This window comes from Camelus dromedarius, chromosome 12 (assembly GCF_036321535.1).
Source record: "Camelus dromedarius isolate mCamDro1 chromosome 12, mCamDro1.pat, whole genome shotgun sequence".
Classification (NCBI taxonomy): domain Eukaryota; kingdom Metazoa; phylum Chordata; class Mammalia; order Artiodactyla; family Camelidae; genus Camelus; species Camelus dromedarius.
Genome location: NC_087447.1, coordinates 50,521,917 through 50,765,709, shown reverse-complemented (window position 1 = coordinate 50,765,709; position 243,793 = coordinate 50,521,917). Strand labels below are relative to the sequence as shown.

General features: G+C 40.5%; 2 protein-coding genes and 1 non-coding gene across 8 annotated transcripts; 1 reads left to right on the top strand and 2 right to left on the bottom strand.

The window, feature by feature from the left end:
• Positions 1–217: 217 nt before the first annotated feature.
• ACER3 (alkaline ceramidase 3) lies at positions 218–146,806 on the bottom strand. 2 transcript variants are annotated; one of them, XM_064492737.1, is made up of 11 exons: positions 146,603–146,806; positions 86,990–87,100; positions 72,360–72,412; positions 53,125–53,177; positions 51,067–51,148; positions 46,436–46,471; positions 32,506–32,564; positions 17,592–17,693; positions 14,087–14,191; positions 9,424–9,469; positions 218–8,880 (listed from the first exon to the last, which is right to left on the bottom strand). In XM_064492737.1, exons 1-11 carry the CDS (start codon positions 146,703–146,705, stop codon positions 8,827–8,829), a joined length of 804 nt encoding a protein of 267 aa, XP_064348807.1. In that variant the 5' UTR covers positions 146,706–146,806; the 3' UTR covers positions 218–8,826. The 2 variants fall into 2 exon arrangements, with proteins under 2 accessions (XP_064348807.1, XP_031316274.1); XM_031460414.2 differs by lacking the exons at positions 72,360–72,412; positions 146,603–146,806.
• On the top strand, positions 32,705–32,953 carry LOC116155510 (small nucleolar RNA SNORA53). The gene has a single exon (XR_004139401.1). It is a non-coding gene; the product is annotated as a small nucleolar RNA SNORA53 (small nucleolar RNA).
• Positions 146,807–186,862: 40,056 nt separating the features above from the next.
• TSKU (tsukushi, small leucine rich proteoglycan) lies at positions 186,863–205,822 on the bottom strand. Of its 5 annotated transcripts, none has more exons than XM_064492736.1 (3): positions 205,741–205,807; positions 201,249–201,397; positions 186,863–195,122 (listed from the first exon to the last, which is right to left on the bottom strand). In XM_064492736.1, the coding sequence occupies exon 3, from the start codon at positions 195,112–195,114 to the stop codon at positions 194,038–194,040; it is 1,077 nt and encodes a 358-aa protein (XP_064348806.1). In that variant the 5' UTR covers positions 195,115–195,122; positions 201,249–201,397; positions 205,741–205,807; the 3' UTR covers positions 186,863–194,037. The 5 variants fall into 5 exon arrangements, with proteins under 5 accessions (XP_064348806.1, XP_064348805.1, XP_031316263.2 ...); XM_064492735.1 differs by lacking the exon at positions 205,741–205,807 and adding an exon at positions 202,296–205,598; XM_031460403.2 differs by lacking the exon at positions 201,249–201,397 and having other exon boundaries at positions 205,741–205,822.
• Between the last annotated feature and the right edge of the window lie 37,971 nt (positions 205,823–243,793).

Sequence of the window (243,793 nt, the reverse complement as noted above, 5' to 3'; positions counted from 1 at the left end):
CTGTGGCATTAGCAAATCAAATGGAAAAAGTGAATAAACAGGTCTTAGACCACCTGGAAATGTCCTTATACATATCCAGGACAACCTATGTTTATTAAATAATTGCTAGTAGAAAAAGTATCTGCACCAAAATGAAACTAGGAAACCCTATATTAGCTTGAACAGTTTATCTAATGGTCACATTGATAAATGACTCAAATCAAAAGTATGGAAATGCTTGAGAGTAAACAATGCTTTATCAGTACATTAAACAGCAATGATGTTAGTATCTATTTCTTAAAATGATCCTGTTATTAACTGGTACTAAGTAATTTAGCTCTAAAAGAGCCAAAAGAAACAGGACTATTTGTGGAAAGGATTTTGAACTTTTCCTTTTAGAAAGTTAAAAAAAAAAAAAAAAGGTGCACCTGACTATGAGAGCTTATTAGTTCCTTGACAGTTACAATATGACACATATCATACAGCATGAGACAAAAAATGGGCAAATGATCTCAACTTTCTTGGAAGCCAACTCAAAGCTGAATGCAACTAGCATTTTTGGACTTTACAGTAGGGAATGGAATTCCCCTTATAATGAAAACAAAATCACATAATTTCCCCCGAAGGTCTAGGCACTTTGCAGCAGGCTGTCACCAATCTAATAAATTTGATATGAAGAAATAATTTATAGTGTAAATACTTAAACACAAATTCTGTGATTACATTCACCAGAAAGTGAGGGATATCTGAAATGTGTAAAACACTTTCATTCTGACAAATACACACGGGAATCACCCTGCAGAGACGTGCAGTGGGAAGAACCACTGTCCTTCCACATTTGCTGAAGGTCCAGAGAAGGGGAAGCAAACTCCCAGAACCAGGTGGTGCACTTCCCAGGCTTTGCAGGCCACACACATCTCTGTTGCGTACTCTTCTTCTTTCTTTTTGTATGTTTAAATAATACCTCTGAAATGTTAAAGTCATTCCTACCTTGCAGGCCATATAACTGCAGACTGGACTTGAGCTGTGGGCTGTATGCAGTTCACCAACCCCTGGTACAGAGCCTTGTGATATCCTAAAACATTTTTATCATTTTCTCTTAGGTGCAGAAGAAGTCAGGATGAGTGTTTGTAGGGAACCATATTTACATGCTTAATGATTTCTCTAATAAATGTGCTTCTGCTGCAACCTTAAGAGTTACTTCTGCAACTCAATTTAAAAGTCATGACCTGCAGATCTGATGTTTGCCAGAGAAGTTTCAGAAGCTCTACAACATTTTTGTGAATATTTAAATTAATATTTCAGTTACTAAATCTGGTCTGGCATATCAACATTGTGCTCTTTAAAGCAATGAAGCAGGTCTTGTTTAAAAGGGTTGAAAAGGAACTGTGAGCAAAATGTGACCTGTGGTTGGTGCTATAATACTGACAACTGCTGAGCTAAATGGAGTGGGGCAATTCTAGGTCCCCTGCAGGCCTGTAATTGAGTGGGTTTTAGGGTTTTCTAGCAGAAAATATTCTTGTGATCATTTTCTACACTAGCTGCTAATCAAAACAGGCAGCAATTTCCTAGATTTAATGATCAACGAAGGCCTTGTGAAACAACACTAGATACTTAAAAGGGGCTCAGTCCTGCTTATTTCCAATGGCTGGATGTGCATGAACGACAGAAATTTCGTTGGCATTAACACTGCTTAACTTCTTTAGCAGTCTGTCTTCTCCTAAGCTGCTCTGATTGCCAACTTTGTTTTCCACTTTTCCCTCAATGATGTCAAGTTTTCATTTCTCAAGGTGAAAGTTTATGGTCTAAAGTCTTATCTTTAGTTTTATCTTCAGTATGAATTTCAAGTGAAGCAGTATCTATACCTGGGTCTAAGTTATTTCCAAATAAGTAAAATACTAAAACATTAATTACTAAGCATAAATTTATCTACTTTTTACTTCTCATTTTTACAGAGACTAAAATATTTGGGTCCATTTATAAGCATGTTCTTTCACCACATTCAAAGACTGTACTATAAAGAAACATATGCCTCGGTAAATCGAGGTGGCATATTCATAAATTTGTTCATTTACTACAGAATGCTGATGTGTGGCAGTTTACAGTTGCCCACCTTCTCATTTTCACTGGAAGTTAAGGTTACTAAGGGTTAAGAATTCTAATCAATATAGATTAGAAACAATTAAGAATGGAAACAATCTTGAATGGTCTGAAAGAAATGAAAGATGTGTCTTTGTTAAGGAAAAAAGGAGAGTAATTTTGTCCTAAGGTAGTTGCTTAGAGGTTGTCTAATGGTTTTCCAGAATGAGAAAGAGGGAAGTAAAGGACAAAAACCTGACTGGGCATAGAAAGTTGTAAAGGGCCTGCAGGAGGTGGGGGAAGGTGGGGGAGAGAGAGGGGAAGAGGGATGAGGAGAGTATCTTATTCATGTGGTCTAGCTGGTTAAGACTGAATGCATTTATTTATAATTTTAAAAAAAATGAGCTCAATAGCATACAAATGCAAAACTAGAGGTTTAAATTCCCTCTCTGTTAAAAGGACAAAGTTTCTTGGCCTGTTCTTAATAAGAGACTGTAATTACTGTCGCTTTGGTTACATGAGTAATTAAAGTTTTTTTTCAGTGACCTGTAATTTTATTTAATCAAGTGTTCAAACCTTTTAACAACTTCCCCAAATCAAATTCTAAACGAAGTCTTCTTGACCTCTTAACTGGCTTTGAGCTATCCCAGAGGGCTCCTGGAAAATCTGAAAGGATTTGTTCTCTCATCTTGCAAAAAGAGAGGTGTTAAACTAACTAGGTTTATTTGAAATGTTAAATTGCATGGCAAGCATTGTCAGATAAACGATGCTTAACCTTTCCTAGGTTATAGTTGAATGGGTATATGTTATTAATGTAAGTATTTCAGGAACCGCATAAAATTTCCAGAAATTTGTTAATGTCACAGCTGTCATGATATGTCCTGGTGTAATGTGATCAGTCATAACTCCAGTTATTTTAAAATGTTGAATGTCATGGAGACAACCAAATTTTCTTGTTAATTGCATTCTCATGAACTCTCATCAGATCTTTAACCACAGACATTTTGAGCCCTTTGTTATTCAGAGGTATTGTTTTGCTTTGATGCTTTCCTGAAAATTAGTGTAATCAGCTACAGGCTTCATCTTCAACAACAAATTCTCAGAGATTGATGGAAAAGACTACAACAGGTCCTGAGGTACAGGCTTCCAGGGTCATTACTTACATAACTTTAAGATCATAGCATTGGACTGAATAAGGATTTCCAGAACTAATGGAGAAGCTCATGGTTTCATAAAATTGCTAAGTCAAATCAAGAAAGACTTGAATTTATCATATGGGGCTGAACAGACTGAAAAAGAATGATTACAATTCCTTCTATGACTTTTGCTTGGAATACTGCTGGCTCTTTAATGTTCTGTTTTCTGGATTTAAGGAACCCCTTTTCTCTTAAGCTATCCATAACTTACAGCAATTTACTAGATTATATCTTTGCAAGCAAAAATGAAACATTTATCTTTTCTCCCTGCTTGAACTCTCCAAAATTTTGAAAAAATTCTTATTGAATATTTATTTTCATGGCAATATAGGTATTTGAATAAGTTCAATAAGAATTTATTCTCCTTATAACATGACACAATTGGAAACACTGGTTATATTACCAAGGCTTTGACTAGAATGTTGTATTTGAGGATGATGTGCAGTTTTAAGGAACAAAGGCTGACTTTAAGGAAACCCTCCTTAAGACAAAGCCCTCCTGGAAAACTGGCCTAGTACCTGGTTTAAAGGGGTCCCAGTCTTACAGGTGAGTAAGGAAGGCTGCTTCCTGGCAAGCCCAGGAAGCTTAGGATATTTTGGGGACCTGGAAAAGGAGGACTTCATCCAAATCTGTAGGAATGCAAGAGAAGTCTGATGCCAAGTTCTTGGCTTGGATTCCTAGCCTTGAGGCTTTTAAAAGTCCAATCTGGGATTCTTAAAGTTCAAAAGGCCTATGTCATCAATTACTTTTCTTGTTGTACTGACATAATCAAGCCGGGTTTGATGAGACTAGACTTGTTTTGCAAACAAAAAGTCTTACCTTGATTATCTTTGATAAAAATTGGGTGGCTATAAAGAGAAATTTTATGTTTCAATGGGAAACTATAATATACCCTTGTGGAGTATCAGATTCTAGTCCTGTTCATTCTCCTTGAGCTATTTTCACCTCTTTGTAAGCTGGATCCTGCCACCTTGTGCATTTTGTCACTAATTAACATTTCCATTACTACCCTCCTGACTTGGCATCACTAAGAACTAAAACTTTCCCTCTCCTGAGGCCCTCCAAGCTGGAGCGCAACAGTTTGATGTAACTTTAAGGGGTTTACCACCGCCAACTGTTTGGGCCACTGAGGAAGTTCACCAGAACACGGTCCTCTGAGCTCTGGGAAATGACTGTGTTATGAAACTGCCACTACCATCCTATTCCACTTTTAAAGTGGAGACTAACATCTAGAAATCCTGATTGACTGCCCTCTGCACTCGAAAACTGAGTTTGTAATCTGGTCCAACTATTAATTTCTACTTTTCCTCTTATTTCACCATAAATCTATGTCTTCCTTCCCTGTGCAGATCTCTTATCTCCTAATTTCTAACCTGAATCTTCTCTCCACAGCCACCATATTGGCTTCTGGTTTGTGAAACTTCTTGGAAAGTTTTAGACAGGGGAAATAAAGGGATCCAGAATACACAACTGTGGCATTAAAAAAAAATATTTTGAGCTGAATGCATTTGAGAATCAACAGATGCAAGAGGGTTTTTTTCTGAGCTCCTTTTATCTGCCTAAAAGCAGAACTTCCCTAAAGAACTCAACTGTCATAAATCCTCTCCCCTGGGAGTTTCAGTGCCACATCTGAAAAGACATTTCCACAGAACTATCATATCTCCTATCTATTCTCTTAAGGGCCCATTTATCTTTCCTAAAAGTTATTGTTTTTCTTCTAAATGCCCCATCTCTTATTAAGATTGTATATAAACCCCAAATTCTGCTTCAAGTCACACTTTTTTTCTGAACTCTCATTTATGTAGGTAAATAAGAACCTGCCCTTTCTCTTGCTAATCTGTCCTTTGTCACTTTATTTCACTGGCCCCCCAAAACTGAATCTAAGAGAGTAGAGGAAAGGCCTTCTCCCACAACAGGAGAAACTGTTACGTCTAGTGGTATGCTCACATAAACCTCAGTAGTACTGGCAGTTGCTCTCCATCCAGCAACTACAATTAGACATAATTAAAAAAAGAAAAAGTTTCCTTATTCTTAAAGGAATTGCAGCAGTTTAAAAAACAGTATTGAACTTTTCCATTCAGATGGGTCTTGACTTTTTTCACTTTACAGCTCCCTTCCACAACGGGTTTTAAACTACATTTAGCCAAATTTTAGTCATTATTTCCAAATGTTTACCCCATGGTGAATAAGCTGTAATTCTGGACACTGAATGATAAGACAAAAATGTTCAAACTAATTATATTAGGGCATTGATATGATGCAAAATGCAAGACAGAGGTAGATCTGCAAATCGCCATAGTTGCAAATTCCAGTTAAAGTTGGTTCTCTTTGAAACATCAGTTATACATAAATGCTTATTCAGTAGCACATCATAAATCATGGGGTTAGAATATTTTTCTCTGTCATGTAAATGTGAAATTGAGAGCTAAAATAAAACTATTAAACTTAGAAACAGATTTTTTTTTTCCAAGAGCAAAGTAATATGCAACCATAGGACTCATTAAAAAAAAAACCTTAAACTAAATTATTAGTCACCTTTAGGAATTCTGGATAAATTCTGAAGGTGTTGGCACTAAAACAACTTAGTTTTTTTTCAGGCATTTAAAAAATTTCATGCATAATGTACCTGAAGTTTTTGGCCTCTTGATTTTCTTACTTCACCTCTTCCTCTCCTTGGTATACGAAAAGCCCTCTTGGTGTGAGGAAAGCCCAGTCCTGGAAATTTTGCTGTGAGGTTAAACCATAATATCTGATCTAATTCCAAGCCAAATACCACTATTTGGGGTTCTCATTTGTGGAATATTCAAAAACAAATGTTTCTCCTGTTAATCATTAATTTATATAATACCACAAGGATAAAGGGATTTCTTCAGGTGTGCAAATGTTTCATGAAAGCACCAAGGTGGGGAGTAAGTGGCCAATCAGATGAACACAACCACCTTTCACCTAGCTTTTCCCCTAAAAAGAGTCAAGGTGCTTTCAATTTTCTGGAGTGAAAATAGTAGCCTAGGTAGGATATTAAAATGTGCAAGCCAATTGCTTTTTTTTGGCATCCTCATAAAGTACTGTTTTCTAAAATATAATTTGCTATACGGCTCACAGATGAGCACCTTTCACATCAGATGATACGCAAACAAACCATTATTTGCTCAGCAGGAAGCAGGTGTTTGTACCTCCAGTTAATAGGAAATCTCAAGAAAATAAAGGGAGGTGTGTGTTAATAACCCTGTAATAATACAATGCAGAATCCTAGAAGGGAAAAAATAAAGCCACTGAAATAGAGACGATTTAGTAATATCCTAAAGGTCAGCAGTATTTGATATGGCACAAAACCCTGAGTGTGCTAACAGGTTGCTAAAAAGGGAGCCACATGTTGAGGCAGAAACTAATTTGGAAAATTAGAGTCTGGATTTAGTCTCCGCTTTCTGCTCAACACTTCTAAAATGTTTTTTGCTGAGCTTTCTTGCTGGTTGTTTACACAACAGAAACAAGGGTCTTTGAAGTTCTGGCCACTGTGTTACAAGTCTCTGATGAGGTGCTGGGCAACTTTATTCAACAAGAAAACTACAGATGGTGGTGGCTGAACTGCTCATTCAACAAACTGTTCTTTCTAAAGGGCCTCAGTGTCAGGGTGTGCTCTGTACCATAATCTGACTTTAATACTGCAGAACCTCAGTCTCAAAGCGTTTAGCAGCATTGTCAGGAGGGATTTGCCTTTATTTCTATACACAGATCCTTTATGCAGAAGTGCATTTTAGTGAAAAGTACAAAAAGACAATGGTGTGAAACAAATGACCTCGTTTAAAAACGTCAGATGGCTGATAGTCTAGGTAGCTGCACATGAAATGTAGCCAGACATCAGAACCACGTGGGAAAAGAAAGAACAGTCTTGTGGGCTTGTGTTGGAACTGTTTAGTTTATATTTTCCTAAGGCACAACCAAAGTTCTTTTAGATTTATATGTTGGCAAGTGTTTTTCTTGCTAGAGGATCATAAAAGTAGGTGGAAGTATCTGTCTAATGGCATGTTGGCATGCTAAAGGAAGGAAAATAGTACTTGGACTAAAAACTAAGGCCAGCAGGTGAAGAAAAACAAAATTCGTATTGGTTTTAAATTTGTACCAAGGCTACTTACTGAATACTGGAAAAATGATAGAGAAGTGTTATACTTTTGCATAAGAAGAAAATGATTTTCCTTTAGAAGCTGTAGCTCAGAATTTAATCTGGGGTTATGACACTATGTAGTAAAAACAATCTGGATTTTATAATACTGTATAAGCAGGAAAAAAATTGTAAAAATGCTAAATGGTACAGAGCCACAAATATGATGATATATGAGTGAAGGGGTCAAAAAGTCAGGTTTTTTAACTCCAGGCAGGTGTTAAGTGAAGAGTGATTCAGTTTGTTATACATTCAAATCCAAATTAGAACTAGCTGCCTTACAATGAGATTTCACTGCCATTTTTGGTAGTTCTGTTACAAGTTCAAGTAAGTTAGAGCTGTTTTCAACCCTTATATCTATTTTCTTCAAAAAAAAAAAAATGAAGGAGCAGGTATTCTAATAAGCTCTGTGTAAGTAGGATCCTGATCATTTTAGCTCTAGTTAACCCAACACATTTCTCTGGGCATAACTATGGCCTCTCTGATAACTGGAAAACACTGCATAATTTAAAAAGTCTGAGTATAACGACATTCACTAGTAACTTCAAATAAGTTATGCTAGGAGGATGAAATACGGGTAGGTCAGGCCACCGATCGTAACTGCCTAGCCATTAAAACAGTGACAACTTAAAGATCTGCTGAAATCAAAGGAAACAGAGTAACCATCTTTAACTGGCTGGAGGTGCAAATTCCACCAGTGTCCTGGTGGCCTTCATAAAGGGTACAAGATGACCTATCCACTCTGCTAGGCTGTGACCACACACAGAAACCCAAGAGCCCACTGCAAATCTGGAATGTGACGAGTATAAAACCCAGTGGCAGGTCTATACTTGCTTTGACACTCCAACTAGCACAGAGGCAGACAGTGAAGAACTACCAAAATCCCATGAATAGTTGTTTTTCACCTTAGAAAACCATCCATGAGGTTACTATGAAAAAAATATAAATCAAGGCTGACACAGCTAAGTGCTGCCTCACAGCTGGCCGTCTGGATATGGGGTTTTGCCAGTCCCTAGCTGACTGTTTTCATTATTTAATCAAATATTAAGAAAAGTTTAAGTCACATGTGAGCCTTGTCAAAAAACAGAAAAAGGTTAATTTCCTATGATCAGCACAAACCGTTAACCTGTTAAGAAAAGCCCAATTTTTCCAGCATTCGAGTATATACATACATATCATGTCTGTTTCTTTTTAAACATCTTAGGGTGAGGAAGACACATGAGATAAAGACACAAGCTAAACATCCAGCAAGCCCCATTCCTCATTCTCTGTGTGGCTGGCAGCGTTAGTCAGAAAGTCACTCCTTTGCTGCAATGGTCATGATATATTGAATGTGTAGATCTTTAAGGATTTCCTTATTCATTTGGCTAGGCCTATGTACGTGCTTTTTCATTTTCTTGGTGGAATAATTCATCAGTGCTTTCTGAGAGGCTCAAACAGGATCACTGGCCAGATTCCAAAGAGAAACTGTTTGGAAAGAAGTTAGGACAAAATGATAGAAGATAAAATTGTTCCATGTTATCCCTGAAAAAAAATGAAAAAGAACCCCTGGGCTATGACTACAGTGCTTGGTAGATTTGCTAGCAGTTGTCCTGGTATTAAAAACCTGAGCACAGCATATTCTTTCCAGGTCTGAACCAGATCTCAGAAACTATCTTTATTTAATTTATTTAAATATTTTAAGCATTACTTTGTCAAGTATTTAAATCATCTCAGATCCTTAAACAACTCTGCAATGTAGCTATTAACAGCTCCATTTTACTGCTGAAGAAACTAAGGCTTTAAGAAAATAAGCTTCCCCAAGGTCACAGAGCAATAAGTGGAAGATTCAACAGCATCTGGTTCCAAAGCCCGTACTCTCTCCACTACCTCTCCACCCCACCCTCTCCTTCCACCTCCATCCCATCCTTCCATTACCCACTCCTCCAACACACACACACACACACACACACACACACACACACACACACACACACACACACACACACACACACTAGGAAGCAGACTTACCTTCACTTTTGGCCTGTATCTCAGGTAAAGTGTTCTTGTATATAAGCTGAAAGAAAAGGGGAGGGGGAAAGCTCTTCAGACGAATTTTTAATCCATGCAAACTGGCTTACTGACAAATTTAACCACAGTGCCTCTGCACATACAAAGTAAAAGCAACACTGGTAAATGAACTTTGTTCATTTAGTAACCATATTTTGAGGACCTACTTTGTGCAGAACACTTGGCAAGATGCTAAGGAAGATGGAGAAATGATCAACTCTCCGACTGTGACCTCAGGATGTCTACAGTTTGGTTGGGGAGCATTCTGCTTATGCTTAATGGAGTCATATTATAATTGCCAGCTTCATCTTTGAGGATGTACGTTAGCAAGAATTAAGGTAAAGTATCCTTAGAATATTTTAAAAATGGTTCTATTAGCTCTACAAGGATTACAAATAGGTATGAAGTAACCAGGAAGTTATCACTTCTTTATAGCATCCTCTAAAATGAGTTACCTCTGAAGATGAGATGAGATTCTAAAATCAGTCCATATAGCAAAAATAAAGTTAAATTTATCCCTGAAAAATTTATTAGACTGTCCATAACTTACAGCATACATAATTTTATGTGTAGTACACTATTTAAATGTATTTGAATAGTAAATATACAATGCATCATGAGTACATATGCAAAACATAGTATTATAGTATGAAAATTTTTCTCCTTCAAATAAGAGAATGAAAAAGAGCATGTATGGTTGAATTTGTGTAGTTTAATGTGGCTATGATGCCACTCCACTGTACCCAAAACCAGAACTGTGAAGAGAAACATCATATATTATGAAGAATACTTCTTAAAATACAACCTTACTCTGACAGTTTTTCAGACATTAATCTCTAAAAGAAAGTTGCCACGTTTTCCCTTCTTTTAGTAAAGAGCCCTGGACTGGGGCAGAGAAGCCCTGGATTCCAACCTCCGCTGTCACCTCCATCATTCCCAACTATTTATTAAGTACCTACAACGTAGGGGCAAGCACTGAACCCAGAGCTTTATACACACTTCATTCTTTAACTACCCTATTAGGTGGGTATTATTATTCCTGCTTTGCATGTGAGGAAGTCTCAAAAAAGGTCAAATATTTCATCCAAGGTGCCACAGTAAATGCTAGAAGCAGAACTTGAATTCGAGTGCTGTCTAATCGTCAGCCAATATACTTACTCTAACTGGCCAGTGACCTTGAGTAAATCACTGCCCTCTGGGCCCCAGTTTCTTGCACCATCAAATGAAGTTATATTAGGTGATGCCTAAGGTCTGGATTGGTTTGGGGAGACAGAAAACTCTGGGCTCATTTCAGGCAATACCACAACAATCATGTGTGAGGTACCTGACTTCTCTGAGGTTATCTTTCCTCAAGAGTAAAACAGGACTGTCATGAGGATTAAAGGACGTAATACATATCAAGTGCCTAACCCAAATGAGGCTATGAGCTGAAAATTCAAACTTTTAAGGTGGAAAATTTCAAAGAGAAACAAAACTGCCTATCACATAAAGCTGTTAAACATATTTTCTTATCTTCCTTATATTTGCAGCATCTGTAGTGATGATTCCTGTTACATTTCTGATACTGGTTACTTATGCTTTTCCCCTTTTCTCTTTCAGTCTTACCAGATGGGTCAGCTGTTAAGTTACTGTATCTCAACTCCAAATCTGCCCTTTTATATTCCCTCTTGTTTGTGATGCAGGAGCTGAGACTACCAACTGCATTTCTGCATTGGCAGATGCTCCCTGATAGGCTCTGCTAATTAGGGCATTGGAGAGAGACTGTAAAGCTGGAGAGGAAAGAAGGGACTTGTTCTTTTTCATTTTATTTTCATGAGGGGCTGTCAACTTGTGGTTCTGTGAACACTTCATCACTGTGGCAGTAGCATTTCGTTCCTTCTTAAGAGGCCTTGGCTCCAGCCCCACAGGGTCTTTCCTCTGAGCTCAGATACCGGCTCCAGCCAAGCACTGCCTCCTGTTCAGATGTCAGTTTGGAGCCCCCATGTTCTTCAATATTTCTTCAACATGATTTCATCAATGTTTCCTCATGGCCAGTTGCAGGCCATGCATTTTTGGCAGGAATACCACAGAAATGATGCTGAACTCATCTCAGTGCTTTGTATCAGGAGTCACACTACACTGACCTGCTCCATCGTGGGCAGGGTTAACCTTAGATGCATGATGGTCAAGGTGGTTGCTGACAGTTTTCTTCACGGTAAAGTCACCATTTTCCCCTCTGTATTAGTATTTCATGGGGGAGACATTGTGAATTTTGCCAATTTGTGTTCCTCATCAAACTTTCCCCTATCAGCTGGAGATCAATTGATAACTAATGTCTTTCAACTATCCCTAAGATGGTTGCCAAATGGTGACTATCTGTTTCTATTGTTCCGTCTACATTTATTAGTTGGTGTTCTTCTGTAAGGAAGAGCTTTCCTTTCTATTTATTCATTTATTTATTTATATTAGTATGCATTCATGGATCCCTATTTTATTCAACAGGTTTTAATCTGAAACCCTTGTTATTTAATTTTGATACTCAAATTATCTTAGTTTTGGAAATGGGCCAAAGCATGCTTTTCAGCCTTCAGAGGGGACAGAGCTAGGCAATATATATATGTGTAAACATATATATTTTTAACTTACATAACACGCATACATCTAAGTTTGTCTATATCTGAGTGTGTGTACACATGTATGTATGTGTATGTGTGTATCACACACTCTTGAGTTCACATCAATACTTATAATTCTAATCTGACCTCTTCAGAGTTCCTTCTATCTTTCTCTCCATATTTTTAAATCACTTGTAACACAGTAGAGAAATCAGGCTTTTGTTATCCTCAATATATTTTACTGTTCAATCAATTTTTTTATTTGTTATTGTAACCCATATCCCAACTCCAGCTACCTCCTTCATCCATCCCCTCCTCACCCCTTCCTCTCATCACCCTGCTTTCTTACCCTGCACTGTAGCCCCTTCCCCATCACCACAATTTTCTTGGAAGCTCAGCATGCTGCTACCACTGACCCCTTTTCCTCATTCCCTACTCCTCAGACATTGAATGCTGCTTCCTTGGCACAGCACTTCTTCCCCCTCATTGCCCTGTTTCCTTGAAGGGTTTCCACATCAGGAGAGGAAAAGGAGAAAGTGGAAAAAAAAAAAAGATGGAAAGGAGAAGGCAGAAAATAGAGGAGAAAGTGGGAAACTCTAGTCTTTTTAAACAGAATACAATAATTTCACCTCTTCTTGAGTATTTATTAGAAAAATTCATTGTTGTATTGTATTACACTGCAGTAATGTCCTTGAAACTTCTTGGACCATGTAAAGGTGCTAAGTTTTCAATTCTTGGGTTTGCTTTATAGTTACTCTTGTTTTTCCTTTTCTATCATTTTTGTCGGTTTTCCCAAGCATTTCCTTCCATAACCCCTCCCTCTTCAATTAGATATTTCTAATATGCTATGGGCTGAAAATCCAAATAATCAATGCAGTAAGAAATTGCAAAATTAATTATATTTAGAATATATGCAGAATTAATTATACTTAGAGGTAGAGTTTAAGGAACTCTTCCATGATTAATAACCTTTAGCTCTTCACAGTATGAATTCAGTGATTCTTGTTTAAGCTGCCCAGAGTTTCTTTTTATATAATTCTCAGATAGTTAAATTTTACATAATTCAGATTGCCTAAATAAGTTGATCTCCAGATAGATGAGATGCAAATGTTATTTTGAAAAGGTATTCTAAAAATTTCACTTGAGTAAATTTTCACATTGGTTCAAAGGAAAATTTTCTTCCTCTTTCCACGAATATTTCAGGTCTCTCAATTCTTGAGATGAATTTGAGATTAAACATAGTCTGATTCCCTGGTAAGGAGATCAGTATGTACATATTCATTCATTAAATCATTTAACAATATATACTGAGTTCTTAATATGTGACAGGCATTGTTCTAAGCATCTGGGAGAGTAGCAGTGAGTAAGATAAAGTCTCTGTTCTCAAGGAATTACAATCGAATTGGGGGAGGTAAAGAAGTAAATAAATATATAACTGGTTACAAATGCTGTGAAGAAAAATAAGGCCTGGTAAGGGGACAGAGAGTAATACAGAAGTATTACTTGAATAGGATGATCAGAGAAAAGTCTGATTCCACTTCTGCTATAAAGGCTGACTTCTAGCAGAGTCTTTATTCAGGAAGCAGGGAAAGAAAAGTGACAACCAATTTATTTCAGGGAAGGAAACAAATTAAGTTGGGGACTTCAGATACTCATGCTTTCCCAGTCCCCACTCAGGGGATCTGGCTGCTTTCCTGCTGCCCAATTTGTTCTCTATAAACAAAGATATGCTGATTTAACAAGAAATGAAAATGTTTATATCATACTTGCACTAAAAAAGGAAATGAATGATCTACTTAAAATGTAGATCATGTGTCAGAGGTCAGTCACTACAACAGTTACTCTCTATGGATGAGAAGAGAGAGCTTCAGAGAGAGGAAAGGACTTGCTTAAGGTCACCTAACAGCAGAGGTAAAGCTGGAACATAAGTGCCTGATTCTCTCTCTGACGTTTTATATTTACACCATCCTGTTTGAAGAGTAAAGAAAGAAACACTCCAATCCAAGGCTAAAAAAGTCTCTACTTCCTACCTGAAAAGGATGTGAAGATAAGAACCAAGGCCAGTTAAAATATGCCACCATGCATGAAACTGTGTGGTAACACCTATGATAGGTGGTACCTTCTTTCGAAAGTTCCTGTGTGGAGAGGGGGGGAAATCACCATGTTAATTATTTTTTATATTTAGCAATTAGTACTGACGGTCTTAGAGCATTCTGAAATCCTCAAACATGGCAATTATTTAATTTCCTTAGGTCTGCTGTTAGTCTGCTGTATTGTTTTCCAAAGTATATTTTGAGTAATAGTATTCTTAGCACGTCCATGAAGAAAGGACTCTGTGGTCAAAATAAATGTAGGAAACTACATAGTTTGCAGCCCTCTTGGAGATTTGTAATGCATATTAACAGATTAAAGGCTTTGAAAAGTCCTACCATTACTAAAACAGTTTATCTTCCTTTTCTTCAGGTAACCTACTAATCCATGGAACCCTTCTTTCAGGTAATATCATATTAACACCTTATGGAACAAGTGTTTCCTGGAAAACACTTTGGGAAACACCAGACAACTTAGCTATTCACTCAAGAAACTAGATATAAGCTATTCCTATGCTTACTATTACCATCACTTTAGAAAAGCACCATACAGTCTATAAAACCCTTTTGTACCTGTTACTTCATTTCATAGTGAGTCTCTGAGATGGCTATTATTAGCTTTGCTTTACAGATTAGGAACCTAAATTTCAGAGAGATTAGTTGAGTTGCCCAATTTGCTCAGCTAGTGGCACAGCTGAGTTTCAAATTCTAGATCTTCTGATTAAGTGTGCTCCATATTAATATTCTCATTTATTAGAGGGGGAAAATTCAACGTGAAACACCGAATTATTTTTCTAGGTATCCTCATGAATGTTGGAGACATCTCTAAGAACCCAGAAACAAAGAGAATCTCACCTTCAAAGGTTGATGACTTATTTCAACATTGTAAAAACTCCAATGGCAGCTCTGATAGATATTACTGATTCAGAACAACTCACTTAAATCTTAGTTTTCTAGGCAAGGTGTATTATTTGTTTGTATATATTTAAAGTTTACATTTCAATATGTATAAAAGTAGGCAAAATAATAATGTACCTATTACCTGGCTTCAACAATTATTATTTATGGCCATTCTTATATCATCTAAACTCTTATCCACTTCTCCCCCTCTGTATTATTTTGAAGTAAATCCCAGATATTTTATAACTTTATCTCTAAATATTTCAGTATATATCTCTAAGAGATTAAAACCTCTTTAAAACATAACTATAATGCCATTTTCACATCTAACATATTAACCAGCATGTGAATCAATGAAGTTAGAACACTCTTTCACTCCATACACAAAAATAAACTCTAAACGGCTTAAAGACTTAAATATAAGACAAGACACAATAAATCTACTAGAAGAAAACATAGGCAAACATTCTGACATAAATCTTAGCAACGTTCTCCTAGAGCAGTCTACCCAGGCAATGGAGATAGCAGCAAAAATAAACAAATGGGACCTAATTAAACTCGTAAGCTTTTGCACAGCAAAAGAAATCATAAGCAAAACAAAACGACAACCTACGGAATGGGAGAAAATATTTGCAAATGATGTGACAGACAAAGGCTTAATATCCAGAATATATAAATAGCTCATATAACTTAATAAGAAAAAAAAAACAACCCAGTCCAAAAATGGGTAGAAGACCTAAACAAGCATTTCTCCAATGAAGATATACAAATGGCCAATAAGCATATGAAAAAATGCTCAATATCACTAATTATCAGAGAAATGCAAATCAAAACTACAATTAGGTATCAACTCAACACCAGTCAGAATGGCCATAATTCAAAAGTCCACAAACGATAAATGCTGGAGAGGGTGTGGAGAAAAGGGAACCCTCCTACACTGCAGGTAGGAATGTAGTCTGGTGCAGCCATTATGGAAAACAGTATGGACATTCCTCAAAAAACTAAAAATAGACTTACCATATGATCCAGCAATCCCACTTCTGGGTATATATCCAGAGGGAGCTCTAATGTGAAAAGATACATGCACCCCAATGTTCATAGCAGCACTATATACAATAGCGAAGACATGGAAGCAAGCTAAATGTCCATCAACAGATGACTGGATAAAGAAGTTGTGGCATATTTATACAATGGAATACTACTCTGCCATAAAAAGAATAAAATAATGCCATATGCAGCAACATGGATGGACCTAGAGATCATCATTCTAAGTGAAGTAAGCCAGAAAGAGAAAGAAAAATACCACATGATATCACTCATATGTGGAATTTTGAAAAAAAAAAAAAAAAAAAGGGACACTATGAACTCATCTACAAACAGAAAGAAGACTCTCACACTTAGTAAACAAGCTTATGGTTACCAGGGAAAGGTGGTAGAAGGGGATAAATCTGGGAGTTTGATATTTACAAATGTTAGCCACTATATATAAAAATAGATTTTAAAAAAAGTTTCTTTTGTATAGCACAGGGAACTATGATAAATATCTTATAATAACTAATGGAAAAAATATGAAAATCAATATATGTATGTATATGCAAGACTGGGACATTGTGCTGTACACCAGAAACTGACACATTGTAATTGACTGAACTTCAATAAAAATAATAATAAAAAATAAACAAAATATTAACAATCCCTTAATATCATCAAATATTCAATTACTGATTACTGATCCTAAGCTTTTTTTTTTTTTTACAGTTGGTTGGTTTGAATCAAGATCCAAAAAAAGTCATTACACTGTTAATCTCTTAAGTCTCTCTTAATCTACAGGTTCCTTTTCCCCTTCCCGCCCCTCTTCAACTTATTTGTTTTAGAGACTAGGTCATTTATTCTGTAGACTTCCCAGACTGAATTTTGCTGATTGGCTTTCTGTGGTGCTGTTCAACATATTCCTCTGTCATTTGTGATTATGCAAAACCGTTAAGTCACAGAATTTTGAGTTGGAAGGACCCACCAGTTTTATCCATTTAATGTGTTCATTTTATGGAAATTGAGGCCCAAAAGGACAGTGTCTTAGGTGACAGACTAGAGTCCAGTGACCCAAGACTCAAACTCCAGTGAATACATAATTACTGAAAAGATGGTAAAAGGAATACTTGCCTTTCTTAGAAAATAACATTAAGCCTGTTAAAGTACAAAGTTATATACATGTATTTCATATATATGCTTACTATAAATTATTCTTACTTCTTCAATAAAACTGATGGGGCAGATTTCAAAGACCTAGTCAATATCTGATTAAATGTATAGTACTGTGATGCACATATACAAAAATCCCTACAGATGTTATAGAAAATTCTTAGGTCCAAATTTTTAGGTAATTTAAACAAACATTCCCAGAATTTAACTTTATTGTGCTGTACATATTTTTAAAAATTTAACATGGCAAAACTTCACTTCAGGGCTCTAATAATTCTATCTGCCTATGAGACACCCTGCTCAACAGATTCCAATATATTTCTCAAAGGCTAAAAATATATCTTACCTTAGTGAATCACAAAAGATGTTATCTATGTTCCATAATAAAAATCCCAATAAAAATATACCCAAGGATGTATAACCCAGTCCTCTAAGCCATGGATAAACCCTGTGGGAATAAAAGAAAAGCAAAATGAAATTTCGTCAAGTCATGTTATGATCAGAGCTTGAAGTCATCATGAGATGACGTCATCCTTTTCATGAGAGGGAAAGGTTTTCTTTTTTTTTTTTTTGAAACGTTTTCTTTAGTATTAAAAGCAAACCTATTAAATTCTGTAATACATTTGCCCATTAAATTTAGCCATTAAAAGGTACTGAGAGAAAATGTGCCACTAAGACTTTGCTAAGTTTTATCAAGAAGGTAATCTGAAAGTCTCCAGTAACTTTATTAGTCCCTTGGAAGGGGCAGAGGAGTAGCAGAATAGAATTAACATTGACTGAGTCACCTACTCGGTGTCAGGCACTATAGTAAATTAGATACACACACAATATATATAAATAAATACACACATATGAATACAACCTTAAAATAAACCTTGTGAGGCAAGTATTATTCTTTTTACTTTGCTGATGAAGAACATGAAGCTTAGTGAGTTACCCAAAATAACAAGAGTAGCTAATATATTTTTTATAGCTCCAGTGAGGTATCCTTGACTTACATTAAACTGCATATATTAAAAGGGTACATTTGATGAGTACATCTGTATATATCCATGAAACCAATATCACAATCAAGATAATAAACATATCCATCATCTCCAAAAGCCCATGTATCTTTTAGAATGTTATAATAAATGGAATAATACAGCATATTATCTTTGTTGTATGGCATTTTTCACTTGGCATAATTATTTTGAAATTTACCCATGTCACTATGTGTATCAAAACTCATTCCCTTTTATTGCTGAGTAATACTCCACTTTATGGATATACCACAATTTATCTGTCCAAATTTTGATGGACATTTGTGATGTTTCCAGTTTTTTTGCTATAGCAAAATAACAAATAATAACAAATAAAGCAGCTATGAACATTCATAAATAAGTCTTTGTATGGATATATGCTTTCATTCCCTTGGGTCAAAAGTTAAGAGAAGAATAGCTGAATTGTCTGGCAAGTGAATGTTAAACTTTTAAAGACACCACTAAACTGTTTCCCTAAGTGATTGTATCCTTTTACATTCCCACCAGCAGTGTATGAGTGTTTTTTGTTTTACATCCTCACTAACACTTGGTATGACATTAGTCTTTTTCATTTTAGTTGTTCTATTAGGTATGTAGAGGTCTCTCACTGTGGCTTTAATTTTCATTTCACTTATGATTAATGTTATTGAGTATCTTTTCATGAGCTTATTTGCCATCTTCCTTGATATAGTTTGTTGAATCTTTGTCTGTTAGAAAATACCTGTTATTTGCCTTCTTATTACTAAGTTCTAAGAGTTCTTTGTATATTCTAACATATACAAAAATGATATGTATTATGCAAACATTTCCTCCAAATCTGTGACTTGTCTTTCATTTCCCTAACAGTGTCTTTTGAAGAACAAAAGTTTTATTTTGATGTTCAACTTATTAATTTTTTCATCAGTTTGTGCTTTTTGTGTCCTACCTAATGACTCTTTGCCTAACCAAAGACTTCAAAGACTTCTCGAACTATATTCTAGATGTTTATAATTTTAGCTTTACATTTAGGGATATGATTCACATCTAGTAAGTTTTTGTAATGGTGTGAGTTTAAGTTCATCATTAAAATAATAATATACATTTGTTGAAAAGATTATCCTTTCTCCACAGAATTACCTCAGAATGCTTATTTAACATCAAGTCTGTATGGATGTGTGGGTCTGTTTTAGGATGTTCTATTGATCTATATTTATATTTTATTCTTACCACTAACACCACAGTTTTTTGATTAGTGCAGCACAGAGTAAATCAAGTAGTGTAAAGCCTCTAACTTTCTTGTTCTCTTCAAAATTGTTTTGGCTCTTCTAGATCCTTTGCACTCCCATGTAAATTTCAGAAATCAGTTTCTCAAATCTTACCAAAAAGCCTGCAGAGATTTTGATTGTGATTGCACTGAACCTAAAGATCAGTTTGGGAAGAACTGATAACACTGAAGTTTTCTAATCCATGAAACCGATACATCACTCTATTTACTTAGGTCTTCTTTAATTTCCCTCAGCAAAAAGTGATCATTGTAGTTTCCAATATACAGAGCTTGTATATATTTGCTAAATTTAATCCTCAGACATCTGATGTTGTTTGATGCCATTGTAAACTGACTCTTGAAATTTTTACTTTCCAAATGTTTGGTGCTAATACAGAGAAATATGATTTTTGAAAACTTACTTGAATCTCCTAAGCTTGCTGAAATCCACTTATTGCTTCTACTAGGTTTTGGGTACATGCCCTATGATATATTCTATACATGATCATGTCATTTTCAAATACTATGTTGAACAGGACTTCCACCAACATAATGTTGAACACAACTGGTGACAATGTATATCCTCGTTTTATTCTTGATTTTAAAGAAAATTTTTAATGTTTCATAACTGAATGTGTTAGATGCTGCAGTTTACAGGTTAAGAAAATTCCCTTCTATTATGTCTGCAAAGGGTTTTATTTTGTTTTTTTAAGATCATAAACAGCTGTTGAATTTTAAGAATGCTTTATCTGAACCTATTGCTATCATCGTGTAGTCGTCTCCTTTCTTTTTTAAATATGGTGAATAGCAAGAACAGATTTTCTCAAATATTTTGTTATTTTAAATATACGTGAATGAAAAAGGTGATTAATTTAAAAGCACATCAGGAAAGCACAAGTTCAGGTGTGCATGGAAAGGACATTATTGCCACTGTCTGATGAAGATTCTCAGAGATGATGAGCTTAAGAGAGTCATAGTATGCCTTCAGCTTTTCAGAGTATATCATTGCCCTATTTGAGGGAGGCAAGAACAACTCTCAGGAAACAGAGTTCAGCATAGTGAAGGCATCTAGTAAGGCTGCAGTGCGGGCCAGGTGCTGAGATGTGACAGGGATATGATCAGTGGGAGTGGGATTCTCTCTAGTTTCTCCTTCTAAGCTTACTTACCAGGGCCAATTGTCAGCTCTCAGAAGAAGTTGAAAGCAAAATTCTTCTGTGGGTGAAATGAATGTCCTTGGTTATCCAGGTAGCGGGACACGTAGGAGAGCAAGAACTTCATCAGCATATGATCCATGCAAGCTTAGACTCTGGGGACAGACTATCTATATATTTTCAGGCCAAGAGTATATAATACAGAAGGCCCTCAACATATCTGTCTGGAGTCACACCACTTCATTCTGGACTGGCTGCCTGTCTAGTGTACAGCTACTATCTGAGAAATCCCTTCCCCTTCACCTTGGGAACTGCCTTCATCTCTCTCTGTTGGATTTCTTATGTCTTGTATCCCATGCCTTCCTCCTTTTTGGTTTACTCCTTTTGGTTTTGTTTCTCATTTTGGTCAAACATATCCTTCAGTATGTTCCTCAGCAATAGTTTATAGGATATAAGTCTTTCTGAGAACTTGAATGTATGAAAATGTATTTTTTCACCATATTTTAGTGACAGTTTTGGCTGGATTATAATTCTATAATTCTGGCTTCCAGTTTTGCTTTGATTAAGTCCAAAGCCACTCTGATTTCCTGATCCTTTGCATGTATATCTGCCTTCTAACTCTACAAACTTGTAGAATCCTCCTTCTCTAGAATTCTGGAACTGGCATGGGTCTATTTCCACCCATTGTGCTAAATAGTGGATTCTTTCAATATAGTAAGTCATATTTTTCAATTATAGGATACTTTCTTGAATTGTTTTGGTGATGACGTCCTCCCTACCATTTTCTCTGCATATCCCTCCCCCTCATCTCTTTTTTTAATTGGTCCTTCTATTCTGGCCCAGTAATAATTCTATTGAGCTTTTTCTATTTTCCATTTATTTCTCATCATTCTGATGGTCCCCAGGATGTGGCCCATGGGCTTGAAGAAACACCTTGCTTTTTGTCCATAGCAGTGGCAGTGAGTGAGCCCAAGGGTCCTGAGGCCCTGAACTGTCGTGTTTATTCTGGACCATACCATGGGCTTAATGCTTCTCCTGTGGTGGATGCTTGCTGGTGAATGGGTGGTGATGGACCATAGGCAATGACAATGTGTGTTCAGGAGGAAGAATTCCAGTGGCTTAACTGTATCTTTCAAATCCTTCACTTCAGTTTTTCATTTTATCATATTTTTAATATATTTTTTGAGGGATTCTCTGAATTTTTTGTATAGCGTCTTACTAATGTTTAATAGATACAGTATGTTTCTAGAAATATTAATGAATTAATAATGACATTTATTGTTTTGAAGTTTTTATTCATGCATAAGTTGCTTACTCTAAGCTGATTTTCTCATTTGTTTTTCCTTATTTGTTTTGACCTCTTTCATATTATATTGTGTTTAATAATATATTTAATAAATATATATTTATATATATTATATTGTTTTTTCCTTATTTGTTTTGGCCTCTTTTGTATTGGATGCATTTCGTCATGTGTCTTCTACTGTCTCCATTCTTAAGAGTAGGAAACTAAAAAAGGTGACCACAAGCTCTAAGTATATAGCTGAGGCTTTTAGACTAGTAGCCCTCAACACAGGGTTATTTTTCTGGGCCAATTGTTTGGAAACCACCAATAACAGTATCTTCAGATCTTTTAGGCTGCTCATAATCTCTAAAAGAAGACCCTTTCAATATTCTTCCTAGAAATCTTTGCATTCAGAATTCAGAAAGCATAAATAAGGTCACCCAATTTCCCTGATTTCAGCACAGTACTCACATACTCACTTGTGCCTGGCAAAATACAATCTAGAGACACTATTCACCCTTCCCAGAGAATAAACTTCCAGACTCAAGCAACTGCTCAGTGGTATGGAGTGGGTGAGGGGGTCTAAGCATTTAATGGTTATCTAAAGCTTTTAACCAATCCTCTTTATGTTAGATCCCTTCTCCATCTCCTTTTCCAAAATGTCTGTTGCTGCTAATACCTGGTGCTTGAGAAAATTCTCTGATGTAAACTGGAGGTTCTTGGCTTAGAATTCGGCTTTCTTGGGTTAGTAAAGGCAGTTAGCAGTAATCCATTTACTTTCTAGCTTCTAAAATCTTATTGAGGCTTCTCCTTGAGTTTATTCTTTATAAATAAGTTCCTTTGTTGTAGTCTTAGTAGGGTTTCAAAAGGGAGCAAAATTAGATACCTGTTCATCTTCAATACTGTACCCCTGTTTTTGTTCATTAATTTCTGCCGTTTATTAATGTCATTCTTCATTTCCTTTTGGGTTTATTCTATTGATCTGTTTTATAGTTACTGAAGTTGAATGCTTAGTTCATTATTCTTTAGCCTATTTCTTTTTAAAAATTTTTATTTTTTATATAATTTTTAAACGTTACACTCCATTTACGGTTATTACAAAATACTGGCTATATTCCCAGTGTTGTACAATACATCCTCATAGCCTATCTTACATCCAATAGCTTGCACCTCCCACTCCCCCACCCCTCTACCACCCCCACCCCCACTGGTAACCACTAGCTCATTCTCTGTATCTGTAAGTCTGCTTCTTTTTTCTTATATTCACTAGTCTGTTGTATTTTTAAAATTCCACATATAAGTGGTATCATACAGTATCTGTCTGCGTCTGATTTATTTGACTTAGCATATTGCCCTCCAAGTCCACCAATGTTGCTGGAAATGGAAAAATTTCATTCTTTTTTATTCAGCTTCTCTATTTCTAATGTTAACATTTACCTCTAAGAACCACTTTAGCTACATCCTTTTCTGATCTGTAGTATTTTCATTATGATTCCATTCTAAATATTTCAGTATTTCTATTATGATTTTTTTTTTACTAATATTTACAAGTGTGATTTTAAGTTTCCAAATATATAGGCTATTTTGACTAATCCTGTTTTAACTAACTGTACTATAGTCAGAGAACATGAAATGCATGATATGAATTCTTTAAAGTTTGCTGAACTTTGCTTTAAAGCTACTGTTGGTACATTTAATAACTACATGCATGATTGAGATCATGCATTCTTTAACTGTTGAGCCTATTAGATCATTTTTTATTATGTTATTCAAATTTTATCTTCCTCCTCATTCATATTTTTTTGGTCTGGGTTACTGTCTTAAAATATTTCATCATGATAGAGAATTTATCTGTTTCTCTTTGTAATTCTGTCAATTTTTGTTTAAAATTTTCCACACAAGTTTAGAATTGCAATTTTTGTGGTAAGTTAAATCTTTTAATACTAAGGTAACAAATACATTTGTTTTAAATAATGCCTTACATTTTTCTGTCTGTTATTAAAATGGCTAGCCCAGACCTCTTTTAGTCAATACCTGTATCATATAGATAGATCTTTTTATATCCTTTTAAAAATTACTGTGTATTTATATTTTAACCATGTTTCTTATGACCAGGAAATAGCTAGATTTCTCTGTTTGCCAGTCTTTCTCTTTCAATTGCTTGGCTCTGTCCATTTATATTTACTGTGATTACTGATATATTTTGAATTATTTCTACTCCTTTATTTTCTGTTCTGTATTTGTCCTGACTTTTCTCTGCCTCCCTTTCCCCTTCTTCTGATTTCTTTTGGATTCAGTTTTTATAATCCCATTTACTCCTTCATGTTTTTGTAACTGAAATTGTGAAATCAATTATTGTTTTTAGTGGTTACCAAAAATGCATATGTAAAATCTAAAAGTAATCACTGTATGTACCCTCTCCCCCCGCCAAAAAAGGAACTATGTAACTAAGATTATTCTCTTGTATCTGATGTTATCTTGCCCACCATTTTAGTTCCTTTTCTTTTTAATCTCTCAAACTAGATATTTTTAAAGTCACAATATTTTGTTCAGCTAGTCCAATAGATTTATCAGCTTTTTCGCCTTCACTGTTCTTTCTTGCATCTCAGCTCTTCTTCGTAAAGAGTATCTTTTAGAAGGTTTTTTAAGTGAGGTGTATTAACAAACTTTCTTCATTTTTGTTCGTCTCAAAATGTCTTTATTTTACCCTTGTTCTTGAAAGATATTTGGGTATATAATTCTAAGCTGATGGTTAACTGCTCCCAGCACTTTGAAGATAATATTCTAGTCTGTTTTGGCTTTCACCGTTGCTATTTATAAGCCTGCTTTAGACTAATTGTTACTCCTTTAGTGGCTGTATGTCTTTTATCTCTGGATGTTTTTAAGACCTTTGTCTTTAGATTTCAGCAATTTTAGTATGTTCTTATTTAGAGCTATCTATCAGGGTTCAACTGCAGATAATGCCTCTATTTAAAGCAGAAAATAATTTAATACTTTCAGTTCCAAAAGAACTGATGAATAGATTAAGGGTCTTCAGGAATGACCTATGAATACTACCACAGAATTATCTTGCCAAAGGAATTTTTTTCTTTTTCACATTTAGGAAGCTGGAGAATTGGGAAGCCTCTGGATCAACTGTTGCATACAGCACTATAATATCCTAGCTATAATTCACAGTTCAGGAAGCTGCCATCACAGCTGTTTGTTCCAGAGTCATGATGCATACCCAGATCCACATAAGTAAATGGATGCCTTACATACTACTACTTCTCCTCCTCACTTGGTTCTGAATTCGAGACTCATGTGAATACATGTGACTGGCAGAACTGAATGTATCTGAAAACTTACCTGCAAAGGAAATACGGGAAATACAACTTTTAGCTTTTTAGCAACTACATTTCAGGAAGGCTCACTTGAAGGAGGTTGGAACAATATTGAATGAGCAAATCTATCACATCTGCCACACACGAGGAAGATTTTCTTTAATTTATTGTGCTTGCGAATTGTTTTTGAAGCTGAGGAGTCATGTCTTTCATCAATTCTATAAAATTATCAACTATTATCTCTTCAAAGATCTATTCTTTCACCATTCTTTCTGCTATTCTCTCTCTTTGGACCTGCAATTAGACATGTTATTTCTCTGTGATGCTTTCTGGCTTATTGCTTTAGCCTGTTTTCCCATGTAATTTTTTAAATTAATTAAATTAATTCTTTCTTCAACTGTGTCTAATCTACTTTTAACTTACCCATTAAACTTTTTATTTCAATTATTTTTTTTAAATGCCAAATGTTCTTTGATTCTTTTTCAAATCTGGAATTTTATTTTTTATCTCCTGTTCCTTATGTCACATTTTCATTTACTCTCTTTTTTTCATTAAGTATTTAAAAAACAGTTACTTTATGTTTCAGCATCTGATGGGGGGACCACTTATATCTGCTGTTTTGTTTCTCCTGACTTTTTCTTACGGTAGCTTATTTCCTCCTCTGGTTTTGGAATTACTGATTTTGTGCACATGTTTGAGCTCCAATCTATGGAAATCCTGAGGAGCCTACATTAAGGAGACATTTCTTTGAATTAATTTGCTTTTGCTTCTCTTAGATACACTGGTACTCTACAAAAGTTGGATCAATTTGAGTTAACTTTATATTTTGAGGTTTTCCAGACAATGAAGGTTATATACATTTGAATCCCAAACTTCTGAAGGCAGACCAGTGATTACAAATTCTCAGGAAAGTCATTTTTCCTACCTAAAACTGAGGCTGAAAGACAAGTTGCTTTGTCATCTCCTGTTATTGAAGGCAATTTTTTTTATTTTTCCTACCCTAGCCTTTTACTGACAGTGTATCTCTTTGATGGTCCTGGCTTCATGTGTACTTTTGTGTGCTGATAGAACAACAGTTTCAACTGCTCATTTTAAAAATGCCCTAAACTTTATCTTCCATAAACCCTGAATCTATTCAAACCTAAATTTCTGATTTCCTGGTACCTGCAAATGCCTTCAAATTAATGATGATCCTAGAACTCGTTTGTCAGTCTAGTTTGCACCTCCTTCCTTTGGATTTGATGCTTTGGATTTTCTTTTGAGCTCAGCTATGCATTTAAAAGAACATTTGTTGTATTTTACTCAGAATTTCTGGTTGTTTTGTTATGGGAGAGATTTTCAGATATCTTGTCAGACATATTAAAAGAAACAGAAGTTTTAGCATTTCAATTTGATTTAAAAAATCTTTACTAGTAAGCACTATTCTGAGTTCCAGAGGTTATCAAGACAACTAAGACTTTAAGAAACTTAGAACCCAGTTGGGCAGACAGACAAGTAAACAATGAACAGTACTAAATGAAATGATCACAGAATGGAGATAAAAGAAAGATGCTGTGACAGGTAGATGAAAGAATTTTTTATTTCATACGATTTCCATTTTTTATAGGTCTATCATTTACTTCTAAAAGTACTGGTACCCTATCTATCAGACTTGAATTTAAGGCAAGGACTGTGATTTACGCTTTTTTACATTTCTGTAAGGTGCCTAGATTAAAAACAGAATAAATTGTAGACTTCTGCTTCCAGGAAGATGAAACAAATGTACGTTTCCCTATTTTTTCCCAGTAAGTACAATTAAAAACCTTGAACATTATGTGTAAACAAACATAAGAAGACTCTGAAAGGTGGAGAGAAGAAGTCAGACTGGTTAGGGTCTTTGGAACCTGAGTAATGCTACCATAAGTTCCATGTGTTTTCTTTTCACCTCATATACCCCTAAGTTAGAACTGAAGAAGCTAGCAACCCAGAAATGCCACTAGGCACAGACAGAAAAAGAAACAGTCCAACAAAAACTCTGCTCTCTCTCCAAAGAACCAGGAAAGAGGAAGTCTAGCAAGGTAGAAAACTTAAACAATAGCCACTATTCTACAGCCAAACACCACAGAAAAAAAACTGTGGCCTCATTCCCCGCTCTATCTTTAAAGCCTGACTGGGGAGCCTAGACTTTATTCCTTATCAGACCCTAAGAATGTGCCCCAACTTCCTGCCAGGGTAATGTCAAGCAGGGAGGGGCTGGGACTTTCTCCACCAGCAGTAACAAACTCTCTATTTCCTGCAGTGTCATTGGAGACCATGGAGGGAGCTTGGACTTCCATCCTCATGTGGCAGTAATGAGGTGTTCTTCTCCCTTCTCACTGTAGTGGTGTCAGAGTAGACCCACTGGGGAGTCAGAATTTCTACCACTGGCCAGAGGTAACAAGGTCACACCACTGAGCTGTCAGTGGAGGCCACATGGTAAGAAATAATTAGGCACTCCTGACCGTCCCAGCCAGGGTGGTATCAGGAAGGCCTAGTAGAGAGTGGAAATTCCTACCCTAGCCCAGCAGTAATGAGGAGCTCTTTCCCCTATTTGTGTGCCAGGAGAGGTTGAGGAGGAACCTGGACTTCTATCAGTACCTAGCAGTAATGAGGTTGCCACTCAGGGACCTGTGGGACTATAAGAAAGAACTAGCATGCGTGTTATTGGTGTCCCAGAAAGAGAAGAGAAAGTGGGCAGGCCTAAACAAGTACTTAATGAAATAATGGCTGAGAACTTTCAAATCTGGCATATACACACCAAAAAAACCCCAAAAAACAAAAAAACAAAAAACCCCCACAAACAACACTGTAAGACCACAGATTCAAGAAGCAGATCCTACCTCAAAAAGGTTAAACCCAAAGAAATTCAAATCAAGACACAACACAGTCAAATTTCTGAAAATTATAGAAAGGGGGAAAACAATAAAAGTAGTGAGAGGACCAATGCCTCACCTATACTATGGGGGAAAGAAACAATTTAAGTGACAGGATTTCTTATCAGAAAACTTGAAGGCCAGAAGGAAGTGGTGCATTTTTCAAGTTTTGAAAGAAAAGAAAATAATTTTATATCCATGAAAATATTCTTCAGAAATGAAACAGAAATCAAGACATTCTCAGATGAAGGAAAACTAAGAGGCTGTGTTGCCAACACATCTACCCTAAAAGAATGGCTAAGGAAGTTTTCTAAATAGAAAGGAAATAATGAAAGAAGGAATCTTGGGATGTTAGTCAGGAAGAGTGCAGTGGAACGAGTGAAAATATGGTTAAATATAATACATTTTCCTTGAGTTTCCAAATTTTGTTTCATGGTTGGGGCAAAAATCATAATACTGTCTGATGTGTTTATAAATACAAAGAGAAAATAATTAAGATAATTATATATTAAGTGAGGCAGGAAAAGGGACTATTACGGGTTGAATTGTATTCCCTCAAAAAAGATACGTTCAAGACTCAACCCCCAGTATCTCAGAATGCAACCTTATTTGGAAACAGGGTCATTAAAGATATAACCAGTTAAAATGAGGTCATACTGGAGTAGGATGGGCTCCTAATTCAATATGACTCATATCCTTATAAGACAGCCATGTGAAGACACAGAGACACAGGGAGAATATCATGTCATGACAAAGGCAGAGACTGGAATTATGTAAGTTAGGAGTGAAGGAATGCCAAAGATTGCCACCAAACCACCAGAAGCCAGAAAGAAGTAAGGATGAATTCTCCTGCAGGTTTCAGAGGAAGCATGGTCCTACTGATGCCTTGATTTTGGACTTCCAGCCTCCAGAACAATACATTTGAGTTGTTTTAAGCCATCCAGCTTGTGGTACTTTGTTGCAACTGCCCTATGAAACTAATACTGGTATGTAAAGGTGGGGGGTAAGGGTTCTGCACTTCACTAGAACTGGTAAAATGTTAACACCATCAGTCTGTGATGTTATAGTGTAATACCAAGAACAATCACTAAAAAAGCTATTCAAAGAGACTCACAAACACTAGTTTTGTGAGTTCTTCTAGCAAACCTTTGAACCCAAGGGTGGTCTTGGGGACCCCTGACACAACTATCAAATGAAATTCTAAAAAGTGTTCAAGTAATTCACAGGGAGGCAGGAAAAAGAAAACAGAGAAAGAAAATATAGAACAAACAGAAAACAAAAAATAAAACAGTAGACTTAATCCTTAATATAAAAATTACATTAATGTAAATGATCTAAAGACATCAAATAAAAGAGACTGGAAAAGTGGATTCAAAATCATGAGCCAACTATATGATATCCAAAAAGAAACTGTATTCAAATATAACAATATAGGCAGGTTGAAAGTAAAGGGTGGAAAGGATATATCATGCAAACGTTAATCAAAGAAAGTAAAATTAATATGGCTATATTAGTAAGATACGAAGTAGAGTTCAGGCCAAAAAAAAAAAAAAATGACCAGAGACAGAAAAGGACATTACATCATGACAAAAGGGTCAATCCATCAAGAAGACATAGGAATTCTAAATGTCTATGCACCAAACAACAGAACTGTAAAATGGTGTGAATGAAAAAATAAAGTAAAAACTGATAGAATGACTGAGAAATAGATAAACAAACAAATATATTTGGAGATTCCAACACCCCTCTCTCAACAACTGATGGAACAACTAGCCAGAAAGTCAACAAGGATATTAAAAACTCAACAACACCATTGTGCAGCAAATGGCTACTTAGCTGGGCGTGGGGTGTGCAAACACTGCATACCGCAGAAAAAGGATTGGCCCTTGACTGGTTCCTGGAAGATAACCTTTAAGTCCTGGGAATATCCTGCTGTATAAGAGTGCCTTTCTATACCTAACACCTGGGGCCACACCATAATGTTTATGCTAATAACGTAAAGAAAAATGTGCTTAGGGCTCTAGGCCATGCTGTGTCAGTTTGATCTCTGAGTAATAAATATAAATCACGAGTGTAACAGTTTAAGTTTTGTGAGTTCTTCTAGCAAATCTTTGAACCCAAGGGTGGTCTTGGGGACCCCTGACACAACTATCAAACAACACCATCTAATAGACATTTACCCAATGTCAGCAGAATATGTATTCTTTTCAAACACACATATGGAACATATATCAAGATAAGTCATATCCTGGCCCCCCAAGAAGTCCAGATGGTTTCTCTGGGGAATTTTACCAAACATTTAAAGAAGAATTAACACCAGTTCCGTACAATTTCTTCCAGAAAATAGAAGAAGGAACATTTCCCAATTCATTTTATGAAGCTAATACTATCCTGATATCAAAACCAGATGAAGACAGTACAAAAAATAAGACTATAAGCCAATATTTTTCATGAACATAGATGTAAAAATCCTTAACAAAATATTAACAAGTATTATTCAGCAATATATAGAAAGATTTTTACACCATGACTAAGTAGGGTTCATTCAGAATACACAGCTGGTTCAATATTTGAAAATCAATCAATATAATCCACCAAACTAAACAGATTACAGAAAAAATCATATGATCAAATCAAGTGATATGGAAAAAGCATCTGACACAATTCAACACCCATTCATGATAAATATTCTCAGAAAATTAGGAATAAAGAATAACTTCCTCAACTTGATAAAAAGCATCTAAAAAAGCCATACAGATAACATTGTATTTGATGCTGAAAGACTAAGTACTTTTCCCCAAGACTGGGAACAAGGCAAGGATACCTGCTGTCACCATTTTTTCAAAACTCAACTGGAAAAAAAGAGAAACAATCCCATCAGAAAATGGGCAAATATGAACAGACATTTCACCAAAGAGGATATAGATGGCAAATCAGCTACATGAAAATATGTTCAACATCATTAGAATCAGGGAAATGAGAATTAAAACCACAATGAGAGATCAGTACACACTTGTAAGAATGGCTAAAATAAAAAATAAAAAATAGTGACAACACCAAATATTGACAAGGATGCAGAGAAACTGGGTCACACATACATTGCTGGTAGGAATGTAAACTGGTAGAGCCACTCTGGGAAACAGTTCAGCAGTTTTGAAAAGAATTAAACATATAACTGTCATTACAACCTAGCAACTTCACTCTGGACATTTATTCCAGAGAGATGAAAATTTTTATTCAAATGAAACCTGTAAACAAAAGTTCATAGCAGTTTTTGTCATAGTAAAAAAACTGGAAATAATCTAGATGTCATTCAGCAGGTGAATGATTAAATGGTGGTACATCCATATCATGGAATACTACTCACAATAGAATGGGATGAACTATTGCTACACTCAGCAACTTGTATTAATCTCCAATGTATTATGCTGAGTGCAAAAGGCCAATCCCAAAGGTTATATACACTATATGATTCCATTTATATAACATTTTTGAAATGAAAAAATTAGAGAAATGAAGAGCAAATTAGTGGTTGCCAGGGGTTAAGAACAGGGGGTGAGTGGATGGGGTGGGAGGGGCTACATAAAGACAACACAGGGATCCTTGTGGTGGTGGGACTGTTCTGTATCTTGACTCTGGCAAAGTCAAATCCTGCTTGTGATATTGTACTATAGTTCTGCAAGACATTACCATTGGAGGAATTTGGTAAAGGGTACAGGGGATCTCTATTATTTCTTACAAATGCATGTGCTTCTACAATTACCTCAAACCAACAAATTTAATTTAAAAAAGGAAAAAAAGGAATAAACCCATAAATCATACTATTTACTTACTGAGCACCTGCTATATGGCCAGGCTCTATGTAAGGTACTCACACGAATATTTCTTATTTTAATGTTCATAAACTCTACAAAGATTTCTTAAATGATCTTTCAGGAACATTGATTCTCTGGGATATTAACCACCTTCCTTGACAGGTATTCTGTAAAAAGAGTTCCTTAATCAAGTAGTTTGAGAAATATAAAAACAATTATTTTCTTTTTTATTGTAAGATTTTTCAAGGCCTTTAATATACTTACGTACATTATAAATATTCAAAAGAAAGCCATCATACACAACTTTCCTCAAATTCCTTTAATTTTGGAACTCTTGTTTTCACATGATGCCTATTAGCAACTTGCTTAAAGAATCAGTATTCCTTGTAATACACCATAATAAATGCTGGGTTATAGTTTTATAGCAGTATCCCTGCTAGAGCTGGGTTTTATGTGTTATTTCAATATAGGCTATAGATTTACCACCTGAGTATAGTCTAACCATAGTGCTGATGATCCAAACTACTTACCATGTAACAATATAAATAGATCGAAGTACTAATGTGAAGACCAACATTCCATACATGACCTGAATAAGACAGGAAAAATGAAGTTAGTAAAATCATTATTCATTGGCAAAGGAAATATATTTTGCCTACAAAAATAGTTCTCCCAGTTAAATGTAAATATTTATTATCTTTCATTACATTTTAAAGAAAGAACTTTAAAAAAATGTATAATTATATAATTAAGAGTCATGCTAAATCTTAAACTGAGTTCTACTTGTAAACTTCTGGTTTCTTGTAGTTCCAGTCAAAGAAACATCTAGCAACTTTTTTGGTTGTGTAAGTCAAAGGGGCTTGAGTCACTGGCGTGTGAGATAAATATACCTGCATGTTAGTCTTAGGTTCTGATAGAAATGACATGCAATTGTGCTGCCATTTTTTACTATCAGGACTCGACTGGTGTGCGGACACTTCAGTTAATAATGAAAATCTCTGCCAGAACATATGCAACTGAGTAAACTAAGCCTTCTGATTTCCTAGATTCTACAAGGGGGTTGCTCCTCTCTGGATGAGACAGATATCATACACCATGATGAAGTTCGCCTGCTTTGAATGTACTGTTGAAGCATTGTACAAGTTTGTGGTTCCCAAGCCCCGAAGTGAATGTTCAAAGCCAGAGCAGCTGGTTGTCACATTTGTGGCAGGTTACATAGCTGGAGTCTTCTGTGCCATTGTTTCTCATCCTGCTGATTCTGTGGTGTCTGTGTTGAATAAAGAGAAGGGTAGCAGTGCTTCTCAGGTCCTCAAGAGACTTGGATTTTGAGGTGTGTGGAAGGAACTCTTTGCCTGTATCATCATGATTGGCACTCTGACTGCACTACAGTGGTTCATCTATGACTCTGTGAAGGTCAACTTCAGGGTTCCTCGCCCTCCTCCACCTGAGATGCCAGAATCTCTGAAGAAGAAGCTTGGGTTAACTCAGTAGACAGATGGAAGCAAATGTGGACTGAGTCTGCTTGTTTATCAGTGATGAGGAAAATGAAAAAGGAACTTTTATATATTTGACAGCGTAGGAAATTGTCTGTTCTGATATAATTACTGTAGTTCTCTTGCCAAAGGCAGGAGTTTCAAACTTACTGTTGAAATAAACCCCACTGTTCATGAAAAAAAAAAAAAAAGAGTCATGCTAAACTATCAGAAGTCCCATGTGAATTTGAATTCTGAATGGTTACATGAAATTTTAAATATCTGCCCAAACCTGAACAAATGCTGTTTTACCTCATACTCTCTAGAGATCCTTCCCTTCTCATTAGCTTCACTTTCAGCAAATGTACCTACTTCCCATTTTATAACAGTATAAATCTGAACTCTTTCAAATTCCCCTCCTAAGTGTTTCTGCATTCATATGCATTTTCTCTGCATTCTTTCTCCCATTCCTAGTTTCCAAAGATGTGCCCATTTCTTCTTGACTGAGGTAGTGTTCTTTATTGTATATGCTCCCACATCTTCCTAGACTTTGCTCTAACAACTAACCTTTTTTCCTTCAATACTGAGTGCTGGCTAGGTACTACTGCCTGGAAAATTGAACCTAGTAGGAAAATTTAACTTTTAATTTAAAAGTATGAAATATTAAATATGAAAAACTGCATAGAATATAAATGTATAGTTTAACAAATATTTATATAGCCAATAGCTGGGAAAGTACCATTCAGGTCAAGAAATGGATATCTGTTAACACCCCAGAAGTGCTACATGTGTCTCTTCCCAGTCCAACCCTCTCCTCTGCTCCTTAGAGGAAACTACTCTTCTGACTTTTATAATACAAACTTTCTTGTTTTTCTTTACATATTTACTAACTTAAACTGGTCCCCTAAATATGCACTCCTAGTAATAATTTGTTTTTTGAATTTTAATTTTAACTTACAATAGAATAATATTGCATACATTTGTTTTTGCCTTGTCTTTTAAGATTTAGTTATGTTGTGTCTGCAGCCATAGCTCATTCACTTTTGATGTTACATAGTATTTAATGAATACAAATACCATTCTTGTGTTGATGGACATTTTTGGGTTATTTCCAGTTTTCACTGCTATGAACATTCTCATTCATATATTCTAGTACACATGTACACAAGTTTCTCCACTGTATGTACCTAGGAATGTAATTGCTGGGTCAGAGGGTATATGTATTATCAAAATGACTAAAAATGCAAAACTGCTTTTGAAAGTGGTTATACCAACATTTACTCCAACTAACATGTATGAGTGTTGCTTTTGTGTCACATACTCAGCAACACATGATACAGTCAGACTTCAAAATTTTTGTCAACCTATGTGGTTTTTAATATATATTTCCCTGATTACATGCTCAACACTGTATACTATGTTCACTGGCCATTTGATGTCCTCCTATACTGTTCAAACCTACTTTTTCATTCAGTTGTCTGTCATTTGCTTATTTACTTGTTCCTTTTATAACTTTAAAATTTTTAAAATTGAAATATAACACATACATAAAGTGCTCAAAACAAATACAGTTTGATGATTATCACAAAACAAGTATCTTTGCAGTTTTTGACTCTGCAGGTCAAAAAATTGAACCTTGGCAGGTTACTATAAATCATTCTCATATCTCTCTCAAGTCCTACACCCTCTCTTCCCTAAGGTTTATCACTATTCTGACTTCTAACATTAGAGTGTAGTTTTGTCTGTTTTGAACCTCATTATAAATGGAACTCTAGAATATATCTTTGTGTCAAGCTTCTTTTAATCAATATTATGTTTGTGAGCCTCATGCAACTTGTTATAAGAGCTGCTGTGTATCGGTTTTCATTGTTATCTAATATTCCATTATTTGAATATACATATTTTATATATCCATACTACTGCTGACGGATATTGGTGTCTAAGTTTTAGCTATTTATAATAAACACACACACACACACACACACACACACACACACACACACACAACGTTCAGGGATTTCTACTGGATATATGCCTAGAAGCCAAACTGCTGGATCACAGAATACACATAAATTCAACTTAACTAGTTTTTACAAACTATTTCCCAAAGCGGTTATACCACTGAACACTCCCACCAGCAGTGTATGAAGGTTGCTTAATATCCTTGTCAGTCAGCACTTAAGAACATTATAAAAGATATCTATTATAAAGAATGGTAATTAAAAAACAAAAGAATTGTAGGGAAAAGGGGTTGTAGCTTCTACATGTTACGGTGACTTCCACTACACTTAGCTCATCCCTGGCAGATGTACACAACTTATGCGGATGAGAGGGCAAAAGAAGCTGTGTAGGTGAATAGCTCTGAATCTCCTGATGAGATGAAAATGTTACACCTGCTATTATCCTCCACCTTGAATCTTCCAATAAAGCTAAGTAAACACAGTATTAGATTAAAGACTACAGGAGACTGATTGCCAGCTTGAATCCATAATTGCAGCCAAGCTGCTATCATGGTGAAGAAAGGCATACTTGCCCTCACAGAAATTACAATCTAGTGAGAAGAGATAATAACCAGATAATTAAAATGTCGTATTTTAACTATGACAGGGACTGTACAGAGTATTTTGTAAGCCCATATGAAGGCTACCTAATCCAGACTTAGGCAGATCAGAAAGACTTTCGTGGACTAGGGATGTAATGTACAACGTGATAAATACAATTAACATTGCTGTACGTTATTTATGAAAGTTGTAAAGAGAGTAAATCACAAGAGTTCTCATCAAAAGGAAAAAAAAACTTCCATTTCTTTAGTTTTTATTTACAGGAGATGATGGATGTTCACTAAACTTATTGTGGTAATCATTTCATGATGTATGTAAGTCAAGTCATGCTGTACATCTTAAACTTACACAGTGTTGTATGTCAATTACATCTCAACAAAACCAGAAGAAAAAAAGACTATCATGGAGGATATAATGTTCATAACTGAAGCATTAGTAGGACAAGCATTATTAATAGAAGGTAGAAGAGAGTAACTGGCATAGCTTATATTCTGGGGACTAGAAGCAAGTAAGGCTGTCTAGAATATATTGCTGAAGAAAAGAGTGGGAAAAATGAAGTCAGAAAAGTAAGCAGAAGTTAAACCTGGCTTTTCAAGTCACCTTAAAGAGTTGGACTTTATCTTAAGAACAATGTAAAGCCAATGAAAGTTTCAGCAGTAGTTAAACATGATCACTCATGTATTAGAGACCTCTGTCTTGTTGGGTGGAGAATGAGTTAGAGGGAGGAAAGACTGATGGAATACAGACCTATGACAAGGTATTGCAATAACCTAGGTGAGAGATGAGTCCTAAACTATGATAGTATCAATGATAAAGGAGAGAAATGGATAGATTAGGGAGATATTTAAAGCTTAGACTGATAATTAATTTGATATGGTAGTTATTATAAGCTGGGAAAGTCAATTTTGGTGTGGTTTATGACTTAGGCAGTTAGGTTTGTGGTGAAATTATTTACTGGATTAAAGAAAATATAAAAAGAAAGATAAGAAAGATAGGGGATAAAAATGTTGATTTCATTTCAGGTTCTGTTTAGAGTTTGAGGTGACAGTATGCAAGTAGAGATCTCCAGCAGGAGTTGGATATCTGGGTCTAAACCTTAGGAAAAAAAACTTGAGCTAAAGAAACAGATTTATGAATCATCAGCATAGAGAAGTCAAGGGGAACGGATTGTTCAGGGAGTATGTTAAACACATCAAATGATGGATAGGAACCTATACCCTGGAAGTACAATGGGGCTTTTTCAAATTAATTTTCTTCTCTTCACAAGCACTTCTACCCCATACATTCTGACTCTCCCCTAGGAATCTGTGGCAGACCCTGCTAGTGGCCCACTCAGTATTTATTCTCTCCTCCACCTTTATAGAAGACTGATTTTACTAGGTTGGCAATATACCCAGCTATAAAACTTGATTTCCCAGACTTTCTTGAAGTTAGAGGTTGCCACATAATTTTTGAAACTTTTTTCTGTGCATATTCTAACATTAGCCATTTTTAAAATAAAAAAGATAATAGAATGCATACTTTCCTGCTCCTTATAATTTTCAGCTAAAAATATTTTTACAAGAATTTTTCATATCTTTCTGTATTTAATAATTTTTTCAGTCTCAAAGCTCCAAAGACTATAAAACTATTATTAGTGTTTTCTCCCTACTAAATCATCCTAGAAATATGCTGTATGTAAACTGAGACCTGGTATTTATCCTATAGCCTAGGAAAAAAGCAGGTTGTATTTTTATTAGTAGAAAGAAAACTAAAGCATTTTGAAAAAAGCAGAAAAACAATTTTTTTTGTTCCATGATATGACATTAAGATGCCTGAGTGGAAAGATTTGAAAATAGATGAAACTGGGAGGTAAAAGAGGACAAATTAAGTGGGATGGGGTTGTAGTATGGGACTCTGGAAACTGCAGATATACAATAATTATTTTGATAATGAGGGAGTCTGACTTTCAGCATTTCTTCAGAGTTAATATTCTCCATGACTCATTCCTTATGGTCTATTCCTTGGATTAAGCCAAAATATGGAGAGAAATTCCAAATAATCGACCAGTTTATTTTCCACCAAGTACTTACTGAACATCAACTAAGTGACAACCACTGGACTAGGCATTCACTGTTCAAAGATGAAAAGACACAATATTCCTGACCTCAAAGCACTCAGTCTAACAGAGGAAAGACATATGTAGTCAGTTATCTAGCACTTGGATCTGGTTTCTAAATTCCATTCTCCACTAAAAGAAACCAGGGTCCATGGAGATCAAGTCTGGAACAGGGACAGAACAAGATGAGCCAAGAACATCTTCTTGTGCCAGAAAGTAAGAAGTACTTAAAGAATGATAGAAACGTATCAAAAGGACACAGACATGAGTTTGAAAGTGCTCCACTCCACTGGCCACATCTGAGACAATTTGTACACCAAAATAAACAATGATACTAATGAATCATAACCCATTGCATAAAATAAGGATATAAGAATCCACAGAGATAAAAATATATAAATTCAAAATTTAATACTTAACAAATTTATTCCTAAGTATTTTATTTTTTTGGATGAGACTTTAAAAGGGATTTTTTTTTTTTTTTTTTTACTTTCCTGTTCTGGTATTTCATGGTTGGTATAAAGAAATGCAACAGATTTCTGTACGTTAATCTTGTATCCTGCTACCTTGCTGAATTAGTTTATCAGCTCTCATAGTTCTTGTGTGGAGTCTTTAGGGGTGTCTATATATACTTTCATGTCATCAGCATATAGTGACAATTTTACCTTTTCTTTTCAATCTGGATACTTTTTATTTCTTTTTCTTGTCTGATTACTATGGCTAGGACTTCCAATACTACGCTGAATGGAAGTGGTGAGAGTGGGCATCCTTGTCTTGTTCCAGATGTTGGTGGGAGGGCTTTCAACTTTTCACCATAGAGTATTATGTTAGCTGTGGGTTTGCCATAAATAGCTTTTATTATTTGGATATATATTCCCTTTATACCCATTTTGGTAAATTTTTATCTTGAATGGATGTTGAATTTTATCAATTTTTTTTCTGTGTCTACTGAGATGATTATGTGATTTTTTTCCCTTTCTTTTGTTGATGTGGTATATCATATTGATTGACTTGTGTATGTTGAACCAAACTTGGGATGACTCCAACTTGATTGTAGTGTATAATCTTTTTTACATATTGCTGGATTCAGTTTGTGAATATTAAAGAAGTTTTGCATCTATGTTCATCAAAGATATTAGCCTATAATTTTCTTTTTTAATAGTGTCATTGCCTGGTTTTGGTATCAGGGTAATGGTGGCTTCACAGAATGAGTTTGGAAGTGCTACCTCCTCTTTAATATTTTGGAAGAGTTTGAGAAGGACTGGTATAAGTTCTTTGTATGTTTGCCATCTGGTCCTGGACTTTCGTTTAAAGGAAGTTTTTTTAATTACTGATTTTATTTCATCTCTAGTGATCAGTCTGTTCAAATTATCTATTTCTTCTTTTTTTAAAATAAATAAATAAATAAATTTAACATTTTTTATTGATTTATAATAATTTTACAATGCTGTGTCAAATTCTAGTGTAGAGCCCAATTTTTCAATTATACATGAACATATATATATTCACTGTCACATTTTTTTCTCTGTGAGCTACCATAAGATCTTGTATATATTTCCCTGTGCTATACAGTATAATCTTGTTTATCTATTCCATATTTTGAAATCCCAATCTATCCCTTCCCACCCCCTGCCCCCTTGGCAACCACAAGTTTGTATTATATGTCTGTGAGTCTGTTTCTGTTTTGTATTTATGTTTTGTTTGTTTGTTTGTTTTTGTTGTTTTTTAGATTCCACATATGAGCAATCTCATATGGTATTTTTCTTTCTCTTTCTGGCTTACTTCACTTAGAATGATATTCTCCAGGAGCATCCATGTTGCTGCAAATGGCATTATGTTGTCCGTTTTTATGGCTGAATAGTATTCCATTGTATAAATATACCACATCTTCTTTATCCAGTCAACTGTTGATGGACATTTAGGCTGTTTCCATCTCTTGGCTATTGTAAATAGTGCTGCTATGAACACTGGGCTGCAGGTGTCATTTTGAAGTAGGGTTCCTTCTGGAAAACAGTATGGAGATTCCTCAAAAGACTAGGAATAGACTTACCATATGACCCAGGAATTCCTCTCCTGGGCGTATATCTATTTCTTCTTGATTCAGTTTTGGTGGACTGTGTGTTTCTAGAAACTTGTCCATTTCTTCTAGGTTGTTAAATATGTTGCCATATAGTTGTTTATAGTAATTTCTTAGAGTTTTTTGTATGTCTGTGGTGTTGGTTGTAATTTCTCCTCTCACACCAGTCAGAAGGGCCATCATTAAAAAATCCACAAATGATAAATGCTGGGGAGGGTGTGGAAAACAGGGAGCCTACCTACACTGTTAATGGGAATGTAGTTTGGTGCAGCCATTATGGCAAAAAGGATAGAGAGTCCTTAAAGAACTAAAAATAGACTTACCATATGATCAAGCAATCCTACTCCTGGGCATATATCCAGATGAAACTCTTAATTTGAAAAGATACATGCATCCCAATGTTCATAGCAGCACTATTTACAACAGCCAAGGCATGGAAGCAACCTAAATGTCCATCCACAGATGACTGGATAAAGAAGATGTGGTATATTTATACAATGGAATACTATTCAGCCATAAAAACGGACAACATAATGCCATTTGCAGCAACACGGATGGACCTGGAGAATGTCATTCTAAGTGAAATAAGGCAGAAAGAGAAAGAAAAATACCATATGATATTACTTATATGTGGAATCTAAAAAAAAATGAGACAATTGCATTTATTTACAAAACAGAAACAGACTCACAGATATAGAAAACAAACTTGTCGTTACCAATGGGGAAAGGGGCTGGTGGAAGGATAAATTGGGAGTTTGGGATTTGTAGATACTAACTACTATATATAAAATAGATAAACAGCAAGGTCCTACTGCATAGTACAGGGGACTATATTCAGTATCTGTAATAGCCTATAATGAAAAAGAAAATGAAAAGAATACACACACACACACACACACACACACACACTCACGCACACACATGTAACTGAATCACTATGCTGTACATCAGAAATCAATACATTATAAACTATACTTCAATTAAAAAATGATTTAACTAAAAATATAATTACAAATATTTTCATAAGCAACAGAATATTTTTCTACAAAGTTCTTATTAATAATGAAAGGACAGAGAATAACTTTACATTGGAGAAGTCTAGTAGACTCTATCATAAGTTATCACGCTCCAACATGTTGACAATATACTTTCAAGTGGTTCCGGGGAAAAAGTTCTTTGTATTGTTCTTGCAATGTTTCTATAAGTTTGATATTGTTTAAAAATAAAAAATACTTAAACAATAAATAAAGAATTCCATACTAACCCTCTAGAATAGTTATTAGTTTCCTTTTCAAATGCCCAAGTCTTTCTCTCTAGGAGAAAGGCACTCAGCTTACCTGTGGTCAAAAACAGTTTATCAGGGTGAGGATGAGGTAGGGATTTGTGATAAAGCCCTAGTAATTGGGAACCTATCATGGTGATAGGTAATGGGATTTAGGCATTTGCAGTTTATAATGGATTTACTCATTATATGACAATCAACTGCCCATAGTAGAGAGAATCTCTAACAGAAAAAGTCAAGGGCCGTAATTGGGAGACCTAGATTTTTCTACCACCTGATTACTGCCTTACTATATAATCTTGAACAAGTCACCTCAGCTATCTTGGTCTTGGACTCCCATTTGTAAAATGAAGAGGTTGAACTAGATGACTATGGTTTATTTCTATAATTACAGTCAAAGTAGGGATGTAAGAGGCATTTTATTTTGGGAGTTAAGTTATTCTCACAATAAGGCTAAAAGGTTGGTGCTTCCTACATAATTAAATGATAATTTAAACTGTAATAAGCTAAATATAGATATTACTTTATAACTATAAAACGTATCTCCTAAGGCAATGTGGCCTACTGGTAAAAACAGTTCTTATAGATATTCAGAATTGGTTTAAAATCTGCCCATAAAATATAGCCTTCTGATCCAACCTACATAAAACTGCCAGAATTATCTGAAATAGATCTTATAATGTTATGCTTCTGTCAATGGCAAAAGCGTAAGATCCAAACGTTAGCCTGACAACCAGTGATTCACAATTTAGTTCCAGTCTTCTTTCTCATCTCATGTTCCGCAAGATCTATCTCGTATTTAGGACAGGATTTCCCCAACAATATCCCCCAAAATGCTACTGTGCTGAGAGATATTAAGAGACATTCTATAAAAGTTCCATGGTCAAATCCTGCTCAAATGTCATCTCCTGTGTGAAGCTCTCCTGAAATCCTTCTATAAAAATTACTTAATCTTTTTTTTTTTTTTATCATCCTCGAAGTACTTCACTTATATTTGACTTTGGGAAGTTTTTAACATTGATAACTGAATTCAAGTTTACTTAAAAGAAAGCATAGCTATACGTAAGTTTACAGTCAGTCTTCACATTTTTTTTCTAAATTCATTACTGTACTAAAATCTAAATAGCAGTTTTCACTCCTTTTAAAAATAGATCTTTCTGATATATTAGATTCCAAAGTATCTGTAATAGTGGCATACCATATTATAAAAGGAATATGGGGGCTTTGGAATAAAAAAGACCTGGGATCAATTTCAGTAACTAACTAGTTGAGAAACACTGGGCAAATTACTTAACCTTTATGACTCTCAGTTATCTCACCTAAAAAATGAAGATAATTCCTAAATAGGTTTGTTGATATTTTAGTAAGATAATGAGTGAGTCAATTTATATAAACTGTATGAAAGAATATACAATACTCAGCACATAGTAAATACTAAAAAATGTCAGCTTCTTTTCCAAGTGTACTTACGTAATAGTTTCCTTACAAACCTAATTTGTAATAAAATGGCACAAAGAAACAGAATAGAATAAAATTTAAATAAGCCTGCTTAAGTTCCTGTTTTTCAAATTGTTTACATAGTGTGTTCTTTCTTGCAAACCTTGAGGGTCAAATTAGAAAAAAAATGGAAGGGGCAGTAATGAAATACCGATATGTTGTACAGTAACGAAACACCAGTATGTTGTATCTAGAAACAATTTTTAGAAGACATCTACTTTGGCAAGATTTTAAGCAACAGTATTCTTTGAGACATTAGATGAGATCTCATCTGTGATATTCAATTACTGATTTGTCAATTAGTTGCTTTAAGAGGGTTCACTATCTTCTTAAACGTTGTTTTAATCTGTCCTCGTGTACGCTTTTCTTCTATTTCTCCTCCTTAAGATATCGAATGTGGCAGCTATGCGATTTGAGTATTATCCTTGTTGCAAGGCCATCAAGTTAAACAAATAGCATTTGGTTCTCTTTGGGAGATGTTTGGATCACTGTGGATTTAATACAGTCAAGTAGAACTGTTATCACTATATTCCCCCTCAGGAAGCTAATCTGATTTGCAAGACAATCATCCTTGTTGTGACAGATATTTTTAATTGTGCTATCACTACTTATCTCTCTAGGCCCAACTCAAATATCTCCTTTTGGAGGCTTTCCATGATCATCATAGGCAGAAATTTATGCACGTCGTCCTACATCTTAATATGTACTTTTAGTACCACACTGTACTATTATGTTTATTGCCTTGTGCTTTGCATCCTCTTATTTTTACATTATCCTTGTGAAATAATATCTTTCCTTGTTTTGAACATTTTACAGATGAAGAAATTGATTAATAGGTACAGCAAGAAATTATTCTATTGATAAGAAAGTGGCAAGAAATTGAGATTCCAAGCTTCAAGAAATCAAAGTGGTAAGAAATTTAGATTCCAGTCTCAAGCCAGAGCTCCTTTAGGTTAGATTACATTGCTTTTCCTTCCTTTCCCATTATACTTAGAAAGTTATTGTAATTCTTATCATAAATTCCAAAACAATTTTCTAAGTTTCTGGGCATAAGAATACCAAGAGTTATATGAAAGAATGAAAGCAATACTCCAAGCTTTGATAATTAGAAGATTCTCAGAAAAAAGCAGTTCTCTTAAGAATGATACCCAGAAAATAATTAGGGGTACTTTTTTTTTTTCAAGGCATAAATATAAATAGAACTGAGTAATTCTAATTACTTAACAGATCAGCATAGGATATTCTAGATTAGACATTTGAGGTAAAGGCCTCTTCAAAAAAGCTTTACAAAGTAGAGAGAAATACTATTGTATCAAAATAGTGGGCAACTTTCCTTGTTTTTCAATACTAGAGTAAGTAATAATTCAGCTATACACAATAGATGTATTTTGTAGTCTTATTTTGAGTCACGTAAGCAGAAAGACTGCTCGTCTTCATTAGCACAGCTTTTACGTATCTATTACAAAACATATACACTGCAAACATTGTTTTGTAAGTCAATCTTCCTGACCAGTGAGTTCCTTGAGACCAGCAGCCATGTCTTATGTGCCTTTGTATATTAAGATTAGTTAACATTTACTGAGTGTCTAATATGTGCTAAAGTTTTATATGCATTTTTTCATTTAATACTCAGATAACTTTAGAAGATTACTATACCAACTTTAGAGATGCAGTCTGTTGAGCGCTATAAGAGCAGGGACTTCATTATTTCATTCACTAGAATATCTTCTGAGCCAAGTACAGCACCTGGCATATTGAAGGCACTTAGAAAGTATCTGTTGAATAATGAGGAAACCAAAGCTCAAAGAAGTAACTTATCCAGAGTATACAGTAAGTTAAGTGGAGAGACTAGTTTGAATTCAGGTCTGTCTGACTTTAGATCTCAAAAGTCTTTGCTCTTCTGCCTTTTCATTTCCAACTTCCAGCTCAGAATTTGGTACTGAGAAAGTACACAGTAAACATCTGTTGAATGAATGAATGTCCTACTTTCAGATTGCTTATCTACTTCAACTTAGCATTCCCCTACCTCTTCACTTCCCTATCCTGATATCTAAGTCCTAGGATATAAGCCATAACTATAAATTTTCAACTGCGTCCCTTCCTATCAGCATATACAGGTATCTGTGCATCTTCCCTATATACAGAGAAGAAGATATTTATGACTGGAAAAACATGAGAATTGCAGCATGGGAAGTTATGAGTAGTTTGTTACTTCTATTATATAACCATAGTATCAAATGGGTCTAAAACACAAAATGGAAAATTGATGGTCATAAACTTAGAAAAAGTAACTCAAATTTCCAAGTTTTCTTTTTTGTGGTTATGATTTTTCTTTCTTATAAAGGCAAACAAGAAATTTATAAAAACTGAAGTATTTTCCACATAAATAAACTTACTTCATTTTTTTACACTGTGTCAACAAATCTTTCTAATAAAGGGGTAACTACATAATGAAACCATTTCAAGCTATAATAAACAGGAAAGTGAGAATGTCCTCCCCCATAATATCTACATTAGTACACCTACTCAGCTGACCTGTGAAACAGCAAGGCACAATTATATGGATCTGGAATTTATTTCAAAAAACAGATTTCAGATGATTATTGTCTACTATAAGTTTTAAAAGTTACAGCAACTTTTTTTTTCTTTATAAGCACAAAATATTCTAAAAGTAGAAGGCTTCTAATCTTCCTGAAATGTACACCTGCATACTTACTTATTTTTGTTTGTTTGCTAGTTTGTTAAAAGAATACTGACAAGAGTCAAACAAATCTAGTTACAATCCTGGCTCTGTCCCTTAATAACTGTGTAACCCTGGGCAAATTACCTAATATTTCTGAGCTCATTTCCCTTAAAATGTAGACAATAATCCCTAATTTGTAGGACTACTGGGGAGATTAGAGTCAATGCAGTAATGAGCAGAATGACAGGCACATCATAGCTCTCAACAAACAATAGCTCTCTTTATTTAGGGTTTGACACTTTATTTCACTCTGGTTTCACTCTAGGATGCACTTAAATCATTTCTTACATTAAAGTTTCCTATGTTTGTTTCCCTTGATGGAAATAACCTCCTACTTGAAAAAAACTAACTAAAATGTATATTAGACTGAAAATTCCTAGAATATTTTCCCCCTATCTTTCCTAGAAAATAATGTCATAAAAATAATGTTTATATGTGCATGTGCCTAATGCTTCCTGTTTTTTTTTCTGCTTATGAGAGCAGTGCTGCACCTGAATGACTGTCTACCAACAGCCAGCTGGGCCTGGGCACTGGTTGTTCTTGGTATATTCCTGTCACCTACATCTGGCTCCTGTAGGAACTTGAATTTGCAATCCCTGTTTTAAACACTGTTACTCCCTAAAACATTTAACATTTCATTTTCAGAAGTTGTATATGCATATAATTTACTAGAAAAGGAAAATAGAAGGCAGGTTAAATAATCCAATGTGTAATAATTTTTAAAAATTACCTGATGGAATATAGGCTCCTTTACCTTAAGGTAAACCTGAAAAATATTAACAAAAACATATGTGAATGAAATGCATTATGAAGGGGAAAGAAAACCTATTCCAACTACTCTGCAAATCTCAAATCTCTTCTGCTTCCCTAGTCTTGCTTCTTAGATCTGACTCAAGCCACATAAAACCAATCAGATTAGGTGGCATACCACGAAGGGGCTAATACCTACATGTGGCACTGCTCCGGTGCTAGCTTTATCATGGTAAACTAAATGTTTTAAAGCTGTTAGGGATTATTCTAGCCTCTTGGCCTCTGTATCAACATCAAGGAGGGCCAGAGAAGCACAGACACTCATGAGGGCTGAGGAGGTTATGCTGATAATCGCTGCAGCACATCTGCTCTACTCTACAGTAGCAAGAATGCTGGACTTGGTGACAAGAGTTAAATTTCAAACTCTGCCACTGACTTCCTACTCATTTTTCCTTATCTGGAGAATGGGAATAACAGTAAGCAATAATAAGCTAAAATATGTGCAACTGTCTAGCACATAATAGGTGCTAATAAACATTCACAACAAATTTCTTATCCTTTCTTCTGCTTCCGAAAACCTCTAACTCACTCACCTAGATGTATTCCTAGTTACATAAACCCTAGTTTTAGGCGCCGATGTCACATGGGTGATTAAGTTCAATGCCTACTTATTGCACGCATTTATTGTCTGACAAGAGTACACCTTTAAAATGACATGGTAGAGAGGAATCAAAATTTAAATCATAACCCTGAAATGACTCCCATCACTTAAAGACAAAATCCAAATTTCAAAGCTTTCCATGATCTTGCTCCTGCCTTGCTAGTTGGCCTATTCCTCTTCTCTTGTCTCTTTCTCATCCTAGGCTCCAGAAAGCATAGTGCTACCCCAAATATGCTAGTTTTATGCTTTTTATTTTGTTCAGAAATCCTCATTTTTCAAGATTCAGCTCCAACGATAGTGCTTTCTTGAAGCCTTTTCTGATTCCTTCTCTAAATGCAGAATCTGCCACTCATCCTCCCTTCTACCCTGACTGTCCATGTATAAACTTTATGGCATTTATTAATTTGTTTCTGTCCCCTCCAAGGCAATAATCTTTTTTGGCAGCAAGAACTGTTCTTATACATCTCTATATTCTCATTTAAGGTAGTGCTGATCTAACAAATTTTATGTAATTTTATAATTTGGCTACAGAACTTCTTATTCCTAGAGGAAGTTGCTACCCTCATTACAACAAGAGCAGATTTATTCCTTTAAGCATTCACAGAGCTTTACTAGTAAGCTGTATGAGCGACATTATTATATGTATAACTCTAAACTTAGTAAAGCAGAATGCTTTTAATCTCTGAAATTTATTTCAAAATACTAATTTTCCTTTATATAATTTGAGAGTCTCACTGTTACTAAAAAAAAGAAATGCAGAAGGGCATGCCTCTTAAAGGCATATTTTTAAAGGCAGAAGAATTAGAGTCCTTAATATGAGCCAGGTATTAGTTCTCACAACTAATATGAAATGTATGCTATTATCATTTTCATTTTGCATATGAGGAAAACTAAGGCAAAGAGAGATTGAGTAACTTGCCCAAAGTCCCACAGTTATTCAGTAAGTATTGGTCCAAACTCAGATCTGACTGACTCCCAAGCCTATGTTTCCAACCATATCAGTTCTCAATTTACGAAGGGGGTCTAATCTTTACCATTGTCAGCTGAGGGAGGCTGATGTGGGGTTCTAGGAGGTGAGCGGCCCAAACAAAAAAATGCACGAGGAGTTGCCATACTGCCGGACAGACTTCAGCTGGAGACACCATGGGGTTAACAACACTTTATTGCCACAGGGAGGTGCGCGCCTATGATGCACCTGTCCTGCTTTTATCTGTTTTCTGTCAGCACATGCGCGGTCTGAGTTTCTTTGTTCTTTAGGCTTACAGAATATCTCTAGCACATGCGTACTTCTATTTTCTTTGTTCTAAATCTTATATAATTGACGCATGTGTGGAGCAATTATTTACTGCATACTATAAACATGCTCTGATCGTGGCCTTGGGTCCCACGGCTGTAACTCATCTCAATGCTCTAGTCGTGGCCTTGGGTCCCACGGCCTTAACTCATCTCAAGACCAGCTCACAACCATCAATTCACCATATAATTTGGTTGGCCAGGCAAGTCACTGCAATTCTCTGGACATTAATCTCTTCTTTTATATAGTAACGAGACTTCCTTTCACCTCTGAAATTCCAGGATTCTTTCATGATTAATGAGTATGTATTTATGCAAAGCACTACTCAGAGCAATGTGGAAACATAATTGAGTATTTATGCTCTTTCAATCTCCTATTCATCTTCTCAACTGACTGAGATCTAGCTCCTACCTCCATCTATCTGTGGCTGACAGTACCCTCATTAAGGTTACTTGGTCTTTTAGCTGAAATTTTTATGGGTCAAACTTTCAATTTCATTTTATTCATCCTCTCAGAGGAAACTGACACTGTTCCTCCTTATAGAAATCTTGCTGTACTCTGTGACATCAGGTGTTCCTGATTTTCTTACATCTCTGATTACTTATTATCAGCCTCCTTTTCTGGCTCCATTTCTTTCACCTGGCTCTCAAGTGGTCAGTGTTTGAATGTTCAGCATGATGACCATAGTTAAAAACTCTGACCTGAATTCTGGAAGCTTACTATAAGAGGAGATGCTTTCATCTAGGTGCTCTCGTCACACAGAAAAATAAGTAACTATGTGAGAAGATATGTTAATGAGCCAGACTGTAGTAATCTTTTCACTATGTATATGTGTAACAAATCATCACGTGGTATACCTTAAATGTATCAATTTAAATTCTTATTTAAGATGATGATTCTTACTGAAATACTTAGGCATTATAAAATGAGATATCCTGATTTTATCTTAGAAAGAATTTGTATACTGACAGGCTTTAAATGTCAAACAGACAAATCAACTGTAACTTTTAGGGTACAATATCATATATGTATATTATTTTTTTTATTGCTGTGAAAAAAAAAAAAACAGTGTTCCATAGGGTTGTACCTTTGGTCATCATAATGGTCCATGCTATGTGTGTGCCAGTTCATCGATTCCTGCATTTCTACTACTACCCATGACGTGACAACTCCCAAATCCACATCTTCAGCTCAGCCTACTTGTTAAGGCTATGGTAACATTAATATCAAGCACCTCAACCTCAGCACATTCTAAATTGAACTTTACCCTACCCGTACTCCATGACACAAACCTACTCATTATCTTTCCTGGAAAATCTGCTCATCCTCCAAGTTTCCTGTCTTGGTTAAGGACCTACTATGTATCCTGACAACTAGGCCACAAACGAGGAATCATTCTAGACAATTCTTTCTTTTTACTCCATTCCTATGCCTTCCTACTTAAGGGGTCACAAGTACTATGGATTACTTATGACAGCTATTTTACTTCAGTTTAAGTCTCATATCTTGCCTCAGCAAATGCAAAATTCCTGAGGTCTAGCCTCATACTCTTCTAATCCATCCTCCATAATCAAATCTTTATAAAACACATATCTAATTATGCTTTTCCTCTACTTTACACCAGTTAATGGCTCCATGCTACCTTGAAGATAAAATCCAAGCTTAAACAAGTACAAGGGTCTTTATAATCTGATATTTGTCTAATTTGCTAGACTCATTCATTCCTCACTACTTAACATATGATCCAGGCATATTAAATCTCTCCCAATTCCACTGACGGTGATGATTTCATGAGAAAATAAATGTAAAGTACTCAGTACAGTATCTGGCACATACTAAGCACTTAAAAATGATAGTTCACTATGTGTTCCAAGATTCTATGCCTGTGGACAATGTAATGGTCTATTTAAAAGTGCTTCACAACACTCTTACCTAGGGGCCTGGTGAACCCCTAATCATCAATTAAAACCCAGCTCAAGTGTACCTTTCTGCAGCTTTCTTTGACCTACTCAATCTCCAGTAATCTTCCTTTACTTCATCATCATATAACTAGTTTTTACCTCTATTATTGCAATTATCATCTTTTGATACAATTCTGTTTACATTTTTGACTTCCCTTCTAGAATGCCCTCCTCAAGCATAGCGACCACTTCTTAGTCATCTTTGTATTTTTCTATTGCCTGATATGCTATGTGATAAAAGTTTGTTGAGATGAATATCTCAATACAAAATGTAATTCACTTGAGGAAAAAAAACACTAGGGTAGGATCAGAAGTGATCAGCTAGCTCACTCTATTTGGAAAAGGTTAACCATTGTAATAGTGACACTAGGCCCAACAGAGCAGAGCCAATCTCTCTCTCTTTTTTTTTAACAAATAGGAGGAAAAGTTAATTTTTTTCCATTGCTACTAAATATCTGCCTTTTGACGTTCCCCCCTCTTGTAAAAAAAAAAAAAAAGCCAGATGTTTTTAAAAGTTGTTCCAACTTTTTGTTGAGAAATAACACCTAAACAGGAAACAAAGGAAGTATCTGTAAGTTTTGTGTAGAAATATTTCAGTTTGAACAGCATGAAGCAAACAATGGAAGCAAAATGTATCAAACTCCATAAATGGTTAGTTCACATGCTTAATCTGTTAGAAACAAAAAATGACTTACTGTGGTTACTATTAAACTAAATAGAATTAAGGTAAAAAGCAGATGGTAGTTTACAGAGTTCTTCACCTTGAAACATTCAAACCTTAAAAAGAAAAGAGAAAAAAAAAACTTGCTTTAGAATATATAACTAGGAAAACAAATAGAACACTATTTTACCACTGTATACATGCCCCTCTGCCCATCATTTCCTCTCACCCACACTCTCATTTTAGAGAACCCACACTGCCTAGAGCCTCCAAGAGGCTGTGGGACCAGGAGCAGACACCTGACTTAAACTGGGCCAATGAGAGGCTCTCTTCTGAAAATTTGGAGTTTGGGAGCGAGAGACTGAATCAAGCGTAGAGAGTCAAAAAGTATAAAGCCATATGGACTTAGTCTGATGCTTTTATTTGGGAAGCTAACTTGAAGTAAATAAGTGAGCAGAGGAGTGATCCACAGGAAGAGAAAAATAAAGCAGATATAGACTTGAAGCCATGTGGGGAGGAAGGAATGGAGAAAAGAGGAAGGGAGAGAGAAGCTGCCTTTCGCGTTCTAGTAAGCTGTACTTCAAGCTACTGGGTGCCATATAATTCCCTTGTGTCTTTACAATAAATAAATCTTTCTTAAATCAACTGGTTTACACAGGTTTCCACATCTTGGAATGAATGAACCCTGACTAAGGCACACCATCATAGAAAATAGCACTTTATTACCATTGTCTCTATCTAGATGTCTCCCCATCCAGACTGTGAACTTGCGTGAAGGAATAAAAGCTTTTTTCCATACACTTAGTCACTGTGATAGCCTGACACACAGGAAACATTCAGTGATTAAGGAAATATGAACATATACTTGGCTATTATTTAAGTATCCAACCTTTGAGCCTATAGTTAATACAAGCAGCAAGAGAGTTATCTCAGTTTACTAATTAACAGGAACTGGACACAACTCCTTTTCCTTATCTGTAAAGAAAGGTAGTTGGAAAGTAATGGTGATCATATTGAAAAGAATCAGATAACCAACACATAAAGGTTCTGAGAATCTTAAGTGTTAGCACTAGGGATCTCTTTGCTAGCACTAAGATCTCTTTTACCTTTAATTCTGTGACTTGCTGACATTAAAAAGAGCTCATCTGAAAATATTTTTCTAGATTAGGGGCAGCAAATTATAGTACAAGAACGAATTTCTCAACCTAAGCCTGTTTTTATAAATAAAACTTACTGGAACACAGTCACACCCATTGATTTACATATTACCTATGGCCATTTTCACGCTACAATAGCAGAGATGAAGAGTTGCAACAGAGACCACAGGCCCACAAATCCTAAAATAATTACTGTCTGGCTCTTTACAGAAAATGTTTCTGATGAGCTCTTTTTAATAATACGTTTTTTCAAAGTATATTGATTTTTACGTATCTTTAGAAGAAGATATTGAGCCCACAAGAATGATCATGTTGAAAAGAATCAGATAATATCACATAAGGAGTTTAGAAAAGTCTTAAGTATTAGCACTAGAGAACAGGTGTACTTTAAAGGTTAAGGTTATTAAACTTGTAGTTCAGTTTCCAACTCTGACACATACTAACTGCATGACCTTAAGCCAGTCACCTAAGCATAAGCTCTGCTTGCATACGTAAACAAGTTACTAATTCTCTCTGTGCTTCACTTCATCAAACGGGACAATACCCATTTGTTGTGCACAATTCTGAGAATTTAGAGATGACTTGGTATACTGCCTAGCACAATTACAGGTAGAAAGTAGGTAAATGTTATTATGGCATAAAATTTAAATCTTTATCTAAATTTTTATATATTCATAACTCAAGGAAAGGCAAATTATGCAATTTAAATAAGTCTATCTAAACTGGCTATAAGGTTTGAGATCATAAAAGTTCATAAACAACATTATTATAACTTTCCAGAGATTTTACTCTACATTGAGATCACAAAAGTTATAATCTTCTGCACTACTACAATCTCTTACTAATAAAACTGGATTAGTTATATTACTTAATTTTCTATGAAGCAAATAAGAGTTTTAAAACATATCAAGCAAAAGAATTTTAAATGTACTTACATGCAGTATACAAATATACAACAGCTGTAAATCATTGGGAGTTCATCCAATAGCTATAAGAAACAAAGAAATGACTTGAATATTGTAGAGCTGCAATTATTATGTAAATCTAAAATAAAACATCAGAATGATTAAGATAGACACCTCTTATCTAATATTTTTTACTAAATTCTCTTATATATTTATCATCATATAACATATTCTGAGTGTGTATATTTAGTTTATTGTTTCTGAATAAATAAGCTTATCCATCCATCTGTCTGTGCTAACGTATGCACCTAAGTAGGCTGCCTGACTCACTGGATAGCTTGAATATTTCAGTATCACAAACCATGATAACATATCTCCAGGAAAGAATGATATTCACCATCTACAGATGACAGGTCCTATCAGTATTCTTTTGTATTTTTCTTCCATCCTATAACACTTAAGATAAATGAAATGTCCACTCATCTACATCAGAAGAGATACTAACGGCTGGGGAAGTAAGTTAGTTAATCCAAGTAATGTCTCAGTATGTCTCAGAAAATTAATAATATTATTATTAGCAATAATAATAACTATAGATATTACATATTAAACAATAAGCTAGACACTAAGCTAAGTGTTGTAGATAGGTTATTTCTAATCTTTAAACCAATGCTATAGAATTTATTCACTAGATATGCATTTAATTAATCCTTTAATAATATATCTACTATGTGCCAGACAACACATTAGGAGATGAGGATATGATGTAAACAAGACATAGTCACCACCCTCTACCTAGTGAGGCAGACCAAAAGAAAAATATACTACTAAATACAGAGTAAAGACTCCAACAAAAGGGGCAGAAAGAAGCCAGAGACGGCTGCGGCAGGAAACGAAATGGGATGGCAAAGAAAGGCATTCTAGGAAGAAGGAAGAGAACTTATGCAAAATGCTATATTCTAGTAATTTATTGGAATAATGAGAATGGCAGCATTTAGGCAAAGTTTTATGATTAAGTGTTTCACATTCATTATTTCATTTTATTGTCACAACTCTAAGGTAGGAACTATTATCTCCATTCCATGATGAGAACACTAAGGCTCAGACAGTTTAAGTACTTTGTCTAAGATTGCAATGCTAATAAACAACAGAGCCAGATTTTAAATGGACTCTTCCATATTGTGTTGCCTCCAAAACCTTTCACTTGAATCACATTTAAATGTTCAAAAAACTGGCATAGTATTGTGACATAAAGTTTACCATATAGTAGAGTATCCTTTAAAGTTTTGAACAAGGATCTATTGGCTTTACACTAAACATCTTTTGCATTTTTATTGTATTTCATTTTTCATACATTAGGAAAATATCTCTCACTATATGGCCTCTCCACAATGTACTGAGGTTCTCAAGTGACCCATTTTTGGGGATCTGCTATCCACATATTTGGAGGGTGGGGCATTAAAAGATCTACTTTCTCTGTATTATTCCATGGGCCTATACATTTAGTCTATGAACAGCAGCTGAAATAATTGCTGCCATTCTTTATTCATTGATTCAACAAATATTTATTAAGCACTTACTATGTGCCTGGTACTATGCTATGTGCTGGAAATAAGACAGTCCTTGCTATCATGGTGCAGGAGAGAGAGACATTAAACAGTTAATGGCACAAATAAATATTTAACTATAATTATAAGTGCATGAAGAAAAAGTGCAGAGTACTATGACCATAAAAAAGGGAACTGTGAAAAATTGTCCTTGAAGAAGTGACATATACATTGAGACCTGAAAAATATGCATGCATGATTAGGGTGAAGAGGTATGAGGGGAAGATGAGAACTCTCAGCAGTGGAAACAGCATGTGCAAAGGTCTTGCAGTAGGAAGGGAATCTGAAGAACTGGAAAGAAGCTCAATGTGGTTGAAGCCAAATTAGCGATAAAAAGGGATATAAAATGAGGCTTATGAGATAAGCAGCAGACAGATCAGGCAAAATGTTTTAGCCTTAAAAGATTCTTAATTTTATCTTAAAAGCAATGGTAAGTCATTGAAAAGGTTTAAACTGTAACTGTCTTCATCAGCTTGAAGCGCTATAACAAAATGCCACAGACTGAGCAGCTTAAACAATAGACATTTGCTTCTCACAGTTCTGGAGGCTAGGAAGTCCAAGAGGATTGTGCTGGCAGATTTGGTTCTTGGTGAGGGCCCTCTTGGCTTACAGATGGCTGCCTTCTTGCTGTATCCTCACATTAGGGATGAGGGAAAGAGGAGGAGGGAGAGGGGGAAGGAGAGAGAGATGGGGACGGAGGGGAGTTCTCTGGATTTTCTTATAAGAGTACTAATCCCATCATGAGGACACTACCTTCATAACCTCATCTAAACTAATTACCATCTTGAGGCCTCATCTCTAAATACTGTCATATTGGGGATTAGGGATTCAACATGTGATTTCTGAAGGGACACAATTCAGTCCATAGCAGTGATGGTGGTGTGTTTTAAAATCTAAGTTTCATTTTATATATATAAATATTATTCAGGTACAGTGAGGCCAACAGATCAGGAGATGACTGCCACTGAAAAGATAGTTTGTCTTCACAGTCCCCAAGATGAAGGAACGTGCCACGCCACACAGGGTCACATGGGAAAGCACCAGGGTCAGTCAGGAGGCAGAAGGAGCAAGGGGAAAGTGTGGGTGAGACTGTTTAATTGCAGTTTTCATGAGAAAGGCAAGGCAAGGGAGGATAAGCAGGTATAGGAGTGGCTAACTTGAGTAACTTCAGCGGGCTCTGGGGTACAGGAGCTATCTCTAGTTATCTGGTACCTGGCCCTGAGGTGATTAGGGCAGAGGAATACTGCCAGCTGGAGTGTGGTTTAGAGTATGGGCTCTGGATTGAGCATATGAAGGGCACAGTCCAGAATGAGTTGTTTGCTCTATCTAAGAACTGGCTATCGCTGGGAGGGGCACACTCTCACTAATCACTGAGGACTCAAATGCAAGAGCTTCAAGAATCCAGAAGATAAGAAAACATAGTTGTTATGGACTGAATGCTTGTGTCAGACTTAAATTCCTATGTTGAAGGCCTAACCCACAATCTGATGGTATTTGGAGATGGTGACTTTGGGAGGTAATTAGGGTTAGATGGGGTCATGAGGGTAGGGACCTCACGATGGCATTACTGCCCTTCTAAGAAAAGACAAGAGAGAGCTTGCGAGAAGATGGCTGTCTGCAAGCCAGGAAGAGAGGTCTCACCAGACTTGACCATACTGACACCCTGGTCTTGGACTTCCAGCCTCCAGAACTATGGAAAAATAAATGACTATTGTTTAAGCCACCTAGTCTATGGTATTTTATCATGGCATCCCGAGCTGACTAATAGAGTATAAATATTTGGTGCCAGATCAGGTACATGTGGAGAGTGCTCTGAAGGGAAAAAGCATGGACGTGGGAGGATTAGCTAGGAGGTTACAGAAGTCAGACTAAGCAAAGTTGCTATTTGGATTAAGGTAGCAAAATTGGGACTAGACATATGTGAACAGACTTGAGAAATATTTAGGAAGTAAAATAAACAGGGATTTGTAACTTATTTGACATAAAGGTGAGGCAGAAGAATGATTCATGAATGCCAAGGATGACTCCCAAGTTTCTTGCCTAAACACTTCAGTTGGTGGTAGTACAATTTACTGAGATTATCAAAACTGAGAAAATTACAAGAACAATTTTCAATATGTTGAGTTTGAGGTTTCTGTGAGACAGTCAAGTGGAAATGTCAATCAGGCAACTAGAAATATAGATCTGTAGCTCAAAAGAAAGGTCTGGACTCCTGATGTTGGCTGCTTTTCTGTTTACTTGTTTAAAGAAATTAAATTGAACTAAGTATATGTTAAAAGGTCATGGATTTTAAGATCTGGGTAATACAAATACAAAAGTTGTATTTCAAAACCATAATTAGCAAAATTATGACTGGTAAAAGGACACAGAGTTTTAGGGTGGGGTGAGGTGTGCAGGGGCCAGACCACAAAGCTCATGGTTCAAACTTATGAGCTTGAACTCTGGGAAGTACTAAAGAGGTTTAAAAGTGACATGCTATCTGAAGAGCAGGGACTGTATTTTACACATTTCATCCCCAACACTTGTACAAAGCCTAGCAAACATTGCTCGAAGAATGAAAACAATTAGTTTTGTTTGTAGGAAGAGCATTTCTATTTCAGTGTGCAAAAGGATGGAGGAGGCAGAGACACCAATTAGGAACCAGTTACAGGAATCTAGGTTGGAGATGATGAATCAAGGAAGTGGCAGTGGAGATGGCTAGAGGTAGACATATTCAAGAACTATAGAAGTTGAATCAAGAGGTTTTAGAGTTTGTAGAGGTGTGAAAGTAGGAGAAATTAAAGATGAATCACAGGTTTTTGGTTTGGGCTTAGGGTATAAGGTGGTTCCATTCACTGAGACAGGGAGCTAAAGAGAAAGAAGGGTAGTATTTATAACCAGGACATCTGTTGTTTACGTTATGAAGTCTGGCTTAGCTTACATTACTACCTAACATTTAACCTATTTTTGTTTCTGTATTATAAATAAAGTTAAATATGAAAAAACATTTTTTCCTTTGGTTTTATTTTCTAGGACATACTTATTTTTACTTATGAGAAATACATGAATACATTCTCTTTTTTTATTAGCATTTTTTCTAATAACAAACATATGCTCAGTACAGAATACTTGGAAAAAGCAAAAAAACAAAAGAAAAAATTAAGAAACTGCCTTCAGTTTTACCCTCCCCAGGATTATCAATAACTGTGCATGTCAGTCAGTGAAAGCAAAAAGAGTTAAATGAGTGAATAGATGAAAAGAAAATCTGGGAGAAGTCTCCTAAAAACTTAAAGCTTTTATACTTCTGCCACCATCAATGCAAGGTGAAGTTCTAAAACAGGTAAAGGAAACAAAAGGGTACAAAGAAAATTTGCGTTCTAATCTTGCCCCTAACTTCTAGTCAGGCCACTTTCTCTTTTGCGCTGTTTTCTGTTTATAAAATTTATAGATTGGACTAAATTTAAAAAATCTCTTCTAATATTAAAGTTCTACGATTCTAAATTGTTTTTGGTAGCTTTCACCCCTTATGTGAAGGCCATCTGCTCACTCCTAGCATCTCTATCCCCTCTCTAATGTTGTCCTCAATCTCATTCCCAAATAGATTGCTCTTGGCTGGTTGCCACAAGAATGTGACACATTAATCATGAGAAAGAAATTAGTAATGGCTTAAAATGTTACCCTTCACAGGGGCACACATAATGTAATACTACTTAAAGAAATGAATCACTAACAATGGATCATTAAGAGTGGTTTCAGATATTTTGACTGCCTGAAGAAAAAGGAAGGAAACTAATATTTATTAGACATTTCTTTACCAGATCCTATGATGGTGCTTTCACAGATGTCAATCAACTAATCCTCACAATATTCCTACAGGTATTATTAGACCCACTAGATAGATGAGAAGACTAAGGCTCAACAAGATTAAGTGGCATGTCTTTGCTCAAATAGCCAGTAAAGTGGTAGAGTCAGAACTGGAATCCATGCAGTCACTAGGAATAATAAATCTGATGACAATCCAAGCTCCAAGTCATTCTTTTAAGACAGAACTGTCAATGTTTGCTTGTGCTCAGTATAGGCAGAAATAGAAAACAGACCTCCAATTTCTCTACAGCTACAGTAAGCTGAGTTCAGGCTGGTGAAACGGTGAACCATCAGACCATCAGAGTCAGGTAAGTGGCAGTATGGCCATTTCCTACTTTGCTTCAGTGATTGTGCATAATAAATAATGGCTTAACACAGCTGAGCCAAATTTATCCTGAAAGGAGACAAGACAGGGAAACTGCAAGAATATTCATGATCATTTTATGTTTAGATTAAAGAGATGAAGAAGCTACTTAAACAAGTCCTTCAATACTGATGATTCTTCCCTCTGATCCAATCATCAGGAAAATGGGTCATAAGTCATTTCTGACCAGTTAGGCAAGCACATAAAACCACAATCATGTAGACCAAAGGGGAAGGAATAAGGCATATGTACAATTTGTCCATGAAGCTGATAAAGTAGTATGATAATAATAAAGCACAGTGTCAAAGATATCAAGCTCAAAGGCCATCTTGTCCACTCAAATGCTGTGTTAAACAATCCAACCCCAAAAATAGGCAGAAGACCTAAACAAACATTTCTCTAATGAAGATGTACAAATGGCTTAAAGGCACATGAAAAGATGCTCAGTATTACTAATTATCAGAGAAATGCAAGTCAAAAGTACAATGAGATAACACCTCACACCAGTCAGAATGGCCATCATTAAAAAGTCCACAAACAATAAATGCTGGAGAGGGTGTGGAGAAAAGGAAACCCCTCCTATACTGTTGGTGGGAATGTACTTTGGTGCAGCCATTATGGAAAACAGGATGGAGATGCCTTAAAAAACTAAAAATAGCCTTATCATATGATCCAGCAATCCCACTCCTGGGCATATACCCAGAGGAAACTCAAATTTGAAAAGACACATGCACCCTAATGTTCATAGCAGCACTATCTAAAATAGCCAAGACATGGAAACAACCTAAATGTCCATCAACAGATGACTAGATAAAGAAGTTGTAGTGTGTATGTATGTGTGTGTGTGTATATACGTATATGTATATATATGTATATGTATGTATGTATGTGATGGAATATTACCCAGCCATAAAAAAGAATAAAATAATGCCATTTGCAGTAACATGGATGGACCTGCAGAATATCATTCTAAGTGAAATAAGCCAGAAAGAGAAAGAAAAAAATCATATGATACCACTTATATGTGGAGTCTTAAAATATGAGACAAATGAACTTATTTACAAAATGGAAACAGACTCATAGACAGAGAAAAGAAACTTATGGTTACCAGGGGGGAAGGGGGTGGGAAGGGATAAATCGGGAGTTTGGGATTTGCAGGTACTAACTATTATACATAAAATAGATAAATAACAAAGTCCTACTGTATAGCACAGAGAACTATAGTCAATACTCTGTAATAGCCTATAATGAAAAAGAATATGAAAAGGAACATATATATGTATAACTGAATCACTATGCTGTACACCAGAAATTAACACAATGTTGTAAACCGACTATACTTTGACTAAAAAAAAAAAAAGCAAATGCTGTGTTATCTTGGTAACAATCATGCACATCAAAGTGTGTCTCACTTCTGCTCAAAATACTAATGGCTTACAGGCGATAAAGTCTATGGGGCTTAGATCGGCCTCTGGTTAGTTCCCCAAACCATATCTCCTGCTACTTAGTTTAATGCCTGCCCAGAGCAGGTACTCAATAATGTAACAAATGCTAGCTATTATTACTGGTAGCACTGTCACCATCATCACTATATCCTCCCACTCCACAGCTACAACCATAACGTACTACTTACAGTGCTCTGAGAAGCAAAATACACTCTCACAACTCTGTGGGTTCTAGTTGGCATGGCAAATTCCTATTCATCTCTGACAATGCAACTCAGACATATGTCTAAGTCGTCTACGTGAAATTTCTTTTCTGACCCTCTTGCCCTAATAATCACTTTCTCTTTCCATTTCCATAACACCCTATATATACCTCTATCATTGTATTCACTAGCATATTATCTTCATTCCTGGACCATAGATTCCTTGAAAGAAGGATTATATAATTAATCTTTACCCATGCATATCTGCTACCTAGATACAATAAAATTTTTTGAACTAATGAAATTGTTTGTTCAGCCTATGCTTGTGCAACCTCCAGGGACACAGGACTCAAGATCTTCTAAGGCAGCCTTACTATCTATTGGCTCAGAAATCCTTTCCTATGTTGAGCAAGATGTCTCTTAATCTTTAACCCCACAAGGACCACACAGTGGGAAGACTTATTATTAAGATGGCAATACTCTCCAAAGTATGGGTTCAATGCAATCCCTTTCAAAATTCCAGCTAACCTTTTGCAGAAATTGATAAGCTGATCCTAAAATTTATATGGAAATGCAAAGGACCCAGAATAGCTTATACAATTTTTAAAAAGAACAAATCTGAAGGATTCACAGTCCCCAAATTCAAAACTTACTAAAAATCTACAGTAATCAAGGTACCTATAGGTCAATGGAATAGAATTGAGAGTTGAAGTGAGAGTCAAGAAATAAACTTGGGAGAGAGTATAGCTTAATGGTAGAGTCAGCATGCACAAGGTCCTCGGTTCAAACCCCAGTACCTCCATTAAAAAAAAATTAAAGCAAACAAACAAACAAACCTAAGTACCTCTCCTGCCAAAAACAAGGATAAAATGCTGGGCTTTAAGAAGAAAGAAAGAAAAGAAAGAAAGAGAGAAAGAAAGGAAGGAAGGAAGAAAGGAAGGAAGAAAGAAAAATTGTTTTAATTTTAAAAAGAAATAAACTCATACATTTATGATTGATTTTTCACAGGGGTGTCAAGACAATTCAATGCGGAAAGAACAATCTTTTCAACAAATGATTCTGGGACAAGTGAATATCCACATGCAGTAAATGTGGATAAGGATAAAGCTAGACCCCTACTTCACACCACATACAAAAATTAATTTAAAATGGACCAAAGACCTAAAACTATTCTAAACTCTAAATTCTAAACTATTCTGAACTTCTAAAGCTCTTAGAAGGAAACATAAGTATAAATCTTCACAACTGTGTATTGGGCAATGGTTTCTTAGATATAATATCAAAAGCAAACACAACAAAAGAAAAAAACAGATAAAATGAATTTCAGCAAATTCAAAAACTTTTTTGCTTCAAAGGATGCTATTAAGAAAGTGAAAAAATACCTACAGAATGGAAGAAAATATTAGAAAACCATATATTTGATAAGGTCTAGCATCCAGAATATACACAGAACTCTTACCACTTAATAACAAAAAGGCAAATAACCCAATTAAAAATAGGCAAAAGGATATTAAGAGACATTTCTCCTAAGAAAATATACAAATGGTCAACATACACATGAAAAGATGCTCAAAATCATTAATCATTAGGGAAATGTAAAACAAAACCACAAGGAGATACCACTTCACACCCACTAGGATAGCTACAATCAAAAGGATGGCTGATAACAAGTACTGATAAGGATATGGGGAATTGCTGGTGGAATGTAAAATGGTGCAGCCACTTTGAAAAACAGCCTAGGGACTCCTCAAAAGGTTAAACATAGGGTTAGCAATTACACTCCTAAGTATACATCTAAAAGAATTGAAAACATATATCCACACAAAAATTTGTATATGAATGTTCATACTAGCATTACGTATAAAAGTCAAAAAAATTGGAAATAACCCAAACGTCCACTAATTGATAATAAATGGATACACAAAATGTGGTATATTCAAACAATGAAACATTATTTGGCCTAAAAAAAGAAGCCAGACACAAAAGGCCACATATTGTATGATCCATTGCTATGAAATGCCCAGAACAGGCAAATCCATAGAGATGGAGAGTAGATTAGTTGTTGTCAAGGGCTAGGTGAAGGGATTAAGGGGGAGTGACGGCTAATGGGAATGGGATTCTCCTTAGGGTGATGAAGATGTTCTGGAATTAGAAAGCGGTGATGGTTCCACAATTTTGTGAGTTTACTGAAAACAACTAACATATACTTTAAAAGGGGGTATTTTATGGTTATGTGAATTCTATCTTTTTTAAAAAAGATATTCACCTACATATCCACATTACTACTAACAAAATCAGGAAGTTAACATTGTTTTATTTCTACCATGTAATCCTCAGACCCCATTCAAGTTTTTCTAAGTGTTCCAATAATACCATAAATATAAATATAGGCATACACACACACATGCACACACATACAAAGGATTCAGTCTGAACTACACATTGTATTACAGTTATATCTTTTTAGTCTCCTTAAATCTTGAATAGTTCCTCAATCTTTTAATTTTATGACCCTGGATACTTTTAAAGATTACATGCCAGTTGTTTTATAGATTGTCACTCAATTTGATTTTGCCTGATGTTTCCATATGACTATAGATTCAGACTATGCATTTCGGGCAAGAATATCAGAGAAGTGATGCTGTTTTAGCCACTGCATACTCAAGTAGCATATAATTTTAATCTGTCCCACTAGGAAGATACTCATTCTGATTGCTTAAGGTGTTGTCTGCTAGGCTCTTCTACTGTAAAGTTACTCTTATTCCCTTTATAATTGTTTTGTGATAAGGTACTTTGAAATTATGTAAATTCAACACCAAACTTTTAATTTATTCATAATCACTGTTTCATTTGTTATGTCATGTATTATTTTAGTATGGACTCACGATTTCTCATTTTATTCAATGCGTTATATCTTCAGTGGGCTTACTAATGAGTTCACTGTTATAATCTGTTATTATCATTGCTTATTTTGATGCTCAAATTGTCTCAAATTTGGCCAGTGAGAAGCTATCAAAGTTGGCTTCAGTCTCCTTTTGATATGTTCCCATCTTTCTTTTATCGCTTCTATTCTTTCTGGCACAAAAAGATGTTTCAGGCTCATACTGTCCTTTTTTTCTGCCCCAGCCCTCAGAATTCACTCAGGTTCCTTTTAATGGAGAATGATTTTTAGAAATGAGATCTGGGTGTTAAGTGTGCTCTTTGGCTTTGAGGATCCTGACTCCCAAATCCTCTCATGGACAGAACCAGAGAATGGATGTATATACACATATGTGCGTAGAGAAATATGCATGCATGTGTGCATGCATGATTTTGGTCAAATCAATTATCTGCTTTCAGCTCGAGCATTGGAATTTGTAAAATGAGTAATAACTACCTAAGGCAGTATATATAAAAGCACTTGATGATGCTAGAGCTGGATAAATCCCAGTTATTTTTTAGTGTGTTAAAATGCAAAGCTTTATTTTTAGGGTTATTACTTAGCTGTTGCTCACTGGTATCACCATTCTGACTGTTGGTATTCTTTGCCATATAGCTGTTAAATATTTTGAATACCATTACTGCCATTTCTTCAAATACATTTTAAGCTCTAGCTTTATCACTGCTGTCAGATACACCACCAATGTAATGACTCTCTGCTTCTGTCGTAGTGCAAGTGTTGTATGTCATTTCATCCTTTCACTACCTAAAAAGTTTCAAATAATCCTTTCAGATTCTGTTTAAATGTCTAACGATTACAAACTCTTCTAAGCTCCACTGTAATATCATAGCTTATCTGTACTTCTTTAAAAATAATTCCCCCAAAATAAATTAATTGAAAAAATAAAAATAATTCTCATATCCTTGCAGAATAGCACTACCCAATACAGTACCACTAGCCTTATGTGGCTACTGAGCACTTGAAATTAATCTAAATTGAGATACACCGCAAGTGTGAAATATACACCTGATTTCAGGCTGTGAAACATTTCATTAATATATTTTTATATCGATTACATGTTGAAGTAATACTTTGGATATACTGAGTTAAATAAAATGTATTATTAAAATTCATTCCACCTGTTTCTTTTCTTTTTAACATTTTTTATTGATTTATAATCATTTTACAATGTTGTGTCAAATTCCAGTGTTCAGCACAATTTTTCAGTTATTCATGGACATATACACACTCATTGTCACATTTTTTTCTCTGTGAGTTATCATAACATTTTGTGTATATTTCCCTGTGCTATACAGTGTAGTCTATTCTACAATTTTGAAATCCCAGGCTATCCCTTCCCACCCTCCACCCCCCTGGTAACCACAAGTCTGTATTCTCTGTCTGTGAGTCTATTTCTGTCCTGTATTTATGCTTTGTTTTTGTTTGTTTGTTTTTGTTTTTGTTTTTTAGATTCCACATATGAGTGATCTCATATGGTATTTTTCTTTCTCTTTCTGGCTTACTTCACTTAGAATGACATTCTCCAGGAGCATCCATGTTGCTGTAAATGGCATTATGTCGTCGGTTTTTATGGCTGAGTAGTATTCCATTGTAGAAATATACCACATCTTCTTTATCCAGTCACCTGTGGATGGACATTTAGGCTGTTTCCATGTTTTGGCTATTGTAAATAGTGCTGCTATGAACATTGGGGTGCAGGTGTCATCCTGAAGTAGATTTCCTTCTGGATACAAGCCCAGGAGTGGGATTCCTGGGTCATATGGTAAGTCTATTCCTAGTCTTTTGAGGAATCTCCACACTGTTTTCCATAGTGGCTGCACCAAACTGCATTCCCACCAGCAGTGTAGGAGGGTTCCCCTTTCTCCACAGCCTCTCCAGCATTTGTCATTTGTGGATTTTTGAATGACGGCCATTCTGACTGGTGTGAGGTGATACCTCATTGTAGTTTTGATTTGCATTTCTCTGATAATTAGTGATATGGAGCATTTTTTCATGTGCTTTTTGATCATTTGTATGTCTTCCTTGGAGAATTGCTTGTTTAGGTCTTCTGCCCATTTTTGGATTGGGTTGTTTATTTTTTTCTTACTGAGCCGTATGAGCTGCTTATATATTCTGGAGATCAAGCCTTTGTCGGTTTCAGTTGCAAAAGTTTTCTCCCATTCCGTAGGTTTTCTTCTTGTTTTATTTCTGGTTTCCTTTGCTGTGCAGAAGCTTGTAAGTTTCATTAGGTCCCATTTGTTTATTCTTGCTTTTATTTCTTCTAGGAGAAAATTTTTGAGATGTATGTCAGATAATGTTTTGCCTATGTTTCCTCTAGGAGGTTTATTGTATCTTGTCTTATGTTTAAGTCTTTAATCCATTTTGAGTTGATTTTTGTATATGGTGTAAGGGAGTATTCTAGCTTCATTGTTTTACATGCTGCTGTCCAGTTTTCCCAACACCATTTGCTGAAGAGACTGTCTTTATTCCAATGTATATTCTTGCCTCCTTTGTCGAAGATGAGTGGACCAAAAGTTTGTGGGTTCATTTCTGGGCTGTCTATTCTGTTCCATTGGTCTATATGTCTGTTTTGGTACCAATACCATGCTGTCTTGATGACTGTAGCTCTATAGTATTGTGTGAAGTCTGGGACAGTTATTCCTCCAGCCTCTTTCTTTCTCTTCAGTAATGCTTTGGCAATTCTAGGTCTTTGATGGTTCCATATGAATTTTATTATGATTTGTTCTAGTTCTGTGAAATATGTCCTGGGTAATTGGATAGGGATTGCATTAAATCTGTAGATTGCCTTGGGCAGTGTGACCATTTTAACAATATTGATTCTTCCAATCCAAGAGCATGGAATATCTTTCCATTTTTTTAAAGTCTTCTTTAATTTCCTTCATCAATGGTTTATAGTTTTCTGTGTATAATTCTTTCACCTCCTTGGTTAGATTTATTCCCAGATATTTTATTACTTTGGGTGCTATTTTAAAGGGGATTGTTTCTTTACTTTCTTCTTCTGTTGATTTATCGTTAGTGTAAAGAAATGCAACTGATTTTTGAACGTTAATTTTGCAACCTGCTACCTTGCTGAATTCTTCAATCAGCTCTAGTAGCTTTTGTGTAGACCTTTTAGGGTTTTCTATATATAGTAGCATGTCATCAGCATATAATGACACTTTTACCTCTTCTTTTCCAATTTGGATCCCTTTTATTTCTTTCTCTTGCCTGACTGCTGTGGCTAGGACTTCCAGGACTATGTTGAATAGGAGTGGTGATAGTGGGCATCCTTGTCTTGTCCCAGATTTTAGTGGGAAGCTTTTGAGTTTTTCACCGTTGAGTACTATGCTAGCTGTAGGTTTGTCATATATAGCTTTTATTATGTTGAGATATGTTCCCTCTATACCCACTTTGGCGAGAGTTTTTATCATAAATGGGTGTTGAATTTTATCAAATGCTTTTTCTGCATCGATTGAGATGATCATGTGGTTTTTGTCCTTTCTCTTGTTGATGTGATGTATTACACTGATTGATTTGCGTATGTTGAACCAGCCTTGTGTCCCTGGGATGAACCCCACTTGGTCATGATGTATAATCTTTTTTATGTGTTGTTGGATTCTATTTGCTAAAATTTTGGTGAGGATTTTGGCGTCTATGTTCATCAGTGATATTGGCCTATAATTCTTTTTTTTTGTAGTGTCTTTGCCTGGTTTTGGTATCAGGGTGATGGTGGCTTCATAGAATGAGTTTGGGAGTATTCCCTCCTTTTCAATCGTCTGGAAAAGTTTGAGAAGGACTGGTATGAGTTCTTCTTTGTATGTTTGGTAGATTCCCCGGTGAAGCCGTCCGGTCCTGGACTTTTATTTGTAGGGAGGTTTTTAATTGCTATTTCTATTTCCTTTCTAGTGATTGGATTGTTCAAGTGTTCAGATTCTTCTTGATTCAGTTTTGGTGGACAGTATGTTTCCAGAAACTTGTCCATCTCCTCTAGGTTATCCAGTTTGGTTCCATATAGTTTTTCATAATATTCTCGTATGATATTCTGTATTTCTATTTTGTTTGTTGTAATTTCTCCATTTTCCTTTCTTATTTTGCTAATTTGTGCTATCTCTTTTTTCTTCTTTGTGAGTTTGGCCAGAGGTTTGTCGATTTTATTTACTTTTTCAAAAAACCAGCTATTGGTTTGGTTGATTTTTTCTATGGCCTTGTTAATCTCTATTGTATTTAATTCCTCTCTAATCTTTATTATTTCCTTCCTTCTGCTGCTTTTTGGGGCTTTTTGTTCTTCTTTTTCTAATTCATTCAGGTGGTGGGTTAAATTGTTTATTTGAGATTGTTCTTCTTTTTTGAGGAAGGCCTGTATCGCTATAAACTTCCCTCTTAGCACTGCCTTTGCTGTGTCCCATAGGTTTTGAGTGGTTGTGCTTTCATTATCATTTGTCTCAAGGTATTTTTTAATTTCAGCTTTGATTTCCTCATTGATCCATTGTTTTTTCAATAACATATTGTTTAATCTCCATGCTTTCCTTTTTTTCTCCTCTGTTTCTCTGTTGTTGATTTCCAGTTTCATGGCATTGTGGTCAGTAAAGATGCTTGAGATAATTTCTATCTTCTTAAAATTGTTGAGGTTTCTTTTGTGCCCAAGTACATGATCGATTCTGGAAAATGTTCCATGTGCACTTGAAAAGAATGTATATCCTATTTTTGGGGGGTGTAACGCTCTGAAAATATCCACGAAATCTAGTTTTTCTATTGTAGTATTTAATTTCTCTGTTGCCTTGTTTATTTTCTGTCTGGAAGATCTGTCTAGTGATGTTAATGCAGTGTTAAAATCTCCAACTATGATTGTATTCCCATCAATATCCCCCTTTATCTCTGTTAGTAATTCTTGTATGTACTTAGGTGCTCCTATATTGGGTGCATATATATTAACGAGTGTAATATCCTCATCATGTATCACTCCTTTAATCATTATAAAATGTCCTTTATCTTTCTTTATGGCCTTTGTTTTAAAGTCTATTTTGTCTGAAATCAGTACTGCAACACCTGCTTTTTTGGCTTTTCCATTTGCATGGAATATCCTTTTCCATCCTTTCACTCTCAATCTATACATGTCTTTCTCCCTAAAGTGGGTCTCTTGTATGCAGCATATTGAAGGTTCTTGCTTTATTACCCAGTCTGCCACTCTGTGTCTTTTGACTGGAGCATTTAGTCCATTAACATTTACAGTAATTAATGATAGGTGAGTGTTTATTGCCATTTTGAACTTATCTTTGCAGTTGAATTGGTATATCCTCTTTGTTCCTTTCTTCTTCCTTTTGTGGTTTGGTAATTTTCCTTTGTATTATCATGGATTTTATTTAATTTTTGTGACTCCTTTGTAAATTTTTGGCTTGTGGTTACCCTTTTTTGTAAATCTATCAACCCATTACTATAACTGTTTTTATTAAACTGATAGTAACATGATCTCAAACCCATCCTACTGTTAAAAAAAATTTAAAAAGAAAGAAAAAAATATTCTATATTTCCCTGCCTCCCTCTCCCACTCTCAGTGATTTGTACGTCTTCTTTTATAATTTCATGTTTACTTTATTTGTAATTCATGAGTTATCACCTTTCCAGTTGTGTGTTTCTCATTTCTGTAGCATCCTGCTGCTTTTCTATTTAGAATAGCCCTTTCAATATTTCTTTTAGCATGGGTTTAGTGTTGCTAAACTCCTGCAGCTTTTTTTTGTCTGTGAAACTCTTTATTTCTCCTTCTATCCTCAAGGATAGCCTTGCTGGATAAAGGATCCTAGGCTGCATCTTTTTTTCATTCAGGGCTTTGAATATATCTTGCCACTCCCTTCTGGCCTGTAGCATTTGTGTAGAGAAATCAGCTGAGAGCCTTATGGGGGTTCCCTTGTAACTTACTCTTTGCTTTTCTCTTGCTGCCTTTAGAATAATTTCTTTATCCTTGACTCTGGCCATCTTGATTATGATATGTCTTGGTGTGGGTCTATTTGGGTTCTTCCTGTTTGGGACCCTCTGAGCTTCCTGTACTTGGATATCTGATTCCTTCTTTAAGTTTGGGAAGTTTTCAGTCATGATTTCTTCAAAAACCTTTTCAATCCCCTTTGATCTTTCTTCTCCTTCTGGGACCCCTATTATGCGAAGATTGGGATGCTTTATATTATCCCATAGGTCCCTTATGCTATTTTCATTATTTTTTATTTGCTTATCTTGTAGTTCTTCTGAATGGGTGCTTTCTATTGCCCTGTCTTCTAGATCACTAATTCGTTCCTCTGCATTATCTAGTTGGCTTTGCACAGCTATTAGATCATTCCTCATCTCTGTCAATGAGTTTAACCATTCTACTTGGCTCTTCTTTATAGCTTCAATTTCATTTTTGACATATTTTATATCTCTAAACACTATCTCTTTTAATTCCTTCAGCAATTTGATCACTCCTTTTTTGAAATCTTGATCTAGTAGGCTATCGATGTCTATTTCGTTGATCTTTCTTTCAGGGGATTTCTCTTGTTCTTTTAATTGGGAAAGGTTTTTCTGCTTCTTCATCTTGCTCATACCTCTTTGGCACTGTGGTTTATGGAGTATCAGTTGTTTATTTTGGTCCTTAAGGATTTTATCTATCTAATGCCTATTTAGGAATAGAACTTAGGAAAAAAAGAAAAAAAAATAAGAGAGAGAGAGAAAGAATTTTAAAAGAAGGGAGAAAGAGGGTTTGAAAACAGTGTATAATGAATAATAGAAGAGTGAGTTGAAGCAGAGTATTAATCGGGTTGAGACGTCCTTTTAAAACCCTTACAAAAAAAGGGGGGGGGATGAATAGATGTATTTGAAACCTGTGTCTAATCAATAGCAGGACATCAAAACACAAGAGAAATAGAAATGAATTAAGAAGTAAAAATTAAGAGAGTAATAGAAAATAGAACAGGTAAAAACAGATTTAAAACAAAAATGGAGGGGGGGGGGGGTTTGTCGGTGTTCTCCTGGAGTCTGTGTGTTTTTAATGTGAAGTCTTTCTGTCTTCGTCCTGTTTTGGAAGCTCAGCTTGCTGTTTTCAAAGGCCCTCCGTTGGCGCCCTCTTCTGTGCTGCTCCCAGCACCTGTAGGCAAGCAGATGGCGCCTCCTCCTAACACTGGGTCAGGTGCAGCTCTCTGCTGTGGGCGGGCGGGTTGCTGCCCCTCCGGATGCCGCAGTCAGATGTTGCAGACTGGCCGGGTAGGAGGGCGGGTCGTGCCCCCTCCCAGCACCTCGGTCAGGGGCTGTGTTCCTGCCCGAAAGGCGGGGGGGCCGCTCTCCCTCTACCTGCGCCGCCAGTAGCTCCGCTCTCTGTGCGCTCCACCCCGGTCGGCGCTCCGCCCTGGTCGGCGCTCCGCAGGTGGGCTCAGGGAAGACCGAGGGACAGCCCTGTCCCTGCTCCGAGCCAAAACCCAGCTCCTTATTTGTCTTTGTGGAGCAAGTTCTCTGAGGGACCAGGATGGAAGGATCCTATCTGCCCCGGGCTGCAGGCCAGTCTCAGTCTGGCCTTTGAGGCTGCTAAGCCCTTCCGTCTGGATGCAGGTTTCGCCCCGCCCCCGCCTGGGTGCTCAGCGCGGAGGATATGGCGGCTGTGCCTGAGCCCCGCCTCTCTTCCCCCCGAAAACTTTCCGCGGGTTTTCAGAGATGGGGGTGTGCACCCTTCCCCCGAGAGCACATCAACCTTGCTGTTTTATGGAGGGCCCAGGTTGTTCTGCACTGTGCATCCACAGCCACGGCGCACAGCCCCTTGCAGTCCCCCGGGGCTGCCTCTGTGCAGCCGCCCCCGTCCTCTGCCCGGCTTGTGCAGCCTGGCCCTGCCCGCCGCTGCCGGCCCGCGTCTCAGGCTGGGTGTCGGGGGGACGCTCTGTGCCCGTTTAACTTAGTTCTGTTAGTCAAGGGCTGCTCTGTACAGATCCGAGCCTCGGAGGCTCCCCCTCCGTCCTGCTGGCCTCTCAGTTGGAGAGGGGAGACCCAGCGAGCGAGCGCCAGTCCTCCTTTGCTGCTCCCTCCCCGCGGGACCCGTCCTGAGCTGCTTTGCCTTTTGTTCTTTCTTTTTTCCTTTTCTCCTACCAGATTTTTGGCGTCTTTATCTTTTGAAGAGGGCGATGTTCTGTCAGAGTTCCGCAGGTGCTCTGGTTGGCTGAGTGGGTCTGTAGATGTGGGTCTTGGTGTATTTGTGGGAGAGGGTGACCTGCGAGCGTCCTTCTACTCCGCCATCTTCTCCGTCTCTCTCCACCTGTTTCTTTTTAATATGGCTTTTTAAAATGTGGCTACTGAAAAATTTTTAATTACTTATGTAACTCACATTGTATTTCTACTGGACAGTGCTATTCTAGAAGTTTCTGGGTTAGTGATGGAGAACAAAGAGGTTAATAGATTGAGGACTAGATATATGGCCCCCTTAGAGCAAGGACAATAAATAAAAATCCTTGCATAGCTCTGAAACCTTGCCAGCTAGAGGGACCAGGCCATTCAAATGGATGCTATGAGAGACATAAGGAAATGTAAGCAGCTAAGAATAAGAATATATTACTTTCCTGAACTGATTTTATTTTCTCAAGATGTTTCCAAGGGACTCTACTTTCTAACCCTGCTCTAAACTCAGACATGCCTGCACAGAGGTTGTCGAAAACCTATCTGCTCTCAATTGTCTTCTCTATGGACAACTTATTTGCTTGCCTCTTGACTTCACTTACTCCACTTGGATTCTGTGGCCTGAAGTAAAAACTCCAGAGACTACAAATTCCATCTTTTTTCTCTTGTCTCAATATCATCCTCTAGTAATGTGCTCTTCTCTGAAATTTGAAGTGTCTCTGGATTAAGAGAAGTAAGCATTTAGTCATTTTTGTCATTACTGACCTGCATTTCATATTTCAGAGTCATGTGGAAGCACCAGGATCCCATTCCTACCACTGAAATTAAAACAAACAAATAAAAAAAACAATTAGCATGAAATTTTTGGGGGGTGGCCAGAATGACTTGAAAAGACAGTAAGACATTTCAAAGCACCGAATTTTAAGAACAAATTTATGAGATCTTGTGGGAGGATATAGCAGACTGCCTAAGCTCCACCTATAACTGATGAAATTTTCATACAGAAGAAAACAAGTACAAGTTCTCTTAAATTCCCTCCACAAAGTGATTTACTAGATTAATCAATATTCACCATTCTTTCTATAAAACATATTACCTGATTTTCAGGTTAAGCTTATCCTGGGTAGCTACTCTTCAGTACTTCCTTGCATGTCTGATCCAAACAGCTGAGCTGTATGTTTACTAAGAGCCAGTCAGTTATATTTATTCTCAAACCTGTTAGTACTACTGTATTTAGTTATCAGGAATATGACTGCAAAAAGACAGCTGTTGTTTCTACAAAAATTATTTAAAATGCTTAAAACTGACAATAAAATTGAATTGCTAATAAAAATTGATGTTGAATTAGGTGTGGATAAGATACCCGTTATAGATTAGGAAAAATAGTAAAAATCTAAAGATTCTGTATACATGTTTCAAAGTTCAAGTGTCTCTATTTTTTTAACATTTTTTATTGATTTATAATCATTTTACAATGTTGTGTCATACAAGTGTCTCTATTTTAAATAAACTGTTTTCATTTTAGGGTTTAAAAATGTTTTTTAATGCAAGAAAGAATAAGTAGAACTATAATTAGGGTCCCATATGCAAAGGCCATGCCCTATGTCAAATAATTGACAGATTATACAACTGTATGTTTAAATGAAAATAAAACTTGAAGATATATATACTTTTCAATAATTACAGCTTCAACTCTTTAAAAAATTAACAGACTACATATCAGCCCCTATCAGATCTGATAAATTGTGATTCATTAATTCAGTTCAACAAGACTTTACTGAGTACCTCCTATTTGCCAAATTCAGTTACAGATGCTGAGGTACAAAGATAAGGTCCAGTCACACGGGCCTTAACGAAGCATACAGTCTAGTGGATGAGACAGGCAGATAAATACAAGATGCCAGATATGATAAAAAGATACACAAAGAGCACAGAAGAGGGGACTTATAAAGGAAGTCAGAGAAAGCAAGAATGACGCCAGAGGAGTTAGCCTCAAGGATGTAAAAGAGTTAGCCCAACAAACATGGTAAATGTGGTTGTCACCAAATCGTTTGTATGAAGCCACTCGAGAAAAATATCAAACTCTTTGTTACTCTTGCTTAAAAAAAAAAAACTATAAATAACAAGGTCCTACCGTATAGCACAGAAAACTATATTCAACACTTCGTAATAGCCTATAATGAGAAAGAAGATGAAAAGGAATATATATATACAACTAAATCACTATTTTGTACAGCATAAATTAACACAACATTGTAAACCGACTATACTTCAATTTTAAAAAGTCTAGTAGAAAGCTACAAAACTGGAAAAAAAAAGTTGTGATGACTACTACTACTCAGCCTTTTAAAAAAAGAATGAAATAATGCCATTTGTAGTAACATGGGTGGACCTAGAGATTATCACAAAGTGAAGTAAGTCAGACAGAGAAAGACTAATATATCTCTTATATGTGAAATCTAAAAAAATAATACAAATGAGCTTATTTACAGAACAGAAACAGACTCACAGACATAGAAAATAAATTTATGGTTACCAAAGTGGAGAGAGGGGGAAGGATAAATGAGGAGTTTGGAATTAGCAGACTAAAACTACTATATATGGAATAGATAAACAACAAGGCCCTACTGTATACCACAGGAACTATATTCAATAGCTTGTAATAACTTATGAAAAAGAATATGTATGTATAACTGAATCACTATGCTGTCCACCAGAAATTAACACAACACTGTAAATCAACTACACTTCAATAAAAACAAAAGCAAAAAAAAAAAAAAAAAACCCGCTATAGACATTATCACATTTTTTTACTGCTCAAAATGAGATGAGAGAAGTAAAGAGTTATTGCACTCATTTTACTAAAGAAATGTGAAGTGGGATGGTTGCTATCTTTTTTCCAAAAAAGAAATTAAACAGTGCAAAGTAAGAATAAATTAATGGAAAGAGAAAAAAATAAACCCTGAGTTAAAGTCACATAATATACCATAAAGTAAAAAAAATAACATAAATAAAGTGGATGACTATTCATCCTGAAAGGCAGACTGGCCACTTATTCATACCTCACTCAAGGACCATTTTTATCCAAACCTTTTCAAATGTTCTCTTGTTACTGTTTATTATATCACATTAAAAGTCTGATTTTAAAAAAATCTCTAAAGTTTACTTCCTTTCAACACTCCATTTAGGATGCAAACAAATGTAATAAAACAATCACTTTTCTCCACATAGTATTTTATATTTTGCCACTTTAAAGCAGATACCAATTTTTGCTAAAATTTATTAGCTTTATTGAGATATAATTCACATACCATAGAATTAATTTATTTAAAGTACACAATTCAGTAGTTTTTACTATGTTCACAGAGTTCTGCAACCACTATCACTATCTAATTTTAGAACATTTTCATCACCCCAAAAAGACACCCTATACCTCTTGGCAGTCACTCAATTTCTTCTCAAACTCCCTCCTCAGTCCTAGACAATCAATAATCTATTTTCTGTCTCTACAGATTGGCCTGTTCTGGACTTTTCATATCAATGGAATCATATAATATGTAGTCTTTTCTGTCCGGTTTCTTTCACTTAGCATATTTTCAAGGTTCATTCATATTACAGCATGTATCAATAATACTTTCCATTTACAGAAGAGTAATATTCCATTGTATGAAAATACTACATTTTATTTATCTGTTCACCAGTTGATGGATTACATGTTTGTGTCCCCTTCGAATTCATATGTTGAAGCCCCAAACCCGACTGTGATGGTCTTTGGGTGTGGGTGCCTTTGAGAAGTAAACAGGTTTAGATGATGTCATAGGGTGGGACCCCCATGATGGGATTAGTGTCCTTATAGGAAGAAGAAGAGACAGGACCTCACTCTCTCCCTCTACCTGCATGCAACAAATATAGGCCATGTGAGGACAGGGAGAAGGTGGTTCTCTGCAAGCCAAGAAGAGGGCTCTCATCTGGAATAAAATCAGCCAGCATCTTAATCTTGGACTTCCTAACCTGAAGTACTGTAAGAAATAAATTTCTATTGTTTAAGCCACCAGTCTATGGCATTTTGTTATGGCAGCTTGGCCTAAGATACATTTAGGCTTTTTTTTTTTTTAACAGTTTGGCTATTATTAATAATGCTGCTGTGAACATTCATGTATAAGTTTCTGTGCAGATATATGTTTTCCTTTCTCTTGGGTATATAATGAGGATGGAATTCCTGGGTCATACTGAAACTCTGTGTTTTGCATTCTGAAGAACTGTGAAAATATTTTGCAAAGCAGCTGTACCATTTTATACTCCCATTAGCAATATATGAATTTCTCCACACCCTCCCTATACTTGTTATTGGCTGTCTTTCTGATCATAGCTAACCTAATGGATTGAAGCAGTATTTCATTGTGGTTTTGACTGGCATTGCATCGCTCCCTCTTCCCTAACTCCTGGTAAGCACTGATTGTTTTACTATCTCTATAATTTTGTCTTCTCCAGAATGTCATATAGTTGGAATCATACAGCTTGTAGCCTTTTTAGACTGGCTTCTCTCAGTAGTATGCATTTAGAGTTCCTCCATGTCTTTCCATGGCTTTATAGCACAATTCTTTTTTGGTGTTGAATACTATTCCACTGTCTGGAGGTAATGCAGTTTATCTGTTCACCTACTGAAGCACATCTTGGTTGAATCCAAGTTATAGGATTATGAATAAACCTGCTATCTGTGTACCGATTTCTGTGTTGACAACAGTTTTCATCTCTTTCAGGTAAATGCCAAGAAACTGACTGTTGAATTGTATGGTTAGAGCATGTTTTGTGAGAAACCACCAAACTGTTCCCAAGTGGCCATGCCATTCTGCATTCCCATCAGTAATGAATAGAAATTTTTGTTGCTCCACAACCTCATTCTCTTTTCAACAAATATTTACTGGGCTCTTAACAGTATTCCAAGCATTTCCAATGGGATAAAGGAGTAAACAAGAGAGATATAGTTCCTGTCCTAAGAACCTTTATCAAGTCACTAAAAATATGAGAAAGGTCATTTCAAAACTAGGGGAGTCTATGCAAAGGGGCTATAATCTTGTCTAGGGAGTCAGAAGAGGGCTATAGGGGGAGTAACATAAGCTAGGACTTGAGGAATAAACTGGAGTTAACCAGGTGAAAAGATTTTTTTTAATGAGATCATTCTATGTAAAAGGGTCATCCAACATAAAGGCAAGGCAGAGCATTTAAAGAAGTAAAAGAGCTTGGCTTAGACCATGAACACTGCTGATCCAGTGAGAAAACCGGTATGATTTATAGGCAGGAGACCGAAAAGAGCTTCTAAAGTCATATTAAGATTTGGACTTTATCCTAAACACAAAGTAAATTGTTGAAAAACTACGTTCACGTACACAAATACATAAACACACACATATAGCGATTAACATGATTGTTTTTACTTAAAAAAATCACTCTGGTTACAAGGCAGAAGGATGTCTACAGGAGTAGGCTCTTAAATTTGATAGCAAAAAAAAAAAAAAAACTTTCAGGAACTCCATATATGTATACTTATTTATAAATTGTATATACTGCTGTGTTAAGATACTATACATATTTTAAAATACGTAAAGTAGAAATATAGAAAAATGACATTAAAAAGTAATATATATTCAAACAGAAGTTACCAAGTCTTCTTCCCTTACCCCAACAGATCATTTTTCTTATCATCTTGGGTATGAGCATCTGACTGGGTGACTCCTAGTTCAACTGATAAAGACTGAACTCCTTGCAAGGCACACATGGAGCTTCACAATCTGGCTCTACTCATTTCTTTTACTGAACTTGTAGTTCAGTCACACCTGACTGCCTACCTGTCTCTTATCCCACACTATCAACTTCTAGTCTGTTCTGCCTTTGTTCAGAGCTTACCCTGACCTTTTAACTTATAGTACTTAACCCTTTCATCATTTAATCCTACTGCCTCTAAACCAGATATCTTATGCAACTTCTAGACTCAGTTTATTTTTTACTCTTAATTCCTTTCAGCTTCTTCCTTTTCAAACAAGTTCAAACTTCAGAAATGTTGAAAGAGTAGCATAGTGAATTCCTGTATATGTTCTATTCAGACTAATCAATTTTAATATTTTGATATACATATGTAATTATTATCTTTCTGAACCATTTGAGTAAACTGGATACATCATATGGTTTTACCACTTGATACTTCAGTGTGTATCCCAAATCCATTTTAAATGTCACCTCCTAAGTTAAATCTTCCTCTGCTTCTTCCCCAGTTAAGTCAACTGGACAACGCATCTAGGAAATAATGTTCGGCTAGGCCAACAGTTACCAGTTTTTGGAGAACACTATTTTGCCTCAAGAGCTTTATTTATTTTCTGCTTCTGGACCCTTGGTCCAGAAACTCCTGATTCAGTCAGTGTCCTGGTACCTGTATTTTAAAGGTCTTCCAATAATCTTGAAGAACATCAAGAGCCAAAGATCACTGTTAAATTCTAAGATTCATAAATGCATGGTCCAGGTCTCTACAGTTCCTAAAGAATCTCCAGAACCTAGTGCAGTGCCAGGCTTATAAAGGACAATCATTAAGTATTTGGTGATCGGCTGATTGCTTTCTTCTTCCTTCTTGATGATCCAGCATTTTGCATTAAAGTAAGAGTATATGTATGTGCAGTAAAGGGTGGTGAGGAACGTCCCTGAACTGACAAAATACAATACGGGAAATAAATGAATTCCAAAAAGGAAAAAATGTTATTTGCGTGGAATGTGGACAATAAGAACAAAAAGGCTTGCCTGACAAGATGACATCTGAGACAGAGAGATTCACAGGCAGAAATAGTGAGAAAGAACATATAAACACAGAACATACATATAATGTGAATATAAATATTTAGCCTAAAATAACACTCTGGCTCTGTGTGAACACTGCTGATTCTCATGTTTATCTGTTAGCATTCTGTACTGCCACCATCTCAGGACCAATGAGCTCCTCCCCTCCTTCCCTGCAGCAGCATGCCTCCTCCTCGCAATGGCCAATGGGGCTCTTGGGCTCTAGGATATCACCCGGTCTCTAAGATCTCAACATTACCTATCACCTTTCTCATCTGTACCAACCATCTCGATCTCTCTAATGAACTGTTCACACAGTCTCTAATATCTCCATCCCATTCACCTGCACCTCTTCACTCTCCTAAGTTTTCAAAAGAACTGTCTCCACTTCCTTTCCTCCCTTCCCTCACACCTTCCTCAAACCTATCCACACCACTGAACAGCCCTTTTCTGTCTTCATTCTCCTCAACCTTATTTTTTTGGTACTGTTACAGTAGCAATAGAAAACCAGCACAATTACTAACAGATGGCTAGTATATTAGTTACTAAACTGGTATCTGAAGTGCCTCTTAAAACTCTTCCCTAAGAACTTCAGGGAATCTGAAGAGTCTTAGTAAAGTAAAAAACTACAGACTAGAAGAAAATATCCACAACATGTAATATCTAACAAAGGGTTCACATCTGGAAAATATGATACAAAAATCAGTAAGAAAAAGACAACCGAATTTTTAAATGGGCAAAAGACTTGTAGCGGCACATCACAAAAGATGATATCTAAAGGGCTGATAAACTTTTGACAAGTGCTCAGCATCATTTATCACTCGGAAATACAAATTTGAACCCCAGTGAGCTATCACTACACCCCAACCCAGAATGACTGAAAAAGACTGACAAGTATGGACGACAATGTGGAATGGTTGGAACTCTCAGATATTACTGGTAGGAGTGTAAAATGGTCCAACTATTTTAGAAAACTGTTTGGCAGTTTCTAATAAATTTAAACACAGACTACCCTATGACCAAGCAATTCTACTTCTAGACATACCCCTCAAAAGAGATGAGTGCATCTATCAAAAGACATATACAAGAATATCTATAGACCCCTCATCCATAAGTCTCAAGCTGAAAACAATCCAAATGCCTATTAAGTGGAAAACAGGCAAATGAATTATACTATTTTCATACAATAGAATATTATATATCAGTAGAAAAGAATGAACTACTGAGATGAACATCAAGTGAAAGAAGCAGGAAGCCAGTATATGAAATATATGATTCCATTTATATAAAGTTTAAGAACATGCAAATTAATATATGGGCATGGAAGTCAGAATAGCAGTAATCTTTCTGGGGACGTGTTGACTAAGAAAGGGCAGGAGGGAACTTTCTGGGGTGACTGAAATTTTCTGTATCTTAATCTAGGGGGTGATTATATAGACAAAATCTCATTGAGCTGTATTTATACTTAAGATTTGTACACTTTAACTGTAATATGAAATATACCTCAATTTAAAAAATGAAAGAATTGGGAGGGGGAACCTCTTGTATGCAATACTCCAGATATACTTTGCCTATCAAGATAGTCCCACGTTAAATGATTTGCTTTAGTACTACTCATATTATTTCTGAAACAACTCTATCCAATCCTTCAAGCAGGTTAAGTTAGTAACATGCAAATGTTCCACAGGTAGAGGGAAAGTAAGAATACAAAATAACAGTGATAATAAAGGATGAGAGATAATATGGTAATTGAAGGGAGAACCAAGATAATTCTGTTTAAGAATATCTATAGCCAAACGAGGGGATATTTTGGACTGCCTAGGGAGGTTAAGGTATGTTAAAGAGAATGGAGTTAGAGCAATAATAGTAACAGACATGATAACAAGAGAAATTAGACTAGATGTTAGGATATTTTAAATTTATTTTCCTAGAAAATAACTGTCATTCAATTATTGTCTTATTCTGGCTCCAGCCTAAAATACTGAAACATAAGCCACAGCTGAGGCCACAGGAACCAGATGAAGAGCCATTACAGCTGCATGCTTTCTGACTTACGCTATTGTCGACCAGGCTTTCCATCTTTCTTCTTTACTTTCTACCAGCTACTTTCCTGGCCATTTCATTTCCTCATTTCCTATTCACTGACTACACAGGCTACAAAGCTAACTATGGTTCCTGCTTCTTTGGCTGAACCTATCCCTGGGTTTTGGCTACTAGGGTGGACATGTTTATTCAAAGTGTAGTCATATAAAACCATAACTGCATATGCACAAAGATTAGGAACTAATAGCCAAGAAATGAAAATACTGTTTCTGTTGAGTGATGGGATTATGGGTGCTTTGCATTATTTTCCAATTTTGTCTTCAATGTTACTGTCATATTACTTTTTCAACTAACTAGAAAAAAAGATTAATGTTTCTGGCAATGTCTGGAAAATTGGGACAAATAAAGGAGATTGATAAGTTAGTAAGCAAGTTATGAAATTATTTCCAAAGTTCCTTTCCACAGCATACTGATTTTTATGTCTGTTTCATTAAAAACTGTAATTGCTATAATATAAAATGTTATTAGTCTAGTATGCAGTCCATTCACTTTCCCCTTGACAAGAGGCATAATGTTAAGATCAAGTCAGATGACTTTGATTTATCTGACCATGACTACAGGTGTGATCACACTAAACTTAAGGCTACTCCATGCAAGAATTTCCAATGGTCCTTTTCACAGGGAAATGACTTTGTGTCTCAGACAATTCTACTTTAGTAACTTTCTATTTCAGCATTGAACTTGGATAATAAAAATCTTTAATAGACTTTTTTTCGGCCCTACTTTATTAATGTTTTGCCTATTTTAAAATCATTTTATTTTTCTCATTGCCAGTTACCCATTCAGATAACTGAATAACACATTTGTAGAACTACAAACAAATTTTGTTTATATGCAGTTCATCTCTCTTCAATGTAACATAAGCTTCCTGGGGACAAGGACTTTGTCTTTTTATGCTGGCACATAAAATGTACTCAAAACTATTTGTAGAGGAAAGAACAAGTGAATATATTTCTACTTGAAAGGAGTAGGATAAACCACAATTTGTCACTTTGGTAGTGAAGAGAAAAATTCAATCTCATGAAAAACAACTAAATGTCATGGAAAGGTTTCTTTTGGCTTGTTCTATTTTAGACAATGCACAGTTCTAAATAACTGGCTATGGCATAATGGCATAATGATTAAAGCATATAGATCTGGGTTCAAGGTTCGGCTCTACCATATACTCATTGTGTGATCTTGATCAAGTTACTTCTCTTCTCAAATACTAATTTTATAAAAAGAGGTTAAAGACTTCTTCATAGTTGTAGGGAATTTTAAATGACATAATACAAATTAATGTTCTTTTCACAGAGCCTGGTATATAACAAATGCTCTATGAATGATAATTACTGTTACCTCTCTAAACTCCAACAATGTAAACAGCAAATTTTATAACCTCATAAAAAGTAATGACTAAGCCAATACCACATGAAGCTTGGAAAATGTTAAATGTCCTAAGGTCAAACATTAATGGTAACCAGGCAGGCAGAATTTAGCTTGAAATAACTTGTCTTCACCTTTCAACTTAATCTCCTAGTTTTATTATGGAACAAGGAGTATTAAACTCATTTGAATTCTTTATCATCCTCTATATTTAAGCAGAAATAAATTTGCTGTTTTTAAAAGTGTTTACTTAAAATATTAGATTCTTATTTCCTCCCTTTTTAATAACAAGTTTTACTAAGAGACAGATTAGAAAAATAGAGGTGATACTTTGATTTTTCTACTGATCTGTTCTGGGCATCTCTTACTTTCATAAAATGTGCATATTTGGGATATAATAAGGTAGAAATAAACAAAGAGGAAGAGAAAAATATTAGACAAAGGTACTGGGTGGTTCCAAAGCAGCTATAACTGGGAAAGTGAACTAAACTGAAATCAGGCTTACTGGAAGTACGAGCAATTGCTCAGGGACACGGGATGAGAAAAAATATTCAAAAGCAATGTTTTAAACTCTTAACTTCCCTAGTTCTTCCTCACTGTACTTAGTACTTTTTCTTCATAACACTTAACCACAATATTAGTGCATATGTAACTATAAAATTATTTGATTAATGTCTGTCTCCTCTGCTAAACGCTAAGCTTCAGTGAACAATAGTTTGAGAGCTAAACCTACCACATAATTGATTCTAAATAAAAATTTGTTGAATGAATTAAAAAATGACTAAATTCTCAGTAAATCTAGGCTCTAATCCAGAACACAATGACAGTCATAAATTACTAACAGTCTGTTCCTAACATACTTCTACATGAAGCCAAAATTCCCAGTTCTTTCTGCAAAATCTCTATCAACTCCAAAAACTCCATATCAATTAAATAGTTATTATAGATTTTTGGTCACAGAATTAAAATATTGAAAATCTTATACAGTATTCAGTAAATGTCCTTGATTTGTTAATCAAATCTCTGTTTCCAGATAAAATTTATTTTGTGTGTGTGTGTGTCTCTCATACACATACACACATGAATTTTTTTTGGTGGAGAGACTTATCTCAGTGAAAAGTTCAAACAAGTATATGAAAAAGAAGCCCTAACAAAATCTGCCTGTTTAAAGTATCCATTCATTCATCAAACAGCTTCATGTTGTTTTGCACCAGGTATTGCTGAATGCAAGAAGTCCAGAAGAGTAAGAACGCAGCTGCTTTCAGGAAGCAAAGCTTAGTCTTATAGAAGGGACAGACTTAAAAAACATTCTTATTCAAATTTTGCTGCTTTGCCCAATATTGCCTGTTAAACCTCCTTCTTGTGCTGCAATTCAGAATCCAGTCAAAGCCATATACTGCATTTAGTTGTCACATCTCTTTTAATTTGGAACAGTTCTTCACCCTTCGTCTTTCATGACTTTAATATTCTGTGAAGCAAGCAGGTCGGTTGCTTTATATAACATCCCTCAAAATTTGGGTTTTTCTGATTGTTTTCTCATTATTTGGTTCAGATTATGCACTTCTGGCAGTAATACTGTATAAATGATGTTATTTCCTTTTCAGTGCATCACACCAGGAAGAACCAGTTGTTAGTTGATACAATTAATGACTTTAAGTGTTGATTACTTGAATAAGGCAATATCTGCAGATTTCTGTGTTATCATTTTCCATTTATAATTATGAGTAATCCCTCAGGAGATACTTTCAGGCTGTGCAGTTATCATGTGCCCCAAACAATTTCACCCAATGTTTTTAGCATTCCCTGACTCTTGTCCGAATCATTACTATGATGGTTGCAAAACAATAACTTTTATTAAAAAAAAACCCTATAATTCTGTTTACATTTATTAGTTGGCAATTCTACTCTTTAAAGAAAGCTTTCGCCTTCTCACACCATCTGTCTGTTTGCTTGTTAGTATCAATATGACCTTGTGCATTCTTTATTCATACCATGTGTTATATAACCCAATACAGTCATTTCTCATTTGGAAGCTAACTGTCCCAGTATGGCCAAGCCTTCTGTGTCATTTTGACATTATTCCCTCTGTTTTTCAGCCCTTTCTTACTTTCTGGCATAACAAATTGTTCCAGACTCATCTTGTACTTTCCCTGCCTTATCCCAGAAATCAGCCGTTTCTCTTAAGAAGTCTTAGCTCCTTTTAGTGAGAAAAGATTTTCAGAAACCAAGGTGTGGGCGCTAAGTACGTTCACTGCTCCTTAAGACTTATTGCTTCCAGGCCCTTTCAGAGGATAGAACACGTGAAATCTTTTCTTTTCTTTCTTTCTTTTTTTTTAAATCATGCTGATACCTCTAATTTCAATCCAGTGCCACAGGGTTCTTCCTCGCCTTCCTCCATTCGTATCTATACTTCCTTTCTTCCACATAAGAACCCTAGCCCCCAGCAATATCAACGTATTTCCTCACTTGTTTAATCCTAAAATGCATACAAATGTAACTTCTGAATTGCTATATTCATTACACTACCACCAATAAAGAGTAGATAAACAAAGACAAAGTAAATAAAGTAAGTAAGGTAAGGTTCAACATTTTACTGAGCACTTGAAATGTGGCTAATGTGACACAGAAACTGAAATTTACATTTTATTTAATTTTAATTCATTTAAATTTAAATTGCAACATGTGGCTAACAGTTACTAAATTAGACAGTGCAGTACTCCTGGTTCATCAGGAAGGAGTCGTGTGCAGTGCTTAAACTTGCATGTTTAAAACTGTTTTTCAACAACGTGAAAACAACTTGGTTGGATTATAAAATCCTTGGTTTGCACTGAAAGTGCTGCTCCACTGGTGCCTTTATTTATATGTTGCTGATGAGGTCTAGTGCCTTCCTAATTTTCTTGCCCTTGTAAGTAGTCTGGTCTTCTTCCCTAGAGCTGTGAGGACTTTTTTCATTTTTAAAACCCAGTAGTTTTACTAGGCTTTTTCAGAGATGACCATTTCAAGTCAGTTTTATGAGGTAAAAATGGACCTTTCAGTATGTAGAGTTGGGTCTTCTTTCATTTCCAAAAAGTCTTTTTTTAAATTAATTTAAAATCACAGTTTTAAATATAAACTGTATTATATTTATTAATTAAATACATAAGATTTGTTTCATTGTTTTATTTTTCCTCTTCAGAGAACTCAATTACAGGTATACTGAATCTTCTTTGCTTGTCTCCTATTTCAATCACTTTCTCTCTGACCCTTTTTATTTCTTTAGCTCATTTTCATTCTCTTGCTTGTTTCCCTGCCTTTTAAAAATAGCCCTTATTAAATATTTAACACACTGTAATTCAGCTTTAATTTCTTTCCTAAGTTTAACCAATTCTAGTTTTTTTTTTTCTTTTGCAGGGGCTGAAGGATCTATTTCTGTTATTAGTTTTAAATTTTTTACTCGTTTTTTTGTTTGAGGCTATTTAACTCAGTTAGGGGTATCATGCTACAGTTTCTTTCTGCTTTATATTAGTTGTAGGGGAAGAACTTCCATAAGCCAAAAGGTTTTGATTCTCATTTTCTGTTTTCTTATTACAGTAACTTTATACGGATGTAGGCTGCTTTTGGGGGGTCCATTTTGTGCAAAGAGTAAAGGTTTGGGGTAGCTTAAAAGATTCCTAGCTCAAGACTGCCCTCTTCTGTCAGAATAATAAAGCTTAGTGTCCTTTTCCATATATATTTGTTTGGAGTAAGGGGTGCAGGGAGAAGGATCTAATGTGTTTTAGTTTTTCTGTTTCGGTAGGATCTTAATTCCTCCCTCTAACTTCCTTCTTTCCCTACACTTAAACGTATCTCCAAAGGGTATCTTCCTCTTTCTTGTTTAAAAATTATTTGAAGTTCATAGCATTATTGCTCTCCTAGTAAGTCTGAAAGTGTGGATTTTATTTACTTTCATTCTTAATCTATATAGTTTTCTAGGAGGATGAGTGGACAAATTCTAACTCAGGAAGCCACTGTTTTTCTAGGGCAACCTCAAAGTCCCTCAAATCTTTTTATTCTTATTGTGATTTGTTGGTATTTTATAAACATTCTTGAAACACCCCAGGAAATAAAGCAAAGGACTAAGTTTGAGGACAAGTCTTCCTTTTGAAGATGAATCAAGTAGCTTTCTCAAAACACCACACATATGAAAAATAGATTCAGAAATTCAAGTCTCTCATATGTAATGACTAATATAATCACATAGACTCTGATATGATATACTATAGCTTACAGTTTTGTGGTAATTAGAAGTCTTTTCTGCCAATGTGTAAGTGATATATACCTTGAGCTAAAACAAAAGAAATTGTGTTTAGAAATTTATATATAAAAGAAAGAAACTAGAATCCACTTTCTTGGCTGTATTTGTCTTTATGATGGTAATCCAAGAATATGACAGTGATTTTCCCATGATAGGCTCTGGTAAAGTTCACTCATTCCTCCATTCAACATTTACTGAGGACCACTAAATTGACAGACAATAGGGATACAAAGATAACTAAGACATAGTCCCTGCCTCACAGACAAGTAGGAATAAATTGCAGAAAGTTAGATACAGTAGCATATTCTTTAAAAAATGTTTAAAAATATGTGAACCATACTTTACTTTTAAGGATACATACATATGTAGTACAAATACAAAAACATGTGAGAAAATGATAATCAAATTCAGTATAGAGGTTAACTCTGGGATGGTAGTCTGGGAAGATGATGGGAATAAAATCAGGCAGGAATACAAAGGGAGCTTCAATTTTACTACAGTAGTTTATTTCTTTAAAAAAGAAAAAGTTAAGATCTGAAACAAGTATTTCAAAGTATTAGGATCTGATGAAACAGGATGCCAAGATACATGGGTATATTTATTATATTGTTTCTATTCTTTCCTGTATGCTTGATATATCTTGTTATGTAAATTTTTTAATTAAAAATGCAGTTCAATTTATTGGCAAGATTTGTGGAGGTCTAATTCAGAAGTTTCAGAATATGCTCAAGTTATGCAATAAACAACACAAAATTGGAAACAATTTTAGGAATGAGAAAAACAGTCCATTTGAATACTGCACATCATTTTTTAGATGAAGTGTTACACATACCTGTGAGTGCTAAATAGGAAGCAATGTACCGCTTTTCCAGTCCATCTCTAATACTCTGAATTGCACCAAAAATTGGAGGTATAATCATAATCAGGTTACTCACTGTATTCCCTATAAGAGAAAAACACAAGAAGATAATGAGATTAATTAATACTACTTTAAATAAAGATACACGCCCTTGATCCTTAACAAAAATTAAACAGGTGATTTCTCAGAAAGATGGTGGAAAGACATTTACAAGATGCTAAAGGAAAATAATTCTCAACTCAACAAAAGTTTCTTACAAAAATCCAAGTAAAATAAAGATACCTTCAGACAAATGAAACTACGAAATTTCAACCAGAACATACACTAAAGGAAATTCTAAATTCTCAAGGTAAAAATGAAAAGTATCTCAGAAATAACCTCAAAGATACAGCAAAAAATGAGTTGGAGAGGGCAGCTTACACCAACGCTATTAAAACAGTGGTCCATGGATAACAATGACAAGATAAAATACAGAACTGAGTTAATTTTGTCTCTCAAATCAAATGGCAACAAATCATAGTTTGCATTTTATAAGTCCTTTTAAAGTTTACTTTTGGTGGTAATGTCTTTAGTTTCTGCTTTCTGTTTCTAGTAAAACACGAAAGGCAAATGGGTCTTGATCTGATTTTTGTTCCTTTCTTTACAAAAACAAAGTTGAAATACGAATAGCAAAAAAACAATAAAAACTCCAGTAGCAGAAATAAGTAGTAAAGTGGGGAAAGAGATGGCTAAACTATTTTATACATTGATTCTAAGCAATATTTTATACATTTATGCTGGGAATAAAGTGGCACAATACATTCAAAATTCCAAATGAACAATTTTCAACACAGGAGCTGATATCAAAACTAGTGTCAATTAATGGACATATACAGAACACTCTACCCTACAACAACAGCATATACATTCTTCTCAAATACACAGGAAACATTTTCCAGAATAGTTAATATGTTAGGCCATAAATTAAGTCTCATTAGACTTAAAAAGACAGTTATCATATAATATATCTCCTCCAACCACAGCAAAATGAAGTCAGAAATAAATAACAAAAGGGAAACTGGAAAATTCACCAACCTGTGGAAATTAAACAAAACATTCTTAAACAACCAAAGGATCAAAGAAGAAATCACAAGGGAAATTAGAAAATACTTAAAGAATTAAAATGAATACACAACATATCAAAATTAATGAGGTGTAGCAAAAAGCAGTGCTAAGAGGGAAATTTATAGCTATAAATTTTTACATTACAAGATAAGAAAGTTGTTCAAGCTGAAATGAAAGAGTGTTACTTAGTAACATGAAAATATATAAAAATGTACAACACATTGGTAAAGGTAAGTATATAGTCAAATTCAGAGTACTCTAATACTGTAAGATGATGGTGTATTAATCACTTTAGTCTAAAGATGAAAGGACAAAAGTATTAAAAATAACTATAGCTTCAATAATTTGTTAATGAATACACAATAAAAACCAGGTAAATTGTGATATCAAAAACCTAAAGAGGGGGAGTAAAAGGGTAGAGTTTTAGTATGTGAAGTTGTTATTAATGTAAAAAAGATTGCTAAACCTATAAGTTGCTTTATTTAAGCCTCATGGCAACCACAAAGTAAAAACCTACAGTAGATACAACAGATAAAAAGGAAGGAATCAAAGACTACCACTACAGAAAATCATCAATTCACAAAGGAAGGAAGCAAGAGAGGAAGAAAGGAATAAGGAAACTACAAAACAGCCATAAAACAATAAGATGGCAAATAGTTAAGTCCTTATCTATAAGTAATAGTGCAGTACTCTAAACGTACATAGTAAGTTAAAATTCTCTGATTAAGATGTATACAGTGGCTGGATGGATTAAAAAACAAGACCAAACTACATGCTGGCTACAAGAGATTTATTTCCACGTTAAGGACACACATGGGCTCAAAGTGAATGGATGAAAAAAGACACCACGCAAGTGGAAACCAAAAGAGAGCAGGGTAGCTATACTTATATCAGACAAAATAGACTTTATGCCAAAGGCTGTAACAAGAAACAAAGATCATTATGTAATAATAAAGGGTCAATTCATCAAAAGAATATATCAGTTGTAAATACATATGAACACAAGTCAGAGCACTTAAATATATTAAGCAAATACTAACAGATCTGAAGGGTAGAAATAGACAATACAATAGCAGGGGAATTCAATACTCTACTTTCAACAATGGATAGAATCATCCAGACAGAAAATCAATACAGAAAAGTTGGACTTCAACTACTTAAAAGTAAACAGAGCTTAATAGACACATACAGAACATCCCATCCAAGAAGCAGCAGAGTGCACATTTTCCTTAAGCACACACAGAATATTCTCCAAGACAATTCATATAATATGTGACAAAACAAGCCCTGGAAAATTTTAAGAAAACTGAAACCATATAAAGTATCTTTTCTAACCACAATGGTATATAAAACTAAAAATCAATAACAGGAAGAAAACTAGAAATTCACAAATATGTGGAAATTAACACACTCCTGAACAACCAATCGTGCAAACAAGAAATCGAAAGGTAAATAAAAAATAACTTGAAACAAATGAAAACAGAAACATAGCATACCAAAACTTACAGGACACAGCTAAAGAAGTTGTAAAAGCAAAGTTTATAGCAATAAATGCCTATATTAAGAAAAATATCTCAAATAAACAACCTAACATTACATCTCAAGGGACTAGAAAAAGAACAAACTAAGCTCAAAGTTAAGAAAAGGAAAGAAATAAAGATCAGAATGGAAATAAGTGAAATAAAGAGCTGGTTTTTTTTTAAAGATAAACAAAATTGATAAACTTTTAACTAGGTTAACTCAGAAAATGAGAGCGAGGACTCAAATAAAATCAGAAATGAAAGAGGATATTACAACTAATACCACAGAAATACAAAGGATCATGAGACTACTATGAACAAATTAGAAAACATAGAAGAAATGGAAAAATTCCTAGATATATACAATCCACCAAGAATGAATCAGGAAGAAACAGAATAGTCCTTTGAAACTGATAGACCAATAACAAGAAAGACTGAATTAGTAATCAAAAATCTACCAACACAGAAAAGCTGAGAATAAGTGGTTTCAATGGTGAAATCTATCAAACATTTCAAGAAGAATTAACCCGAAATCTTCTCAAACTCATTTTATGAGTATAACATTACCCTGATACCAAAGCCAGATAAGGACACTCAAGAAAAAAATTACAGACCAATATTTCTGATGAATATTGATGCAACAATTCTCAACAAAATATTCATAAACTGAATGCAACAGCACATTACAAGGGTCACACACCATGATCAAGTGGGATTTATTTCTGGGATGCAAGGATGAGTCAACATATGCAAATCAATAAATGTGATATATCACATTAATACGATAAAAGATAAAAGTCAGGTTATCTCAATAGATGCAGAAATAGCATTTGAAAAAATACAATATCCTCTCAACAAATTAGTTACAGAAGGAACACACCTCAAAACAATAAGGGCCACAAATGACAAACCCACAGCCAACATCACATTCAAGACTAAAAGGCTGAAAGCTTTTCCTCTAAGATCAAGAACAAGGCAAAGTGCCTACCCTCACTGTTCCAATTTAACATAGTACTGGAAGTCCCAGCCAGATCAGTCAGGCAAAAAATATATATAACTTTTCAAAAAGACATCCAAATTGGAAAGGAAGAAGAAAAACTGTCTTTGTTTACAGATGATATAATCTCATACAGAAAATCCTGAAGACTCCACCAAAAAACTGCTAGAAGTAATGAAAGCATTCAGTAAAACTGCAGGATACAAAATCAACATAAAAAAACAGTTGTGTTTCTTTTTTCTTTCTTTCCTTTTTAATTTTTTTAAACATTTTTAATTGAGCTATAGTCAGTTTACAATGTGTCAACTTCCAGCGTAGAGCACAATTTTTCAGTTATACGAGAACATATATATATTCATTGTCACTTTTTTTTTCGCTGTGAGCTACCACAAGATCTTGTATATACTTCCCTGTGCTATACAGTATAATCTTGTTTATCTATTCTACATATGCCTGTCAGTATCTACAAATTTTGAACTCCCAGTCTGCTTCTTTCCAGCCCCCTCCCCCCTGGCAACCACAAGTTTGTATTCTATGTCTATGAGTAACAGTTGTGTTTCTATACAATAACAAAACATCTGAAAATGAAAAAAAAATCCCATTCACAATGTCATCAAAAAAAAACTTAGAACTAAATTTAAACAAAGAGGTGAAAGATCTTTACACTGAAAATTACAAGATCTTGATGAAAGAAATTGAAGAAGACACATAACAAATGGAAAGATATCCCAAGCTCATGGGTTGGAAGAAATAATATTAAAGTGTCCATACTATCCAACGCCATCTAGATACAATGCCAATTCCTATCCAAATTCCAAAGGTATTTTTCAAAAAAAAAAGAAAAAACAATCTTTAACTTTGTGTGGAGCCACAAAAGATCCCTAATGGCCAAAGAAATCTTAAGAACAAAGCCAGAGGCATCATACTTCTTGATTTCAAACAAAACTACAAAGTTACAGTAGTCAAAACAATATGGGACTGGCACAAAAACAGGTACAAAGACCAACAGAACTGAATAGATAGCCCAGAAATAAGCCCTTGTATATACCAGGGGAAAAAGGTAATGTGCAAAAGAGTAAGTTTGAAACAACTCTGAATGAAGATACTGTAGGAAGATATTTGCCTCAGCAATGACAGTAGGTGGAGCCAGTGTGCTCAGCAGTGCTAACATTGCTCCCAAGTTTGTCAGAACACACAAAGCCCCAGACAAGGTCATACTGTATAGCACAGGGAACTATATTCAGTATCTTGTAATAACCTCTATCAAAAAAGAATATGAAAAGGGGTATATATACATATATATGTATAACTAAACACTATGCTGTATATCAGAAACTAACACTAACGTTACAAACTAACATTGTAAATCAACTATACTTCAATTAAAAATTTTTTAAAAATTAATTAAAAAAAAAGAACACATAGAGCCAAGGGACAACTGGGTAGACAATTTAGAGCTCAGTTGTATTAATAATTGTGTAACCACCACCCAGAGCTAAGGATAAATAAAAGAAGCATTAAAACCTGGTGAAGTTAAAAAAGTGATCTGTACTATTTTATCGCCACTGTGAGGAGCCCTCCTGAACAGTCAGCAAATAAGCAAGATGAAAGCAGTAAATGGTTTGAGCTTGAAAGCAACCCAGTACTTTCCCTAAAGCAACTTCATTTTGTCAAATATTTTACTGCTTATGCACATGTTCAAATAATGTTAAAGATTCCAAGAACTTCAGAGTCTTTGGAGCTGGAAAAAGACAGGAAGATCATCTAATTAATCTCTTCAATTTATGGAAGGCAACATTTTCTTGATTGAAGTATAGTCAATTAACAATGCTGTGTCAATTTCTGGTGTACAGCATGTTTCAGTCATACGTGTACATACATATATTCTTTTCATATTCTTTTTCATTGTAGGTTACTACAAGATATTGAATACAGTTCCCTATGCTATACAGTAGAAATTTGTTGTCTATTTTATATATAGTAGTTAGTATCTGCAAATCTCAAACTCCCAATTTCTCTCTTCCCACCCCTTTTCCCCTATGAGAACCATAAGTTTGTTTTCTATGTCTGAGTCTGTTTCTGTCTCGTAGATAAGTTCATTTGTGTCCTTTCTAAGTTCCACATATAAGTGATATCATATGGGATTTTTTTTTCCCTGTCTGGCTTACTTCACTTAGTATGATAATCTCCAGGTCCATTCATGTTGCTGCAGATGGCATTATTTTAATTTTTTGTATGGCTAAGTAGTATTCCATCGTATGTATACATGACTTCTTTATCCAGTCATCGGTTAACAGACATTTAGGTTGTTTCCATGTCTTCGCTATTGTAAATAGTGCTGCTGTGAACACTGGGGTGCATGTATATTTTTTAGTTAGAGCTTCCTCTGGGTATATGCTCAGGAGAGAGATTGCTGGATCATATGGTAAGTCTGTTTTTAGTTTTTTAAAGAATCTCCACACTGTTTTCCATAATGGCTGCACTAAACTACATTCCCACCAACAGCATAGGAGGATTCCTTTTCTCCACACCCTCTCCAGCATTTATTGTTTGTGGATATTTATTTATTTGTTTGTTTGTTTTTAAATGTTTAAATTATTTTGGGGGGTGGGGAATTTGGTTTATTTATTTATTTATTTATTTAAATGGAGGTACCGGGGATTGAACCCAGGACCTCGTGCATGCTAACTAAGCAGGCACTCTACCACTGAACTATACCCTCCCCCATTTGTGGATTTTTTAATGATGGCCATTCTGACTGGTGTGAGGCGATATTCATTTCTCTGATAATTAGCGATATTGATCATTTTTCATGTTAGAAAGCAACATTTTGCTCATACGTACTACCACTGTCTTGCTGGGTGGACTTGGGCAACTTATTTATGCTTAAGCCTTAGTTTCCTAACCTGTACAACAGAGGAAAATATTACTTAATTAAATATGATGAAAACAATATAATCAAATACACATATAATTTCTGATACGAGAAAGATCCATTCAACATTATACAGGAGCTTCCACAACCTTGCTCTGTTAAGAATTAAATGCTGCCTGGAAACTGTCTTGGTACTTGGACCAGCTCAAGAACAGCTGTCACAACGGAGAAAGTTTATCTTCCAACCCAGACCAATAACAAGGAAAGTTGAGTACTCTGATTCATTAAGTTAAAAAGAAAACAACCATTATATAAATGCAAGAAACTAATACAGGTATGTCTTACTTTTAAAAACAATAAACACAAATTCAGTTTATTTTGACAAACGTTCATTAAGTATTTTCCACGGGCAAGGCACTGAGTTAGGATATGGAAAGAAAGGTTAGCAACCCTGGTTCCTCTCCTGAGAAAGTATACATACAATTTATTAGGAAAGATAGGTAAACAACTAGTCAGGGAGAATGGCAGCACCAAAGAGCACAAACAACATACTTAGAGGGAAGAATGGGACTCAAGAAAGGTTTTGGTAAGGAGGTAGCACTTCAGCTATGCCTTGAACGAGGGAAAGATAAAAAATATTTATCACTAACAATACAAGAAGCACCCTATTTCCTTCAGAGCACATATAGTAGCTTCAAAAACATTATTTAATTTATGAAAACTGTTTTACCACATTATTTTTTAAAATATGGTACACTTTCACTTTATTGCATGTTAACTACAATAAAAATACTTTAAAACCACATATGATAAAAATGTAAATGATCATATTAAATTCAAGAGGAATTTAGGTTTGGGAAGAAAGGCCAATTACATAGTGGTAAAGAGGTAAGAGAAGAACTTGGGAGCTCGTCCCTAACAAGCTGGAGATTATAGGGGAGAGGAAAGACTCAGCAAATAGAACATTACCTGTCTATAATGCTGCTTTTAAGAAGGCTCTAAAATGAGAGCTGAACAGTGAGAATAAACTGTTAACAGATAAGAATGATGGAGAAGAAAGGAGTCAAAAGAACAAACGAAATAAGACCATCTGGAGAAACAGTTGATGAAACGAAGATTTTAGATTTATCCAAAGGTCAAAAAGGGAGATGTTTCCAAACTATGATCAGGATAAAGAGGCATTATTGAAATAACAAAATCTGAAAACGTTTATTTTCATAATCCCTACTTCCTCTCCATTTTTACTGAAACTTTCCTTTCAGGGCCCAACCCAATAAAGTTAGTTTTGCCTAATCATCCTGCTGAAAATGGTCACTGCCTCTTCTTACAGCACTTACTATTCTAACCTCTCATCTGGCACTGAGCACAGATTGCCTTGCAAAGATAGCTCTCTTTTTATTAAATCAGAATACAGGTATTTATGTCTTACTCCTTAAATTAAATTTCTTAAGAGTAGTAGCCTTATATTCATTCACTCATTCAATAGCAAATACTTACATCTTGTATCTACTTTGAAATGCACTATAAGAGAATACAAAGGAAAATCAGACGGACACTGCCCTTATGCAAATTAAACTAGTATCAAATTTACAAAATAGTAAATATATTAAAATCTAATAGCTAGCCATTACTTTAGATGTAGTTCAATTATGACATAATAGAATCATTCTTTACTCTCAAATTAATTTGATGTAACAAATTCATCCTTCACTTCAAAATAATTTCACTATAATTTTTCATTGGCTCTTCATTTACTTACAGTTGAAATGTATCAGTTAAAAATCATGAATTTATAATAGGGCCTGTAAAATGTATTTAAAATTTTAGACTAAACTAACTTTAATGAAAATACAAACTATTTACTATTATTAAAATCTCACTGAGGACACTGTCTACTATTTTCATTAAGTTTTTCACAATGCCATAAAAATTTCCTAAATTGCCTTAAAATATGCAAAAAATGTTTTTTTAACTAGGTCATTCTCATATATAGTAGGCACAAGAGGAAAAAAATTGACTGCTACACTGCCTCCAAGTTACTGATCAAGACTTAGGAATCCCTCCCCAAAGATAAGTGATCAGAGTTTTATTACTTTCTTTTTCTTTAGTAACGTATCATTGCCCTGAAAGAAATACCTCAACATTATAAAGGCCATATATGACAAGCCACAGCTAATACCATATGTAAAGGTGAAAAGCTGAAACCATTTCCTCTAAGATCAGGCAGGAACAAGAAAGACATGGATGCCACTCTTGCCACTTTTATTCAAAGTAGTATTGAAAGTCCTAGCCATGGCAATTAAGAAAAGAAAAAGAAATAGGAAGTATCCTAGTTGAAAAGGAAAAAGTAAAACTGTCAGTGTGCAGATGACATGATTCTATACATAGAAAATTCTAAAGATACCACCAAAAATAACTACAACTCATCAATGAATTCAGTAAAGTTGTAGCATACAAAATTAATATATAGAAATTTGTTGCAATTCAAATACACTAATAACAAACTATTGGAAAGAGAAATTAAGAAAATAATCCCATTTACAAGCAAATCAAAAAGAATAAAATACCTAGGAATAAATCTAACTAAGGAGGTAAAAGACCTGTACTTGGAAAACTATAAGACACTGATGAAAGAAATTAAAGACAACATAGATGGAAAGACATACTGTGCTCATGGATTGTAAGACTTAATATTGTTAAAATGACTATTCTACCTAAGGCAATCTACAGATTCGGTGCAATCTCTATCAAAATACCAATAGCACTTATCACAGAACTAGATTAAATAATACTAAAATTTGTATGAAAACACAAAAGACCTCAAATAGCCAAAAACAATCTTGAGAAAAAAGAACAAAGCTGGAACTATCACAGGCCCTGATTTCAAACTATATTACAAAGCCACAGTAATCAAAACAGTATAGCACTGGCACAAAAGCAGACAAACAGATCAATGGAACAGAACAGAGAGCTCAGAAATGAACCCACACTTATATGGGCAATTAATATATGACAAAAGTGGCAAGAATATACAATGGGGGAAAGATAGCCTCTTCACTAAGTGGTGTTTGGAAAACTGGACAGCTACATGGAAAAGAATCAAAATGGACTACTTTTTCATACCATACACAAAAATAAACTCAAAATGGATGAAGACTTACATGTAGTACCTAAAACTGAAAAACATCTAGAAGAAAACATAGGCAGTATACTCTTTGACATTGGTCTCAGCAATATGTTTTTGGATATGTCTCCTCAGGCCAGGGAAACAAAAGCAAAAATAAGCAAATGGGACTACATTAAACAAAAAGGTTTTTGCAGAACAAAGGAAACTATCAACAAAAAGAAAGGGCACCTACCAAACAGAAATATTTGCAAATGATATAATTGATAAAGGGTTAATATCCAACATATATAAACAGTTCACACATTTCAACATCAAAAAAATAACCCATTAAAAAAATGAGAAGACCTGAATAGACATTTTTCCAAAGAAGATGTACCAAAAAAAAAAAAAAAGATATATAGATTGCCAACAGACACATGAAAAGATGCTCAACATCACTAATCATCAGAAAAATGCAAATTAAAACCACAATGAGATATTACCTCACACCTGTCAGAATGACTACCATCAAAAAGATCATAAACAACAAAGGCTGGCAAGGATGTGGAGAAAAGGGAACCCCCATACACTCTTGGTAGAAATGTAAATTGGTCCAGCCATTGTGGAAAAAAGTATGGAGGTTCCTCAAAAAAACTAAACATAGAACTACCAACTCAGCAGTTCCACTCCTGGGTATAAATCTGAAAGAAAAAAATGAAACAGTAATTCAAAAAAATATATGCACCCCAATGTTCATAGCAGCATTATTTACAATTGCCAAGATATGGAAGCAACCTAAGTGTCCAACAACTGATGAATGGATAAAGAAGATATGATAATATAGACACAATGGAATACTACTCAGCCATAAAAGGGTGAAATTTTGCCATCTGCAACAACATGGATGGACTTGGAGGGTATTATGCTAAGTGAAGTAAGTAACAAAGAAAAGACAAATACTATAGGATTTTACTTACATGTGGAATCTAAAAAATAAAACAAACTAGTGGATATAACAAAAAAAGAAACAGACTTACAGATACAGTGAACAAACTAGTGGTTGCCAGTGAGGAAAGGGAAGCGGGGAGGAGCAAGATAGGGATAGGGGTTAAGAGGTACAAACCACTACATATAAAATAAATAAGCTACAAGAATATATAAAGAATATATAGTACAACACAGGAAATATAGCCAGTGTATATTTTATAATAACCATAAATGGCATATAACCTTTAAAAATTGTGAATCACTATGTTATACACCTGAAACATGTAATACTGCACATCAACAATACCTCTATTTAAAAAAGACAACAATTAACAAGTGTTGGCAAGGATGTGGAGAAAAGGGAACCCTCATGCAATGTTGGCAGGAATGTAAACTGGTGAAGCCACTATAGAAAACAGTATGAAGAGTCCTCAAAAAAAATAAATAAATAAAACTACCATATGATCCAGCAATTCCACTCCTAGGTACTTACTCAAAGAAAATGAAAACACTAATTCAAAATGATATATGCACCCCTGTGTTCATTGTGTACACACACACACACACACACGCACACACACACGGAATATTACTCAGACATAAAAAAGAATGAAATCTTGCCATCTGCAACAACACAGATGACCTAGAGGGTATTATGCTAAGTGAAATAAGTCAGATAGAAATACTGTATGATTTCATTTATATGTGGAATCTAAAAAACAAGACAAATGAACAAACATAACTAAACAGAAACACACTCACAGATCAGAGAACAAACAGGTGGTTGACACAGGGGAGCGGCAGGATGGGGGAGGAGGGAAATAGGTGAGGGAGATAAAGAGGTACAAACTTTCAATTACAAAACAGTCATACGTATGAAATGTACAGTGTGGGGAATACAGCCAATAATTATGTAGTATCTTTGTATGGTGATGGATGGTAACTGGACTTACCATGGTGGTCATTTTGAAATGTATTTTGAAATGTATACAATAATCAAATGTATAAAATAATCAAATCACCATATTGTGTACCAGGTCAATTATACTTCAAAAACAAACAAATTCATATCAAAAGAGATCAGATTTGTGGTTACCAGAGGTGGAGGATGGGGGGAGGGGGAATTGGATGAAGGTAGTAAAAAGGTACAAACTTCCAGTTATAAGATAACTGAACTAAAATAGTATGAGGGATGTAATGTATATGATAAACAAAACTAGCACTGCAGCATGTTATATATGAAGTTGTTAAGAGAGTGAATCCCAAGAGTTCTCATTACAAGGAAAAAAATTTTTTCTATTTCTTTAATTTTGTACTTCTATATGATGATGGATATTCACTAAAGTTACTGTGGTAATCATTTCATGATGTATGGAAGTCAAATCACTTCTTGTACATCTTAAACTTATACAGTGCTACATGTCAATTATATCTCAATAAAACTGGAAGGAAAAAAATTAAAAATAAAATATTACCTGAATGTCGAACAGTTTTTAAAAATGTATCACTGCCTTCTTTAATCTACAGAGAGCTACCATTTAAAAAAATAATCGCATAGTATTACATCATATTACATTGCATTATAATTTATGCAATCAACCCCTTATTGGTGGACAGTTATGTTATTTCCAGGTTTTTACTTTGAAAAAAATGCTGTGAGCATCGTATTAGTCCTAGGGCTACCACAACAAACTACCTACCATAAACTAGGTGACTTAAAACAACAAAAATGTATTCTTCCACAGTTCAGGAGTCCGAAGTCGGAAATCAGGTGTCAGCAGGGTTGGTTTCTTCTGGAGGCTCTGAGGGAAAAACTGCCCCATACTTGTCTCTCAGCTTGTGGTTGTTGCCAGCAGTTCTTGGCGTTTCTTTCTTTTTTTTTAGGTTTGTTTATTTTTTAATTTTTTTAAACTTTTTTTATTGAGTTATAGCCATTTCACAATGTTGTGCCAAATTCATTCTTGAACATACATATATTCATTGTCACATTTTTTTCACTGTGAGCTACAAGATCTTGTATATGTTTCCCTGTGCTATACAGTATAATCTTGTTTATCTATTCTACATATGCCTGTCAGTATCTACAATCTTTGAACTCCCAGTTTATCCCTTCCCATCCACACCCCTTCCCACCCACACCCTTGAAACCACAAATTTGTATTCTATGTCTATGAGTCTGTTTCTATTTTGTATTTATGTTCTTTTTTTTTTTTTTTTTTTTTAGATTCCACATATGAGGATCTCATATGGTATTTTTCTTTCTCTTTCTGGCTTACTTCATTTAGAATGACATTCTCCAGGAACATCCATGTTGCTCCAAATAGCATTATGTTGTCGGTTTTTATGGCTGAATAAGTACTCCATTGTATAAATATACCACATCTTCTTTATCCAGTCATCTGTTGATAGACATTTAGGCTGTTTCCATGTCTTGGCTATTGCAAATAGTGCTGCTATGAACATTGGGGTGCAGGTGTCTTTTTGAAGTAGGGTTCCATCTAGATATATGCCCAGGAGTGGGATTACTGGGTCATATGTTAAGCCTATCCCTAATCTTTTGAGGAATCTCCATACTGTTTTCCACAGTGGCTGCACCAACCTGCATTCCCACCAGCAGTGTAGGAGGGTTCCCTTTTCTCCACAGCCTCTCCAGCAGTTGTCATTTGTGGATTTTTGAATGATGGCCATTCTGGCTGGTATGAGGTGATACTTCATTGTAGTATTGATTTGCATTTCTCTGATAATTAGTGATATTGAGCATTTTTTCATGTGCCTATTGATCATTTGTATTTCTTCCTTGGAGAATTGCTTGTTACGGTCTTTTGCCAATTTTTGGATTGCGTTGTTTGTGTTTTTCTTATTAAGTCGTATGAGCTGCTTAATATATTCTGGAGATCAAGCCTTTGTCGGTTTCATTTGCAAAAATTTTCTCCCATTCCATAGGTTGTTGTTTTGTTTTGTTTATGTTTCCTTTGCTGTGCAGAAGCTTGTAAGTTTAATTAGGTCCCATTTGTTTATTCTTGCTTTTATTTCTATTGCTTGGGTAGACTGCCCTAGGAGAACATTTCTGAGATGTGTGTGAGATAATGTTTTGCCTATGTTTTCTTCCAGGAGGTTTATTGTATCTTGTCTTATGTTTAAGTCTTTGATCCATTTTGAGTTTATTTTTGTGTATAGTGTAAGGGAGTGTTCTAGCTTCATTGATGTACATGCTGCTGTCCATTTTTCCCGACACCATTTGCTGAAGAGACTGTCTTTATTCCATTGTATATTCTTGCCTCCTTTGTCGAAGATTAGTTCACCAAAAGTCTGTGGGTTCATTTCTAGGCTCTCTATTCTGTTCCATTGGTCCATATGTCTGTTTTTGTACCAATATCATGCTGTCTTGATTACTGTAGCTCTGTAGTATTGTCTGAAGTCTGAGAGAGTTATTCCTCCAAGCTCTTTCTTTTTCTTCAGTAATGCTTTGGCAATTCTAGGTCTTTTGTGGTTCCATATAAATTTTATTATGATTTGTTCTAGTTCTGTGAAATATGTCCTGGGTAATTTGATAGGGATTGCATTAAATCTGTAGATTGCCTTGAGCAGTATGACCATTTTAACAATATTGATTCTTCCAATCCAGGAGCATGGGATATCTTTTCATTTTTTTAAGTCTTCTTTAATTTCCTTAATCAGTGTTTTATAGTTTTCCGTGTATACGTCTTTCACCTCCTTGGTTAGATTTATTCCCAGGTATTTTATTACTTTGAGTGCTATTTTAAAAGGGATTTTTTTTTACTTTCTTTTTCTGTTGATTCATCATTAGTGTAGAGAAATGCAACTGATTTTTGAACGTTCATCTTGTAACCTGCTACCTTGCCGAATTCTTCGATTAGTTCTAGTAGTTTTTGTGTGGATCTTTTAGGGTTTTCTATATATAGTATGTCATCTGCATATAGTGACACTTTTACCTCTTCTTTTCTAATTTGGATCCCTTTTATTTCTCTCTTGCCTGATTGCTGTGGCTAGGACTTCCAAGACTATGTTGAATAGGAGTGGTGATAGTGGGCAGCCTTGTCTTGTCCCAGATTTTAGTGGGAAGCTTTTGAGTCTTTCACTGTTGAGTACTATGCTGGCTGTAGGTTTGTCATATATAGCTTTTATTATGTTGAGATATGTTCCCTCTATACTCACTTTGGTGAGAGTTTTTATCATAAATGGGTGTTGAATTTTATCAAATGCTTTTCCGCAACTATTGAGACGATCAGGTGGTTTTTGTCTTTTCTCTTGTTGATGTAATGTATTACATTGATTGATTTGCGTATGTTGAACCACTCTTGTGTCCCTGGGATGAACCCCACTTGATCATGATGTATAATCTTTTTTATGTGCTGTTGAATTCTATTTGCTAATATTTTGGTAAGGATTTTTGCATCTATGTTCATCAGTGATATTGGTCTGTAATTCTCTTTTTTGGTGGTGTCTTTGCCTGGTTTTGGTATCAGGGTGATGGTGGCTTCATAGAATGAGTTTGGGAGTACTCCCTCTTTTTCAATCTTCTGGAAGAGTTTGAGAAAGACTGGTATGAGTTCTTCTTTGTATGTTTGGTAGAATTCCCTGGTGAAGCTGTCCGGTCCTGGACTTTAATTTGTAGGGAGGGTTTTTATTGCTAATTCCATTTCATTTCTAGTGATCGGTTTGTTCAAGTTTCTTCTTGATTCAGTCCTGGTGGACTGTATGTTTCCAGAAACTTGCCCATCTCCTCTACGTTATCCAGTTTAGTTCCATATAGTTTTTCATAATATTCTTGTATGATATTCTGTATTTCTATGTTATTTGATGTAATTTCTCTATTTTCCTTCCTTATTTTGCTTATTTGTGCTCTCTCTTTTTTCTTTGTGAATTTGGCCAGAGGGTTGTTGATTTTATTTACTCTTTCAAAAAAATCAGCTTTTGGTTTGATTGATTTTTTTTTTCTATTTTTTTAATCTCTATTTTATTTATTTCCTCCATCTTTATTATTTCCTTCTTTCTGCTGACTTTTGGGTTTTTTGCTCTTCTTTTTCTAATTCTTTTAGCTAGTGGGTTAGATTATTTATTTAAGATCGTTCTTTTTTTGAGGAAGGCCTGTATCGCTATAGACTTCCCTCTTAGCACTGCCTTTGCTGCATCTCATAAATTTTGTGTGGTTGTGTTTTCATTTTCATTTGTCTCAAGGTATTTTTTAACTTCAACTTTGATTTCATCATTGACCCATTGGTTTTTTAATAGCATGTTGTTTAATCTCCATGCTTCCCTTTTTTTCTTCTTTGTTTCTCTGGAGTTGATTTCTAGTTTCATGGCATTGTGGTCAGTAAAGATGCTTGAGATAATTTCTATCTTCTTAAAATTGTTGCGGCTTCTTTTGTGCTCAAGTACATGATCGATTCTAGAAAATGTTCCATGTGCACTTGAAAAGAATGTATATCCTATTTTGAGGGGGGGGTGCAATGCTCTGAAAATATCTACCAACTCTAATTTTTCTATTGTATCATTTAATTTCACTGATGCCTTATTTATTTTCTGTCTGGACGATCTGTCTAGTGATGTTAACGTGGTGTTAAAATCTCCAACAATGATTGTATTCCCATCAATATTCCCATCAATATCTCTTTACCTCTGTTAGTAATTGTTTTATGTACTTAGGTGCTCCTATATTGGGTGCATATATATTAATGAGTGTAATATCCTTACCTTGTATTACCCTTTAACCATTATAAAATGTCCTTCTTTAACTTTCTTTATGGCCTTTGTTTTAAAGTCTATTTTGTCTGAAATCAGTATTGCTACACCTGCTTTTCTGGCTTTTCCATTTGCATGGAATATCCTTTTCCATCCTTTCACTCTCAATCTATATGTGTCCTTCTCCCTAAAGTGGGTCTCTTGTATGCAGCATATTGACAGTTCTTGCTTTATTATCCAGTCTGCCATTCTACATCTTTTGATTGGAGCATTTAGTCCATTAACATTTACAGTAATTAATGGTGGATGTGTGTTTATCGCCATTTTGAACTTATTTTTGCACGTGATTTAGTATTTCCTCTTTGTTCCTTTCTTCTTCCTTTTATGGTTTGGTAATTTTCCTTTGTATTATGTTGGATTTTATTTAGTTTTTGTGCCTCACTTGTAAGTTTTTGGCTTGTGGTTACCCTTATTTGTAAGTCTATTAACCCATTACTATGACTGTTTGTATTAAACACATAGTAATATAAGCTCAAATCCATCCTACGGAGAACAAAAAATCTTAAAAAGAAAGAAAACAAAAACTCTGTATTTTCTTGCTTCCCTTTCCCACTCTTAATGATTTAAATGTCTTCTTTTACTATTTTGTGTTTATTCTATTTGTAATTCATGATAGTTATCACCTGTCCAGGTATGAGTTTCTCATTTTTGTACATTCTGCTTCTTTTCTATTTAGAGTAGACTTGTCAATATTTCCTTTAGCATGTGTTTAGTGTTGCTAAACTCTTCTAGTTTTTGCTTGTCTGTGAAATTCTTTACCTCGCCTTCTATCCTAAAGGATAGCCTTGCTGGATAAAGTATCCTAGGCTGCATCTTTTTTTCATTCAGAACTTTGAATATATCTTGCCACTCCCTTCTGGCCTGTAGTGTTTGTGTAGAGAAATCAGCTGTGAGCCTTATGGGGGTTCCCCTGTAACTCACTCTTCATTTTTCTCTTGCTGCCTTTAGGATCATTTCTTTATCCTTGACTCTGGCCATCTTGATCATGGTATGTCTTGGTGTGGGTCTGTTTGGGTTCTTCCTGTTTGGGACCCTCTGAGCTTCCTGTACTTGGATATCTCATTCCTTCTTTAGGTTTGGGAAGTTTTCAGTCATGATTTCTTTAAATACCTTTTCAATCCCCTTTGTTCTTTCTTCCCCTTCTGGAACCCCTATTATGCGTAGATTGGCACACTTTATATTATCCCATAGGCCCCTTATATTATTTGCATTGTTTTTTATTTGTTTTTCTCTCAGCTGTTCTGAGTGGGTGCTTTCTGTTGTCTTATCTTCTAGGTCACTTATTTGTTCCTCTGCATTATCTAGCCTGCTTTGTACAGCCTTTAGGTCAGCTCTCATTTCAGCAAATGAGTTTACCAATTCTACATGGCTCTTCTTTATAGCTTCAATTTCATTTCTGACATATTTTATATCTCTAAACACTATCTCTTTTAGTTCCTTCAGTACTTTGATCACTCCTTTTTTGAAATCTTGATCTAGTAGGCCATCAATGTCTATTTCATTGATAATTCTTTCAGGGGGTTTCTCTTGCTCTTTTAATTGGGAGTGGTTCCTCTGCTTCTTCATCTTGCTCATATCTCTCTGGCACTATGGCTTATGGAGTATCAGTTATCTATTGTGGTCCTTAAGGAGTTTATTTATTTATCTATCTAAAGCCTATGCAGGAATAAAACTTAAAAAAAAAAAAGAATTTTAAAAGGAGAAAAAAAGGTTTGAAAACTGTATAATCAATAATAGAAGAGCAAGTTGAAGCAGAATAGCAATTGAGTTGAGACATCTTTTAAAAATCTTTAAAAAAAGGAGAAAAGATCAAAAAACTATATTTGAAACTTGTGTATAATCAATAACAGTAGATCAAAACCAAGAGAAATAAAAATGAAATGAGGTGGATTTTTTAAAATAATAATAAAAAGATTTTGAAAGAAAAATTTTAAAGGGATTAAAACTGGAGACATATACACTTTTTAAAAAGTAAAGATTAAAAAGGTAATAAAAAATAGAACAGATTAAAAAAGATTTTAAAAAAAAAGGGATGTGTTCTCAAGACTGTGCACTCTTAACAATTTTATCGAGAAGTCTTTCTGTCTTTGCCCTGTTTTGGGAACTCAGCCTGCTGTTTCCAGAGGCCCTCCATTGGCGCCCTCGTCTGTGCTGTTCCCAGTCCCTGTCAGCAAGCAGATCGCGCCCCCTCCCAACACTGGGTCATGTGTTGCACTCCTTCATGGTGTGCAGGCAGGTCACTCTCCCTCCCGATTCTGCAGTCAGATGCTGCGCTCCCTGAAGTAGGCGGGTGGATTGCGCCCCCTTCCAGCACTGTGGTCAGGTGCTGCATTCCTGCCAGGAAGGCAGGTGGCCACCTGCCCTCTCCCTACTCTGTGCAGCTGCCTGCTCTGCCTCGGGTGGGCATTCTGTAGGTGGGCTCGGGGAAGACCGTGGAACAGCCTCACCCCTGCTCCATGCCAAAACTCAGCTCCTTGTTTGTCTTGGTGTTGCAAGTACTCAGATGTACTAGGGCAGAAAGATCCTATCTGCCTTGGGCTGTAAACAAATCTCAGTCCTGACTAGGAGGTTGCGGAGCCCCCATGTACAGATTCAGGTCTTGGCCCCGCCCCTGCCTGGGTGCTGCACACAGGAGGATACGGTGACAGTGGCTGTGCCCCACCTCTCTTCTCTCGAGAAGCACCAATAATGGCACCATAGGTCTGAGGAGACAAAGGCTATGGGGCCCCTCCCCCCAGGACACACCAGCAGTGTTGTTTTGCTTTTTTCCCTCGTAATTTATGGGGGTCCCAGGTTGTTCTGCTCTGTATCCCCTCCCAGCCATGGTGCGCAGCACCCTGCAGTCCCCCGGGGCTGACTCAGTGCAGCTGCCCCAGTCCTCTGCCTGGCTCGGGCAGCCTGTCCTGTCCCCCAGCTGCTGGCTCATGTCTCAGGCTGGGTGTCGGAGGGACCCTTTGTGCCTGTTTAACTTAGTTCTGTTGGTCAAGGGGTGCTCCATACAGATCTGAGCCTCACAGGCTCCCCCTCCATCCCATGGCCTCTCATTTGGAGAGGGGGAGATTCAGCAAACAAGCGCTATTCCTCCTTTGTCACTCCATCCCTGTGGGGCTGGTCCCGCACTGTTTTGCTTTTTCAACTTACTTTTTTCCTTTTCTCCTACCAGATTTGTGGCGTCTACGTCTTTTGAAGAGGGCGATGTTCTGTTGGAGTTCAGCAGGTGCTCTGGTTGGCTGGGTGAGTCCGTGGATGTGAGTTTTGGTGTATTTGTGGGAGAGGGTGAGCTATGGGCATCCTTCTACTCTGCCATCTTGGCCCCTTCCTCTTGGCATTTCTTAACTTGTAGACACATCACTCCAATCTCAGCCTCCATGTACACACTGTCTTCCTCTCTCTGTGTTTCAGGGTTTTCTTCATCTTATAAAAATATCAGTCATTGGACTTAGGGACCACCCTAAATCTAGGACGATTTCATCTCAAGATGAAAGATATAACTAATTAAATCTACAAAGATCCTATATTTCCAAATAAGGTCACATTCTGAAGATCTGGGTAGACATGAATTTTGGGGAGCAACCTTTCAAGCCACTATAACGTTCTTGAACCTATTTGTTTATTTATTTTATTAAGTTCACAGGATGAATTTCTAAGAGAATCTCCTCTTGAAGAAAGTGTCCAGCTTCCTTTCAGTGTTGGCTCCCCAGCCCCTTCTGGAGTGAGTGGGAGGTTATCAGATCTTCCCCATTTCCTCATCCCCCTTCACAAATCTCACACTAATCCCAGGCTTTTTGTCTGGAAAATTAAAATCAGAACTCAAATAAAAGCAATACCCTTTAGATACTTGTACTGGAAGGTGGTGCAAAGCTAAAGTCAAGGTATCCATATTTTGGCCAGATGTATAGTGAAGCAGAGAAGGCTGTTCTACAGAAAAAGAGGAAAAAGGCAGATGGGCAGGTAGTAGCAGATATGACACACCAAATAGTAGTAAATACTGTTCAGAGTAATCTTAATAACTATAACTTTTCAACTCTAAAAATAGTCATTTTCAATGAATATAAAAGCACTGTATGCCCACTTGAAAAAAATGGAAAATACAGAAATATAAAATCACATTCTTATGCCCTCCACCACACTGTTTTTATATATTGCCATCTAATATTTAAAATAAATTTAGAATCATACAACTTCAACAGCACTGAAGTCAACTTTCATACTTAACATTATCACATGAGTATTTATCCATGTAATTTAAATATCACTAAAAATATCATTTGGATGGCAGTATAATGTTCTACCATATGATAATCACTTTATTGAATCATTTTACTTGGTACATTAGACAGCACAATTAAATTACTTTCCAAAATGGTTGGAGGATTTATTATCTAATTAGCAGTGTGTAAGGGTAAGTGGCTCACACTATAACCTTGTAATATTGAACAATATAATGTCTTATTTAAAAGGTGGAAAATTATATATCATTGTTGTTTTAACTTATATTTCTTTGGGTTACTTAAGTATTTTTATGTTTGTTTATTCATTTTTCTTTTGGCTTATTAATGGTATATTCTGTTTTATGAAATGTTTATTCAGGTTATTTAATCACCTTGAGGCTTAATCTTCTCATGTGTAGATGAGGCATAATATCTATTGCTGTGATGATAAAATACTGCAAAAAGTGAACTGAGTAGGTGCACAATAAATGTTAGATTCCTTTTTAAGATTTTATTCCATAATAAGATATAACAGTTTTATTCTAATATGGTAAAACAGTTTAGAATAATATACACCTACAATCATTTATTAGGGAAAAAATAGTAATAGAGTCACTGGAATTATATGTAATCTTAAAAAAAATTAAGAATTAGCAATGGTTATTCTAGGACTTATTTGTGACAGTTAGTTGGTATGCCATGATAAGTAACAACAGTTTCATAAAATTGACATCATCAGCTTATTTTCTTGGATTCAAAAATAATCCTATAAATCTGAACAGTTAAAAATCAAAATGAAAACAAATAAAAGCATTCAAGAAAGTCACCACACAAGTTATTAGCTATCCTTGTTGCCAACAACATGAAAGAGGCAATCACAGAAACAGAGAAATAATCACACCAACAGTATGTCCACTAAGAACAAATTAACTAAATAGCAAAGGTTTCACAATAAGTTCACTTGATATAGTGTCTACTGAGTTGTAATTTACAAAAGACTTTCAAGTGCAGAAGCAATAACCAGATACCAACACAAAAGTTGCTAGACAGGGATTATCAGTATTTCTCGTAAGAACTGGTTCCTGGCCCAATCTATCATAAAGGATGTTTGTTTCCTGAATTTGTACCTCAGAACATCCTCGTTAGGAGAAGTTTTTTAAAGTGCTTAGATAAGCTTAAATAACTGGGTTTTTTAATTGGCTGCGTATTATCAGTTACTGATCACTCCTCCTATAGGAATGGGTAAAGAAAACAAGAAGAGAACTGAAAATTAAGTATCTACCTTGTACCAGATGCTACACAACATGAGCTTTGTTTTAATTCCAGAAACTGTAAAATGCAAAAAATAGAATAATGGGACAAACACGTCTACCACATAGAATCCATCATTGTTTTCACTTCGTCATGTCTGCCTCAAGCTTTGTATTTTAATAAAGTCAAAGTCGCCCATCTCTCTAGTCTAATTCCCAATCACACACTTTCAGAGGTTGTTAATTTGGTGTGCATCATTGTAATTCATTTAAAAATTATTTTACACATATGTGTCTATAAATATTTTTGCTTCACTTGTGTTTTGATGTTTATCTAAATAGAATAACTCTGTATATATCATCTGCCAATAATTCTTATCAGTAAAAATTATGATTGAGAAATCCATTAGATAGATAAAAAGATGCTCTAGTTCGTTCCTTTCAACTGCTGTACAGTACGCTATCATAGGAACATAACAAATTTTACCTATTCCCATACCAACGGACATTCTATGTTGTTTCCTGTTCTTCTATTAGACAGTATTTCACTGAAATCCTTCTTTATGTACATTTACACAGGTGTCTTGCTTTATATTTTATATGCATATAGAAGGGTCTTTCTATTTGGGGGAGAAGGAAATGAAAAGAGGAAAGGATAGAAAGAGGTCTGAGCTCTCACAGGAGGCAGAAGGTCAATGGACTAAGGATGGAAATACTCACTGGAGTCAAGCCCCCTTACAAGTATCCTCACTATCACTGCTATATTTCAGTTCCTTATCATGACTTGTATGATAAAAAGTAAAGTAAGCAAAAAGTAAAAGAACAATGCAGCTATGAGTATTAGTTTTTAAGCAGGAAGTCAATAGATACTATTTCACTTTTGATAAAGAAATGTAGGTTCAATACATGTATTTTTTTATTTAAAGGTAAGCTCCTATAGAATAAAAAATGTTTATCTTCTAAATTACTTTTTAAAGACATGGAAGTGTTCATTATACTCATTAAGTGAGAAAATCAGGTCACAAAATATTACAGAATGCACAATCACATTTTTATTTAAAATATATGTGTATATAGAGAAAGAAGGATAATAATTAACTTGTCTTAAGAAACTTTCCATGAGGCCACAGGTGTGGGATGAGGGTGAGGTGGTGAAGCAGTAGGAGCTGGTATCATGAAATGTAAACCACTTGCTTGTGCAGTATAACTGTGCATCATGAACCTGCTTGGGTCAGGTCCCATTTTTACCAATTTCATTTTATAATGAAGTGCTGAGGAGAGTGACTAGTCATGCTTTTCATTTTCTTTTCCTGCTTCTTTGTATTTTCTGTATTTTTTCTTTCACAATATTTTGAAGAGTTAAAGTATTTATTAGTCTGAGTACTTCCCCAAGTCTAGACTATGAGCTCCAAGAAGATTTTGCCACTGTTTCTATCAGGATTGGCATTGTGCCTGGCACACTGAAAGTAATCAATTAATACTTGCTGACTAATTCAAAATGTTCTACAATAGGAAAATAATTACTTTCTAATAAGAAAAACAAGAAAGGTGGTCTCCACAAAAGAAATCCATAAGAACATAATATTAATTTTAAAATGTAACATAACATAATGGAGACTGATTAAAAAATGGTATCAAATAATTAACACTTGGCTTGGTATGAATGATGAAAATTTCACAGGAGAGCTATTTGAATGTGCCTTAAAGAGTTAATAGGAGTAAGACAAGTGCAGAGAATGGTATTCAGGGCTGAGATAACACATGGATGTGTGAAAACAAGAAAGAACAAGGTATGCTTAGGAAATCACAAGAAATAACATGCTTAGGGGACAAGTTGTGTCAGGAGATAAAGCTACTAAGATAAACTAGAACTAATGTAAACATGGATAACATGTTTGTAATTTCCCTACCAAACTGTAAATAGTTTAAACTCAATTCCAGAGGGAACAAATGGAGGGCAAGTGATGCAGAAGAGAATGATAGAGACAAGTAACTTTAAGGCAGGCTGACAGACTGGCTGTGGTAGAAAGGGGACAAAGAGGACACTACTGCAACAGGCCCAATAAGCGATGATAAGGACTTGAACTAAGATGGATGTAAGATGGGAAGTCAGAAGGTAGTAAGGCATAAATTTGACTAATTTAAGAGAGTTTTCTGTTTTGAAAGAATGTATTCACAATTGCTTGCTTATTCAAAAGGCAACCAAAAGCATGCAAATATGTACTTATTACTCTGCTGAAAAATTAACAAAATGCCAGCGTATTAAGAAAAGTACCTGCTTTCTTTCCATAGAAGAAAGGAGGAAATAACTTTAACTACGAAGGGCCATCATCATAAATACTTCCTACACAGATTTTTCATTATAATTAAACAAGATGCTTAGCACAGTAGTTGGCACAGAGTAAGTGCCAAAAATATGATTTGCTCTAATAATATTGTTGTTTTTATCAAAAAAGGCCACAAAAGGAACCCATTATCCCTCAGAATCTGTATATTCTTTAACTGACAAATAGTCAGTGGTTCCTCCTTGAAATCTTGGCCGGAGTTCTCAGAATTTAGATCTTTTCTAATACCTAGAGCATAAAAGAATTATACCAGATCTAATTGTTGAAACAGTCCTTAAATAGAAGAGGAGGTACATAAAACTATTTAGCAGTGGGAGGGAGGTTACCAATGAGGATTTTAAATATATCTGTGCATAGAGTAGGGCCCACTATCTGAAATAACTAATTATATTTTCTTACTTCCTACTAAAATACTCCATTCAAACCCATCTACAAAATAACAGACTCCAAAAAGTTAAATGTTGAACACTACCTGCAAGGGGACAAATCTTTTTCAGTATGTTAGAGCATCAGTTCTCAAACTGTGGTCTGTGGATTCTTTCAGGGATCCTTGAACTCAAAACTCTTTTCATAATACTGAGAGTTATTTACCTCATTCACTATATTGGCACTTGCACTGATGGCATGAAGGCAATGCTGGGTACAACCGCTGGCACCTTTGCTCAAATCAGGGCAGTACCAACCAAACTATACTATAGTCATCGCATTCTCTCCAACCACTGAACATACAGTTTTAACAAAAAGGGAGTTTCAACCAGCAATGCCTTTGATGAAGGCTTTTATTTTAATGAAGACTTTTAACAATGTCTTTTATTTTGATAAAAATAAAAATTACTAATTGTATTTAATTTCAACTCTAGAGTAGACAACTTTTGAATATTCTCTGTAATGAAATGGGAATTTACGTAAAAAACTAAACATATGAAGGCATGATGATCATCTCAAGAAAAAGCATCTGTATGACCGTCTTGAGTTGTGATTTCAATTAGCTGCTTTTTCCATGGAAAACCATTTTTACTTAAAAGAACTTACAGGTAAACTATGATTATTCATTTGGGGTATTTGGAAAATATTGTCCTGAAAATGAGTAAACTGAGACTATGACTTCAAGAAAAAACAACTGACAGTAGTTCTGGCAATGATAAAATTCATGCTTTTTGTGCAAAAATCAGAATTTTGGAAAATCTGCATCTGCTACTGTGTCATAGCTTCCCAATACTTAAAAGATTTTTCTAACGAAATCAGAGATGATATTTTAATAAATATGATCTTTTGATGTTATGTTAAAGAAATGTGTTGACATCTGGAAGATATGCATCAACAGTAAACAAATATTTCCACACAATCAATGATGCATGATGCTATAAGACCACACATGGGTAAACGTCCACTTAAAGTACAAGACAGACCAAGAAATTTTAATGTAGCATAGTAAGAAAAGTTCAATGATATGATCTCAGATTCTACATTCCAATTAACCCTAAGATTGCCACTTAAGTTTTGGTATACTGTCAAAGAAGAACATCCACAATTATCTATAAAGGCTATTATTAAAATAATCCTTGCTTTTCCAACTATGTATGTCTGTATAAAGCTTGATTTTCTTTATACACTTTAATCAAGACAACGTATTAAGAAAACGGTATGGAGATTCCTCAAACAACTAAAAATAGACTTACTATATGATCCAGCAATCCTTCTCCTGGGTATATATCTGGAGGGAACTCTAATTTGAAAAGATACATGTACCCCAATGTTCACAGAAGCACCATATACAATAGCCAAGACATGGAAGCAACCTAAATGTCCATCAATAGATGACTGGATAAAGAAGTTGTGGTATATTTATACTCAGCCATAAAAAAGAATAAAATAATGCCATTTGCAGCAACACGGAAGAACCTAGAGATTGTCATTGTAAGTGAAATAAGCCGAAAAGAGAAAGAAAAATACCATATGATATCACTCATACATAGAATCTAAAAAAAGAAGAAAAGAGAACACTAATGAACTCATCTACAAAACAAAAACAGACTCGCAGACATAGGAAAAAATCTTATGGTTACTGGGGGAAAGGGGATGGGAAGGGAAAAATTTGGGTGGTTGAGATTTGCAAATGTTAGCCACTATATATAAAAATAGATTTAAAAAACCAATTTCTTCTGTAAAAAAAAATTAAAATAGATTAAATGGAAAAGCAGAAGTGAGAATTCAGATGACTTCTATTAAGGTAGACATTAAAGGGACTTTCAAAAATGTAAAGCAATGCCACTCTTATCACTAAATTTCGTTTTGGTTAATTTTTATAAAAATATGTTATTTATGTTGACATGTAATAAATTTATTATTTTTAAATGAATTAAAACATAAATATTTAAATTTTTTCTCTAATATGATAAATATCAATAGATAAAACTCATATATAATTAAAAGCTCTTTGGGATTCTTAATTTTTAAAAGTAGAAAGGGGTTCTGAATGCAAAAAGTTTGAGAAAAGGAGAGAACAGCACTGGCCTAACACACTTCCCACAGTCCACCACAGGGTCAAGCTAATTTTCTTTTCAGAAAGAGCCAGAATTTGGGGGTGTGGGAGTCTCCTTTAGCAAAGTTCACATAATGTACCTCTGTCTCAAAGATTTTCACTTAGTGGGGTAGTAGTGAAAAGTTCTGACAGGAAGATTCCATTAGTCTTTTATATGTTCCTTAACCATGGTAAGGGAGGATAAAAAAGGAAGGATAAAACCTCATGAAAATCCCAGATGCAGCTCCAGAAGCTTGGGCTTTGGTATGACAGTAAGGATCCAAAGGATGGGAGATATATAAAAGGTATTTCAAGAATTCAAACATTTGAAAGCAATAATCTCTTTGCAGAGATATGGAGTGAATTTCCTGTTTTTGCAATTTGGCATAAGGGCAAGCTACAGCCATAATGGTGCAGCTAACTTGAAGGGAGAAAGTCTACAGTCTTTTTTGGCCTAAGGAACCAGGGAGTGAATCCCAGGGCAGCCACTGCCACCTGAGAGTGAGGGGAGAAACACAGATGAGAGACAGCCAGAAAGGAGTCCCTAACTCTGTGTATGAACTCTGCCCAAGTCCCATGAACTATGCATGCACAGAGCCAACTCAAAACAGCTTGCAGCTTTGGTTGGGAAAATGAGCTGATATGTTTATTTCTAAATATGGCAAATATTGATGGAAGTAACCTCCATAAACAAAAGCTCTTTGAGGTCCTCAATTAAGTTTTCAGAGTATAAGGGGCTCCAAAATCAAACTGTTTAAGAACTGTTGGTCTATGGGATATCCTATCATCTATATGATAAAATTAAAACTCATTAAGATATCATATAAGAGGTTTTATTTAATGCAGTTACTAGGGATTGAACCCAGGACCTCATGCATGCTAAGCACGCACTCTACCTACCACTGAGGTATACCTCATCTGCAAGAGCTTTAATAATCTGTCTCTGAATCTCTTTTCCATTACTACCATGCATTCTACACACAACCATAACAGATTATCTGTTCCCCAGAAAAGCTCTGTACTTTAATCATGTATGAATTTGAATATATTGTTCCCTACTTAGGTGACCTATAGTTAAATACATCAAATATTAATTGAATGCCAGGCACTTGTGCCAGACACTGGCAAAATTCTATTCATCATTTAAAACCATCTAAATTGTTACTTTCCACAGTGAAGCCTTAAATAAGTCTTCACCAGATATCCTGAAGAGTTAGCTGCTTATTCCTCTAAATGCCAATACTACTTTGTTGATTTTCTTTTCTTTTTTTTTTTTTCTTCACTAATTTCTGATCTCTCTAGTTGTCAAGGATGCTGTCTTAATCCTCTTGGTATTCCAAAGGCATGGCATATACCTTTGCACAGTAGGTACTGTAAATATAATTGTATAGGATAGAATCAATTTTAGCTGGAGTAGCAAAGCTCTATCCTTATCTCTAGAGACACCTGGATGTCTGGACCTTAGACAAGATAAGGTTAGTTGGATTTAGGATGTGCTGTTTAAAGTCCCTGGTGGCCACTGAATCAGTTTGTTTAGTGATGGTTTTCTCTTGATAGAATTGATTAGCCATCTACCTTGACTGCATGACTAGAGCGATATAAAAATACATCACTGGGACTTCGGCCTTGAGCTCTCCTGAACCCAAGACTTATCACACAGATCTTTGTGGTTCAATCCAGAGATGAAATGGACTTGTGTGTGAATTAGGATCCTGAAGAGTTTTCTTTTGACATTTGCCACATCTTCAACACTTGTCTGCTCTTTCTCTTGCTGCACAATATCCTTTGCCTTTAAATAAAAGCCTTAAGTAAATATGCCCTGTGGTGACTTGTGAGTCCTTTCAATTATCCAAATTTGTGAAATCTTTGCAATAATATTTTCTATACGCTTTCATGAATGTAAAAATATGCCACGTGACCCAGCTCATATCAATGTCAATCTTAATAAAGCAAAAATTTCTACATTTTATACTGTTTTAAGGTTTATAAATACTTTACATCTACTAACACTAAATTCCCAAAGTAACCCTGTAGAGGAGTAGTTTCAATATTTACTAGAAAAACTCAGGCTCAAAAGGGTAAATGATTTGTCTGCAGTAGCTCAGCCAGTTAGGAGCAGAACTGGACTGGCGCCTAGATCTGGGCCTATCAGTTGCACTAGGTTGCCCCCAGGGTTTGCAGCAATTATAGTTGACCCCTGAACAACACAGGTTCAAACTGTACAGGTCCACCTATATGCTGATTTTTTTTCAATAAATAGTAGTAGAGTACTACACAATCCACAGTTGGCTGAATCCATGGGTACAGAATCCCATATATGGAAGGCCAACTAAAAAGTTACACAGGGATTTTCAACTATTTGGGGTCAGAACCCTAACCCCTACATTGCTCAAGGGTCATTTATTTGTATATGCCTATGTTATAATTTGAGGATATAAGGTAATATCTCTGTATCCTGATGAAATTTACTGAAACAAGCCACAAAGGCATCTGCATTCATCTAATAAAGAGGTTAATAGTAATATACAGTGTTGATATCAAGAAGCTGAACATATTAACTCCTTCACTCCACAATTACATGAGCACTTATTTATTATAGGGCTTAGGCACTGTGTTAGGAAGAGCTTACAGTTTTAGTGAAAAAGTGAGGCATTTTAAAGCAGAAAAATGATCACTTTTTCAGTTCACAGATGAAAAGCTTGAATTTAAGTGTATAGTGATATTCTAAATTCTTAAGAAAGCCAACATTCATATGGTACTCTAGAGTGTATAAGGTCATTACTTTGCCTATTTTGATCCTCAAAACAAACCTATTGGATATTTTTAATCCAATTTGACAGCTAAGAAAAGTGAAAAATCAAAATTAAGTAATTTGTCCTAATATATACAAAGTCACATAAGTTGTATAAGGCAAAGTCAGTATTCAAATGCAAAGGTACTCATAATTTATTTGCTTTCTACTTTATAAACTAATTCTCTAATTCTTATGTTGATTTGTATTCAAATTTTTCACTATTTCACTTTTTGTTTTTAAAAATCCACAAAATGAAAATAATAAAGAAAAACATTTGCTTATTTTATAATAATTATTAATTTAAAGTAAAATAAAGTAATTTAAATGTCCGAGTGATGGTTTTCTTTTCTCTCTGTTTTTTTAAAATTTTAGTATAGTTGATCTACCTCTCTTTGTAATTGTATAAATACATTTCTTAAACATTTACTGAATTACAAATCTTTAACTTCCAGGTAATTTAAAACAACTTTTTGGCAAATGAAATAAAAATCATTCATTTCTTTTAGCCAGCCTCCAGATCAATATGAATAATGAAAACAAATAATTAAATTTAGGTTTTTTTTTTTTAATGGAAAGCTATCTGAGTTGCAGAATTTTTTGAAAATGTATAATTAGTTGTTAATGTTTAACAGTATCTCATTCTTGAACAGTGTAATAAGCAACCAAATAATTCTCCCAAAAGAATACATTAAGTAAAAAAATATGTTTATAAATTTAATTCATTTAACTTAAATTCTTAAACAGTGTTTAAGCCAAATTTCTAAGCAGTTAGGAAAAATTAAAGACTATAAAATACAAGTTTAGAAGTTTTTAAAATTCCCAAATCTCTCAAATAAACTGTTCTAGTTCTATCTGAATCTTTTGGGCCAAGTTCGACTAGAACAAGACTTTTTTCCAGGGTATTCATTGCCCAAGTGTCAGCTTTTAAAGGTCTGAAAAAAACCTGCTTTAAAGAAAACCAGAGAAAATGAGATAGGCCAGCCAAGACAAGTGTGCCATGTAGCAAACAGAGGTTTCTCTGTGATCCAACTAAAAATGCAGCGCTGTTACACCCACCCACATACACAAATAACTGGAATATTTCTATGGTCTTTCCCATTAACATTTAATCTAAATACTAATTTTTTTTATTTTTAAATTCAGTTTTGATTTATTTTAAAAAACAAAAAAAAATGAAATAATGAAAAAATTCACACAAATTAGATAATAAAGAATAAAGTAGAGTACTAACATCTATTAAACTTGTATGCCTGGATTCATGCTATTGACTTTCTTTACATAATCTCTTTTAATATAAATTGTCACCTCATGAGCTGATGTTATCATTCTTATTTTACATATTGGAAAATTGAGACACAGTACAATTAAGAAACTTGCCCAGCTCCTAAATAGGCATATTCAGATTCAATGTCATGTCATTTCTACAACATCACGCAAAAATGAAAAAGCAGAAGATAAGAAAAGGAACAAAAGAGACACAATCATAAGCATTGGTCTATACCAATAATTCTTAAGTGGGAAACAAACCATGTAATCCTGGGAACTATACTAGATTCAACTGAAGTTGTACAGAATTTATTCATTTGTAATCCATACGATTAAAGAAATAATACTGTCTTAAGACAATTCCTTCACTGATATAATGAATCATTTATCTTTTGTGCTATTTACCTTTTCCCATTTTTAAGTTTATACCCCAGCTAGCACATAAACTATTGTGAAAAAAAATTCATCATATGACATTTCAAAGTAGTATACATACAGTAGGTATTCAGTAAATATTTGCTGGTTGAATACTTTGTATGTTCATAATGCCTTGAAATCAGTAAGTATTTAAATAGCTGATAATATGATTAGCCTTCAGTGACACTGGACTTAAAGTTCTGATTTTGGAATTAAATTTGAAAAAGGGTTCTACTTTAATCAACCATAACCAAGACACACTACTGGTTATCTGAGTTGATTCACCATTTCTCTAGTGTTCTCCATTTTATCAAAATGGCTTCAGAATGACAATCTGACAAAATAAGTCTTTCTTATTCCATAGATTACAATGGGCAGAATATGCCAAGTAATTCCTCACTGGTTTAATAAACATTTATTGAGAATTTAATCTATATTAGACACTGCACTAGGTGCTGCAGATACAGTTAAAACTAAAAAGTTTTTTAACTTGAGGCACTGTCAATATAGTAGAGAATATAGACATGTATATGAATAATTACAATACTGTGTGAAGTATACACACATCATTCATTCAATAAATATTTATTTTAAGCCTTATAGAACAAACACTGTAACAAGCCCTGGGATACAGCAATGAACATGGCTCTAGGATTCCTGTCCTCGTAGACTTTATAATTTAACAAAGCCTCAAAGATTTCCCAGGTCTCCAGAAAAAATAAACTCATGGTCAAATACCACAAACACATGAGAAAACGTGCAACCATAACAGAAAAATGAGTAAAAGAACAAACAACAGAAACAGACAAGCAAAGATGAAAGATAATGAAATTAATGGACACAGAATATCAAATAAGTATGTTAATATGTTTAAAGAAATAAAAGCAACAGAAAGAACCAAGGAAGAAAAATTATCAAAAGTTTTCTGGCAGAGTTAAAAAAGAAACAGTAGAGCCTTTAAAAATGAAAAATATAATAATTAAAAATACTAAAAAGAAAAGTGAATTTAGGAGGGAAAAAAGAGGCTGAATTAACCAAGTAAAGACAGATGAGAGGAATAAAGCAGGACATTCCAGGCAGAAAGGATAATACAGCAAACACATGAAATCATGAAGCTACATTCTGTGTTTGAGGAAATAAAAGCTGAATTATATTGCTGAAGTATAATGTGCAAGTGTTTAGAAAGGCAAGAGATTACATCAGAAAAGTCATCAAGGGCTAGATTGTGAAAGTCTTCATACACTACACTCCTTGACTCTATTCCATGTGTGCCTATACTGATCATCTAAAGTCCTTATTTTATATATCTGTGAGTATACATATTTATATGCATATAGAGTAAACAATATTTCCAGTTTTGAAATATATAAATCCTTAGCTAAAAGAATAAATAGCTATTGGGCAATTTGGCAGACAACCCCAAAATTCTCTCTTTATAAACACCTAGATACACTGGATAATATTTAATAAATATATTTTTAAATGCACAGCTGAACTCCTGAAAGACTAAAGGTAATTCCCAGAGGGAGGAGAAAAATGAGAATAAATTGAAAATCAATATGATAGGTGGGTATAACTCTCCTACCAAGGGAAAAGGGTAGAGCAGTGAAACACCTATCTCAGTACCATAGGAGGCTGAGTTTCAGTGCTCACAGAGGAATAGTAGATGAAGCACTTGACCATACAAAGGTGGGAACTGGATCTGAGATCATCTACATAAAGCCGAAATACTTGAGAGACTACCTACTCAGTAGTTAAGCGAAATAGAAAAGTAACCACCCATTAGCACAGAGAAACAAGAATAAAGATTTTTATATTGAAAAAAATATAAATAAAAGAATAGAAACAATTACGTCAAAGTATAAAAACAAGATACGTGACAGCCACTGAAACTCAACCCCATGATGCTCGCCTCCTGATATCCATACCCTTTCATAACTTCCTCCCCATGTGTGTGGGCAGAACATGTGAATTGCTTCTAACCAACAGAATATAGCAAGGTGACAAGATAATGTGATTATGCCTATGTGATAACATTATATAAGATTGTAGGATGCATCTTGCCAGAGACTCTCACTCCCTTGCTGGCTTTTGAGCAAGCTATTGTGTTGTGGGTTGCCTATTTGGGGGGACTCCCATCTGGCAAGGAAGAGAGAGTAGCCTTTAGGAGCTAAGGGTAGCCACCATCCAAAAGCCAGTAAGAAGCTGAAGCCTCAGTCCTAAAACCACAGAGAACTAGATTATTCTAATGGAGTCTTTCCTGTTCAAACTTCAGATGAGACTACACCCACTGCTAATACCTTGACTGCAGCCTTGTGAGATCCTTAGCACCCTAAACTGAGCTAGGCCCATACTCGTAACCTATAGCAACTGTTAGATTATAAACGTGTGTTTATAATTTGTGGTGATTTGTTATGTAGCAAAGAAGACTAGTACAAAGTGAAACTAAATATGCTTAACAATAGCACATAAGTTAGGAGGAGTACATTCAAAGTTAAAGGAAGTTCTCTTAATTGTCTAAAAGAAGAGATGTTTGCTTTTAAGTCAAACATGCATTTAAAATACTTATCAGTAATAACTATTAAAATAACAGCATTAGAACAAACCAGTAACTTCCAAACCAGGAGAGGGAGAAGGGAGTAAAAGAAAACCTCTCAATGCCAAGAGAGGGGAAAAAATACAGGGATACAGGGAAGAAAAAAGTTCTTATGAATATAGGATAAATAAAAAGCATTAAAAATGGTGGGAATAAATAAAAATGTATCAGTAATCAGGGTAAATATAGCAGAAATACAGAGAATGAGACTGAATTTTAAAAATAACAGAAACAGTTCTATTTGCAAGACAAATACCTAAAACACAAGGGCATAGAATAAATAAAGGTAAAAAAGCCTGGGGAAAAAAAAATCAGGCAAAAGAAACAAAATAGATTTTAAAGCATAAACTCAATAAATAGTTTAAGTTTCAGTTCATTTCTTGAATTAGTAGCATGTTTTGTTTAATCTCGTAAAGAAGCAAACCATTTCCCACTGTACACAATGGCTTTGTACCAGTCTCACAGCTGGTAGAGCAGTTTTTCATGAAAATACCTACACGGCATGTTTACCATATAATTAAGAAAGACTACTTTAACAGAGGACAACAACAAGCAAGATAAGCTGTACACATGACAGGATTAACGATAATGCACATTACACTTCCACCCAAAATGGAGTAACAAAGACCAGATTTACTCTCCTACCTGAAAAAAACAAAATGGACAAAATATATGAAACAACAAAGGTGCCCAAGGAAACTTTTGGAGGTGAGTAATATGTTCAATATCTTGATTGTGGTGATAGTTTCATGGGAGTACATCCATCAAAATTAATCAAATTGTGTGCTTTAAATATGTGTAGTTTATTATATATCAAAAAATTTTAGTAAGTTAAAAAAATGTACCAATTGTGTACAAACAAGTAATTCATCCAATTGTGCAGTAAATATTTATTGAATTCTTACTGTGTGCCAAGCACTGTTGGTACAGAATGATACAAAGGTCAACAGAGCTTGAAAAACTCCGTATCTAGAGGGGAAAGCAAGGACGTAAACAGATAAGAATAAAAAACATTATATATGAAGAGCTGAGGGAGTCCAGAGGAAGGAACAAGCCTATCAAAAAGAATCAGGGAAGGCTTCAAGGAGCATGTAATATTTAAGCTGGGCCTTCTCTATTTAAGAAGGTTGAGGTTGAAGAGGAGTAACTGAAATTACAGGGAATAACCCCTGTGTGGGCAAGGGGAGGGGGGTGAGAGAAGTGGGTGAGGTGTTAAATCCTGATTCCATAGAAACACTGTGAGTTCTCTCACAAGGGCAGCTTCTCCAGAGTTACTTTATAAACTTAGGAGAAGCACAGTGATGATATTCAAAGTCAGACTGTATATACTCCTAGAGGAATTATGCCCTGCACCATAAGACAGGTCCACCAGATTTTAGCTCTCAGTCTGCCAGGTCCAACCCACCTTCTGATCTCAGCACCCACTACTTTTCACCCTCTACCCTCCCATTACCCTTCTTTTCATCATGCATCTCCCATTTCAATGCCTTTCTGCCTTTGTTCTTCCTGTATATAACACCTACATGGCTCTCTTAAAAAAATTCTAATTCTTCAAAGCCCAGCTCCACAGCCAGCTCCTCAATGAAGCCTTCACTAATGCTGAGACAAAATCAATTTTTCCATTTTCTATATTCTGATGACTTTGTTCGCAGCATTATCACTGCTCTATACCTAGAGACCTTTAGGCCTATTTCCCCTTCCAGATTTTAGTTTTTGGAGAGTACACTGTATCATCAACTTTCTCATGCTACCAGAGCACAGTACTGTACTAGGTACAGAGTGTTTAGCAGACTCTGGATTAGGATTCACTATGTGACTTGGGGATTTATTTTACCTGCATGTGCTACAACTCCCTCATATATAAAACACAAAATCACTTGCAGTTCCAAAATACTGCAGGGGCATTTTGTGACATACTTCCAGTAATATTTTGACCATGAAAATACAGTCATAAGTACCAAATTATATTTAAATTTTCTATCTTATTTATCTTAAAGCTAATACAGATATTTTCGCAGTTAGCTAAATTCAATATGAAGTGTATGAGTACTGTTCATTTTTATAAAAATTTAAGTTTATCATTATTTCTACTGAAATTTGCTAATACCCTTTTTATTGATATTTTTAAGCTATGAGATATTGTCTATAGTAGTTGGCATTCACAGAATCCAAAGCAGCTTCAATTAGCTATGGTAATGCTTAGACATGCAGAAGTTTTTTGCAAGTAAAGCAGGCACATGTGTTAGCAAAACAAAAATTCAAATATACTTCTAAATGATACTACCTTATATCTGTAAGACTCTGTAATACAAAATCAACTTGTATTCATTTCCTCCTTTGATTTTCAAACAATTCTGTTGTGAAAATATTTTATAACATATATATAATATAAATATATTTTATAACAATAACAATGTCATTTTCTAAAGTTTTCTTTAAATAAGTACCTTTTTAAAAACTCAGAAAAGTTGACCTATTCAAGGTCCCTTTCTCACTCCAATATTAGTGCTTCTCTCTTTTCTTCAAGGAAGTTTTTGAAGAGTAACAATTTTTAGAATACTTAACAAGTGACTCAAAATCCCATTAACTAATTCCTTCTTTTTCTTAAGTCTGAAGCTAATCTGCAACTAATCAAAAGGCTTGAATCCCTTAAAAATTTTAGGGACAGGGCACAAAGAGAGTACTTCATATAAGCAAGATTATTCTTTTGCTTACTGTCATACTTTTGAATATGCTTATTAATTTTTCTTAGTCTTTAAGGGCACTAATTAAAATACCCTTTTCTTGAGATGGATTAATCTAAAATACATATGGCCATCCATATCCTAAAAACCATCATTTCTTTTACTGAAATAAAATTTAATTCTAAAAAACCAGTAAGAACAAATACTGCCTACAGAATATGAAATACTGAAAACTGTAATATGTTGGCAACAAACTACGACTCTTTCATGAAGATGATTCTCTTGATCCACCTAATGCAAGGCATATAAATTTATTTCAAGCTACCTTTGTATCTCTGAGTTTTCTTTTGCTTTCTCATCACTCATTCATAATCTTTACCCTCTCTTAAAACTAATCTAGCTTTAGTCCCCCAATCTCTTATTGAAAATACTTTGTAGGAGTTGAGGACAAAGGGCTTCTCTAACCTTTATAGCTATTTTATATCTCCTTTCATCATTTATTTTGGCCATTCATCAAATTTAAACTTTATCTATACATTGTGTGTGTGTGTGGTTTTTGTTTGTTTGTTTGTTTTTTGGTCTGTTTTTGCAGGGGGGAGGTAATTAAGCTTATTTATTTAGTTAGTTTTTCAGTGTTAGGTACTGGGAACTGAACCCAGAACCACGTGCATGCTAAGCATGCGCTCTACCACTTGAGCTATACCCTGCTCCCTATCTATATATTGTTTTGATAATAAGTTCTTATGTTTAAAAAGTCATGGTACCTGAGCACACAGGGCTGCTTTGTTGGATTCTTCTCCTTTAAAATTTCATCCTCATTTTTCATCAATCCTAGTTTCCTTCCATGATCAATATTTTCCTTAGAAGATAGTTACTTCATGAAAACTTTTCCAATTCAGTAACACCTATATTTTTAATCATGTAATTGTAGCATGTTAATATATCTCCTAAACGTTACAACTGTCATTGTCATCAGTATTGTACTGACTTGTTCAGAACTGAGTGTAAAAAGATATACTCCTCTGGCTAAAACCTTCCAAAGGCTTTCAATCACAAATAAAATAAAGGCCAAACTCCTTATTATGGTCTACAAGGCCAATACAATCAACCCCTCCCTACTCTTCTAACTGTTCTTCTTGCCCATCCATTCCATCAACACTAGCCTTCCTAATGTTCCTAAAACAAACCAAGTCCACACCAGTCTCAGGGCCATTTGCAGAACTGCCTGGAATATCATTACCCCAGATTACCACACATTCCTTCTCATTCTTTAACTATTATGCCAGATAATACTAATTCAGAAAAGCCTTCCTTACTTACCCTATCTAAAGAAGTCGTCTATCCATTCTCTATCGTATTATCTTGTTTTATTTTTTCATAGCATTTATCACAATTGGAAACCATTTACACACTTGCTTATGTATATCATTTCCCCTCATTAGAATGCAATCTCATGACAACAGCAATCTTACTTATTTTCTTCCTTGCTATATCACAAACTCCTAGAACAGTACTGTAATAACCATGTTTTCTAGTTTTTGTAATTGATGCTTTGACATGCAGGGTCCTGCTGACCTTGGTAGGACTGCTCTTCCCAGGGCTAACCAGGTACCCTACTACTTGCCTGCAAGCACATGTGCTATACACAAACTGAACAATCCAGAGCCCAGAACCCCATCTACCTCCTTTGTCAGACTCTTACATTCTAGGCCATTATTCCCTTGCCCTCATCACTTCAGGGCCATGTACCAGACAACTAAAGGCATCCCCTAGGCCCCAGAGCCCACTGAAATTATTCAAACTAACCAATCCTAGGCCTGCTTACCCCTACCTTGCCCACTCCTTCCCACAGAAACCACAATAAAGGCTCTCACCCACATCTCCCCTCCAAAACCTCCCCTCCCTGGACTGACCCTGGTGCTTCCTCATGTGGTCCGGCACAGTGTGCTATGCCTCCTGTTTCTAGGGAACTGTGAATATAAAACTTCTTCCTTCATGGCAATCATTTCCATGTTTGTGTGTCTTATCATAACTGATTAAAACAAATGCCAGGTCCCTTTAAAATAAGTGCCTAACTTAAAGTACATGCTCAACAAATATTCTTTGAATGTATCACTTGGAGCATAAATTCCTTTGTCTCCCTTCAGTCCCTAGAATAACTGAGTTTACTCATATTATTCTTCAACACATTTTAATAATCAAATCACTTGTAAAACATGTGTTCTTTGCCCAATAAGAGATAGGTATCATGCTAAGTACTAAAGATCCAGAGATGAATGAAAAAATAGATATGTTCTGTTCATAAGAGATTCAAATAAGACATGAGAATGCAGAAAGGTTGAAAATAAAAGAATGAAAAAGATAAGCTATAACTACTACAGAAAAAAAAAAAACTGGTAAAGCAATCATAACATCAGACAAAAAGAACTTTAAAATAAAAAGTATTACAAAATTAGGGATCCAATTTACCAGGAAGATATAACCCTAACTGCATATGTACCTAGTTTAACTGCATATTTTTAAAACACTTAAAGCAAAAACTAACAGAATAATGTAGGAAAAATAATCAATACAGTGGAATATTTAACATACTTATCTCAGTGGTTGAAAGATGAAGCAAATTTCCTTGATCCTCCTCTCCACACCATCCTCTATGCAAAAATCAGAAGCATTACAGATTTTAACACCACAATGGGCTTGAACTAATACGTATTAGCTCTAACAAACATAAGAACACCTCAATGATCTGAGGGCCTTTTCCTTCTAGCCATGATAGAGTAACTGGGACTGGACTTTCTCTTGCTGTTAACAACTAGAAAAGAGGGCAAAAGACATGAAAAAACTTTTTGGACACTGAACAAGGCAGTATGGAAATGTGACCCCTTGAGAAAAGGGAAACACAAGAGGTAAACTCTGTGATTAACCCAGTTTTCTAGAGGATGCATTTTCTAGATCTTAGTACGAGGAGAGGGAATCCAAACAGCACAGCAGTCTCACTAAATTGAGGAGACGGGTTAAACTTCAGAAAGATAGGGACATCAAAATTTATAAGACAGAATACCAAAGGAGGTATCTTTGTAGAGAAAGAGATCCAAAAATCTATAAGCGATCCTCTCGAATCTACTGTTGAATACTAAGCTAAACATGCACAGAGTAAGATTCCAATAGGTAGAGAAAGGAACTCCTGGAGTAGGGGGACTACTACAGAGCTGTAAACTGAACAACTATCACAGTATACAGGGCTGGAGACTTTCAAGGTGTGACCAGACAGAACAGAGACCACACTGAAAACCTAGGGTATTCAGTAGGGATCCCAGAAAGGTCACGTTTTAGTAATGAAGCAAAACTAGCAAAAGAATAAAGATAACAACTCTAAACCCACCCAAAATCATGTTTAAAATAAGCCTTGAAAGGACAAGCTGACTAGAAATTTAATTGCAGGCCAAAAAGAAGCCAAACACCCTTTAAAGGAAGACACCAAAATCTAGTCACTCAACAACATCACGTTACAATGTCCAACATCCAAACAAAAACTGCTAAGTAAGTTTAAAGAGCAAGAAAATCAGTCAAAAGAAACAACCCAGAAATGACAGTGATGATGAAATTGGCAAAGGTTTTAAATCAGCTATTATAACTATGTTCAAGAATCTAAAGAAAAACATGAAAATAATGAGGAGAGAAATGGAATATATTAAAAGAGACCAAATACATTTCTGACTCCAGTAATGACAGAGTAAGACCCTACTGGCTAATTTTCCCTCTATTAAAAAAAAAAAAAAAAAAAAAAAGGTAAAATCTGGAATAATACAAAAAGAGATTTCACCTGAAAGCACTGGAGAGTAAAAGAGATGTAGACAGACTCTAATGGAAAGTACACACTTGAAGAAGGAGAGTTGTACAAAGAGAGTTCCCATTTTCACAGCTTTCAGCCTTGGGCCAAGTACAGCACACAAAGAGCTGGGGAATGCAACACTATAGGCTTTTTATCCTGGGGAACCAGAAAACTGAAGCCAGAAGAAACATGACCAATGAAGAGAATGGAGAAATCCTTAAAGGGAATAAGACAGAGAAGAGATCCCCAAATTCTGTCTGTCTATATCTCTACCATTAGAGAACCACACATGTTTATGACAGGTTAGAAGAAGTTCAACTAAAGGCAAAGGAGATGCTGGTCAAGAAACAGAGTTCACAGTTCAACTCAAGTCAATCACGATTAACTGCCAATTAAAACCAAAGAAACAACACTCACCAGGAAAAAACAGACAAACAAAAACAAAAGGACAGAATCTCCAGGATTTAACATTCATACTGTCCAAAATAAAGTCTAAAATTATTCAACATATGAAGAACCAGGAAAATGAAACATATTTTCAAGGGAAAAGAGTATCAGCTAGGTTGACTCTGAGATCACCCAGAGATGTTTAAAAGGCAGACAAGGGCTTTAAAGCAGCTATTTTAACTATCCTCAATGAATTAAAACAAAATATGCTACCAATAATGAAAAGATTAAAAAAGAACTAAATGGAAGTTCTAAAACTGAAAAAATATATTATCTGAAATAAATTATTCACTAAATAATAGACTTAACAGACAAATGGAGATGACAGGAAAAAAAAAGTAAGTGAACCTAAAGACAGATCAATCAAAATTATCCAACCTGCACATGCACAGAGAGAGAAAAAAATGATTTTTGTAAAATGAATTGATCTTAATAGACCTGTTAGATGATATCCAACAGTCTAACATACTTGTATTTGGAAACAAATAATAGGAGAGAGAGACTAAGGCAGAAAAGAATATTTAAAGAATGACCAAAATTTTCCAAAATATGATTAAAGACAAAAACGTATAGATATAAGATGCTCAAACTCACTGAGGGGAAATGACACCAGAGGGAAATCCAGATTCTCAGACTGGAATAAAAAGCACTGGAAATATAAACCTCCAGTTAAGTGCAAAAGTTAATTATTTTGACTTTTTCTTTCAATTTATTATAATGTATTTACTTTTAACATATAACTGTTGTGAAGTTCATAATGTATGTAGATGTAATACACATAACAACTATAGCATAAAGAACAGGTAAGTAGGATATGGACCCATACAGTTGTCTTATTCTTCACATTTGCACATTTTTCATGAAGTGAGCTGTGAAAAGTTAGACATGTATACTGTAATCTCTCGAGAAACCACTAAATAAATAATACAGCTGAAAAGCCAACAGGAAAATTAAAATGGAATTCTCAAAAAATACTCAAAATTTTTTTCAAAGTAGAAAAGAAAGAACAGAGAAAAGTAAAACCAAAAAAAAAAGAATGAAATGGTAGGCCCAAACTCAACCATAAACCTGATAGTCTGTTGCTCTGTCAATATTTAAATTGTTGTCTGTTCAGGGTTGTGTTTGTTTTTAAAAAGATAAATAAATACTTGCAATACTTCTTTCTTAGAAGAGCTTTGGGAATTTCCTTCTCCTTTCATACTTAAAAGTAAAATAAAACTATGACTCTACAGGATTCCTTACTTAAACAAAAAGTTTTAGGGTTGCTGTTCACTTAATTGAACAGTTAGTGCCAAGACCAACCCAAATGAGAGTAACAAATGAAGAATAATGGTTCAAGGTGGGGCTCAGAAAAGAGCTGGCAGAGAAAGGTGAAAATGACCTTCACTGGGGTCCCACTGAAGAGCTGGCCTATTTCTGTGGTTTGTTTTTACACTGCTCAGAACTATGTACATCAAAATGTTTATACTGAAAGAAACTTCAGAGTTATCAGAAAGTGTACAAGGCAATTGTATAACAGAATTACATGGTTTTCCTCTTGTAGTTATTATGAGATTCTACTATTATTAAGATGAACAGTACTGCATTGAGTTAAAGGAGTGACTATTCGGATTCTGCCCTGAAATTCTAGGTTTCTGATTTTGAGAGTTTGACTAGGTTAGAATCTTAATCCAATTTGAGAAAAGAGTTGCTTTTTTTTTTCCCTTTGCAAGAATTGGAACTAACCCAATCCTATTGAGGGGTGGAGTCCCCAGACTGCAAGCAAACTAGCAGACGTTCTACAAGGTAACTGGTATATAATCTTTAAAAGTACCAAAGTGATAATGATCAAAAAAGATTTAGGAAATATTCCAGATAGCATGAGACTAAATAGACATGAAGTGTAAATGTAACATGTGATTTTGGATTGGATGCTGTTGCTATTAAGGGCATTGTTGGGACAATTTTAGTAAGTTAAACAAGATTAGACGGTAGTAATATATCAGTGTTCACTTTCTGATTTTAATGGTTATATTGCGGTTATATAGGACAATATCCTTGTTTGAAGGAAACATACAATAAAGTATGAAGGGTAATAAAAGATTATCTTGGGAACTTACTTTCAAATGGCTCAAAAAAGTTATTTGTTTTATACTTGCAACTATCATTTTAATTGGAAATTGCTTTCAAACTATTTTTTCTCTAAAGCAGATACAGATAAAAGTCCTTACAAAATTTATATATTTACTCTACATGCAAAGAATCAGGAAAATGTGACCTGCTACCAGGGGAAAAATAATCAGACCTAGAAATGAAGGAAGTGTGGAATTAGCAGATGATGATTTAAAACACCTCTTATGAACATGTTCAAGGATTTAAAGAAAAACATGAATACAACAAAGAGAAATATATAAACTATTTTTTAAAAAATTAAATGAAACTTCCAGAGCTGAAAAATACAATACCTAAAATTAAAAAAACAAACAAACTCACTTTATGTGCTTAACAGAAACATCAGTGAACTTGAATCCAAGGAAATAGAAACCATATAAACTAAAGTACAAGACAAGACAGAAACAAGGCAAAAAAAAAAAGAGCCAACTATAACTACTACAAAAAAAGTGCTTTAAATGTAAAGACACAGAGAGGTTAAAATAAAAATGACAGAAAAGAAGTACCATGGCAATACAAATTATAAGATGAATGGCTACATTAATATCAAACAAAATAGACTTCAGAACTTAGGATAGTGTCAGAGAAAAAGGAGGACATTTCATAATGATAAAAGGTGAACACGTCAAGATTACATGACAGTCCTGAAGTGTACATGCCTAAATGCAGCATCAAAACACATAAGAATGGAAAAGGAGATAGAACAAAATATACTACTATAGCTGGTGATTCCAACACTCTTCTTATTAATTAATAGAAGCAGACAGAAATATCAGTAAATGTACAGAAGACTTGAACGCTATCAACCAATCTGACCTGACATTTACAGAATATATGCACAAACAGGAGAATATATATTCTTTCCAAATGCATGTGGAACATTCACCAAGTAAAACATACAAAGTCATAAAACAAGCCAATAAGTTTAAAAGAATTTAAAAATACATTCTCTAAACATAATGAAATTAAACTGGAACTCAATAACAAAAAGATAACTTACAAATTCCAAATATTTGGAAATTAGATAACATGCTTCTTAAGGACCCATAGCTTATTTCTACTTCTCCTGTGATTTCTTCTTTAGCCTATGGATCATTTAGAAGAAATCACTGGAAAAGTATAAATAAAGCATATCAAAATTTGTTGTATATAACTAAAGAGTGCTAAGAGGGAAATTTATAACCATAAAAGATTCTATTTTTTAAAAAAAAGTTTTAAAATTAGTGTTCTACACTTTTACCTTATGAAACTAAAAAAGTATAAATTGAATAAAAAATATGTAGGAGGAAAAAAATAAAGTAGAACAAGAAAAAAAGTAGAGAAATTTAACATAGCCAGAAGTTGAACCTCTGACATAATTAGCAATATTTAATAAACCACTAGGATGATTAATCAACAAAAAAGAGAGAATACACAAATTACCAATAAATGAAAGAGCACAGATCACCTCAGATTCTAGAGACATTAAAAGACCAATAAGAGAATATCAGAAATAATTTTATGCCAATAAATTCAACAAATTACATAAAATAAATTTCTTGAAAAATACAACCTATAAAAAACTGACAAAAGAAACATATTGAAAAACAAAATTATAGACCAGTATCTCTCATGAACAAGATACAAAATCCTTAACAAAAATACAGCTTATCCTTGAATAATACTGAAGTTAGGTGCACCAACCTTCCAAGCAGTTGAAAATCTGAGCATAACTTTACAGTCTGTGTTCTGCCCCTGTGGGCTCCATACCCATGGGTTCCATATGGGCAGGTTCAACCAACCACTGAGTACTTCAGTACTGTAGTGCTGTAGTAATGAAGTAATGTAGCACATGTTCACTGAAAAAAATCCCTGCATAAGTGGACCTGCACAGTTCAAACCCATGTTGTTCAAGGGTCAACTATACTGGCAAATCAAACCCAGATACAGATATAGATACAGATACAGATGATAACACATCATGTCCAAATGGACAAAGGAAGCAAAGGTAGTCCAACATTAAAAAAAAAAAATCAGTCAGTGTAATTCATCATATTAACAGAAAGGACAAAATCACTTCAACAGATATAGAATAAGATTTGATGAAATTCAATACCCACTCATGCTAAAACTCAAGCAAGTCAGAAAAAGAAAAGAATTTACTCAACCAAGATGTCTACAAAAGACCTACAGCTTAGTTAATAATAATAATAAAAAAAACCCAATCATATCTAATAATATTTAATGCTTTCCTTCTTAAATAAAAAAAAAGGGGGAAAGATGTCTGCTCATATCATTTTTACTCAGCAGTGTACTGGAAAGCCCTAGCCAATGGAATAAGGCAAGAAAAAAATGCATAAAGACTGAAAAGCAAACTCACAGACATAGAAAACAAACTTACGGTTACCAGGAGGGGGAGGGTGTGGGGGGGATAAAATGAGAGTTCAGGATTTGCAGATATTAACTACTATACATAAAATAGATAAACAACAAGATCCTACTGTGTAGCACAGGAAACTATAGTCAATATCTTGTAATAGCCTATAATGGAAAAAGAACATGAAAAGGAATATGTATATATGTCTGAATCACTATGCTGTACACCAGAAACTAACACAATATTGTAAACTGACTATACCTTAATTAAAAAAAAAAGATTAAGAAGGAAGAAGTGAAACTGTCTATTCACAGATTACATGACTGTTTACTTAGTGACAAAAAAGTTAAGTGAATTTAGCAAGGTAGAAGATACAAGGATGATAAAAAATCAATTTTATATCTCTATGCTAGCAACAATGGGAAAACGAAATTTTAAAAATACAATTTATAAGAACATCAAAAATATAAAAAACTTAGAAATAAATTTTGAAAGATGTTTAGGACTTCTACAATGAAAACTACTGAGAGAAATTAAAAGAGACCTAAGTATATGGAGAACTATAACATGGTGAACTGTAAGACTTGTATTGGGTGGGCGGAGGGGGAGTTAGGTTTATTTATTTATTTTTATTTATTTATTTTTAACACTTTTATTGTGGTATGATTCCTGTACAGTAAACTACACATATTTCAAGTGTAGAGTTTGATGAATTTTGATAGATGTATATAACAATGAAACCACTACCACAATCAAGATAGCTAACATTTCCATCACTCCCCCAGAGGTGCAATTTTCAAATTTCCCTTCTCACCCCCCTTTACCCTCTGGTAACCATATGTTTGTTTTTCTATATCTGTGAGTCTGTTTCTGTTTTGTAGATGAGTTGATTTGTGTCCTTATTTTTAAGATTCCACATATAAGCAATATCATATGACATTTCTCTTTCTCTTTCTCTTTCTGGCTTACTTCACTTAGAGTGACAATCTCCAGGTCCATCCATGTTGCTGCAAATGGCATTTTTTATTCTTTTTTATGGCTGAGTAGTTTTCAATTGTGTGTATGTGTGTATATATATACACACACACACACCCCACATCTTCTTTATCCAGGTAAAACTCATATTTTTAATATGTCTGTTTTCCCCAAACTTATTTATAGATATGATACAATCCTAGTAGGCTTTTTAAATAAAAATTGATGTATTATCCATTCTATATAACAAATTACCTCAAAACTTAGCCTCAAACATTAAACATTATCTGACATAATTTCTGAGAGTCAAAAATATGGAAGCAGTTCAGACTCATCTCTCTTGGGGATGCAGTCAAAATGCTGGCCAACTCCAAAGTCATCTGAAGGTCTGAATGGAGCTGGAAGACCTACTTTCAAGATGGCTAATTCACCTGGCTGTTGGCTGGAGGTCGCAGTTCCTCACGACAGACCTTTCTCCATGACATGAGAGCTGGCTTCCCTCAAAGTGAGTGATCCAAGAAAGAGGCCAAGAGGAAAGCAGTCATGCCTTTTATAACCTAGTGTCCAAAGTTTCAACACATTACTTCTAATTTATTTTATTAGAAGCAGTCACTAAATTCATACCACATTCAAGGGGAAAGTAAGTTCTACCTCTTGGACAAAGAAGTAGTAAAGAATCTGTGAACATCTTTTAAAACTACCACAACTGACAAGCTGATTCTAAAATTCATACTAAAATACATAAGACCTCAATATCCAAAACAATATTATAAAAGAACCAAGTTGAAAGACTTATAATAGTTGATTTCAAGGCCTACTATAAAGCTACATTTATCAAGACTTCGTGGTAATAGCATAAGGATATGCAAATAGATCAATAGAATAGAGAGCCTAGAAATAGTTGACTGATTTTTTTAAACATTTTTTTTAAATTGAGTTATAGTCAGTTTACAATGTTGTGTCAATTTCCAGTGTAGAGCACAATTTTTCAGTTATACATGAACATACACATAGTCATTGTCACATTCTTTTTCTCTGTGAGCTACCACAAGATCTTGTATATATTTCCCTGTGCTATGCAGTATAATTTTGCTTATCTATTCTACATATGCCTGTCAGTATCTACAAATTTCGAACTCCCAGTCTGTTCCCAACCCCTTGGCAACCACAAGTTTGTATTCTCTGTGAGTCTGTTTCTGTTTTGCATTTATGTTCTTTTTTTTTTTTTTTTTAGATTCCACATATGAGAGATCTCATATGGTATTTTTGTTTCTCTTTCTTGCTTACTTCACTTAGAATGAGATTCTCCAGGGACTTTCATGTTGCTGCAAATGGCGTTATGTTGTCGTTTTTTATGGCTGAATAGTATTCCATTGTATAAATATACCACATCTTCTTTATCCTGTCATCTATTGATGGACATTTAGGCTGTTTCCATGTCTTGGCTATTTTGGCTATTGTAAATAGTGCTGCTGTAACATTGGGGTCCAGGACATATTTCACAGAACTAGAACAAATCATAATAAAATTTATATGGAACCACAAAAGACCTAGAATTGCCAAAGCATTACTGAAGAAAAAGAAAGAGCTTGGAGGAATAACTCTCTCAGACTTCAGACAATACTACAGAGCTACAGTAATCAAGACAGCATGATATTGGTACAAAAACAGACATATGGACCAATGGAACAGAATAGAGAGCCTAGAAATGAACCCACAGACTTTTGGTGAACTAATCTTCGACAAAGGAGGCAAGAATATACAATGGAATAAAGACAGTCTCTTCAGCAAATGGTGTCGGGAAAAATGGACAGCAGCATGTACATCAATGAAGCTAGAACACTCCCTTACACTATACACAAAAATAAACTCAAAATGGATCAAAGACTTAAACATAAGACAAGATACAATAAACCTCCTGGAAGAAAACATAGGCAAAACATTATCTCACACACATCTCAGAAATGTTCTCCTAGGGCAGTCTACCCAAGCAATAGAAATAAAAGCAAGAATAAACAAATGGGACCTAATTAAACTTACAAGCTTCTGCACAGCAAAGGAAACATAAACAAAACAAAACAACAACCTATGGAATGGGAGAAAATTTTTGCAAAGATGAAACTGACAAAGGCCTGATCTCCAGCAAATACAAGCAGCTCATATGACTTAATAAGAAAAACACAAACAACGCAATCCAAAAATGGGCAGAAGACCTAAACAAGCAAGTCTCCAAGGAAGAAACACAAATGATCAATAGACACATGAAAAAATGCTCAATATCACTAATTATCAGAGAAATGCAAATCAAAACTACAATGAGGTATCACCTCACACCAGTCAGAATGGCCATCATTCAAAAGTCCACAAATGACAAATGCTGGAGAGGCTGTGGAGAAAAGGGAACCCTCCTACACTGCTGGTGGGAATGCAGGTTGGTGCAGCCACTGTGGAAAACAGCATGGAGATTCCTCAGAAGACTAGGAATAGACTTACCATTATGACCCAGTAATCCCACTCCTGGGCATATATTTAGAAGGAACCCTACTTTCAAAAGTTAACTGATTTTTGACAAAGGAGTGAAAGCAACCCAATGGTGGAAAAATGTTTTTTCTGTAAATAATGCTGTAACAACTAGATATGTATATGGGAGAAAAATAAATTTCAATCCCTATCTCACATCATATATGACAATGAATTTGAGATGGGTATAAACCTAAATATCAAGGTATAATTATAAAATTTCTATAAGAGGATACAGGGGAATATCTTTATAATCCGAGCACAGACAAAGGTTTTTAGACAGGATAAGGGAAGCAATAACCATAAAAGAAAAAACTGATAAAATAGACTCCATCAAAATTTAAAACTTCTCCTCATTAAGACATCTTTTAGAAAATGAATAGAAAAACCATAGACAGGGAGAAAATAGTCACAAAACATCCATCTGATAGAAGGACTTATGTCCAAAATATACAAGGAGCCCCTACAACTCAATAATAAAAAGACAAAAAGACAACCCAATTCTTTTAAATGGCAAAAGATTTGAAAAGACAGTTTAGAAAAGAAGACATGAATATCTAAGAGGCACATGAAAATGTGCTCAACATCTTTAGTTATTAGTAAATAAATTAAATCTAATTAAAATCACAATGAGATACCACTATACACACTCCAGAATGGATACAATTAAAAAGGATGGCAACACCAAAAGTTGTTGCATATATGGAGCACCCAAAACTTCCATGATGAGAAGGAAAAATTATCACTGTGGAAAAAAGCCTTGTAGTCCCTTAAAAAACTAAACATAAACTAAGTATATGACCTGGCAATTCCACTCCTATGAATTTATCCAAGAAAGATGAAAACATATGTTCACAAAAACTCTTGTGTAAGAATGTTTATAGCAGCTTTATTCATACTAGCCAAAAACTGAAAACAGTCCTGTTGTACATGAAGAGGCAAATGGACAAACAAACAATGATATATTCACATGATGAAGTACTACTCAGCAATAAACAGGAACAAGCTACTGATTCAACAGCAAGGATAAATCTCATTTCTCATAGGCATGAATCTTTTTTTTTTTTAACATTTTTTATTGATTTATAATCATTTTACAATGTTGTGTCAAATTCCAGTGTACAGCACAATTTTTCAGTTATACATGAAAATCATGAATCTTAAATGGATTAACAAAGATTTACTTTTTAATTTTAACTTCTAATATAGTAAATACCAGTAGATTTAACTCCTAAACTTCTCCAGGGTCCTCAATAATTTTAAATGTGTAACAGGGTCCTAAGACCAAAAAGTTTGAGAATTTATGATCTAATAAAAGTTGAATATAGACATGTCCTACAATCTAATAATTATACTCCTAAATATATAGACACTGTTATATTTGTGTGTACCAGAAAACGTACAAGAAAGTTCATAGCATTATTTGTAAGAGCAAACACTGAAAACAACAAAACATCCAATGACTGAAAAATTCATAAATCAAATCAATATATTTATATAGCGAAATTCTAAACAACAGTAAAAAGCTATATAACCTATCACATAGATAATTATAAGGAAGATGGATGATAGTAGGGACCACAATTTCAGTTTATTAAAAAGTTGCAGAAGAGTATACATACAGTAAAATTTTTCACTTACATAAAATATAAAACAAGCAAACCTAAACTATACATTTTTAGGAATGCATAAGTGGTAAAAAAAAAAAAACTTAGGAAATGATAACATTAAATTAAGGATAGTGATTATCTCTGAAGAAAAAGGAAGATGGGATGAGGGAAGGGCTATACAGGGGGCTAAATGTTTACCTAATGATAGCTGCTCTTAAACAAAGAATAATTCTCCTTTATTAAGTTCATTATTGTCTTAAACTGTCAAGCTCTAAACTGGACATTCCTAAAGTAGTGAAAGAACAAAGAACATCCATCTGATTGGCAAGCCTAACTGAATCAACCCCAGTGATCAACAGATCAGTAGAATATCAGACAACAAAGCCCGACCGCCCTCATGTCTACTTTCAAAAAGCATGTGTGTACATGTAGGGGTGGGGGCTGGTGGGAGGTGCAGATAATTGCTACTCAGCAGGTAAAACAGCCCAGAAACTATAATATTTCATTTTGGCAACACTATCTTATCTAGAATCTCTCCTTATCATTTTGTGAATGAATAAATGATTCAATGTCAGTCATAAAAACAGTTTTTATAGCAGTATCAATATTTTAACATGCGTAATTTTGGAGTTCTGATTTTTTTTCTGGCTCCATCCAGTCTTTCCACTTGCTGTTAGAAGTATTTTGCTATGAAAAGTTAAAGAATTTTAAGAGCTAGAGTCCATACCTATAATGAGTAAAAGATTTTCCCAGCTCCACAACTGAATTATTTCAACCCTGAGGTACTTACTTACTGTCACTTGGTAAAATACCCCTTTTAAGTCTCATGAGTGTATAATAGTGATAAATAAAATGAGGCTTATAAAATTCTTTGAAACCTTCAGACAGAGGTTCCTATAAAAATATTAAACTTTATTATTTTTAAAGCCTCATCTTTGAAAATAAAAGATACGGTGTAATTCGGCATCTCTGAGGTTACACAAAAGGAAATCAAAATTGCTCAAAACTCAAATCTCAATACTGTTTCAGTTATCTATTGCTGAATGAATAACAAACCACCTCAAAACTTCATAACTTTCAACAACAATTTATTATTACCTCTCATGGGAAAAGCATGAACAATGAAATGCGTACAGGAGTATAACTAAATAGCTAGTTTTAGCAGCAGCACAGTGTAAGCAGGGAAAGTAGGTAGTAAGTACAGGGAAAAGGAGGAAGACTAAACTAGGGGTCTTGGAATATATCCCCACAGGTAAGGAGGGACTACTCTATTCCTAAACTCTATTTACTAACTATAGACCTAAGTCTGAAAGATGGTTTGGTTTGAGCTTGGCGAAGGTATTAGAAACAAATGAGAAGAAACCTGTTTCCAAAACAAAAATGTAATAAGTTCAACTTTAAGTTCAATTTAGCTCATTACCCAGGACAATCATTTTCAAACTTTCCTTCACATGTGGTGTTTTCGGTCTGTTATTGCTTGGTGGTGGGGAGGTGGGAGAGGGATGGTCAGCGCCTCACTTGGTTTTCGAGTTAGAAACCTAGGTTCCAGTACTAGTCCTGTGATCCTGAACAAGTCCCTTATTCTTTTGAACTACATACAAACAGGGATAACACTTATACCCCACAGGAAAAAAGAATTAATAGTGCTTTGTGAACTGAAAAGTCTTGCTTCTTCAAGTACAGTCTCCAGACCAACAGCACTAGCATTACCTGATAGCTTAAAAGAAATGCATAATCTAAGGCCACATTCCAGTCCTACTGTACTGTAATATGCATTTTAACAAGACCTCCAGGTAGTTCACATGCACATTTAAGTCTGAGCAGCACTACTGTAAAGCACTCTATAGATGTCAGGTTTCTTTGCTATTAAAAAAAAAGTTCATTAGGAGTTATTTTTGTCCTGAGGAAGTCCTATGACCTGGTAGCTCATTAACAATATAACATCAACAACATGTGACAATCATCCTCCTCAGTTCCAACATTTCCCATACTGAGAAACTACTGAATGTGGATTCTGATCCAGTTTTCACCACTAACTTACAATATAACCTTGGGCAAATCACTTCAATTTCCAAGGCCTTTCTCCTTATTTGTAAAATGAGAAGATCAGAGCATTACCAAACTGAGGTCCCTGGACCCACTGAGGTCAGAAAAAGTAGTAACGGAAGGAGACAAGACAGTACGATAGTTAAGAGCACAGCTTTAGAATCATGCACCCTTGGGTCGCTTAGGCTCTGCCACTTAATAGTGTGTGACCTCGGGCAGGTTACTTGACCTTCCTAAACGTCACTGTCTTCAACTACAAAATTAGGATTAGAATAGTACCTACCTCAGAGATCAAGCAGTAACCATATGATTACAGATGAGTGCTCTGTTCGGCAACTTTTTCAGAGTGATAGAAACAGTCTACGTCTTGATAGGGATGCTGGGTACAGAGATGTATACATCTGTCAAAGCCTTTCAAACTATAACTTAAAATGGATGCCTTTTATTGTAAGTAAATTATACCTCAAAAAGCTGATTTTAACAGTAAAAAAGAGAATGGTAGGGAGAAAAGAAAACACGCTTTGGAGTAAGATTATGAGAGTTCAAATCCTTACTTTGCCCCTTGCAAAGCGGAAAACTTTGCACATTATTTAACCCTTTTCTGCTCTAAATTTCCACATCTATAAAATAGGCAACTTACAGAATCTAACTTAAAAGAGTTATTATAAGGATTATAATAAGGGTTCTTATAAAATAATATGCACATTAAAGCTTTAGACATTAAGTGTTGCATAATGTTAGCTTTTATTACTTCTATTGGATATTTTCAATATTTCAAAAATCACATTTATCCATGTTAAGGCTGAAATGAAAATATTATTCTGTTTTGCTTTGGACCAGAATTATATCAATACATTACAGTAATGTATTGATTATACATTGTCTTATCTCATATATCTCATATGGATCAATCAGTGTAGTAACAATGACTAGATCTCCTCTGACAGTTACATGTGCCTTTGATTATTTGAAACAGGGATTAAAGTACATTAATAATTATAATTTATGTAAAAATAATAAATTACAATTTATGTAATGACAATAATTAATTAATGGGGCCCAAGAAAGAACATAATAAAATGCTTCTTCCTAATAAAAAGGTTAAAACAGCTGCTGTGTCACCATATGATCCAGAAATTCCACTTTTGGGTCCTAAAGAGATTTGAACACCCATGTCATGGCCTCTCTATTTACTACAGCCAAGAGGTGAAAGCAACCTATGTGTCCATCTACGGATGAATGGATGAGCAAAATGTGATGTATACATACAATGAAATATTATTCAGCCTCTGAAAAGAAGGAAATTCTAACACATGCTACAACATGGATGAACCACAAGGGCATTATGCTAAATGAAATAAGCCAGTCACAAAAAAGCAAATACTGTTGATTTCACTTATATGAGATCCCTAGAGTAGTCAAATTCATAGAGGCAGGAAGTAGAAGAGTGGTTGCCAGGGTGTAGGGCGGAGAGAGAATACGGAGTTGTTTAATGGATATGGAGCTTCGGTTTTGCAAGATGAAAGAGTTTAAGAGATCGGCTGCACAATGACGTGAATGTACTTACTACTGAAATGTACACTGAAAAATGGTTAAGACAGTAATTGTTATGTGCTTCTCCACAATAATAAATAAATAAATAAGCAAATAAACAAACAACTAGCCAGCTGGTATGGCAGTTCTTCCAGCACTAGCACTGTAAAGCCTTTATGCTTTAAGATTTTAATAAGCACCCACTTCTTGCATTCCAATGTACCACATACATATGTCCATCACAACACCTGGAACAATTTACTGGCCGTCTCTGATTAAATTAAATCTAAGTCTCTATTAATTAAATCTAAGTCTCTATTCATTAAATCTAAACCCTCTAGTACACTGACTTTGGCCCTTCATTTGGCCTTCACTCTTTAGGTGATTTACCATGTTTTTGAGCTATCAGTCGGAGGCAGTGCTACTTGGCTGTCAATAAGGCTCAGGGATAAGACTATCTTCCTTAAGGTGACAGGGACATCACCTCTGCCAGCCCACAGAGCCTCAGGACCAGAAGGCCTGAAGCATGTTCACATCCTCGAGGCTACTATTCAGGGGAGATAGTGGGAAGGGGCCTAAAAAAAGGAAAGGAAAAGGCAGCAAGGAGGTACAAGCAGCTAGATGCCTTCTGTAGCATGTTTGTGTGGTAGAGAGGCAGCTGGTTAAAGCCCCTCTAGTCTTGTGCTGTGGTGACAATGAAGGAAAGACCCCTTACCCCTTTACCCCATCTAAGAGAATCCTATCATAAAGATATAGAGACTGAGGGTTGCCCTACTTCCCTTCCACCCAATTTCTATGAATAGGATGGGTAGACAGGCAGCAAACCTGTAAGAAGGGACAACACCTACATAGCTTGAATCATCCTAGCCCAAGTACAAAAAGGAGATGGTTATTAAGTGGTCCATTCATTCTCCTGATCTATGAAAGTTTTACTAATCAGGTTACTTCCTCAGACTGAGGCAGCTTCTATGAAACTCATAATTAGAAATTTAAAAATAGTTTTAGCTTTCTGATAAATAAACCCTCCTTCATAATATGTCAATTTTTGCCCATTCTTCTTTCAAATACATTTTTAGGAATGCAGTTCCCTTGAAAGTAGGAAATGCCTATTTGAACTTAGCTGTTCATACCCCTACTGGCTTATTAGCTACCTTGAACAGACATATGGTCTATGTATAGTTTTTTATTTTAAGTCAATGACAAAATAAGTTTTCAACAAATATTTGCTGAATAAACTTAACATTCTGAAAAAAATTTAACTGAGTAATTCTCCTTTGAGGCCACAATTAAAGCATAGATTTCCCTTCCACTTCCCTTTAGGTAATAATATTTCTTCCATGAAAATGGAAGCACCTGAAATTGTACTTTAAAAGACACTGACAGTATGTCTTGGTAGAAAGAGTTGTCAGATCTGTACTTGAATAACATTTCTGCTGCTTAATAGCTGTATGACACAACTTCTTAACTTCAAGTTACTTAACTCCTCTAAGATTCAGTTTCCTCATCTGTAAAATGGGGATAACACCACCTACTTAGTAAGAATGTTACTAGGATTAGAAATACACAGGCAGTCTTCATTTTGCAGGGTTCTAATATGTACAAATTTCGGTTATCACAGCTTAGTTAAATAATACTGATTCCCCAAAAACACAATTCAAATTTCAATTACCACAATACATTAACTGTGAGTAACTGATTACGGTACAAATTTCACTACTACACCTTCAGTCCACAAATCACTATATAAATAATAGAAGCACATCATGATCAGTTACTAACCGAGTCACTTCTTTCAAAGCCTGTTGGTGGATTTGACAAAATAAATTGCAAAGGAACAACAATTAGGCTGTTGGTGGATTTTCATCAGTACATTAAAAGCTAAGATACAATGGAATAATATCCTCAAAGTGCTAAGAGAAAAATATCTCTCCGCCTAAATTTCTAACTATGGATAAAGCAACAGGGCAAAGTCTGTTGGTGATTAGTTACTGCACATCTTTATCCAGTTCATGTATTGACAACAAAGCGTGTAACTGAGTTGCCTCCTTGTCTACTGGTGATAAACGTACGTGACGTTTTACAAAAATCAATAACTGAAAGAGGGAACAGGCCAACAATGATGAAAGTGCAGCAAAAAAACAAAAAATAATAATGTTGGACATAAAATCCCAATCAAACATAAAAGGAGTCATAGAATAGCTGACCATGACAACTTTGACCCTACTGCCATTCAAGAGACTCTAGATATGCTGCCAGAGGAACTTAGTGAAGGCAAACGTATCAACACAAATGAAGAAAGTGGTTGTGAGAAAAGGGTGAAGATGGACCAGAAGTGATGCCAGCAAATTTGCATTTCACTCTGAGAGATATTTCACAATATTGAAAGTGCAAAGAATAAAATGTTGGAAACTGATCCAAACCTAAAAAGGACTATGACAATTCACCAATGCATAGAAGAATACTCATTCTATATTATATTACCTGACAAGAAGGCAAGCACTGTTCAGACTACTCTAGATAAGTTCTTCTACACAGAAATAAAACATTTTAATTCTCAATGTTTTTAAACTACAGTGTACTAAATATTAGTTTTACTATTTTTTTCTTTTTCTATATATTTATGACCAATAAGAAGGTTTACAGTGTTTGACAGAAATGTTTAAAGGTCACAGAACACTCATAACTTTTCTCATTGATTGTTAAGAATACTTTTCCAGATCTTAACTTGCATGGTCATTTGTATTGTCCCACACTACCAAGCAAAGTGAGGAATGCCTGTTCCTATAACTTCTGGCACATCAAGGCACTTACTATTTCACAACTAAAGAGAAACCCTCTACCGTTTCCCCTGGTCCCTGCAATCCACTCAGACAAAAAAGGAATTTAATTCATCTTGGGTAATGTTAAGAAGATAGCATTTCAGGTTTTTCAATGACTAAGAACTGTTGCCATCTTGACATGCAATTCCCCAAACTGGTCTTTAGATTATCCAAAATACACACACCCCAATGCGGAAAGATAGGCTTCTTGAACAGTTATTCAATTTGTCATCAGTGATAGTATACTACTTCACACCGTCCTTATCCCTTGCATGCAGGAGCAAAACAACAAATGTGTGACAGAAGTGATATTGTATAGCAGTTTACAGTCAGACCTCAATTTGAACACTACCTCTACACCACTTTTTGCAACCTTAGATAAGTTGCTTCTTAGAGCTTTAATTTCCTAATCTGTGAAATAAGGATAATAACAATTATGGTAAAGATCAAAAAAAATAAAATATATGAAGTGCTTAGCAAAGTGTGGTACATAAGAAGCACTTTGATATAGCTATCACCATTATTATTATCCTTAACATTTCTATCATTAATGTAAGTATTATAATGATAAAATTACATTTGTTGTAAACACATCACTATTAATCAGCATATTTTTCAAAGGTTAAATCCCTTACTCAAAGGTATGATAGATACCTACTACTTGCTGGGTAAGAAGACTTGACCTCAACTTCCTCCAGATCATTTTCTCCCAAAGTACATGTGCAAAGGGCTGCCAACACTCACTCATCCTCTTCTAGCAACTCCTGATTCCTATGTCTAAACCCTCCCTGTAGTCTGCTCAGTTTCCTCTTCTGAGGACATTTAGAACTAAAGAGCCATTTCCTATTTCTCAGAGATATCTGCCAGAACCGTAGTATCTCGCTCTCTCATAATTCACATGACTTAACTGTCAGTTTTCTTTTTATTCTAATCCTTGATTCTAAACTAAGGCTCATTATTATCTACATCAACCCATAACGCTGCAAAGGGCCTAAATGTCAACTAAAGCCAACCCCTTTTCTCTACCAATTAATTCCCCCTAAAATATTCATGTTAGTTGAGAAATATCTGTTGTAACACTTTCAGTGACAGAAAGCCCCCACCTCTGAAGTCAACCCATTCAATGATTACATTTCTAGTTGAAAATCTTCCTTATGTTGAAGTAAAATCTCTTCCTTTACAGTTAGTTTCCACCCACAGGCTTTAATTTCACCTTCTAGAGAAATACAGAAAGTTTAACAGCTCTGTATCATAGCCCATCCAATATTTGAAGACCCTTGAGTGTCACTTTTTACAAATTTCTAGTTCAGAAAGCACGATTTTAAGTCTCTTCCCTTATGGACCTTCTCTGGACCATGTATGGACTTGCCAACGTGATCTAACAACAAATTGGTAAAGCACTTCCTTTGCCAACATTTGAGCTGCCAAGTAATTACACTACAAATGATCCCTTTGCCCATATTCATCCATTATTATGTAAAAATTATTAATTTAAACTAGTAGTTCAGGAAAAGTAACACTCAGCCTAAATTATGGTTTAAACGGAAAGATACTAAAAGTCTTAAAGACTACCAAAAGAGTTGGTTTTTTTTTAACCTAGCCAGTTACTGGGAACAGAATAAAGTAGGATCAGCTGGTATGAAATTCTTGCTGCTTTCCTACAAAGCCAAACAAATGCCTGGGAGAAGGATCCAGCAAAAGGAAGGTTAGCTAAAAAGTTTTGCTTAATGTCTTGAAAAAGTGGATCCAATTAAAAGAAGGCACTAACACTGAACCCAAAAATATTCTCTGTACCTTGAAGCAGGTACCTGAAGAAAGATCAAACACAGCGCACTCAAAACTTGACCCAAGTAAACTACAGAAAAAAGAAGTGGAAGATTTTTCCTGTGTTCTCCTAGCCTGGCAGGAATAATCATCTGGGGAAACACATATATACACACACACAGCCCCAAGGGGCCAGACAAGGGTAGCAGCTGGAGGAGGATTCTTCCCCAGGTCCTCAGAAGGTGTAATCAGTGGAAGTAGTGTCCTCAGAAGAATCCTAACCTTAGCCAGGTAGTCGGATAGGAGGCAGAGTGGAGCTGGGACTTGATTCCTTGTGCTCTTGGGAGCCTGGCACGAGCCAGAAAGTACAGACTAGGTGCTCTGCCTTCTACTTCTGGTGCAAGAAGACAGATGAATGGTCGTACTCAGAAAGGAGGTGATCCCTGGTACCTGAAGCTATCCTGGGTGGGAGTGGCCTGGAAGGCTAGGGGTCGAGGACGGGATCTGAGACTCGGAAAACCGTTTCCTGGAGGTGACTGAAGAGATCTCACACGAACCGAGAAAGCGGACGGGAAAGGTCGAGTTTTCACGTATTTAGGGGAAGACTAAGCTAGGACATGTTTCCTTCTCCTGTGCCCTTAGGACGAAGGCGGTGGCAGCAACAGTAGGAGCAGGTGTCCCGAGGCCTCAATTCAAATAAGCAGAGTCCCCCAGTCTTCCAAGCTCTAATTAGGGTGTCCCCAGCCTGCCCAGACTCGACCCCTCAGGCAGGAATCCCCCTTCCCAACCCCGCCCATCCGGCCTCCCCTGAGGTCCAGCAGGGGCTCCCCGCTTCTCTTCCGCCCCCCAATCTCAAGACCCCCCCAACCTGTCCAGATTGGCCCTCCTCACCTGCCACACTGGAACCCCTGGCGCTCCCTTCCTCCCAGTATTCCCGTTCCTGCGCCCTGGTCCGGGCTCCTCACGCCACCTCACCCGGCCAGGCCCGGTGCCTCCCCGGCGGCCAGATCGGCCCTCTCCCTTCCTCACGCGGCGTCTCCCCCTCAGACCCGCGCCCTCCCTCCTCGCTCCCGCCTCAGGCCGGCACCCGCACTTACAGAACTCGGCGATGTACCAGGTCACCGCGTAGTTCTCCTCACACCAGTCCAGCGTGGAGGTAGTGGGGCCCCAGTAGCCCTCGCGGTCCGCGGCCGGAGCCATCACGCGCCCGCCGCCGCCGCCGCCGCCGCCGCCGCCCAGGGGCTCCGCTCGGTGCGCTCGGCTCCGCGGGCTCCCAGGCGGGCTCGGGCCCTACTGGCGCGCTCGCCTCACGCCCCGTCCGTCCTCCCACCCTGAGGGGCGGGGCCCGGCGCCGTCAGCGATCCTACTCGGGCGGAGGCCCCGCCCACCGCGGCCGGCGCAGGGCCCAGCCCGAGGGCCCCGGGGCTGCCCTGCCTCCTCCTTCCTCGGGAAGGGGTGTGACCTGGACCGCCGGCCCCGCCTAGACACGCCCTTGGTTGTGGGTTCAGCGTTTCTGACGTCTCGGAGGCAGTTTTCTAATCAGGTTGTCTGAGTTTCTGTGTGGGAGTGTTTGGTTTTATAGGGGCAGCTGTGGCTTGATAAAATCTATGCAGAGGTGTACCTCAGTGTCCTCCTTTGGCCTCAGGCCTCAACAGAGTCCAGAAACTGAACACTCCCAGCCCTGCCGGGGACTCCCTTGAAAGAAACAGTAACTTTATGATAAAGGTATAAACGTCACTTGGGAACAAAGGTAAAGGGCAACAAACCCTGGACCGGGCGGTGGGGGGGGGGGTGCAGGGGGATGGGCTTTGAGATCCTAAAAAACAGTGTAGCCAGAGCACTGACGCAGAGTTCATTTCTGTTTGGGCTTCCAAGCCCAGAAGTTTCTAACCCTCTAACAATCTACAACTGTGCCGTACTCTTCAGGCAACCAACAGCCTCCCCTACTACCAGTCTCAAGACTCTTAATACTTAACAGCTGCTTGAGGGGTCGTTTTAAAACACAAATGCTACTGCCCCCTGCCCCTTGTGTTCAGCTGCATCAAATTCCCCTAGCTCAGAATGTTCGGGGTCCACCCACAACTTCCTGCCTTTGCTCCTGTGGTTCACCTGGGACCGATTTCCTCTCCTCTCCATTTGGCTAATTTCCCTGGTCCTTTAGAATCCAGCTTCCTGAAGCCCTTTCTGGCTTTCATCACCAAGAGCTCCCTTGCCCTTTGTTCACATCCTGCAGTGATAGGTACAACCTCATATGAAAGCTTTATTTCCATTCTTCATGGTCCTAACACCCAGGATTCTGCCTGACCACGCAGTTTGAAATGAAGAGTGTAGTTAAGGATGACACAATTGCCATTTTCTAAAGAAATAAGTCAGATAAGGTGTAATCAAAGGTTAAAAAAAAATAAGGAGAAATGAGGCACGCAAAGCCTCTCTATAAAGTGACTCAAATGTCGACTTGCAGGGTGCAAAACCTAGGAATAAAGGCAGTGTGTTTTAATAGAGATAGTAGGCTATCTGAAATTTTTCTTTTGAACAGCTGACATTGAGCTTCTGCCATGTACGTGGCCTTGGGCTGGGTGCTGGGAACACACAGAGGGAAACAGGAAAGATCCAAGACAGCACTCTCCAGAGAGATAAATAAAATTGAGGTGTGAGAAAACTTCTATTTCGAATCACTTTTTATCTTGTCCTCTAAAATTTCTGTCTCATGTATGTTCTTAATATATATAATAATCATAAGTATATATCATTTAAAAGTGAATAAATATACCTATATTTGTATATTCAAGATGAATATGCAGAAATACATGCTAAAAGTGATTTGCTGTTGAGATTGCAATAAAAACAGTGTAGTGACCACAACCATAGAGTATGATAATACTTGCTAGGGGTACAGCAAAAATTAGTGTCGTGGAAGTTGTTATGTAGAAAGAAATCCCTAATCCAGCCAAGTGACTCAAGGCAGGGGATGAGGCCTTGGCTAAATCAATACCCTGCACATTGTTCATTAACAGTGGGGGAAAAAAATAAAACAACCTACCATGGCCAGGACAAAATTTAGGAGAGAAAAATTAACTCCCCTGCCCAAGAGGAAAGGTGGGCTGCAGTAGTATCACTCAGAAAAAACAAAATGGATTTTATAGTTCCTTCAGCAATGTCTGTCTTCCTTTCTCTCTTTTCTAAAAAACTTTTCCTGCCAAGTATAAATGCAATGCATGGAAATGTAAGGAACCTGGAACAGCCAAAACTATCTTGAAAAAAACAAAACTGGAGGACTCACAATTCCCTATTTCAACAGTTATTACAAACAAACACTAATCAAGACAATGTAGTACTGGTATAAGGATAAACGTGTAGATCAATGGAATAGAACTGAGACTCCAGAAATAAATCTGTACATTTGTGGTCAATTGATTTTCAACAAGGTTGCCAAGACAATCCAATAGGGAAAGAATAGTCTTTTCAACAGGTGGTGTGACAACTGGATATCCATATGCAAAAGAATGGAATTAGACTTCTGCCATAATAGACAAATTTTAACTCACAATCAAACATAGACTTATGTGTAAGATCTACAACTATAAAACTCTTAGAAGTTTACATAAAAGTAAATCTTTTAACCTTGGGTTAGACAACAGTTTCTTTCATAAAATACCAAAAACACACCTGACAAAAGAAAAAATAAATAAGTTGGACTTCAACAAACTTAAAAACTTTTGATGCAAATGATACCAAAAATAGGAGAAAGTATTTGCAAATCATATATCTGATAGAAGACTTGTATTCTGAATACATAAAGAACTCCTACAACTCAAAAAAAAAACCGACAAAAAATGGTCAAAGCATTTTGACCATTTCTCCAAAAAAGATATACAAATGGCCAATAATCACAGAAAAGATGTTCACGTTTGCCATGTGAGAAATGCAAGTCAAAACCACAATGAGATGCTATTTCACACATACTAAGATGGCTATAACCAAAAAGACAGACAATAACAATTGTTAGCAAAGATGTGGAGAAATTGGAACCCTCCTACATTGCTGGTAGGTAAAATGATGCATCCACTTTGAAAAGCAGTTCCTCAAAATGCTAGGTAGAGTTACCATGTGACCTAACAACTCTCCTAGGTATATCCCAAGAGAATTGAAAACATCTGTCCACAAAAAATTGTATAAGGATGCTCATAGCAGCATTATTCACAATAGCCAAAGAGTGGAAACAAAGCAAATCCCATCAACTGATGAACGAATTAATAAAATGTGAAATACCCGTACAGTGGAATATTATTTGAGAATAAAAAAATGAAATACGGATACATGATGCAACATGGATGAACCTTGTAACGATTATGCTCCGTCAAAGAAGCCAAACACTAAAGGTTACATATTGTAGGATTCCATTTATATAAAACATCCAGACTAGGCAAATCTATAGAGATAGAAACTAAATTAGTTGTTGGCTTAAAGAGGGAGCAGGAATTCAGAGTGACTACTGGTGGGGACATGTTTGGTTTCTTTGGGGATGATGAAAGTGTTCTAAAATTAGTTTGTGGTAATGGTTGCACAACTCGATAATTATGCAAAAAGAAATTGTATACTCTAAATTGTACACTAACTGTATGGTATGCAAGTTGTATCTTAATAAAGCTGTTTTTTTTAAATACATTCTTATGCTGTAAAATTTAGAAAATATCCAAAAAGTTATAAAAAATAAAGGAAATCACCTGTAATCTCACCAACTAGCAATAACCATTCTCAACATTTAAGTGTATTTTCTTCAAGAATTTTACCTATGGATTTTTTTTACATGATAGAGCTAATATTGCCTTTGTGTGTCATATTTTAAATAAGCATTTCTCATGCCATTAAAAAAGTCTTGTAAATATATTAATAGCTTTACTCAGTTTTATAGATATACCACAATTTACTTAATTATTAAATATCCATGTTAGTGTTCCTTTACTACTGGGTATTTAGGTTATTTCCAATGCCTGTATATTTTTAACTAACAGATGAGAACCCACATTTCGAAAGCTTTCAACCAGATTCCTATTGAAAGCCCTTTCTACTAGTTCCCAAGACAACAAAAGAAATCCAAGCTGTAATTCATTTTTTCTGCATGGGATACACTGCACCATAACTTCACAACTGCAAAGGAAAATTTGAAACCACAAAATGTAAATGAAAGCTCAGCACAGATTAAGTGATCTTATGATCTCCCAGTTACCTGGTGGCCTCTTTTACAGGGAGGCACAGTCATGGCAGCCTATCAACACTTCCTAGCTCCTATCTGTGGGGGATGTTAGAGTGTCGGCCAAGTGCAACAGACCAAACCCCAGGGACACAAACTAAAGCCTCTCTGGGAAGAGCCCCCTGACACCCAGCTTGGGTTGGGGCCCCTATCTGTCTCTGCAGCCCTTGGGTTTCCCTCCACATAGCTCTTCTCACATTCTATCGTATTCTGCTTAGGAGTCAGTCTTCCAGACCCTGTCTCATTCTCTGTATCTCTAGTCCTTCGCTTGGGCCTGACACCGAATTGGTGCTCAGGGAGTATTTATAGAATAATAACAACAATAACAATAACAACAACAACAATAATAATAATGTAACATTTATTAAACATTTACCATTGGACCAGGCCCCGTTCTGAATTCTTTCTATGTATATTGACTTAGTTAAATCTCACAACAACCCTGTAAGGTAGATACTGTTCTTTTCCCCATTTCATAGTTAGGGACATTAAAAGACAAAGAGGTTAAGTTACTTGCCTGAATGTACAGGACTAGTTTGCAGCAGAGCCAAGATTTGAATTTAGGCAGCCTAACTTCAGAGCTTAGGTGCTTAATAGCTACATTAAGAAAAACTGCTAATGAATTTGTAAAATATTGATAATGAAGCCTAACTCTGAGAATTTTACAGGGATATGGAGCACACCCGTGAAGATAAGCCGCACAAATATAGGAACCATGTAACCCCACTGTATCCCCAACATATAGCTTGGTACAGATTAAGCCCTCAGTTAATATGTGGTGAATGAATGATATAAAAAGGCAAGGGTGAGAAAAGGTACAAAAGAATAAGAATTTTTAAAGTGTTATTACATGTGTTATTTACTTTCTCCATTTAATAAAACAAGAAATACAAGTTCGTTTTGAAAAAATTAAAAATACGGATGAAAAATAGTTCTATTATGAAATATGCAATATATAAAAATAATATATCACATGTAGAGAGCAAAAATGAAATGAATCTTGAAATCGCCACCACTCAGCTTAAAAGAGAACTTGACTGATTCCTTAAGCTCTTGTGCGTCCTTCTCCAGTCTCATCACTTTCCTCCTTCCAGAATCAACCACCTTCCTGAATTTTGTTTTTATCATTCCTTTACCTTTCTGTATACTTTTATCAGATGACTGTATCCCTGAGCATAGATTTGGTATGTTTTTAAATTTTTTAAATGTGAACACATATAGTAAATATTCTTCTGAGACTTGCTTTTTCTCAGCTCAATATTGTGCTTTTATTTTTTCCTTTTGGAGGGGGAGGTAATTAGGTTTATTTATTTATTTACTTAGCGGAGATACTGAGGATTGAACCCAGGACCTCATGTATGCTAGGCATGCACTCTACAACTGAGCTATACCCTCCCCTCAATATTATGCTTTTAAGATTCATCCATGTATGTGGCATAAAGCTGTAGTTCCTTCATTAGTCTTTTATAATAAATCTTTTATTGTACAACACACAATGTGTTTATCCATTTTCCTGAGATGGATGTAAGTTGTTTCCCATTTTTGCTATTAAAACCGATGTTCCCATGAACATTCTTTTTACAAATCTGATACACATGTGCAAGTTTCTTTAGCAACATTACCTATGAACGGAAGTCTTCACATTTTCAAATGTATTAAGTAATGCCAAATAGTTTTCTAAAGTGGTTGTATCAATTTATTTCCACATTAAAATTATGTTTCATAATATAAAATGTATTTATACAATAAAAATACAATCCACAATAAATATATATATACATATAAAGAAACACCTGAAATTTCATCAGTTGGTAGTAACCACTGATAATATTTTGGTATATAACTAGCCAAACATTCTTCTCTGTGTGTATGTTTTATTAAAACATAGGAATGTATATGTTTTGTTAAAATAGAACCCCAAAATATAGATAATTTTAGAACTTCTGTTTTCACTTACAATTCGTGATAAGCTTTAAAGAATAAGTGTTTTATGCATCTGCTGATGCTTATGCTTCCAGAAACATCATCAGTGTAATCATCACGCCCAGCCCCAGACTCTGAGACTCAACTGCCACATCTGTAGCTGGGCCCTAGGCCCCACTCTTCAGGCAGAGTTAGTGCTTCCTTCTTGCTTTCTGGCTCTGTCCATTTCCCACACTTGGCCTCTTTGTCTGTTGCCTGGTTTATACCCACAAGGCAGCTATGAGGTCCTGGAGAGAAAGGATCACCCATATTCATCTTATGTTCCCAGTGTCCAGCACTGGATCTAGCATGTGAGCAAATCTAGATGTTTCTCAGATTAAGTAACAAATCCACTTTTATGAAGCGATCTGGCATAGCAGTTAAGGGTATTGGCTCTGAAATGCAGTACATGGCATTGTATCCCACCTCTTAATAAGCTGTGATCTTGGTCCTATTAACCTCTCTAAGCCTCAGTTTCCCTGTATATAAAATGGGGAAGCAGCAGTACCCACTTCATGTTTGGATTAAACTTCTTTAAAAGTTGCAAAATACAGACCCAGAAATGGAATGAGATCAATATATCTCATGGTATTGTGGTATTATTATTACTTTGAAGGGAAGAAAAGCCTTCTTGGTGAAGCACAGGGAATCATACTGCCCACCATGCACAGGGAGATAGTGGGGAACATTTGGGCCTCACTTTCTCATAAGACCTGCTTTCTAAACTAAGAGGAAAGTTGGATTACAGAGAACAAAAAGTCAATTTCACACTCCTTGAGACAGTTAAGCTTCCTTGGCCCCTAATCTCCCAGTATTTCCTCTCATCCCCACCCCACCCCATACCCTAACCACAAGCCACCTGCTGCCGTGTCTCCTGCACTATTCTAGACAACAGAAGGGGACAAAATAGACAAATTTCAGGGATCAAAATGTAACAAACAATTATAATAGTTAACATTTATATAATGTTTACTCTGTTCCTGACACTGTTCTGGGTACTCTTGAGTATTACTTTCTAAAATCTTTCTGACAACCCTATGAGTGAGGGCTACCTTTAGCTCCCATTTCCCAATGATGAAACTGACATAGTGAGATTTCACCCAAGGGCACCCACCTAATGGCAGCTGAGTAGAGGCTGGAATCCAGGCAGTCTGGCGCCAGAGGCCATGCTCTTAACTACTATGCCAAGCTAGTCCTGCAGGAGCTCAGTAGACGGTTCTCTGCAGTTCAGAGGGCTGTAGCCAACACTGCATTTGCGTTCTCTCGGCACCTAGAGTGTAGGAAATGGGGCTTGAGAGTTCTGCAGGGACAATTCCCTTAGGGACCTAGAGGGTTTTTTTTTTTTTTTAAGGAAGAGACCAACATGGGTAAATTTGCAGAGGGGAGGACAGACTGATTGAACTGGGAAAGACTAAAGACATGGAATGTCCTGGAGATACTTGCAGTGATTTGGTTAGTAGAAGTGGTGATGGAGAGGAGGAGACAAATTTATAGATGTTTGAGAGATAGAACCAACAGGATTTGGAGACAGACTGAAGCAGGGCATTGGAGGGATGTGGGAGATTGAGGGAGAAGTAGGTAGTGGACTGCTCCTGGGTTTCTAGCCATTCTCAGCTGCCGGAACACCAGCAAATTTATCTGGCTGCAGTGGGTGGATGTAGAGAGTCAGTCAGAACATGAGGCGGAGAAAGCATTGGGCAAGAAAACAGCCTGCAAGGGCTTGAAAGGGCAAGAGAAATGTGGGCAGAGTGAGACATTCAGGGTGGCTGACCATGTGTGCAGAGATGGGGGGACAGTGGTGCCAAATATCAGGGACTGAGGATGGAAAGACTGGGACCTAATATACTGTGATAAGGTGTTGGGGCTTTATCCTAGAGATAACAAACTAATCAAGAAAGGAAGTAACATGTTTCCGTATGTTAAGGAGAACCAATTTTTGGTTTGGGGGATTTTTGTTGTTGGGGGTAGGGTGGGAAGAAGAGGGGAATCAGGAAAATTAGTCTGATTGCTCAATTAGGAGGCTGTGGCAAGTTATCTTGACAAAAGATAGGACAGTCAGGTTAAACTGCAACACAGGTCCTGGGCGGGCAGTCCTCGCACCAGCCTTTCCAGAAGGAACTCCCGTGGCACTTGCTTCAGGGAACAGAGGAGAGCTGAGGTTTACCCAGTCTGCTCCTGAGCCCCAAACATGCCACACCCTAGGAAGTAAGTCACCACTCTATGACCAGGGTCATCAGCCCTTGCTTAAGCACCTGGAAAATAGATACAACATACATTTCAGAAGGGTTGAGTATGAACTGAGTAGCCCTAAATTGATTGTTTTGTTTTGAATGAGGTTATGGAAGTATCAACGTTATAAAAGTAACCTAAAAAAACTTGCCCTATGAACAGGAATTCCTCCTTTCAATGTTGCCTACACCCTGAGCCCTCTCTGTCCTTTAACTCATAAGAATCTCTTACATTTGTGCATATTTGGGTGCCTGGTTTTCTTGTATCCACCCAAATGCTCAGATGCTGACCTAAATCTCTATCTCTAACCCAGATCTGTCTCCAGTGCTTTAGCCCTTGAATCAATTAGGATCACGTTTTGCTGCAGGTGATAGAAAACCAATCCCAGTGGCTTAACTAAATTAGGGTTTATTTGTCTAAGATGGTAGACAGGCCAGAGCCAGACAACAGCTCCACAATGTCCAAATCTTTCTGACTTTCTCCTTTGCCTCCCTGAGCATAGGGCCTTCATCCTCATGCTTATAAAATTGTTACATCTTGTCCAAGCATCACAACCCTGTTTAGGCAGGAAGAAGGAAAAAGAACAAATGTGAAAGGCAAATGCCAGCTGGACCTGTCCATTGTTATCAGGAAAATAATAGCTTTCCCAGAACCTCCACCCAAGGATGTCCACTTAGAGTATTGGTCAGAACTGGATCTCATGACCAACAATAGAGAGTCTGAGAAGACTGGCAAGAGAGTATGGGAGGGTGAATGTTTTAATTGGGCACATCAGCATCCTATACAAAGTTGGCTTCTGTAAGGAAGAAGAAGGTGGGGAGGATATTAAGTGAGTAACTAGCAAGATATCCACAGACCTGCATTTCCACCTACCTTCTGGACAGCTCTACCTGGATATTTCATAAGGATCTCAAATTCAGTATGTCCTAAAATGATCTCGTCATTTTCCCTCCACAGTGGTTTCCCTTCCAGTGGTTTTTTGTTTTTTTTTTTTTAACTACAGTGAAATTCACAGCCATTGACCCAATTTCCTAAGGAAAGAATTCTTAAATCCTCCCTATCTCGATCCAGCCATGTCCAATCAGTCACCCATATGGATTCTTCTATCTGTCCACTTGCCTCCTGCTCTTCTTGCCATTGTCTCAGTCCAGGTCATGATTGCCTGTGATCTTCCTGATCGCCACATTCCAGTCCCACAGCCTGTACTTCACACTGTGTCTGCCAGAGGGCTCTTTCTTAAATTCAAAACTATCGATGCCCTCCTCCAAATAAATACGTTTCCTGCTACCTGCAGGATAAAATCCAGACTCCCTGACATGATCAACAAGACTCTTTACAGCCTTTGTGATTTTCCCACCCACTTCTGAGGCCTCATTGCTTCAACCTGCACTTCAGTCACATTAAAATACTTTAAAATATTCTTCTCTAAAAGCCACTTTTCTCATTTTTCCTGCTGCTTGAATCTCCCCTTTCCTTCCTGCCCCTTGCCTAACTTTTCTTATCTTTCAGGTCTCAGCTCAGATCAGTCTTCCTCCAGAAACTCTTCCATGACCTGCCGTTGTAACTCTTATCCTTCGGTATTGTAGCCATCTGTTTACTTGTCTTCCTCATGAGTAAGATCAGTGGCTCTCAAAACTGTGAGAATGTCAGAATCTCTGCTCATAATATTCCTCCAGGAACCTTCAGAATCAGAATTCCTGCAGGCCAGGGAACCTGCATGTTGAACAAGCACCAGTCAGTGACAGGCAGATAGTCTGGGAACCAGATCTAGAGAAACACTGAACCAAACTCCAAGCAACCTCAGGGTAAGGAAAGTGTCTCAGGCCAGGCACAGGGCCAGGCAAAAAGTGAGTTGCCTAACTCCAACCTTTTCTCCTTCCTCTCCCCTACATTGCTTCATCGTTGTAATAATAATGATGACTATTTATAGGATAGCACAAACTGCTGTCAGATAGGCAAATGAATGAATGATTCTCCTTCAGTGGGTCTCTGCAGTCTGCAGGTTCTAGTCCAAACTCTCTGACAGACCTGAATCCAGCAGTGCCTCTTACTATCTCTGTGACTTTGAAACAGCTTCAAGTACTTAGGACAATGCCTGAATTCAATACAAACTGACCGTGTATTATTATTATTATTATTATTATTATTATTATTATTATTATTATTATTATTACCACCACCACTACTACTCCTTGTGGAGTGCCTATCAAACGCCAGCCAGGCATGTGAGTAAACACTTTTTAATGCATTATTTCATTTAATTCTGCTAGTCACCACAGCAAGATAAGTATCATTGTCCCTATTTTACAGATAAGAAAATCAAGGCTTAGAGAGGCAAAGTAATTCATACAGGGTAAAACTGAGAGCAAATGGAAGAGATGAAATCTGAATTTGATTTAAAAGGAAACTTTTTAAGGCTTTGTTAAAGCTAAATCAAGTTGGGTAACCATGTAGAACATTATGAACTTTTCGATATTGCTGGTGGGAATATAAAATGCTTTACAATCACTTTGGAGAGCAATGTCTGGCAAAGGTGAAGCTGTGCATACACCGTGATTCAGCAAATACACTTCTAGGAATATATCCTTAAAAATTCTCACACCTGTGTATTAGGAGGCATGTTCAAGAATGTTAATTGCATGGTTATTTATTGAACAGAAGGATGTGAAAATGAACTAAGTATAATCACAAAATGAAATAGTATACAGCTGTTATACTGAATGAACTCAAATACACAATATTAAGGCGAGAAAAAGGAAATTTAGGAATAGCTACAGTAGGATATCATTTATATAAAGCTCAAAACATGCAAAACAAGCCACTTGTTTTTGTGGATAAATACGTATGTACCAGAAGCATAAAAACACACACTGAGTTAATAAATTAAAAAGCCCGGAATTCAAGAAGGCAGTGAGCTATAGGGAGAGAAGGAAATGGAATTAGGGAGGGTTACACAGAGACATTCAGCTGTATATTTAATGCTTCATTTCTTAAAGAACAAAAGAACCTGGAGGAAATACAGGAAAATACTAAGATGTGACTAAGCTGGGTAATGAGTACATAGAGATTATTACATTATTCTATTTTTATGTATGCCTTATAATTTTTTTTTAAGGTTTCATTAAAAACATGTAGAATAGGGACTTAGGAGTTCAGAAACATCCTAAGTCTCCCTTGGGCCATTCCATCACCATCCCTGACGGCGGCCGGCTTCCCAACCCAAGCCTCTTGGCTGCCTGGGGGCCTCCACTTACAAGACCTTTAGGCAGCATCAAAAGGTCTGACCAGTGCCGAGGGCACCGGCAGGTCTGAAGTCTGTCTAGCAAGCTCTGGACACTTGCATAACCAGTTCTGCAACTCTCCCCAGAGGGGACGCCTGCCGCCAGTGCCGCCAAGTTAGAGCAAGAGTAGTACCAAGGTTCCCCTCCAGGAGCTGGGCCCAGCCGGGAACCTCCTCAGCGAGATCACCCCTCCCGCCCAGCTGTATCGAAGCCAGACAGCTTGCAGCGGGGAGTTAGGGGACACAAGCCCTGACCCCCGACCCGCGGCTGCCAAGCCCGCCCCTCAGCCCCGCCCCCGGCCTCGTTTGTTCCCGGCGCGCGCCGCCCTGGCCCAGCATGCCCTACGGTGAGCTCGCTGTCCCTACCTCCCTGCTGTGACCGTCAGCTGACGCCGAGAGAATGCACAGGGTGCTGCAAATTCCTGTTCAAAAAAGTTCATTTCAGCATTCTCATATATTAAGGGCTTGGAAACTGCCTGATCTTTATCCTACATTCATGGACATGAAAAGTAGTATGTCATAAGATAGTGATATGAGAAAAAAGCAGATTACAAAGACGGTGGTGTGTAAATATAATTCTTTTTTTTTTTTTTTAACTTACATGTAGGGAAAAAAGCCAGAAATGAGAATCTATGCAAAATGGGATTAGGAACGATTTTTTAAACACAGTATTTTTTTTAATGTTCTACTATGTTTTAAGTGGTTTTAAAAACTAGTGTAGGGAAGGAAAAATAATTTTTCTTTTACTGTTTTAAGTTCTTGGCTGAGATATCCTGCCTCTATAATAAAAAGACAAATGAACAGAAAAAAAATTCCAAAAATATGTGAGACTCAAAGGCAGCCAAGCAATTTAGGTTCAGCTACGATCCTGAGCTAAGGGGTCTGGGGCTCCAAAGAGGGGAAGGCAATTCACAGGAAGGTGAGAAGAGCAAATGTTTGACAAACAAATGTTTGCCCTGCAACAAGGATATGTCTCTCAGATGAAAAAGTTTTCTTTGGTAATAGCTCCCTTCTTGGTATAGGCCCCTTTTCTAAATTCTTTTAGGCAGTTAAGGGAGAGGTAAAAAGCTTTTCCTAAGTCTGCTGGGTCTTGATTGCCTTCAGCTCAAAATAACTGAAAATAACATGCCAAAGTGGCACATTTTGGGGTGACAGCTCTGAGGGTCTGCTCTGAAGAGGTAAGGGAGAACCCAGTATATGTAAGCGTTTTGGGGACAAAAACCAGGTAGCCAGAACATCAAAAAGATTACTGTTAAAGAAAAACAGACATCTCAAGTTAGTGAATTTAGCACTTTTCTATGTATGGGAAGATGGAAGAGTCTGGGCTCATTGAAATCGTTCCTTTGATATGAACCTTAATTGTTAGGGCCAGTATCCTCTTCTCCATCCTGAATCCCCTCAAGGAGCACAGTCTGGGGTGGGGGTGGGGGTGGGGCTACAGTGGCTGATGGCTTTATGGCCTCAACATCCTTAGTTTACCGATATGACAGGTGACATTTTTTATCCATGCATGTAAGGTAGTTTATACAAAATTTTTAATTGAATTCTCATAATTTTGTGAGGTAGGTGCTACTGCCCTATTTGCAGATGAAGCACTCAAGATTAAGGATGTTAGTGACTTAAGATCAACACAGTTATGGGGGCAAGGGTATAGCTATCTAATAACCTCCTCCCAAAAAACAAAGAAACAAAAATAAATAAAATTAAAAAAATTAAAAGATCACACAGTTACTAAGTGATAGAGCTCAAACTCAACTTAAACTCAAAGACTGACTTACCCCAAGCTGGCATTGTTTCCCACCACACAGTACTACCTTGTCAACTTCCATTCCCTAGACGAAAGGCTTCATGGAGGAGATGGCTAAATGGAGTGGAAAGGCGAAGGCTCTCAAGTTAGAAAAGTTGGATTCAATTCTGGAGACTTTCTGTGTGGACCAGGGCAAATCACTTTCTGTTTCTGGACTTTGGTTTTCTTATCTGCAAAATGGGGATTATGACACCTGCAGCACTGGTGGTTGGACAGATCAAATGGGTCTGACAGTGCTGCTTAAACTCAAAAGAGCTATGTGAATATTAGTGCTTGTTGTTAGGGGCTAGAATTTTAGGATATCTCAGAGAAGACTGTGCCCAAAAAGGTACCAGATGTAGGGTAGGTCCTCTGCTTGAGCCTGGAGAGATGAGATGGAGGAAGTGGCTTGGCTCACCAAGAGCAGGAGGGCTTTGCACACTGTTTGGTACTTAAAGCAGATTAGTAACCATTAACTGAAATTAATTCAGGCATGGCACATGAAGTGGTTTGGGTGAAAATCAGTCCTTTCATTAAATATTTGTTACTCACTCTGTGCAAGGCCCTGGGGAGATAAAGGAGAATAAGACAGGTCCTTAATAACATGAGAGAAAGGGTGCTAAATACCGCTAGAGAAGTTCTCTGAAACTGCTGTGGAAATAGATGTGAAAGACCCAGACCCTTGCTCAAAGAGCTCCCATTTGGGAGACGGATAGGTTGCATACTTGGCAGAGTAATAGGATCCCCAGAGTCGAACATAGGTGTAGGTGGTCAGAAGAGGAGGGAAGATGCCTGGCTGGGGGCAAGGGGTTGGGAGATAGGGAAGGTGGGAAGGGTGAGTGGAAGATTAGTGTCTTTGACTCTTGGTTCTAACTCAGTGGGTGGTCAGCATCAAGTTGAAATCTGGACAGTGGTGGGGTTTAGTGATAGAGAGGAAGGGGACAGGGAGGAAAAAGGTTGGGAGGGAGGGACTGGTGGGATGCTATGAGGAATGGGGTGGGTGGGGGAGGGGGAGGGGATTGGGAGTAGAAGTTGTTCAGAGAGGAACTCTTTGCTTAGGGAATGGGTCAGAGGGTGGGTTTCTCCTCTGAGAGATCACTTCATAAGGTGGAGAGATTTAATGTATAAAAGTCTTGCACTTCTAATTCGATTCATATCTTTAGTCATTTAAATTTTCTGAACCTCAATTACTTTATCTATAAAATGAGGTTAATTATATGTAATTAAGGATTACTGTCAAGAATGAGTTAGATCAATTCCATTGCATAGTGCCCTCAGAGACATATCCAAGAATGTTCCTAGCAGCACTATGTATAATGGAAAAACACTGGAATCATCTTAAGTGTCCCTTAACTCAGTGGATGCATATATTATAATCTATTCATAAAACAGAATAAAATACTATACAGCCAAGAAAATGAATGAATTAGAAGTCTATGCATCAATAAGTATGAATCTCAGAAATACAATGTAGAATGAAAAAATAAGTCACAGAAAAACACATGCACTCTAATTCCTTCTATATAAAGTTCAAAAACATGCAAAACTAGAAAAAAACCTCTTTGAAGATACAAATATGTAGCTATAGAGAAAAGCAAGTGGGGAAGGAGGGTATAGCTCAGTGGTCGAGCATGTGCTTAGCATGCCCAAGGTCCTGGGTTCAATCCCCAGTGCCTCCATTAAAATAAACATAAATTTTTTTTAAAAAAAGAAATAAAAGCAAGGGAGAAAGGCAGACTATTTGGAAATGTGATTATCTTTGGGATGAGAAGGGAGGTGATGGGATGAGGAAGGGGCCCTCAGGGTTTCCAAGGTTATGGTAATGTTCATTTTTTTAACTTAAAAACTATGATAATCTTCGTTTTTAAAAACTGGTTTTGGGTGCAGGAGTTTTGTTGTATCATTTAAAAAATACTTTATGCATATTTTATAAGTATTTACTTTTGCCTACTTAATATTAATACAAACCAAAACATCTATCCCATCTAATACAAACTGCATAAATTGTGTGATAGTTTTAAAAAGAAGCAAGCAAATTTGGGGAATTAACTTTGAGTGATTTGGCTTTTGGTGAATTAGTTTTTTACTTATTGACCATTTGGCAAAGTGATGGCTTAGAGAATTATTTGTTTGGGCAGCTGACGTTTTCTGATTTGCTTGTTGGAAAATTGACCTAGAGTCTGGGGTTGGGTAAGATGAGGATTATAATAAAGAAGCAAGGCATGGGCCAGTCTATAACTCGCCTAGAGGAGGAGAAGAGGTTTATTGGAGGCCTGGGCTGAGTCCTGCTAGTGAGTGCTAACCAGTTCTGTCAGCTCTCTCTGTCAGGTCTCTCTCCAGCCCCACAGCCACCCCTGGACCACTAGTGTGGGCCTCCTGATAGGTCTCCCCATCAGGTATCCACTCAGAATCTCCTCATCAGAGTACCCACTCTGACCCCCTTCAGTGCTCCCTACCCGAGCCAGAGGGAAATTTCTGATACATAGATCTGATCTCTTTTCCCTGACACCATTCAGTGGCTTCCCTTGGCTCATAGGATAATAATCACAATTATTAACCTTATAGGTTATCAGGACAATTAAAGGAATTAACACATGTAAAACATCTAGAAGAGGGCCTGACACGTAGTGAGTGCATTACGGCATAGTAGTAGTAGTGTAGTGAGCATTAGATGTTGTAATAGTTAGAAGGCTGCGCCCCCCTCCCCTCGACAACCTCTGCAGATCACCTTGGGATCTTGTCCCTGATTTCCAGGTACTCCCCACTTATCTTCTCTCAGTTCCTAGAGTGCACCAGGCTCCTCCTTCCTTCAGGAACCTACTCTTTGGGACTTAGCCACGTGGTGACTTACTTGTTCAGGGAAGCGTCTTGGAGCACGCTGCCTGCTTCCCCTAGACAAGCTGCTTCTCTGGGGCAGGAAATATCTAATTTCTGTCTGTGTCCTCAGTGCCATACACAAAGTGGGCATTGGCAAGCTTTTTTAAAGAGAAGAATGACCCAAGGCTGCCAGGGCCTTGAGGGTCTGAACTGTTGAAGCCAAGGCCAAAACTGACTTATTTCCTGCCACGCTGATGATGACAAAGCTGCATTTTGCACTGCGCTGCGGTGTCAGCAGCTTGCAGGACCTGATCATTGCCTAGCATCTCAGGAGCTGCTTCTTGTGGACCTTGCCACTGAGTACCACTCCCCGAAGCCTGATCAGGAGCCCCCGGACAGCTGAAGCTGAAGCATCTTTGCTATTAACCAGCAAAATCCTGGACTCTAAAATAAAATGCAAGAGGCCCTGGCAGCCCTGGGTGGGACCTTTGCGGTTGTCCTACCCTATTCCCCACTTGACTTCCTCCCCTCCACTCCCCTGCATGCATGTGGCTCTTTTCCTGTCTCCTATGTGTGCAGGCACCTGGACCTCAAGGCTCCAGGCGAGGAAACAGGGCAGGTATGAGCACAGCTCACGTCAACACAGGGTGATGACTACAACCACAGGAATCTGGCCAGTGCAGCAGCTGCCCCGAGGGAGTGTCTGGTGCACAGTGAATGCCCAGTATTGTGGGGTGGACGTATAGCTAGTGTCGGGGGTGTTCAGCGGTCAGCCATCTCCTTCACAGAGGAAACTACCTTCAGAACTGGGTGTGGAGGCATGGGCAGCTGTTTATCAGAAGTCAGGGGACAGGGAGTGGAGGTGGGGTGTCATTTAAAGGAGTGGAAACAGCTATGCCAAGACACAAAGACATGAAACAAGACAAGGTGGCCACAGTATTACACGTAGCTCTGGAGGAGTGCAAAGAAGGATGCGGGGGCAGGGGTGCATGGGGGAGCAGAGGAGGAGGCTGAAGAGGAAGGCAGCTGAGGCTTTATCCCGTGGCAGTGGGAAGGTTTTCAGCCCAAGAAAGGCATGATGAGATTTTGTTTTAGAAAGGCCACTCTGATAGTCGGTGTAGGGCTTAGAAGGGAAGAAGGGAGACTACTAGGAGGCCAGTGTAACAGGCCAGGTGAAAGATGGTGTGGTCTGACTTAGGGCAATCAGCAGGACTGAGGGCCAAGAGAGCTGATTCAAGACACCTTTGAGCACCAGGACAGGAAAGGCTAGGTGACTCATCTATCAAGTACGCACTATGTATGCTCCTGCTGTGTTCAAGAAAACGTTTACGTGTGTGAGAAAGGAGAGGTGCAGAGGTGGAGGAGACACATCCCTACCCTTATGGGTTGGGGGAGGCCAACCCACATTCATCATCCCATTGACTGGGTGCCCACTTTGCTCCTGCGCACAGGTTAACACAATACAACGTCTGGACTGGCGAGTGGGCGAGGAGCCCTACCGTTAAGCACTGCAGGAACTTAGGTGCAGGAGGGACACTTCTAGCTTCTAGCTTGTGCAACTGGGTGAAGCCAGGTGGAGAGGTGGCATTAGACTGGGACCTTGGGATATGGGGGTTTGATGATTTGGGAGGCCACTCCAAGCGGAGGGGACAGTGTAAGCAAGGTTACAGTGATATCAAGACCCAAGGAACTATGATTTGGTCTGATGCCTGTGTGTATGCATGTGTGTGTGTGTGTGTGTAATGCTAGAGGAGAAGAGAAAGTTTGGGTGAGCCTGTGATGCGCCTCAAACACCAGCCTAAGGAACAGGGTAGGGTGGTGCAGCTCTGGAGGACCACAAAGGCTTCTGTGCAAGGCAAGGGGTGTGCTCTGAGCTGTGCTTTAGAAAGACGAATCTGGTGCCATATTCAGTAAGCTGGAGAGACCAGCCTTCTCTGAATGGGGAGATGGGTAGGTTGCCATTGGCATAGCCACTGTGAGAGATGATTATTCTCTGGGCGAGATTTCTTGCAGAAAAAATGAAACGGAGGGGACAGATGTGTGAATAGGGAAAGGCAGCCTCCTTAGGAGTCCACAAGCATTTATTCTCTGTTCGCTCTCTGTTTATTGTCTGTTCACAGGGCCAGGCTCTGTGTTAGACATGAGGGTGTGGGCAGATTCTGGCAGAGTTAACAAGGATCCTATGCTTGACAAGCTCACAGGCCAGCGAGAGAAGATAGAAATATTTGTTGCCTTTATATTAGGTGTTAGGTACTGTGCCAGAAACTTGATATACTTGATCTCAAAGCTACAGGGAGTAAGCAAGATTATCTCCATTTTTCAGATGTGGAAACAGATTCTGAAGGGTGCAGTGACTTGCCCTAGTTTGCACCAGCAAATTGGGGGAAACTTCCAAAAACAGCACTTCGTCTCCCATACCAGGAGTCTCCATGGAAGCCACCCAGACCTTTCTGGCATTCATCTTCCTCACTGCATATGGAGGTATCAGTAGTGATATCCATGACTAGTAGTAGTTTTTTATGTATACCAACTAATTTAATACTTGCAACAACACTGTGAGTTAGATACTATTATTATCCCCATCAGACAGACAAGGAAACAGATACAAAGGGGCTAATGACTTATCCAAGGTCAAAGCACTGATAAGTGGAAGAGATGGGATTGGAACCCAGGCAGTCTGGTTCAAAGCCCATGCTCTTAACCAGTATGCTATCCACAAATAATAACTAGAGAGATTCTCCTCCATAAACATCAATTATATCACCTAGTGTGCTTGTTTGCAGATTTTTTTTACATTTTTTTTCTTGAGTTATAGTCATTTTACAATGTTGTGTCAAATTTCAGTGTAGAGCACAATTTTTCAGTTATACATGAACATACATATATTCATTGTTACTTTTTTTTTGTTGTGAGCTCCCACAAGATCTTATATATATTTCCCTGTGCTATACAGTATAATCTTGTTTATCTATTTTACATATGCCTGTCAATATCTACAAATTTTGAACTCCCAGTCTATCCCTTCCTACCCCCCTCCCCCTTGGCAACCAAAAGTTTATATTCTATGTCTATGAGTCTCTTTCTGTTTTGTATACATGTTCTTTTTTTTTTTTTGATTCCACATATGAGCAATCTCATATGTTGTTTGCAGATTTTATATTTACACACATTTATTTATTCATCCAGCAGTTATTGAGCTCCATTTATGTGCTAGATCCAATAGCCAGCACACCAAGCATCCAAGGATATTTAAGACAAGGGCCTACTCTCAGGGATTGTGGGGAAACAAACAAACAGGTCCAGTGAGGTACAGGGAAGCTGTCAGAGGTGTTGAGCAGAGGCGAAGCATTATCTAAATTAAGCTTTACCACGTGTAGACAATAAACCCTAGGAGAGTAAGGTGCGAGTCAGAAGACCAGTGAAGGTTGGTGCAATTGAGCAGGAGAGAGACAGACTGGTGGCCTGGGCCAGGGTGGTGGTTGGGCAGTTACATTACAACCTGGGTGTCAGTGGTTTAGCTAAGGGCTCTGCCCAAATGGAGTTGCCCAGTAACTCCTGGCTCTATCACTAACAGGGTCACCTGTTAGTCTCTGGACAGGTCTCTTCCCCTGGACCAATGTGAGGTGCTTGAGTCAGAATGACTCTATGGGTCCTGTGGTCTCTAAGGCTGAATGCCATTACCCTGCTTACCTTCTGCTTACCAGTGACCTTCTCTAGTTATCTAAACTCTGCGCCGTGGCCCCATATGATCCCATTTCCTTCCTACATTGTTTTCTGCCGCTTTCTGTATCATTCATCTACTCCAGCCACCCTGGCTTCCTTTCTGTTCCTCAGAGAGTCTTGCTTGTCCCTCCTCAGTGCCTTTTCACCTGCTGTTCCCTCAGCCTAGGAAGCACTTTTCCTAGATCATCAGGTGGCGAGGTCCTTCTCAACCTGATCTCAGCTCAAATTTCATCTCCTCAGAGAGGCCACTTTTAACTACCTTACCTTAGATGGATCCCTTCCCTCCAATCTGCTGTATCAATTCTCCAAGTTTACATGTCTCCTAAAACGTATATAATAAACCGAAGTCATCTTAATTAGTGGTTTTCATCTTTATTGTCTGTCTTCTGAATACAAAATCAGCTCCATGAGAACAGAGACCCTGACAATCTTGGTTCATTATGGTACATCCAGTGCTTAGAACAGCATGCGGTCAGTATATAGTAAACCCTCAATAAGTATTTGTTGAATGATTGAGTGAATGAGTGAGGGAATGAATGAGCCATCTTTCAGCTTTTTGTGACAAATAATCTAAAACAGAACATTATTCATTTCCTGAATCAGGAATTTTTTTAAACTTAAGTAATTAAAAACCAGGATTTAAGGAAGGAAATAAACATGCATTCTCTCAAATTAATTTTTTTTAATATCATGAAGTCATAGACCGGTCAAATTGGGTGGGAACCATTTTAGTCTTTAGAGTCAGGCCAACCTGGGTTCAAATGCCAGCTCTGGTGCTTGCTAGCACATATAGGTCACTTAACTTCTTAAGCCTCAGTTTCCCCAGCTATAAAACAGGGGTAATAATGCTTGCCTTAGAGGAAGCTTAGCTTAGATATTAAAGTACTGGGGACATAGCTTGTGCTTCCCAGTTAATGTTAAATGTTAATTCCTCCTCCCTCCACCCAAGGAGCGCATGGGCATGAGCCTGTCTCACTCTCCAGGCTGTGACTTCCCGAGAGCAGCCTCATTTTCAGTGTTTCCTCTGTGGGACTGTGAACAGTTATGTTGAACAAGTAGTGGAACCTACCTCAAGGCCCCCATTCCACAGAGGCAGAAACTGCAGCCCAGGGAGGCCAAGTGACTCTCCAGGTCACACAGGATGTGAATGGCAGAGTATGGCTGAGAGCTTGGCTTCACTTAGAGCCCAGCGCTTTTTTATGCCCCCTATTCTCTGCTACTCTGATTTTATTCATTGTTCACATGCAGCATTCTGGGTCCTGTCCTCAGTTTTGTGTGCATCCACATAGCTCCCGAGGCTCAGGGAGATTGTTAGGCTGAGAGGAAGCCTATGCCGGAGCTAGTAAACAGGATTGAAATACTTCACAAGCTTTATAGAACGTGTTTCCAACAGGCGTACTGCTGGCTTACAATGGTAAACTGAAATAAATTCTTAATGACTAGAAGTACAGGCAAAGAATCATCCTATTATATTCACCAGCCCTCAACTGTGCTCCTATATCATTCTGTTCAGTTCAGAATGCTTCCTGATGCCACCTCCATGGCTGGCCTTGTTCTGGTTCCTAGAACCTGGAAGTCTAGTGACAACAGGTTAGGGGGTGGGAACAGATGTGGACACAGACAATGACCGCGTGATGTAATCTGAGCAAAGACAGAGAAATGTAGAAAGCTGGGGGAGCCCAGAGGAGGGGCCCCTAGCCCAACCTGGTAGAAGGCAGCACGGAAGGCTTCCTGGAGGAGGTGACATCTGAGCTTCACTTTATTCTATGTGAGGAATATTCTCTAGTCCTGATAGCATGACTTTCATCAAACCTGGAAAATGTGTGGGTAAGGAGAAATGAACTACCCCCAAAGCAGGTTAGTTTTGCTTCTTGGAGGTTTGAGTAATTCTGATTTGCTGATAGGATCCTGACTTGGGCATTTTTGCCATAATGCCATATATATGATCTTTTGTTTATAAAACAAAACCAAGTAGAACAAAATCCTTTTGCAAAGTTGTGTGGTGTAAAAATGATAGGGTCTAACAGAAAAACAAGTTTGGGGCAGAGCACTTAATAACTTTGTAAGCAGAGCTCTAACAAAAACAGCACCAATACTAATAAAACAGCAGCAGGGCTAAATCAGCATTTGCAACCAGTCTGGTGGTCACTGTCCCAGAGGCCTTAAGCCTGGGGTTTTGTACTTCCTCCCAGATGCAAGTTCTTTACAGCATTTGCCTCTAACAGAGATTGGGTTCACCAAAGTGAAAAATCTGATCTAAGGTTTAGACTTCTTCAAAAACAACAACAAAGTTTTTTTTTTTTTTCTTAAATACCAGAAGCCATATCTGCCCTCTGCTGCCCAAGAGAGTCTAACATTGGAAAAGACTGTGATTCTTTTAATTTTTGAGGGGGGGTATGTATGTATGTATGTATGTATGTATGTATGTATGTATGTATGTATTTATTTATTTATAGAGGAGGTACTGGGGATCAAACACAGGACCTTGTGCATGCTAAGCATGTGCTCTACCACAAGAAAGTGGTTCTTTGAAGCCCCTACACCAGTGATGACTCATACCAGAGAAAAGTGCTTCTGCCAAGATTTTCAGCATTTTTGTAAGGTCTTCATAAAATGCTACAGCTTTTTTTTTTTTGTTGTGAGAAGTCTTGCTCCTTCAAAACATGAACATGCTGCAATATATTGCATATGATTCAATATGACTTGTGGAAGTATATGTCCACATAATATGGACACAATGCCTCTCTTTATCAATCGTGTGTGAGCTATTCCTGTGAAAGAAACACACATTTCAGCAGAACAGACTGTTTTGAATCTTTCTTGGGGAAGGAGATTTAAAGTGGTTTCTTCTTCAGGAAGTTTTCAGAGACACCCTGGCCTCTCCATTCTTCCTGCTAATCCTCAGAGCCCACTCACCCTATACCATGAGTGTGAGCCTGAATAAGTACACTCTTGCACACTCTTTTCTTCAACCATCACAACAGTTTTGTGGATTAAGACATGCAGATGACAGACACCATCCCCACTGCTCCCTCTCAGTGGGGAGGGTGTCAGCATTAACCACTGCTGAGAGCCCTCAGGCCGCAAGACTTGTGCCAGACACCTGCCATATGCCACCTAATTTCGTCCTCACGACAGCCCAGTGAGGCCAAGGAGGGTTTCTTTCCAAGCCAGTTTGACGTTGTCTTTTCTTTTCAGGGCAAAAACCTGGAGCTCAGGTCATCTAGCTGAGAAGTGACCAGGCAGGATGGGAGTTAGTCCTTGTAGATATAACCCCTACGTTCTTTACCCTCTGCCTGGGGGAGCCAAACTAGCAACTGGCAGTATCATGGATGAGATTATCCTGCTGCAGAACAGCCCTTGAAAGCCTGAATGCCTCCCAGGCTGAGGGCAGGAAGCTCACATCTCAGCAGGACCATGTGAATAATAATTCCTGTTTGGTGAGCATTTGTTACAAGCTGGACACTGTGCCAAATGCCTTGCAATATTATCTCCCTTAACTTCTCCCAAGCCCCATGAATTTGGGATTCTTAAACCCAATTTGCAAGTGAGGAACTTGAAACCAAGAGTTCAGCAACTTGCCCCAAGGGCTTGTTAAGCAAAGGACGGGGAATCTGAATCCACATTCCACTGACTCTGTGTGAATCAGAGGGGTGCTGGAATCAATGAAGCTGACCGGGCTGAGACAGCTTCCTGTTTGTCTCGAGTGACCTTGAACATCTTGGACACTCCAAGAACAAGACAACCTACACGGGACAAGCTGAGAGACTAAGACCTCCACCATGAAGACATATGAAGGCTGAGACTTTGGCAGAAAAAGAAGAAACAAAGAAACTCTCATTGGAGAGTGGACAGTATTGTCCATCTCTGTTCTCGTCTGCGCTCAGCCCTGATCCCCACATGGGAAGGATAAAAGGGAGCTTCTTCCCTTCTTAAACCAACTGAGGGGGGCTTCCAGGGAACCACCCAGAGGATGTATTTTAACGTTTAGTGGGTGTAAGACTGGTCCCTGATCCATACCTGGAAATGTCTATGGGCGAGAGGCTTGGCTAGAGCGCCCACTAGTGGTCAAGTTGTGAGGTGGGGCGCTTTGGAAACAGCCCAGATTCTGGCCCAGCAAGGGGGTTTCCCATGGCCAGGTGTTTCTCCATGGAGATGAGCTGGATTAAGAGGACCTTCTAGAAGGGCAGGTGACCCCTAGTGGAGTTGAATGGGAGCTGAACTGAGGGAAAAAGCATAGCTTTCAGCCAGAGAAGTTAAAGCCATGTCAAGGTGCCAGAGGTGGGAGATCCCCAGGGAGAGGGAAGGGCTGCCAAGGACCCACAGACCCTCCCACAAGACAAATGCCAATGATCACACAGCTTTCTTGAAGGAGGCCCCAATGCCAAGGTATATCTGCCCCTGTCAGTTTAGACTTTGGCTGCCTCTGATCTCTCCTCCTGTCTACTTCCATCTAAAGGGATGTTAGACTGTGTGTGTATGTGTGAGTGTGTGCGCGCACGTGTGTAGGGTGTGTGAAAAAGCAGCTGGAAAATGGGAGTAGAAGTGCCCAGCCCACCACGGGCACCCGTTAGAGATCACTGGACTCAGTCACTCCCTTCTGAGGCCAAGGGGACAATCATTCAAAATAGTTAATTTTCTTGTAGTGATGAAATACTCTGCATCTGGAATGAATCACCTTTTTCTTTTTTAGTATCCCCTTAAATACTGGCACTCCTTTGCCCTGGAATAATAGTGAGAAGTGCCTGTTGTTTAAAAAAAAACAAACAACTATTTATTTTTGTGCCTGTTGCTTTAAATTAACATCTGGCTACACTGTGGCTGCTCAGTTCCATCTCTTACCTTCTGTGAGCACAGATGTTCCTAAAGGAAGAGGCCTGCTCTGGACAGGAATCTCCACGTGCCCTAGACGGGAGGAAGCCGTGGCACGGTGGACCCCAGCACTGAGCATCAGCTTTATACCAGGAAACTTCTCATGCTCCTGGGGAGGTGGTCGAGGAGCTCTGTGTGTGTAAAGACATGAGGGGAAATGCCTGTCCCTTCAGGCAGGGCTCACAGGTCACTGTGTCTCTGTGAGGTCCCCGAGGAGACTGTGTCAAACTAACCAAGTCCAAGGGCGACCCCAAAGCAAACATCACTAACTTTGGGACGATTAGGAGGCATACTGCTCTTACAAGAAGGTAGGTATTATTTTTTCCTTTTTCATATATGTATTCATTTATTAATAGATGTTTTACTATGAGTCAGGCACTGTACTGCATACTGTGTATAACTTGCAGATTTAAGAAGAGCCTTTGGGGAAGACAAGAAACATCACCTTGCTAAATGTCCATGTCAATTTCCAGATACCTCCCAATTTCAAAAAGCAATACAAGCAGAATAATGCGTGTCTTGGAGGTGAGGAGCTGGGCAGCTTTCTTGGATAGGACTGCTCTGGTGCCATTTTGGCTCTCGCCAGGCCTCTATCCAGAGCTGGAGCCTGCACCTGGTTCCCCCGCCGGGGCCTGGATCCAACTCCAAAGCTGCCTGGAGTCCTAGGAATCAAGTGCTCAGGACCCTGCCAAGGCCCTACTGGACCATCTGGGCAGGTCCTGGATGACAGAAGAGGGCGGGGACCGCATTTCCAGATGGTGCCTATGAACAGCTCGGTTTCTGGAAGCAGTCCACCATCTCTCAGGCCCTGACACATCAGGCTGGGATAGCAGGGTGCCCACTGAATTTTCTGGGAGTAAGGGATTCAAAATGGATAACTGTGGAAGGTGGTGAATTCCTTTAAGTTTTTTTTTTCTTTTTATTTCCTAAGTCATATGTGTTCCTTGTTGAAACGTTGAAAAATGCAGAGAAAGCAGAAGAAAAACAGCCATTAACCCTATGACCTAGTGACAAGTACTTTTATAGTTTTGCTGTGTAGTGTGAGGAACTGATCCACCTTCCCCTTGCCTGCCTGCTGCCCTCCCAACACACACACACACACACATGCAGACACATCATGCCCACATACCATATACATACGTACCTCACACACATACCATGAGGAGAACTAAAGAATTTAATAAAATTAAATTACTAGAACAATCAGTCTGAGCCCTTCTTTTATATGAGGGAAAGAACCAATGGGCAGAAGATTCCAAACCTCAACAGGTCTAAAAACAACCCAGAAACAGATTAAAAACACATATATCTGGCCTCACCCTCCCAGAATCCTGATTCAGTGAGTGTGGGGCCAGGGAGGCTGGGTGGATGGATCTAGAGAGCGAAACCGCCCTCCCTATGGTAGGGACTGGATCTCTGTGGGCCTGGAATAGAGGCAGGTGGGGGGAGTGTAAGAAGGATGCTTTTGGAGGAAGAGAGGTGTGAATCTCAAAGCAAGGAAGAGGGGTTAGAAACTGGGGTGTGCCCCGTGGGAACCTCTCTTTATGAAAGATCATAAGAGTTTCCCTTCCATGTGCTGGGAAATGTGAAGAGAGGGAGAGTTTTTGCCTTCCTCTTAGACATTGTAGCTTTTAGGATTGTTCCAATTCTTCCGTGCAGAAAGGTTTATCCCCTGCCCAGTTGGATGTGTAATTAGGGGGATGGATGGGGCAGAGCAGTGGGGGAAAGGAGCCCCATTTCTTGCCATCTCCTCCAGGGCTTCTGTGGAGAAAGGTGGTCACCATCCCATTGAAGGAGCTACAGCCCAGATTCCAAGGCAGAGACCTGTCACCTAGTGGGCACTGGCTCAAGCAGCCAGGAATGTTCCTGGGTGGACAACTTAAGAGAGGCAAGAAGACTGAAGCTTCTCTGACCCCTGCCTATTAGAAAGAGTTTCACTTTCGAAAGGAGAAAGAAAGACATGACAGGTACCAGTTGCCTTTAGCCTACTTGGTGCCTTTGTGCAAATTAGAAAAGGCATCCTTCTCAGGACCTTTGACCTCCGTCTGTCACAAACTGTCACGATATCAGAGAAAGCAAGCACAGGACTACCATCCACTGGGAAACTGTCATAACAAACACACGACTCAGCGGGGTAGGGCAGGATCTTAGGAGGAGCTCCCTAGCCTGCTGCATGACTGCGTGTGACCATGCCTACAGGTGTCAGTGAATGTTACAGATGAGGAAGCTGAGCTGAAGGAGGATGAATGAATCACTTGACCAGGGTCATACAGCCGGTTATAGGTGGATTAAGACCCAGCCAGTCCAACTCCAGAGCCCAGGCTCTCCACCACCAGGCCACACTGTTTCTTTTGGAAATATTTGTTACTCCCTCATCTCCCTGAAAAATTCTCAAATATTATCCTTAAAATGTCTGATTTTAAATGTCAAATATCACCTCTTCTTACGCTGCCTTCTTTGACCTCATCAGGTTCAGTTGGCCATTCCCTCCTCTGATCCCCACTCCTGGATGGGATCCAGCCCTCTACTGAATCCTTATCTTACTGAATGAGTTCAGTAAGTTAACCGTCTGTCTCTGCTCTCAAACTGTGAGCAAACTCTTCAAGGGCTGCTGGAGAGACCGAGGAGTGCCAGCTCCAAGCCCCCAGAGCCTGGGCCTGAGCCAGGCACAGAGGAGCAGGTCGGTAATGATGGATGCAAAGAACCGAAATGAATTCTCACATGAGGGGACTGGACACAGTGCCCTCCCAGGACCATGCCAGCTCTGACCCTCGTGAGTGTGTGGCTCAGTGTGTGATTCTAAACCTCTGCCAATGCCAGGGTGCAGAAATAACAGTGGAGCAGGACAGAGGAAGGCAGGATGAAGAGTAATTGCCAGGAAACGGCAACCACGTCTGCTCAGAAGATTTCAGAGTGATTAGGTGGGAACTGGGCTAGAAATCGTGGAGCTTTTTGGGAGGCTCACATGAGCCCCAGAAATACCACTGAACGAGGGCACCCCAGGCAGAGAAGCTGTCAAGGTCATCACCAACTTTGAAATCCCCCAGATGCTCCTCTGTGAATAGGTTTTCAAGAAAGGAAGAAAAGAAAATGGGCTGTCATTCTGGAATCAGAGAACATGAATAATTCTCTCACTAGGAAAAGGTCAGGGGCTTTCTGCCAATTTCAGTCAAGGGTCCAAAGACATCCTGTGTGTGCAGAACTTCTGGAGGGAATAGTGAGTGATCAGTGAGCAGGGCTGGGGAAGGGTGGGGTGCGGGTGACAAGACACAGCTAGTGAGACCGCTGGTTCTCTCCCCTTCTCTGGACTCAGTGGAATGTAACCTGGCCCACCATGGACTGGGCCCTGCCGTGAGGGAAGAATAGGACCTCTCGCTCCAGAACTTAGGGGGCTCTCGAGGGGTCAGTGGTGTCTCTCACCCTTTGGATTTTACTAGGACTGAGCTTTACTAATCTAGGGCAGCTGATACACAGTGTCTAGTATTTGGTGAATTAATTTCTTTATAATTATGTTTAATTCACTCATTTTTTGAAAAAAGAATTCCCAACATATCCAAAAGATTCACAAAGTTGATCTCACCCCTTCATTAATTCATTGAACATGTTTTTTCTTCAGCATTGGTCCTGTGTTCCTGGGCCAGCTTGGCAGCATCTTACCTTTGTCCTTCTCCTCACCCCACTTGAAAGGAGACCCTGGGACACTCCTAAGCCAGAGATTCTGATGCAATTCACTCATGGTCTCTGTCCCACTTGGACCAGGGTCTAAGAATCAAGAGGAACTGTGCCACTCAGAATCCAGAGAAACAGACACTTGGCTGCTGCCGGGGCCCACGGGGCTGCTTCCCCACGTGGCAGAACCCCCAGGGTGGGGAGCACACACGGAGGCAGAAGACCTTCGGAGCCTTTGGTGTTGCTGTAAGGGACTGTCCGTCCAGACTCCACATCTGCATAGCAGAGGACATGGATAAGTAACATCTGTTGTTGTTCTTTACGAAGGAATGAGGAACATACACAAAGACAGTGAAAAACCCCCAGTGATTCATCATCAAGAGATAATCACTTTTAACATTTTGATGTGTATTGTTTCAGTTTTAAAAAAATCAAATATAGACGCATACATCTATTTTTACAAAAATAGTATTATTCTAATTTTTATGACCCCCTTCCAAAGCATAAATTATGGTGACTATTTCCTCACATCTCATATTTCATACTGTTGCCTAGTATGGATGTAACAGTTTATTTAACTTACTCTCTACTGACATCTGACTTATTTACAGTGTGTTTCCTACTGTGCAAAAGGTGAATTTCTGGAAGAGATGATGGGCGTTTCTTTTTAACTCTCCCCTGGTTCATCCTTCTGTATTTCCACCCAGCTTGTCAGCCAAGCCAGAGCTCTGGAGTCAACCCTGACCACTCCCTCTCTCTCATTCCTGCATCCACATACCGTCACCCAGTTGTCTGTCCTTCTCCGGGCCCTCAGTCCTAGCTCAGACCTTATCCGTTCTCTCTGGACCATTACAAAGGCCTGGCTTCCCAGAGAACCTCCTTAATTCCTCCTCCTCTCCATTCTGAATCATCTTGGAACCAGGATGATATTCAGTTTACTCATCAACTGTCCTTAGGGGCAAAGATTGAAGTCAAATCTCCCAGTCTTGGCAGAGGAGGAGAACTGTGTTTAATGGGGATGACTGTTCCTGTGTTTTAAGGAAGCTGGCCTCTGGGAAATAGGGGAGAAGTTGGTGACTGGGCATCAGAACGAGAAAGGACTTCTGAATCTCTGGGGTGTCTGTTGGGAGTCCTCGGGGGTCAGTCAGGGCACTGGCTGGGCTGGCTCTGCTACTGGGAGCTCAGCCCTTGGCCGCTGGCTGGCACCCTTCCCGGGTCCCTCCCCAGCCCATATGTTCTTTCCCAAGTCCTCACTCCAGCAGGAGGAGTGGGGCTCAGTCCCTCCCTGGAGATGCTCAGAATGGGAAGCTAAAACTTGATTCTGGGAAGACGAAGGCACTCAGGGCAGGAGAGGCTGTGCTTGTTTGAGGTCGCCTGCAGGAGCTTACAAATCCCGCTTGTGAGTTTGGTAATTCTGTAACTTTGGCCTGAGACCCTTCTTTAATCCTGAGATGTGACTCTGCCTCTTGGGTGCAGAGGAAAAATAACCTTAAGTTTTCCTTCTAATCAGGGTCAACTCTGAATCTCAGACTTGAAAGACTTGAAAGGCCCTTTATTCCAGCCTTTCTGTTCTGCATTTAATGTTATCTCCCCAGAGTATTCCAAACAGAGTCCGCTCCTTCCCATGACCTTCCTTCCCAGGGAGGCTTTTCGGTCTCTGCACAGCCCTTTAGAAAGCTCTTCTTGGACCACGACAGGGAGGCCCTTTCTCACATCCTTGCCTTTGCTTCATAAGGCGGCCCTGCTCTTCCCTATCTAGTCCACCAGGGCAAACTCTCGCTCCCTCTTCAAATCCTGGCCTAAGGTCACTCCCTCCTTCTTTGTGTTACTGAACTCAAGTTCATGTGCCAGACGCACAGTGAGGCCAAAAAAATACCGAATGTTGGAGTTTGGAGTAGAGAAAGGTTTAAAGCCAGACCAAGCAAGGAATAGGGGTGGCTCATGCCCAAAAAACCGCAAACTTCCCCAAGGGTTTCAGCTGAGCACTTTTAAAGGCAAGGAGAGGGAGGGGCATCTCAGGACATGTAATCAGCTGTGCACAATTCTGAGTGATTGATGGTGATCCATCCTTGGGTGCCAGAGGGTCTGGGGGCTACGTGCTCATGATCATCAAGTAGTTAATTTCTTCCATTTGGTGTTTTTTTTTTAGCATCTGAAAAACTCAGGAGATATGCATAAGACACTATTATCTGGGTACTTCAGAGAGGAGCTACAGCAGGGGACATAGGGAAGGGGTCTGTCCCAGGAAGGCCCCATGGGGTCCTGCTTGGTTACATTAGCATCTCGCAGACTGAGATGACTGTCCCCGGATTCTCCCACAGTGCCCTGAGCTTCTCTTTACCATTTGCAATTGTTAGTTTACTCATTTATATTCTGACCCTCTTGCCCACCCCCTCCTGCCACCATGGACTCTTCTGAGGGTGGCACCCTGGCTTTCTGTCTCTTAGTCACTAGTGGCTGTGCTAGGGACTGTCCAAGACAGGAGGTCTGAAGGAATGAATGGATGAGAAGAGAAAAAGGAGGGTTTCAGACCACTTTAAACAGGAAGAGCTCCTGTATCACCTCTGCTACCCCAGGTCCCGATTTTTCTAAGCCCTTCCTTATCCCAGATCCTACTGGATCCCCACAGCAGCCCTGATGTGGTTTAGGGAGGAGGCCCACACCCTGGCTGGCAAGTGAGGAAGTGGAGATCCCGAGAAGAGAAGCGACGTGCTCAAGGTCACTTCAGAAACCCTTGTGGGAGACCAGGAACTGTTTCTTTCCTTTGTCCCCTTCTCTTCTTCAGCTCCTCCCACCTGACTCATTCCCTCAGGGCTGCAATAGCAGAGCTGGGATTCCTGGTGAGAGCTGAGGGATTTTAGAGGCCTGGAAGTCATTCTGGGCAGTGACTCCCCTGTGTGTTTGTGGGGAAAGGGTGATGACGGCTCTCAGAGGACCCCAGAGTAGGTTTGGCACTGATATTTCCTATGTCTCCTTTCCACACCCTACCCCTGAAAGGGGAATCCCAGGTGGTCCCCCAGTGTCCAGATAGCTCCAGCCATGTCAGCAGAGTTGACAAAATGCTGTACCATGGCAAACACTCAATAATCATCTTTTGAAATTACTATGTGACCTTAGGTAAGTCACTCAGTTTCTCTGGGCCTCCGGGTCTGGATAGAGAAAATTTAGAAGCTTGGAGTCCTATCCTTAGGAACGAAGGACAGGGACAGATTGTTGTCTCCCAAATTCTACAGGACTGCCCCAAGGAAAGGGGCATCATACTTGTTTGTGTAGCCCAAAGGCAGGATTAAGGTGGATGAAGGAAAGCAGAGGATTGGGTATAGATTTGGGGTCAGCGGAAATGCTGGGTGATTTACTGAGCATTGAGGGCGGCTCTAGAATGGAAGCAGCTCCCCATCACTGGAGGTATACAAGTAGGGACCAGGAGGTCAATGGGGGCTTGATGTAGAGGATGGTAGCATTGGACTGAGTGACATGTGAGGTCCAACTTGGAGAGCTCTGACTGGAAGTTCCCTTCGTGCCCAGCGTGGCCTTTCGCCCATGTTAGCAGGATAGTGATGGTGAAAGCTCAGGGTCCGAGCTGGCAGACCTGAGCCCTAGTCTTCGCTCAGATTTGTAAATGTGGTGAGACTTTGGATCAGCCTCTCCTCCTCCCTGGACTACAACTGCCTGATCTTAACAATTGGAATAGTGATCTCTGTCCTGCTGATCTTTCTAAGAAGACGGTTATTTAAAAAATACTTGTAAGTAGGAAATTCCATGCAAATATCAAAGATGAGCATATAAAACAACTTGTGTGTGTGTGTTTTTTCAAAAGTAATACATATTTATATAGCAAGTATGGATAATACCAAAGAAGAAAATTTAGAGTTAGCCATTATGTCACCACCCAGAGGTAGCTAGTGTCAATATTTGGGCATATCTTCCTTCAGTCACTTGTCTATGCATGTACACATGGAACAGGGAAGAAGCAATCTGACTCCATACTAGATCTGTTGGCTCTAACCCTGTGCTCTGTTTTCTGTGCTTAGTCACAGTGGTTCTGTATCTTTTATAAAAGAATGTTGCCTAAAGCCTGAAGTATACAGGCTAGCCCATTCTCAAGGCTCTGGCCTTTAAGGGTAGAACACTTTTCCATTCACACAGAGATAAAAAGTTCCAGAACAGAGAATAATATTTGTTTTGTTGGAGGTTTACAGGAACATCATGACCTAACCTACATGGACAGCTGCAAGAATGAAGGATTCTGACACCAAGAATCTTGTAACAACCAACCACACCCCATCCCCTTTTTGGGATAAAATGAGCCTGAATTCTGACTCGGGTAAGACAATTCTCTAGGATATTAGTCCCCCATCTTCTCAGTCTGCTGGCTTTCCAAATAAAGTTGTTATTCCTTGCCCCAACACCTCATCTCCCAATTTATTGGCCTGTCATGAGACTAGTGGAATGAATTTGGACTCAGTAACATACATTCATATAATTTGTAAACCAGATAATGTAACAAATAATATATACTATTTTGTACTCTGCTTTTATTTCTACTTAAGTTATCTACATATAAGTGAACATATTCTCACATCCTTAAATAATCTTTTGCAGGTTTAACTTTAAAAAACTTTGTATTGAAATATAATATAGATACAGAAAAGCACACGTACTATAAATGAATTGAATTTTCACAAGGCAAACTCATCTGCATAACCAGCACGCAGATCAACAGAACAGAGTATTACCAGCCCCCTAGAGGGTGCCCTCAGGCCACTTCCCAGGCCCCCCCCCCGGGGGGGGGTTTGCAGCTTCATACAACATTTTTATTTTGAAATAATTATAGATTCACAGGAAGTTGCAAAAGAGAGGCACAGGGAGGCCCAGTGTATCTTTCACCCAGTTTCCTCCAATGGCTACACTTTGCGTAACTATAGTACAATATCACAACAAAGAAATGGGCATTGGCTTCATCTACCGAGTACTCAGATTTTGCCACTGCCTCATGTACTCACTTCTGTGTATATGTACATGTGCGTGTGTGTTTATGTAGTTCTATGCAATGTCGTCACTGGTATAGACTCACATAACCACCAACAGAAAAAAATACATAACTGTTCCATTACCAAAAGTCTCCCTCCTGCTACCCCTTTATAACCACACTGACTCTCCTCTCCCTACTCCTAATCCCTGACAACTGCTCATCTGTACTCCATCTCCATAATTTTATTACTTCAGGAATATTATATAAGTGAGGCATACTGCATGCAACCTTTGGGTTTGCCATTTGTAACTCAGCATAATTCTCTTGAAATCCATCCAAGGTGTTGCATGTATCAATAGTTCGTTTATTTCTACTGCTGTGTAGTATCCCCTGGTGTGGATCTACCACTGTCTGTTTAACTATTCACCTGTTGAAGAATATTTGGGCATATGGTGGGTGCATTGTTTAGTTTTATAACAAACTGTCAAACTATTTTCCAGAATGACCGTTCCCTTTTGCACTCCCACCAGCCATGCACAAGTGATCCAGTTTTCCACATCCTCATCAGTATTTGGCGTTGTCACTGTTTTTCGTCTAAGCCATTCTGATACGTGTGTGGTGGTCTCGTTGTGGTTTTAATTTGCATTTTACTGATGGCCAGTGAAATTGAACATCTCTTCACATGTTTATTTGCCATCTGTATATCTTCTTCAATGCAATGTCTGTTCTTGGTTTTTTTTTTTTTTTTTTACCCATTTTATCCTTGGGGTATTTGTTGTTCTGTTGAGATTTGAGAGTTCTTTATATATTTTCGAGATAAGGCGTTTGTCATATGTGTGGTTTCCAACTATTTTCTCAGTTGGTATCTTGTCTTTTCCTCCTCTTCATGGGTCTTTCATGGAGCAAAAATTAAGATACTGATGAGGTCTAAATTATCCATTTTTTTCATTATGGATTGTGCTTTTGATATCAAGTCTAAAAATCTTTCTGCCTAGCCCTTGGTCTTGAAGATTTTCTTTTTTTCCCTTGAAACTTGTGTAAGTTTATGTTTTACATGTAGGTCTCTGATCCATTTTGAGTTAATTCGTATAAAGTGTGAACTTTGCATTAAGGGTTATTTTTGTTTGTTCTGGTTTTGCCTACGTGCAGCTTAATTTTAATGGGCGGCCAATATTCTAGTCTTAGACTCACTTATTCATAAGTTACTTAAACAGCCACCCTATTGATGAATCTTTAGAGTATTTTCAATATTTTCCCATTACCAATAGGTGATGGGTATCCTTGTAGCTAAATTTTTTAGTTCTTCATGATTGTTTCCTAAGAAGAGCATTTTAGAAGTGGAATTCCTGTGGCAATTTTTAGGGCATCGGGTACATATTGCCACACTGCTCTTCAGCAAAGCTTCCTGGAACCGGGCATGAGACAACCTACTTCCCTGCCACCTCCTTATTCCCAGGAGGGACCTCCTCCTGGAAATAAAACAAAATGTTACCCAACCCAAGTTTACAAGTTCGTGTGCCCCAAACACAGTGAGGCCAGAAAAATATTGAAATGTTGGAGTTTGGAGGAGAGAAAGGTTTAAAGCTGGGCCAAGCAAGGAGTAGGGGTGGCTCATGCCCCAAAAGCCCCAAACTTCCTGAGGGGTTTTGGCTGAGCAATTTTAAAGGCAAGGAGAGGGAGGGGCATTCCAGGGCACGTGATCAGCTGTGCACAGTTCTGAGTGATTGATGGTGATCCATCTTTAGGCGCCAGAGGTTCTGGGGGCTGCGTGCTCTTGATCACCAAGTAGTTAATTTCTTCCATTTGGTGGTGGTTTCTAGCATCTGAAAAACTCAGGACATATGCATGAGATACTATTATCTGAGTACTTCAGCAAGGAGCTACAGCAGAGTATATGGGGAGGGGTCTGTCCCAGGAAGTCCCCATAGGGTCCTGCTCGGTTTCAAAAACCGTGCACATGGGATCTCTACAGTGTCTGAATTTGTATTTCTTTGATTACTAAGGGCAATTTGTGAGGTAGACATAGGGGATTTTGTGCTCCCATGCCATTTCCTTCTTCCCTCTGTCTTTCCATTTTCTCATTCTCACAAGGCTAGGAGAACAGGACCATTTACTCTCCTGTCACTGGATAGATGGCCCTGGAAAAACCACGTACCTCCTCTCTGACCCTTGGTTTTGTTGTCTGTAAAGGGAGCTAACAATGCCATCCTAGCTCCTCACAGGCTTTTGTCAAGGTCAAAACATATCATGGACACACGATTGCTTTGAAACATTACATGCTGTTCAGGTGGCAGATAGGCATTACTCATTTTATTCTTACTCTTAGTCCCTTTTCCTTCATAATTTCTGCCTACACTTTACATTAATTTGTTTTATCAGCACCCCTGGCCAAGTGGTCAATGAGATAATGACCCAGTTCTCACTCAGATCCAGATCAGACTAATGGGAGAGAAGCACAGGATTTAAGTTCCTAGCCTGGCACCAGTCAAAACCCACATGGGGCCCTGTCCTGGGAGATTTACCCTGAACCTCAGCCCTGGGGTGTGGAGAGAGGAGCTGACACTACCTGAGCCCCTCCGTGTGCCAGGCCATGTGATGGGGGCTCTGAGTGCGGCATTAATGTGTTGTAAATCATGTTAACGTCCCCACTTTCCCATGAGGGAACTGGCACTCAGAGGGTACATGCCTCTGCTGGGGTGGTGCAACTAGAAGGTAGCAGTGTTTCCCCAAAAGGTAAAGACCTCAGTTCTTGTCATACCTGAAAGACAAGTTTGCAGTCAGGAGAAGGTGAGTTGTGTAGGGATTTTAAAAGATTTATTTAAAAAGAAAGGAAAAGTAGACCCCCAAGAATGGGGGGCAGGCTAATCCAAGGGAGGAAAAAAGCAGCGGGTTTTGTCTCCCCTTTCTCTTATTCCCTCACTTAGAGGTGGTCTTTTGATTATTGAGGGCTCTTGTCCCTGGAATGCTTAGTTATGTTTGGCCCCTTGCTCACGGTGTATACAGAAAAACCCATGAGCGGGGAACTAAACCGCAATGTTAATTAGAATACAATGAACATTGGTTGTGTCTGGTTAGGTCCTTTCTGCTACCGCACGGCTTTGGCTGTCAGGTTTTAACCAGTTTTTTTTTTCTTTCTTGCACTCATTTAGAAGTAAAGTCCCTTTATGGGGTGGGCATAACATCATCTTCCGGACCATCCTCCTTCTCCTCCACCTATCTGCCCCGGTGACCCTTATTTAACTATCTAACAGCAGGAGTGATTGGGATGCAACATGCTCCCAAATTTCCTCGCTACCCTGATTTGAAAGGCAAAATATTTTCTCTGCTGACCTACCTTTGTGCCTGGGTGTCCCTACATCATCAAATATTTTTAGTTAAATCTCTGAGGTCCCCATTAAAAGGCCACAGACTTGGTCGGGGACTCTGCTGTGCCCTCATCCACCAGGAACATCCACCCGATGTTCTTGGGTTTACCCTATGCTGAGCAGGGCCCCGTGAAGGGCAGGGAGGAGGTCTGGACAGGAAGGTCAGAGCACCTAGGTTCAAACGCATGCCCACTTGACTAGGCGGCCTGGAGCAGGTGATCCAAGAAGGAGAAGAATGCAAATATAGGCCCACAGGCCCTTCTCTGAGGTGCTCCAGCCCAAGTAACTGCCCTTGGACAGAAGAACAAGCAAGTGACATTAACTAGAAGCTGCTCCTGAGTGACCCTGTCCAGACATCACTGGTGGATTGGGCTGGAGCCCAGAACAAAGCAGCTGTACCAATGGTCTGCAGCACCCAGGATCCCTTCCAAAGTCCCCCTCAGACCCATCTTGGCTTCTGTAAGGAAAGAGCCAAGGAAGCTGACACTTTAGGATTCTCTGTTTCTGATTCTGTAAGGTTAGCATTCTACTTTTACATACGCACTTAGTTTATTTCTGGGCTCCAGAATCAGACTTCCTTTTAAAATCTAGAATCTTGTCACTTACCTACTGTGTGACCTTGAGCAAATTATTTAACCTCTTTGAGCCTTAGTTTTCTCAACTGTCAAACATCTTTTTGTATACTGAGAATAAAATAAGTCAATATATAAGCACTGACTATTCTTGAAAAAAAAAAATCCCACCAGAGTAAACGTTAGTTTTAAAAGTCTGTAAAACCCAAAGAGTGGAAGGTATTTCATCAGCGGGGGAGATGTAAAGGCAATGGAGCCTTTGGTGACTGCTGAAAGTCACTGCTCATTCAGACTTCTGCTTCTCCGAGTTTGCCCTTTGCTCTCTCCTTGAGGGACTGTTCCCCCCACCCCGCCCCCACCCCACCCCTACCCCACCCCTGTCCCCCCCCCGCCCCCGCCCAAGCCTGGGGCTAGAGCATCCACTCCCGGAACAGACCGAGAAGAAAAGCGGCAAATGCGCGGAGAAAGGAAAGGGGAGTGTCCCGGACAGCGCCCTCTGGTGGAGACAGAGCTACGGGAGGGTCAGAGACCTGGATTCAGCTGGAGCTCGACCCACAGCTCAGCTCTTGTGAGGTGCCCCAGATTGCCCCTCTGTCGAATGGGAACTCAAGCTTCAGCTCCGCCTATGTAGTCACTTGCCTCCTTGTAATGCAGCCAACGGGGCGCCGCCACGGCCAGGGTTGGGTTTGGTCCACGTCTGCGTGCCCTGTGGTCAGGACTGTGGTGTCTTTTGGGACAAACACAGGGCTTAAAAGTGTGTGTGTGGGCGGAGCCGGAGCACTGAGGCCTGAGGTTCATTCCCTGGGCTGCTCTAATCCTTTGAGTCACGCCTTCAGCATCCTGTTGACTCTGTCCCAGAGTTTTATTATTCTTGTCATCTGTCACCCCCATCTCCTAGAGAATGGGCTTCCCACCAAATGATTTAGCTCCCTGGCAGGGCTAAGCAAGCTCTTTGAACGGGTCTACCAGCCAAGTAATTGTATCCATTCTTCTCTTTTTTTTAAATTTAATTTAATTAAATTTAAATTTAATTTAATTTAATTTTATTTTATTTTGTTTTATTTTGTTTTGTTTTGTTTTTTGAACTCAGAGGAGAGTTTGGAATAGGGCTTCTGAGTCAAGTCCCAGGTTCTGCCACCCACTGTCTGGGCATCATTTTCCCCACCTGTGAAATGGGTTTGTGATCAGCCCTGCCTGCTCTGAAGGTCATGAAGAGTATGTGAGGTATGGATGTGAGATGCAGGATCTGTGTAAACTTTAGTGTTGCCCAAACCTGATTATGCAGTAGAATCATCTGGATTTGTTTTTAAAACCTGAAAAAGACCATCACGTGGGCTCTCACACACACACACACACACCACACATAATAGTGCAGGTAAGAAACTTACGTATTATCGAAGGAAGATTCTGTTACGTACAAAAAAACCCCTGAGATTTCTGGGCCTTTCTGGTGCTTGGTGAACGTTTGTGCTTCATGCCGCACAGCAGGCAGCATGCAGCTGGCGAGGTAGTCTTCTCTGGTCTTTTTCATCAGGGTTTCCTAGACTCTCAGTTAGAAGGAGCCTCCTGATCTCCCAGGCTGACTCATCTTAAGGCTGAGGAAGCAGGCTCAGAGAAGTGGGACTTACCCTTCCATAGCCAGTGGGGTTGCTGTTGGGATGGGTGAGGTGGGGCACAGACTTAGTCACTGGGCGGAAGTCAGAGCAGAGGTGAGTCCCTGTCAAGGAGCTGGAGGGGAAAAGACAGAACCTTCACAGGGGACTCCCACCGCATCCCTGCTTCAGGCCTGTCGGTGCACACACCTGCCACCTGAGGGAGAGGGGAGGGGCAGGGCAGGAAATTTTCTACTGCAGAGGAACTCTCAAGATCCGGTTTCTAAGAATATGAAAACGAATATATGTATAGGTATGTATGACTGAAACATATGCTGTACACCAGAAATTGACACTGACTATACTTCAGTAAAAAAAAAACAACAGCTGGTTTCTGCCATGAGCTTGCTGTGTAGCCTTTGGAATGTCCCTTAACCTCTCTGGGCCTCCATTTAACCATCAGTAAAATGGATGTAACCAACCCATTTATTCATTTATCGGGTGTGTATTGACAACAGCTATGTGCCAGGCACCAGTCTGAGTGCTGGGGACCCTTTGGGGAGCAAAGGCAGGTACAGTTCTTGCCTTCAGTGTAAAGTGGAAACTAGAAAAATAAACAGAAAATAAATGTGATGAGTGTCACTCTGGAGGGAAGATGTGCCGAGTTAGCGCAGAGGAGGATCATCTAAACTTGCCTGGAGTAGGATGTGGGGAGGTGGTCAGGGGGGCTTCCCAGAAATGGTGGCAGGGACGCAGAGACAGGAAGGTAAGAATCAGGCTGGTGGGTGTGAGAACAGGGGAGCATTCATTGCCCCTTCCCCTACTGCTTCGTGCGTCACCTTCCTTTAGAACATGTTAGCAGAGGGAATTTCTGTGTAGTCACTCCTGAGAGGTTTGCTCAGAACCCGGGACATACTCCCTCCAAGCACCCATCCTGGTCCCCACCGCCTATGTGTCTGCACAGATGACGGATTTTACTGGCGGGTGGGGTAAGTCAGGGGAATTACAGTGTGTCTGTGTGTGGGGAGAGTATTTTTAAAGTTTGTGCTAAGTATGACTTTGTCCACAGTCTGCGGGAAGCGTTAAAAAGCTGCGCCTTTCCCAGGGTCCCCTGTGCTCCAGACCAGCTTCCCTCTTGCCTGCTCTCCTCTGGCTCTTCTCACCTGCCCCCACCCAGTGCCTGGCCTCACCCCAGCCTCAGTTCCCTGCATGTATGTCCTTGGGTCTGGAGGGAAAGCTCTAAGCAAGAAGGCCCCTTAGCAGGACAGTGGGTCTAGGTCTTTATTCTCCCAGTTTCCATCTGGGGTTGTGCAGAGACAAGGGGAGTCCCAGTGTGACAGATGGGTCTGCCTGGGGACCTGCAAGTCATTTGTCTGGGCTGAGAGGAGACAGGCTGAGCCTGCTGGGTGGCTGTGAGACAAAAATATAACAAAAGAAGAGTTCGTGTGCAGGGTGGCATCTCATAAACTTTAAAATACCGGGCACATGTGTCTCCTCTTAACTGTGCCTCTCTGCCCTGTCCCTTCAGACTGGCCACTCTTGAGGAAGGTCTGGCTGTCTGGCTTTGTCATTTGGCATCTTTGCATCTTCAGCTGCTCAGGTCTCATGGCTAGGTTAGCAGTTCTTTTACCAGGAAAGCCAGAGGGGGTGGAGGAGAGGCAACAGAAATGGGGAGGGCATGGGCACAGAGCCTGTGGCTTGGCTGTTTTGGTTGTCTGCCGCCATGTAGGAAGCCCTCCAAAGTATAATGGCTTAGCACAGGAGTCGTTTGGTTTAAGCGTATGATTCTGCAATCAGGGCTGGGGTCCGCTGGTTGGTTCCTCTGCTGCTTTTGTTGCAGTCACTTCTGTAGGTGAAGGGTTGGCCAGGCTCTGAGATCTGCTGGGATACTGAATGGCTGAGCCTTTCTTTCTCCATATGGCCTTCGGGCTTCTCCACGTGGTCTTACCAGACTCTGTATGGGGCAGCTCCGGACTCCCAAGATTGCAAAAAGGAAACCTGCCAGACTTTCTTAAGACTTAGGTCTGGGGCTGATCCAGAGCCACTTCTGCTGCATTCTATTGATTAAAGCAAATCACAGGCCCAGCCCAGATTCAAGAGGGCGGTTCTACGCAGGGTGATAATACCAGGTGTGACTCATTGGGGGGTCACCAGTATGACAAAATATCACACTGGTTGACAGAGAAGGCAGCAGATGTTAAAGACCTTATCTTTCAACTCCCTTCTTTCTGGGTCTCATAATCCTGCCTCTAGAATCATAATCTTAGCAACTGTCCTAGCGACACATCACCTTAAAAATCACTTTTTAGGGTGTGTCACTTTTGGGCCCCTGTCTGTCTAGCAAAGACATCAGACAACAAGAGTGAGGCTGTCTGGGAGAGGGAGAAGAGGGGCGAGTTGTCACTGAGTCTCAAATCACAACAGGTGGGCCATTCCACCTGTGACTGCCGGGCCTGGGGAGAACGGTCATGGGGATATTTCCTCAACACCGAGTGTTAGGAGGAAGCTGTATGGTGAGGCAGTTTCAAAATGTGTTGGTGCAGAGGGTAGAACCTCATTTCAGACACAGTCCTAAGGACCACAGCTTCTGTGAGATCACCTGCTGAGAGCTGATGGCCTCCAAAAGAACCCTGCCTGAGAATGCTTTGAGTCACAGCATGCTTAAAAGTTTGACAAAAGATTTTTCCAAAAAATGTTTAAAAAGTACAGTTGACTCTTGAACATGTATTTGAACTGCACCGGTCCACTTATATGCGAATTTCTTTCACTAAATCCATACTTTATGACCCATAGTTGCTTGAATCTACAGATGACTCTGTAGATATGGAAGGCTGATGATAAAGTTAAACTCAGATCTTCGACTGCTTGGAGGGTTGTCTTCCTTAACTTTTGAGTTGTTCAAAGGTCAATTGTGTTTTGTATTTATTATATGGCACTTATTATATGCCAGGTGCTATTCTAAGTGTTCTATGTACACTGACTTATTTCCTACAATATCCCTGTAAGGTAGCTACCGTCTCCATTTTACAGATAGGGAAACTGAGGCCTAAGAAGTTGAGGGCTTACCCCAGGACACTTAGCTGTAAGTAGCAGAGCTGGCCTTGAGCCCAGGCAGCCTCTCTTTGCTGTGCCTTAACCACTGGTTATGTTGTCCTAACCTTTTAGAGTCCCTAATTTTTTTCAGCCCAAAGTAGGGCCTTTTGTCCTTCTTTGCCTGAGCAGAAGGGCTGATGCCTCGAATTTTCACTCAGCTTTGGAAAAGTTGCTGCCTCTAAGAATCAACTAATTAGTAAATTTTTCCTGGCTTGACACTCCTGTCCTCAAAGCAGGGTCTCTTTTGCTCTGTCTTCCTGTATCATGTATTTAATAATTACATATACATATGTGTATAGGTCAAGAAACATAAATGTATGCTAGTGTTCCTAATTCAGAATCTTTTGAATAATGGGTATGCCAAAGAAAATAATAAATAGCTTTTGGAATTAAACAGTAAACACAGAAAGAATTCCCACCCAGCTCAGCAAACACAATAATCCCCATAAATAAAACCATTGGGACTTAAATAAATACATGAATAAACACAGGGCATATGACTTAACTGGATGGCTATTTGCTGCTGCCAGATGTTGAGCTATGGACTGACATTAGGTATTAATGAGCAGAGCAGTTATCCTTGTGATGAGCTACCTGCAAACACTGGCATTGGTATATATGGCTTTGTGGATGTCAGCCATTAGATATCGATAAATATTAGGTATCAATAAATGTTAGGTATCAATGGGCATTTGCTCCCTGCTGAAATTAGCCAACACAGACCACTAAGCATCTGTGTGCAAGGCCCTATGGGCCTATGATGACCTCTATGTCTTGGTGGACATTAGGGATGAGCAGAAGGTAGACTGCCTACAGCAGTCTTGTCCAGAGAGACATCCCATGGCTGGTTTGGAGGCAGTTGGTGGGTGCTGGTGTATCCATTGTTATCTGCTCTCTCTCTCCAAAAACCTTCTGGCTGTGACAATTTGGGGAAATCAGAGGGTGGTGTGATAACACCCATGGAAGGAAATTCCTGGGTTTGAATCTAATCAGCTTCCTGGGCTAGAGGGATGGGGTTTCACACAAATCCATAGAGATTTTCTTTTGCCATCCTGACCAGCATGGGGTGTTTTGCCCTTTCCTTCTCTGTAAATTATATGATTAAAGCACAGCAGGGCTGGCTGCACAGCAGTGGGATCTTAGAAGGGCCTCGTGCTTGGTTTAAGGTTCTGCTCTTACCATGTTGACATTCTTAACAATTTTGAACAAGAGACCTCACATTTTCATTTTACACTGGGTCCCACTGATTATGTAGCCAGTTCTGAAGCACAGAATCGTGGACTTGTGGCCATGTCACCTGCCCTATGACTTTGGGCTGTGCCTCTCTGGGCCTCAGTCTTCCCATCTGTGAAATGGGGCCAGGAGGGGAAAGCTTTTATCTTTGGCTTTTCATGTTCTAGGATCTAGAACCCATGGATCTGATGGGAGATGCTTAGAGCAGCATAACTTTCCCAGCTTTTTTTTCCCCTCCCGACAGAACAATTAATGGGATCCTAGTGGTTTTGGGTTTCTCAGAGCACCTCTACCCTCTCTGACACATGGGATCTGCCACAGCTGGCCTGGCCACTGAGGTTGGACAGGCAAGAATGAGACTAGTCATCTGACAGATGAAGTCAGGCCCAGGCTGCCTTCATCTGTACGGTGACCATAACACCGAGGGCAGTTGTTGTGGGGAGGAAATGACAGCATGAATACCCAGTCCAAGGAACAGGTGTCCAGTAATGGCAACTGAATTGTGAATGAAGTGCAGTGAAACGTTTATGACCCAGCCTGGACCGTGACTGCAAACTGTGCCTTAGTTGTTTCCCCAGCAATAAAACGCAACTGAGATGCGCACTGCAAGGCCAGTCCGTGACAGGCTGACGTGCACACTGAAGGTCTGTCCTGTGATAAGGTACACAGAGCCAAGATCCTGTGGATGACACTATTATTCTGCAGCTCTACCATCCTAAACCTTCACGAAATTCTTCAGTTCTGAGTCAGTTACCAAAATATGAGTCTAAGACCACATGGCTCTGTAATCTAATTCATAATTCTATGGTTGAATGAGGGCGGAAACAAGCATTTACGGAGTGTCTATTTTGTGCCAGGCACTGTACTTGATTCTTTACAGATGTTCCTTCCTTTACTCTTCATACAACCCCGTGCAGGGAAATATTTTCATCCCCATTTTCCGGGCCCAGAGAAAGTGACTTGGTTAAAGTCATGCAACTGGTTCCTGATGGACCCAGGATTTTAACCCTCTTCCGGAAACTCCAAAACGGAAACTTTGCACTCATCTCTATAGTTCTGTAAAATTCCAATGACCTCATCCTCGGCCCCAGGGTTCCAGGAGGGCAGAGTGTGGATGAAGGCGGTCCCCGAGGGGAAGGAGAGACTGGCCGCGCCAGCTGCGCAGGTCCACGTTGGCCTCCAGCGGCCCTGGGCCTTGCTTTTCGACCCCTCAGACCTCAGGTCTGGACATGCGTGACCACGAGGTGGTGCTGCGTGCCGGGAGCCTCCGGAGGAGCCGTTGGGACGCCGGAATCAGCGAGGCCGGTTGCCCCCGCGGGCTTCTCCTTTCCACCGGCACTCAGGGGTTGTGGTGATGGCCCCATCAGGAAGGAGGAACCCGCATGGTGTGGAGGCGTCTGTTCATCCTTCCACTGGAGTTTCACCCCTACGTCGTCTTGCAGGATGTGAAAGCTGCAGCTCAGGGTGGAGGTGACCTGAAGGAGACCAGGGTTCCTTCCCCTTCAGCACTGCTTAGTTTAAGATCCCTATGTTCCATGGCCCTACTCAAAAGACGCCTTCTTCAAGCAGACCTTTGGGAGGGCCCAGCCCCACTAGGTTAAAGTCCCAGGGATCTCTCCCGGACCCTGCATTTGATGTCTCACTTGTCCCAAGTGGGAGGGGTGGAGAACCAATTCAAGAGCTGTGAGGGCTGGGTTCTCACCTTGACCCTCCCTCTCTCCCCATGCTTCAGATCTCTTCCCATATTGACGGGGCTGTCTCTGGCTCAGGGAGCCCAAGCCCGGGGGGGCCTAAGTCACATGATGGGGAAGTACCCCAACCATAGCCATGGCCTGAATGTCCTGGGCTCTGTACCACTGCTTACCCAGGACGTCTCCCAAGTGCCAGCCCCTTTGTCCAGGCCCACTTGTCCCTGTCATTGCTGTGGCTGAGCCTCCTCCAGGAAGCCTTCCTAACCCCACCACAGGGCTCTCACAGCTCCTTGTGCTGCTCTTATAGTTAGGTGTCCTCCCCTCTCCCACCCCAGGAACATGAGTCCCAGGGCACAGAGTAGACAGCAGGAAAAAACCTGTTGGTGGTGGTGATGGATATCCCTACATATCTTGGCCAGTTAGGAGTAAGAACTTCCTGACAGCAGAGCCAGAATTGGATCCCTTGTCACCAGAAGTGTGTAAAAAGGAGTTAGGGTCCCACAGCAGTCGAAATGCCAAGAAGGAACAAAGTACTATTGGAGCCTAAGAGGAGGGAGGTGGAGGAGGACCTCAAGGAAAGCTGCTAAGGAGGTGAGGTAGCAACTGGGTCTATTAGGGTGGGAAGGAGATGAGAGGCAGGGATGGGGGCAAGGGCCAGGTCCCATAGTAGCAGCCTCAGCAAAGCAGAGGTGTGCAAGGGCCTGACAAGTTCGTGGGGTTGGTGTGGCAGGGGGAGGGGAGATAAGGAAGGCGGAAAGATTGTAAGCTGCAGTGAAAGGTGAAATCCACCCCAAACAACTACCTTCCTCACGTCACTTTTACTCAACCAATCCTGGGAGGTTACTGGACTTTACAGAGAACAAGCTGGTCCCAATTCATCCTTGTGGCCCCAGGGCCCAGTCTAGGGAATGTCGGTGGATGCTGGTCAAATGATGGAAAGAGGGGCTCTTTATAGTGTTTATTACACCAAGGACCAGGTGTTGGGTGGGGCTGGAGGGGGAGGACAGAGCTCTCATTGTCCTGTGGGCGTCCTGTGGGGCCTGCCCCCTGACGCCCCACACGGCCACATATGGCTGGCTTCCACCCATGCCTCCTCCCCCAACACAACCCACCAGGACACAATATTACAAATGCAATGTGTAAATGCATTGCAAAGTGAACAAATGCAATGTTTTTCTTCTTTTACAAATGACATGTTTCCATCCCCTGCCAGCAGGGGCCCAGAAGAGAGGGTGGTTGAAGGTGACAGTCCATTAAAAAGATAACTTTTATAAAACCGACATAAAAGAAAGAGCCTGGGCCTGGGAGCTGAGATGCCACCCTGGTAGGGGAGCATAAACATGGGTGGGGGCTACCCTGCCTCCTTTGCTTCATTCTCAGTAGGGTGGAATGGGCTGCTGGGCTCAGGGCCAGTGGGAGCTGAATCCAGGAGGCCCCTGGAGCTCAGGGCCTGGCTAGGCTCCACGACTGCATCATCTCCTTGGGGTATGGGCCAGAGGAGGTACCTCTGGGGTCAACAGGTGAACTTCCAGTCTTGATGCTGGAGGACCCCACCCCAGAGTGGGAAACTGGCAGGGCTGGGACTGGCATGCCTGAAGCTTCCAGAGGCTCCAAGGTGAAACTGACTTAGCCTGTGCTGCACAGCTGGTTACCAGACCCGGAGTCCCACCTCCAACGCCCTTGCCTATTCTCCTGGGGATGACAGGGAAAGGGCACAAATGGCAGGATGTGGTTCTTGGAAGCAAGAGGGAACCCAGAAAGAGGATGGGGAGAGTAGGATTTAGAGAAGACAGAAAAGTGCAAAGGGGCCCTGCTGGGAGGCAGGCCACTGGTCCAGTCAAGCCTCTGCCCCATAGTACCTCAGATTAGCGTTTTTCCTTCTCTGGGCCTCAGTTTCCCATCTATCAAATGAGGAGGTGGACTTGATTTTTTTTCTCCAGTCCTTTTATAATTAAAGTTCTACCCAGAATTCTGGGGGTGGGGGTGGGGTGGGTGGGGAGGATGAAGTAGGCCTCACATGCCGAGAGCAAAGAGAGGCCTATGTCGTAAAAGAACCCCACGGCCCTGAGTGGCTGGACCTGACCTCTGTCCCGCAGCACTACCTCCCTTCCACCCTCCTCCCGTACGGGTCAGGTTGGTCCAGGCCTCGGGGAAGGCACTTTGGGGACAAGTTGGGAAGGACAGCAGGGGACTGCTGTCTGGTTTGGCATCGAAGACCCTCAGCTTATGGTCTGGGGAGCAACACAGACAAAGGGGCAAGACTTTGCTTTTGGGTGTGGGTCCCAGGTCCAAAGCCTCTCTTGCAATGACGCTGCCACATAGGCCTGCAGAGTCCCCTGGCATTGGCACATTAAAGTATAAATTACCCCGGACCTGAGGAAGCCCAGGGTGCAGTCTGTTACATGGCCCCGGGCCACACCATTCGTCACAAGGTATTGGGGCCCCCGGCAGCCGATTCCTGGGTGTCTACACAGTACAGGGCCACCTTGGGAGTGGAGCCGGGATGTCGGGGGTAGGTGCCCTCCCGCACTAGGCGCCGGCACCACACGCCCTGGCCCACGCTGATGCTCTGCAGCGCTGGGAGGTGGAGGAGCAGCTTCTCGGGCGGGGGCACCAGGCCTGTGCCCGACAGGTCCAGCTCCTGCAGGGAGCCCAGGCCTGAGAACACCTCAGCTCCTGCCCACTTGAGCTTGGGGTTGCCAGACAAGTCCAGGACCTGCAGGCCCTGCAGCTCACGGAAGCCATAGGGCGCCAGCTGGGGGAGACCCTGCAGGCTGCCCAGTGACAGGTGTGTAAGGCCGGCCAGCCCCTCAAAGGCCCCGGGGCCGATGGTCACCAGCGGGTTCCCGTCCAGGCTCAGGTAGCGCAGGGGCAAGTCCCGGAGGTCTGGCACAGTGCGGAGACGGTTCCAGGCCAAGTTCAGGCTCTGAATGGTGGGTGCAGGCGGGCTGGCCCGCGAGGTTGGGGGCACCAGGCGGTGGAGGAGGTTGTGGGAGAGGTCCACGTGCAGCGCCCTGCCTTGGCTATGCGTGGTGAAGGCGGACACAGAGACCTCACGGAGCCGGTTGTGGCTTAGGTTCACGTCGCTCAGGGGTGAGCTGGTGAAGCTCTCAGCCAGCAGGGCTGCCAGGCCATTGTGGCTGAGGTCGAGTGACTCCAAGTAGCGAAGGCGGGAGAAGGCTGTGGGTGAGATGCTGGTGAGCAGGTTGTGGCTGAGGTCCAGGCCAGCTAGCGTGGTGTAGCCCGGCCCCGCCAACACGGACTCATTCACAGTCTCCAGCCGGTTGGAGGACAGGTCTAGGTGGGCTGTGTCCAGGGGGATGGGCACGGGCACAATGTGGGGGCCCAGGCCGCTGCAATCCACCCGTGTCAAGCTGAAGCTGTCGAAGAGGCCGAAGGTCTCCACCTCGCACTGGCATCCGGGGAAGCAGGGCCGGGTGGTCTGGGCCCCGCTTGTGGCCAGCAATAGCAGCAGGGGCGGCAGCAGCAGGGGCCACGGCATGGTGGGGGCTAGGAAGAGAGCCGCAGGTGAGGGCTGGCAGCAGGTACCCCATACCAGAGGGCTCCCACCCTCCCCATAAGACACCAGCTGATGTATCTGCAAGTTGTCACCAGCCCCTCAGTGCCACCCAGATGCTTTCCCTCAATACTCCTCCTTGTAGAATTCCTAGTCCCTGATCCTCTCTGGCCTCAGTCTCCCTATCTGTATGGTAAAGATGGTTAGGCCAGATGACTGGATTTTAAACTAGGAGCAGCAGAACTTTCTAAAGATTGCAGATGAAAGCAGGTCTGTTCTGGCTGAAGTAAGGGTGGAGGCCTGGAGCCTTCCATGCCTGCTCACCGCCCCTGCTGTAGGTTGTTAAGGAATCCGGTTGGAAATGCACTGGACAAGATGGGTCTTTGGCTGGCCTCTCCAGCTCTGATGGTCTAGGGTCCATGGGCTGGTCCTGACCCAGGTCCTACCGGGGAGGGGCTCACAGTTTAGGGGTCAGGGTGTTCCATTCATCTCTGCCGGGCATGTGCTATGTGCTGGGTGCTGTGCTAGCTGCCTCCCTGCACAGGCTTACTTAACCCTAACCACCATGAAAATCGCAAGGCAGCAACTTCTGTCACCACTTTATGAAGAGGGAACTGAGACTTAGAGAGGCTCAGAAGTCCTGTACGGCCACACATAAGGGGGAGCGGCACCCGATGTAGTACAGAGGAAGCAGGGCTCACTGCTGCTGTCTGGCAGTGCTGAGCCATGTCCAGACCCGCATTCCAGCTTCTCAGACGGAGGCCCCTCTCGGCAAGGGGAGGACGGGGACCTGCAATGACTGCCCCCACCTCACTCCTTCTGTGGGTAACAATGGCTGGGTCCTAAGCCCCCTTACCTAGTCTGACCTCCAAAGGCAGGATCCCGCATTCCAACAGGGGACCCTCTGTCTAGACTTCCAGATGGGCTCTGGGTACACCTGTGCCAAGCCCCTTCCCCTGTGCCCTGCCCCCGCCCCCAGCTCTTAGAGCTATTACACCTCTTTGGCCTTTCCTTTAACTCAGGGCAGGCAGCTGGGCTGTTTCCCCCATTATACAGATGAAGAAACAGAGGTTCAGAGAGGAAAAGGGATTTACCCGAAACCAGTAAAAAGCAGGGCAGGACTAGAACCCAGGGCCACTCAGTTCCAATACCTCTATTTTCATTTATTGCCTCCAGCAGGACTAGGAGGAGACGGGGGTCCAAAAGGAGCTCTTCCCACTGACATGTGCTATGCAAGCCACTTCCCCTCCGCTGGCTTCAGTTTCCCTCCCCGGACAATTATCACAGTAGCTGCTATCATCCCAGGCACTATGTGTATGCTGTCACATTCAGTCCCCATACTGACGCATGTCTGTCTGCCCCAAAGCCTGTGCACTGTAGCTCCCTGGACAGTGGTGCTCGCAAGAGGATGAGAGGGTTGAACAGTGAAAGCTTCTAAGTGGACAGGTCTGTGGTCACACACTGCTCCGGCCACACAGCAGCCACTCCGCTCAGGAGACAGAAGGCACCAAGCTTCACTCCGGCAAGTTCTTTAGCTGCTCTGCCCCGCTGTCCTCTCTTCCAGTCACTGGCCTTCAGGGAAGGGTGGACCAGGGGCCTGCCCACCTTCCGGGCTTGGGGGGTTGTGGAGGGAGCAGCAGGATAGTATTACCAGCCCCACATGAAACTTTAAAGGGGCAGCCACTTGATCTGCCCTCTGGCTCTGAGCGGGGGCAGGGGAAGTGGGGCTCTTCCCCCACTCCCCGGGCTCCACCCCACTATGTGCGCCCCTCTTCTCCACCCCTTCTTTTGTACCATCCGATTTGAGGATTAAACCCGGCCCAGGTGCATCCTGGGCTTGGTCCCAATTGAGGCAGGACAGAGTGTTCCAATGTCTGGAACTAAAAGAAAAATATTAAGTTGCTTCATGCCCTTTTGTTCCCAGGGTGAACTTTTCACTGCAGGGGTTCATTACCACTCAGGGCCTCACCTTCCCTGTTAAGCCGATCTGCTCATACCCTCCTTTCCTGGTGTTTAAACAAACACCACACACACAAAAAGGCCCCAAGATTACCCTCTGGTTCCCAAAGGTGATTATACAATGTGCCTCTTAAGTGCCGAAGGGCCCCTCTCTCGAGCTCCTGCTTATGTAACCGGCAGCCCCTACAAGGCCCAACGCTTCCCCTCCCCCTCCAGAGAGGGGCCTCTCGCTGCCCCCCTCCAGGCCTCAGCTTCGTCCACTATAACTCCTGCCCTCCCCTCCTCATATAAGTTGATGCAACTCTCACTCAAGTGCAATGCAAACTGTGAAGAACTGTGTACACATGCTGGGTGGTCATCGCCAAGCCAAAGCGGCAATGCTGGTGACAGCTGATACCTGGGCAGCAGAAGCGTAGATCACGACCCCCCTGAGAAACTGTGCCTGTGAATCCTCCCAGGGCACCTTGCTCAGCCCTGCACAGTGGACCCCTCTCCCTGGGCCCCTGCTCTGGGCCAGGCCTGGACATGGAGTGGAAAGTGCTGACGGTGACAGAACCAGTCCTCACTATGTGCTAGGGCTAGACACGTGTTCCCTCATGCAATCCTCAGTCACTCCAGGAGGTCAGCAGTCCGCTGTCCACGTTAGAGTGGAGGAAACTGAGGATGAGAAAGGAAGGTGGCAAAGGCAGGAAGCGAACTCAGGCCTTCATAACCTCATCATTGGCTTGGTTCACATGGAACGTGTACATCGGTGTGTTGCTGGGAAAACAAGAGCTAAGTGTCCATAGGCCCAGGGCCACGCTCCGGTTGCCGCTGATGGCTGTAATGAGGGAGGTGCCAAGCTTTCTCATACTCAGTGTCTCTGGGGCTTTCCTGAGGTCGCAGTGGAGCCCAGGGACCTCTCAGGGGCATCACAAACGGCTGGGAGAAGAGAAGGGAGAAATCCCAAAGCGGCCTCACAACTTTGGACCCAGAAGGGGGCATAGGCAGAGGTGCGGGCTGGAGGTCTCTGATGGTTAGTGCCCTGTTCTGCTCAGAGGAAATGTCCCCTTTGGGGTAATGTAAGGAGGGGTGCCTTCACATGTGTGTCTCAGAGACGCTGGGGTCTGGCACTCTGGCTCCAAGCCTCTTAGCAAAAGGAGCCAAGGGGAGAGCACAACTTTCCCAGGAAGAGACTGAGGGAAGAGAAAGAAAACTCCTGCTGGGGTGCAGCCCTTGACAGTTTCTAAGAGACTTTTGCTCATCTGAGCTGCGAGGCCTGCAAAGCAGGGTGTGCAATCCCTCACTTTAGTGACGAGGAAGCTGTGGCCCAGAGAGTGTGCAGTGACTTGTCCGCGGAGCCCTGGGGAGGCGGTGGCAAGTGGCGCTCAGGCTCTGGTCTCCTGACTCAGGCCTCGGGCTTCCCAGCCCACTTGAGATGGCTGTGGAAATCTCCTAGGGATCTTGTGGAGTCAAAAATAGAATGCTCATAAGAGTCTGCAATCTCATGGAAGAGGCTGATGCCATAATGCTAGGGATCATAAGGGTAAATTGCATGTTGGAAAATTATAACTGTGCATTAAAAAAACAAAACACCTAAATCCTAATTTTAGAAAAGTCTAGAAGAAAATATGTCAACCCAATAGTGGTCTTTCTTTAGAAGGCAGAACGTCGAATGATTTAAACATGTCTTAATCTCCTTTCTGGCCCTTATTTCCCTTCTTATAGTAAGTCTTTACACATAAAACACAGAGAGTAACAAAGGCTCCTAACACGACTGCCTCATGGCCACGTCTGCTTTCTCCGGTCTGGCTAGCCACCATCTCTGAGTCTCGGTCTCCTCATCTGTAAAAGAGAGATGTAATCGCCATCTCACAGGCCTGTAATGAAGAGGAAACACAATGGTGGAAGGGAAGGTGCAGTGTGGGCTACCTCGCCTTCCTCCATGGATGGGAGGGAGTGGGTGGGGATCAGTGGGTGGGCCTGACCCCATCTCTCTTCCTCCTTCCTCCAGCCAACATGTATCAAACATGAGACAACTCCTACCAGCGCCCTCCTGGAAAGCAGTGCTTCAACAACTATGTTGTTTCTCAACAGGGCTGCTGGATCTGAGAAAGGATGAGTAATGTGAGTTCCTCTTGACAAAAACCACTAGCCTCAGCTCCATGGAGAGGAAGGGTCTTCACAGAGAGCCAGAGGCCTTGGACACCAACTTGCAGCGTGAACCGCACAAGTCACTTTACCTCTCTGGACCAGTTCCTTCAGCTGTGAATCTGGGATGGTACTGATGGCCCCATCAGCCTTAGAGAGGATGACTGTGAACATGAGATTGAGAAGATGAATACTTCTATAGGGAAATGAGGCCTCAAGGGGTGGAAGCCAGATAATGGAAAAACTGTGCCTCTTCATTCTACCTATACCCATATCCACTGCAGACATAATTAATCAGCCACAGCACTAGACCTCTACTAAGTGCAAGGCAGTGTGCTAGGCCCCGTGAGTGTATGTCAGGGAGGCACTGTCCTCATGGGGCTTACAGATCAGCAATGGGGACAGGGAACCAACTCCTAACAAGACCATGAGCACCTGCCTTGGACCCAGGAGACCAGGACTCTAGTCTCAGGTCTGCTAGTAACTGTGTGACCTTTACAGCTTTCTTTCTTGGAGACTTGGTTTTCTTATCTGTGTGGTATTGACTCTGCCTCCCTTCCTCTGGGACCTGTGATCTATCCTCAGGAGAAAAGGAAAGGCAGACAGGTAGTCACCATGGAAGGCCAAGGGAGGATCACTTACTTTCTAAACCCGAACCTGCAGAGAAAAGACATCTACTATCAGCGAGGTTACAAAACACAAGGGCAGCAAGACAAGGGCTTAGTAACTGTACCCATCCTTGGTTTGGGGGACATAGCATAAGGGCCTCTAGGTGGGGCCATGAGCTATTTCTTTCTGGGCCCACTGCAACTCTAAGGAAAGTTTGCTGATGGCCCGTGAAGTCCAAAGAGTCAGTGGTGTGGCTCCAACAGGCCCCACACAGGTCTCTGCACTGCGATACTGCATACCTCACACGGAGAGCCTCTGAAACAGCTTTGGCTACATCACTCCCCTCTCAAAAACCTCCTGACTTCTACTTTTACCTACAGAAACCAAGTTCTCCCTGGCATAGAGGTATCTGCACATTGTCCCCACCTTCCTCCCTCCTCCAGCTGAACTCCCCGTCTTGATTCGAACCTATGGCGACAGCCTCTGAATGACTCTCAGCCCCTGCTCAGAGTTCCCCAAACGCAGAGAATTCCAGGGCTAGGGAGCTGAAGGCCCCTCAGAGATCATGGGTAACCGAGGCCCAGAGCGGGGTGATGATGGCAAGGAAACAGTGGAGCAGGCCCAGGACCTGAGTTCTGATGCCTCCCACAACTGCCAGGACCACCGCATCTGCATCCACCAGGCCTGCCCTGGCCCCGCCAGTGGAACAAAGCCCGTTCTGTCCACTCAGGCTCCCAGGCCACCTCCCTTCCTTGCTCCCCAGGCCTCTCACACCACACTACTGGCACGCCTCCTTCAGATGCACACCGAGTAAATTCTCTGTCATTATTTACCTGCCCATTTCCTGACTTGAAGTGTGAGCAGCTTGGGACAGTGACCCTGCCATCTTCACCTGTTCATCCTCTCCCCTAACTGGGGCCAGAGCCAGGCCTGGCAGGCACGGCAAACATGTTGGACGAATGATGAGTCCAGAAGTTGAGAGTCAACCTCAGGACTCAGACCGGCTGTGAATCCAGCTCTGTACCTGCTGGCCTCGGGGTGAATGTGAAACATTCAGCTCAACAACTGCCACCTGTGATGTGCTGAATGCACAGAAGACAATGGTGACGATTTACTAAGCTTCCTGGAGGCAATGACTGTGTTATTCTTCATTCTGTTCCTCCCCACCAAAGTCACCTGGCAGGTCTGTGACTGCTTGTGCTGACATTCTCTGGTCACTGCGGTGTCTCCTGGCAAGGACCCAGTCTCCCTCCTTCTCTGGGGAGACCTCTCTGGGGTCAAGGGTTCCAGCTCTGGTCCTCCTGGCCCCAGCTGCCTGCCCGTGGTGCTGCACCCCAGCATCTCTGGCCCAGATATTTGCCACAACTTCAAGAGGGAACCCCTGGCATAGGAATGAGGTGGGCAAGGGGCCGAGTACCCACCTGAGAAGGGCTTTGTCTCCACTGGCTGTTCGATGCTGAGCGGCCTCCCACCCTGCTTATGTTCTCCATGAGCTCACTTGAGCTGACGCCGACAAAATCCCCAGGTGGAAATTCCATTAACATCCTGGCCCCTGACCACTGAATCAGTTCTGGAGACACAAGGCCAAAAGAATGTCAGGGCCAAACTCCCAGAGCCTTGAGGGCTGGCTCTCCCAACACAAGCGCTAAAGCCACACATCTGTACAAACACGCCCGCTCGCCACGCACTTCTACACCAGCAACTCACTTCTGCATCACAATCCTCGACCGTGGGGATTACTGTCCCTGTTTTGCAGACAAAGAGACTGACGCTATTCAGCTGGGTAAGGGAGGAACCAGGTCTAAACTCAGGAGTCTGAGCCCCAAATCCAATGCTCCTTATATCACTGTCTCAACTTACAAATGAGCACGTGTGGAGGACAGCTGGAGCTGACCATGCTGGACCATAACTATGTTTACCTGTCTGTCTCCCTGTGGGCAGGGATGGGGTTAGATTCACTTTTTATGTCCTTGGAGCTGAGCACCGGGCCTGGCGCAGAACAGGTACCACAGGAAGATACAGCAGGCATTTAGAATACGACCACCTCGCCAAAGGACACCTCTCAACCTTCCTGGTGCCTCTGCAACTCTTATCTGTCCAGTCACCTTGCAAGATCAGCGGGTTAGATGGCACTGTATCTATTTTACAGCTGCATAAAGAGACCCAGAGAGGCTCTGTGATTTGTCCAGAGTCACACAGCCAGTGAGGACAGAGGCTGGCCTCAGGATCCAGGTGTTCTGACACCCGGGGCCTGGCCTCCTCCATGACATCACCCCTGGTGCAGGTGGCCCTGGAGGTGCAGCACCTTGCCCAGGGAGGCTAATCAACGGGAATGGACAGGGTTTCCAAAGCTATGTTCTCCTTCCTGAAGCTTTTCCAGTTCCCTTCGGTCTGAGGCAGCATGTGTGGACACGGGCAGGCAGTATGGGACAGTCACGCACACCGGCTCCAGCCCCACGGTGCCTCACCTGCAAGGAGGCCTGCGTGCGCCCTCTCCCCTCTGAGTCCGAGTCTTCATCAGTAACAGGGTGAGAAACCACGTACTGCTCCTGTGGGCCACTGGGGTGATTACACGAGGTAAAGTGAAGACTCAGGCCCAGGCCTGGTACACCCTAGTGCTCACTGCATGTGGGTTCCTGCCCTCTAATGGGTGATTTCAAAGGCCAAGTAAGAAAAAGGAGCTGCAACACCAGTAGATCCAAAGGCAAGACAGGGGCAGAGGATAGAGAAGACTCTAATATGGATTCTTCCTTGGATTTGCTCCCAGTGCACCACCCAGGGTCCCGCCTGGGCTACAAGTGCTGACCAGGCTCCACCAGGGAGTTGGTAAAGGGATCTGGAAAGGTCACAGGGGCCAAAGTGGGCTGAAGCAGTCATGTCACCAGTGACAGGATGAGGACAGAGTGAGATTCGGCAGCTGCCTTTGGGTGGGTGGGTCACTGTCTTTCCCCTCCCTCACCCCCAATACTGCCCAGGTCAGTTTCAGGAGGCCTCCTGGCCTGGCCCCTTGCCTCCAACTGCCAGCTTTACTGGGCACCAGAGCAGAATCCCAACAGAAGACCAGGACCCCACCACTGATCCCAGTTTAAAACCCATCCTGCAGAGGGAGCTTGCCAGTCTAGAGGCCTGTCTCACTCCTCAGCCTTTGCACAGGCTGTTCCCTCTGATGAAGATGACAAACACGCTCTGCTGTCTTCCATGCAAACTCTCACTCATTTGATTCAAAAGCCACCTCCTCTATGAGGTCTTCCCAATCTAACTTGCCCCTCATCTGGTAAAAGGTCAGCCTCCCCCTAGGCTCCTGTGGCCCCTGGGCTGCCTGTCAAAGTATGATACATTTTGTGGTGTGTGGCCATCTCCCAGCCTGACTGTCCAGCTCCACTCTTGTGTGGGACCTAGCCATGTGAAGGGAATAGACTAGATGAGTAAAATGTCCTGGGCAGAAAGCTTCCCTCTGCTTGGAGACGGTGCCAGTCAGTCCAAGCTTGCAGGATACTTAGGGCTTTACCAGGTGGTGAAATCAGGTTTAGGACCATAGTAGATGCTGGCTCTGCCTTCTATTATCGGTGAAATCCAACAAACGTCTGTACCATGATCCAGACTAAACCTCTTCTCATTTTATTAGCACATGTAACCCATTATCCTATTTAACATTCACAACAGGTCAGTGAGACAGGAATTACCATTCTCATTTGAAGGATGAGGAGACTGGGAATCAGAGAGGTAGAGTTACTTGCTCAAGGCCACAGAGCTAGGAAGCAATGAAGTAAGTAAAAATCTCCTTCTGACCCTAAGAAGCCAGAGGAATGTTTCCTAGAATTACCAATCCCACCCTGTCATGCTTGCTTAAACCCTCCAACAGCTCTCTACTGCCTAATCCTCAGCTCCTAGGCCCAGCATTCAAGGCCCTCTGTTTGGCCTCTGCCTTACCTTCCAGCCTCAAGTTGAATTCCAACCCTCCCTCCCCAACCTTGCATTTGACAGTCCACAATGCTGATCACCCCTGTGCTGTGTCAGAAGACACAGAGCCATGCAGTGCAGTTCCCCCATGGGAGATACTCCCTGCCTCCCTCCCCGATGCATTCACCTGGCTTCCCAGGCAGGCTGCTTTCTATCCGTTCCTTCCTGGGTTGCAGGGGGTCCAGGCCCATCTTACTTCATCCCTATCTAACTTCAAAGCCATCTCCTCTCTTCCCTTTCAAAAGAGCAAATTAGTGCTTGGGACTTGGTCAAGTCAGAATGGAGGTGTTAAATATCAAAGTGTTCCCAGGTTCTAGGATGTCAACCAGTCAACCAGAACAGGAAGGGAGGAGAGAGGCTGTCAATACCTCCCTTTCCAGAAGGGAAACTGAGGCCCAGAGAGGGAAAGGAAAGTGTCCACAGTTGCCTCCTCCCCAGGTGAGTGGCTTGTGCCCATCCTTCATGTCTGCAGCATCAGGCAAAGTTCTAGGTTAAACACGGGGCAGGGTGGGGGTAAGGGAGGGAAGGTGTTAGGGTTATCTTTGCCACCCAGGATCAAAAGCCCAGCAGGCTCCTGCCTGAGCCCTCCCTCTCAGGTCGGACCTGTGCTCTGCAAGTCTGGACTTATTGGAAGGGTAGAGCAGGCAGAGAGGAAGGATCAGAAGTTCCTGAGTCACCTCCTTGCCCAGGCCAAGTTGCGGGGGGGCACTGCTCTCAGGCTGTCTCTGGCTTCCTTGGTTATTCCCACCGCATGTTCTGTCCCACGAGGGACCTGTCACTCTTATCCATAACAGGGTGACTGTGGCTCAGAAAGGCTGAGCAACTTGCCTAGTGCCCTATTGTGGGCCAGTGGACTGTCCATTGGAAACTAGTGTGAGCAAGGTTCCTCCTCCCTCCAAGGCCTCGGGCGGCAGTTGCCTTCTCATCTACGGGATCAGAGGGCTAGACCCCCTACCCTAGGGGCTAGATGCAAACGGAAAGCAGATCTCAAAGCGGAACTGGGGACTGGGGCTGGCCTCTCCGACAAGCAGACGCGTTTCTCGGTCACATACACTTTCTCCGAGAAGCGTGGAGTGTGCAACACCAGCTGCCCACTCCTCTTCTCACTTCAGCCCCAGATCGGGGCCCAGGACCGGGTGCTTACCTCTCTCCTTACAGCTGGTTCGGCTGGGGTGTCCGGCACGCTCTGCCCAGCCTTGGCTTAGGTCAGTGCCCAGGTATTGCCGATTCCCACATCCACCGATCCTATACTATCCCCTTGCGGCTCTAAGGACCCCTGGAGGTGAATGAGGGGACGGTTGCTAGCGCCCCCTGCCCGGGCTGCAGCGGGGAGGAGGACGGGGGCTGTTGCCCGAGGAACCAGGAGAAAAGTTTGAAGCCAAGTCGGGGGCCCGGGTGGACAGCAGGGGAGCGAGGAGTCGGGGCGGTGTCTGGCTCTCGGCGCGCACACACTCCACGGCCACCCAACCCAGACACGTCGACAGGCACAGACCACGTACGCGGGCACACAACGACGCGCCCACCAACATCCATAGCCAAATGCGGGCCCACGAAACGCGGACATAGGCGCGAAACAGACTCCCCGAATCACGGACACACAAAAGCACAGGCAGATACACGTCCCAGGAACAAAATCCACAAAGACTCGCAAACGCGAGATGCACGTGTCCGCACAAAGACCCTAGAGGCGCCGGTCCACGCCCACGGCCCCCTGGCAGAGCCTTTGTCTCCTGAAAGCCCCCTTCGAGGTTCGGGTTCCCCACTCCGGCCGAGCCCCGGGCGTCAGGCGGCCGCTGCTGACGCTCTGGGTCCAGGAAAAGTTGAGGGCCCCCCGGCCCCGCCCCTGCGGCCAGCGCCGCTCGCCCGCCGGATGGAGCAGCGAGGTTAGGGTCGGGGCTCCGGTCCTTTGCCCGCTGCGCGGACTCCCGCTCCGCCCCGGGGACGCGCACCCACCTGGAAGCCTGCGCCGCACCCGCCTCGACACGCTCACCCAGGCGGCCCGGCCGCGGGCTCTCGGGCCAGCGCTTTTCTCAGCGCGGCGCGGCGCGGCGCGGCCCGCCCCCCGGCCCCCGGCCCCCGCCCGACGCTGGGCGCTCCCACAGCCCCCCAGCCCGCCCTGCGCCCAGTGGCGGCTCAGGCCGGCCGCCCGGCGACTTAGGGAGTGTCTCTAAAGTGCCGGCCTTTCTGGGCACGCTCCCCGCTCCGCCCCCCGCCTGCCGGCAGAGCCCGCGCCGAGCCCGGGTTCCACCCTAGGGAGCGTCTCAAAAGTGCTCACGTAGCTCCCGCCCATTCCAGTCGGCCTTGCTCCCAGCTTACTGCATCCCGGGTCCCTGCCCCCTTCCCCGGAGCGCCTGAGCAATCTAACCAGATGGCCGCCGCACGGTCGGGAACATCTGGAGGTCGCTGGAGTGTGTGTGTGTGTGTGTGTGTGTAGAGGGAGACAGAAAGAGGAGAGAGAGATGTCGGTAAGGAAGAGATTGGGTGGTAAGGGTTCCCTCTTCTCGCGTTCATCACCCCACTTTTTTAAAACGAGTTAAAGAGGAGGCCCAGAGATGTTATTGAGAGGGAGACCAAGAGTCTGAAGCAGAGATAGAGTGGCTGAAAGACGAACTCTATCTTTCAGAGTTCTTTTCAGCTCTTTTCAGAGAGAAGAGCAGGGCTCCGGGAGAAAGGCTGGCAAGAGAGGAGAGAGGAAGCAACAGACTTTTTGTTTTCTTTCTGGAGGGAACCATGGACTTCTGGTTGGATTTCTAAGATGGGAAACTGAAAGTGTGACTAGGCAGCAGTTTAAGTCTATTCCTCCCTCTGCAGCCCATCCTCTCTTACCCCTCTTTATGGGAAAAAGGGCAGGAAAGCATTCAGAAAAACTTTTTAACATAGGGGTTGGGGGGAGAAATTGCCTGGTGGATGCATTTCCTACAAGGAGGTATAGGGGAGAGTTTGAGTCTCCCTGTCTAAACACCAGACAGCATGGTGGGGTGAGGGAGTGTGGGTTCTCAGGCACCCGAGAGGTATATGGCCTGGGGGTTGAGGGAGGTTTTGGCCTTGAACCCTGGACCTCCTAGGAACTTTCCTGCTGTGCAGAGATTAAGCAATGTTCCCCTTGCATTGGTCCAGACTTGCACATCCAGTCTTATTGCTCCTTCTTTCCTTACTACTTAATTTTTTTCATTAAAAAAAAAATTGCTTGGGCTTGTGTGTGTGTCTGCCTATTTGCCTGGGGAAAGAGGTAGGTAAGTACGAAGATGGGAAGGGAGGAGTAGAGAGAAGCCACCACCTCAGGCCTTGGGGGCAGCAAAGTCAAATCTGCCTCCCAGAAAACAAAGTGCTCTTGCAGGTCCTCCTCTGACACTCAGTCTGTGTGCTTGTGTGGTCCAGGCAACTCTGCTTACCTGGGCTGAGACCTGGGTCCCTGAGGGTTAGGGGGATGCAGAGAAAAGGCTGGGAGCCTGGTCTTATCAGTGTGGGGCAAGGAGAGCTCCCCCTCTCTCCTTTCTGCCTATCATCCTCCCCCAGTTGGAATCCCAGCTTTTAGAACCCGGAGACCACCAGCTCAGACATCTCTTCAAATGGACTCTGAAATTGTACTACAGGCCCCTTTGCATCCAGTCACCTCCTCACAGTCATGTTTAATAAGTGGGCCGCTGAGATTCAACTCTGCATTCCCTAGTGGTTCTCTGTGCATCCTCGGGCCCTTAAGAGGGCTCGGGGCCCTTCTTGCGCCTACCTCTGCCTAGAGGGGAGGGAGACCCGCAAAGCAGTGTTTGGTGAAGACCCCAAGATTGGACAGGGTTCAGGTTCCAGCCCTGCTGCTTACCAGCTCTGGGCAACTTTAGGGAAGTTACCTAACCTCTCTTCGTTTCTGCAACTGGAAAAGAACTGTTGTGGGGGGTAAACAGGTAACTTAGTCAAGCGTTAGTCCTGCTCACAGGAAACACCGTTGTGAGTTGTTATTGCCGTTATTATTACACCAAGACGTCACTCATCGGGGACAGGGTAGAGTCTGGAAAGCTAAGCAGGCCTGGAAGGGGAGGAGACAGGGGAATTGTCACGTGACCTCTGCTCATCTAGCCCACCTGCTGGCCACCTTGTCCTCTCTCACTGGGGAAGGGACCTCTTGCAAAGGACCCCCTTTTTCCCTGGCCTAGAAAACCTGCATCCTCCCCTCCCTGATGTGGTGTTGTGCAGTGCGGCTCAGACTCAGCAACCGAGCAATGGAGAGATATGCTCAAGTCCCAGGGAACCTGGGGATGCAAACTCCCACGGTCCTTTACACGCAGGCACTAGCCAGTGGGGCTGGAGGCTCCAGGCCTCTCCAAAGGGCCTCTCACTTCAGGTAAGCCTGACAAACCACCCTTCACACCTTGGCTGGCGGCTATTGGCAGTTTCAGAGGACTTCTACATTCATCATTTTCCTTGAGCTTCCCTAAATAGGAGGTGGCCTCCAGGGACTTTGGGTGGGGAATCTCCATCAGTCCTCCCCGCTCCCCCACAAGGGTCTCTGCCTCCAGGCTCCCCTCCTGTCTGTTGTCCACACTGCGGCAAAAACGACCTTTCTAGATTGCACATCTACAAAATGGATCATGACATTTGCCCTCTTAAAACCATTCAGTGGCAAAAGCCAGACTCCTTGCTTGACATTCAAGGCCCCTGTGATATTCTCCCCTCACTCCTACCTCTTCAGCCTCATTTCTGGCCACTCTCCTCTTACACATCCCAAGCACTAGTCCTCTAGTCACAGGGAACTAGATGGAGGGAGGAGAGAGAGGGAACTGTCTCTGCATTCTTCAAATCTCTGTCCAAATTCCCCTCCCCAAGGAAGCCCTTGGCCTGGCAAAGTTGGCCCCTCCTTCTATTATGTTGCCACACCCTTTGTACATATGCACTATCACTTTCCCCATTCTCATCACCCTTCTTGTGGTCATCTTGGGTGTTATCCCATGCCAGGGACTGTGCTGGATACTTTTAAGGTTATCACATCCTTTAATCCCTGTAACAACCAGCCAAGATTGATAGTGGTGAGGCCCAGAGAGGGCAAGAGATCTGTCTGGGGTTACACAGCATGTTCTCTGCAGACCTGAAACAGGGCTCTGAGCTTTCTACTATTTTACAATCCATACAAGAAGCAGAATGGGGTGTAGTAGGGAGGCCTTGGAACCTAGGAGTCCCAGGTGAAAACCATTGCTCTATCCCTGGCTACCTATGGGCTTTGGGCTAGTCACTCCCTGCCCCTGAGCCTCAGTTTCCTTATCTGTAAAAGGAGAATAAGTAAGAAACCCTATCTCACAGGGATATAGGGAGGATCAGACAAATTAATACAATATTACAAATATGTTGTAAGTTGTAGGGCGCTGTGTGCTTTTAATTGAATTACATGCCCAGCCACACTGCAGCTGGGGGTATTGGTTGAGGATCTCTTTTCTCTCAGAACTCTCCAGACTGGAGGTAAAAGGTGCCTTTAGTCCCTTTGGCTACCCACATTTTGAGAAAGCAAAAAGGTCTTTCTTTTTCTGTCCCTTATCATAGGTGTCGAGCCCTGACCAGAAAACCCTCCAAAACCAATGTATTCCCAGGAACTTCCACGGTCTCTTAATTATTCTTCTTGCTGCATTTTCTTCTTTCCAGTTGTCAGAAGCTGGCAGATCTAAAGTTAATAGAGCATCGGGACCACGCGTGGAAATAATGAAAAAGAAGAGCTGGAAGAAAAAATGCCAGTCCAACCTTCTTCTGATTCCAGGTTGGCCTGTGATATGTTGTGGTTTTTAAAAGCGCCTATGGTGATTCTTATGTCAGTACAAGGATTGGGGGACAAGGCAGAATGCCTTAGGGTTTGTAAAGTCCTTCCACACACAATCTCGTTTTTAAACCTCTAAGCCAACTTCTTGGGTAGTCTCTTATCACCTCTATTTGACAGATGCGGAAATTGAGACTCAGAAGTGACTCATCCAGGGTCACACAGATAGAACTTAAAACTGGGTCTTGGAGACAGAACTCCAGCCGTTCCTCTGTGGGGCCAGATTCTGTGCACGGGCTTTGCTAGTGTCTCAGCAGTCACCGTACGACAAATACTCCTCCCATCCTGCCAAATCAAATGCTTCCCTAAATATTTCTCTCCCACTCTCCCACCTCCGTGCGTTCCCCCTGCCTGGAATGACTTTCTCAGCCCAATCTACCAGCTGCAGTCCTAGCTGTCTTCCAAGCCCGGCTGCCTCCTCCACAAAGACATTTCCATCTCCCACACTTTGTCTTCCTTTGAGCCTGGAAGCACTTGGATTGTGCCTCTCTGCAGCCCCCTCTCCAGCCCTGCCTTCTGCTGCCACCTGATACCTCAACATCTTCAGCTGTTGGGGTTCCCTGAAGATTCTGGCAGTTCCTTGCTGTCTCCATGTCTTTGCTCCTGCTGTCGTCTCTAAGGAAGTGCCCCTTGCCCTACCCCATCTCGTACTAATCATTCAGAATTCAGCTCAGGTTATCACTTCTTCAAGGAAGCCTTCCCTGATTGTCCCAATCCTTAACTCTACTGTTAGAGGCCCTTCCTCTGTGCTTCCATGGTACAGTGAGTGAATTAATCCATGTAGAAGGTATAGAATTGTGCCTGGATATAGTGAGCGCTTGATGACTATTGACAACTACTATTATGATTTATTCATTCATTCTACAGCATGGGAAAAACATTTGTAAAACTGGACAGGGAAACAGAGGCAGGGGCCTGATTTTATCGCTCAGGAGAACACAACGTGAGATGTTCTTTGGTAGGCACAGAGATTTTTTTTCTCCTACTACAGAGAAAAAAATGGAAGGTGGCTTTGACCTTGAGTATGGGGAAGAGACCCAGTAGAGAGGGAGGCTCCCTCAGTTAGAGCCATGGACTTCTGGTCGACCCTCTGAGCCAGGAGATCCTGGCTTGCAAAGAGGCAGAAGACTGTTGGTCAAATCTACCAAGGCCTCAGCCTCCAGATTTCCCAGTATGGTGGTGGTGGTGGGGCAGCGGGAACAAATGGTTTCCTGAGTTGCTATCAGAGCTGGTCTCCTGCCAGGAGGCCGGGTCCAGACCTCAGGCACTGCCCTTCCCTAGCTTGGCTTCCAGGCTTCTTCTGACCCTTTGCCCTCATCCCTGCATCCAGGAGCTAAGCTGACCTGTGTGTTCGGACAGAGTATGATGGCATCTGCCACCGTGGTGGCAACGTGGCAGCTGAAGGGCCCTTGGGGATCAGAACTCAGGCATTCTACTCTGTACAGGGAGACTGAGGTCCAGAGAGGGGGAGTGACTTGTCCCAGGTCATAGAGCTAATGAACGGGAAAGCTTCTAGACTCCCAGTCAAGAGCTTTTTTAAACTCTTTGCATCACCACTGTAACTACGTATTTCCCCTTCATCCATGCTGCCCTTCCATCTCTCTGTCCTACTGTCTTTACCCACTGTCCATCCATCCATCCAACAAATGTTTACCTATCGAACCTCTGACACATCAGGTCTGGTGCTGGGCTCCTGGAGCTTGCAGTTGGGATGGGGGCACTGACACAAATGTGTTTAAGATCCTAAAGAGTTTTGGATGCTTTGATAGAAATCTGTGCAGAATATTCAGAACAGAGAGGGGCCAGGTTCTAGTCAAAGCGCTGAGGAAAGCTGCCGTGGTTGGGAGAGCCCTGCTGCGCATGGAGGGATCAGGACTATGGGATTCAGGAGGAAGTTCAGGGCATTTCAGCCAGAAGGAGCAAAGACCAGAGGGGAGAGTATAAAGCAGTAAGTGGTTCAGTGCAGCTGGGGTACGGGGCATGAGAAGGCCCAGTGAGGGGCAGGTCTGAGAGAAGGGAAGCACATCACAGGGCATGGGGCCCTGTGGGCTGGCCGAGGGGACAGTCCTTGGTGCCACATGCATGGGAATCTCTGGTGAGCTCTTACATTGTCAGGTGCTCATCTGAGAGAGCCCCAGCGAAGGTGCCCAGGGAGGAGGGAAGGCTCTGGGAGACCTCGTCCCCTGTCCTGTTAGCCTGTCAGTCTCCTTCTTGAGACCTTACACCCCTCACCCTACACACTACTCATTCCCTCCCTCCTCTGTCCCCTCCTCTGCCCCTGTCTCTCTCTTATTTTAGCCTGTCAGTCCTTATCAATTACCTGGACCCTCTGCCCTTTCCTCCTTGTCTGATCTGTCTTTCTGACAAGAAACAGATTGTGTCCTACCACCACACTCTGCAGGCAATGGGTCCCTGGCTGGAGGTCAGGACTTGGGATTCCAGGCCTGGCTTTGTCACCAACTAACCTGGACAAGAACAGCTTATTAATAATAACATGTTTGCAGGGCCATTTCCCGCCGATCAGGTCTGTTGGATCATTGTTTTCTTGGCCCCTTGCTACAGCGCCCTCTATAGGCAGCGGTCTCATCTACACCATGCTGCAGGAGCCTTCCAGGCTAGTCTAGTCCTTGAGGGCCAATGAACTCTGGGAACTTTGTTATCAGGCTTGGGCTGCATGATTACATTATTGCGTGCAAAGGGTTGTGTGCTCAATTTATTACCATCTGTCCCAGGGCAAACAGAATTGCAGAATACTACCCCCACACAAGTTGACTCTCAGAGAACGTTAGAATCTTTCCTATTTATAAGCAAACAAATTCTATCAAGAGGTTTTCAGATTTCTTTTCTCTCCCTTTCTTTCTTTGTTGCTTTCTTTCTTTTTCTTTTTTTTCTCTCTCTCATTCCTTCTTTCTTTCTCTGTCTCTCTGCTTGTTACAACAGCCCATAGTAACAAATGCATATTATCACATGACCAGGGACACAGGTATATATACATACAACTGAAAGCAGAGTTTGACAAAACAATACTTCCTGTGGTGGTACACTATGATATTTTATTTTCTCTCCTATCCTATTCCACTAAGAGTAACAATGGTGGTCACAACCCTGAACATTGATTTCACATCCCACTAACCAGTTACAATGGGAAATTAGAGAACCTCTATTTTAGTATCTCCCATGTTCAGATAAAACAAGCCAAAAGAACAAAGGAATACTTCCTGCAGCCTGCAGTCATGGCACGCTCCCTCCCTAGTCATTTCTCTGATACATTCACTTCGAAATATTCACTGAGCATTTACTGAATTCCTCGCCTTGCATCAGTTAAACTTCTTAAATGATAGTCTGGATGTGATAGTCTTGTTTTCACTTTCCCACCTCCCACCTTTCTACCTTCTAGAAAACCATAAGCTGCCCCTTCCTACTGCTAAGCTGCTCATACTGGCTGACCAACCCTCACCGTGTGTCACAGCTGGGACTCCTCCAAGTCTCCTCCTCTCCCTTCCTCACCCCCATGGTCGGTTCATCCCCAAGCTTCTCAAATCTGTCTCTTCTCTCTGTTTGCATCACCTGATCCTGGTCCAAGTGATGGTATTTCTTGCCTAGACCATGGAAAGACCCAAGGTCTCCCCACCTGCATATCTTCACCTCTAGACCAAGCTCTTCGGAGCAGTCCAAGGGTTTCTTTAAAATGCAATACTAATCTGTTCTCTCCCGATTTAAAATCTTCCCATGGCCATTACTTCTAGGATGAAGTTGTAATTGTTTACTGTGACCTTGTGTAACCTGACCCCAGCCTAACTCTCCTGCCTCACTTCTCGCCTGAATTTCTGCATTCCAGACATAAGCAACTACCTTCCATTCCTTGGACAAGGTGCCCCCACCCCTATCCCAGACTTTGCCCCTGATGTTCTTGTGAACTAGAACTCTGGTTAACGTCCACCTCTGCCTCCAGGTGCAGCTTAGCTGGCAGCTCTTCAGGAGGTCTTTTCTGACCCACTACATGTGGGTCTGTGCTCTGCCCAGGGCTTCTGCAACCCCCCCTGCCTCTTCCATTACGGTCCTCCCCACACTGTCAGAACGGGCTCACGCTTGTACTCTCTGCCTCTGGACTGTAAGCTCTGTGAATCCAGGGACTCTGCCGTGCTGGCTGCTGTGTCCCTGATATCAAACTCAGAACCGTCATAGCACATCATAGGCACTTAATGAGAATGTGTAGGAGAATGGGCTTTTAGACTTCATGAATGTTGGAAGCATAACAGAACCACCACGGTGTTAGGGACAGGAACCAGATGTTTGGAACAGAGACTGTTACATTCAGAGTCATCAGACATAAGAATCATGGAAATACAGTGATTGGATTTAGATGATGTAGATTTGTGGGACCAGAGACTATTCAGTTCAAGCAAGTTGATGAAGCCCTTTCTCTGACTTTCTGGTTGATTTTTAATAAAGCACTGATAAGAGGCCCTTCCCATCCAGTCTGGGGCTTGTCAGTGATGAGACCATGGACTCTGACTGTGAACGTGCACATCTTGCTCCCTCTGACTTGAGGGAGTCTCCTTATAACCAAACAACTGTCTCGGTTTCTCCCTGGGAGATCTGGTTGGGTTATTTTACTTAAATTGCCTGTGCTCTGGGGCTTATTTTCCTGGCGGCCAAAGGACAGGGCCTCTGCCCTGGCCTGACGTGCATCGGTGCTCAGGGCTAGGGCCTGGGGGAGGGGACAAGCACCCTTCAGGAGGGATTCTCTACAATCAGGAAAGGCCGAACTGCCTTCAAAGCCTGGATGTTATAGGTAGGGAAACTGAGGCTCAGAGAGGGTAGATTCTTGTCCAGGATCACACAGCATGCTGGGGCAGAGCCACAGATAGAATCCACTCCCTTGGACTCTGAATAGTCTCCTTGAATTCCCAATCTCCCTGGTTCTAGACTATCTGGAGGCATTTGCTTTGGTCTAGAACATCAGGAATGATGCTTGGGGTTTCTGAAAATGGTGGTGAACAGGGTTCATTCATCAGCTGGTGCCAGATGGTTACATTCTGGGTCCAACAGCTAAGCAGAGAGTTCTGGTTAATTATTCCTTCTATGACCATGGCAAGGTCATGTGTGCGAAGTGATTCTCATACCCATGTGTGAAATGAGAAGGAAAGAGGCATTTAGGTCAGAATCTGCGTTGAGTGCACACATTACTTCCTCTGATCTCTGTTGTTTAGATGAGGCAATTGCGGCTCAGAGGGGTACAACAACTTGCTCAAAGCCACTCAGCTCAGGGGTGGAAGAGCCAGGACTGCAACCTGATTCTCTGATTCTGAGGCCTGGGCTATTTCGGCTCCACCATGCTGCCTCCCTACGCACTCACTACTTCATGCCCTGGAAACTGGACCAAGCAGGGAGGCTGCCAGGAAAATGATGGGCCACAAAATATGCTGGGAACAACCAGAGAAAACAGGAAGGTGCTCAACTCTTAGACACACAGACCTGGGGCTGAATTTTAGCTCTGCCTCTTCCTCTGGGCTCCTTTAAAGACTCCATTTCCTTTTTTGTAAAGTAAAGGAAATGATGACCTTCTAAGGTAGTAGAAAGGATTCAATGAAGTCACTTATGTAAAGTGGGCCACGTATTTACACAGTAATTACTCAGTAAGTGTTTATTATGATCAATAATAGTAACGATAATCCCTCACAATAAACATTTTAGGAGGTGGACAGTAAAGCCTTGTTGAACAATAGGGGTGCTCAGTTCACCTGCCCTCAGAGCTGAGAGCAGAGGGTAATGGATTAGCTGGCAAGGGAGGGGACTACTGTTTCTGAAGCTCCTGCTGTGCTCCAGGTATGACTACTGGCATCACCTCTGTGAATGTCCCAACAAAAAGTGAGAAATTAGTCTGATTTTAGAATCGAGGAAACATAGGCTCAGAAAGAGGCAGTGGTTGGATGGCTTTCGAGGGGCTGGGAGGAGATTTAAACCCCGGCTGCGGCTGCTGGACCTGAGAGACCTGGAGGGCTCAGCCAGGCCCCTCCAGGCTCACACCTCCCAGAACTTCAACCAGAGCTGGTGAGTTGGCTCCAGCTCACCTGCTGAGAGGTCCTTGTGCTGGGTCACCTCGGACCCTATGAGTGGGCTCTGGTCCCAGGCGGCAGCACACCAACCATTAGGGGTTTGCCCCATAGCTCTGCCGGTGTCAGCATCTCAGTGTTCTTGAGGGATCACAAGGGGAGCCCCCATGCAGCCTCCTTTCCCATCCATATACATAGCCGATGGTCACCTGCACCAGGTGACAGGTCCCCAGACACATCAGTGCTTTCCATCCTCCAAACCTCTGCTCTGCTGTCTCCACTATTCTTAATAACCTCCCTTCTTAACTCCAAAGATTGAAATCCTGAGTGCCTCTAGTGAAAGGCCTAGGAGCTGGGAGGTCAAGGTCTGTCCTCAAAACCAGGGCCTGAGTGGGAGGGAGGTAGGGTGAGCTGAGTGGAGGGAGGCAGGAAGCAGAGACCGAGATGAAGGAGGAGGGAGGGCGGGGAGGGAGAGGAGGAAAGGGTGAAAGAGCAGGGCAGCACGCAGGGCGCTGTGACCCAAGGGTATGTGCCCAGGGCCAGTGCGTGACTGAACTCAGGTGCCCTCCCAGATGGGTGAATAAAGTTCATCAGCCACCAACTCTGTGCTTCCCGAACAAACATCTGGGGAATGATTATATAAGGGAGGATGCTTCAGCTCATGGTAAGCAGCCGGGGTCAGTGAACCGTCTGTGGCGGGGGTGGGGGTGGGGGTGGGGGCGAGGGCTGCCCTCCCACCCCAGCCAGTGCTAAGTCCTACTATTTGGAGCTGAAGGGCAGGCCCAGTACTGAAAAGAAAAAAAGGATACTTGTCTGTCAACCTGCTTTCATTTTAATTTCTGGTGATAGTCACAGGAATTCAACATTTGTGGACGGTTTCCCAGGGTTCATGCCATGGTTACCTTTGATGGTCGTGGTGACCCTGGGGGTTGGGGATCAGAAAGGTTGCCCACAGTGAGAAAGAGGCAGAGCTGGAACTTGAAGTTAGTTTTTGTGCTGTTGTCATCTGTGATGGTGACTCCAGTCAATATAACTTAAAGTTAACAACTTGGCTGAAGCTTACAATGGGCAAGATACAGTTTTTGTCTTAACTCATTTAATCCTCACAACTCTTTGAGGAAGGCACTACTGTTATCATTCCGATGGTACAGAAAGGGAAGCTGAAGCATAGGGAAGTTAAATAACTTGCTTGATTCATGGACTTACCAAGTGGTGAAGCCAAGACTTGAATCCAGGCTGTCTGGTTTCAGAGTCTGTGTTCTGAATGGATTCACTTACTTGGGGGTTCAGGGTGGAGGGAATTCCAATGACACCACAAGGCCCCTGCCCTCTCACTCATGGATAGGGGCCCATCCAGGCCCCGTGGTCAACAGCATGGTCAGCTGGCCTGGTCCTGGATGGGCAGGTGGATGAGGCATCTCCTCCAGGGATGGCTGCCTGGCTTATTCAGCCCAGCCTGGGTAAGGGCCGGCTGGGACACCCCAGGGACTCTGGTGTCCTGTTCTGGGCTTCTTATCTCCAGGGGAAATCAGCAGACCAAGAGGCTGTTGAACTTACAAGCCCTCATTGTGTGAGCAGTGGGTGAGCATGGAAAGCGGATTCCGGTGGGGTCAGGGAACTTGGGCAGATGTGGTCAGGGAGCGTGCAAGCCCTGGCTCCGGCCCAGCTCCCTGTGCAAACCAGGCAGATCTTTGTCCCTGGCATCAGTCTCCCATCTGTACACTAAGGGGCTTGGATAGTGTGATTTCTCTGGCTCCATCCAAGCCTGGACCTTTATTTCTGAGTTATAATTCCTTAGCCATGGCTTTTATTTTCAAAGGAAAGAAACGCTTTCTTGTCAAGCACCTTCCAGGTTAGGAGGAGTTTCTGGCAGTTTTCCACTCTGGCTTTTAGTGATGGTCCTAACCCCCCAAAGAATGACTGATGGTAGAAAGTGGGGCTGCTATTCAGACTGTATGCATCGGGACTGCTTCAATGGGTGTACAAAGATGGATACACGTCTCTTTTGGTTCATAAATAGCCATTTCCCTGAACTTCCTCTAGGGCTCCCTCTTCTGCCGGGTACTCCAGCAATTCAGTGGTTAGTGCCCGGTAGCCCTTCACCCTGACAGGAGTGCCAGCATCCATTTGGCCATGCTGTGTGGTCATACTGTGGTCAAGTAGTGTGAATATTACCCCAGGAGGGGCAGCAGTGTGGCAAGTGGGGTGGGGCGGGTCAGACATGTGTGTTCATGTCTTGCCTCAGCTATGGACTCCCTGTGTACCCTCTGGTCACTTCCCTTGTCTGAGTTTCAGTTCTTCAAGGTGCCCACCTCACAGGGGACAAAACACCTGGTATGCAGTGGATGCTTGGAACATGCTAGCTGCCCTGGTGGCTGGCTGATGAGAAATCAGCCTTGGATTCAGGGGAGAGGAAGAAGTGTCATGTGATACCATAGAAGAAGGGTAGATTTTAGCCAGAGAGACCCAAATTCAGTCTGGCTCTGCCACTTACTCATTGTTATGGGCTGAATTGAATTTGCCCTAAACCCATGTGTTCAAGTCCTAACCACTAGTACCTCAGAATGTGATTGTACTTGGAGATACAGTCCTTAGAGGGGTAATTAAATTAAAATGAGGTCATTAGGGCAGATCCAATTCCAATATGACTGGTGCCCTTATAAGAAGAGGAAAGTTGGACACAGACTCACGTGGAGGGAGGGCGCCACGTGAACATGAAGATGATCTCCTACGAGCCAAGAAGTCTCAGAAGAACCTGCCCTGCCAACACCTTGACCTCAGACCTCTAGCCTGTAGAACCGTGAGAAAATAAATTTCTGTTGTGTAAGCCAGCCAGTCTGTGCACTTTGTTACAGCAGCTGGAGCAAATGAATACACTCCTCATGCAACATCGAGCTAGTTACTTAACTTCTCTGTGCTTCACTAGTAGATTAAATGAGATAATGCCTGAGAAAGCACCAGCACACAGTAGGCCCTTAGCAAATGCTAGCTGTGCCTCCCCTCCATGCCCGGGCCCGGCCTCTGGCTCTGGGTGGAGGGAAGTGGGGAGGTTACTGAGTCATCCTGCTTCAGCATGAACCTGCAGGACACCTGACCCTGGCCCTGGACCTCACCTTGCCCCAGACTAGCAGTCCTGTTCTCAGCCTCAGCCCTGGCCTTGACACTGGCCTTCTGCCTGCCAGGCTGTGAGGTGCTCAAAGTTCACAGAGCCTCCTGCCTCCGCTCAGGCTCAGCAGCAGACCTGCCGTGTGTGGTTGGCCAGCTCGGCTTAGGCCCCGACACCAGGTCAGGGTTGGAGGGGCAGGGAGGGTGGCCTGGTGGGGGTCTCAGGGGTGGAGGGGCTACTGTTGTGTCTGTGGTATTTCTCCAAATCTTTACACACTGTATCTCATCTGACCTTCACAGCAACCCCCCAGGTGGGCTTGGAGAATGGGCTCCTCTAGACACGAAGCAAACTGAGACACAGAGGAGTAAAGGGGTTCCTCCCAACACAGCAAATCTGAGCTGGGATTAGGACCTCGGAATCCAGACTCAGGTTCTGGTTCCTTTCACCGCTGGGACCACTTGCTTTCCCTTCAAGGCTTTGGGGGTCTGTGGGGTGTGTGGGAAGCACATGGACCCAGGAGTCACCAGACCTGGGCTCAGATCCCAGCTGGGCCAGGGACAAGCTGTGTGACCCTGAAAAATACCCAACCCCAGCAGGCTGCTGAGAGCCTCCGTGAGAGAGGGCAGCCAGCTCTGCCCCTGGAACTCTCTAGGCCCCCAATAAATGGCAGCTATTGTGACTTTTTCATAGCTAACTGCTCAGTAACTGTCGCTGAATCAAATTCCTGGAGAGCCAGGAAGCGTGTCTGTGGGTGGGAGAGACGTCTGGCACTTCCAGGGGGCCCCAAGTCCTCCTTCCTACATGCTGCCTGCCCCCACCGCCTGCCAGCCCTTGAGAGGAATGTAGTGGAAGGACCTATAGGTGGATAAGCCTGGAATTTACCTCCCCCTAGCCTGCTGTACCTGTCTGAAGCCCCTGTCTCTCTATCTGCAGTTCAAAAAACATTTTGACTTTCTTCAAAGGACCTGACACCATCCGAATTGATTTGGACTATTAGACCTTCACTATCACTTGCCCCCCTTCCCCCTCTCCAACCCCCACAGAATGAGTGTCATGCAGCAGGAATTTTATCTGTATTGTTCCCTGCTCTGCCCCTGAACCTAGAACAGTGCCTGGCACATAGTGTCCTGTCATCATCTGTGGAATGAATGAATGAGTCCATCCTCTGTGGTCAGCTCTTTGCTGCACTTGTGGATGTTGCTTAAGTCAGAGCCCACTCCTGTTTTCTAGAGGCTTCCAGCCTGTTGTGGGAGGCAGATACAGACAGTGACCATGGTGTGACCTGCACTGTGACAGAGGGAAGGAGGCACCTGGGCTTGGGGAATCTAGAGTGGGTGGCCCCTGATCTGCTTCGGGGAGCAGGAAGGGCCACATGAGGGGGCCTGGGAAGCCTCTTAGAGAAGCCTCAGCTGAAGGAGAAAAGATGGGTATGAGTTAGAGGGACAAGGAGGGGACAGCATTCCAGGCAGGGAACAGCACATGCAAAGGCACGGCAGCAAGAGAGATCACACTGAGTTAGAGGCATGTGATGCTGTGGAGACAGGGCAGGGCCAAGCGCAGCAACTAGGATGATGGGTGCTGGGGGCAGGGAGGGGGCGGCTGAGGGAACAGCGTGGGTCTGAGGGAGCCCCGCTGAGGGATGTGTACCTCTGAGCTGTTTCTTCTCCCAGTTCTCAAAGGCTGCTCCCCCACGGAGAGGCTGCCACTGTTTGCCAAGTGGCCGTGGCTGTTCCCTCTGCACCGCTGGATGTGTCCAGGCTACTGCATTCTCCCCTCTGAGCCAAAGTCTGTCTCTCTCCCAAGAGAGAATGGGCTTGGGGTCAAGGCCCGCTGGCCAGGCCGGGGTGGCTGTGAGGTCTTGGAGCAGCCACTCCCCTTTCTGAGCCCAGTTTCCTCCTCAGACTCTCGGTGGGTGGGTAAAGGGCCTTGTAGGCCTCTCCTCCCAGAGTTTTGGTGTTTTGGCAGATGGAACAGTGTCAGGGGAGAGTGTGGTGGCTTTTCCAGTCAGAAGACGCTACCCAGCGGCCTGAGGAAGTGTGACTCATACCAGTCTGGCTGGGGTGGGGATCAGGCTTCTGGCTCCTCCTCCTCCAGTCAGCAACCTCAGGGCCCAGGCATCCGTGGGGTAGCCCTGAAGCCAGAGAAATGGTCTGTCACAGACTCTCTTGGTGACCTCAAGTTTCTGCCTCTTTTTTGGACCTTGGTCTCCTGTTTTGTAAGACAAATAGAACAGGCCTGTCCTCTTTCTGCAGAGCCTGGAGACCTACCTGCTTCTAGTCCTGGATTTGGCATTGACTCACTTTGGGGAAGTCTTTCCCGTTTTTGAGGCCTCAGTCTCCCCATCGGGTTGCTGAGGGGGTTGGACTTGAGGGCCTTGGAGCAGCTTTCCTACTCAGACATTCTCTCCAGGCTCGTAGGTCTTCTGGATCAGCTGGTTCTTGGTGATCACATCACTGCCAAATACCCACCCAGGTCTGCTCGAATGCTTCCAGGGGAGTCCACCACATCTTCTGCAGCTTCCTTCTATCTTTGGAGATTTCTAGCAGAAGGGCCATCCTCACACTCCATCTTCCTTCCTGCCTCACCCAACCCCTGGAGCCAAGCTTGTCTTCAGAGGCTACAGAACTCCTTGTAATTTAAGAGCCCCTAGGCATTGGGAGCCCTGGCCAGGCCTTGTGCTGGATTCCAGGGACATGGAGGAACCAGAGAAGATCATGGTCCTTTAGGGGGTCAGTGTCGTAAACAGACATGTAATTTCAGTAAAAGCTTAGGGTGTGAAAGAGAATGCTGGTATACTAAAGCGTGAGTGAATGAGAAGTGAAAAGGCAGGGTGCGTGTCTCAGGTGCTAGGCCGAGAAACTTCTATGTTGCCCAGCAAGGACTGGAGAGAAGTAGACAAACCCACTAGCTCTGCCTGACCCCAGATTCAATAATAATCCAGCCACCTTTGTCTCCTGGATACTAGGCCTTGTTGCCTCATCAAATATCCTTAATATCTATCTCATTGAATCCCCACAACAATGCTGCCAGATAATAACGCTTATTCCCATTTTGCAGATGAGGAAACTGAGGCCCAGAACAACCAGATATCTTCCCAAAGTTCACATGGTCAGTACGCTTGGAGCCTGATTAAAACTAAAAGCCTCTTGCTAAGTTATGCTGCCTCTCATTTGTTCATCTGTCCCTGTCAGGATCGGGTTTGGGGTCTGCTCCCTCCCAGAGCTTCCTGAGAACCAGACACTTGTGCATTTCCTAAGGCGAGGGAGTGGGGCGGGAGGTTCCCAGCTTGGGTGGAGGCTTTGGACCTGAGTGGAGAGTCAGGAGGCTCATCGCTGTGGAGGAATTCCAGGCATCACCAGCAGCCTTGGGAGGAACGTCTTTGTGCGGGTGAGGAGGCGCTCTTCCCTGAGCCCTCAAATATCCCCTCAAAGGTGGTCTTTGCTGCAGTGGCCTGGCAACGGGTAGAGCCCTGGTCTGGGGGCCCCGAGTCCAGGCTGTATCCTGGGCTGGCCCCTGACATGCAGTGTGACCTTGGATGGGGCTCTTTCCTTTCAGGGCTTCAGATGCGCTCTTCACAGACTGGAGGAGGGGACAAGCCCTCCAAGCACCACTTGTAAGTGTAGCCAAATCAAATGCCGTCTTGGTCTGATCTAGAAGGGCCGATGTGATTCTGCATGTGCTCTCCCAGCCTCTCCCAAGACCCCTCCCAAGCCTCTTGGGGTTGCAGCTGGGCCCACCCTGCATCATCTTAGTGAGATGTCCTCTCATTTAGGAGAGGAGTTTCTGCAGACAGTGATTGGTCGGGAGGGGCAGGGAGGGATGAGATCAGTGCGGTCAGTTGCCTGCTGGTGAGATGAATTAAGTCCTTGGGTCAGACAGGCCATTAACCAGCTGTGTGACCTTGGGCCGAACCCTTAACTTCCTGAACTTCAGTTTCCATATCTGTAAAGTAGTGATAATAATAGTACCTACTACTGGGGATTATTAATAGTGAGGATAAAATAAGGATTAAAGGGAAGTGTGTCTGTAAAACATTTGGCACACAGCCTGGTATATTGTAAGTACTCAACAGCGTGACCTTGATGACAACGATGATGATGGTGATGATGGCAGTGAGTGGAGAAGAATGACAACAACGGTTATGTGGGCAGGATAAGACCCTGCAGGGCCCTCTCCCAGCAGGCTGGTACATTTCTTTGTTCCAGGCTTTGCACTTGCTGGCTGCCATTCCCTGAGACTCTCCTACTCTGCTTCCACAAGTGCATCCTGAGTAATCCAGGGCCCTCATGGCACCAGGCGCTGTGGATCTGAGCCTGGATGAAGATCTCATGCAGATTGGCACCCAGTGTCTGCACCCTGGGCATGGTGGGAGCACAAGGTTTGGAGGAAGTAGCAGAAGGTTTCCCAGAGGAGGCAGAATTTAGCCAAAGTCTTGATGGAGGAGTAGGAATGGGCTGGAAGAAGAGAAAAGGGTTTCATTTTCCCTTTAAAGGCATTCCAGGCAGATGAAATAACATGTGCAAAAGCAGAGAGGTGTGAAATAGCATGCTGAGCTTGGGAGACTGCAGGAAGGTTAGAATATGGTTAGAAAGTTGGGAGCGCGTGGGGAGGGGTGAGAGCAGAGTGCTGAGTAGAGAGGGTGTTAGGAACAGATCATGAAGAGCCTTGGGTACCGAGCAGACATTCAAAATTTGCCTTAAAGGCAATGGAAAGTTGATTCTTTTCATCAGACAACGAACATTCCTGAGATCTACTGGACCCAAGGCACTTTTGCAGTGAGCTCTGTGGTGCACTCCCCAGAAACCTGTGCCTCCCCTCACAGACTGGACCATGCCCCGCTCTGATGGCTGGCAGCTCCCCGCTGAGACTCCCTTCCCCCCATTGCCTTGGGCCGAGGAGACCTTCCTCATCTAATGTCACTCCCCCTCCCGGGACCAGCCTGCCTCCAATGACTGGTCCATATAAGGGTATAATGACCACCAGCTGTGCAATTGTGAAAAATCATGCCAGCTCCAGAGCTCCTGGAGAGCTGGGCTGAGGCCTTCGCGGGGCCTACATAACCGCCTAACTTGTTCCTCTGCCCAGTTCCGCTTCAGTTGTTTCCTCAGGTTCTGATCTTGAGCTCAAACCCCAATAAACCTCCTGCCAGCAAATAGTCATCTCAGAATCTCCTTCCCCAGGAACCCAACCTGTGACAGCCATCACTGAGGGATGTCAGTGACGGTGGACATCTCATTGAGGGGTCAAAGAGAGACCCCTGCTTTCAGAAGTGGCTCTGCCCAGTGTGGGAATGAAATGGAGGGAGAGACTGGAGCCCAGAGCCCAGTGAGGAGGTTGTGCCAACTTAGCAGAGGAATGTTGAGGGACTGGGGATGGAAGCCACCTAGAGCATCTGGGTAGAGGTGGAGCCAATTTCTCAGATGGAGTTAATAGGGCTCAGTTCAGTTTGGGAGTGGAGAACATGCCTTGCCCATAAGACATCTGGGGATTAACCAGTACCTGGCAGTTTACAAAGCATTTGCTCACACTCTTTAGTTTAATATGGACACCAACCAATCGGAAGGGTCACCAGGGCCCTGGAGATCTTCTACTGGGTGAGATGTTAACTCTTTAGTTGCTGGATTGTGGGGGAAGGGGTGATGTGCTGGGTGGGAAGAGCACCCAGGAGACTCTGAGCAGCACAGCTCTTTACCAACCAGTAAGTTAGAATCTTTGCATGTCAGTCCTACCGGCTCCTCATATAATCCTCACTATAATCCCTTCTTAAAAAGAGAAGGCAGGGCTCAGCAAGGTGAGTGACTTGCCGGAAATCTGACAACACCTAAGCAGTAGAGCTGGAGTCGAACCCAGGTCCGTCCGACCCTGCAGCCCATGCCTGCGTTTACTGGAGTGGGAGTCAGAACCTGGAGTTCTTGGCTCTTCAGTCAGGGTCCGTCCCCCTTGCTTATATGGCCACTTCCTGTGTGAATTCCATAACTTGTGTTCATGAGCCAATGTCTTTCCAAGAAATGGTGCTGAGACTGTCCAGGCCAGTGCGGGAGGTGGGGTGGAACAGGAAAGCCCAGTGTCAGGCACGAGGGAATTTCCAGACCCAGGGATCTCCCAGCACCTGGTTTGGAGCCCAGGCTTATGCAGGAAGGCTCGTGGCCTCTCCAATGGATAGGGCCTGCCCGGTAGCAGGAGATTGAGGGGGCCAGCTGTTCACTACCTCCACCCTGTTCCCTCCAGAGAAATGGGCTCCCAGTGGAGCTGAGAGCATCTTGTTCCTGGGGATCATGGCTAGTCATTCATTTATTTACCCATTCATTTAACATTGAACAACTATTTAAGGAGGCCCTTCCATGTGCCCTGTGCCACCTGGGTCCTGCCCTTACCGGGGTCCAGCCTCACCTGGGTTCAGGCTGGTGGGGAGACTAGGGGCGAAACAGGTAATGATAATTCAGTAAGACAGACTGGGGGGTGTACCGAGGCTGTTGGGTTCTTCCCTGGGTCCCCACTGCCAGCCCACATGAGGCCACCACACTCTACCACTGAGCTATATCCTCCCCCCTTGACCAATTATTCTTAGGATTATACTTGTCTTTTGTGGATAGGAGTGGTAGTCAGGGCATGAAGGGCCCAGCTTAGGGCCGAGGAGAGGCTCAGCACCTTGTTCTTATTAACATCATCATGTTATGATGAACAAACAAAGCCCAGCCATGTGGGAGCAAGTCACAGTCCCAGAACTTCCAGGGCTCCTGTAATACTTGGGGAGGTAGGCAGAGCCCACTTACCAAAGACCTGACTTCTCTAGCTCAGCTGTGTGCCCTTGAAGGCGTTCCTGCTTTCCTCTGGGCCTGCCTCCTTCCTAAGCTGTAGAGAGGCTGCTGGGACCTCTAGCTCTAAGCATCGGCGAGTCTGGGAAGAGGCTGCAACTGGAGACTCCTGTCCCCTTCCCCGTGCCATCCTCAGAGCTTTGGCCAGGCTGGTTACAGTTGTTGCCCACTCTTCCTCCCCTGTGGCCATGAACTTGGTCCTGAATCAAAGGACAATGTCTTTGTTCTCGTATCCCTAGCCCTAGCTCAGGGACTGGATCAGGGTTAAGTGTCAGTAAGTTATAAAAATTAAACTATATGTAGTTACACACTTAACAAATCACTTCATTGAAAAGAACAGAATGACATAAAGGGAGTACAAATTTTGGGTATATGATATCAATTAATATAATACTTTAATATTTAGAATCAGGCTGTCCCTGAAAATCCTGGGAAATCTGGGCTGTCTGGTAGCCATGGTCTTCCTTGTCACAAGGGAACCCAACAATAAGCTCATTTATACTAAGGTAGAAAGAGCTGCATATGTTTGCATTTAAAGGAAGAGCCCCAGAAAGATGATGGAATCATGTATACATATGGTGACATTTCAGGTACAGTGGCTGATGGGTGCTACTCTGAATGTCTATATGCATGTTAGTGGTCACCCTAGAATTCAGATGAGCAGCTCTTGGAAGGACTGTGCTACAAGGAATTAAGTTATAATTTTTTTCAGTGAGAGAAGTTTGAGGCAGAAAATGATCTTGGAATCCCCAAGTGTGGCCTTCCTTAGAATGTTGCTGCAGAGGGGCCCCTGCTGTCCTAGGAGAGGGAGGGGTCCTCGGGGGAGGAGGGGTGGGTCAGGGTTTTTGAGAAGACAGACACTGGAAACAACCTGAATCCCCAGCTCTGGGGTTGCCTGGGAGTGAAAACTGAGAAAGAGGACCCTCTGGGGTGTGAGGTGTGGCGAGAGAGTGAGGCAGATGCTGGAGGTTCATCCTCTGCCTGGCTCTGGGAAACACAGCCCACTCTTTGACAGGGGTGGGGACAGAGGCATTGAGAAAAGCCATCCCTGGGTGGGGCCAGCAGTGTGGTCAGGGAGACAGAGTGAAATTAGAGTGTTTTGTAGGCTGAAAACAAAAAGCTGCCAGATTCCAGAGGAGAATAAAGGACTTAAGTCTTATCTGAGGAAGAAAGGAGGCCAAGCCCTACCTGCCTGAACCACCCATAGCTGTGGGCCAAGCAGGCAGACCTGCCAGGCAGGTAGCCCAGATGCTGGGCGCCCTTATCTGAGCTAGGTATGGAGGCAATGGGATGGTGCCTCAGAGGAACATGTGGCCTGGCAGAGGGCCCTGCTCTGACTATTGGGTCTTGAGGGGGCCAGGTTTCTGTGAGGTAATGCCGGTGGCAGACGGGCAACAGTGACAGCAGCTGCTTGGACACAGGTGCTTTCACATTGCCTGGGAAAGTTGGACTAAGTCCCTTGTGAGTCACTAAGTCTCTTGTGTGGGAGAGAATTCAGGAGAACTGGGCAAATTTTAAGTTTAATTTAGAAAAAATAGAAGACAACAGTCTTAAACAATGAGTTTGCTACATTTGACCACATATTAATTAGGATCCTCTTTGGCAAAAAAAGAGACATTGTAATGTTAAAACACAAATGACGAATCAGGAAGAATATTTATCATATATATAAGAAGAGAACAATGCCTGGAAAATAGAGAGAACTCTTGTAAATCAACAAGAAAAGATAGACCGCCCAATAGAAAACTGCGCAAAGTGTTTGAACAGGATAGTCACAAAAGAAATAACAAAGATTTAGGCATGCGAAGATTCTTGCCTTCCTGCACTTGGGGGAAATGAAAATTCAAAATGAACACTCAACAGGAAATTAGTTTTCGTCTATAAGGTTGATAAATTTTGAAAAATACTGATGATATCCAATGTGGACGAGAGCTGCTGGCAATGTAACCTGGTGTAGCCTTTCTGGAGGCCAACTAATAGACTCTATCAGAGTGGAAAATACACATATCTTGGTTTACTTGACCCAGCAATTTACCTCCTGGAATCCACCCCAGCGAAACACCTGCACATGTGCACAAAGAGGATGGTACAAAGATGTTTAGTGCAGGATTGTTCATAATAGGGAAAAAGTGGAGGAAAAGGTACAAGAAGAGGAGATGGTCCCTTCATTCTATGCGATACCATGCAAAAGCAGGGGCCTGCCACCCTGTAAGCTTGGACTGACGCTGCAGTCCAGGAGAGGCAGGCCTGAGCCTGTGCTTCCCTGGGCTGTCCTGCATTCCAAGTGACCTGGAGACTGAATTGAGCCAGTGAGCTAAAAGGTCTGGGAGGGTAGAGGACTGGGCAGGGGGCTACAAGGGCAACAAGGCAGAGACTGGTTCTGCAGAGCCAGATCAGCCAGGGCCACCACTGGGGGCGTGGCCTGGGCCAGAGACCTCCCGTGAGGAACCCAGCATTGTCCCTGAGAGGCAGGCAGTATGGACTAAGGACGGCACCTGCCTCTTCCTCTACCGGCCTGGTCGCTCACATTAAGTACCCCCCCCCTCACGCACACAGCTGGGGAGGCAGAAGGAGATGGAAGCTATCTGAGGGATGGAGCGTTTTTATACAAGGCCAACTGAACTTTACGGAAAGAGATTGTTTAAATGATCAGCTCAGACTGAGCTTGAAAACCATATTAGAGGACATTATGTAATTTTTTCCTGCTGACCAAGGTGGGAGTGGTTTGGGAGGAAGTCAGATTAGTAGTAACAAACAAAATAATTAAACTTCCCTGGTGCCATGGCGTGCACAGTGAGCTGAATTTTGTGACCCTGATGCATTTGCACTTCGTTGGTACAGTGTCCCTCTGCCTGGCATGCTCTCCCTCCCCTCTCCTCCCAGAAGGCTCCTACTCACCTCTCAATCTGCCCTGGTAGCCCCCCTCAGGGAGCTGTCCTTGAACCCCAGACTGGCTTCCACACCCCAGAGCTTTCCTTCATCACAGCATTTAGCACACCGTGTTTTCACGGTTGCCTCCCCCATCGGACTGTGAGCTCTGGGGAGCCTGAGGCTTCTGCTCTTCCTCAGTCTACCCCTAGGACCTCACAGGGTACTTAGCACATGGCAGGTGTTCAGTTCATGCTTGTTGAATAAATGAGTGACTAAATGGATGAGTGAGGGAGAGGGGCTGCCTTTATAGAAGGCTTGGAAACTGTGTGACCTTGGGCCAGATGTCTTCCTGCCTTTTGCCTCTGTTTTCCATCTACGAAGAGGTGGGGGTGGGCTACTCTCTGACAGCCTCACCCACCCAGTCCTCCTGCAGAGCCCAAGATAGACTGGGATGGGCTGGAGCTCTGTCCTCTCTGCCCACTGAGAAATACCAGACCAGAGAAGCCAGCCTATGCAACCTCCCTGCCGCCTGCGAACTCAGCCTTTGCAAAATCCTGACGCTTCCTCTTTCCAGACATGGCTCATGTCTGGCTCCCTCCCCACACCCTCCTCCTGGAGGGACCCTGACTGCTTCCAGATGGGAGCAGTCCCTGCCTCTTTCTCTGAGCCGAGCAGGCCGGCAGCTTAGCCCCAGCTGGGGAGCTGCCCACGGCCTCTCCCTGCACCCACGCCCCCGAGGGAAGGGAGGTGGGAATCCCCCTTTCCTTCTCTCTTTTTCTGTGTTCTGTTCTCCCCTCGTCACTGTGTCCCTCTCTCCTTTCTCTGTGTGTGTGTGTCTTTTGGCCTCTGTGCCTCTGGCTTTCTTTTTTCTCTCTCCACTGGGTCTTCGTATCTTCGTGTCCCTCTCTCCTTGTCTTGTTTTTTTTTCTGTGTTCTTCTCTCTCATTTCTTCTCTCCAGACCCCTTTCCTACCCTTGAGGCCCCCTTCCCTTCCACAGGCCTTCACCTCCTTAACCCGGCTGAGGGGTGGTCTCAGTTTTTCCCAAAGCCTCTTCCTGGCTCGTGACTCAGGCCAGCCCCAGCCAGAATTCCCACCCCACCTCCCTCCCCGCCAAGTCAGGCGGTGCTTCAGGACAGCAACCCGACACAGTTGTGGGAAACACGCTGGACTCACAGCATCCTAGCATGGCTTCCTGAAGGGGAGGGGGATGGCCGTGACCCATGGCCAGGGTTGCCTGGGCCTTTTCCAGCCTGGAGAGACCTCATCCTGACCCGACCTGTGTAAGGCAGCCCCGCCCCGTTCCTATTGCTGACAGGCTCTGGCGCCCTGGCTACAGAGCGGCCCCCCCAAACAAGGGCTGCACTCATGGGCTCCCCAAGGGGCTGCTTTCCTCTGCTGGCCTCCTCCCGCAGAGCCTGCTGGGAGCTGGACTATTAGATATCAGGGCTGCTTCAGTTGAGAGGAATTAGACCCCAGGCCCCAGCCAGAGGGATGTAAGAGAACCCAGGAGCAAATGTGAGGCTGGAATGTGAAATCTGAGGTGGGAATTGAACATGTAAGATTCCTCCCTGTTGAATCCTGGGCTCTGCCCCTCCCTGGTGGGGTCGTCTGAGGCAAATCACTTCCCCTTTCTGAACCTCTGTTTTCTTTCTTGTAAAATGGGACAACAGATTCCCTCCTGGTGCACTGTTATGCGAAGCAAATGTTAAGACATGGATAAAACACCCCACACTGAAGGTGCACAGTACGTGTTACTTGAAATGGACTCTGAATGCCTGAGAAAGGAAAGAGCTTGGAGTCAGGGGATCTGTGTCAAATGCCATCTATATACCTTCTCAGACTGGCATGGGGTGGGGGTGGGGTGGAGCAATACTCAAAAAGAATTGAAGAGTAAATAAATGAAGGGATGAGGGTATGGATGATTGAGTCTCAGTCGCTGCTCAATAGCAGCTTTGCATAAATCATGGGGCCTCAGTAAAACGGAGAGGTATCTCCGTTTTACTGAGAGGTATCTTACCTGGCAAGGTTGTTATGAGGATGAAATTAAAGACTGTAAAAGTGCATAGTTAGTGCTCCATAAATCTAAGCCTTTTCATAAATGATAATAATCATACCATAAGAATTATAAGAAAAAATATTCAGTATAAAAGGATCAATCCTTATCCTTACATGAGGCCAGTTGCCCCGTTTAAGCCCAAACTGCTAAGGAGCAGGGGCAAAGGGCCAGCCTGCTTTTCAGTTATCCTTAGGCTCACAGCAGATTCAGTGAAAGGGTCTGAAAGTTGATTTTATAGGCTCTTGATCAAGTGGCCAGGGGGTGCTGTGGAGCCAGAGTTCCAAACCTAGGGAAGCTGCAGCGTGGGGCAGGCCCAGGGAGACCAGGAGCTGGGGGGCTGGTCCTGCCAAGGTGGGCTGGGGCCAAGGGTGAGGCTATTTCCATGACTACAGCCTTCACCCCATTTATGCAGTGAGTCTGGCACATTCTACCCCCAGATTGGGCTCCAGACCTACCTGAGCATGGGCCAGAGTGGTAAGCCAGACAGATCAGCCTTTACCTGACTCTGCCTGCCCTTGAACACACCCTCAAGCCACCACATCTGTGTCTTGGCTCCCGCTGTCCTTGCCCCCTGGGATGTGCAGTCCAGCCTTCTCTTTCTGTTACTATCCTGCTCATCTTTCAGCTGCCAGCTCTGCTTTGACTCCCCCCAGATCTCCCTGAGTCAGAATGACTCCCTCATTAATCTGCCTTCAGGCAGGCCACCTGACCCACAGAGCCTCAGTTTATTCATGTATAAAATGGGGCTGTTCATACCTAGCTGTGGGTCTTATGAGCATTTAGTGAGAAAATTTGTATAAAAGTGTCAAGTGTGACTTTGACACATGAATTCTCCCTTATCTTAACATTTCCTTTCTTTTTCCAATAAAACATTTTTCTTGGCATTGGCATGTGTTATTGGCATATGTTCCCCACTTTTGTTATTAGCATGTGTTCCCCATCAGAACGCGAAGCCCTTGATGACAGGGCTTTACCATCACCAGTGCTAACACAAGATCTGGCCCAACATAACAGGTGCATAGGAAGTGGCCCTCAGCCTGACTGTCACAGGATAAACAGAGCCACACTCTCTGAGAACTCACTGTGTGCCAGGCAGTGTGGGGTGCATCCTCTGAGCATCATTCAACCACTCAACAAATACGTGGTGAGCATCCACTGTGTGGCAGGTTCTGTCGACGGCACTTAGGTAACATCTGTGAATAAAAGTCACAAATCCTGTCCTTATGAAACTTGCCTTCTAGTAGAGGGAGCAAACGTAGTGGGTGTTAGGAGGTGATAAGCACTATGGATAAAAACAGAGTAGTGCAAGGGGGCTTGTGGGGGGAGGGGTGGGGAGTGGGTTACAATTTTAAATAGAATGGTTGGTTTAGGGCTCCTTGGAAGCGGACATTTGAGTCAAGGATTAAAGGGGTGAGGTAGTTAGCCACATAAATAAATCTGTGGGGGGGGGCTGTTCCTGGCCGGGGGGAACAACCAGGGCAAAGGCTGTAAGGTGGAGCCTACCTGGCCAGTTGGGGTGGAGAAAGGGGACAGGAGCACGAGGGCAGGGCAATTCCTGGGCCAGTTTGCCAGACCTTAATGGGCCGTTGTAAGGACTTTGATTTTTGCCCTAAATGAATTAAGGAGCCCTTGGAGGTTTTGAGCCTAGAGTTACATAATTTGATTTGATTTGATTTGATTTATTTTATTGAGATGTAATTGACATAGATCATAGTATTAATTTTAAGTGTACAACATAATGATTTGACATATGTACATATATGCAAAATGATTATCACAGTAAGTTTAGTTAACATTCATCACCACATGTGATTACAGAAAAGATTCTTTTTTTGTGATGAGAACTTTTAAGATCTATTCTCTTAGCATCTTTCAAATATGCAACACAGTGTTATTAACTGTAGTCACCATGTGGTACTTTACACTCCCAGCACGTGTTTATCCTATAACTGGAGGTTAGTACCTTTTGACCACCTTCACCCAGGCCTCATGTTTTAGAGGGATCTCTCTGCAGGGCTATTCTTTGGGTTCAAATCCCAGCTCCGCCTCTTTGTAGCTGCATCACTGGGCCATTTTACCACTCAGTTTCAGTTTCCTCTCTGCTCAAAAGCAGATGAAGAATATGTGTCTAACAGATCCTTGGCAGAAATGTCTGTCTGCTTTCAGGCCTAAGAATAGCAGTCCTTCTGAGCAGTTGGTCTGTTTCAAACTCTCGAGCACCCGGGTCGCACAGCTCACACTCACTGGCTGCGGGGAAGCCAAAAGCAAAGCTTGTGCCCCGCCCAGAGCGAACGCATCCATCTTTAGGTACTTGCAGCTCCATTCCTGCACTTGGTTCTTTCCACGCCTACTTTAAGATTTTAAAAAATGTTATGCCCTTTAAATAATTTCTTTAAAATAACAATTTTTCCTCAACTACAAAAATAATACATCTTAATGTTAGATATTTTGGGGAATGGACATTTAAAGCACCATGGAGAATATATACGTGACTTTTAATCATTTTTTGTAGTATTTCTTTTGGATTATATATAAAATATATACATTTATACGTAAAATATATAATACATAAAATATGTAAATATATATTTTAGTAGAAATTTTATGCATATATACTTGAGCTAGTAAGTGTTTATTTTTCCCTCCTCGATTCCTTTAACCCCATGCCCTTTCCCTTGCCCAGGCTGCAGGATCGAACCTTCACGCCCCATTGGAAAACAGATAATAAAGGAAGCAAACATTTGACTTTTGAGGTTTGAGTATAAATATTTGGAAGAATTGATGAAGAGTCAAGCAACTCAGATTCCAGACTAGACAAGGAATATTCTAATGGAGAGCAGACGGAGAGAGTTGGACCCTGCCCTGCTTTGTGTCCTGCCTCTCAGCAGAGCCTGGGAGGCCAGGACACTTGACTTCCTTGCAGCCTACTGAGATTCCGGATAGCAGAGCAGAGATGACGGAGGAAGTCTGAGCAGATGGGCCCACAGAGCCTCCTGCCTTGGTCTGTCCTCCTGCCCATCTCCACTCCGCAGCCACAAGGGTCTTTCTGAAACAGTGTCCCAGGCCAAACTGTATGAAGAAGAGGAGGATGTAGGCCGGGGGTTGACAGGGCAGATTGGCTTTCACAATGGGGCTCGTTGAGGGCCTGCAGCTTGATTCATGGCTGCCTTGTGTCTCTGTTCAGTTCAAGCTGAGCTGGACCGGGCCGGACTGGACTGGAACAGGCCAGAAGTGTGTGAGCAAGCCTCAGGACATCAGATTTTTTTTTTTTTGGATTAGGTTAAATTGGAAAGGTTGAGTCCTTAGCATCAGATGAGCTGGGGAGGTGGCCCAGGAGACCCAGGAAAAGCCACCTGGGACTCCACACTTGCCATGGACAATCCACATGTAGACAATTGAGAGTTTACCCTGTGCCAGATTGACTAAGGCATAAAAGTATGAAGTCATTTAAATCAGCATTGATGATCATTAATATCCGCATATATGTCTGTAGATCTTACCAGAAAAAAGTATGCCTCTATTAGAATATTGCCAATATTAGAAAATAAATGAATACATGACAGAGTCATGTGTATCATGAGATCAGCTGAGAAAACAGCTGTCTGGAAGCCCGTGACTTTCCCCCACCACCCCGTGACTGGCCTCACTCACTGGAATCCTAAAGAAGCTCGAAGGCTCGGATCCCAGTCTGGTTGGTAATGTGCTGAATTCCGGCAGCCCAAGCAGAACCCTCTGGCTCCTCTTAAAGGAACAAGATTCATTATGTGCTAATTAAATAATTAGTTCAGCAGCTATTTCCTAGTGCCTGCTTTGTGCCAGGCCCTGAGTTGGGTCCTGGGACACGAAGGTGGTTCCAACATGATTTCTGCTCTCCGAGTGCTCCCAGTCATGGGTAGCTGAGATGGCAGACAGAGTTCGGTACTGTGATGGAGGGAAGCATGGAGACCCCCAGGTAGCTTGATGAATCACAGAAGACTTCCTGCAGGGGTGACATATGAGATGGGTCTTGATGAACGAGTAGAAGTTTTCTGGGTAGAAAAATGTGGGGGGTGGGGCAACAGGGCTTTCCTCCAATTCCATTTATGGAGTACCTGCTCCATATGTCAGGCCCCCTGCGATTATATGTTTGAAAATGATAAACACAGGAACCTTGGTCTTAAGGGAGCTGAGGCCCAGAGAGGCAAAGTGACATGTCCAGAGTCACACAGCACATCAGGGGCAGAGTAAGGACTTGAACTCTCTAAGTCCCAACCTTTTCCCACCCTTACTGGGCATGACTCTGGGAGACAGCACCAGGCAGTGGTGGGGAAACGGCTCCCCACTCTGAATGTATTCACATGCACTTGTTCCAGACCTTCCCTCTCTCCCCCACTCCTCAGCACAAGTGGAGGTTGGATATGCATTTCACTTCTGTTTTCTGTGCCTCTCTCCACCTGTCAGGTTGGAGACTGTGAAAGTATATGCCCCAGGTAAGGCCAAGGCAGGTCTCCGGGCCTGATGGTCCTGGGGGAGGGTTTGGCTTAGACAGCTGGAGAAACCAAGCCCAAGCAAATATTAGCGTATCAGATGTGGCAAAGCAAAGGTCGAAGGTCTGAACAAGACGCAGCTCTGTGGCACCTGCAAAGAGCAAGGAGGGAGCGGCGGAGAAGGCCAGAAGCAGGGCATGGAAGTTAATGTGTATGGTATTTTTATGATCTAGACCCGGAAGTCACATATCATCACTTTGGTTGTACCCTGTTGGTCAAAACAGTTACAAGCACCTGCCAGGTCCAAGGGGAGAGGGTGTAGACTGCTTCTTGATGGGGAGTGGCAAGGTTCTAAAAGAGCATGTGAGATGGGAGATATTATTGCAGCCATCTTTGGAAAATAAAATTTGCCACACCCACTTTGCAGCTCATGTTTTCAATTTCTTTATGGTATCTTTTGATGAACAGAAGTTCTAAACTCTATAGCAGTCAAATTTATTGCACTTTTCCCTTTATGTTTGCATTTCTTAATGTCTTGTTTAAAAAGTCCTTCTCTATCTTAAGTTCATAAAGGAATGTTCCTATACGTTCTCCAGAAATTAACAGAAGAGTTGGCTCTTGAATTTAGATTCTTAATCCATCTGGAACTGATTTTTGTGTATGGTGTGAGGTGCAGATCACACTTCATTTTTTGCAGGAGGATAACCAGAAGTGTCAGCATCATTCAGTGAATAATTCTTTCTTCGTCTAACACAGCTGTCATAGATCATTTTTCTATGTATGCAAGGACCTATTTCTGGGGTCTCTATTCTGTTTCATGGCTCTAACTGTTTACCACCTGTGTCAACACCCACACTTTCTTAATTTCTTATGATATAAGTCTCAAGAGCTGGTTGGGTAGGCCCCTCATCTGATTTTTCTTTTTTGGGAGGATCTTGGATTTTTTGCTTGTCTACTAGAAAAAACACATTAAAATTGACTTGCAAAATTCTTCAAAAGATCTGTTGAAATTTGATTAGAATGATACGGAATCCACAAGTCAATGTGGAGATAACTGATGATTTTTTAATCCATGAATCTTAAATATCCCCCACTTTTTAAAAGTCTCTAATGTTTTTCAATAGAATTTAAAATATTTCTTCACCAAAGAGCTTGCATGCCATTTGTTAAATTTATTTCAAGATACATAAATTTTTGTTTCTATTGTAAATGCATCTTTTAAAAAATACTACATTTTTGAATTTTATGTTGCCAGTATATAAAAATGCAGCTGCTTTTAATGTATTTATCTTATATTACCCATCTTGCTAACCTCTGTCATTTTAATTGTTTGAGGATTGTTTGTAGATTCTACATAGACAATAATATCATCTGTAAACAATGAGAGTTTTGTTTTTTCCTTTCATATCTTTATACTTCTCATGTCTTCTCTTTATTTTATTGCCTTGACGAAGGGCTCCAGAACCAAAGTCAGTAGAAGCTGTGACAACAGGAATCCTTGTCTTATTCCTAATTTTAAAAAGGATTTTTTAAAAAACAACTCTCTATTGAATATGATGTCTGCTGGGCGGCAGGGGTGGGGTTTGTGTAGGTATTCTTTATGAGGTTTAGAAGGTTTTTGTTTCTTTCAAGTTTGCTAAGAGTTTTTTGTTAAATTATGAATGAACATTGAATTTTATTAAATTATTATTTTTTCATCTACTAGATAAAAATACAGCTTTTCTCATTTAATCTGCTATTGTTCAATATTAGTTAAGATTCGGCTGTGAATGGCAGAAATCCCCAAGTAATAGCATCTTTTTTTTCCCCTCAAATAATGGCATCTTAAACCCAAGAGGAGTTCACGTCTTTCTCATATACCAATCTGGAGGGGGCAATTCAGGGGTAGTTTGGCAACTATGCTCCAGGAAGTCCTGAATGTCCCAGGCTCTGCCACCTCTCAAGGGGCTGCCCTCTGGATCCAAGATTGTGCTCCTGCAGCACAGGGGGTGGAGGACCCGCCAGGCAGAGGCAGGGGGCCGGCCAGTTGCCTCTCAAGCAAGCCTCTTGGTGTCTGGTGCCCTAGTCCTAGGTTGTATATTACAATTTGGGATTTTTACACACTCATATGTTCTATAAGTTTACAATTTTCCTTTACTGCACAGACTTTGATTTTGGTACAGAAGAGTTGTATGGATTCAGGGTTTTTCATTCCTTGAAGGTTTGGCATTATTTGTATGAGAAACTCTTTACTTGAGAATTTTCACTGTGGGATAATTAAAAAAAATTTTAAACAATTTCACATTTACAGAAAAATTGCAAATACGTGCAATTATTTTGTCTTGAATGAATATTTTAGTGTTTCCTACAAACAAGGATGTTTTCCTGCATAACCACAGTAGCACCATCAAAATCAAGAAATGAACATGTATACATTACTATAATAATAATAATAACTCCTTCTGGCTCGAATCATGTTTCTCCAGTTGTTCCAGAAATATCTTTTATAACCAAAGGTTCCAGTTCAAAATCTCGTGCTAGGCTGTGCCTCTGAGTCTCCTTCAGACTTGGACTCATGTCCTCAGCCCTTCCTTGACTCGTGATCCTGATACTTTTGGAGGTTCCAGGACAGTTATTCTGTAACACGCCCTTCAACTGCAGTTTGTCTGATGCTCCCTCATGATTGGATTCGGGTTTTGAATCTGGGGCAGGGATATCACGGAAGTGACGCTGTGTTCTTCTCTGCGTGTCCTATCAGGTGGCTCCTGATTTCAATTTGTTCCGTTACTGGTGATATTCACTTTGAGCACTCTGGTGGTGCTTGCCAAACTTCTCCACAGGAAAATTACTGCAGAAAATGATTCCTATTCTATTTGTAATGAATACATATTTTGTGGGAAAATATTTTGAAACTATATCAATATCCGACTCCTCATCAAATTCTCCCATCCCTCCTCTTTCCTCCCCTCCGTCCCTGACAGTTTGGACTTCTGGTTTCTTATTTTATTTGGTGGGTTATAATCTGTTATTCTCATTACGTATTTTGATGCACAGAGTATTCCAGATTTGACAGTGACCTCTGTATATTTCTGATGTATCTGCATCATTCTTTGAGCACTTCCTTACTTTCCAGAACAACAAGCTGTTCCAGGCTTATACTGTTCTTTCCTTGCCCCAGACTTGGAATAAGCCTTTTCTACAAGAGCCTTGGCTCCTTTTAGAAGCCAAGATCTAAGTGTTAAGGGTACTCACTACTGTTGGGATATTGCTGCTCCCAGGTCCTCTCAGTGGAGAGAGCTAGAAAGTGTATCTATCTGGGAAACCATGAGTTCATCCCACTACCTCTAATTCCACTCCAAGACCACACAGCTAATTCTGTTTTTCTCTTTCCATATTTGTGACTCCCTCTAACTGTAAGAAAACTGGCTCCCATTACACTGAATATATTTACTTATTTGATCATATGTAACCAATCTCCCATCATAGGCACTATCCCCTCCTTCATGTGGATACCTTCCTAACGATTTCTGTGCCCTGATACACCGTGCCAGGCCAGCCCCATGTGTGCCCAGGACCTGGAAAAGGGGAAGTAAAGTCAACATTTGTTGAACTGACCAACTCAGTACTCAGTCTTTCTTGAGTAACACTGATCAGGAAATTCAAATCTTATTCTATGAAGATCTCCTTTAATTCTGAATTGCCACTGAAAAGGAAACCATTTGTTTTCATAACTGGGAAGAGAATTTTAAAAATAATGTCCAATAAGGAAAACACACTAAAAATGCTCATAGAATTCTTATACCCTCAGAATACATTGCTGGACTCCTGATTTGAGGCCCTTTTTCTAAAACGCATGTTACACTCCTGCACTTTTGTAAGCGGCGTTCACTAAGGGTGGCTACGCCTTCTTGAGAACGATGAATCATCGTTCAGCACACTTACGGTACGACTCTGATGCCCCTGTTCTGCCGGATCCCAGACTGAGAAACGTGGTGACTTCCAGTATCTGTTGTTCATGATTATTCCATCTCCTTCTTGGTTGCTAGCTGACATTTCTTAGGCCTGGTGATGTGCCCACCTCCATGGTGCTTTCTTCTGATTTACTGGTTTTAATCAGAAGAGATCTGAGAAGCCGGATTACTGGGCTAGATAAGAATGTGTGAAATGGAAATCACCATGTTAGTATTTGTTCAGCCCACATCACACCCCAAGTTTTTCTGCCTGAAGCTGGGACCTGGATCAGACAGGAGGACCTGGGGTCTGTGGGCCACTGTAAGCCCCCTGGCTTAGGGGGAGGCCAGGTGTTCAGTGGTCAGGGTGCCTGGGGTCTCCCTGCCACAGCAGCCCTGCCTGTGGGCCAGACCCACGCCCTCCCCATCCCTTCTTTTCCTGCTCTTCTCCCCTCTGGGGCTTTCTGTTGGGCTCACATCTTTTCTCCAGGTTTCTTTCTCCATTCACTAGATGTGTTATCTGTAATCTAAGCCTGACTCTGCCCCCGATTTGCTGGACCTCAGTTTTCTCATCTGGAAAATAGGGACAGGGTTGAATGTGGCTCTGCCCTCTCCTCCTCCCGGCTCTGGCACACGGCCTTTTATTTGCCACCTCTCCTTTTGCTCCTTGTCTACTTATTCTATTTCCCTGTCTGCCTCTGAGTCTCTTGAAGTTTCCCTCCTTCCTCTTGCTATGACTTTAAGACCCTCTCTGAACATCTACTCCCTGTCTTAATTTTTCTTTCTTGAATCTCTTTCTCCCTCTCTCCCTCTCTGTTTCTATTGCTTCTGACTCTGTAGTCTCTGTCCCTCTCTGCCCTTCTCTCTGGCTTTCTACCTCTTCTCCATCTATGACAACTCTGTTCTGAATTGTTTCTTTTTCTTACCCTATTACCACTTGATCACTGCTCCGTAACTCCCTGCCCAACACTGCTTTCTCAGCTTATTCTTGGACTCGTGTTTCTGGGTCCACACCCCCTCTCTATCCCTGCCCAGAGGCTCCTTTCCCATTCATGCCCTGGCCTGGGCTGGGAGCTCAGAGCCAGTGCCACGCAGCACCTCCCAGAGCCAGGCTCCTCCCTGTAATGGAAGCAGCAGCTGTGAGGCTGGCTCCAGCAAGTATGATGGGCCCAGCTGGCTGCCTCTGTCTCAGAGAAGGCTCCAAAAGTCAGAGACAGCATTTAGATGGGGTGTCCTATCCTGCCATAGCCCAAACCCGGACAGTGGCCATCAGCTGCACAAGCAGTTACATCACATGACTGCACGTGGTATGCACACACACTCACACACACACAGCTCGGGCACAAGCGCCGGCAGTCATCTCTCATCAGGAACAGCTGCTGGCATTCAGGTTTGCCAAAAAGAGTATTCCTCTCTTTGGAGTCTACTGTAGCCTTAATTGCAAACTTTCAGCCTTTGGAATGTTCTCCACGTAAGACACAGATGAAGGCTCAGTGCGGAGAGAGAATGCTGACCACCGTGGGTTACGATCTGGCTCTGTCTTATCAGACCCACAGGTTCTGCACCTTGCAGTCGGCCCCATGCTTTCCAGAATCCATATCTAACAGACATTTGCCGGGCACCTCCCTACCTGTGCCAGGCGCACCTGTCACCCCACACAAGCCTCACAGTGACCTTGGAAGGCAGGCACCATTGCCCTCCACTTCCCAGGTGGAGGAGACTTAGACTCCCAAGATCACAGGCCAATCAGAGGCAGAATTTTCAGCCCAGCATGAGTCTGACCTGCCTACTGTGTCCTCTACCCACTGCGACAACCCAGCGATGAAAATCTGACAGTGGGAGGAGCAGCTGAGAGATCCTGCTGAAGCAGACCACTGACAGCTGTTCTAGTCCTGGAACAGGCATGAGAGCAATATAGGCTGTCAGATCCGATATCCCAGCAGGTGCCACGTTAGAGTCAGATTTCTGACCAAAGGCTCAGGATCTGCATGTTGGGGGCGAGGGAGTGAGGCTGGGGGCAGGCAACATGGGTATACAGTCTTAAAGGAAGTAAAACGGCCTCAAAGGGGGCCTCAGATATCAGAGAGCGAAGTGGCAGGCCGCCTCTTTGGAGGTGCCGCTGGGGGTCTGCCCGCACAGGGAGGAGCTGCCTCCTCCCCTAACTCACTGCCAGGGCCCCTCAGCATGGAGTCAGACTGGGCTCCCCAGGCCTCCACGCCCTGGTCTTGGCCCTGTGCACTCAGCCTGGCCCTGGAACTCAGATCACTTTGTAGACACTGTGCCAGGCTGGCCCTATCTGGGGTACTGGGACCATGGAGAAGAATCTGACAGCACTTCAGGCTGCAAACTCTCAGCCTCATATTCTCCGGGGTGCTGGCAGGGCCCGTCTGACAAGTGTGGCTCACTTTCTCATTATGTTGCTGCTCATGGTTTGTTGGATTCTCCCATCCACTCCTTGCTATTTGCTGCTGGCTCTTTGTCAGTTGACTGGTCCCTGCCTGACTGCCCTCTGTTACTTCTGTCCTGCTCAATCATTTTGCTGGAGATTGGGGTCAGCCTGCACACACATGAGGAGGGGAAGGGCCGAGATTCACGGGGCCACAGGATCCTTTCCAAAGAGACTTGTTCCCACCTCCCTTGTGCCTCTACCCTCCACTAGGTTGAATCCTCTGCCTCCCCTACTAGGTTACAGCAGGGGCTCTGGCTTAGCAGACCAGTCTCCCCGGTACCAAGGACAGAGCTGGGCGTAGAGTAGGGGCTCAGAAAATGTTGAAGTCACAGTTGGATGAAGGGGTGAATCCCAACAAGCTGGACTCAGGAATGGGAGGAGCTTTATCAAGAATGAATGCAAAGTTCCTGTCCAAGCAGGACAGGGAGCTGGGCCACGTGCTGCTGGTGGGAGAGGCAGACCCTCAGGCACCAGAGACTGTCGGTCACCCTGACAGAGCAGCTTTGGGGGCTGCAGAAATAGATTTAGACCAGGGTGGGTATGGTCCTGCTCAAGTCTACATGGGCCTGCAGCACCTCAGCAGATTCTAGACGCTGCCTTATGAGAAGGAAAAGAGCAAACAAAGCATTTCCACTTCCCCTTTGGGTGCTCTCCCAGTCTCAAGGAGGCCTTGCCCTGTGCAAGCCACTTTCTGAAACAGAAGCACTGCAGCATGGGCCAGATTCCTCAGCCTGGTCACTAGTTTATGATCCAAAGCCCACTTGCTGCTTTATGTTCTGGGCAGGACCCTCCATTTGCTCCAGGGAAACACAACACTGATTTTCTGTTCATTTTTTTTTTAAGGTCTTGGCTTTTCTGCAGGTCACCACCAGTCGACAAGCTCATTCCAAGGCAATTCAAGCAGGCTTGGTCCCTGCGATAAATCCCTGGCAGGGATCAGGAGTGACAGCAACACATAAAATAAATGCCAAAGGAAGAACTCAGCCTTCTGAAACAGATGGCAAATTTACACCTAGCCGCCCGAGGGGGTGCAAGTCTGAGTCCCACATGAAAATGTTCATTTCCCACATCAGGGAGGTGCCCCTGGAGAACCCTGGGCAGCCTGTTAAGTGGGTATTTGGTATCCACCCCGGGTGGCAGGATGAATTCACTTTACTCAACGCTTGTCTCTAAGAATCTTCCCCAGCCTCAGAGCAGCTTCTGCCCCCAAAACTTCCACATTTACCTAGAACTGTCTCTATTCCCCAGAACCACTTTGATCCTAACAGAACTTTCTGTATTTGCATAGAAATCTCATTACGGTCCTTGGAGACCATCTTTACTTCCCAGTTTGTACTTGCTGAGTGACTTCAGGTAAGTCATACAACCTCTCTGAGCCATGAATATTGCACTTTTAAGTGTTGAGGACCTCCAGCATACTGAGCACTCTCCAGTGTGGATCTCATTTCATCCTCACGACAAACCTAAAAGGTACACTTATTTCCCCATTTTACAAAAGAGAACTGGGATCTGGTGTGCGAAGTGCTCTCCTGAGGCCCCCTATTACTGGAGGAATGTACCAGGTCTGTCTCTAAGCCTGTGCTCTTTTCGCCTTGCCCTGCACCCCACAGACTCTGACCTGGTCTTCTGGTCTCGTTCTTTCACCCACTAGAGCTGCTAACAAGCTACGGGCGAGGATCAGGGCTGGCTACAATGCCTTCCTGCAAGAGGCTTTTTACTGCCAGGAAGCTCTAGTCTACGCCAAGTATTGGAGCCTTGGTGCCCTCTCCTGGATAAAAACTAAAAGACCAGCCTGAGTCCACACTGGTAAATTAATGTCTTTTTCATTAGGACATTTACTTTTTCATCTATCCATCCATCCACTCATCCATCCATCCATCCATTCATCTTTCATCCGTCCATTCACCCACCCACTCATCTGTCCAACCCAGTTTCACAGACATCTGGCGGCATCACCCTCATTCACTGGGGTTCCTGCTCTGCACTTCTGCCTCGCACAGGCCTCAGCGATGCAGAGAAAGAAATGAGAAGACATGGTAATCATGTCTAACTGCAGGGCTGGACAAATTGGATAAAGGATTAGTTTGTCAGATAAGCCCTAGTGAGAGCAGCACCTGAAAGGCTGTGGATATCGGGTGGTTGGCAGGGTAGACTGTGTGGGGCCTTGGCCGAGGGTATCAGCCCTGGGTGGACCACTGTGGATAGAGTCTCCTGAGATCTCTGGGTGCCCAATGCCAGAGGTGACAAGCCAGGGAGATGGAAAGACTTCAGAAATAGGGTGTCTTTCAGATGAATCAAGATTTGGGCCCAGGCCTGCCTGTCAGCTGTGCGTGTTGACCCCGACCTTCCTCCAGGCACACAGCCAACATCTGGATGTACCTGGCACTCCTCAGCCTGGTCTCTGCACATTTGCTTGTGTCACTTCCTTCTCCTTTGGTGCCCTCCTGAGAGCCACTCCCGGGA

Excerpts from the sequence above, each read along its gene's own strand:
- ACER3 (XM_064492737.1), bottom strand. The coding sequence starts at position 146,705 with ATGGCTCCGGCCGCGGACCGCGAGGGCTACTGGGGCCCCACTACCTCC. Across the intron at positions 46,472-51,066 it reads TTAGTTTAATAGTAACCACA|GTTTACCTTAAGGTAAAGGA; the intron begins GTAAGTCATTTT and ends AATATTTTTCAG. Across the intron at positions 9,470-14,086 it reads TATCTTCACATCCTTTTCAG|CTTATATACAAGAACACTTT; the intron begins GTAGGAAGTAGA and ends CTTTTCTTTCAG.
- TSKU (XM_031460403.2), bottom strand. The coding sequence starts at position 195,114 with ATGCCGTGGCCCCTGCTGCTGCCGCCCCTGCTGCTATTGCTGGCCACA.